General features: G+C 32.9%; 16 protein-coding genes, 1 long non-coding RNA gene and 1 pseudogene across 29 annotated transcripts; 10 read left to right on the forward strand and 8 right to left on the reverse strand.

The window, feature by feature from the left end:
* Positions 1–362: 362 nt before the first annotated feature.
* LOC148627436 (haloacid dehalogenase-like hydrolase domain-containing 5) lies at positions 363–13,687 on the forward strand. The gene is made up of 8 exons (XM_088573202.1): positions 363–497; positions 4,674–4,880; positions 5,299–5,502; positions 5,883–5,919; positions 6,826–7,000; positions 8,452–8,497; positions 9,342–9,481; positions 9,930–13,687. The coding sequence occupies exons 1-8, from the start codon at positions 384–386 to the stop codon at positions 10,321–10,323; spliced, it is 1,317 nt and encodes a 438-aa protein (XP_088429328.1). The 5' UTR covers positions 363–383; the 3' UTR covers positions 10,324–13,687.
* Positions 12,851–22,111, reverse strand: LOC148627437 (putative NADH dehydrogenase [ubiquinone] 1 alpha subcomplex subunit 12). The gene is made up of 4 exons (XM_088573230.1): positions 21,954–22,111; positions 14,609–14,691; positions 13,614–13,686; positions 12,851–13,114 (listed from the first exon to the last, which is right to left on the reverse strand). Exons 1-4 carry the CDS (start codon positions 22,049–22,051, stop codon positions 12,952–12,954), a joined length of 417 nt encoding a protein of 138 aa, XP_088429356.1. The 5' UTR covers positions 22,052–22,111; the 3' UTR covers positions 12,851–12,951.
* Positions 22,110–41,420, forward strand: LOC148627438 (ankyrin repeat, SAM and basic leucine zipper domain-containing protein 1-like). Of its 2 annotated transcripts, XM_088573182.1 has the most exons (12): positions 22,111–22,372; positions 26,969–27,155; positions 27,821–27,943; positions 30,214–30,328; positions 30,816–30,927; positions 32,904–33,038; positions 33,386–33,510; positions 34,355–34,487; positions 35,046–35,161; positions 37,034–37,151; positions 39,270–39,374; positions 40,741–41,420. In XM_088573182.1, the coding sequence occupies exons 1-12, from the start codon at positions 22,226–22,228 to the stop codon at positions 40,906–40,908; spliced, it is 1,584 nt and encodes a 527-aa protein (XP_088429308.1). In that variant the 5' UTR covers positions 22,111–22,225; the 3' UTR covers positions 40,909–41,420. The 2 variants fall into 2 exon arrangements, with proteins under 2 accessions (XP_088429317.1, XP_088429308.1); XM_088573191.1 differs by lacking the exon at positions 40,741–41,420 and having other exon boundaries at positions 22,110–22,372; positions 39,218–39,374.
* A 734-nt stretch (positions 41,421–42,154) lies between these two features.
* On the reverse strand, positions 42,155–45,953 carry LOC148627439 (protein kish-B-like). 2 transcript variants are annotated; one of them, XM_088573252.1, is made up of 3 exons: positions 45,878–45,953; positions 45,052–45,183; positions 42,155–43,641 (listed from the first exon to the last, which is right to left on the reverse strand). In XM_088573252.1, the coding sequence occupies exons 1-3, from the start codon at positions 45,885–45,887 to the stop codon at positions 43,559–43,561; spliced, it is 225 nt and encodes a 74-aa protein (XP_088429378.1). In that variant the 5' UTR covers positions 45,888–45,953; the 3' UTR covers positions 42,155–43,558. The 2 variants fall into 2 exon arrangements, with proteins under 2 accessions (XP_088429378.1, XP_088429369.1); XM_088573243.1 differs by having other exon boundaries at positions 45,854–45,890.
* A 4,753-nt stretch (positions 45,954–50,706) lies between these two features.
* Positions 50,707–54,785, forward strand: LOC148627440 (uncharacterized). The gene is made up of 3 exons (XM_088573264.1): positions 50,707–51,032; positions 53,344–53,567; positions 54,057–54,785. The coding sequence occupies exons 1-3, from the start codon at positions 50,773–50,775 to the stop codon at positions 54,266–54,268; spliced, it is 696 nt and encodes a 231-aa protein (XP_088429390.1). The 5' UTR covers positions 50,707–50,772; the 3' UTR covers positions 54,269–54,785.
* A 3,756-nt stretch (positions 54,786–58,541) lies between these two features.
* Positions 58,542–63,029, forward strand: LOC148627441 (uncharacterized). Its single transcript, XM_088573277.1, has 3 exons — positions 58,542–59,002; positions 60,758–61,097; positions 62,131–63,029. The coding sequence occupies exons 2-3, from the start codon at positions 60,774–60,776 to the stop codon at positions 62,851–62,853; spliced, it is 1,047 nt and encodes a 348-aa protein (XP_088429403.1). The 5' UTR covers positions 58,542–59,002; positions 60,758–60,773; the 3' UTR covers positions 62,854–63,029.
* An 8,681-nt stretch (positions 63,030–71,710) lies between these two features.
* Positions 71,711–92,135, reverse strand: LOC148627442 (MAP kinase-activated protein kinase 2-like). The gene is made up of 10 exons (XM_088573288.1): positions 91,857–92,135; positions 86,607–86,746; positions 83,806–83,870; positions 83,142–83,221; positions 82,067–82,196; positions 80,070–80,145; positions 77,797–77,921; positions 77,180–77,265; positions 75,452–75,532; positions 71,711–74,234 (listed from the first exon to the last, which is right to left on the reverse strand). The coding sequence occupies exons 1-10, from the start codon at positions 92,010–92,012 to the stop codon at positions 74,106–74,108; spliced, it is 1,068 nt and encodes a 355-aa protein (XP_088429414.1). The 5' UTR covers positions 92,013–92,135; the 3' UTR covers positions 71,711–74,105.
* Positions 92,136–99,745: 7,610 nt separating this feature from the next.
* On the forward strand, positions 99,746–105,839 carry LOC148627443 (RNA-binding protein spenito-like). Its single transcript, XM_088573303.1, has 2 exons — positions 99,746–104,823; positions 105,213–105,839. The coding sequence occupies exon 1, from the start codon at positions 99,822–99,824 to the stop codon at positions 101,970–101,972; it is 2,151 nt and encodes a 716-aa protein (XP_088429429.1). The 5' UTR covers positions 99,746–99,821; the 3' UTR covers positions 101,973–104,823; positions 105,213–105,839.
* A 7,176-nt stretch (positions 105,840–113,015) lies between these two features.
* Positions 113,016–118,839, forward strand: LOC148627444 (F-box only protein 32-like). Its single transcript, XM_088573316.1, has 8 exons — positions 113,016–113,131; positions 113,971–114,025; positions 114,816–114,908; positions 115,226–115,319; positions 115,705–115,874; positions 116,333–116,592; positions 117,123–117,201; positions 117,511–118,839. Exons 1-8 carry the CDS (start codon positions 113,115–113,117, stop codon positions 117,598–117,600), a joined length of 858 nt encoding a protein of 285 aa, XP_088429442.1. The 5' UTR covers positions 113,016–113,114; the 3' UTR covers positions 117,601–118,839.
* Positions 118,595–127,599, reverse strand: LOC148627445 (uncharacterized). 2 transcript variants are annotated; one of them, XR_015920734.1, is made up of 5 exons: positions 127,453–127,599; positions 122,767–122,891; positions 120,727–120,796; positions 119,042–119,174; positions 118,618–118,719 (listed from the first exon to the last, which is right to left on the reverse strand). It is a non-coding gene; the product is annotated as an uncharacterized LOC148627445 (long non-coding RNA). The 2 variants fall into 2 exon arrangements; XR_015920735.1 differs by lacking the exon at positions 119,042–119,174 and having other exon boundaries at positions 118,595–118,719; positions 122,857–122,891.
* Positions 127,600–128,942: 1,343 nt separating this feature from the next.
* On the forward strand, positions 128,943–137,109 carry LOC148627446 (F-box only protein 32-like). Its single transcript, XM_088573351.1, has 8 exons — positions 128,943–129,091; positions 132,229–132,283; positions 133,094–133,186; positions 133,489–133,582; positions 133,964–134,133; positions 134,934–135,193; positions 135,734–135,812; positions 136,186–137,109. Exons 1-8 carry the CDS (start codon positions 129,075–129,077, stop codon positions 136,273–136,275), a joined length of 858 nt encoding a protein of 285 aa, XP_088429477.1. The 5' UTR covers positions 128,943–129,074; the 3' UTR covers positions 136,276–137,109.
* Positions 137,110–137,221: 112 nt separating this feature from the next.
* LOC148627447 (heat shock 70 kDa protein 14-like) lies at positions 137,222–153,553 on the reverse strand. The gene is made up of 14 exons (XM_088573340.1): positions 153,470–153,553; positions 152,267–152,347; positions 151,765–151,896; positions 149,169–149,274; positions 147,943–148,033; positions 147,496–147,600; positions 145,935–146,096; positions 145,079–145,234; positions 144,107–144,209; positions 143,037–143,165; positions 142,181–142,273; positions 140,267–140,425; positions 138,629–138,687; positions 137,222–137,799 (listed from the first exon to the last, which is right to left on the reverse strand). Exons 1-14 carry the CDS (start codon positions 153,524–153,526, stop codon positions 137,721–137,723), a joined length of 1,512 nt encoding a protein of 503 aa, XP_088429466.1. The 5' UTR covers positions 153,527–153,553; the 3' UTR covers positions 137,222–137,720.
* A 6,821-nt stretch (positions 153,554–160,374) lies between these two features.
* Positions 160,375–164,444, forward strand: LOC148627448 (mesencephalic astrocyte-derived neurotrophic factor homolog). Its single transcript, XM_088573363.1, has 4 exons — positions 160,375–160,732; positions 162,214–162,338; positions 162,556–162,697; positions 163,060–164,444. The coding sequence occupies exons 1-4, from the start codon at positions 160,642–160,644 to the stop codon at positions 163,251–163,253; spliced, it is 552 nt and encodes a 183-aa protein (XP_088429489.1). The 5' UTR covers positions 160,375–160,641; the 3' UTR covers positions 163,254–164,444.
* A 6,732-nt stretch (positions 164,445–171,176) lies between these two features.
* Positions 171,177–187,949, forward strand: LOC148627449 (src kinase-associated phosphoprotein 2-A-like). 2 transcript variants are annotated; one of them, XM_088573458.1, is made up of 8 exons: positions 171,177–171,279; positions 172,527–172,682; positions 173,854–173,910; positions 175,346–175,423; positions 177,279–177,362; positions 183,015–183,214; positions 184,790–184,892; positions 185,258–187,949. In XM_088573458.1, the coding sequence occupies exons 1-8, from the start codon at positions 171,240–171,242 to the stop codon at positions 185,875–185,877; spliced, it is 1,338 nt and encodes a 445-aa protein (XP_088429584.1). In that variant the 5' UTR covers positions 171,177–171,239; the 3' UTR covers positions 185,878–187,949. The 2 variants fall into 2 exon arrangements, with proteins under 2 accessions (XP_088429584.1, XP_088429593.1); XM_088573467.1 differs by lacking the exon at positions 173,854–173,910.
* Positions 187,950–189,514: 1,565 nt separating this feature from the next.
* On the forward strand, positions 189,515–193,367 carry LOC148627450 (metalloproteinase inhibitor 2-like). Of its 2 annotated transcripts, none has more exons than XM_088573490.1 (6): positions 189,515–189,957; positions 190,177–190,315; positions 191,136–191,230; positions 191,573–191,669; positions 192,673–192,794; positions 193,150–193,367. In XM_088573490.1, exons 2-6 carry the CDS (start codon positions 190,186–190,188, stop codon positions 193,318–193,320), a joined length of 615 nt encoding a protein of 204 aa, XP_088429616.1. In that variant the 5' UTR covers positions 189,515–189,957; positions 190,177–190,185; the 3' UTR covers positions 193,321–193,367. The 2 variants fall into 2 exon arrangements, with proteins under 2 accessions (XP_088429616.1, XP_088429626.1); XM_088573500.1 differs by having other exon boundaries at positions 189,914–189,947; positions 190,176–190,315.
* A 497-nt stretch (positions 193,368–193,864) lies between these two features.
* On the reverse strand, positions 193,865–207,757 carry LOC148627451 (uncharacterized). Of its 7 annotated transcripts, none has more exons than XM_088573377.1 (9): positions 207,214–207,757; positions 205,510–205,563; positions 203,240–203,397; positions 200,796–201,021; positions 199,546–199,704; positions 199,021–199,140; positions 198,471–198,662; positions 195,342–196,759; positions 193,865–195,072 (listed from the first exon to the last, which is right to left on the reverse strand). In XM_088573377.1, exons 1-9 carry the CDS (start codon positions 207,251–207,253, stop codon positions 194,815–194,817), a joined length of 2,625 nt encoding a protein of 874 aa, XP_088429503.1. In that variant the 5' UTR covers positions 207,254–207,757; the 3' UTR covers positions 193,865–194,814. The 7 variants fall into 7 exon arrangements, with proteins under 7 accessions (XP_088429503.1, XP_088429539.1, XP_088429520.1 ...); XM_088573413.1 differs by having other exon boundaries at positions 195,338–196,759; XM_088573394.1 differs by lacking the exon at positions 199,546–199,704.
* Positions 207,758–207,909: 152 nt separating this feature from the next.
* LOC148627452 (mucolipin-1-like) lies at positions 207,910–220,307 on the reverse strand. The gene is made up of 14 exons (XM_088573444.1): positions 219,996–220,307; positions 219,312–219,493; positions 218,831–219,022; positions 218,408–218,573; positions 218,024–218,117; positions 217,600–217,693; positions 216,252–216,351; positions 215,813–215,916; positions 215,439–215,588; positions 214,883–214,999; positions 214,500–214,622; positions 212,342–212,554; positions 211,670–211,797; positions 207,910–208,734 (listed from the first exon to the last, which is right to left on the reverse strand). The coding sequence occupies exons 1-14, from the start codon at positions 220,072–220,074 to the stop codon at positions 208,683–208,685; spliced, it is 1,794 nt and encodes a 597-aa protein (XP_088429570.1). The 5' UTR covers positions 220,075–220,307; the 3' UTR covers positions 207,910–208,682.
* Positions 220,308–221,837: 1,530 nt separating this feature from the next.
* LOC148627453 (mucolipin-2-like) lies at positions 221,838–237,274 on the reverse strand (annotated as a pseudogene). The gene is made up of 12 exons (XR_015920752.1): positions 237,098–237,274; positions 235,988–236,166; positions 233,679–233,872; positions 232,873–232,965; positions 232,258–232,351; positions 229,767–231,949; positions 229,006–229,155; positions 228,179–228,284; positions 227,794–227,917; positions 226,316–226,528; positions 225,794–225,887; positions 221,838–222,726 (listed from the first exon to the last, which is right to left on the reverse strand). The product of XR_015920752.1 is annotated as a mucolipin-2-like (transcript).
* Positions 237,275–277,789: the final 40,515 nt, after the last annotated feature.

The raw sequence follows: 277,789 nt of genomic DNA on the forward strand, positions 1-277,789 counted from the left end.
CAGTGAGTCGAATATATAGTTTTTTAAGTGCATTTGTCTATTTGGGAGTATTTTTCTCAAATCTGCCCTACAATTGTAGACACATGTTATGTGCATGCACTGAACACGCGACCCTTTTACCCCTAAAGGTGATATGTATATGATGATGCAACTCAACTGATGATGCAAGACCAGCGTTTTATTCGGAAGTTTTCGTGTATTTTCCTATTCAATATTGGTAGATACCGTTCCGGTGGCAAAGCACTACTGGTTTACTTTATGAATCACTTTAATCTTTGAAACGCCATTGGGTGAAACCAGATCGTCACACCTAAAATTTGATTGGTCAATTTTAAGCACACCTACAACATTGTTTATTTCAGGTGAAGGTCACTCCTGGGGAGATGTCGATCTTGGGAAAATTGAGTATTCAAGAATTGAATTATTTAAATGTTCCGCTACAAAGATTAGTAAATCATTGCTGTAACCGACATCAGAATAGAAGTAGTTCAAGTATCGTAAGTAAAAACTAACACTTTCGTTCAATTTATTCTAGAAAATTGGATTTCAAATTCCAGGTTGAAAATCAGCTGATTTTTAGGACGTCCTCAAATGTCATTGTAATAAACCAATCATTTTATAGTTAAGGTGCAGTGCAAATTCATATTCCAAGAAAAAGTCAGATTGAATGTCCTTGCTATGAACATACGGAAACTGATAAGGCTATTTTTTAAATGGTAGTCACACAGGATTTTACTGAACTGCTGGTCTGAAATCGGACAAATACATGAGAAGTGGGCATATTGTTTATGAAATAAATTACTGAAAAAAAACAAGGGAAGATCAATGAAGATCTGTATTGTCTTAATTATTGCTAATGGCAAGAATATAATTTCACTATTTTAGTATTTGGTTATCTCTTTCAAATTAACTTTGTGCAGACTCTCGTTAGTTCCTTATTCATTTGTGTATTTCAGTTTATCAAATCAAATTCTTTATTGCCAATATTGGACAATTCTATATTGGAAAGTGCACATTAGATGCATGATCCATACATATTATAGACAATATACATTCACACCATAAAATAAATATACATGAGGTGCATTATACTTCATAAAAGTACATTAGACATTATTTTATTTACCAAACATGGGCCCTTGTCAGGCAAAATACATAGTATCATAATACAATAATTATTATTACAACAATGCATTTTTACTGAATAATACACAATACACAAGGAAAGAAATAAAAATGTGAACAATAGATTTGTATCAATATGTTTACCTTGTCCCAAGGTCATATATCTGGGCCCAAGGCCCCCAAGAACCTTTTTAACCCATGTTGTGCTGCACCCTAGACTTGCTACAAGTCCCTAACTTTATATTAAAGAATATATGAAAAAGTTTAATGATTGCATGTATCCCTCTGATAGCAAATCTACTAATTATTACAGGAGAGAGAGTCCCTCTTTCACAGAAATTAGTAGTGGTGCTATCAGTGAGGTTAATTACATAGTTCTGTGTCATATATAAATAATAAGGAGGGACTTGTAGCAAGTCTAGCTGCACCCAACTTATCCGGGATTGGTTCTTGCAGTGTTAATCTTAAGTTTAGGATAGCAGATGATCATTTTTGTACCCATTTACCCTGTTGGCCCACCCACTCTCCCACCATCTCCTCAACCCATCCACCCGACCCTGTGATCACCCATCTTGAACTTATATATAACAATTAGCATCAGTACCATTGTGCAACTAATTTGCATAAGTTTGCAAAATATAGACATTTTTTTCAGAAATACTTGGCACGACAAGGGTTAAGTTTCTGTTGTCCATTTCTGGTATGATACTCACTGTAATTATACATGTAAGTGTATTACATTGGTACCTGTTGAGAGTACACCAACCAAGTAACAGTGATCGAAAAAGGGGCTGGAAACAAGCATTGTCATGATGTCCAAATAGTTTAGTTGAGTGAAGGTGCATTGATCACTGTGAAATTGTACTACAAGGTGTCAAGCTACATACATATGATTATGAATGTAAAGAAGACTGTCTGGATTGATTTCGGGGGTCATGACTATATAGAACCAATTTGGAATTAAAGGCCAAAAAGATGCCTCATTGATTTCTGTCTTATTCTGTGTCAAATATTCAATCACAAATAAACTTCAGAGCTGGTTCTAGCTTTGATTGTTATGTCTATACTTGCCCAAACTATTAAGAGTTAGACCTTTATGGTCGTATCAAAGCTGCACCCATCTAAGTATTTTATTACTATATGTTTTGGTTTAGTTTATTTTTCTAGTGATGCATGCTTTTATGTTCCCTTTATATTTCTTTTATTTTTGCTGTATCCAAATACTGATCAGTTGAATGTCAATCCTTAGCTAAATTCTAATTTAAGCCGCCTATAGTCACACACCAAATATGAAATCGTAGTAATAATAGAAGCCTAGACAAATGTGATTCAGATTTAAATGAATGAACGAGTGGACAAGCAAGATGATTATTGTTGTTTATTGTCCCACTTACAGGTTGTACACTGTACGTGTACATTGTAACTATTATTACAAGTCCCACATCTGTTTCACTGTGTTGACCAGTAGCTGTAAAGGCATTGGAAAGATTCTTGTGTTGTCTAAATTCGTAATCTTCTTTATGTGCCATGATTGCATTGTAATTTGTTCTGTTTATTTGCCTAACCTGTACAAGGTTTATTTTGCAATAAATATACAAAATACTTGTATAATGGTATGCAGTTTTCTCTCCTTTTACTTGTATATGTTGTAAAGTATTCTGCATTGTCAAACCAGGAATTCAACTCAAGTTTTTGTGCAAGTGAAGAGGTTCTAAGGGACGAAGTTTTGTGGATGCAAAATGTTAAACATTAAGTTTCAAATTTGAAATATGATAAAGAAAATTGCCCAAAAGTTGGGGGAGGCAGCTGCCTCTTCTGCCTCTTCTGCCTCAATGAAATATCCAGCCCTCAGCTTTGTCACGATAGAACTTCCAATTTTAAAGACATACCAGTAAAATGAAATGCCTAAAAAATACACAAAGCTCTCTTTGCTCTTTTATTTTCAATACACTGGTCAGGAACATACAAAACAAGAGCACAGTTTGTTTACTCATTGATCAAACTTTGATGGCTTTTCATAAGTTTTGACTTCATATATTTTTTATTGCACTAAGTGGTCTGTATTACATCTGTAACTTATATGTACATGTATCTCAGATTAAACTTTTTAAAAAGACTAGAACTATGCTAGGCAATATAAGTATGAAGTCAAGAACCATTCCATTCCATTTGTCAGTCGTTAGACCACTTTTTGTTTTAGTATACAATGACTCTGTTGCCAATTAAATGATTGCTCTCAACCTCTCTTTGGAGAGATTTACTTGGATTGGCAGCCCTTGATATCTTCTCATGTCACCTTGAGTTGTAAGTTCACCTTCCATAATAGAATACAGCATTTAATTCTATATTTAACAGTTGATTTAAATAGGTAAAGGACTGTATAGTACATGTACATGTATATCCTGCTAACAGCATATTAAATTATATTAAGTATGGCTTTCATGTTACTTCATTATTAGAGTATTCTGAAGCTACCTTTTCTTGCAGTCAAAAATAGGGTTGTACCATGTGTTTTAATATAACTCTACACTTCAGTGAACTCTGTAATAAAATTTATTTGTGCACCATCAAATTCAAATAAGTGGAAAGTTTTCTTTCACTCATAAATAATACATGTATAATAACTGAATTGAAATGAAACCCCAATGGTTTATTACATATACAATGTTTGAGAGGTTATAGAGTTTATTGTTTGACTCATTTCTCTGCATAATCAAAATTAATACAGACTTAGTTTAAACAAAAATATCAATGAGATGATTTCCTTGAATCCTTCTTAGATTCAAATTTCAACCAGTCAGCTAGCTTGAAATTTTAGGAAAATCTCAATTCAAAATTTTATAAAACTGGGCCCAGGTTCAGGTTTTGTGAGTTTTTATTGTTGGTGTTTTGTAATGCATTCTGAACACACATATTCAATAATGTTTGAAGATAAATTGATGATGATTGTAGGCCTACCCAAATTATATCATGATCCATCAGGACCATAAATTTTGTTTGAGTTTGTTTAATCTGAAAAGAGGAAGGAAAGATACTTTTTATTAATTATACAATGGACATCCTAAAAGTTTTTATATGGCCACAAAAAATTGCGGCTTGAAAGTAATGTGCCAAAAGATCCTGAAGAAGCTGTTATAGACAGTGAAACATGTTCATAAATAAATAAATTATACAACTTCGATTGCAGTCTACTGAGGTGATGTTGTCTTAATACATGTACATACATGTAACTGCTGTTGAATTTAAATCCGAAGTTTCATTGACCACTTTGGACCCTTTATCTCAAAAAAGGGTAATGTTGAGTAAATTCCTTATCACACTTCTGAAAAAAAAAACAATCTTGCTCCTTTTAGGTGTAACTTAGCAAATACAGTTATAAAAATTTCGTCACTTTTTGCAGGCTTAATGTTTGATAATTTTGATAATCATGTACATGTAACATTACCTACATGTATGTGCAGCAGTTTTTGAGACATTCCCTGACCTAATTTCATTTTATTTCACAGAGAGAAAAAAAAATGCAATCAGTTTTACCTTTCCTTTTTCAGGGGAGTTCAGGAAAGTTTGGATTTTTGTTCGATATAGATGGTGTTATTGTCAGAGGAAAACGATTGCTGCCTTCAGCCAAAGAAGCATTTCAGCTATTAACAGATCGACATGGAAAATTTAATGTTCCTGCTTTGTTTGTTACTAATGCAGGAAATACTTTACGACAAAGAAAAGCTGAGCAATTATCAGAATGGCTAAATGTGAAGGTATACATCCTGTTATCAGTTCATTCGTTATCCTAAATATACAATGTACAGGTTTAAAACTCATTTAACAAGTTTGCATGTTTATAATATACTTTTAAACAAGAATTGAATCCATATTTGTCTGATTACCATGCATTTAATGGTATACAATGTAATAAAATTGGTGGATATTTGACTTGAGAAAAGGTACACCAAGTTTTATTGAATGTGGAAGAACATGGAATGTTGCAGGTATTACAAATAAACTGAAATACACAGTACATTTGTTTATTTTCATTTCAATTTTGAAAATTAAGAATTTCAGGTAAACAATGCATAAATTTCTAAATTCAACACACATATTTTAAGATAAGTTTCTGCTGCATGTTAATAGCACTTGAAATCAATCAGTTTTGAATATTGGTAGAATATATTTCAGGTCAGTACAGATCAGGTTGTCATGTCTCATAGTCCTCTGAAAATGTTCCACCAGTTTCAAGACAAACATGTCCTAGTTTCGGGTCAAGGTCCTGTGGAAGAAATAGCAAGAGGTTTGGGCTTTACAAACGTGTCAACAGTAGATCAGATTCGGCAGATATACTCCAACCTTGACATGGTTGACCATAAACGTAGAAAATCTGCAGTAAGTACAAAATGGTCTGTGTAAATTTAGACTTATTCACCAGTGTTATAAACTGTTGGGATGATCATGCTGGACCAAGATTGTTATGGAATTTAGTCTTTCTGTCATCATGGAGTAGTATTATGTACAAGCTACAGTGTACATGTAAGTTTTTTATATGGAGAAAGGGTCATTTTCTATTCAAGTTAAATGAAAAAAAATCACCAATACTTATTGATATGTACCTTTAAAAAAGGATTGTTTGTTTCATAAGCTGTACTAAATACAGATGTCAGATTGATTTACTCTCAGAGAAGGTTGATTTCACCATGTTGTTATACAGAAAAAAAAAATGAAGTTCACAGTGTGTTTTTCAGGCATGTTTGTTTTTGTTATTTCAGCCTTGTGGATTTGCTGATTATTTTCCAAGAATAGAGGGTAAGTTGGACAATAAGCAATATCAAAGTTGCACCAAGTAACTTTGGAAAAGCCCAGTGCAATCCCTGCATCATTTTTTTTATTGGGGATTAAATGAAAGTACCAGGGATATTCTGATGCCTCAACATATGTATTTATCACCAATTAAAAGTTTTATGTACAAAGGAAAGTTTATGTATAAACCTCTGCTGGTATATCAATATCTTTCAAATTAAGTTTTGAAGGAGGGATGAGGTCATGAAATAACTTACTGTTATTTTATTTAGTCATTGACTAAAACAACATGTAATTTTATCGTTTTTTAACACCATCAATACTATGCCTTTTTCCTACATTTGTATATTAGGGTATCCCCTACCTGCAGAGCTTGGGATGCAGCCATATTTTATGTTCTTTCAAAGTTATGATTATGTAGTGGAAGTGTCAATGTATTTGATTTGTTAGTATGTGTTAAGTACATTGTAAGTGAATTTACTGGAGAGTTTTATTTTCCTACATGTAATTCAGACCCTACAGAAAAAAAAATACTGCTTTGAAATATCTTTTCTTCAAAATTGACTGGTTTTCTTTCTGCATGTCTGCGTGTTTACACAAGAAAAGAAATCATAATTAGATGGTATATGTTTTTCTGTGAATCAATTTAGTTGCTTCTAAAAATTTTATTAGTTGATTTTTGAATTCATTTATTTCAGTTCAGCCAATAAAGTTTTCAAATTTCGTTGTTGTTAGATAGAACTGAGAACAACAAAAAATTTTTACCCAATGAACGACAGTTCTGTTGCAGTGCATCATGTAACAGCAATTATGTTTAAAATCCTTGAGAAAAATATCATATAATGTGAGTGACGGTTACAAAAACAATATCAATTCTTGGACTTTGTTACAGCTGCCTCTTTTCAATTTTAGCTGTGATATTATTTGGTGAACCAGTAAGATGGGAGACGAATCTCCAGTTAATTATAGATGTCCTGTTAACCAATGGGAAACCTAATCGAGCTCCTGCTGAAATTCCTTATCCACATTTACCAGTATTAGCCTGTAACATGGATCTCTTATGGATGGCCGAGGCATGCATGCCAAGGTATATTTATATTAGGACAAAGAATTATTCACTACTGATAAAGAAAACATGGTAAAACTTCATGATTCTTCTTGGCATTAAAGGTAGATTGTATATTATTACATGAAGCATCTTGTTCAGTCTTTATGAATATTTGTATATGTATTTTCCATGATAGAAAAGTTTATGAGATATGTCAAACCTTTATCTACATACATGTATTATATCAAAAGAATTGTTTATGGTTATTTATATAAATTACAAACATTAATACAATTCAACTTCTTTAAAAGGGATATGGTAGATGGAATATTATTCTGTAGAAATATGATAGAAATTTAAAGGTTTTTTGGTTTTTTTTTCATTTAAAATGCAAGACAATGAAATTTGTAACCCTGAAATTTCTTTCTTCAAATCTGAAAGAATGTCAGATAAGTTTTCTTTGAAAAAAAATCTGTAGATCAATGTTTTATACCGCACCACATAAAGTGGCGTGGTATTATATGATTCCCTCTAAAACATTGTAGCTGACTGTCTGTCTGTCCCTGAACAGCTTCTGACAGTACATAAGACATTATGATATGGTGTTTATTCTCCAGAATGAACACCTTTGCTTTGTGGGTATCATTTAATGTCCCATTAGATGTCCTATTTTTTATTGTTGATAATATGGCAAATTCAATATAATCTAAACAATCTCTAAAAATCTGTTTATCAAATCAAATTTTTCAAATTGACATTTTAAATATGTCACCCAGCATCATCTTTGACAAATAATTGGAATATCTTAATTTTAAGAATGATCTACCTTAGTTTTACAATCTGTATTCCTATATGTGGATTATTAATGAAGGGTGGGGTACTACATGTACATGAGTTCATCCTGTTTGCATTTACTTAACCAGAATCTGACTGAGAGAAGTTTTATTCTTTTTTTTTTTCAAGTTATCTCTGTGATAACTTCCTTGTATAATGTTAGAAACCAAATTAAGGATGTTCACTTTTCATGCCTAGCCATTTTTGTCGGATTTTCTGACTCTTCTGGTTTTATCCATCTCATTGCATTGATAATTTTTGCCTAGTGACCCCCTCTTTTCTTTTCATAATTTCATTAAACACCTTTAAATGTTATTTGGAAAGTTTTTATGAAATCTTGTTGTTTCTTCAGTGTTTTTAACACATAAACCTACTAAGACAAAACCAATTGAAAATCTAGAGAAACCCTTTTCCTGCCAAATTTCAAATGCTTATTTCTCAAAATCAATATTTCACTGATTCATCTATTTTTTTTTCTTTTTATATTGTTCTTGCATGAACGATCGTAGATTTCACAACCCTTTGAAATTATTGTTATTTTTAAAATAGAGCAGTTTTTGAACATAATAAAATGTGAACATTATTTTTATTTGATTCTATAATGATCCGAAAATTAATGTAAATGCATATATTATATAGTTGTATTTTCATTTTAGATTTGGACATGGATGTTTTTTATTATGTCTCGAACAACTTTACCAGGTAATTTGTTTAGAAAACCATGAGTGCTGAATTTGCAGATTTAGAAAACAGAAACCCTTTCCTTCTTTCTAAAATTTAGTTTACGAGTTCAGATAAATCTAGTTCTATATAACCAGCAACTAAATCCTTGTTTGCTAGTACTTATTTCATATCCCCAAAATTTCTCCTCTGGAAGCATTCCAAACTTTGGGTCATTCCAACTGTGGATCTTTCTATGCATTATGTGGCAGTCAGATTATTCCTTTTCGTGATTTTCAATATTATAATAAGCAAGGTCAGATGGTAAAATGAAACAATGAATAATAGTTTTATTATTTATTATATTAAATCTGAAATGAATTACTATAAGATAGAGGAGAAGAACATAGATTTTTATCTGTCACATATTTTTCTCTTTATATGGTGAAACCTGTCTACAGTGTACTCTGAATAATCCTAGAACCTGTCTAAACCAGACACTATTAAGTCCCTTTATATCAGTTCAAATGTACTTTGAAGCTTGGTAAACTGAACACCTGCTGTCTAAACAGAACACCTGTCTTAACCAAATCATTTATGGTACAGTTTAGACAAGTTTCACTGTATATTTGTATTAGGATTACGACCAATGCATTTTCCTTTGCTGATGTTTTTTTACTTTTACAAGTTGTAGTTATACTCGTGTTCTATGTTTGTCTTGAAAATAGCTCACTTTTGTTTTTAATTGTATTCTGAGTTTTTTTCCCTAATTTATGAGAATTATAACACTAAAAAGGGGGTGTATCATGTGTTCAATAATGCAGCTATGTATTCAGTGTCAACTTAAAATTGCTTAAATAAAAAAAAATCTTTCATTCTTTTTTAGAAACTTTCAGGAAGGGAATTGAAGTATATAGCCTTGATTGGCAAACCAAGTGAGATTACCTATCATCATTCAGACTATTTGTTGTATCAACAAGCTAGAAGTTTGGGAATGAATAATGTAGATACAATATACTGTATAGGGTAAGTTATTAAATATATCATTAATGGTAGTTTGAATACATGTCTTTTATATGTGATAATGTTAGGAATTTTGTCTTTACTACTACTCATAATATATTTACCATTACACTTCATATAAGTGTTGTTAATGCATGTAATAACACTCCTCAGAACAATTTTCACTCATTTCTTATATCTTTAAATTCAAATTTTAATTTTAAATTTAAATTTGTTTCACCCTGCTAAATGCTAATTCTATTTTTTACAATTTACATCCTTGTGGTTATATTAAACTTTTTTTTTTTAATGAGGTTACGTGTGATGCCTTAATGTAATATGTGTATTGCCTGAGTGAACAGAAATTTTACTCAAATTGTGCAAACTGGGTTCATGAGAATTCTTTTATTTCAATCAGTCCTCTTTTATCTTGCTGCAAACCATGCTTAATGCAATGTATATTTTATTTCAGTGATAATCCTGAGACTGATATATATGGCGCTAACCTATATGACAGATATCTCCAAAAAAGAAATTATCAGCTTAGGACAAAATCTAAAAAACGAGTCTCAGCAGGAGTTATAGCAACATCAGATATTGAATCAGATGATGAGGAATCAGTGAGCTCTGTTGTGAACACTATAGAAGGCGATAAATCTGAAAGTAACTATGCCATGAGCTGCCAATCTATCTTAGTGTGCACTGGTGTTTATTGTTCTTCTCGTGATTATGTGACTTATGACAATAAGCGCCCTTCAAATCATAACCACAGAGATTTTGTATTGGACCCACAACTAAAACAGCCAAACTATGTGGTACAAAATGTACATGAGGCTGTAAAATTAGTCTTTCAAAAAGAACAATGATCTTAAAGATTTTAGTTGTTAAGGTTATAATGTATTGAGGTATACATTGATCTGTTTTATTGTTTTTTTTTTTTTTTTATGTCCTTGTTTATTTATTATTTTAAAACCTCTTTTATTTTATCTTGTGTTTGATATTTTATTATGCCCCAGCCTTATAGGAGTCAAGGACTTTTAATGTTGTTTTCTGATATCTGTATCAATCAACAAAAAATCAAAATAATGACATTCTATTATCATTTATTAATTGAATTCCATCAAATGTATATTTCTCAAGGTATTCTGCAATGTAATTTATCATTGCAATGAAAGCACTGGTCAATTTAACACTAATTATTTTTCTCTAGAATTAGGGTGACAGGTACCCTTAAGCTGTTTAACCCAACATTAAAACAGAGGTTCCTAGGTGACAGTCGTTTTGGAAGAAAGTGGATATCGGTTGCAGTATATTTGTGCTACTGTTCTACTTTTGATCAGTGATGAAACTGTTACATTCACTCGAATTCTTCTGTACATTAGCTTGACTTTATGAATTTATTTGAGCATCTTAAGTATACATTTGAAAACCTATGATAAATAACACTAGGGATAACACAAGGGTTTGTTGTTTGGCACATTTGCAATCTCCCACGTATATATATTCATTGGGTACACAAGATGTTACATGAATTTAATGTGATTATTTGACCATAACGCATACATGATTAAGGTTCTGCTTTGGTCAAAAGCTAGGACATTCTTTATTGAAATGTTTTCATTCATAATTATAAGCTAAATGCATATTTGTATGTATTTGATACACTAGCATAGTCAAATTTGGGGAAAAAATGTTTTATAACGTTCATAAACAATAAAAAATGTATCGCTAAGCTGCATATTTCAAAACAAATCTATAGCTGTTAAGAACAAGATTTAAAGTCTGAAATTTATATAGTCCTGTTCATAAATGTGTTATGCAGTGAGAGGTAGCATTGATTTGCTTAATTAATTGTCATTTCTTTAAACCAGAGTAAATTCAAATAGTTTATGGTATGGTCCAGGTTAATACCAACATCAATGAACATGAAACGTTAATATTTTTCAAATCTGGTAATTTATTGCAAATTATTAGTAACTTGAACTGCACTAGATATTTGGGCTTAAGAATAAAATGAAAAGCTTTTCTGGAGAAGCTGTGCATTTATTTTAAAATTTGCAGTTAACACTTTCATTGTCTGTATAGTATTGTTTTAAGTAGAAATACTGTAAGCCAAGCTCAGTTTGTACCTTTTATGTGTAAAACCCTTTAATTGGATTATCCCTCTTCCAAGTCCTCTAAAAGTACAATGTAATTACATTATTTCATGCATATCTGTAATGATGCCTAATCTTCTTATAAAATTTCATAAAAATACTGAGAGTGGATGAGGGGTTGTGCTTACATGAAATGTCGACAAGACAGGGTGATATCTATATAAACCCTTAACTATTCCTTCATGCACATCTACATATGATGCCTAACCATTCGATTAAGTTTTAATTAAGATCCCTTGATCGATTTTGGAGGTTGGAGGAGTTACACTTACTGAACATGTAATACCCTTAAACTGGATTATTTACCTTTTAGTGCTCTGACAGTAACTATATTCTTTGATGCACATCTACTTGTGAAGCTCAACATTCTTATAAAGTTTCATTTAATTCTCTTGATTGGTTAGGAGTTGTGTCTATGAGGTTTTAACAAGAAAAACCCTTAAACTGGATTATCTCCCTTCAAGGTCCTCCGACAGTAACTACCATATATTCCTTCATGCAAATTTACATATGATGCTTTACCTTCCTAAAAATTTCATAAAGATATGTTTGGTGGTTCAGTAGGAAGAGTTGCAAGGTTTTACATGTAAAACCCTTACATTGGATTATCTCCCTTAAGAGTCCTCTGACAGTAAATATATTTCTTCATGATACTTAACCTTCCTAAACATTTCATCAAGATCTATTTGGTGGTTTAGGAGTTGTGCTAACAAGGTTTTCATATGTAAAACCCTTAAATTGGATTATCTCCTTAAAGAATACATGCTCATATTTAGAACACTGTATAAAGGAGCATTTGGCAAAGATTAAGGAGCAAAATATTTGCTGAAGGAACAACAAAAAGTATCTTGACAAGTTATGTCCTTCATTTTGATTTCAGCTGCTCTGCAAGAATAAAACCTAACCCAAATAATACAGTAGTCATTTCATATTACCTATGTTCACTTTACTTTTTGTGAGGGATTGAAATATTTTGGTGAAATAGAACAAGAGATTTGTATTTGATAATGAGATCCCATTTACCTTTTTACAAAGTTGTTCTTGCACAAATATAAACCAGTAGCATTCTTTTAAATGGTATCTAAGAAAGGTAACTCTGGTCAAATTGAGTACAGTCCGGATCTTTAGTGATGGGCAACTTCTAGTCTCTTTTGGTATCATCAAAGGGAGACCTATTTTGCCTTAGTTGCCCAGAAGCATGAGCCCTGTAGCAACATTCACTTTTACAACAGAAGGCTTGTTTAAAGACACAAAATTTATTATCCACAAAAAAATTCTTTTTAATCATCAACTGTATGAAGTAAAATAGTTCAAATATCACATTGTCATTTTCAGAATTTAGCTAGGTTTCCAACTTTCTATTTTTGGCCCAGTAGTACTATAGGGTACATAACATTCCTTAGTTCCTGTCATATTTTCTTTGTGATTGATCATCCATTTCTTCCTAGTTGGGGGTACATCTACTGGAGTATCATCTGTCATGTAGTGTAACCATCTATGCCTGCCATAAATAACAAAAAAATTGGCTTATATGAGTCAATTTAATATCAAATTGTTCATGTATATAGACTACAGAAGCTCAAATAATCCACCATACTTGACACGATTTCAGTGACCAAATAATTATTAAATGACTGAAGTCCAACACAATTCATGATATTGTTAATTATTGTTTAGCTAAGGGTAAAATGAAGGTATCATTCAAGAAGAAAGGGAATAAATATTACTTTGATCAAATCAATAATGGTTAAGACTACAATATTTGTGAAGCAGAGAATTTTTGTTTGACTAATTTTGAAGAATTTATATACTGAAGATTAATTTTGCACTTTATTTCCATCTTCCTCATGCATGAACTGCAAAAATGGTTTTGTCATCAAATACACATTTTACTGTTTTGTCATATCCAATTTGATTTCTTTTCAGGCCTAAGTCAAAATTAACCAAACCTACCCCTTTATATAACTAATGAAGAAAATTCAAGTGATAAATATACACACCACTCAGCTGGAATCTGACTTGGGTCATACTCTAAATGCTGTTTTTCTGAATATCTAATCCACCTATTTCTTCCTGTAAATTAAAAATACTATCATATAAAAAAAACCAAACAAATATTGACAGAGCTTGAATATTTTTGAGTATTTTAATTCATTGTATTACAAAAAAAACTTCTGATTTAATTCCAGGAAAAAAATGATTAAGTGAGTTACAGTGTACCACCAGGTAATGACAAAACATATGAAAAGACTTGATATTTGACCAAATTTAAACATTTTGTTCATGTACATTCAGTAGTGGATTCAGAGTGGGTTGGCACGTCCTTTTTATTGGAAAATTTATCATTTTCATGTGTAAAATTGACAAAAAGTGGCAAATAATATCCTAGCAACCCCTTTTTCTGAGGAGCCTCAGCTGGCACCCCTCCTTTTCAAAGTGTCTGCATCAGGCCCTGTACATTAAGAAATTTTATTTAAAACAACAATTTTTGGGTAAATCTGCTGATTGCACAGGAATCAACTGAGTTAATATATGTTATATTGGTTCAGTTTAAAGCAAATTTTATTAAGTATTAATTGAAATGGATAAGGCAACAAGCAAATTATTGTGCCACCTCTTCTGTTTTATGAAAAAAAAAACACCAAGCGTCTTTTACCTATATCAACTTAACGTTGCTTCAGATACTTTAACACTCTTATGCATATAAGATAAGCTGAGAAGTGATTAGTGAAATACGTAAAAGTTCCTTTTTTTTTTTCCTTTTTTTACTTTATGAAGTACATGTCATGCCCCATAACTTTATTCTTGATTACTAACTACAGCATGAAGAAGAATTCAATGTTCTCAGAAACATGGTAGAGCCTCTTTAGAGAATTTTGAATTTTTACCCTATGATGTTCCTCATACACTTATAAGGGAGTCAAAGATTTTTTATTTCTAACATTGGGCTGACATTGTAAAAATTAAATGAGAAAAAAATTTAACTATTACTTACCATAAAAATAGCGATCATTTTCATAATATTTATTTCCATATATGTCTTTGCCTTTTAAAGTTCCATCTTTAAGATCATCAGTTCTGAAAAAAATGTTTAAAGGAACACTTCATCAAGAAATAATGACTAAATGAGGATTTAATTCTCCATTGATAATAAAAGATGGCTTTTTGAAATTGACAATCAAGATAATCTCCACTCCTACTTGAGGTTGACCTTACCTGTAATTGTGCATAGTTCTGCACTAATTCTAAAATCAAATCAGACTTGACCATATTAAAAGTCTTAAATATCATTATGGCTCAGTTTTGATATTCACTGGAAATAAAACAAGTAGAGTGATTCCATTCCACTTTACCAATGTGTGGATATTCCCTAATTTTGACATTTGCACTGTAAAAAATGCATACCATGTTTACAATTTCTTCCTACATAGAGTTTTTCTAAGATATGAGCAAAAAGCTATGACAAATCATGAATTTTGACAGGAAAAAAGACAATTTTACAAGGCATCAAATCACCCCAATAATCTTGATATTTCCTTTAATATAAGACAAAATACCAGTAGCTATGCCTAAAGAGTAAAATACTCAAATTGTGAATAATGGATAATTGGTATATGATTTAGATTTAGATATTATATTGTTTACTTCTTCCTCAACAAGAAGAACTCAACAAAATTTGTCATACAATGTAACTAAATTGCAGTGTAGTATGCACATATACATCCCATAACAATACATGTACATGAATCTCAAACAAAACGTATAAAAGAATTCATCAAGTGGTTGAGTAAAAAGTAGCCAACTTTAATTAAATTTTGTTGCATGGATTCAGAGAAAAAGATTTTCAAAGCTGTACATTTAAAAAAAAAACAACAAAAAGTCTGTTTCAGGAGCCATAACTCCTACATTGGGAGACAAATCATTTTGAAAATTGCAGCATAGGTCTGTCTTCTGATGCTGAACAATATTACCAATCAGAATTGCTGAATTCAACTGTTTCGAGTTATTTTTTACCCCTACGTTCTATTTTTAGTATTGACAGCCATGTTCATTAACAAAACAGTTTGTGAAGGATACCCTAAAGAACAATAATGCCAACTTTTATTGCATGGTTTCAGAAAAGAAGATTTTCAAAGTTGTACATGTTAAAAACAATGAAAAAATCTGTTTCAGGAGTCATAACTCCTAAATCAGGTGATGAATTATTTTGGAAATTTCAGCAAAGGTCCATCTTCTTATGGTAAACAATAATACTCACACAGAATAGTGCTGAATTCAACTGTTTTTGAGTTATTTGCAAAAAACTGTATTTTGACCCCTATGTTATATTTTTAGTAAGAGCAGCCATGTTTTTTTAACATTTCAAATATTTTAAATGATCAGTTTGTGAAGAAAACCCTTAGGAACAACCAAGCCAAGTTTCATTCCAACTGGTCACGCAGTTTCAGAGGAGAAGTTATTTGAAAAAAAAACTAACAACGACAGGTGACAACTAAAGATGACAACAGACTCAAAGTGACGACAATAGCTCACACGACCTTTAGGCCAGGTGAGCTAACAAGTATGCACATCTACACTTCATAAAAATACATCAAACCAAATGCATCCACAACTGAACACAAATCAATATGGATGCCTACCACTTACAAATTCTGTCAGTTGAAAAGTGGCGAGGACAAAAATGTGATGTGATACATGTACATTTTAATTTTTGTCAATATTGATTGTCCCTTATTGTACTTATATATCAAAGTTAGCATACATGTAGAAAATTTGGCCACATACATGTACTAGCAACACCAAAATGAAACATTGTAAGAGTTGTTCATACTGTATATGTTCTCATTAGAGACTGGTTTCTGCATAAAAAGTAATTTGTGGAATCGGACATAATTTAATAAAAACTTACGCAAACAACATGTATAAATCTATCTTTATTTGAACTACATGACAGGTAAGTTAAAATAAATATATCAAATTTTGTTTGAGACATCTGCCAACTTTCTGCTCCTAGGTCGTTCAGATGTGTTCCACAAAATAGGGTACTGCCTGTCTTGTTTAACTTAGACATACATATTAGTAAGTACATTAAATATGGTTGCATGATCTTTACTTGAAAATAATGTCGCATGAAAATAGACAGTTTGAACTGTGGTATATTAGAGGAAATGTATTGCCATATCAATCAAGACTAACAACATGTAGTTTACCCTAGGTAAACACGTGTGTTAGGTTATTTAGGTTAAAAATCATGTATGACCTGTCCTGTCCTATAATTTCACAAAATTGGATCCAGCTCTCTCTTTATGCTTTCATGTTAACCTCCTATGTGCAAACATTGCTAAACAATCAAAACAGTTAATGTAAACATTTTTAGCTCCTATATACCAGCATGTACAGATATGCGGCTGGAATGAGTTTTTTTAGAGTTGAAATATATGAATGAGTCATAAATTTTTCCCTTTCCAAAATCAATGGGCTGTCATTTCTGAGCTGAACTATATCAATGGGTTATTTTCTACATTTTTTCTACAATTAAATGTATAATTATTGCTTTTCTGCAACCTGCTGAAGACATAAATGGTCTCTTAATTAAAAAAGATATTAGGTACACACAGGGAATGTAATATAAAGTCCCTGGTACACAGTAGTTGAATATAGGAATGGGTATGTATTTTTGGCAGTAGAGTATTCAAGGGAACCAAGATTCTAGCAGAATTCAAATGAATGTAATACAAGGACAAAGACAAGACATGGAAAAAAGACAAACACAACTAAGAACATTAATAGTAACTAAAATAATACATACAAAGTAACAAAAGTAAATGAGCAACTTGGACTCCACTAAAACTGGGAACATGGACCAGGTGCACGGGTAGGGTAAGGATCTTTTCTAGAAACACCAACGGAGTTGCTTGTAAAAGTCAAGTCCAGGGTAGACGAAAAAGGAAAAGAAAACAATGACACGTTGAACAAATTAGTTTTCATGGTGCAGATGGATACACTGTAACGATCCAAGAGTTCATGATGACGACCATAAAACTTCTGTTGTGAAGACTTCGATCTTGTAGTGACATAAACCTGTTCCAGAAGCCTAATTGTAAGAAGTCTAGCGCAATACAAAAAGTCTGTGTAGTTACAGCAAGCTCTGGCATAAGGTTTTACTTGTAAAAAGAAAACTTCATATGCAGGTACTGAAGGGATGTTGCCACAGATGAAAGGAAAATTGACTTCTGAATGAAAAGTCATTACGTTTGTTATAAAGTTTGGTCAATAGTTTTCCTTTACCATCAATCTCAAAAGGTAGGTCAAGATAAGAGGCTGACTTCACAGTGTCTGTAGTATCCTTTATCTCAAGTTCTTTGGGGTAGATGCCATGCATCAAATCCCAAAACCAATACATGTTGTACTGTTTAATGATAATATGTCATTTATATAGCGGAAACTGAGATTAAAGGATTTAGCTAAATGATGTTCTTTCTTTTGGATGAGATCAGCTATAAAGTCAGTCTCATAAGAGTGAAGGAATAGGTCAGCAAGTAGAGGAGAACAATTTGTTCCCATTGGAATGCCGACCTTTTGTTGAAAAACATTTCCACTAAAATGGACAAATATGTTGCAGATAAAAAATTCCAGCATTTTGAAAACATCTTCTTTGGTATATTTGGAAGATGATTTGGAATTATTTTTTTACAAAGTATGAGGAATCTCTACCAAAAACTATATATTTTATACACCAGTAGGTGTACCATCTCCATTGGAGAAACAATGATGTACATGTATAATGTTTTTGAGTCAGGGTTTTAACTGAGTGTGGGGAATAGAAGTATAAACTCTTAGACAGCTGGGAGTATATAAGTTAAAAGTTTTGAAATAGGTTTGGTGGTACATTTTGCAGAGTCAGCTATGTAACATTGTTTGTATGGATTCTTTTGGAGTTTAGAAATCCATTACAAAGACTGTAAATCACAATCATTGTCTTTGGTAGAGAGAGCAAAAGAGGATAGCACAGATTTATGGTTTTCCACTATCTCCTCTTTGGAAAGTGTACATGTAGTTGCAGTATAGGTCTTATCACTGCTATTATTTTCTACATCTATCTCTGATAAAAAACATTGGATGTAATATGTTTTGCAGACAAAAACAATGTTGTTATGGGCTTTGTCTGCTGGTACAACAACATATTTGTCATGTATAATATGGGGGCGTTTTTCCATCTCCAGCTGCATCCCATACCAAATTTAAACATTTTTTACAAATTTACACCCCCTCCACGGTGAAAGTTAATTATTATTTAAAATTTAGCCAGATGTATGAAAATTAAAAAAAGACAGTCTTAAAGAAGAAGACTATGCAAGTAATGAATATCAAAACTAATCTGCTAAATTCAAAGAGAAAAATTCCCTTTTCTTAACTAATTAATCCTCGATTCATAATTAAGAAATTTGAATTTCACGTTTTATGGGTGCCACCATGATTGGTTGAGCTGTGATGTCACAAAGTCGGTTTGTAAAGTGAAAATAAATAGGTAATTGATTACGATGTCCGACGAAAGCGAAACACAATACATAGAAAAGATTAAAGGACAACATGTAAGCAAATGTTAGAAAACAAACATTAACATGGTATTTGCAGCTAGAAGACCAGTATTTCTGAGGACAATCTAATGGCTACTTCATGTTTTGTGTTGCCTGTAAAAAACCATTTGAATATTTCTCTTTTATTATTTGCGCAATCATAAGCTTGACAAGACAGCATGTTTTGGTGATCAGAAAAACAGCCTTTACAGGATCATAGAAATATTTATGGAATATTCTTTGTTTACATATTAATATGCAGTAATTGTATCAGTACAAAACTTATTGATTTCACGAGCTAATCAGAAGCTACAATGTATAGGTAAATTCAGTAAAGTCTGCATATGATCAACACTATCAACTCCTTCAGAAAAAAGAGATTTGCAAGATAGCTATTCACATTTATCTCAAAGATTTTGCATAGCTTTGTGCATTTTATAAAACCACATTTTGCATTATAGGTTACTAATTTTTGGTTACCTGTGTATGATTTTTCATAAGAGTTTAACTTAATGCAAAGATGGTATTTCCCTTTAACCAAGCAAGATGAAATATGACAATATATAAATTTCATGTATCCTACATTGTACATAATGTAAATTTTATACATTTTAAATTAAAACATACAAAATGTACACAAAAAGTTTTATTTATTGTGCAGTAAGATGAGGCTATTTGCATTCATCTAACATGCTTTAAAAGCTCAATGAGAGTGTTCATTTACCGTCATTTGCTGAGCATTTAGCATGTCTCTAGGTATCGTGAATATTGGTAGGTTTCAACCTTATTTATTATCTTAGACTTCTAAAAAGAAAGATTGGTTGGAGAATATCCTAGAAACCAATAAACATATTTAGAAGCCATAAAAGGTTGACTACTGGAAGGCTGACACAACATACATTGTATGTCGGAGGCAAGAGAGTAAAAGGTTACAAACATTCTAAGCATGCCTAACATACCAAGCCTATTGTCCATTATAGTGAAGGCTGCTGTTGATGTAGTCCAAATAATTATGCCATCTAGGGAGGCTGATTGTGAGGCATAAATATAAGATTTAAAAAATACCTCTGTGAACTTCATTGATTATCTGGACTACTTTTGACATAATATTGCTTAGGTTTCATATCAGTCCTCCTCTTGTAGGAATTGGGACCCAAAATCAATTATGTGAAGAAAGACTCTTTACCCCTTTTATTAGCTCTCAAGGACTCATTTGAAGAACAATATATAACTGGTAAAAATTGAATCTACACATCAAGTAAACAATGTCTGTTGCTGCCTCTTTTAACTCACTTTAACTTAAAAGGGAGCATTATAAATGACAGTGTTCTAGCTAGGGTTTGAAAATAGAGACGTGCAGGTAAGAGGGCACTTTAGAATGTTTATTTATTTAACAAAAAAGGGACACTGATTTTGTATGTTTGTGTTAAGTCAGTAATTTGTATTCTTCTTGCTTGACTGCCAACTTTTGAAAATGAGGGTTGCATCATAACTTGCAAACTGAGTAAATTTGACTGCATGATTCAGATATGCATGACACCCTTATTGTATTGAAAGACCTTTCTCAGATGACCAAGTGCTTTTAGAACACAGATACATCTTATATAACACACATATATATCCCTTTGAGAGAGTTTAGAATTCAGTTTAAATATCAGGTTGTTGTTAGGACAAAATTTGTCAATGTTAATGCAGTGAGGGAGCATGTTAACTTATGGTAGTGATTAAGGGCAAGTAATTCTTTACATTAATGACATACTATGAGGTGAAATTTTGCATGAAATGTTACAAATATTCAATATTGTTCCAATTAAAGATCAAAATCCTACGTAAGAAGAAGGAATATCTATTCCCAGAACTATTGCAATTACAACTTATGGAAAATGTCCTTTACTGTTGAAGATATAGAAAATTTTTAAAAATATTGAAATTATAAGGGAGATAACTGACATTTTGAACAAACAAACATGTACATCATGCAATTGTTTACACTGGTAGTTCTACAAAATTTAGACCTGTTAATTTGAAAATATTTGTAAAATAAATTGTGCAGTAAAAATTTATTATTAACCAATGATTGGCTGTCCATAAAATTGTTATAGATCCAATTGGGAAGTATTTTCTACTTGCCAATCATTATCCGATAACCCTGGTCAGCTGATTGATCACCGATAATTACCTGAGGGTTAATTTAATAATTACGACAGGATGTAGTTAACGAAGGTGACACTTCTTAATTGGCTTGGAATAATTTATTAACAAGAGTGGAAATCTTAAAGGGCCATTCAGATAATTGTAAAAGGGGACACTCAATAGGGGCAGAGGGGCGCGGAGTGATAGGAGCAGGGCGCAACACCCCTCCATGTTGCTCTAGCTAGGACACTGAATGATATTAGCATATAAACATATGAAAATTAAAAGGTAACACCAATACAAATAGAATAATTCAGACTATAAAGTCAACCAACATGGAAACTATCCTGAATTTGCTGAAAACACCAGTTTTGAAGCCAGAATTGCAGAAAATTAAAACAACCTTCAATGCAAGACACTGAAATACAATCCATCTGAACTATTTGACTTAAATCAACAAGTTTCATAGTATCTGATGAAATCAACCAAAATATCGCTACGTCGTACAATATTTCAATACTGACAATAGTAGTAAATCACTGAATGTGACTTTGTGCAAGGACATGATTGATTGAGTTTTAAAACCAATTCGGTGACGAAAAGTAGATACGTCGGACAGGATTAACTTACAACCATAGCACTTTTAAAGAGGAAATGATGCCTCCATTTTGCTTAAAGATCCGCATGGCATTTTGTGCCGCTTCAACATACGGCCTAACAAAACTCATCTTTTCAATCGGAAGTGGAACTGGTTACAGTTGTACCGGGTCCCTGTTGAAATGCCCTTGGTCGTTGCTTTCCCCTCTATTATATATCCCCATTATAAACATGAACTATGTGCAAGAATCTTGAAGTTGATTGTATGGAAGGTACATTCCATAGACAGCTTTTAACATCACACAATGGATTTCTTTCCTGGTGGAGCAGAAGATGATTTTGATGAGCTTGATGAAGATGGATTTTTCCTTGGATATGACCATGATATTGATAACCAAGTTTCAAATTTGCCGAAGCAACCCATAGTCATAGAAGATTACAAAGAATTAAATGTAAGCACTACATGTAATCCTCCTGGTCAGAAAGTCAAATCAAATCTCATGTTTTCAAAGATGGTCTCCTGTCCTCCTGTTCAAAAAAGTGACTTACACTAAGTTACAGTTACAATAATTGTGAAGTAGTCCTATACTGGCTATAGCATAAGACCAGAGTTGCGTGATGTTTTTTTCTTTGGATGTTTATGTAAACAACATCCAAACAAAAAACATCGTGCAACTACATAGTCTTGTGTTACAGGACTACATGTGAACCTCTAAATAGGAGAGTCAATTACATGTAATTCTTCCATTTTCAGAGATGGTCTCCTGCCCCCCCCCCACCCCCACCCACTCAGTATATACATGTATAATGCCTGTTTGAAAATATAATTTGTTAAAAATTTATTTAGGTAAAATAGCTTACTCTCAGACTGTTAATTGAGTATATGGCAGCATGATGGGTGATTTGTCATAATTTTCCCGATGTAGTTTCTGTTTATGATACACTCTAATGATGATAAGTTTGATTTATCAAACTGGAAAGCCCCGTGCAGGTCCGGATGTCAAAAGAATAGGCCTGCAGCATCACTAAGCTTGTGGTAAAAGGCAACTAAATAGTGCTCAGAACCTTAGCAAGGGGCTAGGGCACTCTGCCCACAGAGCAACTGGGTTATGTGCCCCAGGTGGTGCAATGGGGTACCCCTGGCATGTTACATGCTGGGGTTGTCAGGCTATAATATGGAAAAACCTGACCGCAAACCATAATGGTGCACCGTGTTGGGAAAGATGCCACGTTCCTCGCATGTTAAAGAACCCTACTGTGCTATTCTCCCGGAGTAGGAACCATAGGGCTCCACCACAGGAGGCTAAATTGCCCAACCTTACCCATCCCTCCCTTTTTCTAGTGGCAATCAAAATTTTTCGACCCTACTATCCTTGTGTCCCATCCCATTTTTCATTACATCATCATTTCATGTTCATTTTATCATCTATTTTATGTTCATCGTCTGAATATAGCTGAAATATTGCTGCTCGGACATTAAACCCCAACAATCAATCAATCAATCAAACTTGCAAAGATAATTATGGCGGAAAAATGAATATTTTCTTCAAAAACATTTTTGACCTAAAACAATGCAAGGACAACTGACTTTAAATAGTGCAGTCACACATGAAAAAGAACAGTTTCAAATCTTCAGATCTGAGTTTCAAGTTTCATCACATGTACATGTACATGTATGGTAAGACAATAGGTCAAAATCTTTATTTCAATCTCCTTTCATTGTTATTAGCACACACTATGGTCCAAGGATCACTTCAGGGGTGGAGTCAATCAGGCCCTGGTCCCTTTACTCTTTTCTATGACCCTTGCATTTAAAAAAAAAAAAGAAGTGAATGATATGTACTGATAAATAGCATTGGGAATCCCTGTGTTTTCTCAAGTTTGGGGTATATATTAATAAATCATATAGAGCTAAAGCCTAACAACACAAGAAGATAGCTGTATAAGATGTGTGAAATTGGTTTTCCTTTCAGAAACAGTTTCAAATGAGTTTTTTTTTTTTCACAGTGCTTTAAGGACTATTTTTGTGTATCAAATGTTCATTGGTTGAATTGGTGGTAAAAATGTATGTATACTGGTAACCTAACTTGAACAAATAAACATGAAGATGTCTATAGACTATAACTGATGAAAATGTCTTTTATTTAAGATAAAATGTGGAGAAAAATCTATTATTTAGAGTGTAGACTGATGGGACTGTCCTTAATTACCAGGAGATGGGAAAAGTTTCTTCACAGTTGAAGGAAAATAACCTTCTATAAACCCTAGAAATGTAATTTTCAACCCCCTACATTATTTTTTTTAACTCCTTGAAAAAATGGAAATTCAATATATTGGTATGTTGGACAACATGGACAATTGCAAGGCATATTTGATGTCAAGTTACATGTACAATCATGCAGTAAGCTAATTTTGTGGGGAAATAAATATAATCTTCTCGTGATATTATGTGGTGACTGAGGCAAGCAACTTTTTACTGAAGATTTGAACCACATTTTGGTACGCCCGTCTAAGACGGGATGGTTATGGTATATTATACTTCATATTAAATTCTGGAATTTTGATTGGATAAAAAGATAAGTGGTATTCCAGTATGCCAACCGCTCCAACCGGAAATGTATCTTGTCCGTTGCGCAGTCAGGTATTACTGTACATTTTCTAATTTCCGCCCAAAACAAAAACACCAGACGGCAGTTACAATGGCTTTTGCCGAGGTTAATGAAGATGCAATTAATGAACTTATAGCAAGCAAGGACGCCAAAGGATGGTTTTGCAGAGGAAAAAAAACACTTCACAATGAGAAATATTAAGTCAATGGACCTTTTGTTATTTGTTTATCAATAGAAGGGTGGTATACTGGTTAAAAAGATATTCAGTATAATATAACACATACTGCCTGCAATTTAGGGTGGTAAACTGGATCACCAAACTCAGGAAAGAGATGTGATATTTTTCCTTCCTGTGGTAATCCAGTATACCACTGTCAATTGCAGGCAGTAAGTGTATAATACCGTTGTCCATCCATCTGTCTGTCGTCAACACTTCGGACAATAACTCAAAAAAACTTTCACGAACTTTTATGAAACTTTGATGAATTGTTAATATCTATTGACTAAGCTCCCTTTCAATTTTTACAAATTTCAGATTTTTCGGTTCCGTGTTATAAATTTTTATACTTAAAAAAAAAGGGGAATTGTCAAGTTTTCGGATAGTAACTCAAAAACATTTTCACCAACTTGTATGAAACTTTGGTGTATTGTTCATATGTATTGAAGTAAGCTCCTTTCTGATTTGTATTAATGACAAATTTTATGTTTCATTGTTATGAAGTTTTACTCTTTAAAAAAAGGCAGAAATGGCCAAGGAAGTTTACTAGTTAAAAAATCATTGAATACAGACCATTTGTAATGATAGTGCCAAATTTTTTGTGCATTTTTTTATTTACTTCGTGGGGGGATGGGGGAGGGTATTTGGAAGGGCTCACAGTATTTCTAGTTGACCATATAACTTCATTAAAAGCATAAGGACAAGTTAAAAGGGCAACAGGCATATCATGCGTTAAAGCGCAGCTCTTTATTTATACCTCACCACATGAAGTACATATAGCAAAGCATTATATGACACCCTCTGAAAAGTTGCATGTCCATCTGTCTGTTCATCCCATGACAGTTTTTAGATGATACTAAGATGATAACTTAAGAAGATGTTGATGGATCTTTTTCAAACTTTGTATAGTTATTTAGTATTGTAAAATACAGATCAAGCTTGAATTTCAGTGATTGGATTAAGTACTCAAAAGTTTTGAACATTTAACGTTTTTATCACCCTAAAATTTGTTTGATGAAATGAAGTTATCTTTCTTTGTCTTTGAATATTAAAGAATTGTTAAAGTAAGTTCTTTTGGGTATTATGGAGTACAGATGAAGTTTAAATTTCATTTTCAGTTATTTTTTCCTTGTCATTTTTTTATTTTTATGAGTAAGAGTTATTATGAATAGGAGAAATTTTTTTTTTCTGTCAATTAATTGGAGTTATCTTCTTGGAATGCTTAAAAAAGGTGAAAGTAAGTTCTTATGAGATTATGGAGTCATGATAAATATTGAATTTGACTTTGTTGTTACTATGTAATGATTTCTTATTTAGCATCATTGATATTAATACAACATGGCAGGGTATGATTTAATGTCCCATTAGATGCCCTATTTTTAACTACTGAAACAAAGAGATAATACAAATAATAGGAAATGAAACAGAAAAAAAGTGGCACATTGTTGACCCACAATTCTCATGAATGATTGGGAGATCAGGAAACTTTAAATAGTCCCAAGTCACCAATAGTCACCAGCAGTGGTACATGTATTAATTATAATTATCTTAGCACTAATAGTCATATTGCCTATTTTTTGGCAGGATTGACTATAAGAACAACCAAAAAAAAAATTGGACTCCGACATTAAAACCATACAATAAGTATATAACAGTGTAAGACACAGTGAAAGAGCATCAATATACACATCTTAGAGTGTATACACTAATATCATTATATCATAGGGTTTTAGCATGGAACAAAATTATTTAGGTGTAAATACTTCTAAATCTTGTTTTTCTGTAATTATGAACGTTGAATAAGGCAATTTGAGTGTTTTAAAACTTACACTCGGACTCTACTTTCTTGTTTGTGGAGTTTTTTTATTTAACTAAATGCTTTCTTCCTTTTTAACATATTTAGTGTTTTTTACATATTTTCTGGCAGCAACTCATAAATGAAATAAAGGCCTGCTGTCATATAAAAATGTAATTCACGTCATTTTTTTCAAACCTTGTTAATCAAATAACAACAAGATATCTTTAAATTGATGATTTAAGATATTTTATAAAACTAAGCCCAGCATCATACAACATATGAAGACTGAAATAAAACTCAATTTTACGATGAAGAAAGTAACATGTGAACTGATAATTGTGATGATATGATAAAAACATTATATTTTAGAGTTTTAACGTTCTAGGAAAGCTACATATTTATCTGATGTAACATTTTCTTATAGCATAATGACAATGCACATTCTTTTGGGAGAGGAGGCTTTGGAGCACCAACTGGAAAAACAAAGAAGAAACAACTGAAAGATAAGCCTCAGAAGAAGCACATAGCCCCCAAGAAGCTTGGCATTGATGACTTTAGAATGGCCATTACTAGAGGAAATCTTGAGACTGTCAAAGAATCAGTTGCTCAGGGTACTCTACAGTTTATGTTTGACACTTCAAACTTGTCCTCACCTATTTTCACTGGTAGCCATTATAAAAATTATGTAAAGAGTGAAAGGTGGTCCCAAAAAACCCACAAAATTTTATAGTTTAATTTTACTATTTATACAAGTATAAGTGCATTATAAGTCCAGTTTATGCCATTTTTTTCTGGTAAAGCGACTTACAATTTTATTGAAATATACTATAAATGTGCAACACAAGGGCAACTCTGATTGCAAAACTCTATCATTCTGTTCTACTTTGAATATGCGACACAAAGCCAAATAACTGTGTCTAAATTCAAAACTCTATCATTCTATTAGAGACAGTATACCGGTAATTGGCAATGGAAGTACAGGACCATTAGGGGTGTAATTTTTCTGTTAGATTGCAGGATTTTGATAAGCATGTTTAAAATTTTTAAGTTAGCTTCATTCTAACAAAAAAATGTACTGTTTCAGTTTCCAAGAGAGCTGTCATGTAGAGGTGTATAATTACTTATGATTAATTAATTCTATATAAAATGAAAATAAATATAAAGAAACAAATTGAAGAAAATAAAAAAAGAGGCATTTACAATGTACTAATAGGCAACCTGTGTATAATATTATAATGGAAATGTTTTGTTAATTGCATTATTGTCTCCCTTACAGATTTTGACATCAACTGTGTATTGAAGTGTGGATGGACAGGACTGATGTATGCAGCTAATTCTGCCAATAAAGACATTGTTAAATTCCTGGTTTCAAAGGGAGCTAATGTCAAGTGCCATCATGGTATGTAATTATAAACTATTAGGAATATCATGTTGGAGTCATTGGGCCATTTTGTATCATTAAACAACATTTTTGTACATAAACTGCATGCCCCTTCTTGGGAAGTACATGTATATAGCACTTGTTAAACTGTGTCAACTACTAAGTATACTTCCCCCAACTCTACTTAAACATTGGGTATAATATAAATATATATAATATAATATATATATATAATATAAAAGTTTATAAACACTTTAGATTGTGATAGCCATAATGTAAAACAAGCAAAGGTAGAAAACAATATAATTTAAAAAGAGGCCCATTGCGAGATTTGATTTTACTACTCAAGCAAATTTTCAGGCCTACTATTTTGCTGAATTTGAAATTTTCTATTTGCCTATTTTAAAGCTAAAATGCTATCTGAATACTAATATACAGAAAATGCAAGCTGTTGTGTCATAATTTAGTCGCAAGGAGGGCACAAAATTCTATATCTGCACAGTTTTTTTTTTTCACAGAATTATTCATAAAAATAAGGGGATTAGGGGTAGTCTTTTGATCCAAAAATATAGAGCGCAAGCTATGAACAACAAAATCTTTTGCAGAGGTTGTGATGGTACAGAAGGCAATTTTGTTTAAATACCATCTATGAAACTGTATAAATACATTTGTTAGGTCCTTAAAACAACTCTTCCTATGTTCATGTTCTTGGATCTGCTACTTACCGTGAAATATTTTTGACTGGTTGTAGTGTAAAAATTTTGGTGGTGAATTTTCCTGTACTTTTTCTGTAAATGCATGTATTAAGTTTAAATACCTGTTTGACCGCAAATACCAACAAATGACTGGCCTATAACATCCCATATAGATTTTTTTCATGAATAAATCATAAGCTCTTTAACTAAATACATTTCTAAGAGCCGGGTGTTGCATGTCCACCTCTGTCATGTCCGCCATCTTCTTTAATCTGGAATATCTCCAGTGGGCAACTTTCATTTGCACTTTTATTTTTGAATACAGTTTCTATGACTCCTTGATAGAGTTATTGCTCTTGAAAGGCGAGAAATGGCAATTTTTGGCAAAAATCTTGGAAATTATAATAGATAAAAAATAACTTTTATTGGATGAAATAAATCTTATGTGAAGGTCTGCTAAAATCCAATGGGGCATCAATGTTGTAGGACGACTCTCTGTTAGAGTTATTGCCCTTTAAGGGCAAAAATTGAACCAGGTGAGTAATTTAGGCTACTGAGAACCTCTAGTTTTTTTTTTAACCAAATTTGAATTTTTTTTATTGGATTTCTCATGAAAATTCTGCCTGCATTTTTCAATCAGGTTTCAGATATGTCTCATGGTGTTCAAGTTATAAGGGGTCAAAAAGGCCACACTCCAAGAAGGTCAATTTTTTTAGTTTTTGTACGACTATGTAAATTTTTAGTTTTAGATTTCTTACGAAAATCTCTGCCTATGTTTTTTCAAACAGATTTCAGATTTCTATTACAGTTTTTGAATTATGAGGGGACAAAAGGATCACACCTAAAAAAAATCAACTTATCCGTTTTCGGTCTGATTTTGAAGGGTTTTTTTTAAATATGATTCCTTATGAAAATTCCCTACCTGTATGGTTCAATCAGATTTCAGATAACGCTTATGGTTTTGGAGTTATAATGAGTCAAGGGGCCACCTTCACCCCAAAAAATCAACTTCTTAATTTTTGGTATGATTTTGTAAATATTTATTATTGGATTCCTTATGAAAATCATTGCCTGCATTTTTCAGATGGATTTCAGATATCTCTTACTGTTTTCAGGTTTTAAGGATTCAAAAGGGCTATACCCCAAAAATAATCTTTTTTTTTTTTGGTCAAATTTCATAAATTTTTCATAGAATTTCAAATTTTGTGCTATATTATGTCCAAAGCAGTTGTTGTGTCCATATTGAACTATAATTTTCCATTCTTAAGTGTGCCAAAAACTTGTATTTTGTCATCACTTGCCCCAAGTGAATAGAGTTTGACATGCTGTGGTTTATCATGCTGCACTCGGCATAGCTGTTTATAATATTTTTAGTGAAGGTAGGGCAATGCAGTTGCACTTATCCTTTTTGCTGTATTTGTTTGTTTTTTCCTCTTATGTTAAAGTATTAAGTTTTAAACTTGATGGTTAGATGTCTTGTATCTATAATAAATGAAGGGTATATTTTTACAATTTGTTTACTGTCTCAGAGCATGTTTACAATTTGTCTTATCAAGGTTTATTATAGATCTTTATTTTTGAAATATCCAACAGATATGTTCAATGCCTTGATGGCAGCATGTTCAACGACAGTCAACAATCAACAGGACATTCTAAACTGTGTTAAACTTCTGATTGAAGCCGGAGCTGATATCAACAGTCATGATAGGTATTATAGTTGTATTAAGTTACAAATGTACTAGTACTTGTATTAAGGATAATGTCAGCCTTAAGACCAAGGTGCTAAAAGGATTACTTTGATATAATGTGGTGATATCGCTTGCCTTAAATTGCATCTGAAATAAAGTTGTTTCACCAATTATAAGTTTTCAAATTTGTTTAAAGAATGGCTAAAAAGATTATCCCAAGTAAGGTAAAATATTTAAAACTTAGGTTTTTTTATATGGGGGATATGTTATAAGTGATTTAAGGTATTGTTGAATATCAACTTCCTGTATGCATAGTGATATGCCCAGCTCAACTGCGCTTAGTCTAGACTAAAAATACTTTTTTTTCCTCTAAGATTCCGGAGTCTGTAATGCTATGATATTAATCTTTTATGAGACAAAATTGATTTCTTCGATAAACAAAAAAAATCAACTATTATTGTGTAAATAGTAGCTAATACAGCGACAAAAAACATTGTATATTTGTAGATATCACATGTCACCTTTGATATATGCTGCAAGAGAGGGCAAAGACCTAGTTGTCAATTATCTACTGGATCGTGGTGCAAATATTAACAAACAAGATAGCCGGGGATGGTCGGTAAGTTTTATTACATATACTTGCATTACCAACATTAAAAGTAGGTTGAGTTGACCAAAAAACTCTGCAGTGAATGATTTATTATACAACCACAATAAATTTGAGGTGGTATAATGGTATCATCGGTGGCATTTTGGTCATTGTCCTGGACAATTTCTGGTTCTGCTAAATAACTTTAAAATTATATCTGTGTAGGTCTTCACGAAATTATACCACAAGGTGACATATCAGAAAAGGAAACATAGTACTAATTTTTTATGGTTTTGATTTTAGGAATTAGGGGACAATATGGGATCGGAAACAGTCATTTTCACGATATAGAGGCCATAAACTGGCTTTTTTTCTTTGAAAATGCTCTACATGAAAGAAGAATGGGGTTGATTTTTGGGGTTTTGAAGACAATATTAATGATGAAAGTGTATTTAGACTGTAAATTTAAGGCATTTACCAGAAATGTATATTGGGTTTCTAATTGTGAATTGGAGTTATCCTTCTTTGAATTGTCATTATCAAAATCTTTAACAAGATAGTGATGAGCCATCAAGATTATTACACATTGATTTGATATTGTTTTCATGTTATGATGTATTGATTCATGTGATAAGTGATGTTATGCATATTTTTAGATTCATTTATTTTTGGGCTGATTTAAAAACTTTTTTTATTGGATTTCTTGTGAAAATAACAGCCTGTATTTTTCAATTAGATTTCAGGTGTCTCTTTTGGTTTTTTGAGTTATAAGGGTTCAAAGGGACCACACCCAGAATATTGACTTTTTTATTTGTGGTTTGTTTTTGAAAATGTTTATTTGAATTTCAAATTTTGTGCAATATAGTTTCCAGTTGTTATGTCCATAATGAATTGTAAGTCCCCATGCTTAATTGTGTCAAAAAATAATATTATGTCCACACTTGCCCCAACTGTTCAGGGTTCGACCAGTGTGGTCTTATCATACTGCAGTTTGTAAAGCTTATTGTCCCCTTTCGGCAAATGCCGAAGGGGACTTAGGTTTGCACTCCGTCCGTCCTTCAGTCTGTCAGTCAGTCCGTCAGTCACACTTGGTTTTCCGGACTTTTTTTTGTAATGCCTCATCCAATTGATTTCTTATTTGGTATATAGTCTTATCATGACAAGTTACAACTTAAGTTCGAAGGACGTTACAGTTGAACAATTTTTACAGAAGTTATGGCCCTTGAACATAGAAATTTTCATGAAATTTTATGTTTTTCGGACTTTTCTTTGTAATGCCTCATCCAATTGATTTCATATTTGTTAGCTAGTCTTATCATGACAAGTTACAAATTAAGTTTAAATATTATTGTGGCAAAATGGTTTATATGGAACTTGTGACCCTTTGACATAGAAAATTACATAAAATTTTATTTTTCATCATTTTGATGCAAATTGCTGCTGTCATTCTAGAGTTATTTGCCCTTTAGTTTATAATAACGAAGTTTTTTTCAACTTTCCAGGTGATAGAAAGAGAATGTCTTTATGCAGCTTTCTGTAATGCAAAAATGATATTATCTACTGTAAAATGAAGCTCAGGTTTGATTTTGGTGGAATTTGCTTTTGCTGTTCACGAGTTATTTTCTCTTGATTGTTAAAAAATAACACCATCCATTGTTAGTTCACATATATAAAAAAAAATCTCATAAAGGCAATGAGTTCAAAGGCTGAAAGGGGACACTGTATTGCATCAGCAATGCTGTCAGAATGCTTGTTATTTTTAATTTGGTAGTTTGGTTGTAAGTTTTAGTTCCTGTCTGATATCAACTTTCTGTACAAGTTGGGATATACCTAGCAAGCCAATGTATGCAACTTCATGTTGTTGGCTGCTTTTGCATGATTCATATGTAAACGTGTACTTTAGTATCAGTCTTTATAAAAATCAGACAGGAGGTTATTCATGCATAATGAAAACCCACCCAATACACTTTTCAGAACACTTTTAAAAAAAATTGAATTCTGTTTAGGCACTTAGCTGGTCAGTGAGTAAGAATTTTACAAAGGTTGTGAAGGTGCTGGTAGATAGAGGAGTTAATATTAATTTGAAACAGTGTGATGGACAGACACCTCTAGACTTAGCTGTTGTACAACAATATAATGAGGTAAGATAAATTTCAGCAAAAAATTAAATAAACAAAAAAGACCAAGGAATATTTGAACACTTTTAAAAAACTAAGGAATGTTATAAAAATTTCTTTTGCTACTGGTCAGTTAGTGCTCCTTCCCATTCTTCAATGTCTGTGTCTTACCCTGAATTGTGTATTGAGCTAAATGGAATGAAATAAAATTATGAACGATAGGAATTTTGAAGGCTGATGTATACAATTTTTATAAAGGAACAAACATGCAGAGGCTTCACACACCATTATTGCTAAAGTTGTTCTAGTTCTTGAAAGATAGGCTGTTAAAAGTTCGTTCTACTTTAACTATGATTTTTTTTTCAATGTAGATTATATCCCTTCTTGGTGGAGAGATGAGTTGTAATGAGAATTTAATGGAGTCACCAAGAACCATAACTCCAAGTATACCTTACAATGGTGTTAGTAATGATGCAGATAGTGAAGATAACTCACAGTGAGTAAATAAAAAAAATCTTACAAACCCTACTTACAATCCTATTGGGCATTTCCAAAAAGTCATCCTACTAAAAGTGGAAATTCGCTGTACATATCAATCCTATTCAAGCAGTTATGGGTTATACAAACAACTTGTCTAAGTATGAAGGAAATCTTATGAAAAATGAAGGTGCTATTGTGTAGACAAGCATTCTTAGGAAAATTAATTCCACTGAAGCTTTTATGGTTACCAGCATTTCTTCTCTTGTTACTTTGTATGTATGATTTTAGTTACTTTATGTTCTTTGTTGTGTATGTCTGTTTCCATGTCTGGTCTTAGTCCCTGGATTACATTCTGTTGATTACCGCTATAACCTTGGTTCCCTTGATTAATCTTCCAAGTTTGAAGGAAATCAGATCAAAAAATGAAGGCTGTGTCCAAGTAACAACATGGTGATGATGGATAGACAGACGAGTGAAAAACATCAGCGTTGTTGCATGTGGTATAAACTAGTAAAAATAGCTAGGTTTCATTCAAAAGCTGTCTTAATGAACTTTAGACTACTCTTATTTAATATAACTAAAGCAAGATTCCAAAGGAGAAAAGTGACTCAGTCATGATGAAATGTTTGTGTCTGAAGGCAATTCGGTCTAGCTGAAACTTTCACATTTTCACATTTTTTGTTGAACATAAGGGGGAAAATCCAAATATGTGGCCACGTCTTGGTTCAGGACTGATGGGTCCTTGATGTTCTATAACACTGTATTCATTGATCTTTGCAGAAAACTGACTAAAAAAGTGCTCAATTTATGTTCATCACCAAAATAATATAATTGTTTTTAAATTCATACTCTATTTATAGGTCAGTAATAAAGTATGGAGAATTAGAACTTTTTTTATGTGGATTAGACTTGAGTCAGTATGTAAGTCTGTTTCAACAACAACATTTAGATTTCACAACTGTACTGAGGATGACAGATGAAGATCTCATAAAGGTTTAATTCAGTTGTTTGTTTTGTCTGATAAAATAGTTTAAGAGATTGTGTCTTTTCTTCTTTTTTTTTGTCTTTCAAATCAGAAATTCACATAAATCATTTTAAACTATTTTATGTATTTTGAAATAATATTGCTTTAATAACTTAATATTTGTACCATCTTAGAATCACCCTTTCAGATTCATTTTGTTTTTATTCCTTTTGGTAATTGATTTATAGAGACTCTGTGATATTAAATTGGTCATCTTTGTCTTTATTTTAGGTTCTTTGATAAATAGATAAGCCAAATAAAATTAATTAGTAGTTTCCTCCCCTATAGCAAATATCTGGTAAGGAATTAAAAAAAACTCTTCCCATCAGCCCCAAAATTTTTGTGAAGGTTGGATGATAATCTACCATTTAAATTTACTTGGCCTGAACAGAATTCAATCCATTTTGAATGGAGAGGTGATCACACCTGTTTTACTTATGCTTTCTATCAGGACAAAACTGATACAGTTACAAGGAAACAGTACTGGTGTATTATTTTGCAATTTAAAGTTTTTATTTGTTTTGAAGATGGGAATCCACCAGATTGGTGTTAGAAAAAAGATATTAGATGGTATAAGAACAGTTCATAAAAAGGAATGGGAAACTACAAGTCTTCAGCAGATACAGTATAGTAAACAGTTAAGGTCAGTTCAGTGCAGATTATAGATTTTCTAAATAATAGATAGAGATCAGACAAAAAAGTTATTCAAACTAGAAAAAACTGTGAGCAATGCTCCCATTTGCTCACATGTACTTTTGACCCCTATATCAATTTGGATCAAATTTAAGATATACACTTTATTTAACCTCAGACACATGGGTGTACAAGAGGACAAAACACAAACATGCATTTTCACAAGAATATGACAAGATATCAATGTCAATCACATATAAAAGTAAACATACAAATTCAGTATACATTTTTGTTTAAGAAATCGTTGCATTTTTCTGATAAAAGTGGCTAAGTTTCTATTCATTTGCACATTTCAGAATGACTACATCCCCTTTGGTTTATATTCTCTTGGTGTTTTAATGTAATATTTTGGTATATAACTTACTTAAGATTTTTAATATCATTATAATATCATACAAAAAGGTGAAATTCATTTCCCAAACTATCATTGCAAAGATGGCAGACTCTATTTTGTCACTGTATTCTTGACCATTGTCAAATTTCAATCAGAAATTTAATACATGAGTATCTAAGGTTGGCTATATATATTTGGTCAGTTATGATGTGCCGAAGTAAATAAGTTTCAAGTTTTAGTTCTTCTTTAAAAAGGAATAGAATTCTCCCCTCGTGGAATTACTCATTTTGGAAAACCAGTTCTGAATGGATTGGTCATTCAGATTTTGTTTGACGAGACTTTTAAATAACAATTTGTTCATTGGTATTTGATCATTCCAGATGAAACTTAAACCACAATTGTCAAATAGATTTTTCATATAAAATCCCTTTAAATTTTGATAGATTCCCTATATGAAGTTTAAACTTTAGCCAATACAAAATTGATGATAATTTGTCATTATCATTTATCAATTTATTCCATAACATGATCATTTTTTTGTTTTACAATAATTTCCATAGGAAATCTTCCTATCTCACCATATAGTCTAAAATTTGGTGTACTGTTGCATACTTTTAAAATTCTCTTACAAAACGGATAATGGGAATATGTAATAAAGATTCTGTGGAAGTTTCATTAAATTCCATTGAGTGATGTAGGAGGGGTAATGTATAAGACATGAAATCCCCTCTGTGGATGGAAGGAAGTACAGACATCCTCTGACTTTATAGCTGATCTTATGTAAAAGAAGGAACATCGTTTAGCTAGATTCTTTAATATCAGTTTCAGTTGTATAGATGACGTATTATTGTTTAACAATCCCAGTTTCGGGGATTAGATACATCACATCTATCCCAAAGAACTTTGGATAAAGGATACTACAGACACTGTGAAGTAAGCCTTATATCTTGATCTACACTTAGAGATTGATGATAAAGGAAAACAACTGACCAAACTTTACGAGGAATGCTATGACTTTTCATTCCGTATTGTCAACTTTCCTTTCATCTGTGGCAACATCCTTTCAGCACCTGCGTATGGAGTTCTCATATCACAACTCATATGTTATGCCAGAGCTTGCCGAGACTATGCAGGCATTTTGTATTGGGCTTGACTTCTTACATTGGGCTTATGGAACAGGGTTATGTTGATACAAGATTGAAGTCATCACTACAGAAGTTTTATGATTGTCATCATGAACTCATGGATTGTTATGGTGTATTCATCTGCACCTTGAAAACTGATTTGTTCAATGTGTCATAGCTTTCCTTTCCTTTTTCATCTACCTGGGACTTGACTTTTTATGAGCAACTCAGGGGTTGTTTCTAGAAAAGTAGAGGATGCTTACACTATCGGTGTACCTGGTCCATGCTCCCAGTTTTCAGTGCAGCCTTTTCCCTTGCTGTATATGATCAATAGAGTTATAGTTATTCATTTTGTCCTTTCTAGTTGTGCAGATACTGTAGCTATGGTGGCAAACATCAGTAAGCACTGTAAATATATATGCAGCACTACTGGTTATATCAGAGACCATATCCTCAAACATAAGGATATTTTAGATGCTCAAGTAAGTACTAACTCTCAATGTCTACATCATAACACACTGATATCCAATTTTTTTGGGTGGATACTTTGTTTTTGCATATTTGTAGAAAAAGCACAACTTAGAAGTCCTTTTTAGGAATTAAAACATACACTAATTATACAGAAAATCAGTATTAGACACCAAGAATCAAAAGAAATGAAAACTAGTAATATATAATTTGAAACCAAAATGAGTAAATTTCATTTACATCCTCATAAACTAGAATACTTCCATGGTAAAACATTTTTTATCTACATGAAATCAAGCGCACCCTAGTAAAACAAGGTAAAAAGATAATAATAATCTTTTGAAATAATAATCAAAATCTGATAATACAAATTATAAAAAACATGATCAACATATAAAAAGTAACTTTCTGAAGTGATTAAAGAGTAGCTAGACTTATAGAGTACACTTCCTCTTTTTTTCTAGATACAAAAGCTCAGTTCTTATGTCTTCTAAGACTTATGTGGTACGCTGTACATGTTAAATAAATGCAAATTGAAAGACCATTTCGCAATGCACACACTATGGTCATAAACCAAGTTAACATTTAAATCCTAGTTTCACTGTATACTAATTGGATTGTTACATGCAAGTAATATTAATGGTGAAAAAAAATTTCATGGTTAATGTCATTTCATTTTTATGCGCATGTCTAAGACGGGACGTATTATAGTATACCGTTGTTTGTCGTGCCGTCCGTCTGTCATCTATACTTCAGACAGTAACTCAAAAACACTTTTGCCAACTTTTATGAAACTTTGGTGAATTGTTTATACCTATTTATGTTAGCTCCCTTTTGATTTTTATTAATTTTAGATTTTTCTTTTCCATGTTATCAACTTTTATACTTAAAAAAGGGGGATTTTCAAATTTTCAGACAATAACTCAAAAACACTTTCACCTTCTTTTATGAAACTTTGGTGAATTGTTCATATCTATTGAAGTAAGCTCCCTTCCGATTTGCATAAATGTCAAATTTTACATTTCCTTGTTATGAAGTTTTACTCTTTAAAAAAGGCAGAAACTGCCAAGGAAATTTATTTGTTGAAAAATCATTGAAAATGGACCATTTGTTATGATAGTGCCAAATTTTTTGCACATTTTTTATTTACTTTTTTTTTTTTTTTTTGTGGGGGGGGGGGGTATTTGACAGGGCTCACAGTATTTCTAGCTGATCATATAACTTCATAAAAAGCATAAGGACAAATTAAAAGAGCAATGGGCGTATCATGTGCTTAAAGCATAGCTCTTCATTGATAGCAGCTTTATTGTTTTGCCCTGTCCATCTGTCTTTCTGTTACACTTTAGTAAACCTCAAACAACTGCACCAAATTTCATGAAACTTTGTAAGTAGTTAGGACATGACAGGGATTTATGATCTACTGGATTTTATTGGAGTTATACCACCTTGAACTTTGGTTGGGAGAGACATATATTTTTGAAGGCAAACACAAACTTAAATTTTCTTGATCAGTGGCCCTTTTCACAAAAAATCGTAAAAGTGAAATTTGTCATAAGTTATGACGTCACAATACTTTCATTTACTATGACGTCATAACTTACGACTAATTTTACACTTACGATTTTTTTTGTGAAAAGGATCACAGGCCCGTTGCTAACCTCCAAATTTACAGCAGGTGAAATCTAAGGATTTTTTTACCCCAGTACTGATAAATGAGCAATAACAACTACTAATTTGAAAGTTTGCAGATTATGTTGTTTTTTTTGTTTTTTTTATCACAAAAACGTTCTACTTGCAGAACCTTCATACAAAAATCATGCTTTTTCTTAAGTGAAGTGACATAGCAAGAAAATATTGTTGGTACTGACATTTTAATATTGGTCAAAATAGTCACTTTATATTTGTTATTTGATGTTATTTTAAGGATGGTATGGGACCAGAGTCACTTTATGTTTGTTATTTGATGTTATTTTAAGGATGGTAGGGGACCAGGGTCACTTTATATTTGTTATTTAATGTTATTTTAAGGATGGTACGGGACCAGAGTCACTTTATATTTGTTATTTGATGTTATTTTAAGGATGGTACAGGACCAGAGTCACTTTATATTTGTTATTTGATGTTATTTAAAGGATGGTACAGGACCAGAGTTATTACTACAGCATACTGAGGATACAATGAAGAATGTTCAGACTTTATATACAGAGTTAGAAAAGCTCACCAGGACATTAAATTTGGTATGTTTTAATAGGAGGAAACTTATCTGTGTTGTTCTTGTCTGATCAATATTTATGATGTGATTTATTCCTTTTATATTTGTGCTGTTTCTTATGTGTGTTTTTTAAAGTACCTTTGTGTTTTAAGATTTGTTTTTAGTCTGTTGTGTATTTGGTGTTCCCCCTGGTTTGTTATATCCACAGATTTCCCCTTAATTGCAACTTTTTACTTTCAACAAATTTCATGTTTTGACATTGTTTTGGGTTTCTGTTGTATAAAATTTGACATAAATGCAACTTTATTCCTACCTAATCATTACTTTGACCAATATTTATATCCAGTCTCCTGTACACAGTTGCTAGTTTTTTCAAGGATTTCATCAAGTGAACATTTTTCATGGATATGTATTTTCAAGGTTTCAAAAATGATGAGTGCTATAAATCAATTTCACAGGAATTATGCGTTGTAATTTTTTGTTCATTGCAAATATATCAAAATTTAAGTATCCCTCTAGCTAAGAATCATGCAAAATGTAATATATAGTTAGAAAGCCAACATATTTTAATTTTTTTTTATTGTGTTTAAAATGCTTAAGTAAACAAAAAAATTGTACGTGAGTTTTCATAGAACCCTTGTTTATAAGAGATAAAAATTATATTGAATGCACTGTAGAATTTAAAATTTAGGGGGATAACTCTGTAAATGACACTAAAATACAATAGAAATTTTCAATGTGAATTAACTCCGAAGGGCAGACAGATTGGAATGAATAATCATTCATTTCATCATACAGACCTCCAAAGCAATTTAATGACAAAAATTAAAATGTGAAACCTTTTTTTTTTTAGATGTATCACATTTAACAGAATTTGCATGATTTTCACAAAAACTGCTACTAAATATGTTTACAGTAATTAAGATTAGACCTAGGTATTGTTCCATTCAGTCACTGCATGTAGGATCTAACATTACTCTATTTTACTTTCTATTCAGATGACCATTCTGATCAGTCAGTCCTATTTCAGCTTTCATGATAGTGAGAACACTATTTAAAGAGAAAACCCAATGATTATGAATAGGTTGTATAAACAGAAAGTAGAATGAGTGTTGTTTAATTTTACATAGTGACTGAATGGATCTATTAGTTGGTTTCCCATCCATGCAAGGCCTGAAAGGGTGAACAGGGATGTTAAAAAACACCTCAGTCAGTTAGTTGGCCTTATTTTATTTTAGATAGTTACATCTATAAATTAAATCCGTCAGTAAAAAGTGCCGTAATGTTGAACTAGCTAGTTAGTATGTAATGTATTAGACAATGTGTCCTTTGTTCCTTGAACACTATTAAAATATTGACATAACAAATCAATTTTTATCATTAAATTTCAGCAACTAAAAAAGAAAGACTTCAACCCACCAGATCTTGTTATGTCCAAAAGGAAGAAAAGAGGTTTTAGAAAGAGAAGAATATTAGCTATGAGTGGTGTTGTGTTGATCATAGGGTTAGTCTGGTGGAAACAGAAACCTATCACCAACTATATATCATCTGTAACATAAATTTACACCTGAGTATAGGATGCTAATACTCTACCTCACAAATCAGAGTCATTTGGTATATATACTTTTGATGGTTATATGTTGACCAAAAAATAATTTATTCAGCTCAAATGTAGCACTTATTGGAATGAGAAGAAAAACAGTAACAAAGATCAAACTTTTTACTTTATTGATGAGAAAAAGTCACTATGTTATGTGGCAATTTAAAATATGGATACTGGTATGTTACAGTAGATGTTCCACCAAATAGATCTTGATTATTGTCATATTTTGTTGTGGTGTCTTGAAGCATGAATCATCCATTTTGCATTGTATGGATTGTGTAAACATACACCAGTTGTTGAGTATGTGTATGTTTTGTCAGATTATTAGACAGAGAAGTACTTTTTATGCGTTTTAATATGCTGACTGGCCAGAGAGGTATCGGTCAGTATGAATTTTGTTATTTTTTTATGCATTATTATTTACAATCAATTCTGAATAAAATTCAGTATGAGAATTTTGTAAAATTGTTTTGACATTAATTCTTTATTTTTGAAGCGGAGTCATATAATAAAGTATTTTGTTTGAACAATTACAGACAAATTAATATTTTGTAGAAAACCAGATGTAATAAACACAATGTCTTCCTGATTAAACTATCAAATACTTATCACATGTATGGATACATTGGAACCCCTATCTGTAATCACATGTATGGATACTTTGGATTAAGGGGTTCCATTCTTGTCTGTGATTACATCAGCATATTTACATTGTTAGCCAATGCAGAAAACAATACATTTTCCAGTTGTTTTCATATTTAATTCTCCTACAACTGTCTGAAAGATTAATGATGTTGACATCACAGTATAAAGACATCAAACCTCTGATGTGAAAAAGTTATTCAGAGATACTTCCAGGGGCATTAGATTAAAATGTACTGTGTTAATTTGAGTAGAATCATGCTTTAGCCACAACTGTTGGAAGCATGTAGCTTATCAGTGTTCTGCAGTTTTCTATTCACCCGCAGATATTTAATTAATTTATTGGTATGTGAGTATATTGTATCATAATTAGATACAGATTAAGTTTCACATTTTGTTCTGCTTTGCTTGGTTTTTATGTTGTTTTAGGTGTTGCTTCTTTTTAATAGTTTCAATGACATTAAGTAATTTCATTGGTAAATGGTAGCATATATTATATTTCAATTGAAATAGAAAAAAAATGCATATAAAATCTACTCAAATTAATAAATAACATGGAATGCCAACAAAATTTTATTCTTATCATAACCCCAATTTCTTCATTAGTTAATAACTAGATATATATGTACATGTAAATGGACAACTGTTTACATATTATAGCATCAAAAACAAAATAAATAAATATGGTGGTCTTCCATCAAAACAAAATCAGAATTCTAAAGCCTTGAAGGATATGTCTAATGTAATTGATTTAAAAATGGACAACTATTCAACAATGATGACATTTTTCATTCAATGTTACTTCAAAGAATTACAATATTGTCCTTAGATCTTCAATTCAACAAAAGATGAATACCCAGAAGTCAAATAAAAAAAAAGTGGATAGTTCCTTAAGAGCATACAAAAGCTGTTCAGTGTATTGAACACTTATTTTGGCTTTTCTCTTCAATAAGATTATACCAAATGGTGGTTGTAAAATTTGGCAATTTTGGGGCAAAAAGGTAAATAAAATACACTGCTGTTTTTAATTTTGACAGATGCTAACTTGTGCACTTAGTAATTAAGCCAACAGAAATATTTTTGCTGAATTTAATTTGTTTTTATACATGCCTCTAAAATATGCCAATATTAAAACCCCACAAATATTACCCATTATATAGTACAAGGGCTATTCCAAAATTGTTAGGGGTAGAAAGGCACTTCTATTAAAATTTTATGGGTGGTTATAGATACTGGTAGCTAGCCTTAACAATGAAAGAAAAGAATCAATTAAAATTGTATGCATTGTGGGGTCAAATAAAAAAAGTGCTTTCCGACCTCCCCCCCACCCCATATATATTTATTTCTAAAATAACCCTAAGCATTTGCACTCATACAATCAAATATGACAAATATGGAGACTGGTTGTTTTCCACTAATAATGCTATGAGATGGTAGAAGCATACAATGATTGGTACTTACTTTACTGGATACTTAACACTGTACTGTGTAATGAAAGCAGAAGTATACTTACAGGCACAAACAAATAAAAACTGACTACCGGCAATAAAAACTTTTTTTCAGCATGGATGGGGTATTTGTTTCTAGTATGTTTATATAACATAAATTTAATAAAAGAAAATTTACTTGTCTCCATCAGCAACATCTTACAACTTTTTTTGCCAGAAAGGGTTTCAGTATGCAACAATACCTTTCATAGCAGGCAGTTCCTATTTTTTACATTAAAAAAATGAACACCATATCACTTTAAAGCACCCGCTTTCTAGTGACCAATAGAAAAAACATGATTAAAAAGCAACAATGGCCTGTACAAAAATAAGTTATACTATCAGATAATTTTTACAGTTCATCACAGAATGCTTTTAAATCAATTCCACATACAGTCTCAAAAGTGTTCAAGCACTATGTACTTCAAGGCATCTAACCTTCCACAAAGTGTATTAATGGTGTTGAACTTTAAACTATCATCTTAAAACCAGAATGTAAACTCCCATGAGAACACATGATAATGCAACAGGTATGTGTAGTCTAGTGCCAATCACAGATGCTGGAAAATAAATACATAAGTAATAACAATTAAAGGTTCGTTAGATACAGTTCACATAATTAATTAGCAAGACTGTGAGCAATGCTCTCCTACTTTATATCCCCCACTCTCCCATTTGATTACATGCACCTTTTGACATCCAAACTGATTTGGATCAGAATTTAAAATAGTTAATGCACAATTGGAATTTGTAATGAAGATTCTGTGAGGGTTATATATAATTCTATTCACTGGTGTAGGAGGGGTAACAGATAAGAGATGGGCACCCTCTGCATAACAGAAGGAATCAAATATAGTTGGAAGGATGGATGGAAACCCCTATACCCCACTAAAGTGGGACATGCATGTAGGATAATGAATTTTGAGAACATGATAGGTTTGTCCCTTTTTTTCTGGTGTCCAATAATCCTGAAGCAAAAAAACGGAAATGCTGAAAAAAATCAAGGGAGCTTCCTTCAATGACAACCAACACTGTACTAAAATGTTACAACAGTCCTTCACAGTTCTTTTCATACAAAGACTGTCAGTTGTTTTGAAATGTATGCCCTGTTGTGTGTAACTGATGGTAATCATGACTTCTTTTGTAGACTTTGTCATATGGTCATTTATTTCTTGAATTTAAATTCATAAAGTAACAAAAACAAATTGAAATGAGCATTTTTAAATGAACCCATAGCATATAAATAAAAATTCTATATGTAATTACTTTGTTATAGGATTAAACACTGTTTTTCCCAAAATAATGGATGTGTAAAATTGGACCATACACTAACAAAACAAATAGAAGTCAGAAGGACTTTTATGACAGGTTTGTGACTCAATGGTCCAATTTTACACATCCATAAATTGTGAAAAAACAGTGTTTTATCCTTATAATTCCAATCCCTAACTATCTGAAATATATACAGTTTTTTTTTATCTTTAAGGCTCTCATTCAGTGAAATTGACACACAAATTTGATATTGCAAATGGCAGCATTCATCTGACAATGTGACATGGTTGTCAATTTCAATCTTCAAAGTGTTTGCGGGCTACTGATAACTGCATTCTTTCTAAAATTGTTTTAAATATTCAATGCCGAAAATTAATGGAATAAAGCAGATAATACCGTTTTAAGCATTTAAATGGCTCCCTCCATTGTCTAAGTGATGATAGACATGTTGTTTACGAAATGTACACTGAATTTACGTTGTTGTAAAATTGTCATTGCTGAGGTTGTAAAAGGTGAACCCCCAGTCATAATGCAGGAAGAAGGCATATGCTAAATAGATGAAATTAAACAAATTTAAGAACATTTTCTTTAGATTTATTATTTGAAAAGTATGTTCTCTCTTCTGTCTTTTTGTAAACTTTCCATGTCAATAACTGTTTCTTGTATATTATACATATGTAGTTCAGCTAAAATCATACCTTTATAAAATACTCCTAAAAAGCCCTTTTTCTCTGACAAAAACCATTGCTTAAGTCTTGGAACACGTCTCATATAAGCACAGGTACATACAACAAGAATGCTGAATACCAAAATACCTTCAAATGAGTAAGCTGAAAACAGATTTTAAGAAATGGTGTAAACTTTGGCTATATCATAAATGAATCTTTTTAAAAATCAAGATAATCTTACAAAACTTAAGGGAAAATTGAATTAATAATTTGAGTTGTTTGAAACCCTTATAAATCTTTAAGTTTTTAAGTTGAATAAGAGTTGCTAGATCAAAAGCTTGGTTTAGCCATTCTTCTTTTTCCATATACTGTCCACATTCAACTTGCTGAATATACTGGCAGATTGCCCATGGTTAAAAACAGGATAAAAACAATTGTCGAAGTGTTTTAGTGCACATACACAGGTGAAAATAAGAACATAAATAAACCTCACAAAGTGCATGTATGTACAAGGATTACACGACACTGGCCAGTTAAGACAAACCAGAAAAGGATCGTTGGTATGTAATCTTCTGGAAATAAGACTGATTGATGGCAATGTCCAGTCATAAGGTTTTGAACTTTTCAGAAGTCAAATTTATGTACATGTCTAGGCTCTAGCTCAAGAGAATCCAAAGATGCAACTAATTTCAAAACCAAATTTATTGTGTTATTAGTAGTCAACTGATAAACATGTGTTCGTGCTGTTGCGTGAATTTTAAGAAATTATAATGTTACATTTGGGTATTTTCTTCACAACAAACAAATGATCTTTAATACATTATAATGATACCTAACACAACACCTAATTTCTTACCATTTGTCATTTTTGCGTGTCCCGGAAATACCAAAAGTTACAACAAAGTTCGGAACAAAGTCGGTTTCAAAATAAAATTCCGGTATTGTTCGTACGACCTATGTGAGTAGCAGTCTTTGTAAGAATCATGCAAAATCTGTAAAATGTTACATATGTACCCTAAAAAAGGCTATATATTCTTATTTTTGTCATTTAGTTGCTTTATATGCCTATATGATGAAATTTGTAATAATTCATTCCAATCTGTCTGCTCTTAGGTGTTAATTCACATTGAAAATCTAATAGTTTCGATTGTATTTTAGTGTGGTTTACGAAAGAGTAATCAAGGGAACCAAGGTTATAGCGGTAATCAAAAGAATGTAATCCAGGGACAAAGACCAGACATGGGAAACAGACATATATAACAAAGAACATAAAGTAACTAAAATCATACATACAAAGTAACAAAAATAAACGAGCAACTCGGACTCCACTAAAAACTGGGAGTATGGACCAGGTGCACCGGTAGGGTAAGGAAGTTAGCTCCCTTAATTTAAAATCTGCAGTGCATTCTATAAAAAATTGTTTTTCTTAGATCTCTTATTGACAAGGTATATATGATGAGCCCCATGTAATTTTCTGTTAAATTAAGTATTAAACAAATATCAAAAAATAAAATTTTGTCGGCATTCTAACCATGTATCACATTTGCATGTTTCTTACCTGGAGTGCTACTTAGTTTGTGGTATTGCATAGTATACGAACACTAATATAAAAATTGGTTCTGTTTTTCATGTGGCAACAGATGGAACGGTATACATAAAGTTCTTATGGTTAAGGATTTGATTTATTTTGGGGTTGTTACACGTACAGGCACTTAAAAAATGATTCGACCCAAAGGGTGAAAAATGAGCATTTTATTATTAAACTTATTCAGTTCTTGAAAGTTAAAATGAAGTATGAGAAAAAAAGGCAAAAATGGCGATGCATCACGAATTACATGTCAATTCAGATACACTGGCATGGTCTGGACTTCAAGAAACGAAACGAAACAGTTACGTTTCTGGAAATAGTAATTTCATGATACAGCTATTTATGATGAGTATTTCCAGAAACTGAAACCGCTTCGTTTTGTTCGTTTCTTTTCGTTTCGCTTCAGGTTACAGACCACCAATTCAACCAATGAGCATTTGGAACGTACGCAAAAATAGTCCTACGCAGAAATTACCCCTGTTCCTCATAGTGCTGTGAAAAAAGTTCTCATCTCATTTAAAAAATTTAAACAGTTTCTGAAAGGAAAAACATTTCTGTACATTTTATAGGTGCATTTTGCGTCTTGTGATGTGAAGCCCAATCTCCATAATGATTTCTAAATATACCCCTATCTTGTGAAAACACTGGGATTTCCCATGCTATTTATAGACACTTCACTTCCGGTGACCAGTACTGCACTGCAAGTCTGCTAACCCCACATGCCATTCTGAGGATTGTAAGCTAACATATGTAGAATCATGCTGATATATAGTCATCTGCAGGTTAAAGTTAAGGTAAAGTCCAGAGAAGCCATTGAATATTGTGAAATTAGCATAGAAGCTTATGTGAAGTGGAATTAGTGGTTTTTAGCCTTCATGTCTTGGATTACTAAGGAAATTTCTTTAAAAGCATGATTAAAAGATCAACAGTTACTTCAAGTTTCTAATCTATTAGCATCAGGGAAACATCAGTCAGGGTTGCAGGATCAGAAGATATTCGGACTAGTCCAAGAGTTGAAACCCCGACTGGAACCCACCCTTTTGTTGGACATGTTGCTTAATTTTGTGCAAAACTTTGGCAAAATGTGCCAATAGTAGCCTGAAAAGCCTACCCCTTACTTTCTGGAACTTCACTTTTAATATCTCTCAATCTGGAGTTGATAGCTTCTCCACGTATTTATTTTGAAGATGTGTGGGTGGCTGTTGATTTTACAAGTTTCATATATTTTCTATGCCAAACTCTTGAAGCCGAGTCCTTCTGTTGAACATTGGTTCGAAACATTTGTGTTCGCATTGATTTCATCCGTTGAAAGGCTGTAGTCAGACTAAATTGTCGATTGAAATGCATCACCTTCTGAGTTATGATTGTAAATCTGCAGCTCGGCGGACTAGAAAATGTATTTCGTCTAAATTCTTCCAAAATTCACTATTAGTTTAAACTTCCATTTTAAATAATTAACAAATTAAAACTAAATAGAGCAACTAGAAAAAAATAGAAATGCCAGGAGACATCCCTCGAATTTCGACCAGGTTGCGTTTGAAAGACTAGAACAATGAACATCTTATTTAGATTATAACTGAATAAGGTGACCAGGCTAACAATTATCGCTACAAAATATTTTTTTTTCTCACTAAAACCGGAAACAACTCATAGTGGAAATTCTTTACCAATTAAAGAAACGAAACGAAACGGTTTCTTTTCTTGAAATAATAATTACTAAAGCCGAAATAAAATTTTTGCGTTTCGTTTCTTTTTTTGAAATAGCAGTCCCCGCCTGAATGTAAATAAAACAGGAAACGAATCGAAGATGGCCTACACATACCCAACATAGCGAGCAGAATACAATAGATAACATATAAAAACTGAAAATAAGGAAAACAAAACGTTACAAAAAAAAAACAAAAAAAAAAAAAACGAAGCACTAGAAATATGAACTCCCACAAGGAAAACGGGAGTGGCATTAGGTGCCGGAAGAGTAAGCATGTCCTGCTCCGCCAGCGACATCAATCACAACTGCAAGTGAGTATAATGCGGTAAGAAAGTCACCAAGGGGATTCCATTAAACAACGTCTTGGGTACATTCAGTCTGATTTTAATATGGACCTTGTTAGCGACGGCACGGTTGGATTACATCATATGTCCCATACAGTTTTGACCAAAACTGAAAATGCAAAATTAAAATTTTTCAATTTAAGTTCCATGACCACATTTATTACATGTCAGAAATATATATGCTTTGTCAAATATCACAATAAAAATTCAGAGATGCATAAGTTCGAATCAAGCTGTGTCTAGATCTGCATATAAACAATAAAAATCAGGACCAAGTGCTGATTAATAGCAGCTTAAGTTCACCTAAATGCTTTTTTTCGCGCTATGAATCGTATTATGCTAATGAATGATTTTATCTAGCCAAACCAACCTTCCTAAATTAACAGTTTTTTTTCTGAAGGAGTTTCCAAATTTAGATATTTTTCTCTGTGTCGAGCCTACTCATTTCAGTGCGTCGAGTTGGTTCCTGTGTAAACTCTAACCCGAAATAATAAGTTATAAAACAGGCTACACCCTTCATTTAGACTCTTGAATTCTTTCAACTAAATTCGAAAAATGTAAGAATTATTTTAAATGAAGATGGAGTCACTATTTCGTTTGTTTGTTTGTTTGTTTGTTGGGGTTTAACGTCCGAGCAGCAATATTTCAGCTATATTCAGACGATGAACATGAAATGGATGATAAAATGAACATGAAATGATGATGAAATGAAAAATGGGATGGGACACAAAGACAGTAGGGTCGACAAATTTTGATTGCCACTAGAAATAGGGAGGGATGGATAAGGTCGGGCAATTTAGCCTCCTGTGGCGGAGCGCAGTGGTTCCTACTCCTATCGAATACCACAGCAGGGTTCTTTAACGTGCGAGGAATGTGGTATCTTTCCCAACACGGTGCACCACTATGGTTTGCGGTCAGGTTTTCCGGATTATAGCCTGACAACCCCAGCATGTAACATGCCAGGGGTACCCCATTCCACCACCTGGGGCACACATCCCAGTTGCTCTGTGGGCAGAGCGCCTAGCCCCCGGCTAGGTTTCTGAGCACTATTTAGTCGCCTTATACGACAAGCTTAGCGCTGCTGCAGGCCTATTCTTTTGACACCCGGACCTGCACGGGGCGTCACTATTTCGAGTCTGGACTTTAAATTCTCGCTTTCCGTACTTTATCTAAAAACAAATCCTATTCTGTGTATATCAATATTTTTAACTCTGTTTCAAAGCTCATTTTTTAGATTTATTCCGATACCGGTCAATTGGAAAAATCAACTATACATGATTTTTTTTTCAGTAAAAATCATCACCATTATCCCTGCAGTACCAGTGGTGTTCAGTGTACGGGTATTTTGTTTTCATTTTCTAACAAGGACGACATTTTTATAACTTTGGGTGTTTTTATAGTTTGTTAAATGATATTATGTTGGGCACGTGATTTAATTAAGTATATATTTTGTGGTCATTTATTGGTTGGACAAAGTACATGATTATCTCTACGTCGTAGTCGAGTACAAGCAATTCAACCTTGTTCCGTGCATGTTCAACGAAAAACGATCGGATCCGGAAGATTTAGTTTTATCTTTTTTTTTTCTTTTTTTTTTTTGGTTTTGTTTGGTCAATTTTTTGTTATATGGCCAGCATTCAAGTTAGGGAAGCCTCTTCTGATATGCAGGGGATTTTGATGTACATGATTGGAATGATAAAAAATTGTATTTTGAATTTAAATTTGTACCTAAATCACCACCTCTCCTTCTACTTACGTCTTGTTTTTCTAGAACTACAAGTATATATTATTTGATTGGTACTTCAAAATAGTTTTTAAACTTAATCGAAAATAAAAGAAAGGTAGCATTTAGAATTATACAGGGCGTCCTCAAAATGTTTTGTATTTACTTGTCTCTTATGAAAAACTTTTATTTATCTATGAACTCAATCCAAATATACGAGATCTAGAGGAGATTATACAAAATACGTACTACATATTGTTTACCTGTACAGGCCTAACATTACAAGGGGAAATCCGCTTCATTGATCGACAACTATTTCTAGCGACCAATCATAATAGCTTCCTCGTGTTTTACTTTGATATTTCTATTAGAACAATCAGTTCGAAAAATGGCTTATTCGTTAATAGATGCAGTTCGCTGTGGTGATACCGAGACAGCAAAAAAGATCTTAATGAACAAAAAATATACATCTATAGACTTACAAAGTTCTAAAAATGATGGAACCGCTTTATTCTGGGCATGTTGCCGCGGATTTTTGGACATTTTACATTTACTAATAGTTCACGGTGCCAGTTTGAGTTCTAAAACAGCTTGGGGTGCAACTCCAATGCATGCTGCATGTGATAATAATCAGCCAGAAATAGTTCGGTAAGTTTTTCTAACATATATATTTGCGATATTCTTAAAAGAATGTGTGGTATTTGCCAAGAATTAAAACCGTGGAAACGATACTGTACAAAGTTGGAGCTATACCTTGATAACTTGTTGGCGGACCAGCAGTAAACAACGAATCGAAAGAACTATTTATTATGGAATTCTTCATCCTTTTGTTTTAAGCCAACCTCCGCCCTCCCTAACCCGAATTTAAAGATTGGTTACACTTTATGTGTTACAAATCGATACTTTAACTTAAAAAATGAAGGAAGTTGGTTGCATTGACTCCACCTTGTTAAGTCATTGTCTCATGTGTCTTACGAACATTCCCCTCATCATTTTTTTCTATTTCCCCAGCCGCTGATACATAGTAGTAATTTGCCTTTTTTTCTCAGAAAAGACATTGATATAGCTATGCATACGCTTTGTCGGTGGTTCACGGTCAGGGTTTTTGTTTGTTTGTTTGTTTGTTTGTTTGTTTTTTTGTAACGACATTGTCTCTAGATAGTGTATTTGCGTTCTTTGATACAAGTAATACCATTTAATTATCAGAGCTTATGAATTAGACAAAATAACTTTTATTTTTTTAAACAAGATCATAGTTTAATACACCAAATTCCGTTGAAGTAAAATGATAATTATAAAACATAAACGAATATATATATCTATACCTTGGGTACTATTGCTATAAATCATACCTAGACAATTTGTATAAATAAGTTCTGAACATGAATTTAAAATCTAACATGACAATAATTTATTTACATTTAGCCAAGGAGTTAAATATGTCTACAATAAAAATCTTTGATTCAGTGTAGTTTATTTCATTTTTGAAGTAGAGTTTAAAAAAGAATAAATATAACACGAGTTCGGCGACAAAGATACAACAGGGACTTGGCGGGTTTTCAAAATATATTTTGGAAACCCACCGATTTCCTTTGCAAATATCGACCCGGGCTGGCGTTATCGAGGCTAATAAATACCTTGGAACCGTATATGTGGAATCTTAACGTAAATAGTTTAATAAACGACCTACAGAGGTATTTTTAATGATTATTACAGTAAACATAAAAATAAGAAAACATATTATAATTCGAATTTAAGATTTTAATTAAAAATATCTTTTTCTCAAGTTTTCACGTTGTTGTATGCATAACTATTTATGAAAATGTATTTGTCTGTTTTAAAAATTATTCTTATGTTGTGACAAAACATTATTAACCCTAAAAGACATAATTTCTAAAGATTATAATGAAGTATTGGTAGCTAGTTCCTATTACTTCTGTACCCCTATATTGGTCAGTGACCTTTGTTGAAAGAATATAAAACATCGAAGATAAGCTTAACTTCAATATCAAAATGATTGTTCGTATAAAAGTTCCTTCGATTTAATTTTGAATCGTGAAAAGTACTATTCCATTAAATCTGGTTTTAATTTGATCTTGAGTCACGAAAAATACTACTTTAATTTGATAAGTATTACTTTGGTTCCTTCACTGATATCAAAAGACGTAGGCATGACAAATAAATCGCCCCCGTTTGACTTCAACAAAACAGTAGGGTCTTTTTTGATAATGACTTCAAGAAACTTTGAAATAAGATAGGTAGATCTATTTTTGACGGGGAGTGTTATTTTTAGAACATGTATTTTCCCTCCTGGTTCGGTAGTATTTTGTTCAAACTTGGATTCTTCTGACGTAAATAAGGTTGCAAATAAACAACAACAAAATTGAATATGACCGCATTATGTCGTCAATCCTTTATCCTGCCAAAATGAAATATAAACAGCGAAAATGAACGTAATGTTAAGGGGGATAAAGAAACAGGAAAATTTCTTTCTACTACGATTTAGTTTTTACCAAAGCTTTAAAGCCACCAACTCTTGATCAGTAAGCTCGTTAATAGTCAGTGACTATTCAAATCAGTGCCCATTAAAATGGTTGGCTGATTTAGATCTTGATTGTTTGGGAAAAAATACACACAAAACAGCGACAGACTATCATAATTGTAGCCATTACCAGTACAAAATAGTCCTTGCTTACCCATCTGGTTCCACAAGGGCAAAGTCAATACAATTATTATACATATCGACTGTAGTACCAAATAAATACAAATCATACAAATAGCATTTCCAAACTCCTGGAAAGCAAACAATAAAATTGTCTTCTAAAATAAAAAATTAAAGGATATAGCAAATGATAATTTACCCCTCTCCCCATAACCTTTTGGTGAGATAAAGGTCACCAAGGACAAAAGCAATATATGTAACACCACCTCTCACTGACATTGTATCTCTCTTTTCCAGGTCTTTAGTAAAACATGGTTGTGATTTAAACGAGAGAACAGACAGTGGAGATACGCCTTTACATCTAGCCTGTTATCGTGGATTACCAGAAATCGTTCAGATTTTAATAGAAGCTGGTGCTAATTTTAATGTTTTTAATGACAAAAATCAACTCCCATTAGACATTGCATACGTACATGGATATTTTACAATTTTTAATTATTTACAGGCGGTTAAACAAATAGGTATGTACTCGTACATATTAGTTCATCTTTTAGTACATGTATTTTCCTCAGCCTAACGATTTAACAATTATTCATGCACAATATATTGAGGTTAAAAATATACTCTGTAAAATATCATCGTCATTTGAAAGATTTATTTACTAAGTGAACAGTTGCTATAGCCTAGCTAAAATTAAAGAGGAGTAACTTGCCTTGGTGTTCGCGAACTGGAAAGAAAATTAACCCATTACAAAATGTATGACAAAAAAAGATCCGTATATCCCAAGACATAGACTAAATTTTAATCATGAAATGCATTTACTTTAATGTATAACTTTCAACAAACCGAATTCAAAGAGAATTTAATAAAGAGTAGAAGAAAAGAGTTGGAACATGTTAGTCTTTCTTTTAATTGTACCCAGTTGTATACCAGACATTTTCGTAATAGACAATTTTAAAATGACAGTATTAATGACTATATGTTTGATGATATTTACCTCTTTCTTGCAGTGAAAAATACATCGACAAAAACAAAGCATAAAAGATTAAGTGAGAGAAACTGTGTTACGTGTTGTATGTCAGTGGACCAAAGTGTACCAAAAGAAGTCCGAGACTATTGGTCTCAAAATGACAATTGTTTACAAAAATCTCCGGAAAAAGAGAATAATTTGTCTTCAGTGTCGAGTCATCATCATAAACCAACTTCGTTTCAGAATAATTGATAGAGTTATCCATGGCAACCTTGGATTATTGTTTCGCTCATAGTGCCCTCAAGTCACTGTGATTTCAGTTGTTGATTCGACCATAAAATCAAGGAAGTGATCGAGGAAAAAATTAGCTCATGTTTTCTGAAAATGACATTCTTATTGCCGATCGCATTAACATGTTTGGTGGAGTTTTATACCAGTTTTCCTGGTATGCGTTCAATAACTTGTGAACGGGAAACGTGCAAAAACTTTTATATTCATTAGTTACTATATAGAGCATATAATGTAGTATCAAAAATTCACGGACTGTTTGTATTGCGTAAAGACGTCGAAAATTTTGACATTATATTTTGTATTGTTCCTGATTAATGTTTAATTTGTTAATTATTTGATGAATGTATAGACTGTGATATCAATTAAGGCATTTGAACGGAAGTTGGGTTCACGTTATTTATATTTTATGTTCTGTTTTTTTATAAGCTACAAATGTCGCCCTGGTTAGTTGTTGAATAAATACTTGACAATAATAGTCGCTAATGTCTGTTTTTAGTTCCAATAACAAGAACATGTAATGTATTCAATTCGTTGTCATTGCATAGAGATCGCGGCTTGAATATATTGACATGCATTAAGGTCAAATACTTCTGGTGCCTATAGTGTTGATTTCTGTTGCTTGCTTGCTTGCTTGCTATTGGCAGATCAAGTGGGGTAAAGGTTTTAGGGGTTGTACCCCCTCCTCCATTGATGGAAAGTGATGCTATATTTTTTTTTAGCAAAATTTGGTTGAAAAATGTGCGAATTGTGGCCTGAACCCTCTATTTATAAGTTTCTGAATCGGACCTTTTTTTTAAATTCTGGACTTTGCAGTAGAATGTCTTTTGGGTGATAAATATCATATCATCAGTTAGGTATAAAGAAGATCGATTCGAATTATAGCTAAAACTTTAATTTACCTCTAATTTTCCGACATATGCTCTCCGAAAGTTTTTTTTTTGTATTTAGGTTATATACACTGATGCATTTGTTGAGTTTTGCCATATCCATTTTCTATCTTGTAGTCCTGTGCGGTTGATAGTGAGAGGTAAAGCCAATATTACTGTTTGTTACAAAAAGTTCTTTTATGTCAGAAAATTTAATGTCCCTTGAGTATACCGGATAGGTTGTTCTTATATCAATGTACATATGCTACCAAATTATCGCTTCCAATTTGAGAGATTTTAAGTATTATGGGAAAATCATGTAGTCACTGTAGGAAACAAACTTGACTGACATATGTTGGGCTGAAAAGATGTTATAGAAAATACAGTTTACAGCTTGCAGAAAAAAAAAATGAAATATTCTTTAAACCGACAAACAATTGTATGCCTACAAGATTATTTTAAAAAATGCATATTCTGAAAGACGCATCGGTTATGCTAAGAGGCTCGCTGCCGCTATCAAATATGCAGTCCGACAAGTTTAGTGTTTATATATTACTTGGGTGGCATATTTGTAGTATAGTGGGAGTAAGCCCGCAAGAGATTAAGTACATAACAATGTGAAAAAGCAGTATAGACGGATCGATTCAATAAAGGCTGATCTACAATTTTTATGACAACAAGACACTTTAAACCTTTCTTAACTTGGTTTTACCCAAACTGTAATCCTTTTTGGGATTCGGCGCTTGATATATTTTTTTGTTTTGACCACCACCGCTTCAACGCCGAATCCCAAAAGGGATTCAAAGTTATTTTTACGTGTCTTGTTTACAAAAGCTGTTAATAACCTTTATCATTGCAAAGCTCAACTCAGATTGGGATATTGCCGTCTAAGTCCATCCAAGTTTCAAGAAAAAAGTAGGATGAAATTCTATTCCGTCCAAGTCCATTATAGTTTTTTGTCAAAGTTTTTCTTTGATGGTGGACATTATCAAAAAAGATACAGAAAGTTTTGTTAGTGTCAACAGGGCTTCATATAGACTCAATGTAAAAAAATCCCTACCTAATGTACCCTATGTTTTTTTTTTTCAAATTTGTGATAGGAAGCGCACAGGTTATTTTCATTTTTGCCTAACTTCTATTTCTTTCCCCGACAATGATGCATTAATTTCAAAAGACCAATTTATGTTTCTTAAAGAGAATGAATCTTTGTTTTAGAAAGAAAAGCCGTTAATTCCCCCTCGTTAGCAGATGATTGAAGCCCTACTAACAGAATGATGTATGATCGAATAAGTTCGAGTTAAAACAATCAAACTTTACATCAGACAACAATTTAAGATTGATGATCATGGAATTCCCCCTGACAATCATAGTTGTTTCCTGCATAATTTACTCGACAGACCCATGCTGCTGCCAATGATCTAAAAATAATTGAAGATTCATACTTTGTATACTTCATTAAAATGTAAATAAACGAATTGTACGTGCGATCTTGTAACTCCACATCATCTAGTCAATATTGTTCTTGATCTTGCAATCGATTCGAAAACAAATTTTATATATATATATAGTTTAACTCTTGGGTAAATCATGACGCCAATATACATGTAGTGTTGTGCTGGAGTTTCTATGTACTTGTGGGGGGGGGGGTCGATTATATTCTATTCTTTTTTATAAAACATCCCAAAATTTATTGACTTGAACCGGGCACAATTCTTTTCTTATGTACACAATTTCTGTTCGTTAAAGTAATTGTTTAGATATTTCGAATCTCTTTATTTAGCAGAGCAATTTATACTGAACCAGAAATCAAACAAATTGATTTTAGAAATGTAGGGTCAAGACACTTAAATGTTTTAGTAAAGTCGTTTCAAATACTTTGGAAGACATTTTCTGCTGATAAACTCACAAAAAGACAAAAAAAGACTTATTCTGCACAGTTAATGTAAAAAGCGCGTGGTTGATTTTAAAAATGGGAGTGCCAATCTTAAAAATATGTTTTAGAAATAGGTCGGAGGCCAAATTCTCGGATAAAACTGAATAATGATATAGGAAGCACCAGTTATGAGAGAGTAGTGCTTTGTGTTTTGTGTGGGTTTATATATATAGGTAAACCCACACAAAAACACAAATACAAAAAAAAAGAAGAAAAAAGAACAGAACTCAGTTGCAACCCTCCGTAAAATCAAATTGTTATTCCTTCACGACAATTATCCGTTCGCAGAGTACCAGTGCACTTAATTTCTGTTGTAAAATCAAATGATGTACTTTAAAGTGCAAATTTATAAATTAACCAATGAAAAATATAACGTAAATACTATATTTTTTGGAGTTGAACTTCTTTCAGCGTCAAGCCGTTCAACAAAAACATCCTGGAAGAGGTTTAATTTTTACCAATAGTTTTCATTCATAAATTTTATGTGTTTAAAATGTGATTACATTAAAATGTTTATTTCTTCCCCTAAACCACACTTGAATATGATTGGGTACTTTTTGAATGGTATCTTCGACGAGATAAAGTACTTGTACATGACTTCTGTCATTAATTCAGTATTTATCTACCTAAAAGCTTATTCATAAAGCAAGCATGTACATACAAGGACAAATGTGATGTGATAACGAACTACAAGTACAGTGAATGAACTTGGTGTAAACAGAACGTGTAATGCGAAATAGATCGTCTGTATCATTGAATGTTTAAAACCACAAAATTTTAATTCAAGTCCTACCCTCCCCCCCTCGTGTAGTAAAGTTGTAGGATACAACATATTATAGAAACGAAATAATGACTTGCTTTTACGGGACAAGTTCGGAGACATCCACATGCCTACGAGTCTAAAAATTTTTTTTAACATTTTGCGTTGGTAGGGGCTAGGAAAAAAAATATATTAAAAGGAGGTACAGGTATCCCAAACGGTCACATGACCATATTAGATAACAGATAAGCAGTTATTTAAAATAAAGCGATTAAAAACAAAGCCGGATCCAGACACATTGAAAAGGGGGAAGGGCCCACGCCGAGGTTCCTCAGAAAAAGGGGGTGCGAGAGAGTAACCAAGGAACCAAGATTCTCGGACATTATTTGCCATTTTTTGGGGGGTCATTTTTACACATGAAAATGACAAACTTTCCAATAAAAATGGAACTTTTAATCCCCTGCACCCCCTCTGGATCCGCTACTGTAAAATGTTTGGTTCTACAACCCAGTTACAATTAAAATTAACTGTACTATCCCGATACAAAAATATAAACCATATAAACATGGGGATTTTCAGTATGATGTACATATGTTTTAAGGAGTGACCTCTTATCAGCGCGATTTAGTTATTGTATCAGAGAGCAATGGTGCAAAAGAGAAAAAAAAGGCGCACAATCAAGAAAGTACGGTTTATTATTACAACCGTGCAAAGATTGACACTCGACGTTGACGATGCCCGACCATATGAGCCGTCACAAACATTTGACGGCAATCTTCATGGTTCTTGGACGTGTAATTCATCACGATATTAGATTTGACAACAACATCCGTCATCTAGAGTGTAAAGATCGACACAGAGATTTGACAGCCACTCTTGACCGTTCATATCGTCACAAGGATTTTACATCCACTCTTGACGATTCGTGTTCGTCTATTTAACCGTCTAAGTCCTAACAAGAACTTGAAAGCAACTTAATCTCGATGGTTCTTGATCGTTTAGGTCAGCACAAAGATTTGACAGCCCCTCTTGACGGCCATTGACCATATAATACTGATTATGTTCATAAACCCGGATAAAACAGATCATCATTCATTCAGTCTATCTAAATTGAAATTATTGAACTCATCCTAAAGGTAGGCTTTAATTTCAGTTCTGCGTTCTACAATTTTTTTGCATATTTTGATGTCTTGTCTGAGTGTTATAAGAAATCGACTGGATATCGTATCCAAAGTATATTTGCACGAAAGCTCACTGAGCTCATTTTCGTAGAATGAAAAATGAAATATTTTTCGCGTTATAATGCGATACTTTCCCCAAATCATGCAACGTTCGTATTGTTTGTTTATATAAAAGAATATGTCGAATGAAATGTCCACATTTCTACACTTGGATTATCGAATTCTTTTTTCTAGATTTTTTTTTGTGTTGGATGTCTAAACGGAGAACTTCAAAATTGTTTTGTTTTTAAAATAAAGAATCAACAATCTACTTTGATGTAAGAAATACTAAAGATAACAAAGTATTATTAGTAAGTACAGACATGATATTTGAAAGTTAAAAAAAAATCCTTACTTGAATTGCAAAAGCATCGTCCACATTAGATAGCTATCCTTTCCCCTAAAAATGTGAACAATACAAATAAATAAAAACACCGACATAGCAAAAGCATAAGGTATTTATATGGTACGCAAGCCGATACCGCTAAGTAACAAAATATTCCGAATCATCTTCCAAATATACAGATGAAGACGTTTTCAAAACGCTGGAATTTTTTTATCGACCAATTATTTGTATAGTGTTTAACAAATAGCCGGCATTCCAATGGGAACAAATTATGTTCCTCTACTTGCTGATCTGTTTCTTCACTCTTATGAGGATGATCTTTTAGCCGATCTGACCCAAAAGAAGAAACATCGATTTTGTACATAGCTTCTACCCAGACTAACTGGGATAAAGAATAATACAGACACTTTGAAGTCGGCATCTTGATATACACGATGGAAAAGAAAAATCATGGTCGAAGTTATATGACAATCGCGACGACTTTTCGTTCCGTATTGTCAAATTTAATTTACTTTGATCTGTGTCAACATCCCTTCAGCATCTGCGTATGGAGTTTTCACAATTATACTAGAACTTGCCGTAACTACACAGACTTTTTTTGTACCGCGCTAGACTTTTTACAATAAGGCTTTTCGAACAGGGTTATATGTTGCCACAAAATTGAAATCATTACTACATAATTAGTTTTATGGACGATGAACTCGTGGATTGTTAGGGTGTATCTATCTGCACCATGAGAACCGATTTCTTCATCGTGTCATACTTTCCCTTTCCTCTTTCGTCTACTCTGACATTGACTCGACGGCTGTTTACAAGTATAGAAAAGCAGGGGACACTTCACCTGGTTCGTGCTTTCAGTTTTTCGAGTTTTGATTGTGTTTCCTTTCGTGTGTGTTTTTTTTTTCATTGTTTGTGTGTCTTGTTCCCTGTCTATTCTTTATCCGTTCATTCTTTTGATTTCCGCTGGAATCTTGGTTCCATTGATTACTCCTTCATACAACCAACACGACAGCGAGAAAACTCACTGCTATGTATATAGTTCATTACAAAACCAAATGATAAACATTTGAAACAAAAATAATAAAATCTCGGTCTATATCCAATTTTGCACAAGTCTTGTAATCAAGAATACCTATCATTACGCGAAAGTTTCACGTAAAGCACTAGTGTTGCGTTATTATTTTTTTTCCACTCTACGAAAATAAGCTCAAAAGACTATCGTATATTTGAGATAACGATAGTATCTTATAAAGTTTATCTTTTGTTTTCATTGTCAACGTTTTAGCCATTTCATATATTATCTGATCGCCATCCTTTACCTACAGAGTATGCACATGCGAGATGACGGTATGCTTGCTATTGAAACACAAACTGATGACGACAGTCAGCCGACCAAGCCGCAAAAAAGTAAGAAACGTCATTTTAATGGTTTTAATGTTCATATTGTTTACCCGGATGTTCCAAAATAGTTCAACAATAAAAGCTCAACGACAATCAGATAATCCGTCAAAACATTTGCATAATGACAGTAATATAGCTTTAGTTCTCGAGGCAGCACTGGCGATGAAGGAGCGGCAGGTACTGGTCACTGTAGTCAACGATGGTTACTACGACATGGTCTACAGTTGGATATGTCATACAAAACACATGGGATTCCATAAACAGGTGAAGTCTTTAAACGTGTGAAAATAGTCACAATAGATCCCAAATAAGACGGTAAGTGTGCTGGCAAGACATTGTTGCTAAAACGGCACTAGCAGTCCGAACCATAATTTACTAGTACAGAATTTTTAAAATTTTACATAAAAAATGACGATGTGTACATAGTTTCAAATTATCTTCTATAAAAATAAGAAACCACAAAATTGTGTGCAAAACTCTCATAGGGTACATTGCTAAAACACAATTTGATCAAAATATAAACAATTAATTTCATAATTCATCAAGAAGGAAGTCGACACTTAAATTCTTAAATTAAGAATAACATTCTACGATATGGTATCCCTATTTTAAAATGTTGGAACCAAGTGACTGCGATAAGAAGTTGCAGAGAAAACTGCCCCCTTTTGTTCAATGAAAATCAACGCCCTGTATCATGAAAGATAAAAAGTCATTCTGGTGGCAATGAAAAATTGGAAATGCACAATGGCTTCAAGTGACACTAAGTGTGGAAGTTGGACTGAAATCCACTGGACTGGTTTCTGAGGAGTTGCGTATAGGAATATGGTTAACGAATGTTCATGGTACATAAAAAAAAATTCATTCAGACGGAAAAGCAAAAAACATAGGTGCACAATGGCATTATGTGATCAAAAATTTAATGTGATACTTCTTTTTGAATTGTATTCAGCGGTTTTGAAGAACTGGGGATAGGCGAAGACAAAACGGACGAACGGACAGTATGAATACTAGTACTAAATTCTAGTACCTGCCATTAATTCTAAGTTAAAGGCATAAAAAGATACACAGCAAAATATTTCATAGCCAGGAGATCCCCGGCCAAAGAAAAAAAGGTCTCGGTTTTATAATCATCCGTTAATCCATATATCGCGTGTATGGCAGAACCATATATATAAATTCCGAAGTCACTCTCGAATGTCAATGGTATCAATATAACTACTTAAGCTGCTGGTATGCAGATCTAATATACATTTTTTTCTTTATTATTTTTGTGTATCTTCTGTTCGACTTTATTTAGGTTCTGATCATTACCACAAGACGAGATGGTGCAGAAAAAATGACAGAATTGTCACCTGACATTCACGTGGTTGTCATAGATGTAGAGGAATCCATGCATGGACATCAAGAGTATAGTCATGTTGGATATTTAAAAATAATGGTACTGAGAACAGCCATTCAATATGCATTGTTACAAAACAATATAGAAATGTTTGCTTTCGAATGCGACGCCGTGTTTTTTAAGAACCCAATTCCAGTAATGGAATTTAATTCTGGTATGTATGATGTGTTATTTACCAGCAACTACAAAAACCCAAAAGCTGTTAATGGAGGTTTCATCTACATGTTCCCAACAACTGCAACAAAAGAGACCTTTAAGCAATTAAATAGACAAATGCAGGCATTATACAAACAAATTAAAACGTATCCTTCGGATCGTCGGATGCCAACTTCTCACAATGACCAGGAATACCTATCAAAGTTGGTAAGAGAAAAATGCGCTAATCTGAAGTCTGCCGTTTTTCCGTTTGAAACATTTCCGGATGGAAACTGGTACGAGTTGACAAAGGAAGAAAGATGGAAAACTGATCCTGTTATAATTCACAATAATTGGATACGAGGAAATCAGGAAAAAATAGACAGATTAAAAAAGTGGGGTCATTGGTTTTTGAAAAGTGACAAATCATGCAATATCGATAACATAAAACGATTTATCTCTAACACATTGCACCGAACAATTTAACTTCACACTATAAAATTGTTTAACTATATAAATAACGTATTTGTCGAAGCTTGTATGCGATCACTTCCGGGATTAAAGCAGTCTTAGCCTGTTAAAACGAAAATGTAATGTATTTTTGACAGCTTCTAGACTATGTTATTACATTATTGCGTTACTTCTGCTTTACCAGAATTTACTATTAAATGGGTTGATTCGTACATCTAACAAATGAAGATTCTGTCTTTACCCCAAGCCTCCTATCCCAGATACCTCGCATATGCTGTTCGTGTCCGCTGTCACATAAGGTCATAAAATACGTCAGAGTCTGTCGTGGCTGCCGTCCTTCCTGACGGCCAACTACTCCAACCCTGTCACATTCTCTCTAGTCAACAGTCCCCCATCATGTTGTTTTTTCTCTTTCTTCAGGATGCCATGTCAAAGCTGTTAAACATACCCTGGTGTTGTACATTCTGAGTACATGTCCAAGCACACAGACGTTAACTTTGTAAGAGCTACTAGTTAGCAAACACAAACACATTCCCTTTTTTAAAGCTGAACTTCGTCTCGTGGTTGGTTCGCCACAGGTTTTCTATAAAAAAAACTTAGGTATATTGATGGAGATTTTCTGTTTCTTCCAATTCATAATGGGAATCTTGATAACATTTTACATGTTGCCTTTTCATCTCACCCGGTCGTGGGCCATGTGATCTATTACCATCACTTAGCGTCCGTCGTCGCCGTCGTCGTCAACAATTTCTTCAAACGTTTTCTCCTCTGAAACTACTGAATGGATTTGGATGAAACTTGAGATGATTTTTCATTAGAGCATCCTGCACAAAATGACCGTTTTGATTTCTGATCGGTTTAAAAACATGGCTGCCGTTACTAAAAATAGAACATAGTTGTCAGACAGCAGATTTTTGCATATATCCCCAAAACCGTTAGGTTTAATAAAATTCTGTGGTTAAATTTTGGTGAAAATATGTTGACCTATGTTGGAGTTAGTTCTCTTTTATGACGTTTTTTGTTGTTTTTTGATGTTATTACATTCAAAAATCGTCTCCCCAGAATTCAATGAAAGTTGGTATTTTTTTTGTTTTTAGGGTATCCTGAACAAAGTGGTCCGACAGTAGTTTTTTGCATATATCTCCAAAACCGTTAGGTTTAGCCAATATCTTTCAATTGCTGAAATTATCCTCATAATAAAGCCTACAAAAAAAAATTACTTTTTTTCTTTTACAGTTTTCAGCCAATATCTTGAAAACAAGATTGAATGACACTCAGTTGCTGAAATGATTCTTATAATAAGGCCACAAAAGTCGTCAGACGACTCCATGTAAGAGTTATTTCCATTGAAAGGCAAAAAATAGCATTTTTCAGCCAATACCTTGAAAACTACGATCTATAAAATGAAACTTTCAATTGATGAAATGATCCTTATGACAAGTCCTACCAAAGTCTTCTTGGGGTCGAAATTGTCGGACAACTCCTTGTTAGAATTATGGCCCTTAAAAAGCAAAAAAAAAATAACGTGGTGAGTGATTCAGGTTCCTGGGAACCTCCAGTTTAATTTTACTTAAATTATAAATTTGTCCATTAAAAATATTCAACCAGTAATTTTGTTCGTGCTTGAAATGCTCTATCTGCCTTTAGAATTCATTTCTATCGGGATTAATTATGTTCCTGAGTGTTACGAAGGAAAAAAAACATCCTGAATAGTTGCATCAAAGCATCTCTTCAATATACTACTATGTTTTTTTTACGGTTTTGAATACCTGTCGGGTCTTCAATTCACGGTCGCCTCGGGACTGTTAGTATCTGTCGTTATTATAAGATGACCAACGGGTATTGTCCTTCGGGGTACCAGACCGAAAAACTCGATGAGAGCGAGTCCTACGGGCAACTGGGCTATTGCGTTTACGCTCTGACCTACTCCCAGACCCCACGTCCACTAACGCCTTTAAAACATTTTGACTTGAGTTGATAAATAGTCAGTATTATTCTATGGTCTTTTAAGTGAAGTTTCATGCCTCGGATTTTTAATACTGATGGAGTTTATTTAACAATGTTACATCTGAAATTTTATAAATGTGATTCTAATGTATTACACGGATGACACATGGTGACTAGAAAAATTCCTGGAACTCACTTTTAAATAGTTGACCACAAATTACAATATATAATCCAGACTTGCAAATTGATGGAAAGTCCTTTTATTTCTGGTTTTTCTTTACATCAGAATTCGTTATTAGGTCAGTAGAGAATATATATGTGTGTTATTTAAACAAGATGAATAATGACCTGTCAAGATTGATGAACCCAGAATATATAAGTAATGTTTTCGTCTACATACTTTTACAACCCCTGAAAGTGCATCGTTGTATTGAGTAGGAGGACAAAGAATTTATAGCGTTGTACTATTCTCGTATTGACGAAGACGTTTGTTTCGTTATTTTTGCTGCATGCTCTTTTTTTTATTGATAAGCGGGACAATCGTCTTGTTTTAGGGGATCACTTCAGAATTTCACCTGATAGTGCACATCCTTGTTAGACCCAGTATTTGCTTTAACATGCAAAACAGACCTTAATTTTTCGTCGGGAAAAACAAAAAGCTTTTGTGTCCCTTTTGACCCCTTCTTACTCAACAACGGTGAGAAATATTCCAATTCTGATTGAAAAATGCAGGTAAAGACTTCAAGAATGAGACAAATGAAAAAAATAAAAATAAATCAAAATCAGACCAAAAATTAAACAAGAGGGTCTACAGAGCCCGAATTGCTCACCTGGCTTGATAAGCCACATTCTATTTTTTTTGTAAAAACTGCCTGTTTTTTTTGTTGTTGGAAAAAAAGGGCCTTGTTTTTTTTTCTTGGATAAAAATATTCCTAATGCTTATACCTAAGAAACAATCAAATCAATTTTCATTTAACTATGTCCAGGAGTTTCTGATGAGAAAATATTTGAAATAACATTGAAAATTCAAAAAAAGACGTCGTAAAGAGAAATAAACTACAACATAGCTTTAAAGATTTACGCAATTTTTTTTTATCGCAGATAAATCTCATCTTGCTTAACACTTATACTTTCTGTCAGAATTTTGATAAACTTTACCGTTTTTTGAGATATATGCGAAAAACTTCTGTTTGGCCACTATGTTCTATTTTTAGTAACGGCAGCCAGATTTTTCGACAGATCAAAAATCCCCGGGCCAGTTATATGCAGAATACCGTAAGGAACTTTCATACCAAGTTTGGTTTTAACTGGTCTACTAGTGTCAGAACACTAAAATAGTGAGAGAAAAAAAACGTCGTAAAGGGGGTAATATCTTCAACATAGCTTAACATGCATACCAAGTCTGGTTCTAATTGGTCCAATGGTGTCAGAGGAGAAGTTTTGTATTTTTTATCGACTTAAACGTACGACGACGGATGACAAGTGATGGCAATAGCTCAGGTGAGAAAAAAAAAGTTTTTTTTTTTTTGGGGGGGGGGGGGCGTTGTAGCCCCTTTGACCTCTTATAACTGGAAAACCGTAAGAGATATGGAAAAATCTGATAAAAAATTAAAACAATAAAAAATATAATGTTCAAGACGCACCAAATATAAAAAAAGTTGATTTTTAGGGTATAGCCACACTTTGGCCCCTATAGACTGAAAATGCTAAATGCTGTTAAAAATCTGTTTTATATTCGTAAAACAGAACTTTATAAGAAACAAATTAAAGCAAGAATTGTCAAAGTTGAACGAGAAATAAGCCTACGTCAATTTTGAATAAATGTCTATTTTACCCCTTATGGTCCTTTTTGCAGAACGGTGGTAGCCAGTCCTACATTTTATGTAGCAATGTTCCAGGTAACGCATTGTTTGCGGTCATTTTCTAATGCAGGTAATTGAAAACTTCATACAGCGACTCTCTAAAATATTTCGGTGGTTATACAAATGAAATTCATTCCAGGAAATTTAGATATTTTCATTATACAGCTTTAATTGTTTTTATCCGGTTTCTACTTTAAAAAAGTTATCTGTTCTATGTACTATTGCTGGTAACGAATTCTTATGGAGGCCTATAAGGGTAATTCGGAAAAAAATCAAGTCAATTTGCTATGCTAGGCAACAAGGCCGATGATGGTTTTTATGAACGAATTTCATAACTCTACTTATTTACTTCCTCCTAATGAAGTAACAAGTGTTTTGCAAAAACGACAAAAGCGTCAGAATAAGCCTATTTCTTTCGCCAATTTCCCTTTTCTGATTCATACCAAGCCGGTTCGACAAGGCGATGACGCTTTTTCGACATAGTATATCATATCCGACGTGACAATGGCGTTGTTTCGAAAACTCAGTCTTTTTTCTCAAGACACGATGTAGCGATGCCATAATATCGGCATCGCTATATCGTTGTTTTCAAATGCTATGTCGTAATACGACAGATTTTTTTTGTCCTTTATCGGCTTTCGTAGTTCTTCAAACAACCAATTAAATTTACAGAATAAATATCAAAATATGGCTAACTACTTTCAATTGACCTTCGTATTCAACAAGGAAATTACAGATTTATGCCTGCCACTTGAAAAATGATTCGTCAATGGATTAAAAAATCTATTCCATTGTTTTTGGATTTGTTTTTATTTTTGTTCTGTTTTGATTTGTTTTTTTTTTTGGGGGGGGGGGAATCAAGTCACTTCCAGTAAAACATTTCAAATGAAGTATTCAATAATACATATTAAAACTCTTTAAAAAGCCATTGTGACGTTTGAAATTTGTTTTCCATTAAATGGTTCAGGCGAACAAGTATTAGCTTTTCTCTTAGCGTTAAAATAGAGTACGTGAATGTCCTTAAATGTTATATTTTTTAAATTATAAAAGATATAAATTTTTAAATATATACGGTAAATAATTTTCGGTAAAAAAAATAAAACTTTTAAAGGCTGTAATGTTTCAAAACATTTTGGATTTTGATGTAATTTTGCAGGTGGGTAGACTTTTCAATGCTCTACATTATGGCTCCTTATATTGATTATCTATCTTGTATAGTTTATGAGCTGCAGCTCTATCAAACTTTATGAATTTTGATGAAATTTTGCAGAAAGGTAGAGCTTTGAATGTTCTACATTAATGCTTCTTACATTGATTACCTATCTTGATGCTGACAGACTCCCAACGATATATTCCCACAACTCATTTCATCATCCTTGGGTACATAGTTTCTTAGAAATTGACTTTGACATAAAACGTAACCAAAGTCAATCATGCATGATCGAACTTTCTTCTATGTTTACGACAAAATCATTCATGCGTGAAAAGCCCGCGAAAATAAAACGGAAATGCACGATAGATAATATAGTGTATATTAAATAACACTGATAGTATCAAAACTTTCTTGAAATTATTGTTACATATCAATACCATATTGAATGTATATCGTAACTCTTTTTTTTAATTTGATCGTTGCCACTTTTACGAAGTTTACCGTTTCTTCTGATTTAAGACTGGTTCCCGTTCAGCCAGTATCAGTCTAAAGAAGATGCTAAAATAATGATAATATACCGTAAGCGCATACGGTTCTACGTATTAATTTTAGAGTGTGTTATGTTGTCAGCCAATCATAAATAATCGGCGCTTCACTTCTGCTTTATTTGAGATTTTTATCCAATGAGATGATGGTTTTCAATTTCTTCGTGCATGTTATCTGCTTTCAATTCTTTATAATCGTCTCCACGGAGACGATTAATGACGTATATTTTCAACAATACATGCCATTTTCAGGACATGCCGAATTAGAATATATATCTTGTGGCAAAGGAGCCAATAACGAGTCATTTCCAGGGGTGGATCAGGATTTCAGGCTCGATCGAGGGGCCGTGAAAATATTCTCGCGAAAAAAAAAACCAAAAAACAAAAAAATACACATTTTTTTAGTTTAAATTGCAAAAATACAGTTATATTGAAAATATATCAACCCGTTTTAATTTGATTTAAGGGTAATTTTTTTGTTATATAAAATCACTTGAATTATGAAAATAATATATCTCAAAAGTGTGGAGTACATGGTATAAATACATCTGAAAAAAAGTAACAAGTGTAACCTGAAAGATTACAAATAATGATGTATGCACCGGGTCAAGAATCGTTATGTGATACGTGAGTGGCAAGTACTGCTAAGTCATATATACTTCAAGACAGATCAACAATATTCAGATGAACTATACTCGGCATCACATAAATAACATACTGTTAAAATTTGAATAAAAATATTTTCTACGACTTTATTGACACCTACCGTCGTTTAAATTGTCTTAAATGACTTGCTCATTCGTTTAGCCAAACGGCTTCTCCCTAAACATTGAATCGTTAAATTCCGGTCAAATTTTAATTCTCGGTGCCAATATTTACATTGTAAAAAGTCGGCCATGTTTACAGTGATCGGGTTGCTAGGAGATGTTGTTTTCGTTTATATGGTTTGTCCAAAAACCGAAGAACCCAGAATGCATTTCGGCGTTATTTCGGATATCTCGGGTTTATTTTATGCGAACAACGTACAATACCGAGAAGTTGATCATGCAGACGATTGTCACCGGAGTTCGACGGGAACTTACGAACTCCGTTTGTAAACAAATCGTCCCGTAGAAACCAACATGGCGGATATTAGTATGGGATTTTCCCGTAAGGATTTGTTACGCATGATTTAAGCTAATAAGCGACTCGTTGGTACTAACACGTCATCCATATATGCGAACTATCTTCATATTAAATGAAAGAGAGACAACTCTAGCGGTAAGTCCCGACGGTTTAAAAAGTAGAGCTTCAATTCGAAAATGTATTGTATGTGACGTCGAGTATAAATAAATACTAGTATATCGACCAATTCATCAAATGTAGCATGTTCATTATTCTTTTAACTGACCTTACAATAAAAGTTGAGGTACAAGTATTTTAAAAGATAAGCATCGCAAATATCCCTGCATTATGGTGGGATAACCCAATCCGGTGATTTTGAAGTCACCAAAAACGTGACACGGATTATTTGAAATATTTTTATAGCTTTAATCTTAAATTATAATCACATACTCGTCATGCAGGGGTATACAAATACGGTGTCGCTATTACGTATAAAAAAGTAAAATAAAATAAGGACTATATGCAGCTTTATTGTCGTTAATTATATGTTTTACGAATAAGTTATTTTTTGAAAAAAGCCTTTCATAGCGATGGTCAATGAATTGCACTTCTTCCAAAAATGTACAATTCATCGATTTTTGACACTTGGTGACAATACACATTTTACAAACTTGTTTTGACACACCATAAGACTAAGCTGTAATAAATAAAGCTTTATTAAAAACATCCTAACCATAAATGACATATTTCCGGTTTTGTTTTATCTTCGTTTCCTTCCAAAATGTTTATGTGAAAACCACATTCCTCTTATATGTCTCGATATTTAAGGACCCGCTTATATATGACGTATACTGAGTAGGAAAACTTATTCACTTAAGTACAAATAACCTCTGTTGACCACGAATTACATTGAGCTGTACTGTCGCCATTGAATATCAGTGCATGTTGTCTTAACAATCAAACAAAAAGACTCTTCGTACATACATCATATGCAAGAGATATGAGTAAACAATAACCTAGTGAGATGGATCTAATACACATATCAATAACATAGCGAGATGGATCTAATACACATATCAATCAAATGTTAACAGGGCGCAGCTTGATGCAAACACAGAGGCTGTTCTCTGAACAAGTGGGGAAAGTATGCTCGTATTGATACAGCTTTGATTTTTGATTGTAAATAGATATCTAGTTCAATATATAAAAATGACTCATTTGGTCCCTCATTCCTAAAAGGTTCCAGTCACAACCCCAAAAATCAACCCCAATCTTCCATGGGGGTATGGTACTTTGTGGTAGAATTTTATTAGAGTACCATTCCCTTTTACTCAAGTTATCCAGAAATCAGAACTATTCTAGTGATTTATTGGCTCAAGCCCCCCCCCCCCAACCAACAAAAAAAATAATCAGTCATCTTTAGATGTAGATTCATATAGCACAATTTAAAAGAGATCCAGTCACTCAAGATATTGCCAGGAAATCAGGAAAATGCTTATTTATGGTCCTTTATTCATTTCTTAATTAGTTCAAGCCATAGCCCCTATAATTAATTCAAGCCTCCCTGCAGAGATGCGGCACTTTGTGGTACATTTTTAAAACAGATCCAATTATATACAATAATTGTCTGGACAACAGGAAAATGCTGGTTTCTGATCCCTCATTTCTTAACTGTAATAAAACAATGCAGATCTCTAATCCCAAAATCAACCACAGCCACTGACCATTGCAAGCAATTGTGATAGACATCCAAATGTTTTCATTAGACTTACATGGTTAAATTCTATGCAATGTTTATTTTTGGCCCCAATTCTAAAACAGATGAGGACAGTGCAATACCACTTTCTGGGGTCATATAAAAGTAACATTGACACCTTTTTGGTATAAATGAACATAAACAGAATTCATGTGATTTATAAGTTCAGACACTACCAGTATTCTTCAAACAGAATTATTCAAGATAGAGGCTCAAAATTATGCATGTAAACACCATTGCAAACATGATATACCGGTAATAGAAATACTAACAGAAAAACCTTATATACTCTGGTAGGGCATTAGTATAAAAACCACATAAAAATATTAATATAAATCCATGAAGTGAACTAGGCATCATGGACAAAGGAGGAAGAAATATATTAATCTTCCACAAACCTGATTTTAACAGTAAAGCAAAATGATAGTGGCTTAAGAGGACAAAATTTTCATTTTATTTTTAGCTATATACATATATGCCACTTGAATAAATAAACAAAGTAAGGTAGTGTGAAAATAATTTTTATTGTAAAAAATTTAACTGAGTAGCACAAACTAGTATTTCAAACAGATTTAACCGGTAAATGCATGATCAGGCAGAGTACTGATTCATAAATCAACACTTTAATACTGCTTTTCTTTACACATTATTATTCATCAGGTCGTATACATGTAGTAGCTTCTTGAGTCTTTTTTTAAAAATGAGTTTATGAATTAAACAATTTATTTTTGGAAATGCTTTTAACAATGTTTCCGTGAACTATCCAGACAAGGCCAGAAAATTTTCACATTTCTGAAAAATCTTTCGTAAATGACGAAAGTGATGGGTGGAAGAAATAAATCAACATTAGTTCAAGGAAGTGTGATACTGAAAGACTTTCAATTTTTGCAAACATTTCAGGAGCTTTTCCTCTTTCTTTATATATAATTACATGTATTGAGTATAGTAGTCAACCTGTCCACAAAAATAATGTATGCTGGTTTATAAATTCCTCTTGCCAAAATAGTGTTGACATATTTATGATATGCTACAAGCATGTTCCATAAAATGTAGTTTAAAAAATCTTCTGCATCATACATTGATATATTGTTAGACACATGATTAACTTGAATACTGATTAAGAACAACAGGTAAATTATTATTTTTTTTTTGCTGGTAATTGAACTGTTATCTCAAAAGAATAAAAGCTACATGGCATCTGTATAATTCTATACTGAAAGAACAACAGCATTCTGTTGTAAGATCAGTACAACACATCATCTTGAAGAGTTCGATTTTCAACATTTGAACAAGAATTTAATGCTTTTTACAATTGATTAGGACCATAATGGTGCAATATCTTATAAATCAAGTTTAATGTGATTTATCATAGGGTAGTACTACCGGTATATTATAGGTCTGCCTGATCAGCTAAATAACTTTGAATATCAAGATATCCCTACTAAAATTGTTACTGGTCTGAACCCCGTTGAATTTGGCTTGCCATGAAAGATAGAACCATTACAACTGGTTATATAGAATAACAAGTTTTGAAAGAAAAAAAAATTATGAACTTACATGTTACAAATTTATAAGTATGAACTAGCATATTCCATACAGGTATAAAATACTATTGATAAAGAAAAAGAAGTATCAAAGTGAATTAAAGGTACAAAACGTTCAGACCAGGAAGTAAAACAATATAACTCATTTGACAAAATACTTTAAATTTCTCATAATTTGTAGACTCCATTAATTGATATATTTTACTAAAAAAATATGAACAGCGTTACTAGAAAACAAAAAATATCAATAACAACTTTTAAAAAACATACAAATTGTTAAATATCCTTCAGAGATTATCAACAACAATTTACATATAAAATGTCAACAATCAAACACAGTATACATCAACTGCAAAAATGATCATACCAATAAATGTAGGCTCTAATGTCTGGACAATGGCCCTAAAAATGCTTGTGATATATGTAAATGATTCTTATTTATAAAATAAAATTAAAAGGAGATTTAGTACCCCTTAAAAATCTAATGTATTTCAATAAATTGTTACTTACTGAACCTTACAAATGCTTTGTAATACTATTTATGTAACTTGCCTGTTTCAGCATAATTGTCCAAATATTTTCTTTACAACCAAAATAGAATAATGAAAAAGTTTATAGTACATCTCATCCTATACATAGAAAACTCAGAGCATATGTTCACTCAAGGATCAACTTGGTACTTTTAGCAACAAGTTTGAAGTTATTGTCCACTAAAAGAAACTGTATTACATACTTTCTTTAAAATCCCTCAAAAAGTTTCCTGAGATGTGATTAAAAGCATTATAATAATGATCAAGGTGGATAATAATTTACCATTCTAAAAAAAGCAGGGGCAGATCCAGGAGGGGTGCCAGCCGGGATTCCTCAGAAGGGCAAAGGTTGGGGGGAGAGTGTGCTAGGACATTATTTCCGATAAATATCATTACAACATAAATCTTACCACAGAGTAGGTATTAAAGAAAATCAAGATAATTCAGACTCAATGATCTTGGGTACATTACAATTGACTTTGTCATTTTGCCATGGAAGGACAAACAATGTTTGACAGGAAGCCATCTATATAAGTTACATATATTTTAACATATAATTATAGTAAAACTCTAGTTTTCCAATTTGCCAAGTTGCCATGGAAGGACAAAACTTGTAAGTCAGGAAGCTTTCTGCATCTGTAGCACAAATCAAAACACCTAAGTAAAACTTCAGCATTCCATTTTGTTTCTGGTTTTTGGTCAATAGTCAAAGCTCCACTGTTAATTGATCACAAGTCAAAGATCCAACGAGTAAGTATCTGAGGAATATTTAACTTCGTACGATGAATATAAAAGAGGACTCTGATGTGACACAATGTACAATGTCTCACACCATTTGTTCTTCATTACGTAGTTTTCGCTTTTTTAGAATTGGATTGTCTGAGTCTGCTAAGTTCTTAATTGGGCATTGTTCATAATCAACTCTCATTGTTGCTAAAGCATTTGTCATTTCCTCCTGAAAGTTAAAATGTTATCAAGGTTAACTTCTCTAAACAGGAAGCACATAAATTGAAGACAGATTTTGCATAAAAATATATGTGTACCTCTAATATACTTTGCTGCAAACAATAAAAAGTTCTTAAAGAGCATCTAACATAAACAAGAGGCTCCCAGGAGCCTGAATTGCTAACCTGGTTAAAGTTTGTCTTTCAAGGGTAATAAATTTAACAAGGAGATGTCCACCAATTTTGACTCAAGAAGACTTTAGTAGGACTTATCATAAGGATCATTTCAGCAAATGAAGGTTTCTTTCTATCTATTGCAGGTATCAGGATATTGGCTGAAAACTTAAGGGCAATAACTCTTACAAGGGGTCGCCTGACAACTTTGATCCCTGAAGACTTTTGAAGGCCTTATAATAAGGATCATTTCAGCAACTGAAAGAGTTTGGCTAAACCTAATGGTTTTGAGATATATGCGAAAAACTACTGTCTGACCCCTATGTTCTATTTTTAGTAATGGGGGCTATGTTTTTTGATGGATCAAAAATCCCTACATCAGTTCTATGCGGGATATCACAAGAAACATTCATAAGTTTGGTTTCAATTGGTCAAGTAGTGTCAGAGGAGAAGATTTTTGAAAGAAATAACATTAAAAATGGCAAAAATCATTGAAAAGGGGCACTAACTCCAACATGGCTTAACGGATTAAAACCAAAATTTGACCAGAGATAGATCTCATCATGCTGAACACTTTTAGATTTTAGCTAAACCTAACAGTTTTGGAGATATATTAAAAAATCTACTGCCTGACCCCTATGTTCTATTTTTAGTAATGGCAGCCATGTTTTTTGACAAATCAAAAATCCCCACATCAGTTCTTTGCAGGATACCCCTAGGAACATTTATACCAAGTTTGGTTCTAATCAGTCAAGTAGTTTCAGAGGAGAAGAGATTTGTACAAGTGTTAACGACGACGACTACGGACGCCAAGTGATGGCAATAGTTCACATGGCCTTTGGCTAGGTGAGCTAAAAATGATAGGCTAGAGTAATTCATTTTCGCATGCATCCCTGCCACCCAAAATAAATCTGCTTTTAGCTTGAATGAACAGTACAATTATATTGATTCCTCAATCTACTATTCCAGATTGTTTCCTAGTGTAGTCTGTTAGATCAGTAAGTCATATCACTAACATGAAACAATCTAGAGTAAGTATGATGTCATAACATACCTGTACATCTTGCCACATGTCTTCGTCTTCTTTCAATATTTTGGCAGAAAATAATGGTGTATCAGGCACAATTGTGTTGTCCTGGTAATAAACAATAACAAATGAGACAATATAGAATCCATAATAAATTTTCTTTAACTTTTCTGTTAACATACATATATACATATCTAAGTCAACTTTGCTTAAAAATACATTACAATAACTAAACAGGAGTCCAGCTGTGTCCTTTGATAATCTTTTGTGAAAATTCCTTAGTTGGAAAAAAAGGAATTAGGAAACTTTAGTCCCAGTTTCTGCCCTTGCTGGTAGGGGACTTATCATAACTTCAACAACCAAATGTGATCTGTATACACAGTATAGGGTTGTATACACAAGGGCAGAAGCAGATCTGTATATACAGTATAGGGCTGAGGAAGAGCTGTATTCACAGTATAGGGCTGAAACAGATCTGTATACACCGTATAGGGCTGAAGCAGATCTGTATATACAGTATAGGGCTGAAGCAGATCTGTATATACAGTATAGGGCTGAAGCAGATCAGTATACACAGTATAGGGCTGAAGCAGAACTGTATACACAGTATAGGGCTGAAGAAGATCTGTATACACAGTATAGGGCTGAAGCAGAACTGTATACACAGTATTGGGCTGAAGAAGATCTGTATACACAGTATAGGGCTGAAACAGAACTGTATACACAGTATAGGGCTGAAACAGATCTGTATACACAGTATATGGCTGAAACAGAATTGTATACACAGTATAGGTCTGAAACAGATCTGTATACACAGTATAGGGCTGAAACAGAACTGTACACATAGTATAGGGCTGAAACAGTTGTTATATCAGGAAGGACTTCAAATGATATTACTTTCCTTGTATAAAGGAAAAGTGGCATAGGTCTTTAAACCTTAGGAATACACAGTAACTAAACAATATTTTCTTGTTTTGAACAAACAAATGATTCTCTATAAATATAAAATAAAGTATTTCTTGGACGTTTGTTTTTACGTGATGAGAACCACCTCATTTTTATATCACCCAACTTTAAACAACCATATCAATGTACATTTGTCATCACTGATCAATTATTACTTTGGTAAAAGGTGTAACTAATATGTGATAAATATCAAACTGGACTTGTTTCTCAAATTAATAGAAGAATTAAAGGAGTTTTACATAAAAACAATAGCACTGTGTTACATGAAAAGACATGTTGTATAGTGTCAATGTTATTGCAGGAAGTTTTTTTTAAACACTTCCTGTAAAATATATTTTCATTTATTTTCATTCATAGACATCATCCTTAGAATAAATTTAAACTGCCTCTTCCTGTTTTTAATAATAAATCTATGCCAGTAACAGCTGCTAATTTCTATAAAAAACCAGGAAAATACAGGAAATAATACACATATTTGCAACATTTTTCAATTGTGAGTTCCCTAATAAAATTAGTCATAGATTCCCCCCCCAAATAATGCATTGTATTCTAGTTGCTTGAAATAAAAAAAAAATGCTGTCCATTCAAATACTGGGTGATATCAAAAATTAGACATAACTTACTGCTATCCATTTATTGGGTTTATATTAAAATTAAGACACAACTTACTGCTATCCGACTCCTGAATATAACTGAAATATTGCTGCTCCAGTGTTAAACCCCAACAATCAATCAATCAACTGCTTTCCATTTATTGGGTTTTTTTAGTAAAAATTAGACATAACTTACTGCAATCCATTTATTTGACATAACAGCTTCTATTGATAATCTTTCTTCAGGTACTGTCTTCAACAAACCTCTTATTAAATCCTTAGCTGAAATCAAAATAAATCTCTAAATCAATTCTATACTGAGACTATTTCCTCAATACTGAATCATTGATTACTATGGTTAAATGTCCCATGCCAGGTACATGTTTTTCATGCAATCAGAACGATTGACTGATCAAGCAGACCCTGCTCTGTACTAGTCCGTCAAGCTGAGCCAGATTTTTTTGGTACAGAAGCAACAGCCCAAAGGTAAGGCATGTCACCCACCCCTGACACATTTTTAGCTAATAATTTGTCACTCTATCCACTTAATTGCCATTTACTTGGCAGAGAAGCAGCAGCTTCTGACACTGAAATACATCCAATAGACTGATCTCAAAAAAATTCCATGATGTTTATAGCAGAGCTTTTTAAATCTTGCCTTTTTTTTGGTGACATCTCCAAGCTTTAATACAATTTTATGTTTTGGTAAAAATATTGGCAGCGGAAAGAAGCCCAAAATTATATGAAAAAGAGTTGCAAGAAATCTGATACATGTACATAATAGAAGTCTAAAGTGATAAGTAGTATTTTTACCTTCTTTGGACACTTTGCTCCACTCAGGATTAGGAAACTCATATTGACCATTCCTGATTCGTTTTTTCATACCAGGTGAAATAGCTGCCCCATGATTACTGTAAAACGGTGGGTATCCACACAATCTGCAAAGGAAAAATAAAAATAGGGCTTTAATGGAACAATTAGTGATACCCCACCAGGTAATGGTTAAAAAGAGGGATGGTAAAATGTTCAAAATGGCATAATTATAACTACAATTTGTATTTTACTCAAAATTAAACTTAACCCGTATTTAATGGTACTAAACAACTGTCAAAAGTTTAAAAAAATTCACCGATCTGTTCTCAAAATATAATCTGGAAGCCGTCAAGGAAGGATGACTGGAAGGATGGACACACTTTTTAGGAGGGTATCGCATAATACAAGTGTACCTCATCACTCTGTGTGACGGAATATAATAAGTAACAGTGCTTTTTGATAATTCCTAAGATCATACAATGATAGAAACTATGAGGCACATAACACATAGCTCAACAGTCTTTACCCTATACAATTTATATTTATGAAGTACTCTTTTGTGGACTGCATCAATTACTGTATAGCAGATACTTTTGCATATTTTAGCAGTCAGTCAAAAACCACCAGAATAAATCCACAAAATTTTACTCTAAAATTATGTACGAAGTGTATCACTTAGCACCTTCCAAAATAAGAAAGGCAAAAATTTTTTGCATACCTTTTTTCCTCGCAATCGCAAAATTTTACCCCCACCAAAATAACCTTCTTACAGTATGCCAACAAGTGTAATATCATCACGAAACAAGTTAAACATTGTGAAATCATTTAACGGTCAAATACTTTTGATTTCCATCTCAATACTTAATACTTTTTATGATTTCTGGAAAAGCATTAATTTGTTTTACCAATAAAATGGTCTTATAAATCAGATTTGTGTTTCAAAACTAAGTGCATAAGTTACTTTAAATCCAAAATGACAAAATAACAAGCCAAACAAGAATTAACATAAATATCTTTTTGCCTTTTAAGGAAATAACTTCAGCAATGTGTTCTCATACAACTACAAACCTTGTTAACTTCTAAAAGCATTGTCATAAAGACCATTTCATAAATTATAGTAGAATTTTTTTTTTATCTAACTTAAGGTACAAGATATAGTCACTCTTTTCAAAACAGCCTATATTCTAAGACATAATAACCACTTGAATCTTCAGGATATTTAAGTATAATCCCTCGAGTGTTTAGGTATTCAGTATTAAAAATTCCTTATTTAAATCCAAAACCCTTCTTTAAAAACATGAAAGAAATGTGATAAGCTTTAAATATATTTCCTAAAGAATTGTATGAAAGTTTCTTCCATGTTTTTTTTAAGTGCAGTGTGTGTTTTTTTCTAAAAATGTATTTAAATATTAACAAAATTAAACTTTGATAACCACAAGCAAAGGGTAAGTTCAAGTGCATTAATTCAGAAATTTTTGAGACGTTTCTATCAATGTGAAATATGTGAAGGCCCTACATGGCATTAATAAACTCACAATGTGTACCTGAGTGTCCTTGATTTATATACCACGATAACAGGTGGTACAAATTGATTTAGGGCACCACAAGGTGTAATTAAATAATGATGTCAAATACTCAACAAGACTGATATTGAGATATTTTTTACTCGGATTGTATACATCAAAACCTGTAAAGCATGTAACTGTGTTATTTTTTAGCAATGTGTTTGATTTCCTGTAGAAGGTATATGTTACCCAAGCTTATCCTCAAAAAAAAAATTGTACAACCAATCTAAAACATGGGACATTGTGTTCTTAAGGTTCAAAATCCCCACATTAACTCATGGTCTGATGCCTGTTGAAGGTGATGGTAAAAACTGACTAGATGTGTATTGCATCCAAATACCAGTTTTGACATTTATAAGGGAATCTCAGTCCCCTGGTAAATATCAACTGTAAACACAGAAAATTCCAGATTTTATTATTTTTTTTATCTAAATGGCAAATCGTGAAAATAAACCTCACATTTTTTCCAGTGACTCAAATCATGAAAATAAATGCACACAAAAATTTCTGAATTTTCAGTATTTTGGATTTTATTTTTGTTTGTCCAGATTGTGAGAAGTAACATTTTGCTGCTGATATCATTTTACAAATTTTTTTACTAATCTGAATTTCTAGTACTTCATGCAAAAGTAAGTTTTATCATATAATCTTTAGTTTTGATTTAGAATGTAGGCAACCATGATATTTAGATAAGTCTTAAAAACTTACAATATATACATAATAACACCTAATGACCACATATCACATGATTTGTCATATTTTTCTGGACCCAATACTTCAGGTGCTGTAAAGAAAAAAAAATCAAATTTGTATAATTAGTAACTGGGCTACATACTTGTCTAAGAGCATTTAATGAATGCTTTTGACAGTTTTGTGTAAATAAAAATGATTCCATAAGAAATATCAAAATATTACCAACCAACAGTTTGCAGAAAAAATACCACTTTACCATAACATATCTACATAATAGTCAGTCAGAAAAAGACTTAAATAAATCTTAATATACAATTATGGTGCAGATAATACGATAAAAATGACATAAAACAAGATTGCTACACATAGCCATAAGTCCCTGGCCACAGCAAAAAAATTGTAAAAGCAAAAGCCCTTTATCTCCAGTAAAATTAAAAATTTGTCAAAACAAAATTGCAGGGCAATATGATCAACTACAAATGGTGACTAACAATCCCGCAAAATTTGAACAAAATCCAAGGAATTGCATCAACAACCTGTCCTATTAGTGTAGAATGTACAAATTTAACCAAGTCCCATAACTCCTGTAAAATTTGTCGAATCAAAACGGTGGTTTAATATGATCAACTTCATATGGTGACTTAACAATCCTACAAATTTGAACAAAATCCATTGAGAGCTTTCTGAGGAGTTGTGTCCACAAAGTACAAAGTGTTCCTATAGTGCAGCATGTGAAATTCAACAAAGTCCCATAATCCTGTAAAATTTGTTAAATCAAAAAGGTGGCACAATATGACCAACTACAAATGGTGACTAACAATCCAACAAAATTATAACAAAATTTTTTTCCCAGTTTCCTAGGAGTTGCAGTCACAAAGTGTTCCTATAGTGTTATTATGTACAAATTCAAAAAAGTCCAATAACTCCTGTAAAATTGGCAGCACAATATGATCAACTACAAATGGTGACACAATCCCACAAATTTTTAACAAAATCCATCAAGAGTTTTTGAGGAGTTACATCCACAAAGCACAATTGTGATTGGTCGATAGGTTACCAGGAAATATATTGGTCAATTCCAATTAGTGACATCACTGCACATTAAGTAAAAGATTAATATGACTAAGTGGTCAAACAGGAATTCGTTGTTCCTCAAAATCGACCATACACTACAGAGATAAGTTACGCCGGTACAAAATTGTCAAGTGGTTGGGACAAGAATTTGCGATGGACAGACAGATGGAAAAGGGTATTAAAAACAAAGTACCCTGTCACAGACTTTAAAGTAAGGGTGTAATGATTCCATTCTATCACTATCCAATAAATGTCATGATTCTTGGTTGGTGATCTGATTTGTATCACAATCTTTACAGACAGGGTCACATTAGTGTTATTTCTATTTTACTTCAACAAGTTCCTTACAGTTTTCGCGAATTTGCAGTGTTTTCACAGCAGATAAAATGGTTTCAGGTTTAAAATTAAATTTTAAGCTGGTCATGACACCATTTTTGATATCTGGTTTAAGTACTTGAGGAAACAGTATCAATTTTCATAATGTAACTGAAAGGATCTAGATAAAACGATGGATTATTATCCCCCTACTTTTAAGCCCACCCTCTTGTTGACAATGATGTAAATAAACTATTTTAAGACAAATGGTTATCTGTAAACATATCCGAAACCACAACTTTTTCATAATATAATTGATAAGACCACTTTCTTTGTCGTACCAAATATTTTTTATGGGCCTGTAAGTAAATCCTGGGAAAGTCTTCCCTGCTCTCTGATTTTAATGTATATTACTATGAGTGGATAGCTACTGAAGAAAATGCTGTTATTGAAATTATATTGAGGTAACATTTTCTTGATTACTGTGTGTAGTTTTTTATTTAATTTCACAGAACAAAAAAAAATTATAATAATTTGTGATCTTGTTGTGTCTCTAGAGTAAATGGATGTTATTTTGTATGCGATTTACATGATAAGAATTTATGTCTCAGATCTTTACATACCAACATAATAGGGTGTGTAACATGGAGTCTGTAAACTTTTAGAATTTGCTGAAATTTCTTTGGCAAAACCAAAATCTGTCAGCTTCAGTAAAGCTTCAGGTGATTTCTTTGTATAAAGTAAGTTTTCAGGCTACAAAAAAAAATCAAAATCATAAGAACATTTAAAATATGACACAACATTATAAATTAAATATGTAGATCAGAAACTGGATACAAAATAGTTGAATAATACATGTAGCAATTATAAGAAGTTAATGTTTCTTTTCAGAAGCTAAAATCAATGCTTTTATTTTAATTCGACATGTTTCACTTCTTTCATTTCACCGGTATCAAAGAGCCTGCCTGTGATAGCGAAAATGGTTTTTATTGTTTTTATTTTCAGAATGCAATAAATGTAGTCTGGAATTATGGGCATGGCAAACAAATGGCTGAAAATGTGTTTCATTGACTCATGAAACATCATTTATCAAGCTAATTATCCAATGAGGTAAGCATACTTTAACTAAAAGGACAGTAAATGCAATCATATAAATAAGGCCAAGTTAAATGTTTTGTCAGTATAAATGAAAAAGAATCTCAAGGTTTACATTCAATATTTAAGAATTTTGAAAAATCAGTAAGGCAGTGGACCTGATTTGTGCATTCTCCCTTACTTCTAGAAGCCAAAACAGGCACAATGAAAAAAGTTAAAGGAGTGGGCAAAACATTTCATTACCCTCAATGAACCAATCTCTTCTTTGAAGAGTTTTTTTTTAAATATAATATTTAACATAAAATTAAAAAATTTTAAACATTTTTTTTTGCATTAATATATAAATAAAACATACAAAAAACAATACTTAACTTTTTTAGTTGATGGGATTTTCATGGAGCAGAATTAGTCTACCTATCTAACATTACAGCTATAAACTGAGGCCGAAACAAACATATATATATTTATATTGGCCTAATCTATCTATAGTTAATTCTGTCTACTGTAATTTCTCCTGACACAAGACAACAAAAGTACACTATTAATGCCCATGTTTTGAAGTGGCAAAATTGAAGTAAGAGTTGGCTTATGTTGATAATTTACCTTTAAATCTCGATGGGCTATGTTCATGGAATGTAAATAATGAATTGCACTAGCAACCTGAGTGACAATTTCTGCTGCCTCTACAGAAAGAAAAATCAATACCATGCACCTAATTATTCAATGAAATACTTGTAATCTTCATAACTTTGGTCCTGATATTTTTTTTTTACAAATGTTGATAAGCATGTTGATTGTGACAATCATATTTTTTTTATAAACCTTTTGTTTTTGTTTTTCTTGGGTTTCAGAGGATACTTTGTTTTTGTGTTAGCAATTAATATGGCTATGGTATCATTTGAAATTCAATATACTTCAGAAAGAATCACTAAAAACTACTACACCAGTGTTCCAGCTAAAAAGAAAACATCCTAAAACAGAGGAAAATAGATTATGTCTGCATTTAGCAGTACTTTTACATGTACTTCAGTGGAAACTAAATGTATTATATTTCCTTTACTCAGAATGTATAAAATGTGTATATGTCCTCCAAGATGGTGACTCTAATCCTAATTATTTTCAAGCTGTAACATCTCATTACTTTAGTATAAAGATAACTCTGAAACCAAAATTAATGTTTAAGATGATCTGTTATGCAGAACTGTAAAAGTAAATATATTCCTCAATTAGGAATACCAGGTCAGAGTTAATTAAGGGATGGTCTCACCTCTTTCTGTAAATGCACTGTCTGCTCTCTCTTGAATTCTGCTAAACAATTCTCCACCTTCCATGCTAAAACAAAGTGCATATAAGTATACAATGCAGTTGTTGTTTATTAGAAAACTATAAGTACATTACAACCTTTTAATAAATCCTCTACCTGGTACCAATTTTGTTATATTATTTACAAGTAAATGTATAATGTAGGTGTTTTCCCATTTAGCAATCCATCCCAGCCTTCCTAGTGGTACACTTTCAAAGAGATCCATTTACTTTCGTTCATGTTAGATGAATATTAAGAAAACACTTCTTTCTGGCCCCTCGTTCCCTATCAGTTCAATTCACAAACGAGAGTCAATCCAAGTCTGACCATTGTGGTGTAGAATATTGTGGAAAAATATTAGGGCAGGGATTGAATTTAAGAAATTTTATTCACTAGCAAAATCAAAGTTTCTTGAGTTACTTCTGAACTGAACTGATGAATCATAAAGAATTTCACAAGCAAATTTTAGCAAGTGGAAATAATTTCTACTAGCAAAATTGAATTTTAATTTGCATTTAGCAAGTATTTCCCCATAAATTTAATCCCTGTTCCTATGCTTATACAGGAGTTATATAGTTAAATTCTAAGAAATGCTTGTTAAAGGCCCATATTTCTGAAATTGTGAGGGCCATAACCCCCAAAATCAATACAAACCTTCCTTTTGTGGTTTGGAACTTTTAAAAAGATCAACCAAGTAATACTCAAATTATCACAATGAAACCAAGTATCTACAGATGACAACAGCACCATACCAATTTATGACCCCAATTTTTTGCATTTCATTTTAATCATGGCATGTACATGCATTACTGAGTTCATTTCATATCAATTTTGTACACTTAAACTATATTCAGTGTCCATCTTTTTGATATATTTTTCAAAGCTTTTTGCAGTCGTATTAAAAGGACTTCAGTCCTTACTAATTTAAGGAGGAAGACCTTAGGTAAGGGGCATAACTCTTGAAAAGCATTGGAATGTGTGTGTAAACATTTAAGATCAATCTCTAGCATGTAATCATCAAAGTAATTTGGACTCATTTCATTCTCTTTCTAAAGAAAGCTTGATAGGCTTTGGGTGAAGGTTGAATATGATACAAACATATCACTGACTTCAAAAGTTGTCCCTTACCCCATGTCTACCTACTTAATGGGCAATCTCTACTAATTAAATGAATTTTTGTGGGTAAATTACAACTTCTTTGAAATATTGATCACATATTTACAATGATATATCATTGAACTCTTTTTATTTGTAAACAGTGAGCTTATCAAATTATGTTTTGATAGAAATGCCATTGTCTAAAAGAATAATACATATACAGTCGAACCTCGTTAAGTTGAAGTCGAGGGACCATGCAAAAAGGTTCGAGTCATCCAAAATCAAGTATAACCCAGACATAGTTTTGTCGATGATTGTTTGTGCATTTACTTCATTGTTGTATTTGTTGTGCTTGTACATGTACTTCACATTACAAGGTACTTTGTGATGTCTTGCGTTTCATATCGAATGATATTTTTGTATACTGTATATCATATTTGAAATATTGAACAGTACCTAGTGTTTCTGGGAAATTTCCTTTTTATTTTTTTCCACACTGAAAACGTCATAAGTTCATAACATGTTTGTATGACTCACAATCAGGAGTATCGTCAAACCATGTGCTCTACATTTGTATAAAAAATTTCAGATTCACAAGCGACACAAATGTAGTCATTAAAACACACTAACTATCGTCTGTTTGATGTGTAATTGAATTAACAGATACCATTCCAATTCATAATAATGTATTTTAAAAATTCTTTATCAAAATATATGACATCACTTTGAGTATAAATTCTGACGTGATTAATAAAAAAATTGTTTCTTTTCACTACATGCGCAATGTTGGATTAATCAAATACACAAATCGAGCCATAAAGAGTGTCAACAAATGAATAAAAGAACAGCGTTCCAATGTCTCCCACGAAAAAAAAAGTGGGGAAAACTTTTAATTCACTGAAATTCAAGTCCAAGGACCGTAATTTGCATAAAAAATTAATCAACCATAACCTAAGTCGAACTTAATCAGTAACTTCTCATAGTAAGACTTCATACAAAACATAAAATCAATTGGTAAAAGCATTACAAAAAAGTGCAGAAAACTATAAATTCACTAAAATTGAATAAAATCCATGGGCCACAACTTCCGTAAAAATCATTCAACCGTAACCAAAGTCGAACTTAATCTCTTCATAATATGGCCACATACCAAAAACGAACTTATATGGTAAAAGCATTATAAAAAAAAGTGCGGAAAACGTGAGTGGACGGATGGACAAATGCCAGGCATTTCCATGTCCCCTCGCGACAAGTCTCAGGGGACAATTTACAAAAGCCACGCTAATCGTTGTAAAAACACACTCCAGTCATGGTTTGTAATAAAGCAATCAGTTTTCCGACTGATTGGTTGACTTCGCGACATCAGGGTGAATTAACCACAAAGCCCAAACGACGGGATGGATTGATAACCCCAAGTTATCAGAGGTTTCTATTCACTGGAAGTAAAATTGTATTGGTGTATGGGGAGTTTTGCTAGGACATTGTTATTAGTTCGAGTTATCTGAGATTTCGACTTTTTCAAGGTCAACACATTGAGGTTCGACTGTACATAATCAATCATTACATGTCATTTCAATCATGGCAAGTCCATTTCATATTAATATAATTTTTTTTGTGTACACTAAAATTATATTCATGTTGTGTATAAATACATATATACTCATTACCACTCCATAACAACAAGTAAACATCTTTGACCACTGTAAACATTTTCATAAACATCTAATATTCTGACAATGTGAGGACAACCAGATGCACGCCAATGTAAATCAACTTCTCTCCTAGCTTTTGGCACATCTCTTAAAACCTAAAAATAAAAAAAACAAAAATATGAAAAAAAGTTTTGATTTGTCAATGCAAAATGAATCTGGTACATTTGCATATCGTATTCTATTTTGTCCTTACATACAGTTATGTACATGTACTAAGTAATCATTGTTTGTACTTTGTATGCTTATTAGACCCCTTGATTTGAAATAACCCTTTTTCTTCTTCTTCATCAGGATTTTACATGTCTATGGGGAAAAAAATCAGGTCTCCCACTACTGAGCAATTTGGGCTAAAAAGTCACCCTGGTGTTGCTCACTTCACTCTCAGACAAAACAAAAAGCCAAGTGAAGTCATATTCTGAGTTCTCATTTTCAGACATTTTCAAAGATCTGGACTGTACTCTGCCTATTAGAAGAATTTTGACCAATGTTTCTTAATGTGTACATGTGCATGTATATAACATCATATATCACATATTTGATAAAAAAAAGCAGTGTTTCTTTAAAAGTGAAGTCATTTCTCCCTGTTTAGGTAACCTGAACTCTCCATTACTACTTTTGACATTTTATCAGATAATGGTCATTCAATCTATACACACTAGTATAGTAAACTATATGCAGGCCAGGTATCCGAACATAACCAACCAAGAGCTGTTTGGGGAGACACAATGAGCATTGCACTATAGAGGTATTGTATATCTGGACACACAGAGTCTGATACATTTGTATGCCTGCAGTCTGCTGTGTGGAGATTAACACAGATTCTATAGAGCCACTAAAGAGTGAAAAGAACTCAGTTAATTAAATACCTGTATATTCAGAAAAAAAGCAACATTTTTATCCTTTTCCAGAACAAAATATTTTCAAACTTATCAAATATAAAGGATGTCACACTAAATAGGAGAATTAGGCTTCACCTCAGAAATATTGAAGTAAACAGATGTTTGGAAAACAGGGAACAATTGAACTTGGCAACAACAGTACTGCTATATGAATAGAGTATTGTCTAATTTTAAAAAAAATAGAGTGTTATGTCATCGGTAAACGGACAGAAAGTCACAGGACAAAAAGTCACAATACTTTATATAGCACCATAGACAATTTATACAAAACAATAAACAAACAACAATATAAGCACAGAAAGTCAATAAATAAAAAGTTTTGCAAGGTTTTCTTTAAACACACAATATCACTTTGTCATATCATTTTGTTTAAACACATGAGTTCATTTTCACTATTGTCACTGTTTTAGCAAACACTGTTGAAAGTCTATTTAGTTAGAAACGTCTAACTCTGCAGCTGTAGTACATCTACCCAGGCAAATGTTGAAGGCGACACCATTCAGGAATTGAAAATGAAAGTTAGCTGTCTCCTCTGTATTGTTTTCCTTTCTAGAGAAGCCCTAAATTATCCCACTGATTATAAATTGTTAAATGTTGCAAAAACTAATTACTATCACCCCCAAATTGTTTATTTAGCAATTAGATTGTTGTTTTAATTAGTACATGCAGGTCTGTCCAGATGTTCATGCATTTCCTTGGAAGCCATACATCTTTAAAATCACACATCGATTGGTCAAACAAAACTCACCACTTTCACTATGCACCTTTTATCAAGTCATACAGATTTTGTAGCACATTCATTGGTCATAAAAAAAAAACTACTGGAAATTTCACTTCTACAAATGTATATCCAACAAAGAAGAAAAAAAATAATACTTCAAAACAATCTTAATACCTTTTTCATAAAAATTAAATATTTGCCTGTAAACTTTAGCAAAACTCTTATCATTTTACCATAATTGAAAAAAAAAAATACAAAACTAAAAATTAATCCCCCCAAAAATTAAAAAAAAAAATATTTCTATTTCATATTTGCCTTAAAAATTATCAACATTTTATGATTTGTGACTTTTTGTCCTGTGACTTTTTGTCCTCAATTTCCACTGTGACTTTTCGTCCACGACTTTTTGTCCATGACTTTTTGTCCGTGACTTTTTGTCCTGTGACTTTCCGTCCTACATTCATGTCATCTAAGTCAAGTCAAGAGGCATCAACTAACATATTTAAATCAGCTCAACATTCTTTATATGGATAACATTCCAGGATTGTGCTGGGCTTTGCCATGTCCCAATTTGCGATTTTTTTACTGGATATCGCGAGAAAAATAACCAGTTGGGGATTTTCTTGGCACCTAGCTTTTGTATATTAAAATTGACAGGAAGTTTGTCATCAACAGATATTCTCTCCAATTAAACAACTGTGTTGACACCTGGTCAGAGTTAATTGACCATAACCAATTTAGGTATTAAGACCAGGTGACTGTGACTCACAATATTCTCATGGGAGGTGTCAATCAGATGTAAATATATTATTGAGCTGATTAGAACTCTCATCATCTGGTCAAAGGTAAACACAATCATGGCCATGTGCACTTGACTAAATACCAGCTACATAGCTCTGTTAAACCAGATGGCATATGATACATTCAGAAACAGATTTACCATACAAAGGAATAAATTAAATCCAATTAACAACGATGATCCCACCAGGAAGTGTCTAAAACCCTTTGAAATGCAAGAATTCATTAAAGAAAATGGATGACACTTGTTTTCACTTTTACCATGTGACTTTTTTAGAGGGAAAATTGATAAATAAATAGCATGGGGTTCCCAAAATCTAATTAAGGAAGTAGTGAAGGCATTAAGTTATAATATTCAGATATCAAGCAGAAGGACAAGAGGACAAGAGATAATTAAAAAGGGACACAATTAATAGACCAGGGTAGTTTCCTGGAAATTTTATTACTTGAAAAAAGAATCAAGTATGAAATTTTATAAATAAAAAATCAAATTATATTTTAAGACAAATTTAATTAGACCACACAATGCTAGTCTATAGCCACTAGCCCTAAGCCAGTCAAAATTGATTCGGGTTAGTGAAATAATGTGTACATTTCTTGTTTCTGGCTAGTTGAATCCTATACAGTCCTCTTTTATCTGGACTAGTCATTGAGAATTTTGAAGGAAAGGACTGACCACAAAGGAAAAAGGTCAATATGTTTTAAAATCATGGATTATATGAGCATAGTAATGTAAAAATTTATTGATAAAAATAAAACACCAGTTTCTGGAGTAGAACTTTGATTTTGCATATGAAAAGTGACTAATGGTTTTAGACCCTGAATAAGACTAGAGCTAGAAACTTGCTTTATACATGCAACAAGAGTGAATCTTTGGTACATGTGTGTCATGAATGAAGAGGTTATTCAGATGAATTGACAAAGATAACTCATAAGTGGATTAAATATCGTCATATTTTTAAAAAAAATAGAATAATCTCTTTTGGTACCCATTATGGCTTTAATTCCTGAAAATTGGCGAAAAAATTTGGCAGTTGGCAATTTTTTGGGGCGACAGAATTTTGGAAGCCTGAGCAGGCCCTAAACATTATTTTTATAAATTTGCCATTCTGATTTACTGTACAACCATAAAATCCTTTTATTCAGTCAAATTAAATTCATATTTTAAAACTGATTTTCAACACACAATAAAATAAACAGAATGGATTATTAGTCTGCTATGTATGAGGCATTCATAACTAAAATCATGACAATAATTAAATGCACGCTTGACCAAAAACTCCACCTTCGCACCAGAACCAGGTTAAACAAAAACAATAATGGTGACCGATGACATTTGTCTGATGTCATTCATGCATTCCTTAAGTACATGTAGGTCAACATTAACAATCATGACAATTTATTTTCTTGGACATTTAATAGATGAATACCCAAACCACATTAAAAAATCAATTGCTGCATAGGAATTTTATTGAAGAGTTAACATTCAGACCATCTGTGTGGGGTTGAATCAATATAGTCATAAGCAAGCAATGCTCAGTCTTAAATGAATAGAAATAAAAAAAAATATATCACATTGACACTTGAGAGACTTTCATCAAGGCAAAACAATACATCACAATCTATTGAAACTTCAGAAAAAAGTCCAAAATGCCCCCTTAACAAAATGTTTCGAAGACCTTAACGTTATTTGATTGGAACTCCTCAGACATTTTGACGTTTTCAAAAAGCCTACTTACAGTTGTGATAAAACCAGGCATTCTGGAACCTGGAACTGATTTAATGAAAATATCTGTAATCCAACTTATCAATAGTGGTAAATGACATGAATCAACTTTATTTAAATGGGAACCTACTTTATGCTTTGCTTACACATAAAGCTAATGCCTTTTTCAAATTATTAAGCATTTGAATAGATAATTATAATTAATACCATTTCTCCTTAGAGAGTGGTCTTACAATTGATCAATTACTCGTGATACCATCTGAATCTCCATCGTGGTTGAAAAGTTGCAGAATTTAAATATGGAATAAGTGCCGTTTCTACATTGATCAATAAATGCTGGAGGTATGAAAACACAATTAATTTTGTAGTGCATTTCAAGACCCATTTTGTCATATAAAAAAAATTCCACCGCTTCAAACCCAACACAACTTCACAAATATGGAAACAGGTATAAAAGCAGACTTCTATAAGAGTGCCAGAAAAATTCACCATCATTTTTTTATTTTTAGCACCAATGCTTCGGACACACTTTAGACATGAAAGTGACCACTGCCAAATGTCCTAAATCTTGACCTTCTCCCACAGGACCAAATCACAACTTCCACATAAAATTACAGAATGAAAAAAATCCCTCGTAATTTAGATCCTTGCCCTACATTTCTGCAGCAAATACTAAGCACTAAAATTTAGGACAGCAAAGAAAAAAAATCGGAAAGATACACACTAAAAAACAAAGACTCTATCTCAGACATTACTGAACCTAATGTCCAATAAAAGCCAGAGCACCTTCAGAAAAACTGTCATTCATGTCTTATATAATATAAACAATGTCTAAGAATCAGCAGGAGAGACCAGAGGGAACAGTAATTTTCCAAAACAGTACTTGGAGAATATGATTTGGTACTGGAAGTTAGTAGAAATAGCAGATAGAAATATAAAATAACTATTGGCTTAGAACTGGTTTTTTTCCAAAATTGTTGTAAGTGTATTTTTCCCTGCTGGCCAGATATAGTCCTGACAATAGTGACAGTGAAAATTATATCAATCTTAGTCCGAAATACCTTTAAGGCACATTTCTGATTTGAAGTTTTCTGAAAACATTCGACAACTTTCCCGTTAATACCAAGCCCTAAAACGCTTCCTGTTATTCGGTAATCGTCACTGATGGGGTTCTTTTTCGGCTGTAAGTTCCTATACACCGGTACATTTTGGAACATACTGGTAACCTTACTTTTGAGTAACCTAAAAATTTTGAAATGTAAGTATCAAGGATGTTAAATTGAAATATTTCACAATACTCTGAGTTAGCTTGATAGACTCATTGACAAATCTGTCTGTGTGTCATTAAACGGAAGTGACGCAATTTGTTGATAGGACTGGTTTATTTTTATAAAAAGGACCAGTCAATAACGGGCTGCTTGATTCACATGTTTAAAACCTTCCGAATTAAAACGAACGATAGGCCCGTCCGTTTGTGCGTCCGTCCGTAACACAATATGTTATGAGCTTGTCAGAAATTCTTGTGAACGTGGCAAAAGGTATCGGAAAAGATTACATTTCTGATAAAGAAAATCATCCTAGTTTGAGGAAAATTGAAAATAAAAATCTTGAAAAAAAAAGTTTTCAATTTCAAATCTACCAGTGAAGAAAAAGTAGTATAATTTATAAATAAATATGATGTAAGAAATGCTACGAGTGTTGATGAAATTTCCGTGAAATTGATCAAATATTGTAACTCATCAAGTTAAACCAAGTACAACTATAATAGATTTCAGTTTCAATTGATCTTGTTCTTTTCCAAACAGGCTGAAGGAAGCACAGGTTACTTTTATCTACAAGAAGAGCGATTCTTTTCTGAAAAATAATTATAGGCCTGTCAGCATTCTCCACATTCCTTTGGAAAAAGTGCTGGCGGAGCAACTTTCAGAATTTTTTTCGAAAATATGTTTTATAAATTTCACTGTGTATTCAGGAAAGGATACGGCTGTCAAACAACTCTACTTTTGGAAGACTGGAGACTTGCTTTGGAACAAAATAAATATGTGACTGCTACCATTGTGGACCTATCAAAAGCGTTTGACTGCCCCACCTACCCCAAGGCTCAATATTGGGACTATTACTTTTTAATGTGTTTATCAAATATATTTTTTACTTTATTGATAGAGGAAATTTGTATAGTTATGCAGATGACAACGCATTATCCTATGCTTCTTATAACTATAATGAACTTGTAAGTACTTCAGAATTAGACAGCAATATTTTAATAGATTGGCTCCACTTTATTAGCATGCAAGCAAACCAAGACTAGAAAGTCTCAAGCGATAGATGTAGCTTGAAAGACGGCAGATACAGCACCAAATTTTAATATTGGGGATAATATATCTTGTGACTTTCAGGTGTAGATATTGATTTTATGTTAAATTTTGCAAGAAAGCTGTACAACTTAATATTTTAAAAATCCTATGTAAATTAAGTAGATTAACTATTTTCACACATTTATATTGTCAAATTTAAATTTTTACCCCCTTTTGGCACTTTCGTTCATTGACTAATACATAGAAAATAGAAAAAAAAATACAAGAAAGAGCTTTACGGTATGTCTATTTTGATTGTAATTCTTCTTATTTTCTGATCTTTTTAGCAAAGGCCAAGATGCCTACTTTTCATGTAAGACGTACCAGAGTAATGGCATTAGAAACTTCTAAAATATCATATGATCAAGCTCCACCTATATTATCGGATTCAGTGTGTAAACAATATCATTGGTATAATTTCAGATTCAGTAACTTATTACAGATACCACATGTTAAAACAACAAGCTATAGGAAACAACAGGTACGCTGCTCCAGCCCCCTGGAATCTTTGCCTGAAAACTTCAGGCAGTGTTCGAACTTCAATCAGTTCAAAACCATGATTTCAAGATAGGAGGGGAAAGTGTTCTTGTGTTGAATGTAGCGACTGTTAATCATGCCTCAAGCAGCAACCACGAAACCACATATTTTTGTTGATTTTATATTTGTTTTGTTTCTGCCTCTATGCTTTTAATTCCTTCGCTTGCTTTGCTTTGAATTGCTATTTATGTTTGTATGCTGTATGTGTCTTTGTCTTATTATAACTGTTTGTCTTATTGATTTGTAAATGTATTTTATGCTATCCTCTTTTGGTCTCTCTACCAAAGATAATGATTGCGATTTACCATCAATGTACTGGATCCTAAACTCCAAATCCATACAAACAGCTTTAATTATATTGATCTGCAAAATATACCATCAAGCTTCTTTCAAAACTATTAACTTCTACACTCACAGCCGTCAAAGAGGGGCTCCAGTCTAACTACAACACTTGTTACTCCCGTAGTGTTATTAATTCAATGTGGATCCTGAAAAAATCGAAAGATCTTTTGGAGACCCTCAATTCAAGATTATTATCAGAATATAATAGCATTAAAATTAGATAAGATTTTTCAACACTGTATACTTCTGTTACTCGTACTTAGTTAAAATCCCGACTCAAAAACATGATACATCGTTGTTTCTAAAGATGGTACACCTAGATATAATTATATGGTTCTTGGTAGACATTTCTCATACTTTGTAAAAAATAATTCCAAATCATCTTCCAAATATACGGAAGAAGATGTTTTCAAAATGTTGGAATTTTTGATCGACAATATATTTGTCCAGTGTGGTGGACGTGCAGTTAAACAAACGGTCTGTATTCCTATGTGAACAAATTGTGCTCCTCTACTCGCTGGCCTATTCCTACCATCTTATAAGGCTGACTTTATAGCTAATCTGATCCAAAAGAGAGAACATCATTGGCTAGATCCTTTAATCTCAGTTTCCGCTATAGATGACGTACTATCATAGTTTTGGGGACTGGGTACATCGCATCTACCCCTTTGAATTTAGAAATTTACCATAAATCGTCGTGTAATAGCATGTAATCACGAGTTTAAAAAGAATACGGAACAGTATTTCATAAAACTTAGTATTTAACAAGAATATCATATGTAGTACACAGATGATACAGAAAATAACAGAAAACGAAACTTTATGACGAACCTTCGTTTGAGTAAACAAGGTGTGCTTATATCCGCTCGGATTTTGAGATACAGCTTGTTGTCTTTAGTCCTACATGTGTTTATTAAAGTGTTTGAATTCTGTGTCGGTCTCAAGAGTTAAACCCGAATTCAACAGGTTTTTAAAGTGCGTTTTATTGTTGTATTTTCTCACCACTGCCCAGGGGTGAGCGATCACTAATATGTTTAACCCCGCCTCATACTTGATGTGCCTGTCGCCCACTCCAAGCTAGGATTATGCTGTCCAGTGGTTTGTCGTTGTTTTTTTTATGTTCATTAGTATTCGTTTTACGTTTTTTCTATAGATAAGCCTTAAAGGCCGATTTACGTCTTTTATGAATAGTTTCACTTCATTTATTTTGAGGCTTTTACAGCTTGCATTTTTGGTATAGGTTTTGTCCATCATTAAAGACTGTGTGGTGACCTGAAGAAGTTACTTTTAAGTTTAAGTGCATGGATGACAGCCTCACTGGCAATCATGCCACATATACTATACTTACTTCTCCATTCTTAGTGGCAAAATGGCGACATTTCCAGTACTAATGGAGTGAACAATTCGCAGTCTTGTGTCGTACTTGTGATCTGTACACGGACTTTCTTTGAGACCAAAGCGTAAAAAAAGAATAATAAAATACGCTTAAAAAGTAAAATGGAGCAAATAAAATACATAAATATATTAAAGATTATCTTTTTAATCTTTTATCTTCGACAATTTTGTTTCATATTCCACCTTTCCAACTCTACTATCAAATGCGAGCTGTGTTGAAAAAAAGTGTGTCGGAGGAGCTACATATATTATACCTAGATTAGCAATGACATTATTTTACTTAGTGGCATAGTGACGGAGCCAGGATGACGGGTGTCACTGTCGGAGCTGGACTTGCTTACTCTTTCAGAGCACCAGATGTCACTGAAGGTTTTCAGTACGGAGGGTTATTGCAAATGAACGCTTTACTTTTTTGTGTTTTGTTATCCTTGTCTTCAGTAATTTTGATATATAATAATTGTGGGTTATTCTGTTCGCTATATTGTGCAGACTGTCTATTTCCTGTTTTATTTACTGGATTTTACTTCCTATTTCGTTAGCTTAATTTGGTTTTGGGTGCTTCTTTTTTTTGTATACAATTCATTTTTGGACCGATGAGAGGTTACTCCTTGTTAAACACGTGTACAGCATATTGAAATTTGCCATATTTGTTATTTTTGTGTTATGCAATGGAATTGTTCTTCTATTTTTGACCTTCTGTATTTTTGCCGGTATCTTCAGATCGCACCAGTGAATGAATTCTGAGTTTTTGAAATGATTTATTTCAAAGTATATCATAATCCAGACATAAAAATCATCAAAATATATATCCTATAGAAGCTATAATCTGACTTCTTCATGGTATGTAGCTATATGCATGTCAACATAGCAAAAAAAAAAACGACAAATGTTAATTGATAGCTCTTATGACCTTAGTAATGTATGTAAAGCGGACCAAAAAGGAAAAAAATATAAGCACTACTAAAGTGGATACGCCGCTACGACGTAGCCCATGTAACATCATGTACAATATTCTCCAACCACCGCCTATATAGGTTAACCTATCGAATACAAAGGTAAAACCACCGCATATAAAGATAAAACCGCTACATTTAAAGAAAATGCAACCGCATATAAATAAGAAAGTACCGAATATAAAGAAAACAGTACCGTGTATAAATATAATTGACCAGATAAGACAGTTATGGCGTTTCATACATTACGCTTTCAAATAAAAGTTAGCGACATTCAAAGTAGGATGTTTAATTTGTCATGAATGACTTTGAAGAACCCCGAAAAATATACAAATGTACATGCATACGCCCTACTTTACTACTTTAATGAAGAAATTACACGAACATTAATGAAAGTAGTCATAAAATATTTACATTTCAATAGTCCAGTTCACCATGGTGTTTCGACAATGCCAAACCCTAATTTTACAATGAGACACATGAGCAAAAAGAAATCAAATAAATTTATCTCTGGAAATAAAATTATTCTAACATAACAGTGGATAGGACGAAACTACACAGATAAATCAATTTAAATAAAATGCTTCGCTGATTGCAGCTTCATACGACTGCAGTGGTAAGTTGTGAACAGTCGGGGCATGTATGAGCACACGTACCATTCAAACTTGACACAGATATGAATTTTAATTGCGATTAGACATTTAACTGACACAGGATAACAATTTGACATGAATCAATAAGGCCTGGTTAAGGAAACACTAGCCATGCACTTTTAAAGTCTATTTTAAAGACTATAAACACCTAAAGCTCTATTATCACATACCATCATAGATTCTTAACCCGTGGCCAAATAGCCAAATAGAATGATTGCAATAATACCAGACTGCAGACTGACACTACTCCTGAAAAAATTGCATTATTAAAATCAGAATGCCACCGTCTAAGTAAGATCCTATTTTTATTTATCATATACTTATTATATCACGAGGCAATAAAGTACTAAAAATCTGTTAACATAATTTGTTTGCAACATAGCTCCAAGATTTTAGTTCGTTTTTTTTGTTTGTTTGTTTGTTTGTTTGTTTGTTTTTTTTGTTCAGAGGGATATAGAATAAGAGTTTCATCTGTGTCCATAAATAATGGAACGAACCCTTTCGGCATAACCAGGACAACATGAATATCGTATTGCCAAGTAATACAGGGAGAAACTGTGTGCATATTTATTTCTTACCAAACGATTATCTCCAACAGATAAAAACAATATTAAACCACCAACCTTGCTTGCGTTTCAGTCATGGTGTCCGCGTTCGTTGTGTCCGCTCCGGTTCCAAAAAATCGGAATACCCGGTGTGATTACGGTATGATGCTAAGAAGGTTCCATTTTTTTTATAATGCTGGTTCGGGGTTTGGGTCACCCTTTTTGTTTGTGTATATTTTGGTCAAAAGAGCAACTTTTATATCCTGGATACTCTTATTGTATCGGAATCACTGTCGCCCTGTTTGTAATTTGCTTGGATCCGTTCCCGCATGAAATATGAAGATTTCAATTAATTGATACTCAGCATCGATCTTTATATTTTCCTTTCTTCGATTGCTGACTATTTATAATCTCATAGGGTTTTCCTTCCTAACTAAACATCAAATGGCTTAAATATGCGTTTAACAAATGTTGGGTTTAGCGCCATATAAAACCTGATTTAATCCACAATAAATTACTGTACCAAGTCAGAAACCATTACCCTGATATTGCCATGTGTAATAAGGATTTTTCTTCATTTGAAAATAACTTGAATATCGCGGAAGTGAAAGACTGGTATATTCGGGTAAATGCATAGAAATGCACATGTACAACTGGTACTGATAATAGGTTAGATGTCAGCTAGCTGTTCTTAATTGGGTCGTTATCAATTAAAACCAAATTAATTAGCATATTTAGGTCAGTCGCCAAAGCCTATTCTATAAAGCCTGTTAGCATCTGCAACTATCTCGTACACCGCCGCAGGAAAATAGTTCCATTGACAACCCCATGAAGGTTAATTTGCATGCTATATCAATTTCGATCTTCGATCGAAATTGATAAAAATCGCGTTAGTCCCGTGTACATGGCAAGATACGGATTTTACTAGAGGGGTTACAAATTTTCAACAAATAATGTATGTATGAATTTTCGTTGCCTTAGTCTAATTTAGTCAATTTCGGCCGATATTTGTCCACTATTTCTAAGTTGTCTTCTGCGCATGATATCTGGTTAGAAATGAATGATTTCAACGTAATGTCAACGTTGGTAATTAATGTGTCGTCGTGTCTTTATTTGACTTTTTCGTTTATTTTGAAGGAGTTACCGTGGATTTTAAGTGATTTTCTAGCTTTCAACAAGGTCCTGTATAAGGACCATTTCCCAAAGAAAATTATAACAAAATCATGCACTATTCCCAAAATTTCGACTTTCCCTCCCTAATTTTAGTCCCAAATGGCGACCCCCCCCCAAAAAAAATGCCCGGATAAAGCATTTCCCATAGTACCCAGATAAACCCCTGTTACTTTTTTGTCGGGTCTTTCTGAGCTTACTTGAAGGTGTGTATACACTTATTGAAGACCTTTTGGTGATCTATGTAAGTTTTTTTTCTATTTTTATTTTTATGGTGCATTTGTTGCGTTTCACCATATCTTGGGTACATTATATATTTACATTTATGCGCACTGTTCACACACCAAGTAGAACCGAGTCTTATTTGTAAAACTTAGAATTTGTTTAAATTTATGTATATACTGTGTGTATTTTGTTTCAGCATTCAGGATGAGAGCATGCACGGAGGAAGTGGAAAAGGTTTAAAATAATAACACCTTTTTCGAATCATTTTCTCACAATTTTGGTTACTTATTAGGTTAATTAAAAAAGCCTTCTTTGTAATTTGTAACTCAGTAATATATTTTAGTATGTTGCTGTGGCTTGGTTTTTATGACAATAATCACTTATTTATTTATATATCAATTAAACCTCCATATACCAAGCATAAAAAATATATAATTTTTATGAAAAAAAAACACTTGAAATTTCTGTGTGGACTGCCTCAAAAATGAGACCAACACGTAAAGTATTACCTTGACTACCCGTTCCGTTCTCGCACGGAATTTATTCAGGGCTTTAGACTTTTGTCCAACCCCACCCCGGAAGTCCAGTTTACTCTTGATATTTTTCTTTCGATTACACAAAGTAGTGCTTTAAATTAGTCTCGATTTTTGCAAATGAACAACTACACAGAATGCAAAAATAATATGTTTTATAGAAAACTAAATATTACGGGGCATTAATGTGATGCTTGTATGTTTGATTTGAAAATTGATGCATACCTGGTTTTGCGGAAGGATATACTGAAAATGCATATGGCTACGTGAATGCGTTGGTTAATCTGAAGGAAATTATTGTGTAAGAAGTTGCAAATCAATGTACAAAATGAAGCGTTCACCCATGAGAGACATTTCCCCAACTATGAGTAAGCGATCACGGTCGTCATACCGTATGTCTGATCATGAAATGGTCAGAGGTATGTCCCCAGACATGTACGATCGAAGAGAATCCAGAAGAGATCATATGATGGTGAAAAAATCATATCGTGACATTGATCATGATTTTGACCGACCACGTGCTAAATATAGAGATGATCGTATGCTTGATTACTCTCCTCCTCCAAAATCAGATGCACGACAACCTGATTACAGATCTATTTGCATTAGCAATGTATCTGGAAAGATACCCGTGCCCCTTCTCAAAGAAACACTCTATCATGAGTTTAAAAAATTCGGTGAATTCAATGTTAATGTGACTTACAGTGGTGATATAAGAGTAGCCTACATAAACTTCAGGTATCCAGAAGATGCGAGAGAAGCAAAACATATGAAATCTAAAATGATATTATTTGAAAGGCCTGTGCGTATTGAGGCTGTGTATCAGAAAAAGCGAAGTCATAGTCCAGGTGCAGGTCCTGCACCTGAACTTCTTTATGAAAGGCATGATAGTTATGGTAGTAATAATCATCACAGTGGTGGCAGTAGTTTTCGTGGAAGAGGTTCATTTCGTGGTTTTTCGGGTGGAAGGCGACCATCTCGTGGATTCCACCAAAGTCAAGGACCTTCTAGGGACTATCATGTGCAATCTCGAGAACAACATGAATATCGACCTGAGTTCTATCATCCTCCAAAGCGCAATGAAAAGTTTCCATATCATTTAGACCATATCAATCCAGAAGATGATGAAAAAGCAACAAGAACTCTCTTTGTTGGCAATCTTGATTATAATATAACTGACCAAGAATTAAAACAAGTGTTCGGAAAGTATGGAACGATTGAAGATATTGACATTAAAAGGCCTCAGAGAGGGACTGGAAATGCATATGCTTTCATTAAATACATTAACCTTGACTGTGCTCATAAAGCTAAAGTTGAACTTTCTGGTCAATATATTGGTAGATTTCAATGTAAAATAGGATATGGTAAAGTGACTGCAACAACTTGCTTGTGGGTAGGTGGTCTTGGTTCCTGGATAACACACAAAACTCTAGAACAAGAATTTGACAGATTTGGAGTAATAAGTAGGATTGAATGGCCCAGAGGAAAAGATTATGCTTATGTATTGTATGAAACACTTGATGCTGCACAGGCAGCCTGCCAAGATATGAGAGGTGCTCCACTGGGTGGAAATAATGATAGACGTTTGAGGGTAGACTTTGCTGATCCGGCTCACATCATGAGCCCAGATGATGGTGATCACTTCTATGATGAATCAAGGAAAGAAGGAAGGGAAAGTCGTGCTGATTGGCATGAAGGTGATCCAAGAAATTCTGATGGTGAGCGTAGGCATAGTGAAAGTTGGGAAGAAGGTAGAAAAAGACCTATTTCCCCAGATGAATATAGAAGAAGAAAAATTTCACCATCTCCAGATCCTCGATTTAGCAAAGATGAAGACTCTAGAGGGCGGTCGAGGGAAAAACGAGAGCTTGGCGAAATTTCACATGAGGATGAAAGAAAAAATTCTGCAGATGGTGTAGATATAGCCATTGATCAAGTAACGACTATTCCAGAACTTTCAAAGTGCTTACCTGTTGCATGGAATGGTGCTGTTATTTTGAAAAATAGTGCATTTCCTGCACGAATGCATGTGTTGAGTGGAAATGTAACAATTGTAGATACACTCATGAGGGATCCAAGTACAACAGAAACACCTGTTCTCCGTGTTAAACAGCGCCTTAGGCTTGATCAGCCTAAACTAGAAGATGTAGGAAGACGTGTTTCTACTGCTGGCAAAGGAGGACACTGTATACTGTTAGCAATGACAAGCACATTACAAAATTACGAAGATCCTAATGTTCAACAGAGACCTCTAAAAAATTTAGTAAGCTATTTGAAACAGAAAGAGGCAGCTGGAGTTATTTCCCTTCCTTCATATGAATCTAAAGACAAAGATGATGTTGGTGTTTTGTATGCATTTCCTCCATGTGAATTTGGTTACAAGTATTTGACAAGCAAAGCTTCAAATCTTCCTCCTGAACCAATAAATGATGATTATATGGTAATTGTAGTTGTCACTGGTGCTGGTTAAAATGGAATGTATTTGTATGAATGAAAATTTGCATTGTATGCATATAGTACCTCTTAATTTTTGTAGGTGATTAACATGTAGGGTAGTCAAATACAAAACACTGAAGTTTTTTTTGTAAACAGAATTTTGTACATGTGAATGGTTTTACAAGGGTTTTGTTGTTTGTACATGTAATTATTTTTTTCAATTGTTATGTACATATAACTGCGCCCAGTAGTTTTTGAATTCTAATATGAAGCATTTCAATATGAATGAAAAAAATCATGCAGAAGGTTAACTCTATGCTGAATTAAGTGGATATTGATGACTTAATGAGTGTAATAACTTTTATGTTGCCATGGATACTACTGCCATCTGTATGTGGAAAAACCAATGAAGTATTTTTAGAATAAGTACAGTTATTGAATTTAATTAAGAAGACTGGATTAGAGTTCATTATGAATATCCTGGACAGGTTATTGTCCTTTCACAAAAAGCTTTAAATTTGAAATTAAAGAAATTTCGACAGCAAAACAAAACTGATGAAGACAAATCCAAACTTCCCAATGAAATTAAAACTCCAAATAGTTTAAATTGCATTATTGCTGTTATATTATACACCTGTATCAGGGATTTCAGTAACTTTAATTTCAACAGTAGAAATTGAGACCTGGACAGGTGAACTCAGATTTTTTCTGATGTAGTCAGTATAGTTTCGCTTTTATCCTTTGACCTTTAAGATGCTCTTCCATAGAAACACAAATTCTGTTTCCCGATTGGCTAAATACTGATAATTTAGTGGTGTTCGAAAAAAAATTGCATTGGAATTCCGTGCTATGTGTTATTTTCTTCAATGAAATGTAGAAAATTATAAGTAAAAAGAACAAGATTTTACTGCGTTGGCTATCATTTATTAAAGATAGCACTTGTTTCTGTTTAAGTTCTATATCAAAATTCAAATTTTAAGTGGTGATATTTTAAAGTGAAGCTGAAATTCTCCTGGTGCGGCCTCCTGTTGAAAACCTTGGCCCTTTGAAAAAAGTTTTTGTTGAGTGTACATGTACAAATGTTTATGTTTGAAATTCTATCTAGATTATTTTGAGATCAAGTAAGAATTTTGGTGAAACTTACTTGTAAATTAACTATGTACTGTACTTGTTTATTTTCTGTTTCTGAAAAATTTGAAAGATGGATGCAGGTCATCAAGAATGTAATTTTTGATATGAACACCCTGCAGTAAACTTAATTACTGGGTTTCAGTTTCAAAATGTAGGTCATGCATGCTTCAGATCAGTTTGTTTTAAACAAACTTTTTTCAGTCTTGTCTAAAATTTACAAAAATAATATAAAACATTTATGTTTCTGAAAATTTGTTCAAAATGCATTTCATTACTGACTTTCTTAACTTTTAATATTCCCACAATTAAGAGGTTCAAATTCCATTCTTTTAGGATGGGAGTGTCAGAAACATATAGCTTGCCAGCCTAATTGTAGAAATGCTGGATGATATTATTTAAAAAAAAAAAATTAAAAAATGTATTTCGTACTAACTAATATTTTGCAGTTTAAATGAAGCAGTATATAGCAGTGAGTGTTGTTTGATTCTTGGCTTATTTTCTAAGCAGCTACATGTACATTATTAGAAATTTTTCCAATGTCTTTAACCAATGTACTATATTTACTAATTCTGCTGGATCGTTTTCAATGCATTATTGTATTTACTACATGTACATGTATGTATGTTGTATTACATTGTATATTCATGTGTATTAATGTATTTCAAGTTACAAGACTGCAATTTTATGTAGGTTTTACTGCAAATACATGTACATCTAAACTAATATATATATATATTTTTCTTCAAATATGTGTTTAATGAATTCTTGCATTTTTGTCCTTTGGTATATCCCATTTCTTTCTCTTGTGCTAATGAAGAAGATGTGAGCCAGTTGAAGCATTTATTATTTGAATTGCAAATTTTGCAGTATTAATTTTTTATTTCAATTATATTGACTATTTTAGATGCTGTGATAAGTTCAGTATATTCAGTGTTTGAAATATGTCACCTAAAGGTAGAGCATTAAATTGGTGTATGTGGTAAGTTTGCAAGTCAATAACTATTGTATGTTTATCAGAATTCTACAATGTAAGGTGTTGTTCCTTCATTGTGAAAGCAAAAAGAAGTTTGTGAAATTAGGCACTGCCAACTTGATTGTTCATTCTTGTGATTTTGCTTTAATGATATTTTTTTATGATAAATTAATAGATTTACATTTATTAGAACCACATTCCAGACATAAATTTGAAAATTTCTCCTTTTGTTTTAGTATGAATTCTAAATTTTACACTTTTTCCTTAAGGTTGATAAGAAATTTAATATTGAGTGTTAACCATAAAAAGAACATTTTACTATGGTACTTGGTACTTGACTAAGTAATTGTATTGCTATATTTTTCATGCTGTCATGTGAGAGTTGCTGATTTGAAAAAAAAAAAGACTTGCTTGCTCCATTGTTCTTCTTTAAATCAGATGAAGGAATAATCAACTTGTGTTAGTGGCCTAAAACTACTTATTAAAAAATGTGTTTAAATTATGTCCATGTTTATATGAATTTGACCGTGTTAACTTTATTCGATGTTGTAAAGAGTATGTTTAAATTTTGATTACATACATGTAGTTATAATATATCAACCTGTTTTTTGTTGTACATGTAGAAGTAGAATCACCAAAACCCTTGTGTTCTCAGTCATGATGTGTACATATGAAATAGTAGATAGTTGATTATTATTGTAATTTTATCAATAATTTGTTCAGTTTTATTCAGAGCACCTGAAATATATTGGAGAAATAGACAGATGAAGGAAACACTCAGGTTTGTTCACGAAAGTACTGGGATGATATATCATTGTAGATAAAATGTATCTATGAAGAATATATATATAAAGAATTATGATCCAAGAAATGAAACCTTTCTGTTAATTCATCACATAGCCTGGATGTGCTTAGTATATATACTTCAATATTGCAAGACAGCAAAAATGAAAAGAAAAAAAAACACCAGTTGAAAGCAGTATTCTTCAAACTTTTATCCAGTTAATCTTTTGTATTTGGTGTTTTATGTCAAGGTAACAAAATAGATGCATTGCATACAGAATATTGACTTTAGCACGTGATTGTGTATAATAAAAGAACTTAAATTTTTGGGCTTGAAGTCGTGTATCCTTATTTATTCCTTATTTTATAATGATAATTCTGTTTCAGGTTTCCTTTTAAAGAGGCATTGTAATCAAATCATTGTGCAGCATCTAAAGGCTTATCATAAGAATGGTGACATGGAATAATGGAAGCTATATGTTTAAGAATCTATATGAATTATAGACCATTGTTATTCTAAGACTGTTCCTAATTGGAATATCATCTTAATACTGATGTGTTCTAGTGACCTGAAGTCATTTTTTTTGTGAATTGCAATCAACAAATGAAGTAAAGAACTTGACAGTTGTTAAAAATTCTTTGATCATGGCTCATCTCTTAGCATCTGTGTGTGTTCAGTTGAAGTCAGTTGTGTAGTAGGAATTAGACTGTGAAAATCCATTTTTGGAGACATTCAGACTTGCCAGGAGTGAACAACCATTCTTATTTATGTATTTGTGAATTGTGATCTTATATATATTGTTTGTGTTGAAATCATGATAGTATATTTAACATTCTTGAATGTGTCTCCAAGTGCTAGAAATTCATTGGAATTTATTCCTAGTGTAGCAGCCTTTTAGTGATTTTTTTTTGTCTTGTGTTGAATTTATTCTTCAATGCTTTTATGATATATGCTTTACTAGTGTGTGTGACCCCCTTAATGTCAACAAAATAAACTGAATCATTTGAAATGAATTATATTTGTGTTTTGTGGAATTCACTTGAGCGCATGATTTTCGCACAAGATTTGGAATGGGAATAGTGGATTCCTATGATTAGAGCAGTGAAAGTAAAGTGATGTGTGTCAATTTATTTTGCTGCGAATTTGTGTTTACTTCTGTTACATATTCTAGCAATCAAAATTCAGTGAATATTTTGGTGTAAATCAGCAGCTTGTATTGTGTGTCTCTGGAGACTCACTGTTTAAATTCAGGGAAAAATTCAATATTTGGCCTAGTGTTGTGAAAAAATTCTTATTTATACATGTAGATTTGAGGAGGAGCTTCAGTCATTGTGTTCCTAGACTTGACTGGAGTGAACAAAAATGTACAAGCTTTAGAATAAGTAAGCTTCATTCAGCAATGTGTATCTAATCCCCTCTGGGAAAAGATTTCAAAACTAATTTAATTCTTACTGCTACAATTATACAATGTACTATGTACACAATGTACATTCTTTAAAATTTGGAGTTGGAGAAAAGTTTTAATTCTTCATGTTACAATTGTAGTGCTAGTCCTATGGCTTTCCCCAAAGAATCCATGAAAATAAAATATTCCTGAACATGAATGTGTGGAATAAGCACATTATTGTCAGGGTGTTTCTGATGCAATGTGCTTCATGAATAAAAAAGGAAATGAGAAATCAGCTGATCAGCTTCAAGTGTACATTGTACATGTCTATGAGGAAGTTCTTTGATGATAAAAGTTATTGTGTAAAAGTACATGGAAATGTTTGTGTAATTTGGGTGGTCTCTCTTGAAATCCCAGGAATAATTGGTGAAGATAACCATGAAAATAGTACATGTACATGTATATGTTCAACTTAAGTGCTTGACTAGTGCATGCTTAGTGACCGTCACTTACATGTTTAGTTTTATGTACACTATGCCCGGCAAATATTTACGCCAGTTTTAAAGATCTCCATATACTGTACATTCGTGACATGTTCATGAGAGGAAATGCATAATTTTAGTAAGAAGGTATGTACGAGTAGTGACGGTAAAAATTGGAAAGATGGTTGGATTGCTTCCATTATTCCAATTTGACTTCAGAAAAGTTACCATCGGATGACGGTATTCAGTACTTTGGATATAGTAAGAGCTAGTATGTTACAGAATACATCTTCGTGGCGTTACTCCCCACGTGAAATGTATAACAGATGTTCGTTTAAGTAGTCTGAAAATTAAATGAAACCATTACAAACAATCATGGACGAAGCCCATGTATATCTTTGAACTTCAATAATTAGAAACTTCCGAGATCCTTTATTTTGGTATTATGGGCGTGACCACAATGGTCACAGTTAATACATGTATATGAGAAAGAAACAATCTGAGTTGTCTCCGAGTATTTAAATGAAACTAGCACTGATTGAAAGGAAGGCAGCTCAGTAGATTTAAGGTGAAAGTATGCAAGCCAAAGTGGACAAAAATGAATTATTTTTTAATATTACAAATTCATTTTCTAATATTACAAATTAGATTTCTTACATCACAAAACACTTTTTAACATTAAAAAAAAATTTTTTTAATATTAAAAATTAAATTGAATTTCTTATATTAAAAAAGACTATTTTTGAATATTAGAAATTCATTTTCTGATATTAGAAAATGATTTTGTATTCAGTGACGATTTTTTAATATTCGAAAATCATTTTGTAATATTAAAAAACGTGACTGATTTTGCAGTTATGCAAAGGGATTTTTTAATAATACAAATTCATTTTCTAATATTACAAAATATTGGTTTTTGTCCACTTTGGCTTGCCATATGAAAGGTTTCAATTTTAATATGAAATGATAATCTGTTGAGTGTGGCCGAGCATTTAAATCCAGTTTCGTCGTCGTCGTCCGTTAACTTTCTCTGAAACTACCAAAGACTGTAACGAAACTACGCATGAATGTTTCTTAGGGTATTTTTAACAATACTGGTGTGTGGAATTTTTTCATCTGGCCGACATGGCCGCCATTACTTAAAAAAGACCAGGGGTCAAATTTCAGAATTATGCATATGACTTTAAAACTTTTGGGTTTAGCTGAAATCTGACGGAAAAAATTGTTCAGCATGTTGGTTGGACGTATGCCGAAATTTTCAGAAATATACGTAGACAGATACATGTATACAAGTTAGGGGTCCTGAAATGAATTTTTGTTTTTCACAAATTTTACATTTCCAACTTTGAAAATCTCTTGGATTAAAACAAAACTTAGCATGAATGCTAAGTAGAACATCTCTAACAATCTGTGCGTGGGAATTTTTTTTATCTAGAAAAAAAAACATGGCCGCATTTACTAAAATTAAAGTAGACCAAAGGAGTCAAATTACAGAATTTTGCTCATAACCCAGTAAACAGTTGGGTTAAGCTAAAATCTGGCAGGGAATAAAATTGTCCAGCATCTCGAATTTGACCTATGCCGAATTTTTCAGGAATATCCGTAGACCTATAAATGAGTTAAGGGCCCTGAAATGATTTTTTGTTTGTCCCGAAATGTACATATCTCCTATGAAATAACTGTGAATTGAACCAAAATTTGGCTGATATGTTCCGTGGAACATCTTAAACAATCTATGCATGGGGATTTTTTTTGTCTTGGGGAAAACATGGCCGTAGTTACTACAATAGACCATAACGGGCAAATTGCAGAATTATGCATGTAACTCAAAAACAGTTTAACCCTGGCAGAATAAAATTGTTCAGCATGATTAGTTGGACCTGTGCCGAAATTTTCAGAAAAATCTGTAGACAGATTAATGAGTTATACGGGTCCTAAAAAGGACCTTTTTCGAATTTTGTATTTCCAACTTTGAAAAGCTTTGACAGCTAGTATGATGGATTGTTACCAAACATGACATGAATGCTTGTTATGTTATCCTTAATGATCTCAGTGTGTAGATTTTTATCTGTTGAAAAACATGGCCATCATTACTAAAATTCAGGCGAATTAGACGAACCATATAAAATGTCGAGAGTCAAAAAGGAGCAGCAGCAAGCATTTTCGTATAGTCAAGCAATTTACTGATGCCTATGTGATAACGTGAGTTATACATGAAGGAATAAATCTTTTTGAAGTTGTACCACAAACTACCATACCCCAAAGAAAGTTGGGATTGACTTCAAAGACTGACTGGAACCATTTAGGTACATGTATTGAGGGTTACAAAAGGGATCATTTCGATTCTGGTCAAAATATTGTTGTGTCAAATGTCTTATAATGCCTCTGTCGTTGCTCACCTCGAGTGCGAGTGGTCGTGGGTTCGAGTCGCACCAAAGACTTTAAAATTTGTTCTACTGTGACTGATTGGCTCGAAGCCAGAATAATGTGACCTAGTGGGTTGGTATAGTCATATACCTACAGGCTGTTGTTTCTGTGAGATAGTACAGCAGGGTCTGTTCGATTTACAAATTGTTAAAATATATATATATATATATATGAAATATCTGCCTTAGGACGTGAATTCATAATCAATCAATCCATCAATCATGGTAATATCTAATCACTATCAAAATTCACGCCTGTATCAATTGTACTTGAATGGAGTTTCTATACGTGCTCCCATTCAGGGTTTGGCTGTGGTTGTATCAAGCTGCACCTTGCAAAGTTTGGCACGGAACGCTGCTCTTGTTTTATTCATTGCGTGTATGTACATGTACACGGTGAAACCAAAGAAACAAAGAAATCCCACATGTACGGTTTAAGTTAATTCTTCTTGACATGGTCCATATATATTTCTGGTCTAAATAAAATGAATGTAAACTGGTTATTTGGTCGCCTGTTTGCCGTGAGAAGAGTCATGGTACAATACAACGTGTTTCTCCTCATGCCAGATTTTGAACACACACGTATACAGTTATACATGGTACTAATGTAGAAAGTTTTCACTTAAATATATTAAAATAGAGGCCACCGACTAGCGTCCAGTAAATGTTTTAGAATGGTTTTAGCATGGATATAGCTTTATTAGGCGTTACTAGTGGGAAACTTAAATTTGAGCTTAAAATTGATCCACCATCATACAATAACAAATATACTGTAATTCATCAAGCAAGCAAAACCACGCCTTTTTAGAGGTGTGGACTATAAAGTCTTGATATCTTACAGATTGTAAGCTGATACAACCGTTGGTTTAAGTATAATTTTTACAAGAACTCAAGCTGTGTCCTCCGATACAATTATTTTCCTCTGGACAATTAACGAAAGTATAAAGTTAATTAACCAAACGGTTCTCGATCTTCATAGGGCAACACTTTTGCCGGATGTTAGTTAATGCATCTAATCGTTAGTTGAAAGACATCCAGCTAGCCACTGTTTAAAAGCAGCCATGTTTCTGCCAGGGATCGAACCATTTATGAAAACTGTCACTATGCACTTATGTTATATACTTCACTGTTTGGCCACCGATTGCTGAGGAACACATACATTGTATTTCACCGTTATCAAACGAGACAAAAACAATTTAATCGACTTTTGCCAATTTTAAAACCTGTAATGGCATGTATATTTGTCTTGTGCGGTGGACTTGTTTTCCAACAGACGATCAGCATTCCGATGATAGTTATTGTGCTACGCTACTTAATGCCTTATCGGACTGACTGTATACGTAGCTGATCTTATCCAAAAGGACCACAGAAGGAAAATCGTTTAGCCAGATCTCGGTTTCCGCTGTATACATGTTGGATGTAGATTTCGACGTTTTGAGGTCGATGGAAAAGGACAACTCATGACTAAACTATGCAACCAACGCGATGATCTCGTTTCGTATCATTAACTTTCCTTTCATCTATGGCAACTTTCCTTCAGAACTTCGTGTGCAGTTCTCATATCATAGCTCAAACGTTATGCCAGTACGTGGACTTTGTGTAACGTGCTAGATTTCTTACAATTAGGTTGGAACAAGAACATGCTGCTATCTCCACAGAAAATATGATCGTAACTATGAACTCTCGGATCATTAGGTGTACCCACATGCACTATGAGAATCTATTTGTTCACTGTGTCATAGTTTTTCTTTTTTCTTTCATCTTCCCTGGGCGTAACATTTTTCAGCAACTCGGAAGATGTTTCAAAAAGAATGAAGAAGACGCTTACCCTACCAGTGCATCTGGTCCATACTTCCAGTTTGTAGTGGGTTGTTAAATTACTTTATTTATGTGCGTTATAGTTTAGCTGTTTCATGTTCTTTGATGTGTGTCTGAACGTTAATTGTTCTTTAATTGTATTCTTTTCGATAAACGGTATAATTCTGGTTAATTCCATCGATTTTCCTTACTTGCGAACAAAGTACATGTATACATGTATATACAAATGTACATGCATACGAATAATAACTCATCGGGGTGGGGGTGGTGTTCAGAAACATATATATCACGGGAGTCGTTTAAAATTCTTAATTTATATGGACTTTTATATGATAGGTATATTTATATAAAGATAGTACAGAAAAATTGAACATAAACAATTACTATCGTTCGCATTCATGACTAGCAGGTAATTTAAACGAGAAATAATGGTTTACAAAAAATTACCAAATGGAAGTGTTTTAAGTGTGTTAAATATAAGAAGTATGAGACCAAGTGTCGCGCTGACTGAACTTGATCACGACTTTCGATACGTACATTCCTTGAGACGTTTTGGTATCCCCCCACGCACGATACATAAACGCACGCTAAAGGCTCACTAAACGCACGATAAACGAACGCTTCTATCGTGCGTTTAAACGAACGCTCCTATCTTGCGTTGAAACGCACGATAAACAAACGTTCCTAGTGTGCGTTTAAGGAGATAGACCTAAAATAAGGGAAACAACTCTTACAAATCATTGGAACGTTTGTACTCAGCATTTACATCAATATCATGTAAGCATCAAATTAACTTGAATTGAATTAATTCTATTTCAAATAAAAGCTTGGTAGGCTTTGGCGAAATTGAATATGATCCATACATATCACTGATATCAAGAGTTATGTCCCTTACCCTAGGCCTACCTCCTTAAACGCACGATAGATGAACGATGAAAACTAATAATATGAACAAATAATGGCCAAAGAAAAAAATGAAAATTGAATTAATGAAAATATATAAATTGATAATAGCAAAATATAAAAATAACAGTTGAATCTAGGAAATAATCAAAGTACAAAAATGAACGCTTCTATCGTGCATTTAAACGAACGCTCCTATCGTGCATTAATCGCGCGTTTAAACGAACGCAAAACGTGTAAACGCACGATAAACGATGCACGAACGCTAAGACGGGAAGCGTGAACGTTTCAAGGCGCAGATTCATAGGATACAAACATCTTCTCGACTCGCTTTGCATGATCTTTAACTCTATTTTTAAATTATATTAACCTGAAATCCCGGATCCGCGCACGTAGTAGTACCATTCTGCCCAGAAAGTTCTATGTATAGTTTTTAAATATGCTGTGGCTTAAAGAAACAGAAGGAACGATGCTTCGCACTGGACTATTTTCAGTGACCAGGTCAGTAACCTGGGTTCCTTATCTAAAAAATACATGAAACGTGTTGAATGTAGTGGAGCGGGTCTCCCGGAGTGGGTCTATGAAAGTTTATCGCAAGTTTATGCAAATTTTTACGTTGATCAGAGGAACTAATAAGCTACATAAATGTATAATTTAGTTTAATTTGTCTTCGATCAACATATACCCTGGGAAGGAAAAATTGACTTTCCTAAGATATTGGTCCGGCCTAGGATCTCATGGGTGGATCCAGAAGGGTGCCAGCCGGGGTTCCTCAGAAAAAAGAGGGGTGCTAGGGCATTATTTACCATTTTTTGTCAAATGACATTTTATTCCAATAAAAATGAAAGGTGCCACCCCCTGCACATCTTGGATCCGCCACTGGATCTTCATGCGGATCAGATTTTTTTGCCCTATTCGTAGGACCAAAATTTAAAAAAAAGAAACGTGTATCTAAGTTAAGCGTGTTTTATTGTATTCTTTTCACTATGGCGAATCGAGACAAACAAAAACAGCTGAACAAATGAATATACGGTTAAAAGAAACCTTGGTCTCGTGACCATAGCTGACGGACTATGCGATCTCCGTTTATGGCAAGCTCTCGATCAAGGTCGTTTTGTAAATTTCTGAACGATATCCATATATGGTCGTATATATCGTAAAACGAAACTAGATAATTACCTGTCACATCTAAAAATAACTTAAGACACCTATAATCTACTTTAAAATGTAAATGTGTATTGGTAGAAATCGGTTTTGTTATACAGAAGCGGAATGGACACGAACACAGAGTAAGTGCAATTAGATTCTTATAATGAAAAATAAATTCATTAATGCAGGATGTTGTTTAGGTTGCTTTAAGTTCCACTGATTAATGTATGTATTTATAGTGTATAGCATATATCTATTTTTGTTTTTAAGCGTCCAGACATCATCACCTAAAAGATGGTTAAAAATCTGAATGTAAATTTTAATTAAAAAATATACTTCACAGGCAGATCTCAGGGGCGGACACATGATTTCATGATGGTGGGGTGGGTGTAATAGAATAAAAGACAAAACGAGGCAGAGACATTGTTAGGGGTAGAAAAATCAAGATTTCTGGACCTCCACAATTCGATTTTCGGAGCTCCTCTAATATTTACGGAGGTCGAGAAATATTAGAAGAGGTCCTGAAATCGAATTGTGGAAGTTGAAAAAATGATAAAGGATCTCCTTAATTAATGATAATTTTGTCTGATTCCGCGCCTCATTTTGTGCAGTCGGTGAAATGCAACTGGTGTTGAACTCAGAATGAAATATGTTATTTGAAATTCTGATGAAGGATTGTCTACAGATAAATGTAATCGATGTTGAACTTTTTTGAAGATGCTTCTAACGATGTTCTGTATCGTTTAAATACCTTTTATAATTATTTTTTGATTCAACTTTTTTTTTATACTTGTAACCACACAAATGCATAAAAATTTACCTCTTTGCTTTGAAATAATACGTTTAAAAGACTAATATTCGAACACTTTATTTAGATGACAAAATTAGTGTAATGGGACCATTAGCCATTATTAATTATATAAGCAACTGGTTCGAAGAGTTTTTACGATCAGTACTAATTGAAATTCATCCCTTATAGTTCACAGGTTCTCTGGCAGCCATGTGTTCACCATATTCAAGGCACAGGGAAAGAGGTAAAACATATTACAGTTTTCATCCTCTGAATACCTTTTATAATTACATGTATAGAACTTTACTGATTTTTAAACTATCAGATAATAGTCGCTCTTAAAAGGCACATTTGTGGTATAAAGATATTTGAAAAGAAACACCAATGAGGTAGTGGGAAGTTTCTAAAATTCTTTTAATTGTATAGTATTTGATAAGAGCAGAGTCAGAATAGAAAAAAAATAATGAGGTTGGTTCAAATTTGTTTGAGTGTATTACTTTTACGTTTGTCGGGGAATCCTTCAAATCTGGTGTGTCGAGAGTATTATTTTTCACGGAATCTTTTTTCTGTCCACTTGAAAACAACAAAATATACTTGATCACAAGAAAAAGACCCCACCACTAAAAAAACAACGAAAAACCCAAACAAACCAACAAGTACTGTCCATTCTTACACCACATTTAGGTGAGATTCGGAAGTTTATAAAAGGGGAAGGGGTCACGATCCAGAAAATTGTTAGAAGGGGGTGGGAGGGGGTCCAGGATATCATTAGCTCAATTTATCGTGTAATCGACAATATTTGGAAATAAAAAGGGTTGAATTCTCACCCCAGAAACCTCTTCTGGATCCACTCCTTGTTGTCAGTCTGGCATTTTATTTTTGGGATATTTACACCCGTAGTCAGTGCAGTCTGTCATCCTGTCTCTTCCATATATTAGTGTATTATATGAAACCATTTGATATTGGTTACGATACCATAGATTATTCGGTTTTAGAGGTCTAATTGTGTAACACAATGTATTTTACATTTTCAGCGGCGGATTACCTTAAGTCTGAGTGAGACAATACAGAAATTAGAAATCGAGAAATTTGCTATGTCCTTAGGAGGATTTCGCTACTGTGCTGATGTGAGAATTTCTTTTTCTGAACATACGGGAGTTATCTATCAACCTCATAAACACACTTTTGCATTTTTTTATGTGTTTGTGTTTCAAGAAATTCTTTTTTTACCATTGATTGAAAACAAACACACTGAAACATGGGTTTATGTCAAAGTGTAAATGTATTCTTCTTTTTCTAGTACCTGAAGTAATGCTAGCTTTTGTTCCATTAATCTTAAAAGTTGAACGGGAAAACACATGATTATTAACATAATAATATGATAAAATCTAGTTCACAATTGCATATGAAAATATGTTTAACTGAAAGATATAGATTATTTCAGTTTTTCAAGGGCTTGTTGAAAGTTGGCATACACAAAATAAGTGGTACCGCACAGAAACAAATCTTCAGGACAGTAGAAGCAATGGTCTTCGAAGGTGGGCAATAGGAATTTATGTATAATTAATAAAGTATCTCCAAAATGCACTAGATGAGATTAAATAAATATCGTCCTGTTTACGTGATAACCACTTGCATTTTTCACATCTGTTCGGGTCTACAAAAGTTAATACATATTGCTCTTGTAAATCTTTTCTTTCACTTAACAATATGTTAAGACATTTGTTGTGCGGGAACTTAAAAAACTAGTTTCACTCTTCCCCTTTTCCAATTCGAAATGTTTTCGCATCAACAAGTACAAAAGCTACACTACTGCTGGAACATTGCGAAGAAACTTGTTTTATGCCTAACACACCAAGACATAAAATGAATCTAAACCCTTTGCAACTCAGTGTGACAAAAGTATTTAATGTTTTTTTTTAGCTTTGGCTACCGAAATGAATATTATTGGTGCCCGAGTTCTGCTACGATCAGCACTGTTATCATTAGAAGTAGGACAACACAACAGAATAGGCAGTCTACGTTTGTGGAAGAAACATCAAGAAACAGTCAACAACCTGCTATGTAAATTAGATATGCACCAAATCGAACAGGTAAGGAAGGCGGCTATATATACTTATCAAGCAACTGAAAAAGGCCAGATTGAAAACTAGAATTAAGTCATTTAAGATTGATTATGAGGTAATGTGCACAATTTTATACATTTTGGAAAACTGCTACTATAACAGAAGGTATGGAATTCCAACGTCAGAATGTAGCTTGCCAGCCAATCAATCAATTCTGGATCCCAAGGACAGGTTTTCAAATTTTAACCATACTATATCTTTTGTAAATTTTGGAAACCATCTCCCATGTGCTGAATTAGGGTTAAAACATACACACAAAGCATGACAAAAATATGAAACCACAGCATAACTATCTAAGGCTGATTCGCTAGGTTTTCTATCATATTGAAATTTTGAAAGCTCAGCGGAAAATTTTCACTTTTTTTACTTACCACCGAAAACATATGTTTTACATATTGATAGAATTAACTACTTTCCCTTTGTAGAGAGAAGAGGATGGGAAACCACAGTTGTTTGATCTTCCCAAAGAATGTCTCTACAATATTGTATCAAGACTGACAAATCCTAAAGACATCCTCAACCTGCGTGAGACCTGTTCTTATTTACATGTGATATGTACAGACTCGTTGCGATGGCAACAGTTGTGCTTCCTTCATTTCTCAGAGAAACAAATAGCCTCCCTGACAGACGATGAAGTAGATTTCTGTGATACTGACTGGATGCAAATGTTTTACCTTTTAAAAGGGTAAAGATAATAGTTGATTTTTTTTATGAAGAATAGTGTATAGATTAATTTCAAAGGAGTCATAATCTTCTGTGTTACTTATATTATTTAGAATAATTTCATGCACATACTGGCCTGGATTTCTAAAAAAAAAACCTCAACTTGACATTTTTCTCAAATCTTCAACTTCAAATAATTTGATTGGTCGTAATTTGAGTCGTGGAAAGATTATATGATTCTTTGTGAAACCTGATCTCTTTTGTCTGTATCCAATCACCTCCTGGACATTTTCATGGCAAAAATATGAACTTGCTTTAATATAATGTTAACACGTACTTGTTAAATTTATTCAAGAAGTAAACTTATCTGTAAGTATGTTTAAAGGTTTCATTCCAATTTTACTGATATTATTGTAAATTTTAGTAACAGTCAATTTTAGTAATTTTTGTGTCTATGTAAAATTCAGAACCCTATTCTGTTAAATTATTGTTACTTTAATTTGAGACCATGTTCAAGCAACTTACTTGCAGATATTTTTTTTTATTTTATAGGAGATACAAATTAATTGTGAAGGAGTTTTATGGTGAAGAAATTGTTCTTTGTGACAACTGTAGGAAGCTATATTGGAAGGTGGGTTTTCAGATGATGTAAACCAGGTTATTTGCATATTCAAGTTTGACATGAATCCATTGGTTTAGAAAATTTATCATTACAAAATGTTAAATAATAAATTTAGTAATGTTTTTGAAGTGCACATTTTTAAAATAAGAGAAAATATAAAAAAAAAATAAGACTCCCCAACAAAAAAAAAACAAAAAAAAAAAAACTTAATTATCATGTATGTTGAGACCACATTAATTCTAGACTAAAACTGCCAGGTTGCAGTATGAATGTAAAGTATTAACTATGTAGTGTATAACTTACTGATTTATTTTACAGTTACAAGGCCACCTCTGTTTTAACCCAGACATGAGTCCTTCTTCATCTCTTATTACACCACAACAGTTTGTAGACATGTTCCATTTGTAGCACAGATGAAGATTTACTATCTGGGCCTTTCGAACAATGACTATAATTATCAGAAATCATATTTGAATCTGTACTTGGATTATTGCTTACAAGATCAAGGTGTTAAGATGCTTCTGAATGGCATACACCAAATCAATAATCCAAAATCATTGTCTGTCTCATGTGAAGATATAAAGTGTCCATAACTTCTGTAGATCCGATTAGATTCAAACATTGGATGGACAGGTCTTGTATTTCACATGGAATTTGATAGACACCTGTTAAAGCATGTTTTATAGACCTACTATAGTGGAGATAACTGTTTTGTGTGGATGTCAAAATTGTTCATGGGCTAGTTACTGTAACCCTCACCCCCTCTAGTTATTTAGCAGACCTACCTAAGGTAAAAGATATTTACAACTGCCTGTCTGCCAAAAAAAAAAATTATAATAATCAGTTTGGTGTTGCCATGGAAACAATAATCAAAACGTTAGTTTAGGTGGTAAATCTTTTATTACAATCTGAAAATTTAAAATATTCGAAATTTATAGACTAACAATGTGCATATTTCATTATAAATGTCTCAATGATACAGAATATTTAAGGAATAACTGTTATAGTGTAGTCTGTCAAGAAAAAACCTCAATCATGTGGTGCACACTAAATAACCTGCGAAGCAAAGAGGTTATTTCGATTTCAAATAGATGGAATGTAATTCATATCAAAATTCAACAAGTAAATCATAAAAGAAAAAATGATGACGTCATGGTCACCTTACAAACTTTGGTCTATGAGTCGATGGACTGGATTTTAACTTACTATTATGGCTACACAAAAGACAACTATATATTGAGTTCGGTTATCTAACAACCAATCTACCTGATGGGTCTTAGTTCACCATTGTTTTCTCTTTTCTTTTATTTTGAAAAAAGCCTTTGCATTCATCAATTCTAAAAAAAATTCACTTCTGATGAAAAACAGACCTATGGCTTGACAATGAAGATCTTCACGATTCAATAAAGAATCTACTGCACATTGAGCATTTCCTAAGTTAGATAATGTATGATTCATGGTCTCTGCTACCAGACGCAGTTTGTTCAATGACCGTCTGCTCTCCTTTACGATACTAATTTGTACTTTCTGAAATAATAAAAATAAATGCATGAAAATGCAATGTATAAATTGAGTTATCTAAAAAGATGGACGCACTGAATTTTTTTACCTTAGTGTAAATACAATAATAAAAAAAAAAACAATTTACATAGTTTTTTATCCAGTGCTGAGAAATCAAGCAAATGCCACCTGTTTTTTACTCCCAAGATATTTTTTCCAACATTTTATTTGTGTTCTTAAAAGTTTTTGCCTCATTATGGACTTAAAATGTGAAAATTTAACACTTTTTTTTAAGTTTGCCTTTTATCCAATGTACTTGTATTTTATGACAGCTATAAGAATCATTTACTTATAAAATTCTGATCTAAGGTAATCAGTAAGACAGTTTGTAAATTTAAAGCCTGCAATGAAGATGAATTTTGTGAACTCGTACAACTGAGACATCTGTAGATAATCCTCCCATTTTAAACATGAGAACGTTGCTGTAAAATATAAACAACATTGTCATAAAATAGTATAAGATAAGTGGCATAAAAATAGCAGTAAGAATCTAATACACATCTATTAAGGTAAAAAAAAATTGTCTGTTTCCTGCTACCCTTCTTACCCCTTTTTGTGCATATTTTATAGCCGTTTTGGGCCAGTACTGATTAAGTCTAGTTTGTTTCCCCACTAACTCAATGTATTTTTTTAAAAAAAGGAATGAGAAATAAACTGATTAGCTTCAAGTGTACATGTCTATGAGGAATTTCTTTGATGCTAAAGTTTGTTGTGTAAAAGTACATGGAAATATGTGTAATGTGGGTGGTCTCTGTTGAAATCCCAGGAAAAATTAGTGAAGATAATCATAATAGTACATGTACATGTATGGTTTTATGTATATTATGCCCGTCTAATATTTACGCCACAGTTTCAAAGATCTTCATATCCTGTACATTCATGACATGTTTATGGGAGGAAATTTATAATTTTAGTTAGAAGGTATGTACAAGTAGTGATGGTAAAAATTGGAAATACGGTTTGATTGCTTCCATTATTCCAATATGACTTGAGAAAAGTTTACCATCGGATGATGGTGTTTAGTATTTTGGATAGTTAGAGAATACGTCTTCGTGGCGTTCTCCCCACTTGAAAAGTATAGTTTCATGGTTGTTTGGTTAAGCGTGTGGTCTGAACAAAATTAAATAAAACCATTACAACCAATTATGGACGAAACGCATGTATATCATTCAAATTCCGAAATCCTTTATTTTGGTATTATAAGCATGACCACTATGATCACCGTTAATACAAGTATATGAGAAAGAATCAATCTGAGGTTGTCTTCGAGTATTTAAATGAAACTAGCATTGATCGAAAGAAAGGCAGGTCAGTAGATTCAAGGTGAAAGGTCCCAATTTTTATATGAAAAAAAAATAATCTGCTGAATTTGGCTGAGCATTTGAATCCAGTTTCGATCGAAACAAAGGCGGTCAGTAATGGTAAAAGGTCCGATCACTTGTCAGATTGCCTTGCCATTACTTTGTGTCCGTCGCCGTCGTAAATTAACTTTTTCAAACATCTGCTCTTAAACTACGTGACAGATTGTAATCAAACTTTGCATGAATGTTCATTGGGGTATTTTAGCAATCATCGTGTGGGTAATTTTGGACTGGCAAAAACATGGCCGCCGTTCCTAAAAATAGACCATGTAGTCCAATTGCAGAATTGTGCATAAAAAAAAACAGTTGCGTTTAGCTAAAATCTAGAAGAAATAAAATGATCAGCATGATGGAGTTCGACCTGTGCCGAAATTTTAGAAATATCCGTAGACAGATAAATGGGTTATTGGTCCTGAAATGGATTTTTTCCCCGAATTTTACATTTCCAACTTTGAAAAATTTCCTCTGAGACAACTACTACATGCAGGTTGTTGCTCACCTCGAGTGTGAATGGTCGTGGGTTCGAGTCACGCCAGATTTTAAAATTTGTTCTTATTGTATACACTCGGAGTCAAAATAATGTGTCCTAGTGGGTTGGCATGCATATACGTACAGGCTGTTGCTTCTGTGAGTTAGAAAATCATGTCAGCAGGATCTGTTCGATTTATAAATCGTTTCCCCTCCTGAAATGCATGAAATATCTGCATGAGGACTCGTAGTCAACCAATGAATCAATCATGTTAATGACTAATCGCAATCAAAATTCAAGCCTGTATCAATTAAGCTTGAATGAAGTTTCTATGTTTGACTCTGGTCGTATCAAACAGACCTTGTACAGTGGGTACATGGAACGCTGCTCGTGTTTTATAAGTTGTGTGCATGTACATGATGAAACGGACAAAACCAAGAAATCCCCCCCCCAAAAAAAATGTACGGTATAAGCAAATATATTTCTGGTCTAAATAGACTGAATTTAAAATAGTTATTGGTTGTCTGTTTGTCGTGAAGGAGTCGTGGTACAATATAACGTGTTTTTCCTCGTGCCAGATATTCCACTCACAAATAATTTTATAGCAACACACACGCATACAGTTATACATGGAACTAATTTATAAAGTTTTCACTTAAATATTAAAATAGAGGCCACCGACTAGCCTCCGGTAAATGTTTCAGAATGGCTTTGGCATGGGTATAGCTTTATTATGTATTGCTAGTGGGAAACTTAAATTTGAGCTTAAAAATTGATCCATCATCACACAATAACAAATACACTGTAAGTCAGCAAGCAAGCAAAACCACGTCTTTTTAGAAGTGCGGACTGTAAAGTCTTGATATTTTACAGTTCGTAAGGTGATGATATCATTGATTTATATAATTTTTACAAGAACTCAAGCTGTGTATTTTCCACTGGACAATTAACGAAAGTGTATAGTTAATTAACCAAATTGTTCTCGATCTTCGTATGGGAACAATTTTGCCGTATGTTAGTTAATGCATCAACTTATCGTTAATTGAAATTCATATCCAGCTAGCCACTGTTTAAAAGCAGCCTTGTTTCGACCAGGGAACCATGTATGAATAATGCAACCATGCATGTATGCTATATACTTCCCTGTTCGACCACCTATAGCTGAAGAACACATGCACTGTATTTCACTGTTAACAAACTAGACAAAAACACAGATATCCCCGCATTCGTTAAACGTTATTTCTAATGTTTACAATTTAATCGACTTTTGTCAATTTTAACACATGCAATTGCATGCATAATTGTCTAGTGTGGAGGACTTGCTTTCCAACAGACGATCGGCATTCCGATGGTAGCAATTGTGCTCCTCTAGTTGATGCCTTTTTGGACTGATTTTATACGTAGCTGGTCTAATCCAAAAGAAGGAAAATCGTTTAGCCAGATACTTTGATCTCGGTTTCCGCTAAGTTTTTGTTTGGATGTAGACATTTTGAGATCGAAGGAATGGTAAAACACATGACAAAACTATACGACCAACACGACGACCTCGTGTTGTATCGTCAACTTTCCTTTCATCTATGGCAACTTTCCTTCGGCACCTCGTGTGCAGTTCTCGTATCACAGCTCAAACGTTATGCAAGTACGTGGACTTTTTTGTAACGTGCTAGACTTCTTAAAATTAGGCTGGAACAAGATCATGCTGTTATTTCTACATAAGTATTATGGACGTCATCATGAACTCTCAATCATTATGTGTATTCATCTGCACTATGAGAACCTATTTGTTCACTGTGTCATATTTTTTCTTTCCTCATTCGTCTTCCCTGGACGTGACATTTTATCAGCAACCCGGCAGATGTTTCAAAACGAATGCAGAAGACGCTTACCCTACCAGTGCATCTGGTCCATACTTCCATTTTGTAGTGGAGTGCGGGATGCTAAATTTCTTTTTTATGTGCGTTTTCTTTTAGATGTTTCATATTCTTTGCTGTGTGTCTGAACGTGAATTGTCCTTTAATTGTATTCTTTTCGATAAAGGTTATAATCCTGGTTCCATTAATACTTCATTTCCATTAATGAAATAAAACACTCCTCCTTAGGGGAGCTGTTCTAAAACATATATCACAAGAAATATTAGACAAAGTATCACGCTGACTGAACTTAATCACAGCTTTCAATACGTACTGGTTCAGGCGCAGATTAATAGGATTCATACCCCAAAACATTTTCTCGACTCGCTTTGCACGGCTTTTAATTCTATTTACACCCTCTCACCTGGATTCCCGGATCCGCTCATGTAGTAGTTCATTCTGTTAAAAAAAGTCTATGTATATTTATTAAATATGATGTGGTCTAAAGAAACAGAGGGAACAATGCTTTGCACTGGAATATTTCAGTGACCAGGTCAGTAGCCTGGGTTCCATATCTAAAAATTACATAAAACATGCTGAATGTAGTGGAGCGAGTCTCCCGGATTGGGTCTATGAAAGTTTATCGCAGCTTTATGCAATTTTTTACTTAAGAACTAATATGCTACATAAATGTGTATTTTTATGTTTAGTTAAATTTTCCCCCGATCAACATAAGAAATTTGACTTTCCTGAGGTAATGGTCTTGGCTAGGATCTCAAAGATGGATCTAGACGGGTACCAGCCGGGGTTCCTCGGAAAAAAAGAGGGGGTGCTAGGACATTATTTACCATTGTTTGTCAAATGACAAATTTTCCAATTAAAAGGAGGGTGGCACACCCTTCACCCCATGGATCCGCCACTTGATCTTCATGTGGATCTGATTTTTGTTTTGCCCGCTTCGTAGGACCAGAATTAAAAAAAAGACGTGTATCTAAGTTACGCGTGTTTTATTGTATTCTTTTTAGGGGACGACCATTAGATTCTTAGGGAGCCTGACAACTTTTTTAGGTCAGAAATTTTATGATAAATGAAAATGAAAATGTGCATGTCCTGGTCACCAAAATATGTGGTTTGGGTTCTATATCAAAGCATGTGTTACTTTTCATGTTTATTATTGAAGACATTTTCAAATGAAGTTCATGCATTCTCAATAATACAAGGCATAGTCGACAGGTGGCAGTCCTAAACCTGAAATATGTCTAAAATCAAGCGGAAAATGTTTCGAGGGATTTTTTAGAGACAGATTCGCATATCTATGTATATAAATGAAATCTACAATTGCAATATTCAACTACATATTACCAAGTAAAGTCGTTTATGTACAGAGGATACCACTTAATCGTATACCTGATTATTGCATATTTCTGTTAATTGTAAATAGCATTTTCTGTTAATTGTTCATAGCATTTTCAAGAGCCAAATCGCAACCAACAAAGTTGAAACAATGACTTCCATTGAGAATGCAGAACACGACATTGTCTATACTGAATGTAACAAAACACTGAAAAGAAACAAAAAAGATGCAGAAATGCATATCCGTCAAAAAAGGTAATTGGACAAAAATAAAAGAGAACATGAAAACAATCACAACTGAAATCAAGGATCAATACCATTAGCAAACATCCAACGATCTCTGGAAAAGGATAACAAGTAGAAAGAAACTGCCATGGATTTACAACAAACTCAGACTAAAAATCAAAAAATCAAAAAGTCTATATAGAAAAAAAAGCAAGAGTGCAGAATCTTATATTTGACTTACCAGCAGGCGAGCCTGATGAAAACAGGAAAAAAATCCAAAAATCTCTTCACTTACATCAAAGGTATGAAACACGACAACAACGGCAAAGCAGCAGTACGAGATAATGCACACGTACTGAAAATCCGTCTGAAAAACCAAACATCCTCAACCGTCAATTCAAAAAGCACTCTCAACTGAAAATACCAATACCAGATGAAGGCAAATCCACTCATCCACTAATGGAAAAAATCAACATCACAGGACAAGGTGTACTCAAACTGTTAAAACAAATAAATCCACACAATGCCACTGGTTCTGGCCGGATATGTAGACAGGTACTGAAAGAACTAAGTACAGATGCGGTAACCATCATTACATGCATTTTCCAAAGACACATTGACACCGGTAGAATACCAATAGATTGGAAACATGCAAATGTTTGGGTAACAACATCTTATACGACCTTCAGTATGGATTTCGCCATTCAAGATCCTGCGAAACCCAGTTTCACTTATTCAAGAACTTGCTCAAAATAGCAATAGCAACATACACACAGATGTAATTGTGATGGACTTTGCCAAAGCCTTTGACAAGGTCCCTCACAAAAGACTCCTACATTAACTCAGTCAATATGGCATAGATTATTACCCCTAAAGGTGCATTGAACACAGAACACAGACAGTCTTTGTTGATGGTGAGAGTTCAGAAAAAAAAATCGTGTTACATCCGGCGTAAGGAACATTACTATGTCCCATTCTGTTCCTTGTATACATCAATGACTTTAACGACTATATTAAACATAGTACCATGCGTCTTTATGCAGATGACAGCATCATATAAGGCTAAAAACCACTAATTCCACTTTCCATAGGCTTCTATGCTAATTTCACAATATTCAATGGCTTCTCTGGACTTTACCTTAACTTTAACCTGCAGAGGACTATATATCAGCATGATTCTACATATGTCAGCTCACAATCCTCAGAATGGCATGTGGGGTTAGCAGACTTGCAGTGCAGTACTGGTCACCGGAAGTGAAGGGTCTATAAATAGCATGGGAAATCCCAGTGTTTTCACAAGATAGGGGTATATTTAAAAATCACTATGGAGATTAGGCTTCACATCACAAGAAGCAAAATGCACCTATAAAATGTACAGAAATGTTTTTCCTTTCAGAAACTGTTTCAATTTTTTAAATAAGATGAGAACTTTTTTCACAGCACTATGAGGAACAGGGGTAATTTCTGCGTAGGACTATTTTTGCGTACGTTCCAAATGCTCATTGGTTGAATTGGTGGTCTGTAACCTAAAGAGTCACTTTTTGTCTTAGAAAAAATAAATAACTATACAGGTATCTTCTTACACACATACTGAATGCATTTGCAAAGTTTCAGTGAAATGTGACAAGCACTTTTTTAAATATTTGATTTTTAAACATAGGGTAACCAAGTTGTGCGAGCAAAAAAGTGACAATATTCTACCATACTTAAATGCATTAAATATTTGCAAAGAACTTTTTCTGACTTTTCAAATAAAAAATATCAATCACAACTTGTTTTTTAACAATATTAATGAAGAAATAGTTTTAAAAGTAATCATTTTCTGAGAAATTGGTCTATTTTTAAAAATTTATTTCTGACATGCCTCCCCCTTTTTCTTGATCACATGTCAAAAATCCTAAATCTTTAAATTTTCACAAAAGGTGATATATTTGGCTTTAAATTTGTAAATACAGTGTTTTCACATTAAAACATGACCAGTAAAGGGCACCTAAAGCAAAAAAAGTACTCAATAATGGATTTTCCATGTTGCCATAGGGGAATGCTGATATGGCCTTAACCGCAGTAATGAAAGTGAGTTTTTCCTCATTTCTAACCTAATTTTTGCTCAAATCTACACAAAACTTGATTTCAAGTGCTTATTACCACCATATTTAGGTAAATATAGCCCTCAAAGTTTAATATTTGATATTTTTACTAAATTTTCTACACTTTTTACAAGATAGGACATAAAAATCAGCCAAAAAGACCAATTTTCCATAATTTGGACCTATAACTTAAAAAAATGCATATTTTGAAGGATTTTTGTAGTGTATTCCTCTCATGGCAAAGTTAACAAGATCTTCAAGTAGTTTAAAGCTATTTCAAGAAACTTTTCATTTTGCCATGGCTTCAACTTAAGGCTAAAAACCACTAATTCCACTTTCCATAGGCTTCTATGCTAATTTCACAATATTCAATGGCTTCTCTGGACTTTACCTTAACTTTAACCTGCAGAGGACTATATATCAGCATGATTCTACATATGTCAGCTCACAATCCTCAGAATGGCATGTGGGGTTAGCAGACTTGCAGTGCAGTACTGGTCACCGGAAGTGAAGGGTCTATAAATAGCATGGGAAATCCCAGTGTTTTCACAAGATAGGGGTATATTTAAAAATCATTATGGAGATTAGGCTTCACATCACAAGAAGCAAAATGCACCTATAAAATGTACAGAAATGTTTTTCCTTTCAGAAACTGTTTCAATTTTTTAAATAAGATGAGAACTTTTTTCACAGCACTATGAGGAACAGGGGTAATTTCTGCGTAGGACTATTTTTGCGTACGTTCCAAATGCTCATTGGTTGAATTGGTGGTCTGTAACCTATATAAAACTATAAGAAATAACAGATGCTGAACAGCTCCAAGGAGATCTATCAGCTGCAGCTCAATGGCAGGGGGACTAGCTCATGTCCTTCCATGCTGACAAGTGCTCAGTTCTCCATGTTACATCGAAAAAAAACCCATACAACATAACTACACACTCCAACATGTACTACAAATAGAAATAGCTACAAAATATCTTGGAGTCACCATTCAAAATGACATAAAATGGAACAAACACATAGATAACATAACATCAGCAGCCTCAAAACAACTAAACTTTGTCAAGCGTAACCTAAAAGATAACTTACAGGCAAAAGAGAAAGCATGCACATCAAAGGTTCGACCAAAACTGTAATACAGCAGCTGCGTATGGGACCATCGCAACAAATCACAAATACAACAGCTTGAAATGGTACAACGGGGAACAGCACGCTATACTTACAACAAATACCACAACACTTGCTCCGTAACTGATATGCTGAACCAACTAAATTTGCCAACTTTACAAATACGACGAACAAGAACACGTCTCATCTTCTTTTACAAATTAATTCATTACTTAGTAGCTATTTACCCTACAAACCAGACCAGACGTCCGTGCCAGACAACATACACATAATTTCTTCCTCAGACAAATCCAAAAAAAAGACACGTACAGATACTCCTTTTACCCAAGATGAATAACTCAGTGGAACATCTTACCGGCAGCTATTGTACACTGCACAACCCTTGCGAGTTTCAAACAGCAGACCACAACATTTTCTCTTGAAAGTCTCTTCAAACAGTAAAATAAAACATTGTACATAGTTTTAACTCTAATGAATTGTACAAAATAATAAAACAAAAATTGTATTGATATTGTAAATACTTTGTCAAATTATGTTTTGTAAATTGAAATCCATGCATGCATGGCAGGTAATCATCATGATTGGTGGTATGCGGAAAATCAAAGAAGATTTCCCATCTCTTCCATGTTAAAAATTCGTCCTTATTGCACAGATCAAAACAGACATTCCTCTTTATTGTTATTTTTTTCCAAAATGTAATAAAAATTGACATTTTCTGGCCTTAACGATGTAAATTGGCCAACTTTATTTTTAACAATTACTCAATTAAAAGGTATAGCTAATTCAACTGTTTGATATTGTGTTTTATAGTAAAATTACTTAAAAAGCCATATAACTTTATTTCTTTGTTTGTAATTACATTGTTTTTGTTTAATCAAGCCCTAGAGTTGTTTGTATAGGAACAGGAAGTTGTATAGACGAATAAGACCATTATACCATAACAAATTCAACATTCCTGATAATAGCAATATTATTAATTCATTTTCATATGTTACAAATTCCTGATTTAGTAATATTATAAAATATCACATATTTGGTAATATAAAATATCACACATTTTGTAATATCATAAAATATCACACATTTTGTTACATCATAAAATATCACACATTTTGTATTATCATAAATATCACACATTTCGTAACATTAGAAAATGAATTTGTAATATTAGAAAATCAGTTACATTATTTAATATTACAAAATCATTTTCTAATATTAAAAAAATCGTCATTGAATACGACAAATCCATTTTCTAATATTAGAAAATCAATTTCTAATATTCAATAATAGTTTTTTAATATCAGAAATTCAATTGAATTTTTAATATTAAAAAAGTGTTTTGTGATACCGGATATCTAATTTGTAATATTAGAAAATGAATTTGTAATATTAAAAAATCATATTATGATATTAGAAAATGCTCATTTTTGTCCACTTTGGCTTGCCATATTTTCTGGTGTAATGAGGCCAGATTATTTATTTCCTACATAATCAGGGACAGATAATTTATTTTAAAAATCTGTGCATGCCAGGCCCCCTAAGAAACTAATGGTCGCCCTCTTAGTCTGGAGAATCGGGACAAACAGGAACAGCTGAACAAATCAATGTGTTAAAAGAAAACTTGGTCTCCTGCCCATTGCTCACAGTCATTGAGATTTCGGTCTATGTCCAAATCTGGAGCAAGGTCGTTTTCGATATCCATATATGGTCGCATATATTAGTAAAACGAAACTAGATAGATACCTGTCACATCTAAAAATAACTGAATACATATACAATCAACTTTAAATGTGAATGTGTGTATTGGTAGAAAATCACTATTGTTAAATAGAAGCTATATACAGACGGAATGAACACGAACACAAAGTAAGTGCAATTACAATCTAATAATAAAAAATAAATTTATTTATAATGTATGATGTTGTTCATGATGCTTTAAGTTCCACTAATTCATGTTTCAATTGTGTAGTGCTTGTATCTATTTTTGTTTTAAGCGTCTAGACATCATCACCTAAAAGATGGTTAAAAATCTGAATGTAAATTTTAATACAAAAAATACTTCATCAGACAGTTCCCAGGGGCGGACACATGCTTTCATGTTGGTGGTGTGGGGGTAATTGAGTAAAAGGCGAAACGAGGCGAAAACATTTAGGGGTAGAAAAATTCTCCACAATTCGATTTTAGGAGCTCCTCGAATATTAATGGAGGTCCAGAAATCGAATCGAGGGGGTTCAAAAATGATTAAGAACCTCCTTAAATAATGATAATTTTGTCTAATTCTGCGCCTCATATTGAGCTATCATTGAAATGCAACTGGTCTTGAACTCAAATTGAAATATGTAATGTGAAATTCTGATGAAGGATTGTCTAGAAATCTATATTTAGTCGATGTTGAACTTTTTAAAAAGACGCTTCTAACGATGTTTTGTATCGTTGTCTGATGATCCATCGTCATTAGTCACGACTTAGGTCTCACTAACCACTTCTAACGTTTCCATTGCTTTACATGTTAAAAAAGTAATTTTCGAAGTCTCACTGTGAATTTCCAGGACAAATGACATCTTAAAGTTGCATACCGTTGCGGAGCTTGGAAAATAAGGCTTCCAAAATCGTTATGCTAATGGTACGATGATAGTAGAAATTCTTCACAAAATTTACTTGAATGAATAATACTGAAAATCCACATTTTTACCTGTTCTGCTAACTGACAGCATGGAGGCAAATTATTCACACATGTAAACAATATTCATACACTTTTGTAGTTAATTACATATATGATTTTAAAGTACACATTCTCAGCTTTATTTTGACTACTTTTAATCATAATACACACAAATAATGCACTTACAATGCATATGTCTAGGTTCAGTGTGTTTTTGGTACTACGTAGGAGGGGTGGCCATTTGACCTGGAAGTGGTTAGTGAGACCTTAAAAACATTTTATGAGTTTTTATGCTTTTCTTTTTTTACATTTTATGAAAGCTTGTGGTATTGTGAGTCTAATAAGACCAAAACTATCAAAATCAGACATAGGACTACAAAGAAATGGTCATTTTTATATCATGCCCCTCAGTGATATTTTCCCTAAATTACTAAAAAATTACAATTTTAACTAACTTGTCACACCAAAGTGATACCTATGATAATTCAAGAAGTTGTAATAGCAAATATCATTTATCATTATGAAAAAAGAACAGATTTCAACAATTTATATCATACCTATTTTATTACTGTGTGATTCTAAGTCTGTGCTGTGTGACTATTTGAGTACTTTGAATATCCCAAGCAGTGACGTCGTGTATTTCATGGGTGACGTCAAGTTATGAGTCACTGTTACTGATGAAAATCTTGTTGCTATGTTGTTTTTTAAAATACCTTGCACAATGCACCTCTTAAAATATAGCCAGATTACCGATATCACTATACTGATTTTATGGGAAAATGGAAATAATGACCAGGAAAGAATTTTCCTCAAATTATGCATTTCTCTGAAATATGCCATAATTTAATTTATGGTCTCACTAACCTCTTCTAACGTTTCCATTACTTTACATGTTAAAAAAGTAATTTTCAAAGTCTCACTGGAATTCCCAGGACAAATGACATCTTAAAGTTGCATACCGTTGTGGAGCTTGGAAAATAAGGCTTCCAAAATCATTATGCTAATGGTACGATGATAGTAGAAATTCTTCACAAAATTTACTTGAATGAATAATACTGAAAATCCACATTTTTGCCTGTTCTGCTAACTGACAGCATGGAGGCAAATTATTCACACATGTAAACAATATTCATACACTTTTGTAGTTAATTACATATATGATTTTAAAGTACACATTCTCAGCTTTATTTTGACTACTTTTAATCATAATACACACAAATAATGCATTTACAATACAATAGGTTCAGTGTGTTTTTGGTACTACATAGGAGGGGTGGCCATTTGACCTGGAAGTGGTTAGTGAGACCTTAATGTTTTCAACTTTTTTATTTGTAACCTACACGAACTCATAAAAATTGACGTTTGAAAGACTTATTCAAAAACTTAGTATAAATTCGTGTAATGCAGGCGGGGATCCAAGGACTGGCATACCGAGCGTACGCCCCCTTAATCGGTAAGAAAAAAAAATCACCACAAGTTTCACCCCATAATATTTTTTGCCTTGCTTCAGTGGTTGGGAAGGCCATGCGCAATGCACAATTTGCGCATTTGTATCGAAAATGGCGCATCAAAGCACAATCAGAAAGCGCCGTAGTGCGCCCTTAAAGTTCTTTTATTGATCGGTATTATTCCTGTTCTGTTCCGTTCTGCGTCATAAACTTTTGTATTATTTTTAAAATGACATGAAATCGCGGTTTTTCCCCGATTAAAAATAGACTTTTAAAATAAATCGCCGATCTGATTGGAGGATAAATTTGTACAAGCGGCTTTAGCCAATGAAATTGATTGTTGTCGTACGATTCTCGGAACTGTATTACCAATTTCCCGCATTTGGGGTCTCGATATTGGCCAATGTTGATATCCCTCGGCAAAATGAAACGATCGTAAACCGAAAGAATATAAACAAATAAAATGAACTTGAATTGAAGGTTAATATTGAAAATAATGCTTTTAAATGTTCTAAGTATTTTCTATCAAACTTTTTGATAAACCCTACGCGATTTTGATGAAATTTTTGCATCTTTTATGTTACGTCAAACAAAAAATATTGAAAATCCAAATAAAGTCGTTACTCGTTTATTCAAAATTTTCTCCTAAATCTGAACAAAATGGCCCCCTAAAAATTCAAAATGACCCCATGAAATTGTCAGGGATGGGGCCATTGTCCCATCATAAAAAAAATCCTTCCCAATCACTGTTGCTTTCCAATTTACGTCCCCCCCCAAACTCAAATCCTGGATCCGCCCCAGTAATGGTACCATTAGCCAATATTAATATTTAAGCAACTGATTCGAAGAGTTTTTACAATGAGTATTAATCACTGAAATTCATCTCTTTGTAGTTCTCAGGTTCTCTGGCAGCCATTTATTCATCATATTCAAGGCATAGGGAAAGAGGTAGAAACATATTTTAACAGTTTTCATTCTCTGAATACCTTTTATAATTACATATACAGAAATTGACAGATTTTTACAATATCAGATAATAATCCCTCATAAAAAGTATATTTGTGGTAAAAAAAAAGTATTTGAAATGAGACACCAATGAAGTAGTGGAAATTCTGTTAAATATATCTGATAAGAGCAGGGTAAGAATAGAAAATAAAATAATGAGGTTGGTTCAAATCTGTTTGAGTGGATTACTAGTATATTTGTCGGGAAAGTCTTCAAATTTGGTGTGTCGAGGATATTATTTTACACAGAATCATTTTTAAATCCACTTGAAAACAACCAAATATACTACACCAGAAGAAAAAAACCCCACCAACAAATAAACATCTAAAAAACACAAACCAACAACAAGTACTGTCCATTATTACACCACATTTAGGTGAGATCCAAAAGTTTATAAAAGGGGGAGGGGTCACAATCCAGAAAATTGTTAAAAGGGGGTGGGGATGGGGTCCAGGGTATCATTTGCTCAATTCATTGTGTAATCGACAATATTTTCTAATAAAAAAGGCTGAATTCCAACCCAGAACCTTCTTTTGGATCCATTCTTGTTGTCAGTCAGGCATTTTTTTTTGGGGGGAGGGGATATTTACACCAACAGTCAATAAAGACTGTCAAGTCTGTCACCCTGTCTTTTCCATAATTCATATTAGTGTTTTATTTATCATATGAAACCATTTGATATTGGTTACGATACCCTAGATTATTCAGTTTTAGTGGTGTAATTGTGCAAAACAATATATTTTACATTTTCAGCGGCGGGTTACCTTAAGTCTGAGTGAGACAATACAGAAATTAGAAATCGAGAAATTTGCCCTGTCCTTAGGAGGATTTCGCTACTGTGCTGATGTGAGAATTTTTTTTCTGAACATACGGGAGTTATCTATCAACCTCATAAACACACTTTTGCGGTTGTTTTTATATGTGTGTGTGTGTTTTAAGAATCTTTTTTACCATTGATTGAAAACAAACACACTGAAACATGGGTTTATTTCAAGATGCAAATGTATTTTTTTTTCTAGTACCTAAAGTAATGCTAGCTGTTGTTCCTTTAATTTAAAAAGTTGAACGGGAAAATATTATAATATGATAAAATCTAGTTCACAGTTGCGTATGAAAATGTTTAACTGAAAGATATTGCTTTATTTCAGTTTTTCAAGGGACTGTTGAATGTTGGCATACACAAAATAAGTGGATCTGCACAGAAACAAATCTTCAGGATAGTAGAAGCAATGGTCTTCGAAGGTGGGTAATTGGAATTTTATGTAAAATTAATAAAATATCTCCAAAGTGCATTAGATGAGATTAAGCAAATATTGTCCTGTTCCTGTGATAACCACTTGCATTTTTCACATCTGTTCAGATCTACAAAAAGTGAATACCTATTGCTCTTGTAATTATCTTCTGTCATTTACCAAAACGTTAAGACATTTGTTGTGTGGGAACTTATAAAACTAGTTTCACCTTCCTCTTTTCCACTTCGAAATGCTTTCGCATCGAGCAGTACAAAAGCTACACTGTCTGAACATTGGAAAGAAACACTTTTTATGCCTAACACACACAGGCATAAGGTGAATCCAAACCCTTTGCAACCCAGTGTGACAAAAGTTTTTAATGTTTTGTTAGCTTTGGCTACCGAAATGAATATTATTGGTGCCCGAGTTCTGCTACGATCAGCACTGTTATCATTAGAAGTAGGACAACACAAAAGAATAGGCAGTCTACGTTTGTGGAAGAAACATCTAGAAACAATCAACAACCTGCTATGTAAACTAGATATGCACCAAATCAAACAGGTAAGGAAGGAGACAGTATAAACTTATCAAGGGAAAGGGCCAGATTGAATACTAAAATTTATGTCATTTAAGATTGATTAGGATGTAAGGTGCACAATTTTAGTACACATACTTAAATATTCAGGAAAACTACTCTTACAACAGAAGATGCAGAATTCCACCAAGTTGGGATGTAGCTTGCCAACTAACCTCAATCAATGCTATATCTCAGGGACAGGTTTTCAAAATTTTTACAATATTATATCTTTCTAAATTTTGGAAACCATCCCAATGTACTGGAATAGGGGGAAAACAAACAAAATATGACAAAAACATGAAACCACAGCATAACTATCTAAGGCTGATCCACTAGCTTTTCTATATTTAAAATTCTGAAAGCTCAAAGAGAAATTAACACTTTTTACCTTACCACTGAAAACCTGCAAAATTGGAAAATCAGAAATATGCATGTTAAAACCCCATCGGTCTGACAATATAATTTCACTCAAGGATGCTTTCTCTATTTGAAAAGATCATTACTTAATCTCTGAATCACAGGATTTGCTCAGAAATTTTTCAATAGAATGTTAGGAAAATGAGGTTTTTGACAGAGTTATCTGCCCCTGAAATGTTCATTTTCAGTGTTTTCCAATGAGATTATAACTCAATTTAACAAAGTGATGTGGAAAATCTGATCTTTTTCCTTGATTCAGATGGTGCAAAGAGTCAAATTAAATTTTCAAAATGGTGGGACCTTTAAACCATGTTTCACCCACTGCCCGATTCTTACTGAGACTGACACAACTACTTTCTCTTTGTAGAGGGAAGAGGATGGGAAACCACAGTTGTTTGATCTTCCCAAAGAATGTCTCTACAATATTGTATCAAGACTGACAAATCCTAAAGACATCCTCAACCTGGGTCGGACCTGTTCTTATTTACATGTAATATGTACAGACTCATTGTTATGGCAACAGTTGTGTTTCTTTCATTTCTCAGAAAAACAGATCACTTCCCTGACAGATGATGAAGTGGATTTTTGTGATACCGACTGGATGCAAATGTTTAACCTCTTAAAAGGGTAAAAATAATAGTTGATTTTTTTTTTATAAATCATAGTTTGTGAAGTAATTTAAAGGAGTCATAATCCTCTGTGATTCATTCCAACTTTTATTCTTTAGAATATTTTCCCATACTGGCCTGGTTTTCACAAAAAAAAATCTCATCTTGAGATTTTCCTCAAATCTTCAACTTCAAGTGATTTGATATGTCTAAAAAGAGGTAAGATTTAAGATCTTTATGAAACCTGATCTAAAATAGTATTACAATCAAGTGCAGTAGTACAAGTCTGTATCCAATGGCATTCTTGACATTTTCATTGCAAAAATTTGCACTTCATTTAATATTATATAAGCAGGTACTTTTTTTAATTTATCTTTAAGTGTTTAAATGTTTCATCCTAATTTTACTGATATAATTGTAGATTTTAGTAACAATTTTGTGCCTACGTTAAATTCGGAACCTTACTCTGTGAAATTATAGTTACTTCAAAAACAACCATTCATATTAATTTGAGGCCATATCCAAGCAACTTGCAGATATTTTTTTTTTCATTTTATAGGAGATACAAATTAATTATGAAGGAGTTTTATGGTGAAGAAATTGTTCTTTGTAACAACTGTAGGAGGCTATACTGGAAGGTGGGTAATTTAAACCAGGTTATTTATATATTTAAATTTGACATGAATCCATTGGTTTTGAAAATGTATCATTACAAAATGTTAAATAATAAATTTAGTAATGTTTTTGATGTTCTTATTTTTAAATCAAGAGAAAATAAAAAAAAAAAGAGAAAAATACTGAAGACCCCCCCCCCCCCCCGAACAGAAAAAAATGAAAAATAACTAAAACTTGCTTTAATTTTGTGTATTACTTATTTTCTAATTATCATGTATGTTGAGACCACATTAATTCTAGTCTAAAACTGCCAGGTTGCAATAAGAAATGCACATAGAAATTTCTGAATGTAAAGTAATAATTATGTAGTTAATAATTTCCTGATTTATTTTACAGTTACAAGGCCACCCCTGTTTTAACCAAAACAGGAGTCCTTCTTCATCCCTTATTACACCACAACAGTTAGTAGATATGCTCCTTCTGTAGCATGGACGAGGATTTACTATTTGGACCTTTCATACAATAACTTTGGTTATCAGAAATCGTACTTGAATCTCTGCTTGGATTATTGCTAACAATACCAAGGTTTTAAAATGCCTCTAAATGGCATATATCAAATCAATAATCCAAAATCATTGTTTGTCTTATGTGAAGATATAGAGTGTCCATAATTTCTGTAGATCTGATTTGTTTCAAACATTGATTGGACAGGTCTTGAATTTCACATGTAATTTGATAGATACGTGTAAAGCATGTTTCATAGACCTACTGTAGTGGTCACCATGCTATTTGTTCCTGGGCTAGTTACTGCAAACCTCACCTGTAGTAATTTAGCACACCTACATAAGGCAATAGATATTTAAACAGCCAGTCTGCCAAAAAAGTTAATAAATTTGGTGTTGCCATAGAAACAATAATTAAAAAGTTAGTTCAGTTATGAAAAGGGTACTTTTTAGAAAATGATCCTAATAGGAAGATACTGTCTATTATTCAGAATATATGAGAATGCTGCTTATAAATTTACAGATGAAAAATAAATTTACAAGAATGAACTATACTTTTGTATAATGTGAATGAATGAACATCATTTTTATTTTAGACAGTATGTGTCTTAAGTATACAAATATAAAAAAACAAACAACTGAGGTAGTTAAGACCAATGGCAAATGTCTGAAGAAAGGCAAAAGGGTGCTCTTATTCATTTAAAACTATATAACTTTGCTCCAGGTACAACTATCTTTAGTATGCGTCAGTACCATATTCAGTATGCATTTGTTTTTTTGAGAGGTTACAATTTCTGAAATAAATGTTCTAGAGACATTCTTTTGTTTTACCTTGCAAAAATTTCAGATTGAGAACAGCTTCACAAAATTACAATAGTTTAACTGAGAACAATAGAGTGTATATCTTGTAAAAAAGGAAGACATCAACACTGAAATTACGTGTTTTTTTGTATTTAAGTAACCTCTACAAACATACAAACATTCATACATCGTATATCGTTTATAAAAAATATTAACTAAAAATCAGCACTTATACCACTTCTTAAACATAAACGTAATCAGATTTAAAAAAAAAAGGGTTTATGAAAACTGCAAGGTCACTATTAAAACACACAGTAATTGTAAGTGATTTATGCAAAGTTACAACAAGCCTCCAAAAATACAAATTAACAATTCATTTATTGAATGATGTGTACTTATTAATTTCTTTTGAATATTTCCAAAAATATCTGCTTTTGGAATTGAACTAATCCATCAAATACAAAAAAAAAATTAAAGCATTCAAACTTGATTTATCAAGAAGAAATAAGTACCAGTAATACATGTAGTCGTGAGAAATGTTAATATACAATGTTTCTTCTGCATCTCAATAATGTAAACTTAAGAGTTCATTAGAAATAGTCCAAACGTTTAAACATTCAGTTCTTGTCAACTTTGCACCTCTACTGTAACAGAAGCAGTCTGTTGTGTGCTTTCTTCTTTACATGTAACATGCAAGGACCCATCTCTGTAAAATAAAAAAAATGTAAATTGGAAAGAATTTTAAAATGAACTAATTTAGACCTAAATAGTACAGTGATAAAAATGCTGACATACCACTAGTAATAAATAAAAAAAAACATGATACTACCACTCTCCTTTTGATGGAAAACTTTGTTTGTTTGTTGGGGTTTAACGTGCGAGCAGCAATATTTCAGCTATATTCAGACGATGAACATGAAATGGATGATAAAATGAACATGAAATGATAAAAAAAAGGATGGGTCACAAGGATAATAGGGTCAACAAATTTTTATTGCCACTGGAAAAAGGGGGGATGGGTAAGGTCGGGCAATTTAGCCTCCTGTGGCGGAGCGCAAAGGTTCCTACTCCTATCGAATACCACAGCAGGGTTCTTTAACGTGCGAGAAATGTGGCATCTTTCCCAACACGGTGCACCACTATGGTTTGCGGTCAGGTTTTCTGTATTATAGCCTGACAACCCCAGCATGTAACACGCCAGGGGTACCCCATTCCACCACCTGGGGCACACATCCCAGATGCTCTGTGGGCAGAGCGCCTAGCCCCCGGCTAGGTTTCTGAGCACTATTTAGTCGCCTTATACGACAAGCTTAGCGCTGCTGCAGGCCTATTGTTTTAACACCCGGACCTGCACGGGGCTGGAAAACTTAGTTCATTTTGTTCAAACTTAGGGTAACAACAAGTGATGGCCATGTTCCCATTTTATGTATTATACAAATCACAGTAGAGAACTATTTGTTGTTAGTGGTAGACCTAGAGCTAAATGTATCATTAATTGACCTCAACAGGGATCAATACTATAGAAATTGTATTACCTTCTCAGATGAAATGTTACTGTTACTTTAGATGCTGGTGGTAAATCTTTCATCACAATCTGAAAATTTAACATATTCAAAATTTATAAAATAACAATGTTCATGTTTCATTATAAATGTCTCAATGATATAGAACATTTAAGGAAAACTCTTCTAGTTTTCAGTCTATGAAGAAATAACCTCAATCATAAGGTGCACACTAAATAACCTGCGTAGCAATGAGGTTATTACAAATAGAAGGAATTTAATTTTCATATCAAAATTCAACAAGTAAATCATTAAAATAAAAAAGAATGATGACCTCATGGTCACCTTACAAAAATTGGTCTATGAGACGATGGACAAAATTTTGTATCCAATCAGAAAGGATGTTACTTCTGAATTTGAATTATTTCAATATAGAAGTAATATTTCTGTATTGGAAGCAAGAATATATTTTTGTCATGCCAGAATGGAATGAATACACCAATATGTTGCATAATTTTTTAGATGACCAGCTAAATAAAACAAAATAGGCACCAATGTCCTAATTTCATTAAAACATCTATCTCCGACCATTCAAAAAGAGCAAATTTTGTTTTTATTTTCTAATCCTCCTTATTAATGCTGACAAGTACTTAAAATTTTGCTAATATGAAAAACAAAAACCAGGAACTTTCATTTTCAAATGTTAAAACTCAAAACCTGCTGGGGAATCCCCAGATCACTTACCACTTCTCAATGCACATTGATTGTTTGTTACACCTGTGGATGGACCAGCAGTTGCACACAGATATACAGTAATACATTCATCAAAAGATGCGCATATCAAATGGATCTAAAGAAATCTCAGTATTGAGGATGTTAATGGGAAATTAAGAATCTAACAACCCTGAGAATGCAAGGACACAGAAATACCTACGGGTAAAGATTTCTACTTCTCTAAAGAGGCTATGACGAGTTAAAGAACATTAAAATCTTATCCAAGGGTGTCTAAGATTTCATAGTCATGTATTTTCCTGCAGTGCTTGGTTCTTTTTTTCACTTTTAAACCTAATCTTGTGATTAGTACGCACTTCCTGCCTAAATTGCTTTGAATTTACAGGACGTAATATAACTGTATTGACGTTACAAACATTGCATGTTTCATCTCAGATGGCTAATAATAGAATCATCTTTTTCTTGCCAGACACTAATGAGATATATATATTTTTAGCCATGTGAGATATCTTTATCTCAAATGTGGGTGAGATAAAACATGCAATGTTTGTGTTGTCACAATAAAATGTTTTATGATATCTTGTAAATTCAATGGACTTTAGTCAAGCAGGAGGTACTAAGAACAAAGGCAATTTTAAAAGAGTAGAAAAGAATCCAACACCACCAGAAAAAGCAAAGAGACTAGGAGAGCCTCAGGTGAGATTTCCATAACTGGGTAGATCCTCATTACAGAACTGGAAATCTTACCTTAGGTGTCTGAGATTTCTCTATCTTGCACTCTCACCTGTTTTAGATTCTTAATATATCTTTTAGTGAGAAAAGTCAATTAATTTTTTACTTTGCCATGTTTTATTTTTTGCCTCACGAAAACTTAAATGTTTAAGTAAACTTCAATTGAAAACATTAATTTTCATTGATTTGAGCAGCAACCCTACAAACCTTAGCCAGATCTCCTTCCAATGAGTCTTCACAGCCACATTCACATAATTCCATACTAAACGATGTTTGTTTTTCTGCTAATGTAACAGTCTCATGCTTCCGACAAGGGAAAGGTGTTAATGAGGGAAATACTGTATAACATGATTTAGAATCACTACCCTGAAATTATACCTTTGTTATAATAGGTTGTATGATAAATTTGCGTGTAATAATTATTTTGGAAGAATTTGTAATTCTCATTTATTTTTTAAGAAGCTATTTTTGACATACATGGCATTAAGATTTTGGTCATTATCAATAAATATGCATACTAATGTATTTGAACTTAATTTAAGATTATTATTAGATATATTTTTTTATATTTCTTCCTACTAGCTGTACCAATTTCACAGGTCAAGAAAAACCAGATTATTCATTATGAATATTTGACATAATTTCACCACCACTAGAAAATTTTCAGTAGGTAAATACCGTATTTTGGTGTGTATAGTGCGCATTTGTGTATAATGCGCAGGATGGTTTTTCCTTTAAAAGTTGATGTAAAAAACTTTTTTACTGATGTATGTATGTACTGTACACAGTGAAAAAAGCGTAACTTATTAGAATCACAAACATTTCTGGCTTTAATTTATTTGTAGATAGAAGGGACCATTTCGTCTGTTTTGTGTATTTCTTTCAATAAAGAATATTGTTTTTGTTACTTTTTGTATTTATCTGTTTTGTCCGTGTTTATGTGTATTCATTTTAATGATTTACTATTCGGGTAAGAAATGCTTAACGTAGACAATAGCTGAAATTGTAAGCTTGGACATATGTTTTGATTACCTTTGAAAGGTTTCTATTGAGAATAATCAATTTCTGAAGATTGCTAATTCTAGAAGAAGGACTGTTTTTACTACAATCAATAAAGGGGTCTAAGCGAACAATGCAGACGGTCATCAAATAGGGCATGTGTGTTGATAGGTCGGCCAAGGGTGATAATGAGATGCATAATCTTCTCTAATGTGTATTGGGGATACATAAAGGGTTTATGTTTGAAATTAATAGTTTTTATGTTGGATAAGGATTTTGATATTAGTTCACTGAAAAAAGGAAGCCAATATTTTCAAAAAGCAGAATATCCAATATGAAGTAGAGTTCAATACGATGAGTAAATAACGATATTTTTTTTTATACAAACTACTTTGTCCAATGGAAATATTTTAAGGCTCTATGAGCAATGTGCCCAAGATTTTGTTATTCAGTAATTAAATTAATTTAACTTGTGTGTATTTTAATTATTTCTTTCAAATCGTTAACAAGTCGTATACATCGTACAGACATAAATATATACACATCGTAAAACAATTTACAATCTCCTTTGATAATACCAGTAACTAATTGTCTTCTGTCCTTGTCATGATTAATTAATCCCCTCAATAAACACGTCAATTGCTTGTTAGATATAAAATTAACAGGTGAAACCATAATCAGTGACATCTAAATACCCTTTGCAACGCCTCAATTACCATGTGACATCATTAATAAATCGATACACAAAAACGAAAGTACGGCAGTTGTTAATATAATCTACCGTGTTCTTTTGGGAGGAAATAAATTAAAACCAAATTCTGTTCCAGAAAATTTTATTGACAATCTATGCTTACAAAGGTAACAAGTCAACAAAAAACATAAGTGGTCCCTGATTCGATGTTGACTTCCTCGAGGTAGTTAATTTTCAACTGATCTTAGGTCAGTAAAAATGTGTTGAAAAGATGTATGTGTGTATTATACATACCCCCATGTTCTGAAATTAGTTTCTTGGTAAAAAAGTGCGCACAATACACACCAAAATACGGTAATTTCAAAATATTTTAAGATTACTCAACAAAGTATACACCATTAAGAAATTACTTTATTCTAAAGAATACAAACCTTTATGCATATAGATTTCTTTAAACATTCAATTTCATTTTCTCCATAATTAATTTTAATATCAGTTTCATCATTTCCTGTAAGTATGGCTGCCTGAAAACAAAAGAAAAAATTCAGTAAATCAAAATGCAAAGAAAAGTGACCTTGTGATCACAAACCCGTACAAGTTTTCCATGCGAAAAAGGGCCATAACTCTGCAACAATTCATGGTCCACAGCACTGTGTTTAAACTTTACAAAATATTTGGTTTAGCAGTTCTCTAGAAATTATGCATCAGCCAGTTAAATGGACACGAAGATCACCATGGAAACTGTAGCAGGACACCTGTTATAGCCAAGGCTCTTCAAGCAGAGCTTTATAAAATCTTTCAAAAAAGGCTTTAAAAACTTGATCAATCCAGGTTGAGAATTTAGTTTGTTTGTTTGTTGGGGTTTAACGTCCGAGCAGCAATATTGAGAATTTAGACACACAATGTAAATAAAAAGTTAAAAACAGGATACAATAATAATCCAACAAAAAGTAGAGTAAATGTATTCATTAAAACAATCACATTAGCTGTTGCTCCACCATCTCCAATGTGCCTCTGGGGAGATGGCAGAATAAGATACAGCTCACATTCTACAGACATTTCAAACTATCAGGCACTGGAGCAACAGATATGGCCATTATCAACAATAATCTAGGAAAAGCTTTAATTTATGGAAAAGAGGATGCCGCAGGGAATACCACTAAGATTCCTAGTGGAAGCAGAAATTCAACAGTGAAGGCAAACAACAGGAAAAGAAGCAGTTACTCCAATTATTTGAAGTAAACGTTTGATGTAATTTTTTGATTCATTATTTATGTCCACACTCACCTGTTTAGCTGCACCTATAGCTATAACTTCATCAGGAGGTATAGAGTTCAATATATCTGCACCTTTTAATGCCTCTGTTATTGTTTTCTGTACAAGTGGGATTTTTGTACCACCACCACACATAATAACCTACAGGAGAGAAATACAGGTTCATGTGGTAGAAATAAGAACAAGATGTTTTAATGTTTTCAAAAGAACACTTCTAAAGTGCTAAATGAAATAAAAACCATGGACATAGGCTATTTTCAATATTACCAACTTTATAGGTAAAAAACAGGTAACACAACAGATATCAGGGTTGTAAGCAGGTTAAGTTTACTCCTCTATTAAATATTTTCCTAAAAATGCAGTGAATGACATGAATTATTTGCAAAATTTGTCATCTTGAGTGAATAGATATTAATTTTACTTAAAATATGATCGTCTTGTCATGTAATCCAGAATTTTCTGGATTTTTTGGGAATGTTCTAAACATTTTAACATGGGTATTATGGAGAGATTCAAAATCATCAGTACAACTTAATTTGCATCAAATTTTGTAGAAACTATAATGGTAAACACCTCTGTTATACTCTGCCATGTAGTCACATTTTAGCTAAAACATAAGCAAACTTAGACAACTGTGTAAACAGATGTTCTCAGCTATTAAATACAAGTTCATTTAAGAATCATGAAAATAAGAAAAGGGTGACATTACAGTTTCCAATCTTTCTTAACTCCTTTTAATCTTTCAGAAAGTTACATTTATGTACAGTAGTAACTTACATATAGATTGAGAAAATAATGAAATCAATAAAAAAGTCTGTTGAATTCTACAGAAATATTTTTCCTTCCAGTTTTGTTCAATATATTAAGCCATTTTTCTGTCCACTTCACTTACAGTGTTCATTACTTATTTGACTGGTTTTGAATCACTAATTAGGACATACCAGATGCATTTACACCTCACAAAAGCTGACAAAAAATATGGATTTATTATGCCCTGCACAATTCTTAGATAGACCAGTACTTAACTGAAGGTTCTTTGACATTTCAAAGATGTATTATACATAAACCTAACATTCCAATACCTTGTGTATGTCTGATTTAGCTATATTTGCAGCACAACATGAATTGTCTATTAAACCTGTACATTGTTGAACTAAAGATGAAATCAAACTTTCAAATCTGGCTCTGCAAAAGCAAGAAATTGTAAGATAAATACAATTAATACAAATTAAAAAATTCAATCTTTCAAATATGTTTAAGTAAATGGTTGTCACATTGGGTTCAATTAGAGCTATTTCAAATATCAGTGATTTCTACATTCTTATCAATAGTAGTACACTGGTGATGTACGAATTAAGTATGGTTCTGTTTAAAAATCAGGCAGGGGTGATTCATCTAAAAGATAATCAGTAAAATAGTTCCGATACAATTGTTAGGTTCTAAAAACAACTCTTCTTATGTTCATTTCCTAGGACCTGCTGAAATATTTCTTGACTGGATATAGTGTAAAATATTTGGCAGGAAATTTTCCCGTATTTTTCTGTTGTAGAATGTGACCATATTTGGAGTATCAATATCTGCAGTGGGGAACTTTCATTTGAACTTTTATTTTTGAATACAGTTTCTTTGAGACCTACTACAGGATTTCCAATTGAAAAATATTTGGGATTAAGAAATGCATGAATCACTAATCATAAGCTTCTGCTTGATTTTAAGGCAGAGCAGTACGTAAGTATAGTATAAAAATTCATGGCAAAATGAGAAATCTATTTGGGTACTAAAATTTAACATAAATCTTACTTCATTCATATGAAGATGTCAACCCTGTTTCAAAACTAGTCAACAAAATGAAAATTCCAGCAACTTATACATAGCCTAAAAGTCACCTTTATATTTCAACTTATCATGGCTGTGTAAAAGACAACTATCACAAAATCCAGTTATCCTACAAAGAATCTACCTAATGGGTCTTAGTTTTCTCTTTTCTTTTATTTTGAAAATGCCTTTGCATTTACCAAATCTAGAATTTTTTTTGCTTCTCCAGAAAAACAGACCTTGTAACTTGACAATGAAAATCTACACCATCCAATAAAGAATCTACTGCACATTGAGCACTTCCTAAGTTAGATAATGTATGCTTCATGGTCTCTGCTGCCAGACGCAGTTTGTTCAATGACCGTCTGCTCTCCTTTACATCTAATTTGTACTTTCTGAAATAAAAAAAAATTGTATAAAAATGTAAAAGTATAAAATTTAATTACCTAAAAAAGCTGGAAGCACTGCATTTTAAACCCTAGTGTATATACAATAATATATATATAAAAAAAAAAGATTTACATCGTCTTTTATCCAGTGCTGAGAAATCAATTAAATTCCACCTGTTTATTACTCCCAAGAAATTTTTTCTAACATTTTGTTTGTGATCTTAAACATATTTGTTTCATTATGGACTTAAAATATGATCTCAAGATTAATCATGGATAATTTTCATTACCACTAAAATTTTTTCTAGTTGGTGTTTGAAAAGAATCGATTCACAGTTGCAGGGTTCTCAAAAAAAAAAAGGTATCTTTTGGTAAATGAGGGCCTTTAAAAAACCCTGCAGTCACACCAGAATGAAAAGCATTTGTTTTGGATTTGGGAGTATATCACCCTGTTCATACAGAAAAAAAAACACCTTAAATTAGCCTTTTCTCCATTAGATTCCATAAAATATTTTCTTTTCATATAATAATACAAAGACAACTATGATACATCTATCTACTAGACCCTAAACAGCCTATTTCCAGCTTGCATAGAAAAAATCTGATTCAAGTCTGGTAAACATAAAAGCCTGAATATTTAACACTTTAGATGTTTGCCTTTTATTCAATGAAATTGCACAATATGAAAGATATATGAATCATTTACTTATAAAATTCTGATCCAAGGTAATCAGTAAGACAGTTTGTAAATTTAAAGCCTGCTAATGAGGATGAATTCTGTGAACTAAGGACTCTGTATAGACCATTCTGTACTCGTACAACTGAGACATCTGTAGATAATCCTCCCATTCTAAACACTAGAACGTTGCTGTAAAATATATACAACATTGTCACAAAAGTCATTTATGGAATTACTATAAGATATGCCCAATAAAGATAGCAGTAAGATTTTCATCCACCTGTATTTAGTCCAAAAGAAATAACATGTCGGTTTCCTCTACCTTTTCTACCCTATTTTATGTTCCTACACTTTATATTTTATGGCCATTTTGGCTCAAGTGCAGTTAAAGTCTAGATTGTTTCTCCATCAATGTAAAACATTTTCAAAATATAAAATAATTCCCCAACATTCCCACCCTATTTTTTTTCTTGCTAGTAGCAGGGACAAAAAAGAGTACCGGTATTAGCTTTTGGGCCTAAACTTAAAAGGTTGGAAGAAAATTTCATTTCTATTTTTAATATATACATGATTTCAAAGTATTTTTTGTGAAAATCAAGCTTTATGAAAAAAATGAAAAAAAAAATTCAGTTTTTCAACACATCTCTATACAACTGAAACCATTTGATAGTTAATCCTAAATTTCTACTGCTTTATTGTGTAATACTGAGTAAAAAATTGAAAAAAATAAATAATTGTGCTTACAATGTTTGAATGAGCATATCTTTGTTGTTATTGATCTTAAGGCTTATAAAGTTAAATGTAAAAGTATTGTTGGATTCTAGAGTATCTTTTTATTTTTACGTTTGTTGGTTTCCATCAGCAATTTTTACCTGTCCAGGTGCAGACAATTGTTAGATAATATGTGTTATGATGATTTAATATTTGGAACAATTTCATAAATATAAAGCTTCATCAAAATAAACACATGTCAACATAAAACTTTGGAAAACATTTTTACACATGAAAAAGTTTCAAAGTCACAGATAAATATCAAGATATGGCACAGGCAAGTCAAATATTTGATTAACTATCAAAATGTCAAAGGAATGCTGAAAAAAAAATCATCATCAGCCTTCGTTTCGGCAAGGTATATTTCTTTTTAGATTATCTTTTATGGTCCAAAATGTTTGAATTCAGCATCCTCATCATCGCTATAGCTGAAAAAATTGGCGACTTCATCATCATCACTCCAATCAACATCCGCAATTTCAAGATATTTTTTATCAAATATTCTACTTTCGATTTTATCCTTGTAATTCATAAAAACATCCATGAATCTCTAAAATACGCCAGATTTTGAACAATCAACAGCTTAAAAAAATTATTTTCATTATTACCGCTTCCAGAATCCCACCTGTTGTCTAGGAATGACCATAAATTTACTAATGAAAATAACAATAGTTGTATGTAGCTAACATTAATAAAAATATTGGAACAACAAAACAGTTGAGAGTAGCAGCTTAAGGGATATGGTACCAGAATAATCTATTGAACTTGGCCTTTAAGTGGATGACATTTGTCCCTACTTCAGTTGAACTAAACTTACCATTCCAATGAATTATCAGTTTGGCCAATATCATATGACAACAATGCTGAGACTGGCTCTGATATTGTTCTTAAGACAGAAAATCCTCCAGCATTTGCACTTTCACTGAAAACAAAAAAATAATGGTAAATTTTCAGGAAACCACACTGTTACATATTTCAGCAACTAATGAAGATATTCTATTATTTGGTAAATATTCATAGCAGTATATTTTTGGGGTAAAGTCTTGTAATGAAACCATTGCAATATGTTTCAAGAGAGATAGTCATAATTTTACTGATAATCACGAATTAAACACCAAGTGATAGAAGATAGATAGCAAAGATATTTGCTGCCATTTTACACTTCAGTATGCAGTAGAAGTCATACAATTGAGTGATAATTAATTCTAATTACAACGTTATATTTTTTATAATACTGAAGATTGAATCTAATTAAAAAACAAACCTAAACACTTGTCTTTGTTCTTCTGTAAAATCTTGTGGTACAGCTAACACAGAATCATGAATGTCTCCATCACCATGACTTCTGGCTGTCTCTATAAATAGAGAGAAATTAACCTAGTTAATTTATTTCCATAGTGAAATTAGTCAGTTTCAACGCATAGAAGAAAGTCCATTCTTATATATATTGCTTTAGGAGCTCTAACAAAAAAAAAAAAAAAAAAAAAAGAATTTTACTGGATCAACAATAACCCAGGATATTATAAATTCCAATTTGAAAAGGAAAAAATTATGCAGTGTTCAATGATTTCCATTTCAATAACCCTGGGCAATAGAAAGCTAGTGTTTGATTCCTTTTCTCACTTTGAGTTTGTTTTCCCATTAAATTTTTGAATTTTGAATGACCTGCATTTAACATCTTATCATGATGTATCAATGTGGCCATTGATACTTCACGAGCAGGTGTAAAATATTGGTCAATGTAAAACATAAACTGCAAGAAATAATCAATCAACGGTTATTCTTGATCAAAATTATCCTTCCAAATTTTTGAAAGGAAAGCTTCTTATCATCTTCCACCTCCTCTTTGGCAAGAAAGTTTAAGTTCAGTACAGAAAGGTTAATATGATTGTGGTAAAATCAATTTTCATTAGGAGCTATCTGGTCTTAACAATCCATTTGGTTAACCTATGAAGTCTAGTTTACACATCTTAAGGCTGTTCCACAATTAATCATGTGAGGGGGTCGGGAGGCACTTCTTATCAATATATGAATGCTGGGCATAGGGTATGTAAATCTCGTTCTAGTTTCATTTTCTTTACCGGAATTTCTGATGAAGAACGTATTGAAAACCAAAGACCGATCTGTATTTTATTGTTTACTTCTGGGTACTTGAAAACCTTTATAACAATAAAAAATCTTCTTGTTCATGTTTTTTCTTGCTATATTTATCATGTAGAAAGAGTTATTTGTCATTTTTATTAGTATTTTTTACACAGAAAGATTGTTGCCCTTAACACTGGACTCAACACTCTCTAAATGACAAATCTCTATGCTTTTGAATGGTAGAAAATGACCCATTCTCTTGAAATCATGGGGTCCCATGATGAGACTTACATATCCTATAGTGGCATATTTTTGTATTGAACAATACACATTTTTTTGTGGGTGGTGGGCAGAGAAAAAGTGCCTCCCGACCCCCCATACATGTAATTCTGGAACAGTCCTTACCCATCATTCTAGCATAAATGGCCTCAGCAATTTTAGATGGGGATATCTCCTTTGCCTGTCCTTTAAGTTCTACTTGGTAAACAGGTTCATCATCTTTTATCTTTATCTAAAGGGAAGAAATATAAGAAAAGTAAACCTCTTAGTTTTCTAGACATGAGATGTAAAACTATATACCAGGGTACATGTATATCATTATTAGTCTAAGGAGTTCGGGTACCTATGGTTATTAAGAACAAAAACAACACATTTAGGTACTATAAATTCAGAAATTATTAAATGTACCTGTATTAATTAATTATTGCCATTTTGAAAAAAAAAAAATCCTACATTACTTTTTTAGCCATCAGAGTTTTTTTTTAACCTTCCTTGTTGATTTTAATTTTTATAATGTTGGTTTCAATTATTGCTACTGATAGTCAGTTGCATAACAAAAAACAATTATTTCCCAATTTACAGTACTACAAGAAAGCCTTTACATCAAATAAAACTGACCAAATGTTATGAGACACCTAAATACTTCTTTAATGGAGATAGAAGGCAAAATTATTACATTCTACTTTTTACATTACATCATAAAAGTATTATTCTTATTTTTCAAAGAACGAAATGATTTTTGTTTTGATGCATTATTGGTGAGAAAACGGATGAGCCTCAATGTTGACATTTTTGCTTCACATAATTAACTGTAAATCATTAACCCAAATCTTTGTTTACACACAATTAACTGTAAATTATTAACTCTGTAAGTGATTTAACACATTCAGACGTAAAAATAAAATAGGAATTGCACAATGGCATCATGTGATAAAGAATCTGTGAAAATTTCATCGAATTCAATTCAGCAGTTTCAGAGGAGTTGTAGATTTGAGGATGGTTTACCCTTGATTGACCAATGACAAAGTCTGTGGTTTCCATTAGGATGGAAAAACATAATAGTAGGTGCACAATCACATCATGTAATAAAGAATCTTTAATAGATCCATCAAATTCCATTCAGCAGTTTCAGAACAGTAGCATATTAGAAGATGGACCCCCTTTGGTTGACCAATAAGATAGTCCATGTTTTGCAACAGGAAACCCCAAAGTCATTCAGGTGAAAAAACAAAATAGGAAGTGCACAATGGCATCATGTAATAAAGAATGCGTGAAAGTTTCATCCAATTCCATTCTACAATTTCAGAGGAGTTGCAAATTAGAACTGGGGGCGGATGAAAGGACACCATGATCACTATACACCTTCCACTTTTCAAGCTGTGGGTATAATAACCTCGTAAGCAGACATGGGAAATTTTTCTTGAATTATTTGCCATAATTGAAGTGATACGCAGATCAAAGTAGTTCAATTCACCAGGTAGTGCTTAAAAGTTTAGTTAGATATCATTACAAATAAAGAACATCAACCCTTCCAAGAATTTTGACACTAAAGAGTAATGGTAAAAAATTCAACAAGTTCAACTATACCAGTAGAATCTGATCAGAAAAATCCAAACAGATTCTTAAGCCTAAAGCATACAAGGTTTTGTTCTGTGTAATGAGAAATGAGTAGTTTTGATTAGGCTGTAATTTCAAGTCTTAATCTGAATCTTACTATGTTGCATCTATGTACAGGTTGCACTGTAATAAATTATTCATTTGTTCCTAAGGCCAAAAGAATAATATGACTGTTTATGGTTACATTCTAAACAAAAATAGGGTCGGTAGGTCGGCATTTTCATTTTATTTTTTCTGCACAGGTTTAACCTTTACTTCAACCAAATCATTAGTTTTGAAGTAAAATTTTGCAGCCAACTTCCTTGAGGAAATGTTTCTATACATCTGTGTTTATCATAAGTCTATTAGGAACTGCTGTATTTACTTAATTTCAATGCTGGTCTTTTTTAAAGAAGCTTTTCTTAGGCAACTGACAAGATGGACAGAGCAAATTTAGATTTGTGGCATACATATATTAAGCATACTTGTTAAAAGTTTGTTTGTTTGTTTGTTGGGGTTTAACGTCCGAGCAGCAATATTTCAGCTATATTCAGACGATGAACATGAAATTGATGATAAAATGAACATGAAATGATGATGAAATGAAAAAGGGATGGGACACAAGGACAATAGGGTCGACAAATTTTGATTGCCACTGGAAATGGGGAGAGGTGGGTAAGGTCGGGCAATTTAGCCTCCTGTGGCGGAGCGCAAAGGTTCCTACTCCTATCGAATACCACAGCAGGGTTCTTTAACGTGCGAGGAACGTGGCATCTTTCCCAACACGGTGCACCACTATGGTTTGCGGTCAGGTTTCCCGTATCATAGCCTGACAACCCCAGCATGCAACACGCCAGGGGTACCCCATTCCACCACCTGGGGCACACATCCCAGTTGCTCTGTGGGCAGAGCGCCTAGCCCCCGGCTAGATTTCTGAGCACTATTTAGTCGCCTTTTACGACAAGCTTAGCGCTGCTGCAGGCCTATTCTTTTAACACCCGGACCTGCACGGGGCACTTGTTAAAAGAAAATACCCTAAAACTTGAGGTTGGGTATGGTACATGTAAGGTACAAAATATAGATAGGTCAAGCATATAAAAAGCAGCTTTTATTTTGGTCTAAATACCTTGACTGGACAGGTATCAATATACTGTTGCAACAAGTGGTCATCATTTGATCTTCCAAGAATCTGCTTTACATTACACACTGTATTCTGGGCATTTCTTACCATACCTTGTTTGGCTGCCACACCCACTGCCTAAAAATAGAACAGATAAAAATGTCTTGCCTTTAAACTTTTAATAAAGTTTTATTGAAAGAAATTTATATTCTTGTAATTGACAGTTAAATGATTCTAATCAGAATGACAATAACACTTTTAAAAAAGTTTCTCATAGAATTGAAATTTGAAGCTTATTAGAAATTCATTGAGGTCAAGCACTAAACTAGCTACCAAATTTTCAAACCACTTCCACATAAAATTGCTACACCAAGTCATAAGTCCTCAATTCCTATTTAAACTGTAGCATAAATACATCAAAGTTTCAGCACTCCTGTTAAACTTGAAGAATAACAGTCGTAATAAATCTGAAATTTCAGCTGTAAGACTTAACAGACATATTTCTCACTTGATCATGGTCAGTAAATGCAACAATACAGGGTGTAACTCTGTCTCCAAGCTCATTGGCAACCACATCAGTTTTTCCATCCTGAAAAATTGACATGCATTTATGTATAACAAAATTATACAATCGGTAGTTACCAGTACATATTTAAGTGTATAGTAATGTTCAAAGACAAAATAAAATGACACCTTTAAGAATTTCTTCTCACAGGATGTAACCCACACACAAATAAGTTCAGTGTGCTGTTAATTTCTGCTTTTGTAGACTGGGAACAGTCATGAAATTAGGGTTAACCCCTCGTTTTGAATACTACCCCACTTTTAACTAAAATATTATTTTTTTCAAACTTTCTAATTTATAAAGGGTAAAAAATACATCATACAATGGATAGTACTCCAAACAGGGGGTTAACCCTAGTTTCAGGACTTGTTCCCAACCTGTTCAGTTTTGACAAAATCATATAAACTGATGGCTATTCAACCTTGATAGATCACAAAGGTGTTCCAAAGAAAATTAGTAGGACACATTGGTAAATTGTTTTCTACCTAGAGAGCCACATGTATCTAAATCACCCAGTTACATGCATAAAGCTAGATTTATATTGAAAATGGTATCAGTTACAATTTGGTGAAATCAGAGACCTATAATCAAAGAGATAAGAAACTTGTTAATTAGCAAGTTTATCGATAAAACTATCACATGGTGGAAAACAAGATTCCTTGACCGTTCCCTTTCCCTTTTGAAGAAATTATCTGGGGTGGGGGTAGGCAACTTGTTTTCAATACCTTTTTTGTTTGTTATGGTAGAAAGAATATGTGGTATGAACATGAAGCTTAGATATCATAGAATACGAAACAAAAGGTTTTATTTTGATATTGGCAATACTTTCATAGTTGTGATCATTTAACTTTTAAGATCAAGTTGTCTTGTCTTTTAAGTAAGTACAAAATCTTGTTCCCTGCTGAGTGATTATGTGAGATTTCAGTTAGTTGCGAATCTCTTTGATTACAGGTCTATGGTGTAATGTACACAAATGTACAATAACTCCCATTAATGGCATTATGAACAGTCATGTCACCAGCCTGACCAGGTGTAAATAATACTGCCTACCTATGCTTTTACTGGTATTTGACAAATTGTATTGGAAAATTATCACAGAGGTGATGAGATCAAGGGGACTTTATGTGTCTAATGGGCGAAACATACTTTATAAACGGCTAAACAAGCAGAAGTTGAGCCAAAATGAACTCCAAATGCAGCCATGAGTTTCACATGGAACAAACTTCCGGTGGAAAGGAGAAACCTAAGTAAGCGCAATAATCCCGTAACCAGAACAGAAAAAAAAAAAGAAAGAAGCAATTCGTCCACCACTTAATTGTGTTTTATTTATTTATTTTTTTTAAAATAGTATAGGTACATGCTTATACTTTGGAGGAAAAGCACCTCATTTCTGATCGGTACTTATCAAAGGGGCTTGCTCCCACTATCTAATATATATGCAGTCCCACTAGTATATAGCATATTATTGTTTAATTGTGATTGTGGGCTGCACATTTGATAGTGGCAGCAAGCCCCTGTGGACAGAGCTTTTGTGTTGATCTGTTCTCTTGTAGGATATTTGTTCCGCTAGAATATGTAGACTGGAAAAGGGCCTTGGATAATAACGAATACCTAGCTGCCATATTAATGGACCTATCCAAGGCCTTTGACTGTCTTCCACATGACATTCTCCTCAGCAAATTATCAGCTTATGGTTTGACTAATAAATCCACTAAATTACTTAAATCTTACCTTTCGGATAGAAAACAGCAAATTAAAATTGGCAGCACTGTTAGCATGTGGGAAAAAATTCAAAAAGGGGTTCCACATGTATCAATACTTGGCCCTTTACTTTTTAATGTTTTTATTAATAACATTTTTTACTTTATAAATAAATCTAGTCTGTATAATTATGCTGACGACAATACTCTATCATTTCACTCACCTGATTTTGATAAGGTCATATCTACTTTACAAGAGGAAAGTGATATTTTAATAAAATGGTTTTCATTTAATTGTATGCAAGCCAACCCAGATAAGTTTCAGGCAATTGCTGTAGGAAAGAAAACATATGATAAAAAGTCTGTATTTAATATTAGTGAAGCAAACATAAGTTGTGATGATGTTGTTAAACTACTTGGTGTAGATATTGATTTCAGACTGAACTTGGATTATCATATTACCAACATATGCAAAAAGCAGTGCAGCACTTAAATATATTAAAACGCATTGGTAAAAATCTTAGCAAACTCAATAGATGAACGATTTTTCATACATTTATCTTGTCGAATTTCAATTTTTGTCCTATGTCATGGCATTTTTGTTCTGAAAAAAAAAAAAACAAAAACAAAAAAAGATTGAAAAGATACAAGAAAGAGCCTTGAGATTTGTTTATTTTGATTACACTTCTACTTATGATGAACTATTAGCTAAAGTTAAATTACCTTAGTTTACATATTCGCAGAACAAGATTAATGGCAATTGAAACTTTTAAAATTATTAATGGTATTGCTCTACCTGTATTTAGTAATTTATTACATAAAAGAGAAAGTCATTATAATTTCCGCTATACAAATATTTTACAGGTACCTCAAATTCGAACCACAAAGTATGGTAAGAACTCATTCAGCTATGCAGCTCCAGTTCTCTGGAACTCTCTACCCGAAAACTTTAGGACATGTAATATCTTTAACCATTTCAAGCAACTTATATCAAATTATTCTGGAGAAGACTGTAAATGTGTTATTTGCAAATCTTGAACTGGTAGCTGCATGGCTGAATATATATCTTTTTATGCTTTTATTTGCTGTATGCTTAGTAGTGCTAGTATCTTTTATTATGTAGTTTAATTCTTCTCTTTGTCTTTATTTTGTGCTTCTTATTTTTAGTTTGATTGTAAGCTTATGCATGACTGTTTGCTTTCTTATATTGTGATTATCCTTATCTGCTTATTATACTGCCAAAGTGTACCTGTCAGCTGTTTTTGTGTATCAATGTTTGTCTGTTTGAATGTATGTATGTATTTATGTATGTATGTGTATTTGTTTTCGTGCTGTTTTATTGTTTAGTCGGTTCAAAAGCTCACAAGAGCTTATGTTTACCTGTTACAATGTCTTGCCTACTTAAAATAAAGCTTATTTGATTTGATTTGATGTTTATTATGAAATAAGTTTCGGGGGGATCAATTGGACTGACAATGTCACAATGACATATTATACGTCGTTAATACATAATTTTATTTTATGGAATTATACACGTAGCGATTATTATAAAAACCGTGTCTGGGTAAATTTCATGAGTTACCTGTCCAATTTCTTATACAAACTTTAACGAATGAATGAACTTGAGTGAATGAATGAATAATTAAATCAATCAATCAATCAATATATCGAATTCTGGAATGTAAGAACTATCTTTTCTTATACAAGTTGAACTACCCCCTCTTTAATAAATGAACAATGAATCACATTTTTCAATATCTATATCGTGTACTCTAGATTGCACTCCATCCGGCTTTTTGTGTACTAATAAAACTGCCGTTTTTAGATCAAAATCGGAATAGATAAGAATGTCACTAGATTGTAGAGTCTTATTCTAAACAGATAGCGCAGAAACTGTTCGCCATGTTAAAATCAGAAGAATTAGTAATACCGAAAATGCAATCAAAGGGAATTCCTTAACAACGCAACAAAGGGAACCCCAATATCATAAAAAATACACACAGATAGTACTTAGTAGTCAGGCATGCTGACACTACAGTCAGCTGTTTCGATCACTGAAGGGCGAGGGATGTATTATTATACACAGGAAGGTGCTTTGTAAATGATGTGTGGATCCACCTTTGGACGGATCGGCAATTCTTAACTCCAGCAATGAAACAGGTTGGCTTGCAAGTTATTTTGTGATATGGTACAATGCATTATCCAATTGAGAATAGAGGAACGAAAATTTATTCTCTTCCGTTGCAAGTATTTTTTACATGATACTGGATTATGCTACCTTCCATATAATTCCCTTAATTTCATCATGCTAAAGATCCACGTGTGCAGTGCACGGTTTGTCGTTTCAGAGGTATATGCCAATTCTCGATTTTAAGTTAATCTTGCCGTGTTTACACCGTCATAGTTTCATAGTTCTAGCTTCATACGAGATCAAAATGTACCACTTAAATATCATGCACATGTGTTCTACGTGTGTTTTCAATTTGCTTGTATGAGAACGGGAATTAGTTTACTTTAAAAGGTAAAATGATCGGTTAGCATTGAACATTACCCAGTTTCCAATTCAGACACGTACAAGAGCTCGTTACAATTGACTATATAGGTAATACATACATATGACACGCGAAATTAACCGAAAGACCGTTATATATCATGGGTTACCAGACTGTCACCCACAATATCACCTTTGATCGATAATTTAAATTCAGCTATAGGTTACAGACCACCAATTCAACCAATGAGCATTTGGAACGTACGCAAAAATAGTCCTACACAGAAATTACCCCTGTTCCTCATAGTGCTGTGAAAAAAGTTCTCATCTTATTTAAAAAATTTAAACAGTTTCTGAAAGGAAAAACATTTCTGTACATTTTATAGGTGCATTTTGCTTCTTGTGATGTGAAGCCTAATCTCCATCATGATTTCTAAATATTCCCCTATCTTGTGAAAACACTGGGATTTCCCATGCTATTTATAGACACTTCACTTCCGGTGACCAGTACTGCACTGCAAGTCTGCTAACCCCACATGCCATTCTGAGGATTGTGAGCTGACATATGTAGAATCATGCTGATATATAGTCCTCTGCAGGTTAAAGTTAAGGTAAAGTCCAGAGAAGCCATTGAATATTGTGAAATTAGCATAGAAGCCTATGGGAAGTGGAATTAGTGGTTTTTAGCCTTAAACTGAGGTCATGGCAAAATGACAAGTTTCTTGGAATAGCTTTAAACTACTTGAAGATCTTGTAAACTTTGCTATGAGAGGAATACACTACAAAAATCCTTCAAAATATGCATTTTTTTAAGTTATAGGTCCAAATTATGGAAAATTGGTCTTTTTGGCTGAATTTTATGTCCTATTTTGTGAAAAGTGTAGAAAATTTAGTAAAAATGTCAAATATTTAACTTTGAGGGCTATATTTACTTAAAATATGGTGGTAATCAGCACTTGAAATCAAGTTTTGTGTAAATTTGAGCAAAAATTAGGTTAGAAATGAGGAAAAACTCACTTTCATTACTGCGGTTAAGGCCAAATAAGCATTCCCCTATGGCAACATGGAAAATCCATTATTGAGTACTTTTTTGCTTTAGGTGCCCTTTACTGGTCATGTTTTAATGTGAAAACACTGTATTTACAAATTTAAAGCCAAATATATCACCTTTTGTGAAAATTTAAAGATTTAGGATTTTTGACATGTGATCAAGAAAAAGGGGGAGGCATGTCAGAAATAAATTTTTAAAAATAGACCAATTTCTCAGAAAATGATTACTTTTAAATCTATTTCTTTATTAATATTGTTAAAAAACAAGTTGTGATTGATTTTTTTTATTTGAAAAGTCAGAAAAAGTTCTTTGCAAATATTTAATGCATTTAAGTATAGTAGAATATTGTCACTTTTTTGCTCGCGCAACTTGGTTACCCTATATTTAAAAATCAAATATTTAAAAAAGTGCTTGTCACATTTCACTGAAACTTTGCAAATGCATTCAGTATGTGTGTAGGAAGATACTTGTATAGTTATTTATTTTTTCTAAGACAAAAAGTGACTCTTTAGATGAAGCCATGGCAAAATGAAAAGTTTCTTGAAATAGCTTTAAACTACTTGAAGATCTTGTTAACTTTGCCATGAGAGGAATACACTACAAAAATTCTTCAAAATATGCATTTTTTTAAGTTATAGGTCCAAATTATGGAAAATTGGTCTTTTTGGCTGATTTTTATATCCTATCTTGTAGAAAGTGTAGAAAATTTAGTAAAAAAATAAATATTAAACTTTGAGGGCTATATTTACCTAAATATGGTGGTAATAAGCACTTGAAATCAAGTTTTGTGTAGATTTGAGCAAAAATTAGGTTAGAAATGAGGAAAAACTCACTTTCATTACTGCGGTTAAGGCCAAATAAGCATTCCCCTATGGCAACATGGAAAATCCATTATTGAGTACTTTTTTGCTTTAGGTGCCCTTTACTGGTCATGTTTTAATGTGAAAACACTGTATTTACAAATTTAAAGCCAAATATATCACCTTTTGTGAAAATTTAAAGATTTAGGATTTTTGACATGTGATCAAGAAAAAGGGGGAGGCATGTCAGAAATAAATTTTTAAAAATAGACCAATTTCTCAGAAAATGATTACTTTTAAATCTATTTCTTTATTAATATTGTTAAAAAACAAGTTGTGATTGATTTTTTTTATTTGAAAAGTCAGAAAAAGTTCTTTGCAAATATTTAATGCATTTAAGTATGGTAGAATATTGTCACTTTTTTGCTCGCGCAACTTGGTTACCCTATATTTAAAAATCAAATATTTAAAAAAGTGCTTGTCACATTTCACTGAAACTTTGCAAATGCATTCAGTATGTGTGTAGGAAGATATCTGTATAGTTATTTATTTTTTCTAAGACAAAAAGTGACCCCTTTAGGTTACAGACCACCAATTCAACCAATGAGCATTTGGAACGTACGCAAAAATAGTCCTACGCAGAAATTACCCCTGTTCCTCATAGTGCTGTGAAAAAAGTTCTCATCTTATTTAAAAAATTTAAACAGTTTCTGAAAGGAAAAACATTTCTGTACATTTTATAGGTGCATTTTGCTTCTTGTGATGTGAAGCCTAATCTCCATCATGATTTCTAAATATTCCCCTATCTTGTGAAAACACTGGGATTTCCCATGCTATTTATAGACACTTCACTTCCGGTGACCAGTACTGCACTGCAAGTCTGCTAACCCCACATGCCATTCTGAGGATTGTGAGCTGACATATGTAGAATCATGCTGATATATAGTCCTCTGCAGGTTAAAGTTAAGGTAAAGTCCAGAGAAGCCATTGAATATTGTGAAATTAGCATAGAAGCCTATGGGAAGTGGAATTAGTGGTTTTTAGCCTATAGATAACGCTCGCTAACCCATAGATAATAGTTACATCTATTCGGAGTGCTGAACGAACTGCCGAAGAATAAGAATAACTCGAAGATTCGAAAGAGAAAAAAGAGGGAGAGGTCGGAATCTTTTGCGATTATCCATATGTCATAGGTATCAGTGACTGCAAACTTTGAACAGAATTTGACGTGCGAAGCTAATTCTAGAGAGGAAAACTTCGTCTGCCTGCCGCTGACCGTATATGCAGCTACAAAGGCAGCCACTTTGATACAAATGATGTACTATGTGATATTAATAAGAATATTATTCATGATCAGACCATGGTTGCAAAAATTTTAATGATTTTTCTGTAAATGTAGCTTGAGATATTGGTAATAGCAGCTGTAAGGTAGACTAAGATCATCCAAGTGTCAGAAGTATACATGAAAATTGTATACATGAAGGTAAATTGTATTTTCATGTCATTAGTAATGATTTTGTAGACAAACAAATAAATAAAATCAATGCATGCCAAGACAAACCGCTCCAGAATCCAACTTGAAACTTCGCTTAGAAAATAAATACATTAATTTATTCATCTGCACTATCGCGTTACCAAAGATAGTTAGTGCCTGTAGGGGGTAGACCAGAATTTTTTTTTTTTTTTTTGGGGGGGAGGGGGCATTTCTTGGCATGTTACCATTTATTTTACTCAGTTATTCATTTATATAATCAGTGCTTATTTAAGCTTTTAGCTTGCTTGTTTAATTTATCAGTGTGCGTTTTAGATAGTGTTTTGACATTGCATGTACTTTAATTTGTCCGTATTTAAAAAAAAATGACATGTATTGCGTGTGTCTAATTATGTATCTGTATGTATGTATGTCTGCATGATTTTTGCGTTGTTTTGTTATGTGAGTCTGTATAAAAGCTCTACAGAGCTCATGTTTTTGTAATGTGCAATTGTCTATAAATAAAAATTTCTGTTCTGTTCTGGTCTGTTTGTCCCCTTGTGCAAGATTGAAAGGGAACGAATTGAGCATCTACCGGCAACGTCTTACTTCCGGATTTTTAATCCAATCAGAAAACGCCAAGTACATGTGCTTCCTGTGATACACGTCTGTCAAAATTCAATTTGTCATGAAAATCTGAAAACTACTTTTACACACAGAGATCAATCGGTCATTATTTGAAAACTTTTCAGAACTATTTGAAGGAAGTTGTTTTTCGAACGACTCCTATCTGTTAATATCAACCATGAGGCAAGAAACCTACCTTGTTTTGGTTGTGTCTCTTGTTATTTTTATGCTGACCTGTTCGTCTGCTTTGAAAGAAGGGCAGTGTGAAGGTAAGATGCGATTGAACAAACCTTACTCAATTTTTCCTCACCTTTTCGTTCTTACCTCTGCCTTTTCTTCTGACTTGAGACCACCCACACCTGGCCTAAGCCTTAAATTGGACCATGTCACGGCATGTGAGCTTTATTGCCATCGCTTGGCATCAATTGTCGTCATTTATCGTCTCCTCTGAAACCACTCAACTCTCCATTTGGTCAAAGTTGCAGGATGACTCATTGTTAAAAGTAACTGCTCTTGTGATTGGTAGGCAAATAAGAGGGTTTCAGCAGTTCCAATAATATCTTGAAACTATAAAAGATAGAAACAAACTTTAAATAGATGAAATGATCCTTATGATTAGGCCTTTAAAAAGTCTCAGTTTTGTCAAATTTGTAGGATGTCTCCTTGTTAGGTTTACATGTACTGCCATTGAAAGGCAAAAACTGATGTTTTTGGCAGTTTTTCTGATGCAGTTGCATTTTACCCTTTGACCTTAAAGATGCTCTTCCATGGAAACACAAGTCACCTGATCAGAATTCTGTTTCCCAATTTGTAAAATACCGTGGCGTTTGAAAAAACTACCGGAAATTGAATTTGCGTGCCATGTGCCTTGAATGAAATGTATAGTAAGTAAAAAAGAACAAGTTTTGCTGTGTCAGCTATCTTTTTTTTTTTGTAAGATTATACTTGTTAGCCAATATCTTGAGAAGTAAAATAGACAGAAAAACTTTCAATTGATGAAATGATCCTTATCATGATAAGCCTACTAGAGGCTTATGGGTCAAAGTTGTCAGACCACTTCTTCTTAGAGTAATTGCCCTTGAAAACAAATGAACAAGGTGAGTGATTTAAGCGCCTGGGAGCCTTTAGTTCAGTGGTCATACATCCTGCATCTATGATTTACATTTGTACATAAATGTATATTAAAATCTTCAAAAAACCCTCGGAAAGCACAAATAGTTATTGATTATTGATTACGTGCATTCACAAATTACATACATCATGGAGTGTATTACTCACACAGGACATCAGTTGTTGTGATAAAATGGGCTACATGTACATACTTGAGAACAGAATACAACCTTTTGTCTTAACAACAGGGTATTTGATAGGCATGCTTGACAAATATACCTTAGGAGTCAGAAAGTTAGGGCTTTTGGTACATGTAGAGCAAAAGATTTTCTTCATGGATGTACACTCCTTGATGCATTCATATTTCCCATTTCAGTGTTTGTGCCTTGTTTATTGTGCATATGCAGAGCATTTTGCGTGCCTTTAAATGCATGATGATTGCAAGATGGAAGTGCTCTTTAAACACACGATAGAAGAATTGGTTTAAACACGTAATACAAGCTTTGTTTTAAATGCATGTTTGAAACGTTTGTAAACTAATTTTTTGCTTTTTACTTCTTTATTATTGATTTCATACAATATCAATAAGGACTGTATGATAGTTCTTTTATTAGCAATACAATTTTGTTGTGCTTTTCAGTTTGTATCAAAGTTGTGGACAGATTTATCAATTTCATTGATGATGATGTAAAAAAATCGCCAGAGAAAATTGAAACAGAGATGAAGAAGTTTTGTAAAAACTTAAGAGGGAAGGAAGAAAGATTTGTAAGTTTAAAGTGTTTGATTAAACTATTGCTTATCAAATTCATGGAAACTTAATCATATAATGTTAATGTATTCGAATGTTGAACAAAAATAGTATATATTTTCTCATAAATATTTTTTGATGGCATCTTTAGGAAAAGTTGGTATTGATTTGATAAATTGAATGAGATGAAGTTTTAAGGTTTTAAAAGTAATTGTTTGTTCCTCTCATTTTCAGTGTTACTACATTGGTGGATTGGACACTTCAGCAACAAATATCCTGCGAATTATATCTAAACCAATCAGCTGGCACATGCCTCCAGAAAAAGTTTGTGGCAAACTAAAGGATGCTGATAGCCAAATTTGTGAACTTAAATATGGTATGTAAAAAAAATGCACTTTCGGGACATAACAGAAATCCTTTCTTAATCTGATAATGCAATTGCAGATGTACGTATAAAAACATTTCAAGTGTGTTGAACCCAGCTACACTGACAGCAAAAACTTTTCGCCAAATGCTTTAAAGGGTATGGGTAGTTGAAATTGTTCTTTTAGTCAATAGCAATAAAACTTAGGTTGGAAATCACATGCTTTATTATGGGTTTTACAATCATATTTTTATTATCATTCATTTACTTCTTAATTTTCAACTCCCTACATTTTATACATGCATGTGTTATGGAAAAAAATAATCATATGAACTTCTTACATTTATTTACACATTATATTAAATTTATTTCAGATAAACAAATTGATTTATCAACTGTCAATTTAAAAAAATTGAAAGTGAAAGATTTGAAGAAAATATTATCAGACTGGGGAGAAGACAATGCATGCAAAGGATGTGCTGAGAAATCAGACTTTATTAAAGTGGTTGAAGACCTGATGCCAAAATATGCCCCTGAGGCTGCCAAGAAGAGGAAAACAGAATTGTAATGTTTGAGAAGTTTAGGTTCTTAACATTTTTTTAATTTATATAGTGCAGTTTTGAGGTATTTCATTGTTATGAACAGGGATTTGTTACATATGGCACAAGAACAATACAATAGTTTAAGACACTTGTACAGTTATTTTCAAATGCAACATGTTTAATAGATGTTCAAATGCTTGTAACTAATATCCAATTTCTCTAAATTGCAAATCATTGCACAATCGATAGCCTCGCTTTGTAAATCATTTAAAATTTTTACGGCTTTGAAAATAATCAATTGTATTTTGCCATGAACCTGGAAGAACTTAAATTACTCACAATGTTGTTTACTAACACTATATTTTGAATGTATTATGTATTTTAAATATTTGCTTTTTTTCATGAAAAGAGATGCATTTTATTTATTTACTGTCGTAAAATTATTTTCTTGGCCAATAGGTGTTGGAAATTGTTTAAGGAAATTTTTGGAACAGTAAGTGTATTTTAGTTCAAACTAGATGGGTATATGTTGTTGGATGGAGTATCTTTCATGTTGCAGTGTATGTATACTTTTTTGCACAGAGAATGGTAGATGGATGCAAGGGAAACTGAGAAGGAAGGGTGTTCTAAGTAAATGTGAATTTTCATAGTATTTTTGTCATTAATGTATGAAATTCAAAGCTACTTTGTGATATCATCTATAGCTGGGAGAATTTGTTTGAAGGTTTCTAAGGTCCGTAATCATATCATTTTACATTTTTAGGGGCAACTTCTTTATGTAAATTGTGATTGTCAAATATGAAATTTATTGAATAATTTTCGGGAAAGGAAGAATAGATGTAAGAAATATGTCACTAATCATCACATCAACCATTAATCAGCTTATACATATCAAGAAGATTCATATTAATTGTTTTTAAAATTAGAATTGAATGGAAATGGCTTTGTGAACTAATAAAATTTTGGTGTTAGAAATTGGTACTACTGACCAATGGTTGAGTACCGAGTTCCCATTCGCATCACTCCTTTTTATACCATGTAAAACTTTATGACACGATTTTAATTACAGTATAGGTAAGCCTGCATGTGATTACCTTGGACTCCTTCAGCTGATTACTCTCTGCAATCAAATGTCATCTAGGACTAGTTGTAAATGTGGTGTGAATTGTGTCAATGATAGAAATATTTTGTTATAATAAATAAAACATACTAAAATATGGTGTTGAAGTCTGTATTTGCCAGTTAAGTACATGCATGTTTTTATGGATATATTATGGTAAACCAATAGCCATATTTCCATAATCATGAATAAATATGATTACTCTTTTATATTAAGTATTTCAAATAATTGTATGACCACAAAAATTTGTGTTTGAAGGTAGTACAGCCCTGGGGTCATTGTCCGTGTTATAGACACTTGTTTTTCATTCAATGATTTCATGGGTCTTGATATAAATGTTTTATAGCAAGGTTCCAAACCACAAAAGAAAGTTGAGTATTTATCTTGGGTGCTAGGGCAAAACCTTTTTGGAAGTAGGTGCAATAAACAACCATAAAACTCAAGTATAAGCATATGGGTCTATGAATTTGTACCATAAGGTGCCACAACACAAAAAGAAAGCTTTGATTACTTTTGGGAATTCTTGGTAGAAATTACGGACCTAAAAGGAGGCCAGAATTTAGCATATTTCTAATAGTTGGACAAAAACTTATTAAAGAGAATGTATCAATGATATTGTACTTTTAAGGCTTCATACCACAGAAAGAAGGTTATGATTGATTTTTAGGGTATAATTCTTAAGTGCTCAGGAATAGGGATCAGGGGCTAGAATCAAGTATTTTTAGCTTGTCTGGCCATAGGCCATGTGAGGTATTGCCATTACTTGGCGTCTGTCGTTGTCGCTAACAATTCAAACATCTTCTCTGAAACTATTGAACGGATTTGGATGAAATTTTACCTGATTATTTTTTAGAGTATTCTTCACAAAATGACCGTTTTGATTTTTGATAGGTGAAAAAAACATGGCTGCCGTTACTAAAAATAGAACATATGGGTCAGACCAGTTTTTTGCATATACCTCCAAAATTCTTAGTTTTATCTAAAATCTGACTGAGAAAAATTTTAGCATGATGAGATCTATTTGTAGTGTTATTTTGGTGAAGATATGTTGACACATGGTGGAATTACTGTTGCTTTTTGCTGTTTTTGATGTCATTACTTACAAAAATCTTCTCAGAAACTACTGTACAGAATTCAATGAAAGTTGGTACATGTATTACTGTTTTTTAGGGTATCCTAAACAAAATGACTTTTGATTTTTGACAATCCAAAAAAACATGGCCACTGTTGAGTTGAATGTTGATGACAAAAAATTGTTCTTGCAGCCATTTTTCCGCTAATTTTTATACTTGCTTTGATTTCAACAAAAATGAATGGTGATGATAAAAATTTTGGATAGCCATAATTTAACTTCATTTTATGTTGTTTTTTTTTCAGCAAATCTATACTGGTCTAATGCCAGACCTGCTGGAATAACAGGGCATAGGGGAACCCCTGCCCAAATTTTTTCCAGAAGTTCTAAAAACACTTTGAACACATTTCTAATGTGTTACAGTGCCTTGGGTACTTTTTTGAACTAACAGCATTCTTCAATATGTACTCTCAGCAATTTTTTTGTCAAACATTGTAACAAAGCATGATACTTTTACTCACTTAGTTAATAGGGTATGGTTTGTCAGGTGAGTGATTCAGGCTCTTCAAGAGCCTATTGTTTGTTAAAGCAAAAGCAACGTAAGTATATGAGTATGAATCACTAGGAATTGTATCACACCTTAGTAGGTTAGGATTGATTTTGGGGTTGTTAACCAGTATCCATGAAAATTTGGGACCAAAAAACATTTTCTGGTTTCAGGTCAATAACTTGAATAAAAGTCTATCAGTCTCAATAAAATTGTACTCTTGTGATCCACACCTTGATGTTTATATAGGGTAATGGCCCTTTTTTTTAGGAACAAAGAGCAATTAGGAAGTTAAAAGCAAGCATTTTCTTCTATTTGTATAAATGGCTCATTTCCTATGTCCAAGATACAAATTTTTAAGTTCTTTGACCAATTTCATTCTGGTCAGGATCTTGTCAAGCATTTAATCACAATCCAAATTAATTGGTGCACTAAGTCTGACGTTGTATAGGCTAGAAACCACTAATTCCACTTCCCATAGGCTTCTATGCAAATTTCACAATATTCAATGGCTTCTCTGGACTTTACCTTAACTTTAACCTGCAGAGGACTATATATCAGCATGATTCTACATATGTCAGCTCAGAATGGCATGTGGGGTTAGCAGACTTGCAGTGCAGTACTGAAGTGTCTATAAATAGCACGGAAAATCCCAGTGTTTTCACAAGATAGGGGTATATTTAGAAATCATTATGGAGATGAGGCTTCACATCACAAGAAGCAAAATGCACCTATAAAATGTACAGAAATGTTTTTCCTTTCAGAAACTGTTTAAATTTTTTTAAAAAGATGAGAACTTTTTTCACAGCACTATGAGGAACAGGGGTAATTTCTGCGTAAGACTATTTTTGCGAATGTTCCAGATGCTCATTGGTTGAATTGGTGGTCTGTAACCTAAAGAGTCACTTTCTGTCTTAGAAAAAATAAATAACTATACAAGTATCTTCCTATACACATACTGAATGCATTTGCAAAGTTTCAGTGAAATGTGACAAGCTCCTTTTTAAAATATTTGATTTTTAAATATAGGGTAACCAAGTTGCGCGAGCAAAAAAGTGACAATATTCTACTATACTTAAATGCATTAAATATTTGCAAAGAACTTTTTCTGACTTTTCAAGTAAAAAAAATCGATCACGACTTGTTTTTTAACAATATTAATAAAGAGATAGCCTTTAAAAGTAATCATTTTCTGAAAAATTGGTCTATTTTTAAAAATTTATGTCTGACATGCCTCCCCCTTTTTCTTGATCACATGTCAAAAACCCTCAATCTTTAAATTTTCATAAAAGGTGATATCTTTGGCTTTAAATTTGTAAATACAGTGTTTTCACATTAAAACATGACCAGTAAAGGGCACCTAAAGCAAAAAAAGTACTCAAAAATGGATTTTCCATTTTGCCATAGGGAAATGCTTATATGTCCTTAACCACAGTAATGAAAGTGAGTTTTTCCTCATTTCTAACCAAATTTTTGCTCAAATTTACACAAAACTTGATTTCAAGTGCTGATTACCACCATATTTAGGTAAACATAGCCCTCAAAGTTTAATATTTGATATTTTTACTAAATTTTCTGCACTTTTCACAAGATAGGACATAAAAATCAGCCAAAAAGACCAATTTTCCATAATTTGGACCTATAACTTAACAAAATGCATATTATGAAGGATTTTTGTAGTGTATTCCTCTCATAGCAAAGTTTACAAGATCTTCAAGTAGTTAAAAGCTATTCCAAGAAACTTTTCATTTTGCCATGGCTTCAGCTTAAGGCTAGAAACCACTAATTACACTTCCCATAGGCTTCTATGCAAATTTCACAATATTCAATGGCTTCTCTGGACTTTACCTTAACTTCAACCTGCAGAGGACTATATATCAGCATGATTCTACATATGTCAGCTCACAATCCTCAGAATGGCATGTGGGGTTAGCAGACCTGCAGTGCAGTACTGAAGTGAAGTGTTTATAAATAGCACGGAAAATCCCAGTGTTTTCACAAGATAGGGATATATTTAGAAATCATTATGGAGATGAGGCTTCACATCACAACAAGCAAAATGCACCTATAAAATGTACAGAAATGTTTTTCCTTTCAGAAACTGTTTATATATTTTTAATAAGATGAGAAGTTTTTTTACAGCACTGAGGAACAGGGGTAATTTCTGCCTAGGACTATTTTTGTGTACGTTCCAAATGCTCATTGGTTGAATTGGTGGTCTGTAACCTAAATGGTTTCATTTCTTTAGTTGTATCAAGCTGCACAAAGTGAAACATTTTTCCTTGTATCACTGTACATAATTGTCTTGTCTTGAGTTATGAGACTATCAACAAATATTGAAGTCAAGGAGGTAGACAAAAGGTAAGGGACACAACTCTTACAAATCACTGGAAGGTTTGTATTCAGTATTTGACATCAACCTAATGAAAGAATCAAAGTAACTTGGATTAATTTTTTTCTGCTTCAAATGATAATCTGGTTCCCAGGGATTTAGCCAGGATTTTCAACCCATTAGTCACTTTTGCGTTAGACTAAATCTCAATACTGTTTTTTCTTTTCGCGTTGCAAATTTATCAGCATGCATGTATATACATATACTTATAACAACTATATTATAAATAATAACATGTTTATTTCTATTTCAGCACTGGTATATAAATAACAGATAATTCATATTAATAAAAAATATATAACAACATACAGTTTCTATATTAGCAACTATTCATGAAAAAAAAAATGCAAAAAAATACTTTGTTACTGTGTCATACATATTATGCTACTATTGTTGGCATGTGTCTAAGAATGTAAAGCACTGTTTACTTGATCAGTAATGCATAAACCTCCTGTCCTTAGCCATGCACCACAAAGTGAAAGCCCTCTTAAAATCAAAGGAACCCATATCAGAAGGATGGAGACAAATGCGTTGCTTCCGATAGAAAATGTATTGGTAAGTCCAGCATCTTGGCAGTCACAGCAGTACATCGTCCCATCTTTGTCATTCACATGATGTCAATACCATAAGCGACCCTAGAATAACTAAAACTATAGACTCAAGGCACCACCGATGGATATGCAAATATTGACCTGGAAGCCTGGGAATTTTTTTTGTTCCACAAGTTTCTCTCAAATATAACAGATTTTGATGATTCTGATGTTAATGTTTTCCTTTTGACATTCTGTTTTTTATAATTTGTTTTTACATGATAGACTTATCTTTAATTGTTTTTTTTTGTTACAAGATTGGCCACATTAAAAAATATACTTTTTTAAATTTTTGGTCTGATTTAAATCTTTAATTCATTTGATTTCTCATAAATTTTTCAATCAGATTTCATATATCTCTTATGCCCAAAAACTTCTTAAATTCTGGTCGAATTTTGTTTTTTGTTTTTTGTTTTATTTTTGTTTTTTCTTCCTGTTTTTTTTAAAATAAATTTCTCCTCCTTAGTGCCTTTTTTTTTTATTCAGATTTCATATATTTGTTGCATATTTTAGTTTAAAGGAGCCAAAGAAGGCCAATGCCCCCCAAAAAAAAATCAATTTTTAAATTGTTGTCTCTTTTTGACATTTTTTTTTCATATGACTGCAAAAAATTGCAGTCATATTATGTTATAATTTTGTTGTCGTTATTTTTTTTCGGTTCCGTGCGATAACCTTAGTTGTAGTGAACCAAATATCATTAAATTTTGATATTATTACTTGCTTCTAGAGGTGCTTGATTTTTAAAATGGGGTCAATTGTCTGTACTGTTTTGAAAAATGGGACCAAAAGGGTTGAAGTAGGTTTTTATTTAAAATTGACGTAAAAGGTTTATTTTTCATTCAGTTTAAACTGTTCTTTTTAATTCGTTTCCTACAATTTCTGTATTAAGAATATTAAATGGACTGTGGCCAGATTTTAAAGGGGGAAGGTTGGGATCATGCCAAAGTACTTTAACCCCCACCGCATTTTTGTGCCTGGCCCAAGTCAGGAATTTCTGGCTTCTGTATGTCGTTTTGGTTTCACCTTTAGTATATTTTTTAAAGTTACTTGAGTATATAGGGGCAACTCTTTAGCTGCACCATTGTATAATGATGTTTTGGGGCCAGCTGCAGTCTGCCCTGTGATATGAGAATTTCCTTGTTGTTCATTGAAGACCAATGGATGACCTTAGGCTGACATTTTCATCCCGATGAGGTTGTTTTCTTTTTGACATATACACTATACCTATTCTCATTATTTTTAAATAGCATTTAGCATTTTCAGTCTAAAGGGGGCCTAACTGTGGCCACACCCTAAATGTTTTTTCTGGTCCGATTTAAAAAAAAATCAGTGAAATCCCTACTTGTATATTTCAATAAGTATTGAAATGTTTCTCACTGTTTTTCAATAAAAAAGGAATCAAGGGGACCAAAGGCATCATTTAAATTTTTTTTTTTTTAATTTTTCATCTGATTTTAATAATTTTTTTTCTAAATAGTTCCTCTTTGAAAGGGCTTTAAGAAGTATGCTAACAAATTTACTCTATCATTAATTGTTTTTGAGATTTGGGATACAATGGCTGCAGTCTTATCATGCTGTGCTCGACTTTTCATTATGAGATTCCTTATGAAAATCCCTCCCAGCATTTTTATTAGATTTTAGATACCGACATCTTCCATTTTTGAGTTATTATAATTTGGCCCCTTGTAAGTAACCCTCTTTCCAATACATATTCATTGGAAATCAAGGAATTCAAACTTGAGGCATACACTCTTGTGTAGAGAGAAAATTTTAAGATCTTGGGGCAATGGTAATTCCACCAATAAAATCAAAGATGGGGTTGTCATTTCCCGACAATCTGTCAATTAACTCACTACACAAGGGATTGCGCCAACAAACTATATAATTATTCCAGACACCCAATCACCACCATTACAGTTTCTCAATGTTTTTTTCTGAAACTCTAGAAAGCCCTTTAACGGAAAGTGAACTAATCCCAGTCTTACCTTATGGATGATGTGATTCATTGGAGAGAAAAAAACACATAATGCTTTTGGATGGCCTTATAAGCACATCATCTACAAACGAAATTCTTTCTTCTTATATGTAACCGCTTTCCCAACTCAATGTGAACTTGGTTTAATTGAGAAGTTCCGTGTCGGGGAGCGGAACAACAAAAACTGCTTGAACCTAATCATGAACATCGGGTTTTTACGTGTCTCTAATAGTTCTTCGGGATTTTACCTGTCAGATGACAAATTAATGAATCAGGAAGAAGGAAGAATGTTATAAGTACTGTCATAAAGCTGAAAATGTCTGGTTTTCACGAGTCAATCAAATCTCTATTAGCAGGTAATTATTTATTTTTCTGTAGAGCAATTTACATCGCTCAATGAATAACTGCTTATAAATGTTTGATTAGAAGGGGGAGATATTGATACTTGACAATGATTAGTGTACGTAAATATTGATTGGTGATCTAGCGATGTTATCCTCCTTGCGAATAGTTTCAAGTAAAACAAATTGACAAAACCTCCTCGTCATTTTGAAAATGATGGTTGTGCTTCCAAAATATAAGAACAGCTCTGTTAAAATTATATTTATTGGGGATTTCAACCTTGTAATGTTGATTGCCATCTTCAGTCTTCTCTAGCTCTGTAGTCTTATTGTTGATTCATGTTTTATCATAGTTTTCTCTGCTATATTACCATCTCTGCTCCTCTGGTTGAGAATGTACATGGAATTAAGAGTATAGAGTGGTGACTGGTTGGCTCAGAATCAGAACATCAATGTTTCAGGGTGGGTATGCCTGCTTCTGTGAGCTAACACACAGAAAAAAGGTTCTGACTTAGGATGTCATAATAATACAAAGCAGGGTCTATTCAATTAGTCAATCACTCTCATCCTGAAATGCATGAAATATCTGCCATGGGATTTTTAACCATAAACATCCAACCAATCAATCTAATTGTGACGGCCCTTCTGCTTGGACCCTCAAAACAGATGCTGCCTGTACATGTATCCTGTATATTTTCTCATAGGGCCATCAACTTGTTTTGACAATCAAAATAAAAAATACCGGTATTATATATTTTTGATTTGGACTGTCAAAACAAGTGTTACATGTACATTATATACCAGTATCTTCTTTTTGGACGTTCAAAATAGATGTTTCATGTATTTTATACTATATGTTGTTTGTTTAAATAAAAAAAATATCACTTACTCAAGTGCTGCTATTGGTACACAGGAGTTGATCCAGGATTTTAGATTAGGAGGGGTTGCATAGTTAAAATTTCGCCAAGCAGAGTGAGGCAAAAAATATTTTGAGGTTAAATTTTTGAAATATTCTTCTAGAGTGAATGCAATGTAGATATCTTTTGTGGTAAAATTAGCTAGAAAATAAAGTTTCAACCTTAAACCCCCTAAATCTACCCCTGACAACCCATGCTTTGCAAATTTTAGGCGGGGAGGGGGCAAGCCCGCTATGCCAGGCCTGAATCCGCCTCCGGTGCAGGCCTCCAAAATCTTGTATGAATCACTTTATACCTTGACACAACTTTTGACTTTAAAATGCAAATTTTATATTTCTTTTCCAGAGGTGGAAAAGTTTTTGTTGGAGACTTTAAAGAATGAGAAACTTGGGAAGTCTGCCAAGAACCACAAACAAGATATTGTGGATAAAATTAATAAACTGAAAGAAGAATGGCCTGCTTTGGGAATGCTAAATACAGACCAGGTCAAAACATCTAAAGGTATACTATTATCAAACAATTGTTATAATAGGCATGCTTATGATAAAACAAATATAATACAAAAAAAGAAGGAAAGGCCTGTCTTTGATTAAGTAAGGCCATGAGCTGAAACCTGGTGTTTAGTTTCAACTTAAACCTGGATTTGACATCATATGAGTAACTCAGCAAGTGTTTCTAGAAAAGTAGAAGATGCTTATCCTACCAGTGCACCTGGCTCATACTCCAAATTTTTATTGAAGTTTGGGTTGCTCATTTATACCTTAGTTTTAGTTAAGTAGCAGTCTTTGTAAGAATCATGCAAATTCTGTAATGTGTGATGCACCCCAAAAAGGATACACATTTTCGTTTTTGTTATGAATTTGTTTTGTGGGTCAATATTATGGAATTCTTTATATATTTTTATAACTCCTTTGAATAATTGTTATATGAAAAGCCACATGTTAATTTCTGTTTACTATGACACTTGAAACAAAATATCAAAAATAAAAATATGTAGGCTTTCCTACCACGAATCACAATTTGCATGATTCTTAGCTGGAGTACTACATGTACTTATTTATGGCATTTTGTCTGTTTTTATAGTCTAGTCTTTATCCCCGAATCATGACCCCTGTTCTTCGTTTTAATCATGGTTCCATTGCTTTTGCTTTTAACAACAGTTACTGATATATAAAATTATAAGTTGAATTGCAGTGAACTTGTTAAGTATATTTCTTCACAATCCATAAGATAAATGAAATAACATATAATAATGAAGAAAATGTTTTATTTCCATGTACACTTAAAAGTCTGTATTGTATATTGACACTGATGTTCTGATTGATTTGTATAAAACTTAGAATGATGGATACCACAACATACTGATAAATGTGCTTTCAACTCTACTTTGGCTCCATTTGGATCATTTTACAACTACTGTGAGAGTACTATTGTTCATGGGGTACAAATTTTTGTGGTTTGCGTGGGTAGGCCAAACCACGAAATTTTGTTCTTAAAGAAAAGGATATTCTTATTGATGTGTTCACTGAAAACCACAAACCATGAATTCAAGAATCGACGAAACCTGTGTTCATTCCCTTATCAAGGAAAATTGGTATCCATGAATTAAAGTACTTTCACAGTAACAAGTATTCCATTTTTGAATTTTTTTCATTCATTGTATGTGCATTAGATTGGTTTGGCACTATAAATCGTTGGAGAAGGAGAAGTGTTATGTTCCTTTGGAAGGGTAAGATCACATTGCATGCAATTTTTTTCAAAATTACTTTTAAATTTTATGGTTTATGGGTGTTCAGGCAAAATACAAGTTATTTCTCTGGTAAATGAAAGATATTTTAAAACTGTTGTTAGTGATTGTTTTAAAATAGGTATGTATACAATTTTAGCAAAAGCAGCCATTGATTTAAATCTGCATGGAAAGGTGGTTGTTTTTTCACCTACTGTAACATGATCAATCTTATGGGAGATAAAGTGAATGGAAGAATTAATTCTTTTCTTTTAGGCTTGTTTATAACATTTATGTAATTTTGAAATCAAGGGTTAACATGTCTTACTGTTATACTGACTGATAGAAAATTGTGTTCATCATTGTTTTACTAATCTTTTTTTAAATTTTTCAGTGACATTGCCAATTTTTTACTGCATGCTTTAATATTTGAATATTTTCATTGCAACATTTATTCTACCGCACACAACCCTTAATTTTTCAACTCTTTCCTGTCTTTCCTAAATTAGACTTAATATTGAAATGATCTTCGATGTCATATTCTCAAGAATGCAGTGAAATAAATATTTTGATGTGAACTAAAGTATTACAGACAAAAGTACACTAATACTGAATCTACAACAACATTTGACTATGTAGAACTGAAGCTATTAGCCAGGTTCTGTCTGATCTGTTATGCATACTGTATGCTAAAAAATTTTCATGGCAGTTCTTGTATCCTCCGCAAACAAAGTTTGGGGGGTATATAGGAATTACTCTTTCTGTGTGTCTGTTTTTCCATTTGTCTGTCTACATTTCTTGTTAGTGCAACTCCTTAAAAAACTTAAGGGGTTTACATAATTTTGAAACCTCACAAGTGCAACTCCTAAACCATTCAAGGTATTTTGATGGAGTTTTATAGGGAGATTAGGCATCATATGTAGATGTACATGAAGGGATAGGACTCCAAAGGGACATAATCCAGTTTATTTATTCAAGGGTTTTTACATACCTGCCAACTTACACAATTTAAGCATGTTTTTCATGATTTTGACAATTTTTCCAGCTAACACAATTTTTCAGGTCAAATTTGTCCCAAAACTCGATTTTGTCAAAATTACCTAGAAAAATCATAATTCAAAAGTTTACATTTAACAAATTTCCTTCTTCATTCGAGAAAGGGGTATTCTCTTTGTGAGCTTAATTAAAATATTTCTTTTTTTATTTTTGCTATTTTTTTATTCAAACCTTGTACATGTGTTGCAAAAATATGAAAACTGTAAAATCTAAGACTACACGGAAGTAGATTAAATTATATTTCAAGGCCTCCCCATTCACCTCTCCAAAAAAGATGGCATGAAAATTTGCCAATTTATGGCAGTTTTGACATGGTATGAGGATGTCAAGTTTTTGTTTGGTTTAGGACTTTAATCAATACCTCAAGTTCTTCTCATTGTAGAAATCCCAAAAGATGATGAGTCAACCAGGACTGGAGGTAGCTCTAATAATGATGATGCTGAGGATCCATATGTTGATAGTAAGTTTTACTATGTACTGAACATCAATCATGAAAATTGGGGTGGTGTAGATTGTAGAGGGATATAGACTTTGTAGAGGCCAAGTGAAAGGGCAAACATTACACAAATTGGAAAGTTTTTTAAGATAAAGGGAAGGAAAGAAAAACTTGTACAGAGTGTTTGAAAAAGTTACAAGAAAAAAAATCAGTGAGCAGTTACTGTTGTGAGAATACTTTTGTCCCTTTCTATTCCAATATGATAAAAACAAGAAAAAAAGATCATTTATATATATATATATATATATATATATATACACACACACACACACACACACACATTGTACACATTAACAATATTATACATGTCCTATTTCATTTCACATTTCAAGAAGCTATCAGAGTAGACATACTGTATTAGTAAATGCTTTGTTAGGGATGGAACAGCGCTTAAGTTATATATTTTCATCGTTATCTGTTACAAAAGGTACATTAAATAATATTTAAATCATTTCATATTTACTTCTGTGCAATTAAAAGAATAGATATTAAATTTATAAGTTTAATGACAAGTAGAATTTATTCATTGTATTTTCATACTACTGCAAAAAAATATTTCGGTCATATAATGGTAACACCCTGTCTAAATTGTCATAATTGGTGTCTGTTAACTTTAGTTTATGTACAAAACTTGAGTAAACTTATCCAATCTTTTTAGAATTTTAACACATTGTTTCTAGGAACATGGTGGAGGACCCTATAGCTTTTGGAGGTTTTTGCCTCACACCGTAGAAATATCAACTTTTTAATTTTTTAGTCGAATTTCAAAAAAATTTTAATTAATTTTCAAATTTTCTGCTGTAGTTTGTCCATACTAGTTGTTGTGTCCATAATGAACAATAAGCCTCTATGCTTAGTCTAAAAAAATTAAGATTGTGTCCTCACTTGCCTAAACTACTCAGGGTTCGACCACTGCTGGGCTTCAATAAGCTCTTTATTATGATACAAAGTGTTCTGTCCATTTACCTGGTATATAGCCCCTTGCATTTAAAATTAAGAGTTTATAAATTTGGAAGAAGTTCTGTCAAGAACATTAAACAAAAATGATTCTTTTTAAAAGAATGTTCCTTATAACAAGCACAGATCAAGAGGTTCTGTTATCTTGTACAGAAAGTCAAGGCTGAACATAAGGCAAAAGAAAATCCAAGATGATAAAATGAGCATAGCCTCTCCAATTAAGTAGTATTGTGGCTAGGAATCATGCAAAATGTGATTCATGGGTGAAAAGCATACATATTGTTATTTTTGGTATTTTTTGAAATGCCATAGTAAACAGAAATTAACAGTGGGTTTTTCATATACCCTGTGCTCTTAGGAGATAAAAATTATATAGAATGCACTGTAGATTTCAAAATTAAGGGAGATAACTCTGTAAATGACGCTCAAATACAATAGAATCTATTAGATTTTCAATGTGATTATCTCCTAAGAGCAGGCAGATTCAAATAAATATTTACACACTTCATAATATAGACCCATAAATCAACGTAATATCAAAAATAAAAATATGTAGCCTTTTTTGAGGTATATCACAGTTTACAGATTTTGCATGATTCTTACAAAGACTACTGCTTTAAAAAATCGATGTTTATAAAATGTTTTTATACAGTGAAACCTGTGTAACCTGATCCCTTTTGGACGGAAAGATTTGTTTGGTTAGACAGGTTTTTGAGTTATACAGGTTTAAAAAGAATTGAAATTGATATGAAGACCAGTAGATGTTTGGTTAACACAGGTTAAAATTTTATCGAGGGTTTGGTTTACAAAGGTGTTACTGTATTATGAATTTTAAAGATCAATTTCTGAATCTGTCTTTCAGGCAGCGCAGACATACCTAATGTACCGGCAATGGAACTTACTGATTTTACTAAAGCTGGTTTCTTGGAAAAGAAAAGACCATCTGGTATGTATATGGCCCATCTTAAGTTTTATTCTGTAACAATTATTTCGTTGCTTAAAGTAAGTTTCCATGAAGCTATACTTTATTCTAATTAGCCCTGTTAACTCGGGGGTTTGGAACACCGTCTTTTGATAGAAAATTAATTGTTTCAAATAATATTGGACAGAGAAATAGCCTGGACACCGTTTTATAATGTCTGGACATAGTTGTAAGATCATCTTATTTTAATTGATTCCCTGTTTGATTAATTCTTGACTCTATATAAAGTCTATACAGCAAAAATATCCTTAATATTGTCCTATAAACAGTTGTCAATCTGCTCAGTTTCACATTTTTATCTGATTACTTTTTGGTAATATCATGCAAGTGTGTGAGAAAAATGCTTTTTTATGGAGAATTTTTGCAAGAACCTTTATATTGTTTTTAGTTTTTGATATTTTAATAAACCTATGTTTGAAAGGATTTGCAAAGTGTCAGTGAAATCTTTAGTTTTCTACAGTGTTTTTATAAATCTAAATATTTTTCCCAATCTTTCATGTAACAGAGGCAATAGGTAAGATTGGTATGTATAATAGCACGCTTCCTGCTCTACTAACACCACCTGTCAAATGCAGATGGTATTGGTTTGTATTTGCAGGCCACATCAGACATAAATGCTTTTTACAAATGTGTGACACTGGTATCAGAAAAAAGTTGGTAAATGGTGGTTTTATTTAGGTACAATTTATAACACCCTTCATTTAAATTCAACTTTTATCTCACCTGGCACCATCACTATGCGTCCATTGTCCGTCGTCATCATTGTCCATAAACTTTCTCAAACATCTTCTTCTCTGAAATTACTCTATAGATTGTAACATAACTTTGCATGAATGTTCCTTGGGGTATTGATCTGGCAGAAAACATGGCCTCCATTACTAAAAATAGACCATAGAGGTCAAATTGCTGAATTATGCAAATAACTCAAAAACAGTTGGGTTTAGCTAAAATCTTGCAGGAATTAAAAATTGTTCAGCATGATAGGATGGACCTATGCAGAAATTTTCAGAAAGATCTGTTGAAGATTAAATGAGTTATGGGCCCTGGGATTGAATTTTTTCCCGAATTTTACATTTCCAACTTTGATTATCTTCTTCTCTTAAACTACTGGATGGATTGAAACAAAACTCTGCATGAATGTTATATAGAACATGATTAACAATCTATGTTTGGGGATTTTTGATCTTGCGAAAAATATGGCCACCATTACTAAAAATTGATCATAGGGATAAATTGCAGAATTATGCAAAATACTCAAAAGCAGTTGGGTTTAGCTAAAATCTAGTGGGGTAAAATTATTCAGCATGATGGGATGGACATCTGCCAAAATTTCAGAAAGATCCATTGAGAAATGAATGAGTTATGGGTCCTGAAATGGATTTTTTCCCTGAATTTTATATTTCCAACTTTGGAAATCTTCTTCTCTGAAACTACAGAATAGATTAAAACAAAACTTTGCATGAATGTTATGTAGAACATGTTTAACTATCTGTGTGTGGGGATTTTTGATTTTGCAAAAAACATAGCCACCGTTACTAAAAATAGACGACCGGGGCCAAATTGCAGAATTATGCAAATAACTCCAAAAACAGTTGGGTTTAGCTAAAATCTGGCAGGAATTAAAAATTGTTCAGCATGATGGGATTACCTAGATGTACATGTATTTCAAATTTTCAGAAAGATCTGTTGACAAATGAATGAGTTATGGGTCCTGAAATGGATTTGTTTTAAAAATTCCTCTTAGACAACTTGAAGGATGGATTATAACCAAACATTGCAACTTTATATCTGTTGAAAACATGGCTGTCATTGCTAAAAATTGACGACTTGTTGAAATTACTTGAAAACCAAAGGGTTTAGCGTAATTTTCTAAGTGGGAAATTTGATCAGCATGGTGAGGCCAACCTATGCTGATATTTTCATAAAGATCTGTTGCTCAATCTTGGAGTTATAAGGTCAAGAGTTCCACTTTAGAAAGTTACAAAGACTATTTTTGATCAGGTGAGTGATTCAGGCTCTCTAGTGCCTCTAGTTTTTTTGACTTGATTTAATATAATTGTAACTGTCTATGAAGTCAGTGGAATTCTGTAAGAGAAATATCTTAAAGGGGATAAATTTCATGATTTTCTCTTTGAATAGGGTTATTAAATTTTGCTTTTCGTGTCATGCCATACGGTCTACAGGAGATGACTGTGACTTGAGTTTGGCAAGCTTGTGAATATAGTAATATTATCCTTCTGTAATGTAAATTTCTTATAATGGTTTAATGATATAATCATACCAGTAGTTTACTATAATTTGGAGGCCTACTTTATTAAAAATCATGGTCTACTAGTATCTACAAATATTTATCAATTCTTGTACATGTACATGTAGTAATCTTTATACTGGTTACATATATAGGCAATAACAGTCACTGACTTGTAGTTCAGTCAAAATAAGTTTTAAACTTAAACAAATTGCAACAGTTGAATAAAATACGTAGCATTATGACCAAAATAAACACAGGAAAAAGTCTTAACAAAATCTAATGTGCAGGAACCTCAAAATATGCATTTCAACTTTCCTTGGAAATTTACATTGGATAGGGGAGATAACTATGTAAAAATAAATTTTTTTGACAGATTTTTGTGCCTTTTTAGCCCACCTGGCCATAGGCCAAATAAGCTATTGCCATCACTTGGCGTCCGACGTCATCGTCGTTAACAATTTCTTCAAACATTTCCTCTGAAACTACTGAATAGATTTGCATGAAACTTACAATGACTGTTCCTTAGTGTACCCTGCACAAAATGGCTGTGTGGATTTTTGATCAGTTAAAAAACATGGCTGCCGTTACTAAAAATAGAACATAGGGATCAGACAGCAAATTTTTGCATATATCTCCAAAAGCGTTAGGTTTAGCCAAATTCTGACATGGGTGAAAGTATTCAGCATGATGAGATCTATCTGTGGTCAAATTTTGGTAAAAATCTGTTGAACCATGTTGGAGTTATTGCCTTTTTTGGACATTTTTTGCTGTTTTTGATGTTAATACTTTCAAAAATCTTCTCCTCAGAAACTACCATACGGAATTTAATGAAAGTTGTAATTTTTTATTTTTAGGGTATCTTTAATAAAATGACCTTTCAGATTTTTGATTGGTTAAAAAACATGGCTGCCTTTACTAAAAATAGAACATAGGGGTAGTAAAGTAGATTTTTGCATATATCTCCAAAACCATTAGGTTTGGCCAATATCTTTTAATTGCTGAAATATCCTTATTATACAATGTAAGGCCTACAAAAGTCTCCAAGGAATCAAAGTTTTCAGACAACTCCATATAAAAGTTATTGCACTTGAAAGGCAAAAAATTACGTTTTTTTGCAGTTTTCAGTCAATATCTTGAAAACTATAATAGATAAAATGAAACTTTCCATTGATGAAATGATCCTCATGATAAGTCTTATCAAAGTTTTCATGGAGTCAAAATTGTCTGACAACCTCTTCTTAGAGTTATTGCCCTTGAAAGGCAAAAATTTAACCAGGTGAGGATTCAGGCTCCTGGGAGCCACTTGTTTTTTTATCAATTTCATGTGAAGTATTATATTTAGATGTATTTTTTCCCCCTTTTAACCCTTTTCCTTAATATGCTGCAGATGATATTTAACATTTTGAAGTAGGATAGGTATATTTAATTTTTTGGGAAATTTTCAATTACAGAAAATGCACTTCCTTCATTTTGAATTTTTATAAAATTCAGTTTATAAATTTGTATAAATACAATTTATTTGTATTGTTTATTTCTGCATGCTATTTATTAGTAGTTTTGCCTTTGTTAAAAAAATCTTTTAACCACAAAAGTAGAATATTTACTTCATAATTTTATTCAAAATTGGAATTCTTGAACTTCATTATCTTGAAAAATGGACACATGGCTAACTAATTAGTTTCTAAAAACTAAGTTGTTGTTTGGAATAAGATATGAAGACTCTTAATAAGTTGTTGATGACCCCTGATCAATGCTGTAATGTCAACTATCGCCACAATTTATTCATCAGATAATTATGATTTTGTATCAAATTGTATTGTTATAGCAGCCATTTTGACAGAGTTATCTCCCTTTCCCAATGGTAATTTTTTTATAGGAAATTTTAAATGCTTATTTTGAAGTTTTTCAGACAAAAGATTTAGTGAGACTTACTGTGCTTATTTTTGTCATAGTGCCATAATTTAGAACAAAATACCTATTGTTCAATTTGTTTACATGAAGGACAAAATTTTGCTAAATTGACAGGACTATTGACATAAAACCAATATACAGATAACTTGATAACTGATTTACATTGGTTCAAGCCAGAATTGTATTTCAGATTTTTTTATCAAGTCATTGCACTGTTAATATTAACTGCAAAAATAACTCAAATTATGTTTTAAGCCAGAAAAACAACCCTTTTGATTTGAAGAAAAACAACTCATTTGTTTTGAAGCTGGAGACATTCTTGCAACTTCAAAATAATGTAGTATTAGTATCATCTTTTTTTATTTTTGGACCAATTTTGAATTTTTTTTTTCAATGGATTATACACATTATGAAAATTTCTATCAGATTTTCATCTCTTATGTTTTTTTTTTTCAATTACAGGGATTGAAGGCAAATGTCTTTCATTAGCACCCTTAAAGCAGAACTTTTTTTCATCTTTAATTCAATTCTCAAATTTTGTGTTATAATGTGTCCAAACCAGGTGTTGTGTGCATTATGAGCTGTAATGTTGTCATTTGTGTATTGCCCATCATGACATGTCGTCTAAGCATTATATAAGGGTGTATCCTACTTGTTATAAATAAGTCAGCTTGTTAAAAGTGTTATTTGATGGAATACAAGAAATTGAAATATGGTAAAAATGACAATTTTGTTCTTAATTTTGGCATTTTGCCTTAATGAGTTAAGGTCAGATATGTTTTTCAATTTCATTATTAGGACCAAAATTTTTGTTTAGTTCGATAGAGTTGAATACACTTAGTTGAAAGACATTAGTTTAGATTAGGGCAATTATAGGCTGAATATCTAAGCTTTGATCTTTTCATTTTTCAAGGGAATTCCCTTAAAACAAATGGCGGTCATATCTCTGTCATCCTCAATTTTTGAAAAAATAAAAAATTTTGCAATTATAAGTTTCTATTGGGGCCCTACCAGATGCACTAAAGTTTATGTGTAATTAGATTATCACTTTGGGAGAGTTTTGCATGGGTTTCTCATTGACAGCCTCTTAAGTATATTGAGATCTAGTATTGTGTCTACACTTTCCCCAAGTGAACAGAGTTTAACATACTGAGATCATTTCATGCTGTTCTCTGTGAAGCTCTTTGTTAACAAAATGCTGGAAATCTATGCAACAGAAGCTTGGAAGCTTAACTTAAAACAAAAAGGTTTTGATAAAATTTTGAAAAATATTGGTCATCATCTAATTACAGCTTTAATAATTTGTAGATTGACAATATTTTATCCTGAAGTAGGTTTTTTACACTGTAACCTCAATGAAAGAAGATTGTAATATTCCCACCCTGAATCACTATTGAAAAATAAAAGGTATATATGTGTTCATGTATCTTCATTTGATTTTATGTTTTATATAGGTCTGAAGACAATGCAGAAGAGGTGGTGTGTTATCAAAGGTAACATTTTTTTCTACTTCTCTGAAAAGACATCTAAGAAAATGAGTGGAGCATTCCGACTGACAGACTACAGTTTTGAAGGGGCACCAGATATTGTGAAAGACGAGAAAAAGAAAGAATTGTGTTTTAAACTTGTAAGGCCTGCAAATAGGACGTATGAGGTTAGTAATTGATAAACACAATTTATTAAGGCCTTACTGTGAAAGTACTTTAATTCGTGGGTACCAATTTTCGTGGTTTAGGGAAGAAACACTAGTTCATGGATTTTTGAATTCATGGTTTTGTGGATTTCAGTATACACATCAGTGGGATTCTCCTTTCCGTTGGGAACCAAATTTCGTGGTTTGGCATGCCCATGAAAACGATGAAAATTGCTACCCCACGAACTTGGTTTGTGGTAAGAATACAATATGCAGTTGTGCATATTTATCAGAAAATTTTGATTCCTCATGTACCCCTTTGAACTTAGTGTCCTGTAGTAAGTACAATTCTGAAGCATTTTGTTATCACAACTCCTCTCAATCTACTGAACAGAAGTACACAAAACATGGTTTCTAGTAAGGAGACAATATTTACTTTTGTATATTAGCAGGAAATTTTGATATGTCCAATAATTTAGAGTCATGCCCTTTTAAACTTTCTAGAGTGAAAACCCTCCCATCATACAGTAAATAGTGACCTAATTGTTTTTTTTTGTCATCTTGTCATCTGAGGTTGACAGTGTGTGTCTCTTCTTGTCCACTACTATTTGCCCTCATTGAAGTGGTAAGGTTGAAAATTTGGGCCTCCCTTTCTTTTTTGTCTGTATTTATTTGTATTTAAGTTCCCTTTTACTTTTTAAATGTAGCTACTCTTTACATTTTTATCATTAATGTATATGGTTAACTAAGTTTTGTCAATTATATATATTATTATTTTCAAATTACTTTAATTAACTTGCATCATGGATTAAGTGTCAGTCCCTGACAGGAACTCACTGTAAGAATCAGGCAGTAGGTGAAGCATGGTATGAAAAAAAACCCCATCATTTTGATAGTGTAGTCTACCTGTTTGCACCATCACAATCAAGGAAAACTGATAAAATTTTCCATATAATGCTGGACCATTGAGTTACAATTTCATTGAAATGCACTGAAAATGGACATTTTAAGGGCAGATAACTGTCAAAAACCTCATTTGTCTAAGATTCTATTGAAAAGTATCTGAGCAAATCCAATGATGCATTGGATTTGCTCAGAAATGCTTTCTCTATTTTAATGGCCTTTCCAAATAAAGAAAGCATCCTTGAGTGATATTACATAGTCAGATTGGTGGGGTTTTGACATGCGTGTCTCTGATTTTTCCCATTTTGCCTGATTCTTATAAACACTTACACTTAAGTATTTTTGATTAAATTGTTCCTCTTTAAATTAACTTCACCTTTGATATGGAGAGAATGGTGTGGGATATGCGAGTATACATTTATTTACACACGAAAATGTACCTTCAGCAATGCATATAGGCTGTTCCAATACATTAAATTAAGAAAAGACTTCATATTTCCATGTGTGCATAATTTTTTTAACTGAACTGAAAATTATGTCAGAATAGAATAATATAGAATACATAATAGGCTTATCAGCCAGAGAATACAGGGGGAAAATCACATTCATACATTTTACATGGGTCAGTAAATAGTATATTTGGATTGATGAAATTTTCAACATTTTTTTATTCATTCTTTTTTTCTTGCACAGTTCATGGCACCAAATAAGAGTGATTTTGAGGAGTGGAGAACAGTTGTCAATAAAGTCAGCTCTATGACACCTGAAACTCCACAAATTGAGACTATGGATGATGGTAGGTTTAATCTAACAACTGGGTTATAAGACTAAAATTGTGATGTCACTTGAAACATTTCAAATATATCAAAATCCAAAAATAGGCTTAAATGTGAACACATGAAAGAAAGACGTTCTACGTAGACAATGTAGGGAATCAAATAAAATAAATTGCACATGAAAACTGATGATAAGAGAAACTAAGATATCAAATTTAAATGCATTGTACTATTGTGCTTTGAATATTTCAGATTGAATCATATCTTTTTACCTTAAACATGTTTTATAGTTTCAGAGTTATGGAACTTAAAAACACAAAGAAGAATGGATGCATGCTTTGTGTACTTTAGGGTAGTTTATTGTTATATCTTGTAAATGTTGCAGGAGATATATACGAACCAGTAGGTGAAGATGCAAACCTTCCAGAGCCAATACAAGATGATGTATATGATGATGGCATGGAGGGTGATATCTATGAAGCAGAACCAGAGGTCACCCGACCAGAGCCAGAACCTATTCAGGATGACATCTATGATGAAGGACTTTCAGCACCTGTGCAGGAAGAAGAATATGAGGATGCCTCCACTGCCCCTCCTCCACCATCAGCACCCCCTGCAAGAGGTGGTGGAAGACGACCGCCCCCTCCCCCAGTCCCAGATGAAGATCCATACCAAAGTAGACCCCTGCCTCCCATAACTCCAGCAAGGAGGACTGAGGAGGTACCTGTGCCTCCTGTACCAAGGAAAACAGAGGAACTTCCACCACCTCCTCCTTCAAAAGAGCCTAAATCTTTCAGGAATGAAGAGGACTTTGAAAATATGTTCATAGGAAAATGGGACTGCACTGGTGATAATGAAAAAGAACTGTCATTTAAGAAGGGTGATATTGTATATATCATCAACAGAGATTTTGATGACAAGTCGTGGTGGGTTGGTGAATTAAATGGCAAATTTGGGTTGGTTCCCAAAAACTACCTGACTGCTGCATATGAAATTGCATTCTAATAAAACTTAAGTTTATACATAAAATAGTTTCACTTGCAATGATAAGGGCCAGTATAACTCCATGTTCCTACGAAATTGTTACCTTTCATTTAAGCATAAATCAAATCTCATTAAAACATTTGAAAATATAAAATTCTAAAACTGCTTTTTGCAATTTTTTTACTGGAATTTGCTATTTTTTCAGCTAACTATTTTGTTGTAGTAGATTTATACTTAAAAATATTTGGGAATCGTATTGTGTGTTTTAACAACATTTTGTAGTTATTGGATTCAGATAAAGAAATATTTTCTGCAAAATGAAAAACCATCCAATATCTTGAGAATGTAGTCTTCCTCAGATAGTTTGTATTGTTAACTATACAATGCAGATAGTCTGTATTGTTAACTACACAATGAAAAAGAGTCTTCAGGTAATTTTGAATTCCATGATTTCACAACAGATGACAGTTTTTTTTTCTTGAGTACTATTGTACATTGATTTCTAAGAAATTCTATGTTATACCACATTTTCAGAGGTACATTTCAATTTTTCAATTTTAAAGGTTTTAAATTGTATTAATAATGCAACATTCCATTTTTTATCTAGCTGATTTTCTTTACATTTATAACAAATTTTTAATTTGTTTCACATAACTAAGGGTTGTATTCTTAATGTATATGCAGTTATAGGTCTGTAGGTCTAACAGTGCCATTTCACCATTTTGTGACATTTATGAACAGAAAACAAGTAATAATTGTAAATCTTCATAAATATGCCAATAATTAATTTTGAAAAGAGGGGATAAGTTTTGCCCAGTGCCAGTTTACTATTTATCTATACTTTCCTGGTTACCTTACTCTATACCCATGACAATTGAATAAGACACAGTTTCAGCTATTTTGAATAGTTGTATCATTTCTTCCGAGTCAAAATCCTCTTCTGCATTGTCCAGATGTGAGCATGTCCCTTTTCCAAACTGATAAATGTCAGATCTTTTTTTTTCTGTGTGATCTGCCAAGTATGTCTATTGAAATTTTCATGAAGACATCATTGAAAGGCATTCTTTTCCAATTTTTAATATACATCACAGCATTGAATGGTATGAATGAACTAAAGAAAACTTTAGGCTCCTACATGTTCCTACCATTGTCTAAATGTAAGCTAGGTTTGTGCAGTTCCTATTTTGCATTAACCGAACTGTTGTATGATAGTCAAAATAAAATTTGACCTTAAACTAACGACAACAGAATATCTTAAATTCGATATGCTTGAATATATCCTAATATGAACAAAATATTCACACAAATTGAAGGAAAACTATTATTTTGTTCAAATGTTTGCAATTAAGAAGCTTTAGTGTTTAACTGAAAAACAGAAAAAAAGAATAAACTCTTCTCTTGCCTCAAATCAATGCATGAGATATTTTGTTGGGTTAAGTTTTTATATTGTGTATTTTCTAAGAGGAAAAAATCACATTTCTTTCTACTCTTGCAATTGTTTTGAAATAAGGGACAATTGATTAGATTGACTGGATTTTGACTAAAACGGTACTACCATTTCCAGTAAGGTCGGAAACGTTGATAAATAGTCGGTAGTGTTGATTGAATGAGTGTCACTGTTATTTGCACTTTCCATTGATTTATTAGCATTAAATCGTTTATTTATCCTGCATGACCTTTTATTTATCTTGCATGACCTTTTATTTATCCTGCATGACCTTTTGTTTTTTTTTTATTATGTGTATGTTTCATTGTTTACTAAGTTTATATTCTCTTATAGCTAAAGTCGTGTCTTAGAATCTCTGAATGTTTTTTGTCTATTTACAAATGTATTTAAAATGGAAAGATGAACAAGAGCTAAGGAGAATTTTGTGATACATAGTATCGACAGAGATATTAAAGTAGGATGTAATCAGAAAGATAACAAGTTAAGTGGGAGTGCTAAAGCGGTATTAATCTGATCCCCGCTCCGCCGCTCTATAACTCCAGTTGTTACCGTAATTTGTTTTGTCTGTAAAGATTAGCCCTCTCTTATTCACACAGACATTAATGTTAGATATACATGTGCAATAATAATAAACATACTGTTTAGATATTTGTCTTGTTGTTTAACCTGTGTCACCAACTTTGAGAAGCAAGTTTAGTAACCGTCCACGGACCCGCCTCTCTGTCTGTCATGCGTAGGGGCTACCTACATTGTGTAATCACTAACTCAAAAAAAGTATCAAACCAGTATAGTTTAAACTTTGCATTGTGCTTATCTACATGTTAAAGAGAAGCGCGTCGTAGTTTTGGACATTTCGCAATATATTTCCCAACATTTTGCATGTTGAACTTACTAACTCCGTGTTTTGCATCTTCATGTATTGGACGGTACCTACTCTTATGTAGAATATATTTACTCGTCGCTACCTCTTTACAAGCTGAGCCTAGTAGTAGGAAGTTCCTACTTAATACTGGCTTTCCATATTTCACAAGTCACCTTATAAATAGAGGTTCAGTTCCACCTCAAGTCACTGCTCTACAACTAGTCTATATTCTACTTACTAGATCTATCTAGCGGTCAATACTATAAAAAATAGTCCGAATTTCATCTGACCCTGCAACCCTCCTCTTTTTTATTTGGAACCCGACATATTATCATCCAAATAAAAAAGAGGAGGGTTGCAGGGTCAGAGGAAATTTGGACTATATAAAAATCTGATTATATAATTTTTTGTAACAAATCTTATGAAAATAGTGCCTTTTACTTTTTTTAGTGTATTAAAAACTCGCTTGAAGTGCTTGATAAATTACATGTCCATGTGCATGGATCTTTGAAGTCAGTTCAAAATTTAGATATTTTTTTTTCATTTGTATGCACTACACTTCCTCGTAATCTCATAAAACAAAAATTCACATATCTTATCAAATGGTTTTTCAATAAATCGGGGTGTGAATATATTTATTCAAGTTTTAGTAACGAAAAGCATAAAAAACTACGTTAATTAGGTTACCCTTGTATGCTTACAGTACTCGAATTCCTGTCGGACAACATTTTGGCGAAACCGTTTATCGTCAAGTTATTGGAATTTCGTAAGGGATATGATTATGATATTTTTGTCAAACCGTTAAGAATAGCATTTTATTGGTATTGATTCTCTCATAGGGTTTTAACATAGAAATCAAAACACATAACTTAGAAGCAGTTTTTGACATGACATGGGTTGTGTCTGTAATATAAGACGTATGGTGTCAGTCTTTGTGCAGTGTTTCTGTACGTACTGAAGATCGTTGTACAACACTGCTATGGACAAATTTGACAAATATTGCTTAGAATTTTTTACCTGTTGATTTTAAGCAAATTTATAAAATTCGGATAAAAACAAAACAAGGCTGGCTAGGTCTACTTTTACTATGCTCTGGCCAAGATGGAGATAGTAGATATAGCCGGTATTGATTTTAAGTGGGGATTGGTGTAATCTGGCGGTGGCAAAAAAAGAACAGTAGTACGTAAGATAAGTGATTATCATTAATTTTCGACAGACAGCAAAGAGTTTCGAAGCAGTAAACATTGTCATTGATTATTCCACCTCATTATGATTTATAAGGAATAGTTTTTAAATGACATAATCACGTGATGTCTTCTTAGCTGTCAACATTTTGTAAAGATATTTTCTTTGGATATACATCATGTCGTTTTCCTTTGTTTTCATTTGAATAGGTTTATATCGCTATTAATATCAAGTTTATAAGATTTCAAAATTTCTTAAAGCTAATTTTGCTTAAAGATTAAACAGTTTTACGGCCATTTTACAAAATGCAGTTGCATTCAGAACGACGGAAATGTAGTTGGAGGTGTGTTCTATGACGATTATAGTTTCAAGAGAAAAATAAAAAAATGTCCATTTAATGTTCAATTTGTAACAAATAATTCTACATCAAGAAGTGGAGGCGTGTCTAATGGGTTCACTTATGTTTTGTAAATTGCGTGATATAAGTCATAACGAGACTTTGAAATGCCGATTATTTTTTTCACTGGTGCCTCAAAGTTATAAATTTTAAATTATTTATCAGTTTCACCAGAACTGAAGAAGATAACTTGGAGTAACGTAAGTCAAGGTAAGAATGAAATAGGTAACACAGGGATCAAAGGAACACAAGTCGCGTTACATTCGAATTCACCTTTCAATAAAAATGGAATTTTATTTGTCGTCATAAAAGTAAATTAAATGGACTTTCGTATGAAAAACATTTTCTCTTTAAAAACGGGACATAATTTTTCAATCGTGTGAATTAATGTTCAGGTAAAAGTAAAATTATTATTATTATTTTTTCAGAAAAAAAATCATGTGGATTTGTTCAGTAGTTGTTGTTTTGGCATCTGCTGCCACGGCGTACGAGACGAGCAATAAATGCGAATGTCATGCTTATGACAATCCACCTCATCCTCAGGTTCTGTACAGAGACGCCGCTTTCTGTAAGTGTATCAGTTTGTTTTAAGGTAGATACAATCCTATTAAACGGAGCATTCTTTTCTGTCATTTAGCAAAATCATACATAAATAAGTACTATTAATGATCAAATAGTATTGAAAAGATGCAAAAAAAAAAATCGTCTTTAAATTGTTCAATAAGATGTTTGAAAAAAACTTACGAATGGCCAAATTACAAACTTTAATTTTGTATAAGGGAGTTAATTCGAGGGGGAGATAATTGGCGGGAAAATGTTCTATAGATATGTAATTGGAATTCTTTTTTAAATATCACAAGAAAAAAAATCGGCGACCCCGGTTTTTATTTTTGAAATATAAAATATAACATTTAAGCTATAAGCTATGGAATAAACTACCTAATAAGATTACTGACATAGAATAAAAAAAACCCTTAGGAAATCCTAGAAACTAGGATACGGAAAATTGAACACGGATTATTTCACAAAATATGTGCACAATTAGGGCAAAAATAGACTTTTAAATGAAATACACATGTTAAGATGTTTTGTTGATATATTTGTCTTACTAGTACTATTTTCAGTTGAATATATTTTTGGTAAACATCACCCACATTTAAGAATTACGGATACTTTTGACTATATATGTTCTAATTTGATGATAGATTTATGTTGCTCACTCCGTCTGAGTTTTATCGATTGCCTAATTTTATGACCCATAATGGTTTTCATGTTTTCGAAAGTATTTAACAGTTTTTACAGCTTTGCTTTTAGATGTAACGTTAAGCTTAAGTTTTCTGTTAACAAAAAGCGCTGAGGTATATTTCAAAGAATAATTTAATTTTCAGGTGTTAAGGGAAAAGTAATAAGTGGAAGCGATGAAGGTTACCTAGCTGGTACCAGTGTTACTAGGTATACTGTCAAAGTCAAAGATGTTTTCAAAGTGAGTTGGTGATGACAATGTGGTTAAAGTATCCGAGTAACTCCGAGTTTCTTTTATCTTATCGTTCTTAAAATTTGTTTCAGCCCTAACCAATGTGACCCTTTGAATTTCTTGCATGTAATTGTATTCATTTTCCTTATTTTCCAAATTTCGATATACTCTATGTTATACAATGGATCATAAAGAGTTATTCTTGCTTCCTATCGTCTGGTCAAATTGACCGTTAGTATTTATCTTGTTTTCATCATCTTTGTGTACAGTTGTGTATGAATTTAAGGTTTGTGTGTGTGTTTACATGACGTTGAAATTCTAGTTTATCAATTACATTCTCTTTAACTATAGGGCACAGAATGTCACGAAGGTGAGACTATTGACATCTATTCCATGCATGCTGCGTGCTACGTGGCTTTAGAAGTAGGAAAGAACTACCTTCTGTGTGGTAAGTTAACCATTTACAAAAACATCAAATTTGTAAGTTTATTTTTTAAAAAGTAAATATAAAACGTGTACCTTAATGTATAGCTATTCTATCAATTGAAAGTCGATCGCTAAAAACGATCACATTATCAAACGTTTATATGCATGTATGTCTATAACGGAGTCAATAGAGTAAAATGAGGCTTCATTCCTTATAACAGCAATCGATATGACAATAATTTGAAGTTTTAGCTTTGTAAGATGTATCATGTGTAAGCTTTTGGTTCGATAATGTGTTCGTTATGTGTTTCAGCTTTTTGGCTCTGTCACTCATCGACTTCGTCTTTGGCGTAACTTGTATTTGTTTACTAGTATTTTTAAATGGACTTTCAAAAATCTTCATGGCTTAAAACTTTACTGGAAATGTTTAATGTTATTTGGTATATATATATATGCACTTGATTGTTTACCGTAACATTGTTTTGCTTTTTTCAGTTCCGTAAGTTTTGAAAAATGCTTTATATTTTGTATAGAATCCTAGCTTGATAGATCAAACAGTTATGGCTCATTTATTCACCGAAATCTTGTCAGGTCTTAGGTTTTGTTGCGATTTAGATTTTCATAAATTTCGTCGCATGAAAGTCTATAATTTAAAACTTGAACCTAAAATTTATGGAATAAAGTCCAGCTTTGTTCTGAAGCTCCAGTCTGATTGTGTGGGATATAAGTGCCACATTTACCTTATGTTGAATATTTCTTCAAATTGTAGAGATGGCGGGAAATCCACGCCCATACATGCACACAGGTTTGTTATGGGAAAATATACTACAAAATTAAAATAAAATAAAAGCCTGTTTGTCAGAACAAAATATAATGTTCAGAGAACTCGTCATTGAAAGACGGTGTCGATCATTGATTGATCCAATGTGAGGGTCAATTTTCGAAAATAGTATTAGCTAAACTATTAAAATATAATCAAATAAATCTTTTGCATAAGAGGGCAATTTTTATCAAATGCCTTGTAGGACCAAGAACAGACAATATGTATTGGATCAACCAGTGTGGCTACAATGGACTGTGGAAAGATGTTTCATTACACCAACGTAATGCTTTGAAAAAACGATATGTAGCCAACATGGAGTGCACAGTAAGTCACTGAAAGTATTAACAAGGAAATTCACAGAGTAGTCAATATCGAAAACAAAATTGTTTAAAATATCCGAAACAAAACCAAAACAAAAACAATAAGGAACTTTGAAGATTAAAGTAACCGATACAAACGCATTTGAAAAAGCTCTCAAATTGTATACAAGCCATCCGACCCCATAAAAGATGAAAGCACGACACTAGAGGATGTTTATCGATTTTCAAAGAAGACCTCGTTACTATTATTTTTGTTATTTAATAAAGATTATGATACCAAGAAATCCAGGAAATCAAACAAAATGTGCCAATATTTTAAAAGTCAAACTACCAATAAACTGTTTTTATCTTCAACGTAGGGCATGTGTGAAATGGATCCAAACATTCCGACAATTTGTTACTACCGGTACGCCACCTGTCAGATCTTCACTAAGGACTACCAAGCCGGATGCAAGTGGGTTAAAGGTATTGGAGGCGGTTTTGGAAAGTGTGTAAAGGAATACATAAACACATACCCAAATGCCTATTAGAACATACTGTCTTATGTTTAATAAAGTAGAAATCTAGCTTGCATTAATTATGATGTGTATTGAAAAAAAAAACAGTTGACGCCAACCGATTCGTGATCAGTACGAATACTAGTTTGCACGACCTTTCATGTCAGCTTCTATTCATCTTAAGCTTACTTTTAATATCTGTCTAGACATGAAGATCTAATGATTTGGGGTAAGGAAACCTTTATTTCTTATGTCACACGTCCAGTCGACATAAAGCGTGGATGCTTAGATATGTTGAAGTCTTACACGCAATACATCCACTCTCGCGAATGAACAACCACAATAATAAACTCACAACTAGATTCATACTGAATCAAAACCTTTTCGGAAAAATAATCGTTACAAACACGTCATTTTTTGCAAAAAATTGTTCTAAGTAGCATAACGTTACACGACTATTTAACCGACTTGCACTAAGTTTAGCGTAAGTTAAAATATGTATAGATATGAGCGAACTAAATATAAAACACGTGTAAGAATGGACCATAAAGACCACACAAGACCAACAAAACATATAAATTAGTGTGAGATTGTAATTAAACGACGTTCTAGCAATGAACAAAAATCTCCAACATTTCCAAAAATTAAAAGTGACAAATATTTGGTATCAACATCAATAAATTATCAAAAATTAAACAAGTTACCCTATATCATAGGCTATAACAATCATCTTTAAAAAAATTCTAGAAGTAAAACAACTTTCAAATGGGTAAGCATTTCAATGATGATGAGAGATAGTCCATTTGATTTCTATAGGGTTATGAAAAAAAATCTTTGAAAATCAGATTTTTTGCCAAAATTCAAAAAGAAAATTTTCTAACACATTTTCAAAATCTTATGAACTCATGAAACATTTACCAAAAACATTCATCTAGAAAAAAAAGTTTCCCATTACCCCCGATGCAACATTTTTAATTAAATTGTTGAAGTGACCAAGCAAAAGTAATAACAATTTGTGTATAAATACAAACAAAAGTCATATGTTTTTGGTCTATTTAAGTATGACATGTGATGACCTATTTATACCAAAAGCCCCTCAATAGATTGAAGCTAAAATATACCCAAAGCACATGGTTTCTATTTTTGTTCACATTTACCTGAGCTATTCTTTTTATCTGAGCCCTACGATAAATGTGGTAATATAAAGTTAAAAATTGGCATTAAGGGTAAAGGAAAACTTTTTTATCACATGATATATTTTTCGGTAAATGGTTTCAGAGTTCAAATTATGTTAGAAATGTGTTTGCCAAAAATTTAATAAATTCTGATGAAAATCTTATTTTTACAGATTTTTTTTCATTATCCTATAGATATAAAGCGGACAATATATTAGATTGTACAATATTCTCCTTTGACAACTGATTAAGCTTGTCATCAAGAAATGCTTAATAAAAAAAGTTATTCAGCAGGCACACTTTGGAATAGTAGAATAGAGTGAATTGATAACGCTAATGTTCAACAAATGTTTTAGAATTGAGTATCTTCGGTTCTGGTGTTAGAATCTACTGTTTCTAGGTCTTCAATTGGTATAACATATCCATCTCCGTTATCACGAAGTGATGCATTAGTGGTTGAACCAATATTCAATCCTTCAAGAGATAAATGTAATGACATATTATCTGTCATTTGATTTTCATCTTCAAGCATCTCCTCTTCGTTGATCGGATTCTCCATGGAGAAGCTTTTGCGAGGAGAATTTGCTTTCATCAATAAATCTTTTTCACACTGTAAAATAAAATTAAAATTATATCAGTATTATTTGAAAGTAGTAAAATTTTGGGATTCTCAGAGTAAGATTGATTGACAAAAATGTGAAATATAAATTCTGAGCAAATATGGATGATTTGATGTTCAGAACTACAACCTTTAATAGGTTTTTGTTTCAATTTAGAATACTGAAGAATGAAGTAGTCTTTTCAAACCATTTGTATTATTTAACAAAGACATTGTCTTCGAAGAGTCAAAAATAAAAACTCAAATAACTAATTACCTACTTTTGAATAATATTCCTCTTGTCTACATGTCCAGGTTCTGGCATGTAATCTGCGTCTTATGCATAAAACAATTATGAAAATACCAAGCAGTAGAGCCACACTCGAAGTAACAATTATAATAAAAATGTCTAGGTTTTCTTTGATAAATTCTTCAAAACTTTTTATTGGCGGTGTCATTTTTGTAACAGGATCATTGGTTACTTCATTTAAAACGACGGTTAAAACTGATGATGACCTTACAATGCGATTTTGTGATATAACAGGCTGATCACTTAGGTATTCAGATTCTGACGGAATTAAAGTTGAAGGCAGAGAATTATCTACACTATAGTGCCACCAAATGGACTGAGTGGATGAAAGTATGTGCTCGGATGCTTGGGAAGTTGATGCTGTATTTAGTTCTAATTCGCTGTACCTAGATGATGACTTCATTGCATACGTAGAAGAATAAAGATTTGAACCTTCTGATGCAAAAGATGCTTCTAAACCCGAAGAAGAAGACAAATAAGCAACTAGTTTGTCTTCAAAAAGCGTTGGTGATGTACCCGAAAAAAGTTCTTGTACTTTTAAACCCACTGAAGATTCTAAGGGACGATACAGTGATGAGTAGGATGGTCTCAGGCTATATGAAGACGTTTTGTCAAAGATAGATAAATCCTTTGACATGACAACTTGGCTTATAGATTGTTCTAGAATGGTGGATGGAAATTCGGACATCAATGTATCTTTGGAAGGTCTCATGTCTGTTGGAATAAAGAGTTTACTCTTTACCTCAGAATGCAATCTTTTTGGTGATGTTGAATACAATGAACGCACAGAACATGGAGAGCACGAAGAGCTGTGAAAATCGTTAAATTGTGGTGTATCAAATAACTCAGAACTCAAAGGAACAAACGATGATTGCATTTTAATTGACACACCGATGTTTTGTAGTATAGAAGCTGTATCAAGTGTTGATGCACGTGTCACTGCAGTCACGTCTGAGTTAGAACCGTTGTTTTCTTTTGATGACGGAAACACTTTAGATAAAAATTTGCTCGAGGCCAAATCATAAGATGGACGTATGTTGGAATCTGTAAAATCAGATCGAAATGTACTTCCTAGGAACGATAAAAAACTACCAGAGTCAAAATGAATAGACTGTAGAAATTCAGAGTCTCGTTCAGTGTTAGCAACCGACGGAGATATAAATGACTCTGAATATTCATATCCAGATGGATTAGAAGTAGACTCATTTGTGTGATGTCGAGGACTGTTGCTTTCTTTATTTGATTTTAATGAAGTAACACTGTCACTCCCACGAATCGTAAAACTGAAAGATAGCAGAGTGGGTGGATCAGAGTTAGAATCTTTGTTTAGATTTATTAAATTTGGACGGTTTAGCGGTGTGAGCGACGTCGTTGGTCGAAGTATTTCATCTGAAAAGTTAACGTGAATTATATAACAAATGACATGACGTTTTGAAAGACACAAGCTTTTCCAGTTTAAAAAGAATATACTGTTTAACATGCACCGGGAGATATAATCTAGCTGCATGACATTTTACAGTGACCTTACGAATGAAATTAACTTGTAACTATTCACTTTTTTACAACGATATAATGATGACAAAAAGGATCGCTGATTTCACCTTGTATTTTCGATACCATAACACATAGAATTGTGTAATATCTAGATACGGTGATTCGATTGCAGGGCATGATTCGGAAAAGCAATCGTTATGGTGTATCCATCAACACCATGAAAACTGATTTATTCAACGGGTCATGGTTTTCCTGTCCTCGTTTGTCTACCCCGGACTTGACTTTTTATGAGCAACTCGGCGGGTGTTTCTAGAAAAGCAGAGGACGCTTACACAACCGGTGCACCTGGTATATGCTCCCAGTTTTTAGTGGAGTCCGAGTTGCTCATTTACTTTTGTTACTTTGTATGTATGATTTTAGTTACTTTATGTCCTTTGTTGTGTATGTCTGTTTTCCATGTCTGGTCTTTGTCCCTGGATTACATTATTTTGATTACCGCTATAACCTTGGTTCCCTTGATTACTCTTAAATCATTTGAAATGCAAGTGAAATAGCAGAGAACACAGCCCTCGTGGTTGCATTGAGTCAGAAAAAAATAGTTTTTCTAAAAATGATTCGTTTTATCAATGACTAAGCAAATGTAGATTGAAAGCAAGATACAAAAAAATTCGAAAGCGAGAAAGCTTTCAATAACTGACATTCGATAGCAATGCACCTGAAAAACAATGAGATGACAATATTATTAAAATAGCAGCACCAATATACAAACGAGAACAAACAATTCTTGGACTACGACAGAAACATCAAAACACAAACAGAATAAAACCAGAACAACACTATCGTAGAACACAGTATAACTAGAACAAAAACACACACAAATCAGCTCGAATCTTGTTGCTCGATGAAGGCAACAGAGGAAGAATATCTATAACAACATGTCGTTAATTGTTTTATTTGAACGCCAACTTCATATCAATCAATTCTCTTTATTGTGACGATAGAAGAATTTCCTTTAGGACGACATTAATGTTTTGGCAACATCCCTTTATTCCAGTATTTTTTGGGGCAAAACGTTTATCCCTATCAACATATTTTAATAATTTCAATTTGAATTAAGAACCAAAACCTCAATATGCAAAAGCAGCTTGTTGACAAAAGGTAATTGCATTCGTTATGGAGCTTATATGGAAACTATTTTTTTTGTTAATTTCGATGTAAAGGTCAATACGAGACGCAGACTGAATTGTGTATGTAGTAATGACATTAATGTTAAGCTCGTTTGGTAAGGTTCGGTGGATCCTTATTTTTACTTGAGGGGAAGGGCCCTAACCTGGGCCAAATGAAAATGAGAAATGAAACGTGATTAAAACGCACTATACTTACTTGTGCATATAAGACACTGCAAAAATTAATTTGCCTAATGCTTGTTTTTAGGTGTTTTAGCATGGGATGGTTTGGGGGGATGGATGGAGGACAACCTACCAACCATTGGATCTGCCTATGGAAATGTGATGACGATAAAACTAAAGCCAATGTTACCTTATCATCCAACTTTTGTTCATGTTGACATTTCGCCATGCCAAGACATATTGCTGGAATGACTTACCATGATAAGACGAAGTTGTCGACGATTGAGAATTACTTGTACTATATTCAACCGTTATTGTGGAAACAGTGTTTGTAGATGTTGAGGATAGGGAGCTAGAAGTAGCACTTAAGACGACGGATGATTGTATTGAACATTCCTGATCACAGCCATATGAACATATTTGCGTGCCTTCAGGACAAGTAATCCTTTCTGGAAAGACAAATAAATTTGGAAATACACGAGTTAAATGTTAATTATTTGACAATGAAAATAAATTTGATGATAGGTAATATAATACTAGTTTATAATATAAATACATTGAAATCTTTGGGATATACAGTCACAGAAGCAATGTTCAAATAAAAAAGGACACGTAATTGTTAATGAAGCTGCAGATCAAATGCGTAGTCATTATCTCTATAGAGAATGTATCCTATTTAAATCAAAATGCTCTGGTGCCTAATAAGGCGTTATGATAATGATATTGTTTAAAAATTTAGTCAGTAATTATAAATATTTATCGTATTTAATGTCAATATGCTCCGTAAATACAAATGATAACATTTACTTGGACATTTTTCTTCGTCTGAACGATCATGACAGTCAAAATAGTCATTACATCTCTTTATGCTAGTATAGCAACTACTATTATCTGCACAAGACAAATAGCCATCAGGACAATTGCCGTCTGAAATAAATTTGGTGATATAGGTGTTAATGCACAACCTAATTGTGTGGTACTTTGGTATCTCCGAATCAGCGTGGAGCATAAGATGCAAGAAATTAAGTAATGTTTAAGTTATAAAATTGTTACACAGCCATTCCTCTTTAGCAAAACAATATTGAGACACGAAGGAACACATTCAAAAAATGGTGGCATTCAAACCAAAAGACATGCTGGCAATGGTTAAAATCTAAACTAGTAGAATTGAAGCTCTAATTACATTTAATAAAGGTAACAAAAGTACCAAACTCATGATCAGGAAAGGAGAAAATAATACAAGAAGTGGCAAAATTAAGGATAAACTGGGTTAATGAAATAAGCCACTACTAGTTAAAGGACGATTGGATAAACAATGAATGATTGCTGTACCTTTCCTGACAGAAGGAATATCACGAGGTTGAATTGAATGTTCTGATGGTATTTCTATGCCATTGGACAAACATATATTACATTCACGCGGTGTAACATCTAGAGAAGTAGCAGCTTCACCAGTTTTAGCCGTAAATACCTCTACACCATCAATATTTCCTAGGTAAAGATATTTAGATAAATAAAAATTAAAAGCTTTGGGGAGCGCAACATGATACGACCACAATAGTCGAACCCTGAACAGAAGGGGCAAGTGTGGACACAATATAAGTTTTTGACATATTTTAGCATTGAGACTTACAATTCATTTTAGACACCATATTTTATAAATAATAAAAGAAAGTTGTGTGGCCCTTTGACCCCTTAAAACTCAAAATCCGTAGAGGCACCTGGAATTTGATTGATAAACAATGGCCAAAATTTTCATAACCTATCGAATAAAAAATATGACCAAAAATTAAAAAAAATAGTTAAGTTATGGTCTGTACATAAAGAAAATGCATATTTCTGGCCCCCTTTTGGCCATAAATTTCTAAAGTTCAAGTCATTGCCCCCCTACCAGAAAATCAATCCAAGTCTGAAGTTTAGAATACTGTGGAACAATATCATAGACATTCCTAAGCTTTTACTGGAGTTATATAATTAAATTCTATTAAATTCTTGTTTAGGCCCTTTTTGGCCCTAATTCTAAAATGGTAAGGGCTTTAACCCAAAAATCGATACAAACCTTCTTTTTGTTGTTTGTAACCTCGTAATGAAATGCTATAAAGATCACTTTACTGATACTCAAGTTATGGCACGAAAATCAATTGTCTACAGACGACGACAGCATCATATCAATATACGACTGCAATTTTTTGCAGTCGAATAATTAAGTTAAATACAGCAGACTGCGCAATATGAATAGGTGCAATACTAGTTTTTGAAATTTATATTTTTAATTAAAAAAAATTCTTACGTTTCTATGGCCGATTAAAAGAGTAGTAAAATGCTTTAAAAATTTAAAAAAAGGTTTGAATTGTTATTCGTGTGATTAAAATCTTATGATTTACCTGTAAATCACATTTTTTAATTGAATTTCGGAAACCCCAGACTATACATTTAATAAGGATAAGGGCGTATTTTCTTTTTATTAAATGGATAACTCTTGAACACAATTAGTATCAAATATATTTGAAGATTAGAATCACATAAAACCAACAAAACTACGATGCACACACCACATGCTGAAACACCAGTAAATTACTTACGTTTTATACAATATCCAGCGTTACAATCAGATAACGGCTCCAAATGATAGACATAGTATGTACCGCAATTTTTCACTAATATTGATTCTTTCAATGCACAGCATTGCCATTTTCGAAATATGGGATAAGCAGTACAAGCCCACGCACGTCTTGTCTCCTGATGAAATGGTTCTCCAGTTTCTTCAAACTCTATGTGTACCGGACTGATAACACCACATGCAGGACCCTTAAATGATATATAATTATTATAAATTAAACAAAAGAAAGACGTATATGGGTACGTAAAGGACTTTTTAGAAAATGAAAATTCATCAAATAAAAAAAAACAAAGGGTGCGCATTTTGAATATACATTCGGTACGTTCATACGTTTCTGAAGTTGTCTGGATATTTATAGTTGCATCATAAATATATATTCAATCATATTATTAATTATATATCATAATTTATTGAGATGTAACAAAATTTTTAGTTTTTTTCATTGAACGCAATTTAATTTTGAATTTAACAAAATAATTAGGAAAACAACATATTGTTAAAAGGCTAATAAGGGTAACAAAAAATTACCGAACACTAATCCGATCCAAAATCAAGTCATGTCCAAAATAAATCTGACAAAATAGATATTACATCACCGGAGTAGTTGGTACCGTAATGGTCCTGATTTGGTGCTGGCATTCCAAACAAAATGGTAGATTAAATCTAGATTTTACAGCGCGCCACACCTCCTTCTTCGATTGCGGCGTGAATATATTGGTGGTGATTAAGTAGCAATTGCTTTCCATAGTGAAATAATCGGTTAAACAGAGGTCACATCAGTATGTATGTTTTTCATGTCTGGTCCTTGTCTCTGGATTACATTCTTTTGGTTTCCGCTAGAATGTTGGTTCCCTTGATGACTCTTAGGAAAAAATATGTAGATTTGTAACCAAGAACAACATAATTTCTCGAATCAGCAAAAGATTTACGAATAAGTCCTTTTAAACGAGATTTCAATTTATCATGTGACATCATAGTGTAGTGTTGAGACGTTAAAAGTTAAAACTGTAGGATTTTAGGTTTTCAAGTTAATCTTTATAATTTTCAAGTATCTACATTTGATTAACGCACTACTAGAGTAGATAGTACTGCAACCATCCTGCTGTCCATCCTTCACTGCGGACAATACCTTGCTGTCCATCCTTCACTGCGGACAATACCTTGCTGTCAATCCTTCACTGCGGACAATACCTTGCTGTCCATCCTTCACTGCGGACAATACATATATTTGTGAGGTCAATTGATGAAAATGCAGCTTTATACCTCTATTTGTATAGATTCTTATGAAGTTTGGGAATCCAGTACAAGTAAGGCAAGTCCTCACGTTTTTTTTTCAATGTTGAGAAAAGACATGAAGAACTAATGATTGTTAAGGATTTCATCTTTGTCAAAAGTAGTACGTTTGTATGTGGCATTACCTGGTGTGTTACTATCAATACCCAATTACTTGATAAGGCAGTTGATGTAATGGACTTTACAACCAAATAAAATGTTGTTTAGAGCTCTGTCCACAGGGACTATGACATATTTGTCATGTGTGAGGAAGTGCATTCAACTGCTTCATGCTTGAATACGGACTTCAATGGTTCACTCTTCTTCAAGACACACCTCTTGAGATTGTCAATACGATTACATACCGACAATCAGATGGTACGTATCCAATATGACAAGGATGCGACTTCTGGTTTTCGGTCCTTTTATCTCTGTATCCATGATTTGGCATAATCTTCAACAGCATCCATTACGGTTTTAGAAATTATATTCCCAATTGAGGTGTTCGGTTCTCAATTTTTTTTTTGGACTATTAGAAACTGCCTTACGTAAGACTTCATTCTAAATAATATTCAAATCGCCAGTGGTGACATGGCCAGAAGGACTGTAATTAAAGGGAGAAGAAGCACAGTCACAAGTCAGACAAGTCTTCAAGTCCTCCTCAGTGTTTAGATTCTGCAATGTCTTTTTGTGGTTGAAAATTCTACTACTTATTGTTTTAGTATGGCAGTAAGAGACAATAAGTACAGATTGACTTTTGAAATACATTTGAATCTTTATGAAGAAGAATATTGCTAATGCTAATAGCATATATTCCTTTAACGGAAAGTGGTATATGGATAAACTTCCGATTCTCATCGTAAAGAAGCTAACATTTAACAGGTTTAAAGAAAACGGAACTGAGTCAAGGATCATGACGAGGCCAAATTTGAAATGTTTGTAAAGAACCGGCTATTTAGAATTTTTGGCATTGTATCGATGTGTATTCATATGTTTTTTTTTCAGTTTTACCAACATATATCATTTGCTACACGATACATTAGGGAAGCCTGTTATTTCAACATAAAATGATACAAAGTAAGATACAAGCCACTTCTGTAATTTTCTACAATCAACATCTTTTGGTCAACATACCTTGATACAGTCATGAGGAATTTCTGCTATTTGTCCATTTATTTCCATCTTGTACCAACCACGGGATAAATTTTGGTCACAATGAGCTGATGATTCTGTATTGTTGACCAATCGCCAATTTTCATCGATTGTATTGTGAACATAACAGGGATCGGTAACTGTGGATAATAATAAGTTGTTTGTTATACCGCCGACGTTTTATTTTCATTTTTAGAGGTTAAAATATAATTGTTCGATCACTCGTTGTTATCGTATATAGTTGAATTATTCTATGATATCAAAACAAGCTTGGAAATCAACATCTACATCAAAAAGTTGTGAACACTTTTACAGAAAATGAGCTCTTCAATCTTAAAATTTAAACCATTGAACAAATTAGAGAAAATATACTACATTGCTGTCATTCATTTCCAACATCAATGAAAAGTAGGTTGTTGTCCTTGCAAATCGCATATATATAATTTCATCACAATTTTATAGCCTGTTCATAGAATGGGGAATCGTGATATAATAGACAATTACAAATCCTTTGACGTTTCCAAAAAAAAAAGAAGATAACCATAATTTCTATAGAGTTATTTTCTATATATCTTAACATCATAAATATCCATACAAAGAGTGTGTTATTGCTAGGCCAGCCAAGTACACTGCCGAATTCCTTTCATTTTATTTTAACAATTATGAACGGCTCCCAAAATTATTGCAATACTTCTGTAACAGAAGTAGCATCTAACATTGAAGAGTTTCAAAATAAAGAATTTTGAGAGAATTTTACCACTATACCTCTCTTTCATACTCATTAGGAAACAAAACTTTTAATAGATTTCCCATTCCTTATTACTAAAGACGCGCTTTACTTGGCCTCTTATTTTGACCTTCATCTTGAAATTGACTAAAGAGGTAAGTTTTTAACTCAAATTTTCGATGAGAGCGACAACTTTTATTTCCCCATTCTCAACTCTCCTTTCCTATGTAGTACTATTTCAGCTACTAAAGCATTAGTTTTTACCACCTGACATGTACGCCATGCTAGAAAATGTAACCATTACATTGATTTTCTAGATAGGGCTCACCGGCTTACCAAATATTTAATAAGACAAGGATATGTTGCCTTTAGATAAAAATTGTCACTCAAATTATTTTTATGTCGTTTTTTATTTACTGAAATAGTGTTCTTAATTTTTCATATATATTTCTTTCACAGTCGTTCGACATGATCTTTAATTAGCAGCACCATGAATGTCTACAAGAAATGTACGTCCTGTCGGAACATCTGATTTTACCATGATTTTGCCATAATTTTCAGTAGAATTTATATGTGTGAACTTTTTAGTTTTTCCATATTGTGTGACTTTGATGTTTCGGGCATTGTTTTGTAACTTTTTTATTTCTTCTTTTTTAGTATTTTGTAAAGCTTGTTAGTTAAAACAGCTAACTCTCTTGTCTGGTGTCCGAGACTGAAATGAGAAGTTACGTCTATCAATTGCTCGATAGAACATTTCAATAGTCACGTAAACGACTCCTGTAAAAATAATTACACTAAAGCTTCAGGTTTTGGATAAGTACAAAGTACATCTACACCAAAAACTGATATAAGTTCAAAGGTCTTTTATAAGTAAGTTTGATAATAAGAAAGTGTTTGATGCCTGAAAGATATCATCATTTGCTTGACAGTATGATCGAAACGATTGGATTTATATAAAATTGTTACAACAAATAAGTCGGTTGTTAAAAAGGGGAACATATTTATTATCTCTGCTCTGTCTATAGGATACAAATGCGCAATTATATGTTTACATTCTACCGGGAACTTTTTTACCCCAACAAGGTACTGAGTACTGAATACAAGGTGGTACCTGATTGGTTGGATAAGGCTTGAAATTTATTTTCATTTCAAAGCTTACCCATTTATGATTGATTTTATTTTGGTAATAATTAATAAAATGTTATAGGGTTGAAATGATTTCTCATAAATGAAATCTAGGTGCTTCGTTTTTTCCCAGTGTATTTTGTGCTGAATTTTCAACTTTTGCCGCATGACCATATACTTTTTGTTTGTGCAAATAAAAAGTCTGCTTTTCTAGTTTCAGGAACTGAAACCTATTTTCTACTAATTTGTGCGGTTTTCTTGAAATTAATTATCAAACTACATAGGTACCCCATGGGAAATGCATTACAAATAATTGCACTCTTGTATCCTATAGTGAGATCCTGCCACTCTTTCTGAAAACATGTAACTCAATGCATCAAATATAATACTAGTAAATTACCCTGTGTTGTGGTTCCATTTGATTCATCTTGCGCGTTTGTTTGTACGACCAATTCTGAAATATATACATTGATATAATATGAGCGGTTTCAAAGTAAGTACGATGGAAGATGAAAAGTTAGTTCATAATAAATTATAAAGATATATAATCTGTAGAATACACACCGCTTCAAGGTTTGTTAGCGTATATTGTTCTGCATTTTGAATAACAGCGGTCGGTGAAATCACCGGATGTTTGACTTTTTTTTATTTTTAGTAAATTGTATTTGAACTCCTCAAGTCATTCGCACAGCTTAATTTATACTTGAATTCTATTTAATAAACCAATAATATTCTTAGTGAAAGTGTCATTCTTGATACAGCACATACATGCTATTAATGGAGAAATTTATCGCAGGTTCCCGATAATATATAATTAATGAGATAAAAGCATTCTTGTACTGAGTGTAGTCTTATAGAAGCTAATTATGATAAATATAATTAAAATGTACTATATGATAACCTGGGGTTCCCATTGCAACATATCGACTAGGGTGATGCATGCCACTCAATTAAAAAAGAAAACTGGATAAAGGACAAATATTTGGAAAAGGGACATGAAAGGATTTTGAAATACTTAATTTGACCCAAACCTATTGGAAAATAATTATTTCGAACATGAAGATGAGAGAACAAATATCTTGCTCCTTTTAAATTACTCTGGTATAAACATAATTCTATGACACAAAAAAAAAATAATCTGATTAGATGTATGTAAGACAATATCAAATGGTCCCTTTACTCGCAGTTATCATGTTCGTCATTGTGTCAATAAATTTCTATATCAAGGCATACGATATAGTGCGAAATGTGTCTTTACAAACTGAGACAGGAGTTGATACTTGCATTCAAAAACCCTCCAAAGTTACTTTCTTTTTCAAAAACACTTACATATGGCAACTCTTAATTTGACATTCGGTTGTTGCACTTGTGAGATAAAAATTGTAGAGACTGCGTCTTTCCAAGAGTGAGTTATTGTTCTTGGTTTGGTTGAGATATATGGAGGATAAATGTATGTTTAAAAAAACAGATCTGCGTATAGGAAGGACTATAATTAGATAAAATATGTATTAAGACCAAAAAGGCTTTGATTGGTGGATTTAAAAAAAAAAACAACATCTGCGACCAAAGAATTTTCTAGATGGTTCTGAAGTCATATCATTTATTCATCTATAGATGTATGGGTTATACATATATGATTTGCTTTTCACTTTCAATCAGAGAATGGAATCTCATATCAGCACAGCTATTTTTCATTTTTCGTTTTGATTCAATAGCATCTGGTTTCACATGTACTTATAGTCAGATATACTTTCATATTACTTACTTCATTCATGATGTTTCAGTATTGGTCTCTATTTCTTTCATTTCCGTTTCGTTACTTTTGAACAACCTAGTTTCTATTTATTTGGTCATCATAGTTTGTCAAGAACATAAACATTGGAAACAAATTTAATTTCAACACACCACAAACTCAAAGATATTCAAAACAGACACATTAAATATGGACAATAAAATAAAAACAGTGGGACATCTGAATTGTAAATATATAGGTAAGACTTGTAGTCATCCGTCTAATTAGATTTTAAATAACGATAAACATAAAAAAATTATACTAGTAACAAATTAATTGTACAATTATGTAATATAATACGTTTATACTCACTGTCTATGATGATTAAAGTTATTAACACCACCAACTTCATTGTAAATTTGTCACAAGTGAAACAGAAAGCAGTCAACACAATTCTACCATCAAATCCAATTATACGAAATTACATCACAGTAAACATAGTCATTCTTTCTAATAAATGTGCGACAATTACTTCATTTTGAACTTTTAACTACATCCATTAGGCTTGTTTGGCATTTTGTGTCCTATCAGTTGATATTAATACTGTACGGAATTTGGTTACATGCCCACATTGACCCCATTTCTGATAACATGCTCCATAAACAATACGCTGAATAATAACATATAAGGGGTGCAGTGGGGATGCTTAATTAAAGTCAATATTTGCAAGACCACGCATTCAAATGAAAAAAAATATTAATGTACGTATTGATAAAGACACGTAAGTGTATAATATCAAACGTGTCTTTTATTTTTCATTTTGTATGATCATTGACAATAAGACTGATGCTCTTGCAATACTGGTGCCAGTTCATACAGTACGTGTAAGCCTGTCTAAATATCCGGAACTACAAAAACGTGGGAGATTATTGATGGGGAAAGTTTACATTAATTAAAAGTACATAATGTAATAATGAAATAATGTTTGGATGCAGTTGAAATGTAAGTCAAGGTTTATATAATATACTCCTACAATGTGAAAAAAAAATTGTAGAAAAGACAGAAACCTGAAGAGTGAATTATTTATTATGTATACGCCCAACATAATTCCATTACTCTTAATCAGAAGACAAAAGATATCGATGTATCACGGAATGTTTCAAAGAAGCATTGAAGTTTAGGTAGCATTTCGAAAAATACATTTGTTTGTTTGTTTAAACGTACTAGTATTCATTTTTTTCAATACAATAGTAATAGAAATACATATATTTAAAATGAAGTATTTTTGACGAGTGTGTAGCCGAGAATCAATTAACTGAATTATTGACACATAATCTAGAACCTCTCACTTGGTAATAAATATAAAATTGTTCTTTCAATAAATATTTTAAATAAACAGTAAAAATACAGGCGTCTTTCCAATTCATACAACCTTCCACTTGTACAGGTTCTCTATTTTTTTCACAATTGCGTCGCCATGAACTAAACTTCGAATGGACAAAACGAAAATTATCCCTCCGATTCATCGAAAAGCGAAGAAATTCAGAATTTCATTTAATATTTCAATTGTACAAACAATTTTCCGATAAGAAAAGCGCTAACAATTTGTTGTTTTTCTACATATTTACGCTTATTCCTTGTAAAATAATGGTGTGGTTATGGAAAGTTCGTTCACAATCTAATTCATTCTCTAATGTTTATTGTCATGTAGCAATATAAATAGAACAGAACAAACACACTCGAATTGTCTACGTAATATACATGATAACAATCTTCGGTGAAAGTTTTCTCGTCCAAATTCCAAGTTTATCGCTACCGATGTCATCACACTTCCACTTGAATCAACCATTTATTTGGTAAGATTTGCGATTATATTTCTCTTCGTCACAACATCTAAAAATAAAAAAGTAAAATAAAATAAAGTAAAATGAAAATAATATAAAAGCATAACATCGTACAAGCAAAGAAACTTACAAGCGAAGTATTTACCAGAACAATGTTTATTCGCATTGAAATGAGATATCAGAGCAGATGTTGTACCTATACTAAATTTTGTGTATGTGATAAGCATTAGTTACGGATAATTGTCAGTTTAAACATTCATCTTCATTTCTGAAGTAGAGCGAAAGTGGATTTCGCTTTACAGTTAAATTACATATTTTTGCTCTACTATATACATAATATGAGTAATTTTGAAATAAAGGAATAAAATAAAAACCTTCAAGGAGCGCAGCATGATACGACTGCAGTGGTCGAATTCTGAACAGTTGGGGCAAATATGGACTCAATATTAGTTTTTGACACGCTTACGCATAACGACTTGTGGCTGATTATGGACACAACAGGTGGCTTGGAACACTACAGTATGAAATTCGAAAATTAACAAAACAAATTCAAAATCAGACCAAAACTAAAAGTTGACTTTGGGGTGTGGCCCCTTTGACCCCTTACAACTCGTACAACGGTAAGTATTATCTGAAATATGTCAAAGAGTAATCAAGGGAACCAAGGTTATAGCGGTAATCAAAAGAATGTAATCCAGGGACAAAGACCAGACATGGAAAACAGACACGCACAACAAAAAACATAAAGTAACTAAAATCATACATTCAAAGTAACAAAAGTAAATGAGCAACTCGGACTCCACTAAAAACTGGGAGCATGGACCAGGTGCACCGGTAGGGTACGCGTCCTCTGCTTTTCTAGAAACATCCGCCGAGTTGCTCATAAAAAGTCAAGTCCGGGGTAGACGAACGAGGAAAGGCAAACTATGACCCCATGAATAAATATAGCATACAAAGTAACAAAAGTAAATGAGCAACTCGGACTTCACTAAAAACTGGGAGCATGGACCAGGTGCACCGGTAGGGTAAGCGTCCTCTGCTTTTCTAGAAACACCCGCCGAGTTGCTAATAAAAGGTCAAGTCCGGGGTAGACAAACGAAGAAAGGTAAACTATGATCCGTTGAATAAATCAGTTTTCATGGCGCTGATGGATACATCATAACGATCCACGAGTTCATGATGACGACCATAAAACTTCTGTAGTGATGACTTCAATCTTGTAGCAGCATAACCCTGTTCCAGAAGCCTATTTGTTAGACCTCTAGCGCGATACAAAAAGTCTACGTAGTTTCGGCAAGCTCTGGCATAACGTATGAGTTGTGATATGAACACTCCATACGCAGGAGCAGAAGGGATATTGCCACAGATGAAAGGAAAGTTGACAATTCTGAATGAAAAGTCATCACGTTTGTCGTAAAGATTGGTCAATAGTTTTCCTTTACCATCGATTTCTAAGTGTAGGTCAAGATATGAGGCTGACTTCACAGTGTCTGTAGTATCCTTTATCTCAGGTTCTTTTGGGTAAATGCAATGTATCAAATTCCCGAAATTAGGATTGTTTAAAGATAATACGCCATCTATATAGCGGAAACTGAGATTGAAGGATCTAGCTAAACGATATTCTTTCTTTCTGATCAAATCAGCTATATAGTCAGCCTCATAAGAGTGAAGAAATAGGTCAGCAAGTAAAGGAGCACAATTTGTTCTCATTGGAATGCCGACCGTTTGTTGAAAAACACGTCCACCACACTGGACAAATATGTTGTCGATTAAAAATTTCCGCATGCAAGGATTTCCATAAAGAATCCGGTAAAGAAAAATTCGAAATCGGAACAAAAATAAAAAAGTTTATTTATAAACATTTTCAAAATAGAATTTTAAGAGAAACATATCGACATCCGAATTATAAATATCAGATCAACAATAAGCTTTTTAATAACACATATGTTCCCCTTTTTAGCCCCTTATTTCCAAAAGGCGGTGGAAAACACCTATAAAAACTAAAGGGCCTCCACCATGTTCATAGAAACAAAGTGTTAAAATTTCAAAAAAAGATTGGATAAGTTCTTCTCAAGTTTTCGTAAATAAAATAAATCAAAAGGACGCCATAAAAAACGACGACGACAATGCTAACCTTGTGATACCATTATACAACAGAAAAAAATGCTGTCAAATGAAAATAGCACATACCAAGAAGTATCCTGAAATCAAGACAATTAAATTATTTGTTTTTTTCGTTAACTGACCTCATTCGGTGTGACAAGCCACTGTTTGAATGGCTTAAGGATGCAACATCAAAATAGGTAATAAAAAACTTAACTGCTTGCAATTGATCTGCAAAGGTTTAAAGTACCTCTCTAAAACCATGGTTTATATTTTGCCGTTCACTATAGAGTTATTATATACTAGTTATTATACAGATCAAAAAGCGACCAACCCTGACCATTCGCAATATCTAATAGACTGATGATATACAAAGTTTTAGGACCGTCCAATCTTTGTAAATAAGTCGAGTAATAATCAAATTCCGAGGACATTTTTCCAGAATTTTGACCAATGGTAGAACCAGTTTCAAAATTTTCGAATAATCAAATTGAGAAATAGTTAAAACATTACATACAAAAATGGTTGAAATCTCATTTTCTACATTTTTGCTATAATAACCTAAACACTTTCGGTTTGGAATTTATGGAGAAGATTTTGAATCATTACAATACGAGTTTTCACATTTTACATTAGGAAAAAAAACTATTTTTTAATAGATGAAAGTTGGTTGATTTTTTTTGGTGAAAATTAAAAAAGTGCAAAAAAATGAAAAATGAGTAAAAACAATGAACAGTATTACTATTTTAGCTAATGACGAAATATTCATAGAGCAAACGCCTACACAGTCGAATACTAAAGAATCTCTATGTAAAGTTGAGATTTTTACCCGAGTCATCTCCATTGATGTTTCGATGTAAACTCATGACTTTCATACTTACGACATACATCCTAATAATGACGGACACGACTTCTTAACACAGGCAGCACAAGTGGGAGTGTCGAAATGTCGTATTTCGTCCCTTCCTAAAAACTTTAATAAATCGCTACGATGTTCTCTTTTGTAATCCTGAAAGTTTGTTGTATACTAATAAGTGAAACGTAAATGAAAATAATTCATTCGGAGAATATACATACCTAAATTTAAACATTTTTGTTTTTTTGTTTTAATGTTGTAAACTGGATTGTGCCAATGATGAAACCAGAAGGGCGAGAATTAATTTCAGATATTTAGATATTATCCGCTATTTTCGGCATTGACCAATTCAAAGCAGAGGATAATATCAAGAGAAAAAAACACAGATATAAACAGATGTAAAGGTATTTTATGGTAACGGCATTAGTAGAATCAATACAGGGAAGTGTAAGGCACTTCTTACAAATTTTTAACAAAACAGCTTAAAGGACTTTTGTTTAATAATATGATACTTCTTTAACTAAAGTAAAAACTAATAGGCCTATACCACATTTATTAGGTATATGTATGGTAAGTATTAAAAACAATTTTAAAGGAAACTTAACCAATCAGGGAAGCGCATGGTACATCTAATGTAATTCTAATCAATAAAAAAATATATTTTGTAGACATACTTCCCGTGATATTAAAAGCTTACATTGTCATGTTGGTGTTCATATGCTGTGTTAAATATTGCAATGAATATGTTCAGTGTCACCAGGGTAAACAATGCGATGAATGCTACGAGGAAGAACCCGTTAAAGAACCACACTAACTGCTTGTCAGAATCAACTGCTGTGAAGGTCACAAAAATCTCATCTCCATTAACCAATGCAAGGAGTGATTGGAAGGTCGATGTCATGGAAGAAAACTGTTGAAAAAGAAAATACAGTATCAATTATATGTTTATTTAGGATAACTAAACAACCGGATATAAAAAAACAACCAAAATATGATAACGAGTAGCAATAACACCAAGTTTTCTGCATCCGTTATTAATGATTTATTCATCCATGCATGAATGACTTGCAATACGGTCTCAGCATGAGTAATTAAGTTATAACAAATTAGATTTATTGAAAAGATCATCTATAAAATCATAATTATTTCCAAATAAATTCTTCATTTTGTCCTAGGCTGATTGATATTCCAAATAATCAGTGATGTCAAATAGAGTTTACGTCACTTGCAAATGGAATAGCGTTGTGTCGCTTTTTTTGCAAGAGAAAGTTCACAATTGCAATAAAAGAATCTATTTTACTTCTTCTTGTCGTTTGCCATTACACTTGAATGCCAGTCTCCTCAACAAATCTGGCCGTCTTCTGTAGGTCTTCCACAGGTAATGGGGGTTGGTTTATCCCATATTTTCTCTCTCTGTGCCTGATGCAACTTGCACGTCTGCAGAAAGTGTTCTGTATTCTGCTCTGCTTCTCCACAGAGACACATAGGTGATGGTATGACCTTCAAAACTCTGTACAGATGTTGGTTGAGTCTGTTGTATCCTGTCCTGAACCTGCAGTTGTTGTTTGATCAAATCTTTTTAGTTGATGGTACTTCCTTGCTTTTGAGGGATATTGTGCAGAGACTTGATGATGGTTTTTATATCTGTGTAGAAGACAGGATTTTCATCTTACTGTTGTTGAGCGCCTTCCTTTGCTAGCTTATCTGCTTTTTCATTTCCATTGATTCCACAATGTGAAGGTATCCACTGTATGGAAATTTTAAGGCTCTTGATGGAATAAATAACTCTTTCAAGTTGTGGTAGTTTGTTGTTGGTCAGTGCTTGTATTACGGAGAGGACATCTGTAAGGAATACTACTTGCTTATTTTCTGCGGTTTCCTTGATGTAATTTGCCGCATGGATGAGTGCTTCTTCTTCAGCCTTGTAGTTGGAGCAATGTAATCCTGTTGGTATTGCCATTGACTGTTGTACTCCATTTGGGTATTCTACGTAGATACCGCCCTTCCTTTTGTTGTCGCGTTTGTGGCCGAACCGTCTGTGTAAACTCTTGCCTACAATTGGTCGCGGAAGGTTGTCAAAGCCAAGGAGTGGTGTTGGGAATGGGCTCTCAATATCATTTTAAATGCCCCTTTCGGCGTGCGTTTCAAACAGCCTCTGACAACTTAAGTCCAACTCCAACCTTCACGACAGGTTTACCAACTAGTGGACCTGGTCCGACCGTTTCGACTGACTGGAGAAGGGGCGAAGGCGATTCACTGGCGCCTTAAAACCAGATAGCCTCGGGTAGATGAGGCTCGTAAACCTTGGAGGATAGCCCATCTAGAAGAAGGAAAACTCTGATCTAAAAACTCCGCTGCCTTGCGGCTACACCCATCGACAGGGAAAGGCTTCAGGAGACAACCTCGAGGAAAACTAGGAATCTGTAACTTCCTTCCTGTACTTCAAGGATCAGAACTTCTGTTCAGAATCTAAGGGTGAGATAACCCCGACAGAAAACCTAGAGTGCTGAAACAGATGTGTTGGGCGATATAGCGTACTCGAACAGACCACAACACCACGCACAAACAGCCAAAATGTCACTTGAAACCATCTATTTTACTGAGATTTATCGATTTTTTGGCAAGAAAGAACATTCTATTTTCACTGCTATGTATATCATATATTTGCTTTCTGCTTTTCAACGTGTCTTCCCTGTAGTATAAAAGTCAGTTGATAAATGAATATTTTACAGGTAGAGTTATTTAAAAAAAGACATGGCATTGTTGAAAGTCCCTTTGTTGAGGTCGATAATGTTCACCCTTAAATCTTTATTGAATGATAATCTTTCTTGTTAAAATGCTAATTAATTTCTAACCTTTATATGGTATGGTCCGAGAACTGCCCAACCACAAAGTACAAACCCTATGAAAAGGAGGGATGTACACGCTAAAAACTTTATTACAGCAAATGCAGATCTTTCCATAACGGAAAACAAGAGCTGCAAATAAGACAAAAAATGTTTTAAACAAAAACATAAGATAAAACGACTGAATTGAATCATTCTAATGCATAATAAAAAATCACTGAAAGCATTTTAGATATTAAACCAATAAATGCAACACAAAACAGGCAACAAATGATATAAATCTTCCTGCACAAGAGGAAGGCCGTTTTAGAGCTAATGTGTGCATTTGAAGATAAAACGGAAATTTTTACAGTTCCTATTGTAAAAATATTTTGAAAGATATTTCTACTCACACTAAAAACATGATCATAAGCCAGATAATGTAACACACTCAGCCATGTAAACAAACATCCGAGTCCTAGGAGTATACCCGTGGCATCATAAGTAGCTATGATATATTGGCTTTGCAACTACAATTAAGTATCTCTTATTATTTTGATAAATTCTTTAGAATGCACTGTAGCTATACACAGAAAAAGTCTATCTTGATAATATTTTACAGTCCTTTTGTCATTTCATTTGTATCAAGACAATGAAAAGAATATTTCACTGTCTAGTTAGTCGACCTAACAGTAGTTAAAATGCTAGTATTTTCTTATAGAAAAAAAGTATATGCAACCATCAACTTGCAGAATACTAAGTGGCATTTAAAATATAAGGGAGACAATCGAACACATAAAACTGGCATGGGATATAACGTATTGTCTAACTGTTATATCGCATACCTCCTAAGCAACTGAAGTTCGTTGGTCATTTGTTGTTATGATTTGTTTTTGCAAACAAATGCACAGTATTAGCAATTTATAATATACTTTTCCGTTCAAGGAAAATCTCAAACATTATACATACCCCTTGATCTATACTCATTTTCATAACAGATCCTGAGATAGTTATGGAATGCGCAATGAATAACAGTAAATCATTCAGTTTGAAGATCTCCCAACATGCCCTTGATGACAGGCGCTTCCCGGTCATATCTGAGTAGTAAATGTTTGTTTGCTGTTGCAGAAAATTTAAGTTACATATATTATAAAGTGCTACGAGTTTAAAAGTATTTTTGTTTTGAAAATATTGTTGTACGTATTTGCTTCAGGAATTCATATTGTTTGTTTTCAACTAAAATGTAACTTTTGCAATCCATTGCACTATTTTAACCTTTTATCATTTTCTCATGCAAAAAAAAACAAGAAAAAAAACGTTAAAATGCCATGAAAATTACTTACTCTAAAAAGAATTGCAGACGACACCCAGCCGTACAAGCAGCATGCGCCGTGTAATCCACAAAATATAAGAACTAATGCAGATATGGCGATTTCCTGACTTTGGCCTGAAAAATCATTCAATAAACAATAATATTTACTAACTAACGTATTTTTGGGGGTTTCTGCAAACGTCTTATCAATTTTGACAAATATAAAAAATACCTTGTAATAAAGAAAGCAAAAAATCTATCAAGGAAACCATACATACGACTCTTTCTTTAACCATTTTGATTAGGATAGAATAATAGAAATTCTGGACATTACTATTGAAACCATTGAGATACGATTATAAATGTTTGAATTTTTCTTGGTTTTCTTAACAATATTGTTATTTGATAAAAATATGGGAAGGTTATTTTTGAACAGTTAAGGACGTTGACAACAACTTATGAAGAATTACCGCGGCCAATATTGTTATCAGAGCTGCATTTCACTTCCTCAATACTGGTTTTTAACTTGACTGTAATCTGACCATTTATCTCTGCATTATCAAAATGTACCTAAATAAAAAATCCTATATACATTCTTCAAAGCATTGTATAAAGCCAAGAATTAAACATTGACTCATTGTGTGCAATATGACGAAGATGTAACCAGAGAAATGACGAAGTTGAATATTGACATTTTAAAAGAATGATCATGCATTTTACAGTTTAACATTAACTATGATTTATTTTTCTTTATAACTTTATAAAAGTTAAAGGTGTGAGCTGTAAACATTTTGTTTTGTTAAAGCAGGGACTTTATATAGTCCCTGGTTAAAGACACGAAACTAGAAAGATCCTTAAATTACTCCGCATTACAGGTTACGAACAGGGATTTTACTGCACGTACTTATGTTATCCATTTAGGTTAGGAGTATGCCTTCCTCAGGTTAACTTCATGTCAGACTGATATAGGACTCTCGGTGCTTCTAATGTCAAATATTACTTTTGTACAGTTTACCAGTATGTGAACTTTGACCTGTATAAACCTCTTTTTACTGAGCAAACCAAAATAACTTAAATCAGTAGCACAGACAACAACATGGTACTTTTTAAGCAGTTCAAATAGAGTTTTATCAAAAACTAGGAACTTGTTTTTATACAATATGAATATTGGAGGTATTTGTTATTTTTTTCCTTTTTTTTTTTGCCTACATTGTTATTAATTCTTATATTTACAAAACGATACAAGGAATCAACTTCTATTAATTAAGGCTGATTATTTCTACTTTATGTGAAGAAAACAGATTTTCATTTTTTTTTAGTATTGCAAGTGAAATCTTCTCTGGAGGGTAGTCAGTAAAACACAACTGCAGTTTAGGGTTACTAACATATTCATCAACTTCCACCTGTACAAACGTCATTGCTGTCTACTAAGATAATTAAAATCATAATCTACACAAAATTGTCGAACTAATTGAAGTGATTGATAGGAGCTGTATTTTAAATATGAAATGGCAAGAGGAAACACGTACCGAGTTTTTTCCTATAACGCCAAGGCCTTAATATTGGAGGAAGGAAGTATAACTTTTACTAACCGTGGATACCAAAACACTGAGCAGAGAGATACGAAGTTGAATATTGAAATTTTAAAAGAATGATCATGCATTTTACAGTTTAACATTAACTGTGATTTATTTTTCTTCATAACTTTATAAAAGTTAAAGGTGTGAGCTATGAACGCATTAAAGGTTGCAGACAGGGACTGCACGTATATAGCCAAGGCTTCAATATTGGAGGAAGGAACGCATAACTTTTACTAACCGATCCGTGGATACCAAAACACTGAGCAGTTGTCTTTGTTGTAGGATTCAGGTGTACGGAGCTCAGCTTGAAGTATACGTCCACATTCAATAGTCTGTGGATATACATTATGTTTTGAGTTAAAAAAATAACAAAATCAAAAACAAAAAAAAAAAACCAACAAAATTAACAACAACAATCCCAACACCCCCCCCCCCAAGAAAAAAAAATAATAACAATACAAATGATTGAGAACGAACGTATCTAGTCAATATTCACGTCCCATAGAACTTTTATTTTCTTATCTTATTACTTATACTACACATATCTGCAAGCAATACATTTTTAAAATTCTACACTTAAGTGCCTCTGAGGATGAAACGCATAGGTAATGTGACTATTTGTATTGTTTGTTAAGTTAACAAACACGACTAATCCAACTTACCTTACTAGTTTACCTTCCGTACTTCTCATCAAATCGTATATACTTGGATTAAATCCATAGTCGTTTTGGCTCTCCTCGGCAATTTCGTTGCAAACTAGATTACAAGTATAAACAAGAAGGTACACCAGGGTCACCAAGATAATTATTACATATAAAAAACTTATATGACCTCTGCTTAAACTTGACTCTGGTAAACAACAGTGAATTTCATGCACAAGCAAAAGCATGCAATACATGAATCTGATTCTTTACTTGCGACGAATTCATGAACGAAGAAAATATAGAAAAGGATGTAAATTCACGCTTGTCAAAGCTGCGACGATGGAAATGTTTTTGAGGTGTCCAAAATTTGGTTTGAAACAAAAGTAATTATTTTACAATTACCTGTATTTATTGTGGGATCAATCGTTTGTATTTTCTCTGATGCTTCATCATAAAGTCCCACTTTATAGTATTTTAAACAAAGTTTAACTGGTTTTTCATCAATATCACTACCATTTTTACGTCTGATGAAAAAGGATCCAACAGATGTAGTGGGTATGGTGTACACCTTTGAAAGTAAAAGAAAGTTTGTTTTAAATACAAATTATGTTAAAATGTACTGTTCTTCTATCTTTGCCCACTTTATATCTGCAAAATTGATATTTTGGTACAGTCATATATGACATTTGACATTATTTAACCTTATAGTCGTTAGTTTGAATTTAAAAAAAATTGCAAATTGCTTTTTCATTTTAGTTTAGTAATAATTCAATATTAATTTTCAGAAACTAAAGAGAGTGCTAAAACCATTGGTATCAAATTTACATTTTTCACAGTGTAGTTGATATGCTCTAAGAGTTCATCTATTGTGTAAATGGCGTACACCCCAGTCGCCGGTGGGTAGGGCATAGTTTCAAAATCCCTCGACCAATCTTTCAGGAGCAAATGTTTCATGGCTATCTCGTTTCTTTCTAAGAAATCAGCAAACTGTGATCTGTCGCTGGCAAACAATATCAGCTGTTTAATAGATATTAAAAAATAAGATGCTCGATTAACTTTTGATAATGAACAAATTAAAGCGTATGGAACAATCTACTACTAAGGTGAACTTCATTGCAGTCGCATTTGAAGTAAAAAAAAAAGAACTACTTATTTAATATATTTATAAAGGAGCACTTTTTTTACTTTAGTATAGGACACTTACCCTACCGGTGTATCAGGTCCATCATTTTTTTCATCTTGTTTATCATACACAAATGACAAAAATGATAATGTTATGACACTGTATATTTTTAAATATACATACTTGGTAGGTACAAAAGATCCACACAAAAGGCAAGAGAAGAAGTTTTTCTGGAATTCTTTTAAATCCACTTTCCCTGCATGTTTTTGTGTATGGATCTCTGAAATGATCATCTAATTTCGTCAGGAGTTCATCATTATTTAATTCCTGTTGATCGGGAGAGCTGGTGTCTTTGGTTTCTTTGACTACAATTATCAATTGAAATTGCTATTGTTTTCATCATTACCGAAGTTATTTTGAAGAGGTGGCCTTAGTCGTACATATTACATTACCCAGTACCAACAGTGTATGAAATCTCATTACCCAGTACAGTGGATCCCTATTAATCGCATTACCTATTTATCTAAAACAATATAAAATTACAGGTATATGTAATTAACAGAAATTGTCATTTCAAGGGAAAATCTCCAAAAACACCACATACACAAGTAATAAAACCAGATGACCCGGATTTAGAACATACCTACAAATGATTTATCATGATTATACTGATTAAATTGAACATTTAAAAAAATGATAACAATTATACAAAATTGATGCATCGTCACGAACGACTTACCACCATTTGGAACACAAAACAGACATTAAAGAATGTTTTAATCATTAGTCCACAAACTAATTTAAGTTAGATACGTTATAATTACTATTTTATGAAAAGGTAGAAATAAGCATAGAACATTTACATACCGTCTTTGAATTCTGAATCCATTTCAAATCCAACGCGTTCAGTCTTGGCTTTTGTCTCTCCATTTCTGCGTCTTTCCATTTTTGGATTAGTTGTAATGTCGCATTAACAACTTCATTGATATGATTAATTGTTTCCGTATGTGGTATGTATACACGGGAAATATTTATTAAACCACCTCCTCTTTATATGATATGTAACATATTATATACCTCTATCAACTTCCCCGTTATATACTGATACGATTATACAAGGTTATAATACCGTGAAACTTTTTAAAAGTAAGTTTTACATCCTATTAAATCACAGCATCGAAAAGAAAAAAAGTATTCAACAGGAACGATAGTAAATAGCAGTACTATAAAAGAAAAATGATTAAATTGAAATTAACAAAAGACACACGAGTATTGTATACTCTAATAACATTTTCTTTCATTTTATGTACTTTATATTGTTGTTATCAACACTAACCAATGAAACACATACTATGGTTGAAGAATTTTAAGTAAACCTCAATCTTACCTACTGTGTGTAAACCCCATATTGGGAGCTGAGTTTTTCCTTTTCTATTTGTTCAAGGACAGTTTTTTGCACCATCACAAGCATGACTTTGTTACTTCCTGATTTCAGTGCAATTTTCTAGCGACACTAAAAGTGAATAGTCAAAGGAATAAACTCAAAATAGGGTAACTTGACTACTCTTCAGGAAATAAGATATTGTTCAATTAAAGTGAGGATAGTAATATCTTTCGCCAGGTAGGAAAGGTGCCTTAAGTTGCAACTCAGATTTCTTTAGGTCACATTTTCAGATTGAGAACTGTTCTCTGCAGTGATATTTTCAGACAGTAGTAATAAAATGTAAATAACAATTCGGCTTTCCGCAGTTTGGTTAAATTTTCATTATTAAGAACTTTTAAACCTGGTTGTCGTCACCCTGCCACACAATGCAGATAAAAGAATAACCATAAATCTATATATACACACATCTTTTTTATAAAAATATGTCAAACGTTCCATTGAAAATTCCATAGATACAAGGATGCATCAAAAGGACATCCGGTAAAATTGAAATTTGACAGACTACCAAATTAGATTTAACATATAACAGGACGGCAATGTCAAGGACGTTATCAGTGGTAATTCAGCGATGTACACCTATTTATAGTAGATATGCGACATTTTATTTAATGGTTTAAATTTAACGAACGACAGTATTATACAAGAATCAACAAAACTGAGAAAAGATAGTATACGTCTATAAGAATTCGAAGATTTTTTATATGTCTGATAGACTTCAGTTTAAGGAATGTTATGGTAAATTTAGCCATTTCCTCTGTTATTATAGAAATACCAACTAAATCTTCCTGCCCTGTTCGGTATTTAAAAGGGGAGTTTAATTGTCAGAAAGATCTTATATAAGATTTTTAGCCATATAATTGAGTTTTTCTCATTAGCAAACAGTGCCTTACACGAGGCATTTTAATCTTGTAATTTGATTTTGAAATTTATGTAAATGTATCTTACAGGTACAAATGTACCATGTTTGATAATAAGGAAAGTGTTTCAACCATACTTTTTATGCTCAAATTTCTCCTTTTCATAATAAAATGTACTGTTACTTTCAGGTCTACCACCTTTGATCCACCATACAACAAGGTTATATTTTGAAGAGCATATTACATTGTCAATATAGAGGGAAGTAAAATACTACATATATATTAAAAACATGTTAGTTGAGAATAATAATTTATTGAGTGATCATGATGATAAAATTATCTTATCTTGCTTACCAGATATATTTGCTATTAAGTACTAAGTATTTTGCAATAAAACGATTTTAAAATCTTGAATAAGGCGTAATTAAACTATAAGTCAACTTTTCTAATATAATGAAAAAAATACAAATATTTTAACAATTATATATATATGTATATAATAATTGGCTTCAATTGGATCCCTTAATCATCAAAGAATATATCTATGTACACATAAACGTATCTATAACTTCATTCATTTTCCTACAGGGGATTAATTTAAATGTTGCACAGTTGATTTGATAAACAGAAATATTGACAAATAAGCCGAAGTAAAACATCTTGTACATATCATGACACTTTGTCAAGTTTAAAACATAAACTAATGAATATAAAGCTTAAACATTGATGAATAGGAATGAAACAATCATTGTTGACACAACTTTTAGGGCAGAGATTACAAATACAATAACTATACTAGAAGTATACGACATTTGAAAATGGACAACACTATCTCTATGGTAAGTGTAGGATCGACAGAAACTGTAACTATTCAATTATAAATAAGTCTAAAAAGCAATCATAGTGGGATTTATTTATGCATGTCTTATTCAAGAACCACATATTTTGACATATTTAACATAAACAGTATTAAGTAATACAGTAAATATATCAAAACCATATAAACATTTTGGTAGTTTAGTATATATTATTATATAGATTATTACCTTTAACGAAATTTTTCACTATTAGACATTTCAGTCATTTCTTTATATGGTTTTGTTATAAGTAATTGAACAGTTAACAAATAATGTTCGTAATTCCATCATTTCGACACAAAAAAAAATCCTTTGCTGCTAAGCAATTACAGAACGTTGATCCATTCTTATTTACAGCATTTCAGTATATTTTCATCATTTCCTGCTTTCATTAAGCATTCATTTGTCATTTATGTTTGTATCTTTGGTCGTCACAGCGCCTGAAAAAAACTAAATAAGTATTGGTTATCGGGTAAACGATAAAGCAAGTTTAATGGAAGTTCAATTAATGTAACGCTGATTCCGGAGTTGTGTCTGGTTTTCGACAAGCCTTTATAATGCTTACGTCAGTAACCTGTTACCTCATTGTCAGCATTCATTTCATGAATGGCGAACGGTTCTCAAAAATGAAATGCATGCAATTCAAAATTTTCAACCTGAATAACACAAAAGGAGAGAAGCGAGGAGAACGTGCAATATCGACTGATCCCTCAGTGTACGTCGATTCAAGCTTGAGCTGGAAAAAGTGCCATATTGTGGACTCTGTCAGTTCTGTTTATAATAAATCTCGGTAAGTTAATTGCTTCACTCTTCAAACTGAAAGTTTTATTTTGTTTATGTTTTGAAGTTCACGGAAAAAAATCATTTTTTACTTGTAACCGCTTGGTATGAAATTATATTCATAGGTTATATCACCTTCAACATTTGCAATAATATTACTGTATAGGCAAACTATGGAACGTTAGTTTTGTCTCCGTCAAGGGCAGTGCACAAGGTTTTTTTTAATGAATGAGTATGTAAACTACACAAACGAATCATCTACATATGTGACAAGCTGGTGTTACTCTTAAAAGGAACAATTACAATTGGAATTTCTATTATCGTACATACATGTGTGTGGCATTTACGGCTTTATTGTACTGCTGAAATGTGACTTTTGCGTCCGCACCAGTCCCCCTTCCAGGAGGCACTATGTAGTAGGTACATTTTTGTCGAAATAAAGCTGTCAAATAGAAAATTCTAGTTCCCCCTAGAGGCACGTCGAAGAAATTTGTATAATCACACATAAAATGTTTTGTTAAATGTCGGGCACTTGGGAGTCGGTCACAAGAGAAGGTATGCCGAAGTAAAAAGAGAAAGCAAGAAAACATTGATTAAATCAAAGAGCTGGGTATTGCAGACCTAGAAAAAAGGAACACAGTGACTGCAACACTAGAAATTGAACTACATGTAACCCTGACACTTAAGGAAAATATATATAACCGATACCCCGTTACAAGGGTTTCCGATACACGGTAAGTTCTTTAAGTTAACCAGTTTATATTTAGGGGAGAGAACATTACGAAAGGGGGCAGAAATATTTTGAATACCTTGAATTACAATTAGTTACAATCAGATGCATCACGTCAGGCTAAGTGTTAAATCTACTACTTTAAGCATTACGCCAACAAATTTTCGGAGGGGTCAGGCATGCGTAGCGTTCGGAACAGTACAAAGCCATGTTGTACTTAGGTTAGAGCGTGAGTATGTATCTCGAAATTATCACTTGAAACCTGAATTTCTGTTGTATTTCATTTGCACGTGCTTAGAGTCAGTGAGTTACTTCTTTTGTCCAGAGTTAAACTGTTGAAATGTTTTGATTAGTTTGTTGAGTTCCATAGTCTACTGTTGTTCTTGTATGGTCGAATCATCTTTATGTAGATGCAAATTTTGACACAAGATGTAAGAATTGAGAAACATTATTACTGTATGATACGTGAAGAATACTATTAATGGTTTCGCATCTTTAAATTGTACACAGATTTTACGAGACTGTTTATGGAGGTCACCTAATATGTACATGTATATAAAAAGAGGTGCGTATAGAATTTATTAAAATCGATATTACTTTAGGGTTTAGCATCTGCAGATTCATACAGACTTATGTATTCTTATTGAAGTCATCATTCAAATTACCATTATTAAGTTTCTTTTTTTTTTAAATTTTGGAGCACGACAGTAGCTTTGAGCGAGATACTATCCAGAAGAAATGGTAATACTACTACTGCACAAAACATATAGTAGAGAAAACTCGAAAAAAACTCCGTTGTTGATGAATATCAAACATTAAAGCAGTATGAAATATAGAAACAAGCTAACCAGTTTGCTTCGAACAATCAGCCTAGATTTTAATTCTGCACAAAAAAATTATATCATTTAGCTGTAGAAAAAAACTCGAAAAGTGAGGAAACTAATTTGCTAATGAATATTAAAACGATCGTATATATCAGTACGATAGTAGTCTACATACATACATATAATATTTTCTTCGGAAGTGGTGTATCTCGCTCTCTTTTCCCGCGCTTTGGGGATGGACACATTGGGACGTGACCATTTTGGCGGAATCTGGCAAGATGAGAGGGGTCAGGATCCTATAATTCTGCGTTGGACCATATTATTTTATACCTTTCTGTGGTACCACGGGAAGGTGGGTTTTAATGAGGCTTTATCTGTTACCAGAGCGGCCGGTTCACGACTGGTACCAGTCGGAATTTCTCGTCCTCTCTAACCAGGGTGACTTATTTACATGTAGCCTAAAGTATGTAAGGATCGGGCTCCCTGTCCACTCAGTAATGCACAGAGGAACTTCCGTTATCACTGTTACCAGTGAAACGCCTATCTTAGCCAATTTACTTCTCGGCGGTTTGTACCGTCTTGCCAGATCACGTCTTTCCACTTTCTGCAGCCGTTTTGCCAACACAACATTTCTCAATTTATTGGATCTTTTATTAAATATAAAAAAAAATGCAATTTAATAACTGCAAGAGACGGAAAAGACCAATGGTATCGCCAGACTTCATTACAAAATTAGAAAAACTGACACACTTGTTAATACCTCTCCCTCAAACCAACAAAGGAAACCCAATTAATCATTCAGATGGCAAAAAAATCCGAACAACAAACGAACAAAAAAAAAATGAGGTGACCCATTGCATCATGTGATAAAGAACACCAAAGGTTTCATTGTATACCTCCCGCTTTGCAATGGATTATAAAAATTGGCTTTGATTTTAGTATTATATGATTATATAACTTATAATGCAAGAAAAGTGGAAATCGTCTTAGATCATATCACAAAACAAAACAAAATATATGCACAACAAAACAGCAGATCATTCCTTTTACATCTAAGTTCTTCCGTTCAGAAATTATTATCAGAGAAGGCAAAGTCAAAGTATTATGACTTGAGTAAACATATTATTCATACGACATGCATCCCAGTAATAAAGGACAGCATTAAAATTTTACCAACACAAGCGGTACAGGCTGGGACGTTACATTGTCTTGTTTCTTCGCTGTTTGTAAACTCCAGCAAATCACCACGGTGCTCCCTTTTGTACTCCTGAAAATATATTTTACATTCAGATGGAAGTCATATTGAAATGAAGTTAGCAAGTCTTCTGCACAGAAGCATAGTCACTTTAAAGCTCACATACCCAGCTCTGGCATAAACCTTACCTCTTTACGTGAATTAGAGATATGGTACACCCGAATAGCTATAAGAATAATCTTGCACTGCAGTAAGATGAGTATATCATGTCTTATATTCAACTTTTTGGTGCCGATCACTGCTGTGACGTGAGGAGTTTTATTTAAGGGAACGAAGCAAGGTATTAAAAAATATTTTTAAAAAATGTTGATTGAACATAAATATTTCATCTCGATAACATGTAGTGGAGTTATTTTGCTTGTTAGGTATAGAGAAAAGAGATAAACAATAACTCAAGGCTTGCCAATTGATTCTATGGTTGTTTTAGATATAAAACTTACTTTCTTCCTTTGATTCTCATATGCTTGGTTAAAAATTGCAATAAATATATTCAGTATCACTAGTGTAAATAAAGCTATAAACGCCGCGAGGAAGAACTCGTTAAATAACCAGACTAATTCCTTGTCAGAGTCAACTGCGGTGAAGGTCACGTAAATCTCATCTCCATTCACCAGGGCTAGGAGTGATTGGCAGGTTGACGTCAAAGATGAAAACTAAAATTAAAGACAATATTGATTCAGAATATTAATTTAGTTTAAATATGTATTTTTTCTTTGAATGAAAAGATATGGTAATTATTTTTCACTGGACTACTTTTCATCAAGTAGAATTGAAATGTAAATAGTAGTATATACTTTACCTTGAATTTTTGAAAGTTAAAGAATCGTGGCAAAATAGTGCTTTAAAACGGACAACATACACATTTTTATAAATGAAGTAGATGTCAAGAGAAATGTGTAGACAGTCATAAAAAAAATCAGTACTTTGTTCTTCTTTTTAGAAGTTATTTTATGTCTACAAGTCCTTATTTTTTTCATTACTTTATATGAATTTGTTAAAAACGAAAATGACGTTTGAACATTATATCAGTGCAATGAAGGCAATAATGTAATATTACTACCCCAAATTACTTTTAACACTGATCTTAAGAAAAACACAAAACAGGCGCGCAAATCAAACAAGCGATTTTCGGATGACTAGAAAAGCCATGAACAATGTTCACTAAATTGATACCCTCACAATTAGACATCATGCATCTTTTGACCTCCAAATTAATTTGAATTAAAATCTGATGAAAGGGAGTGCACAGTTATAATATGTAATAAAGATTCTCTATAAGTTCCATTACATTACGTTTATTGGTGTGGAAGAAATCACAGATTCTTGTTTTGCTAATGTGAGACCTAAAAAGAATAATAATGATACTAATAATAATAAAACATCAGATCAAAAACTAAAATAGAAGGCGCAAATATTCAATAAATATTCTGTTAAAGTTTCATTTAATTCCATTCAGTTGTGTAGGAGAAGTTATGGATGAGAGATGGGTACCCGTGTACCCACATACATAATGACTAAGTCTATATTTTCACATCCGTATTAGTTTAGATCAAAATGTAAGGCCAAAAATATGTTTCCTGCTATCAGCAAGAAAAAAGGTAGGTAGGAAGAGAAATTATTTTGCTTTTCAAAAAACATTTTACATTGAATTAATGGGACAATAATCTAGTAGAATTTAACAGTGCTTGAGCCAAAATGGCCATAAAATGTTTAGAGTAAGGGGAATAAAGGGTAGGTAGGGTAGCAGGAACCAGACATATTATTTTTTGGCCTAATAGGAGATACACAATGGAATTATGTAATAAAGATTACACGCACGATTCATTAAATTCCAATCAATGGATGCTCATACATACCAACAGAAAAAAACTTAGGATTTTCTTATTCGGTTCATTAAGTCATCAATGGTAGGAATTACCTTTATGTGATACGGTCCGAGAACTGCCCAGCCACACAGAGTGAGTCAAACAAAAAAGAGGAACACACACAAAAAAGAACTTGAAGACAGAAGAAGCCGTCCTTTCCAATACGGTAAACAACAGCTGAAGGAAAAAAAAACAACAAAAAATCATGCACATATTTTTTTTTATTCTTTTCTAAGTTGGTCAATTTAGATTTTGTTCTCATGATGACTAGCTTTTGATTATGTATAGGAGACTTAAGTATTTTTTTTTGTTGTTGTCGGTACTGTTTAACCCAAAATTGATTTTGAGATGAATTGGGTATATTGCAAATAAAGCCAGACCCGGATCGAAAACAAAACCAATTCAGAAATAATTAGGAAATAATACCTCAATACTCACACTAAAAACTCTGTCGTAAGCCAGATAATGCAAAACACTCAGCCACGTAAACAAACACCCGAGTCCCAGTTGCATCGTAAGTGGCTATGATATATTGGCTTTGTACCTGAAATGAATAGAATAAACAAACTACTGCGATTAGCGTTTGTAAAGCATATGAAAAGCGCAAGTATTTACTATGATATGAAAATCATTTATATCACTCATATCGTGTTTTGTTTTGTCTGCAGTACTTCCTCATACTGTGTTTTTAAAACATGATTTTCGTGTTTACACGAACTGAACAAAAAACAACAATAAAATCAACTTGTGTGAATGGAAGAACCAATGTAGGTGAACACGCTTGCATATCATCCATGCACTTGTGTCGTCACAGGAATTTGTGTAAAACTCAATCCTTTTCAAGTTTTTATTGTTTTTCAACGCGCGTTTTTAAGGAAATCAGACAAACAAGTCTCCATCCGGACGACAGAATTGATTTATCTGATATTTTACTAACATACCCTCCCAAAAAAGTTGCCTTTCTGTTTAAATTAACCCCATTCAAGCCTTTATGTTTACCAATATTTCATACTGATTTGAACGTATGCCTCAAAATGTGAAGGTTGTATCTAAGGAATAATATTGGGATATCAGACAGACGGCCGGACCAGTTTAAATATAATACCAATACCGTCTGCAGACAAGTTCGTTGCCTGTGCAAAATAAATATTTTCCGAAAAGAAGAACAGCACACTAAATACATAAATACCACCACTTTCTCTTTTGTCACGTTCATATTACTAATTTCAAATTCGAATGTAGTAATTCATTGCAGTAATTCATACCCCTTCATCTATGATGATTTTCATGACAGATCCAGATATAGTTAATACATGCGCTAAGAATGATATCAAATCATTAAACTTGAATATCTCCCAGAAGGCTCTTGGCGAGAGGAATTTCCCAGTCACCTCGCTGTAGTGAAGAGACGTTTTCTACAACAGAGGAGATATTGAGATTGTCATTGCGTCTTCAAATTTGAAAGCTTTGTTTGTTTCATTTGTATTTATTTGTGTTTTCTTTAAAAATAATAAAAACAATCACAAAACAGAACATCATATAAAACATAAAAAAATACACGGGCTATAGTCATAGAGTCTGCACTGCTGGTCTGGTCCTTGTACTGAACCCAGTTTCATAAAGAATCTCAAACAGATTTTCCTGAAATCCTTCCCAACTCAAATTTTGACCAATCAAATCATTTGAAATATCGACTTGAGTTTTTTTTTAATATACCCATTCCTGTAGGCGTATCGATGGAACGAATAATATCTGTTGACAAGAGTCTGGAAAACATTTGGGAACGAGGAATCCAATGTAGATCGTTTTCATCCTGGTCATTTTATTGCTCGGTCAACTCTAAATAGGTCTTCTTTTGATTGTGCAAGTATTACAGAATATCTAAAGTTGAGATCTCGACTTGAGATTAAGGTCAGTTATGATTTAATTCAATTTGAAATAAGGTCAGTTATGATTTAATTTACCTTTAACTTTTGTTCCAAGGTTACCAAAGTATTAAGTTAATGTTAAATTGATATGTGCTTACTCTGAAAAGCATAGCCGATGATATACAGCCAAATAAGCAGAAAATGCCATGGAAACCACAGAATATGATGACTAGTACCGGAACTGAAAGTAAAAACGAAACCATACACACAGAGGCCAAAAATTCCTGACTACGGACAGGCGGAAAAACACGGCGTGGTTAAAGTACTTTATTGTGATCACAACCCTCCACCTCTTAAATCTGGACACGCTGGAAAAACTATACATATTTAAACACACATAAAAATCAGTTCACAACGGTCTGAGTCCAATGTTAAAACAGAAATAAAGAAAGTGATTATACGTTAGACAAATGCACAAACATAGGGGCTACTAACAGTTAACTGACATACCAGCTCCAAACCACTCTAAACCCACAAAAATTCATATGTCCTTATCGTATAAGCATACATCATTTACCATATATATATATATATATATATATATATATATATATATATATATTCAGTTTTTTTTTATTTCAATTAATACTTATTTGACTAAAAAGTCACCATGTACATATACATCTTAAAAAGATTACAATGTTATAACACGGTGGTATTTTCATTTTTTTTGACTGATGAAATGGATGTTTCATTCTGTCGACTTTAATCAAGATTTACCCCCGTCATTTGATTTATCAGAACATTTCACTTCTTGAATATTGGTTTTTAACTTGACTGTAATCTGTCCATTTATCTTTGTATTATTAAAATGTACCTTAAAAGAAAAAAATAAGACGAAACCTATTATATACGTTTACAGCCTCTAAAATACATAAATATTATTTCAATATTTTGGATAGTGTGGATTGATTTGTTTTCACTTTCTAAAAGATAGCATAGTAATGACAATTTATTTTGTTTAATTTTTGAGGTACGAACAGAGAATGAAAACATTTTAAGTCGCTGATATTGTTAGCGAATTCTGAAACTCGTAATTCCAGTACTGTACATTTGTATATGATTTGCATAATTACATATTATTACACCAGCTTAAGCTGCTGATCGGTACTATGGAACCGTCAATTCTAACTTCATGCTACGAGATCAAAATGAATCTCTTAAAAAATACTATACTTGTGTTTTTACCTGTATGAGAGCGGGAAGTTTACATTAGAAGATGAAATGATCAATTAGTATAGAACTTTCTGTAACATAGCTAAGAAATGTCTAGTCTCCGAGTTGTTTTGATCGAGAAACATTAGGGACATCAAGGTTACGAAATCACCCGATTGTAAATAGAGCATATCGCAACTTCGCTTGAAGTTTGCCAATCTTAGCCGATTGACAAACTGTTGCGTTATACAACAACTTTCAAAAGTAAAGTCGGTACATGTAAAATATTACAACATAAGCTTCAATGAGCTTTTAAAACCGACATAAGTTTTGAAAAGTTCTGAAATGTGAAGTATAAATTATTTTCGAAAAAGAATACACTTATATTGCTAGTAATGTACAAATGTACGATATGTCAAAATATGTGAAATGAAAAAGAACATGAATATTTATCATCAATCGATCTAACATCTTCAAGTTTCAGTTCACTAAAATTCGTGATTTTTAGAATTCTAAACAAAGTCCATACATTGAGAAAATCACTCATTGATTGGGAGTTCAGTTAGTAGAGCATTGAATTCGTCTGGATGTTGAAACCTAACTAAAATCAGTGGCATAGAATATTTGACGATTAGCGACTATAAGACTTCAGTCTTTGGTTCCTTTTGTGAGGACCAAAATAAACCCAGAGCGTTGATTATCATAATAAGTACTTGAAATAAAGTTGACATTATTTTGGTATGTGAGGAACTTAAAAAAAAACAGAGCGTTGATGATCATAATAAGCACATTTATTTAAAAGAATTATTAGGAAGGTATAAAATATATAGTTCAAAAGGCGTTTTATATGATGCATGTATGGGATTTCATTTACATACATCCGATTAAACAATATTATTTCCTTACTAGAAATTGTCAGATTGTGAATCTAAGATATGGTCAGATTCATAGCAGAACATCTTACTCAATAGAAAAAAGGTAATCTAAGCATGCATGTAAACCGTAAAAGGTGAAAAACAATCCACAACTTACCGTTTCGTGGATAGCGAGACACTGAGCAGATTTTTTAGTATCAGGATTCAAGTGTACTGAGCTCAGATCAAAATATATGTTCGCACTCAACTATCTACAAACATATTGGAATTTCATACATCGATTAATTTTGCTCGGCAAAAAAGTAAATAATATCATCACCATGGACGTTCGGAATAGATCCTTCTTTATATGTCGCATAAAACCATAAAATCATTAATTCCAGCTATTTGGGCCATGTTGTGTTAATGCCATTGTGTTTGGGTATTACTATTTTCTGATCTCACAAGTCATGAATAAGTTCTAATCTTCTGGTGTCAAATGTAAGGCAAAGGTATAGAGAGTGTCGGCTTTAAACGTGTTCAGTTATTCATTATGATACCTCTTGTCAGTCTTACTTACCTTACCAAATTACCTTCTGTACTTCTCATCAATTCGTATGTGCTTGGATTGAATCCATAGTCTCCTGGGCTGTCTTCGGCAATTTCCTTGCAATCTAAATTGCAAGTATTGACATACATTTGTTATTACTCAAATAACTTGCATATTATCAAACCAAACAAAAAGAAAGACCTGAAAGTATTCCATGTAGATACAGTCCTGCTTACCATTTAAAAACGAAAAAAACCTTCTAAGATTCTATGAAGTAGTTGGAAAAATAAATCAACATTTTTAATGCGAAAAAATATCATTTGAGTCAATGAAAAATATTTTAATAAGATGCTTTTAAATGTTGATAAAAATTCGTTCAGTGTGGTTCAGTTTGACGCGAAATTCTTTATTTCCATTGTGTTCCTTCAATTAGATTTACTGCGTATTACTCGGCTAGATTGTACGACGTGAAAATATTCGCAGAGCATGAACACTACCATTACAAATCCGCGAAGTTCTATCTCATTCAGTGCTGAACACTCACCCTTTTATGCAAATTAGTACAGTTGACCGAAAACATGTGTAAAGCTTTGAAATACTAGTAGTAAATATACCCTCTGCGCAGAAGATTGTCTTCAAACTTACCGATTTGTTTCGTTACTAAGTAGTATATTCTCGCTGCTTGCAACATCGCTCATCACGATATTGCGGCGTTAATGTAGTAGAGTACAACAAACTCTGACAAAATAAATCATGCAATCTAGTAATAAATTCTTCACGAACTTTCAAGATACGATTAAAGTATTTGAAAATCTTAACTGAAGATAGGTTTTAATTAATTTTTTCTACGAACTACAGTAAGATTATTGATCAACTGGTGCCCTACTTAATCTATGCTCTATCATGTTTTCTAAGATGGATCGATATAATTTCGTTTTGTTTTAGATGAAACTATTAACGAAGTTTATTTTAACATTAAATCAATATTAAGAGGGTGCCAAAAGAATCTAGACCCAGGTTCATTTTTATCTGTACCTAAGGTGTAATTATCACTTGTTTCGATAGTCGGATCAAACGATCGTATCTTCCCTAATGCTTCATCATATATTCCTACTTGGTAGTAATTCAAACTAAGTGTAACTGGTTTTTTGTCCGTATTACTGCCATTTTTATGTCGGATAAAGAAGGATCCGAAAGAGGTAGTTGGTATGATATACACCTGTAAACATAGATAGAAGTGATCTTATGTTTCAATGACGGTCTTCCTTATAAAAGCAGTTAAAGTGGCGCTGTCAAATCTATCAAAGAAAAGAAGAAGCCAAAGAATCTACCTAAAAAAAGAAAGAAGTCCAGTGTTGTGCATCGCATCGTTTAATAATGATTTTTTAAAAGAATATTTCAAATGGAGAAGATTAATAATCACTGACTTGATCGTTTTCTGTTTAACTTACATTTTTCACAGTGTGATTGATGTGCTCTAATAGCTCATCTCTATGGTGTAAATGGCGTACACCCCAGTCGCCGGTGGGTAGGGCATAGTTTCAAACTTTCGCGACCAATCTTTAAGGAGCATATGTTCCATAGCTATCTTGTTTCTTTCTAAAAAATGAGCAAACTTTGATCGGTCGCTGGCAAACAATATCATCTGTAATTCAAAAAGAAGTACTTTAAAATAGCAATATAAAATAATTAAGAGCATTAAACTATGTTCGAAGTGATTACTTAGTGAAAAGAAGTACTTGATATGTTTGTAGAAAAATTTAATTATTATTCATGTTTCAAATGTTCAATTATATACTGATGTACTCGTATTTCTAAGACTTAACTCAAACTCCCGTGCATTTGAATGGTTTTGTATTGAATTAGCTTTTTCGAATCTTATACTCTAAGTGTTTTCAGACAAAGAAGCCCAAATTATCTAACTTTATTTGTCCTCTTTACAGATAAACTAAATATGAATAATATAAAAACCTGCATTTTATATCCGTGTTTTTTTTTCATCTTCAAATATTGACATTATCGAGGGGGATAGGTCTAAAAAAACAGGAAATCATAACCAGGACTATAAGATATAAGATTTCATGTGACTTTATTCAGGACTTCGGAACCTGTCCAAACCCCCTCGTTATCCAATCACCGATCAAATATATCTAACATTAGTACTAGTTCTACAAATAATCTGAAATCTCCGACCAACATGTATATGGGGAAAATACCGGTCCAATTTCTCCGTATCCATAGAAAATGAAAATTTTCTTCCAACGACATAAAACGATATATACTACTAGTATGTAGTTAAGGTTACAGACCACCAGTTGCATCATCAATTTGGCACGTACGTGAAAACAGTCCTACGCCAAGGTACAAAGTAGTTCCTTTAACGACACACACAATATAAAAAAAACTATTTCCCGTATCCATAATTACATTGAAAGTAAAAGCAATTTTCTGGAAATAATGAAAAATTACAAAGGGTTACCCCCGTACCGAAATTCAGATGACAAAGATATTCGATATTCCTGAAGTGAAATTGCAAGGTACATGTATTTTAGATCCCAATATATCCTGTCTAATCATCAGGCTTTATATTTAACCCTGTCCGCAATCAAACATCTTCAATCTATGTCGAATTTTAAATAAGTATATCAGAGTGTAAACAAGATTCCGAGATCATAATGGGGGAGAGAACGAAGTCAATGACAATGATAAATAAACTGTTCAAGTGTCTCGTCTGTCGCACATGATCGCTATTATTCAAAATCTGATAGTGACTGCGGGTGCAGATATGAAACTGCGATGTAGTGGTGCTAAAACAAATGTAGCCCAAAAATGATTGCCCTGCGGAAGTAGTTCATATTACACTTACATAACCAGAAAACTTAACATAAAATCTGAACGCGAACGTTGACCGCCTTCCGTGACTTTCGTCGCAGGCGAGACAAAACAAAAAAGAAAGACATCAAGACGGAACAACGTATGACAGAAAGCAACTAAATATATATGCACACACAAGTAAAAAAAAAGAATAATCAAGGGAACCAAGGTTATAGCGGTAATCAAAAGAATGTAATCCAAGGACAAAGACCAGACATGGAAAACAGACATACACAACAAAGAACATAGAGTAACTAAACTCATACATACAAAGTAACAAAAGCAAATGAGCAACTCGCACTCCACTAAAAACTGGGAGCATGGACCAGGTGCACCGGTAGGGTAAGCGTCCTCTGCTTTTCTAGAAACACCCACCGAGTTGCTCATAAAAAGGCAAGTCCGGGGTAGACAAACGAGGACAGGAAAACTATGGCCAAAATCTAAGTAGAATCGTTTACATGTATCGTTTCTCATTCTATCCCTAGTTTGTCCATACTTTGTCGGTGTAGAAGCAATTAACAGTGACTGTAAGATGCTGCTAACAGGGAAGCTCAATTCCATTTTAGACACAACGATGCTGTTGCCGAATTGCTCCAATGATTACTGAATCGATGTTTGTTCTGTGTTCGGCGGCAGACTCAAAGTAATATGTTAGGATTTTTATCGAACGTATATTTTGATATAGTTGTTAGTACATGTCTTAAAATATGAAAATATATAAAAGTATCTATAACTAAAAACGTTGGATAGCTCTTGAGAAGCCTAGAATGCAGGATTTTACACCATATATTCAGAGCTTTTGAGAGTCTTGAGCAGCCCCAAGATCTCCTTCTGTTAAAGTCATTGACTCTCCCCTGATCCCGAATTAGATTTTACTATAACTTACTTGGATTGTACATGCAACCCATACAAACGGCAACAATGCAAAGTTTTCAGGAACTCTTTTATATCCACTTTCACTGCAACTTTTGGTGCATGGATCTGAGAAATGTTTCAGCAATTCTTTGTGCAGCTTATCGTTACATTCATGTTGATCAAGCGGAGTAGGTTCCGCATTCACATTTTCTACAAAAAAAATCAAAACAACAAAAAGCAACAAAAATCAACACAAATTCTAATTTAAAACAGTATGGATTCAGAAATTGACGATTAAACTTGTTTGTGTTTCATTCCGATTTTGTACAAGTACAAAATCGAGTATCTACAAGAAATTTTCCATTTATTATTCTCAGAATGTCAAGCACCTCTATCGAAACAAAACACTTGTATCTATAAAAAACTGGAGTTGTACTAATCGCCATGTGAGTATGAGTAATTCAAAGTCTGCTAACATGCATAAAAATGACAAAAAATGCATAAAACTATTCCAAATGAACAATTATATTACATCAAAACAACAAACAGGCTTTTATTCAGTCTATACATAAGAGATACGAAAAGAAAAGTCTAAACTACCTTTATTTAAGGTTACAGACCATCAATTCAACCAATGAGCATTTGGAACGTACACAAAAATAGTCCTACGCAGAAATTACCCCTGTTCCTCATAGTGCTGTGAAAAAAGTTCTCATCTTATTTAAAAAATTTAAACAGTTTCTGAAAGGAAAAACATTTCTGTACATTTTATAGGTGCATTTTGCTTCTTGTGATGTGAAGCCTAATCTCCATAATGATTTTTAAATATACCCCTATCTTGTGAAAACACTGGGATTTCCCATGCTATATATAGACCCTTCACTTCCGGTGACCAGTACTGCACTGCAAGTCTGCTAACCCCACATGCCATTCTGAGGATTGTGAGCTGACATATGTAGAATCATGCTGATATATAGTCCTCTGCAGGTTAAAGTTAAGGTAAAGTCCAGAGAAGTCATTGAATATTGTGAAATTAGCATAGAAGCCTATGGGAAGTGGAATTAGTGGTTTTTAGCCTTAATAGCCGGGTTGAGCATTATATTTCGTTCAAAAGCATCCAAACCATAAAAATGTACCTTACCAACTGTTGCCTTTAATTCTGTCCCAACACTTTCTATATTTGTGTTTGTATCGTCACTTGTTTGTCCTTCCTGGTCCATCCTCGTTATCGTTACAGTAGATGTACAATTAACGGTGTCTGTATTGATTCCTAAACTTAATGAGTCATGCGGCCAATTGGCCGACTGTAATTATACTGCAATAAAATTTAAATTTAGATAAAGCATCCACAGAGTATCAATGTAACTAATGAAGGGTTTATTACATAATTATTAAATTACAAAACGTAATAAATAAGAACTTCGAATGAACCGTACTATCATTGTCGGCTGTACTTGTAAAATAAAAGGCGAAAAGCACTAAACACTGTCATCCAGGTAAAACCCGCTGCTTCCAAAATGGTAATTCTCGCAAATGCAGGTGAAAAACAAGTTCATGAAACAGAAAATTTAATCATAAGGAAATGTTGCAACTTCTTTTCAGACAAGAGTTACACCATTCCCTCGACAAAGGTATTCACATTCAATTTGGCAAATGATTTGAATATTGAACTAACCTTTCAATTTTCCGCTTAAAGAAATAAAATTCTCTTCTTTCTACCAAATATTACACAGATAATCTTGTTCTTTTGTAAATTGGCAAATCGAAACGCAAAAAAAAAAACAAAAAAACAACTGTAACAACATTTGTTAATCACTTTGCAATAAGAGCAATTCGAGAAAATGTAGCCTTTAACGCGGGTGGTGTATCACAGTTAAGAGATACTCCATTATGAACCCCTATTTATTTTCAATTTAATTCTGATCTGTGTTGCCGTTACCTTAACTCGACAGAGCAAGTTAAAAACTAGTTGGAAAGTCCGTAATTCAGTTAAGTGAACATTTATAGCGATGATGGTATTAATTATGTAACTATGAACTTACATGTATCATATTTACACACACACAAGGACGCGAAAAATTTGTCGTATTAGAAATACATTTAATGCAGTTATTGTTTGTGACCCATTTAATTAAACTTCTCGCTGGCTTATACCTCCTGAAACCAATAGACTGGTTTAACGTTTAGTTATACTAAAAAGTAAGTCAAAGACAGCAGTCATCCGTAAGGTTTTAATTGAAAATGAAAGCATTACTTATACTGTTCTTTTGAATCAAATCCACAACATATGAATTTGAAAGTTCTTGATTTTATGTTTTGCAAAACACTAAATGTGTGACTATAACCTTTGACACTGTGTTTATGGAATTCGAGCAATAACTCTAAAAGTAAATGGCTTTAGATATGTTTCGTCAATGTTATGGACAAAAATGAATTTTCTCCGATATCATCATCATCGACTTATGTTACACTTGAACTGAAAATCCTACATATTGTAAAATGTCTCCAAATGCTAAATGTATATGATCTTATATAATTGTGTGTCTGAGAGAGAACTTCTATTAGTTCCGTTATTTAGGTCTTACTGACTAATTTCATTTTATCTTTTAGTACCATTCTCTGTTGAGCACTACACTGATATACCCGGTCTTTTGTTTTGTCTATTGTTCTTGTTTACTTTATGTACTCAGTCGGGTAATTCATGACGGATAGCGCCGTTACCTGCTTCAATTCTTATACACGGGGTCGGTTTTCTAGGCGCCCTGTTTTGATCTTACCATGACTAATGTATAACAATAATGGGATTGTTCGGAAAAAAGTGTATTAATCCTTCTCATAAGGTACCCTCAAGACTAAATATTCAAAATCGTCTTTCTATAAACACTACTATTACCAATACTTTCAATAACAAGAGTCATGGGTACCCTTCTATCGATAAGTATCATGCCAACAGATGATTACTTTTTCCGCGTCTTTCTCGAATAATACGTCCAATGTAAGTGCATGGTCGCACTTTTTCTTTGAAATTTGATTCCGATATCACATTCAAGACTAACCATTTGATCTACTTACTTATATGAAGGAAACCGGGTTGTGGCATTCAGTATTTGGGTGAAACCGGTTGATTATTATCTATACGTACATCTGTATCGTTTTTTTAATTCATAAAAATAAAACAAGTTTAAAAGTGTCATTTATCACCATTGAAAAAAGCACAGTCTTTGGAAATAATTAATAAACAGACGGTATAATCTAATTCCAAATTCCGCCATTCTTGTAGATTGCTTGAATAGGAATAGATACGAAGTTACAAACTGTTCTTAACGATAATATCATGGGAATGGGAAACATCTCAAGAACAGATTTGCTCAATATTTTCGATATAAATTTCTAAACCAATGCGTAGAACAAGTCTCATGGACGCAGATTAAATCACAGCAAGAAAACAGAAACATCGAATTTAATAACAATTCTAGAGTTTCAAACCTGATTACATTAAAACAAAAATGCCGTCACAACTCTTAACCTAATTATGTTCACTACCAGTCACTAGATTACACGCTGTTCTAGAGGAATGTAATTTTATATTTAGTTCATCAGTCCAAAATATGAAAAATCAAATCATAATTGCTTACTGTTACTCATAACTTTTTTTCTGAAAATTGAATTGATTGTCCCGAAAATCGCAAAAAGCATTTTGTTGAATTAATCATATTAAAGGTTGTGATTTACTAACATTGATGGTATTTTGAATGATCATTAGTTCAGGAAACTATCACTGCTACTGAACTCCCTTATATTTGTTATATTTAGGCCAATCCGTAAATATGTCTTCAATTGTAATGAATTATGCAAACATGTGAACATTACGGAAGCTACACCAATATCTTGAAATTTCAGTTAACTCAAAATATATCTATGGTCCCAGTTCCCATGTTATAACAGGTAAACTATATACGTCGTTTGTTAAAACATTTCTTCAAAATGAAGGGACCTTAGTTTTGTCCTCTGGCTACTACCAGTTGGAATAAATGTAACATCATCCAGAACTCAATCCATACGAATTGTATGAAATGAATAAAGCGCGAGGAAGTAGACAAGAAAGCATTAGATTCTTAATTCAAAACGGTTATGAAAATGGTTGACTTTCGGAAAAATCATTTTGAAGAACATGTACTCCTTATAAAAAACTTAAAAGCCGTACTTTCCGAATAAAGCACAAAATTAATGGACCCGGGATTTATTTTAATTCCTGCTGATAAAGCTGCAAATGATATTTTTGTAATTTGACGTAAACTTTATATATCTCTAAAAAGAAATTACGAATTCATCTACATTTCAACTGACTAAACTTCCAGAAATGAAACTGTAAACAAAAACAAACTTGTCGCTACCTCTTTACAAGCTGAGCCTAGTAGCATGAAAGTTCCTTATATGTATACTGGCTTTTCAAACTTCACAAATCACCTTATAGATATAGATTTATTTCCTCTTCAAGTCATTGCTCTTCAACTAGACTTTCTATTTCCGTTTATCGACAAGTTATTGGAATTCCCATGGGAATTACGGCTATACTGAACATTTTTCAGATAACTTTCTCATACTGAATGAGAATCAAACAGGCGTCAGACAAACATATTCCACCATTGATTAAATTTACTATATATTCTTTTTTCGAAATTCTTACGATAAAAAAGCGAAAATTATACTGCGCTTTATTGATTTTGAGAATGTGTTTGAAATGGTCTGGAGAAACGGTCTTTGGCATAAATGTATTCTTAATAGTATAAATGGTAAAATGTTAGATGTTATTCAAAATATGTATTTTGAATATTAAATCCAATATTATTTATAACAAAGGTGCATCTGAATATTTCCCATGTGAAATGGGAGTCAGACAGAGTGAAAATCTGTCTCCTTTTTTGTTTGCTCTTTTTCTCAATTATGTAGAATATTTAATTGATAGACATGATGCCCCAGGGCTGTCAACAATATGTGATGAGATAGAAAATAAGCTTAATTTATATATGAAAATTCTTATTTTATTATATGCAGGTGGATCAGCTCCGGCGGCTGAAACGCCAAAGGACCTACAAAATCAATTAGATATTTGTCACCAGTACCGTGAAACATAGAGACTTAAAGTTAACAAGACTAAGATTCTTTGTTTTTTCTAATGGTAGATTGCCCAACAATATAACATTTAATTTCAATAACCAAGATATCGATATTGTCAAAGATTTCAATTACTAAGGTATTCTCCTTTTAAAGAGTGGAAAATTTGCGAAAGCAATACAATCACAGGCAGAAAAGGGAATTGAGGCTATGTATGAGATACTCAAGAGAGGTAGACACCATAATAAATCGATTTCTTGTCAGCTACATCTACTTGATAAGGTTGTAAATCCTATATTACTATATGATTCAGAAGTTTGGGGCTTCGGAACACTGAACCAATAAAAAACGGTTCATCTAAAATTTGGCAAAAATTTGCTGTGTTTTAAGTCTTCAACTCCAAGTGTCATGGTTTATGGTGAAGTGGGTCGTCATCCATAACTTTTAGATGTAAAACATAGAATGGTTACATGCTGGAAAAAAACTTGTTTCTGGAAAGCCAAAAAAAAAAAAAAAAGAACAAAACAAAACAAAACAAAACATTCGTATGTAATGTTATTATACAAGATACAATCAAACCGTGGTATTTGATTTCCATGGCTTCTTTATGTTAAAAGGTACTTGATGAGTGTGGTCTTTCTTATGTATGAATTACCTAGACTTTTTGTTGTGATACTTGGTTAAAGACAATTGTTAAAACATGTTTTTTAGATCAATTTCAACAAGAGTGGAATGATATGGTTCATAAAAGTGCTAAAGCTGTAAATTATAGAATTTTTAAAAAGATCATGTATATGAGAAATACTTTGATATTTTGGATGATACAGATTATTTTTTTTTTTGTTTTGCAAATTTCGGAGCACTAATCACAGACTGCCTATAGAACAAGATAGATGGGACAACATTTAAGAGAAAACAGGTTATGTACATTATGTTTTGCTAATGATGTAGGTGATGAATACCACATATGATGACATGTTATTATTTTTTTTCAGTATTGAAAAAAGTTTATCCACAGAAAATTTTATACTAGACCAAATGTTTTGTTGTTTAACGAATTAATGTCTTCACATAACAAAAATGAACTGGTCAAAATATGTAAGTTTATACGTCTTATTATTAAGACTGTGTGCCCACTTGGCTAAACACATAGATTACGTTGTAAATACTGTAAATATGCATAATATCTCTGTACCTATGTAATACGGTGATGCGAAATAAAGATTTTAGAGTGAAGTGTCAATGTACCAAGTCAGAACCAGTTGCGGCACTAGTAACTCCGGTAGTGTGATGTCTATTTTGTCAGATTTAATTTGGACTTGATTATGGACCGGATTAATGTTACTAGTGTTCTGTAATTTTGTTGTTACCCTTATTTTTAAGGTATTGAAGGAATTCTACAGTCCACATAACAGTGGTTGAATATACAATAAAAACACATTTTAAAAATTGTCCAGTCCGGGCTACGTACAGTCTGGTGGACCGTCTTCAGCCTATATCCCGCATGTGAAAATCGGTTGATCCCTGGGTACATTACTTTATTCTGATCATGTTCTTGATCAACTTATGATCATGAACATGATAAAAAGTGTTGAAACAGCCTATCATGATTTTTTTTACATTATCATTTTTGTGATCATGTTTGAATACATTTATGTTCATTTGATCATGATCAAAATAATATTTTTCAATGATCATTTCAGGAGAGAGATACATGTAGTCCTCCATACCATAAGAATTTTGCCGCTATCTTTGATCATGAAATAATCATGGTTCATATATTGATAGTTCTTTCATTGATCACATTTTGATCAGTGTAAGAAAAACTATCACGATCGTGATATGATCAATAATCAGAATAAAAAAAAATGAACCCTCTATCAGAAAGACCTATAATTTTAGTATTCCAAAACCTGACAAGCAATGAGTTGAATGACAAGCCATAATATAATTCCCTGTTGAAACACATATCCGTATATGTTGTTTTACATAGTTTGCGAGTTACATATATTTTTATTCTGGCTTTACAATTGCAGATACACCTTTGTAACGCATTGTTTTTCCGGAAAATGATGGCCTCGACCCGGAGCCGACTTAGACTTTACATTGCGCAAAATGTCTGCGCTCATGAAAAATTTTGAAACATTTTTAGTTTAAGTGTTTACAGTCTCCAGTTTTTGAAAAGTAGGCGAAGCTGTATGAGGTCATTATTAACTTGGTATTTCTTTTTCAATTTAGTCAGATAACTAGGGAGAAATGCTGAAAATACACTTAATTGGACCGCCATGCATAGCACAATCGGGGAATAAAATGCAGTTTTTGTGTTTATCTGTTTATCTTTCATGTTTTCAGGGATATTTTCATTTTTATGGTGAAATTGTGCAATTTTACTATGAATTTAAAATGAAAATATCTGATGAAAACTTATAGATAAACTAGAAGTTCAAACCCGAGAGCCTCATCCGCTCACCTTGTGAAAAATGAAGATATTGTTGGCCGTTAGGTCTTGCACAAAAATGGTTTTTGCTTGATCTGCATGAATTCAACTGGCAAGGCCCGACAGGTCCAATGATTAGTTGCATCTTTGTATCTTAAAAAAGGTTGCAGGTCTCGAAATAATGTATTTCACTTGGATCTCAAGACTTAAACTATGTACTTGAGAAAACAAGGAGAAATTACTTCTCTTTTAAGGCAACCCCAGGAGGAGGTGGGAAGGGGTCAGGGAGAAGTGAAGAGAAGTTTATTTTGTGTGCACACTTATTATTATTAATTAAGCATGTACATGTATATGATATACATTTTGTATGATGGTTACAAACATGTATAGAAGCATTCCCCAAAAAACTGCTTGAAGACAGAGTACAGTCTTGATCTTTGGAGTGATGTCTGAAAATGAGACTTCACTTTGCTTTTGGTTTCTTCTGAGGACGATGTTTAAATAATGACACCAGGGTGACTTATTTTGCCAAAAATCACCCTGGGTCTGTAACTTTTAAAATACATATACAATGTAATGAAAATGAAAATATACTTCCTTTACAAAAGATACTCAAAATTACACAAATTTTAAACCATTTTTCATATAAAGACTTTTTAAAAGAATACTTTGATGGGTAAAGTGTTCCCCCAGACTTCTAAAGCTCTGTACATTACAGCGCATTTGAGTTTGAGCGCAGCGCTATTTACCTATTGCTATTGCTATCTTGCTACCAGCACTGTGCTATAACGGTTAAATCAATATGGCAGGAAACATGTACCACGAGGTCATTTACAGCGTCCTAAAGGTACATGTAATTAGCTCAACCGATAGCAGTACACATGCTATGGTCTGTTGATCACCGAATGAATGCCTAATTATGGCATTTAATAAGTCAACCTATACCTGACCACAAATTAATTTTAAGGGAGGTGTCAGTCAGATACAAATTTCTTTGCACTGAGCCTATCAAAACTGACTATGATTGAAGGTTTGGCAACCCTGAGCAAAAGCATGTGGCTATTTATAAATGCAAGGTTGAATCACAAGATGTTTTCATTATTTAGAAACTACATTTACATGTAATTTACCTTACAATAAAACGTATTAAATTCCCAAATAATATTTATTCCTCAGATACTTCCTAAATGCTTTGGAAAGAAAAAGGAAATGGCTGCCTTTTGTTCACATTTTCAACTTTTGGGAACATATGGTTTACCAAGTGTACAGATAGTACTGCAGGTTCGATGAATGAATATGGACTTTTAAGTCATGATTTAAAGAATGTAGAGATGGGGTTTCTGTCATGAATAAAATTAATTCATGTTAATAATAATTATTAAAAAACAAACAAACAACAAAAGAAAACAACTAGTGTGTCAACTTGACAAGAACAAGATTTATGTATTTTTCCTGGCAACTAAATTACATATGTAGTTCCTACTAACTACTAACTCTCTAAAAATTGCCAACTGGCATTTTTGGCAACATGAATTTTAAGACCAGTGTGGTCTAGTACATATACAGATGTACATGATTAGATAATTCTAAATCTGTAAATATATTGCATGTTACAAAGACTAGAAAAAAAGAATTTAATAGAGAATGCTCTTAACCAAATGAATATCACATTCAAAAGAGCCCCCATACAAATGAAAGATTGTTTCTCCAATGGGTCTGAAGTCAGCAAAAAAAAAATGCAGGTAAATGCCAATAAAGAACCCTGGGAGTGTATGTATTAGAGGAAATGGGAATGAAGAATTACTCATCATAATTTGATGGAATATCTTTTTAATTTTTGTGTTTACTATAAAAAGGAAAAAAGAAAAAAAAACAGCATTATAGTTAAAATTGATTCAAGTTCAATGGTAAAATATTTAGCTATGATTAAATCATATTAACATATACAGCAAAGTACATTTTGAATTCACAGATCAGTTTTTAGATAATACATAAAATTTGATGAGGTACTTTTCCACACAAGACCTAATATCACGTCACTCACACTTAATACAGCATGATCAAAATTCCTAGGGAGAACTCTGGGAAAAGATACAATGTACATTTACCCATCCTATGATAGGTAGTATAAATGAACAACACATAGGGGGGGTGTGTTGGTGGCTTGAATTTGACTTAAACATGATAAACTTTTTCATCATTTGCATTACATTGGACATCTATGATGGTTTTCCATTTCATTTGGTCTAGGCCGAGCTTGTCAATCTGATCCCAAGTCTAGTCTTGTTGTTTTTCTCCTGTTCTGTCATAGTGTGAATCTTCTCAAGGAGCTTTCAGGTCTTCCTCACTTTCATTGCCCAGGTGGATTGAAGGTTTGGTTTACAATTGTGGTTTTTGGCTTTCTTAGGGTATGTCCTATCTAGGTTCATGTAAGCCATATACATGTAGTAATACACATTTTATGTTGGAATTAAAAATTTTGATTTTGGAAATTTCCAAAGAAGTCCATATTTGCCATAGTGTCTTAAATACTGCTGAGGCTTTTTCAGTGCGCTAGCATGGGATTCTATGACCGTCATTGGCCCATCATTGCTTACAATGATGGAGGAGTTGGATAACCCTAATTTCAGGATTTGCTTTCAACTTGATTCAAATTCATTATTACCTTTTGACAAACATGTAGACAAAAACTGAGGCATACATGTAGCATAAATAAGATATATGAAAGTTTCATTAATTTCATGTAAAATGAAATAAAGAACTTGTCTGAATTATGCTGTATTTGCGGTAGATGACAGTAGACACCACTTCTATCATCCTTCTACACATGTAATGAATAGGGCTTGTAAGTCTCTTTAAATGATTCTGTATATTCACAGGGAAGGGTCCCTAGGTACCATTCAGATGAATAGGAAGAGATTGTTTACAAAGACTACAATCTTATTGATGAAAACCTCTCATGTGTAAATGCAATGATGTACATGTAATGTTTACTGTTTCTACATTATGATAATTCTGATGATAATACATCATTCTGATGTACCAAGCAGAAGCAAACTAATTAGAAAGAGGTCTTAGATTTAGAATGTTTTTAACAGAAGAATTTTTTGATGAGAATAAATGGAGAGCATGAGGTGCAAGCCCTGTTATAAAATAGCCCTCATAAAATTCTTTTGTTTAGAGCTATATTTTGATTTCCTGATTATCCATGTAGAAAGAGTCACAAGCTCAATGTGTTACTAAAATTGTTTTTGATTAGCATCACATGCATATGTTGATATACATGTACATCAATTTTTTTTAATGTATCATAAATTTTGTTTTTAGTAATTTTGACATGTTTTTATTTTTTAGAAGTATGAGGTAAGGTCATAGAGTTGATTGTATGAAGATGGAAAACTTGTATGACATATTGGGTTGTTCAGAAGATGCAACACTCGAGGTAATAAAACAGAAGTATCAAAAGCTAGCACTGACATATCATCCTGACAAAAACTTAGACATATCATGTTCTGACAAATTTGTACAGATTAAGAAAGCATGGGAAATACTTAGTGATGAAAAACTACGACAGGAATATAACATCAGGTGGCAACAGAGGAAAGTTGCTCAAAGTTATCCCATCCAGAATGAGGTTAATATTGAGGAGTTTGATGAGGAGGAATCTGAATGTTGTATGACTCATCCCTGTAGATGTGGAGGATTTTATGTTCTGACAGAGAATGATGTCAAGTTTCATTATGATATTGTGTGCTGTGATACATGCACCTTAAGCATAAAAGTTATATATAGTGATCAGACTTGACTTCAAATACAGTTAATACTTTTGGACTTTATTTCAGGCAAATGGGGTCTTAAAAATTATAAATAATCATTACTACATGTGTCTTTCAAAGTTTGACTAAGCCTAACTTGGCATATCTAATTATTATAGTACCTAATATATTAGAGAATTATGAATTGAACATGATTGACATTGTTATAGAAATTGTTAGAATGTTTAACACCTAATCATTAATTAATACCTTTAGTGTATAAAGTACCAGTCCACATAAAATCCAGGCACTGTCTATGGTAATGTGATTTATGGTGTAGGCAAACCCATGGATCAGACAATGCTTTTTTGTCTGCATATGTTATATTTTTATGTGGTAATAATCCTTTCTGTATTCAGATCTGTGCGTTTGGGCAAACAAAACTTTTTAAAAAATCCCACTAAAATCAACTATATCAAACCAAAGCATGAATGATAGCACTTGCAAAGTGCTAATTTCATGTACCATCTATATAAATTTTATCCCAAAAAACACAACCCCCCAACTGAAAAACTAAGTCTGGTTATGTGATCTATAACGGTTTCTGAACAAGAAATAAAACTGAGTTCGGTGGGTTTTTGAAATGCATGAATCACCTGTCTGATTTTTATAAAGACTGATACTTAAGTACAACTTTTGCATTATTGCTATTTTGTTGACTCTAGAATTTTTTATGTATTTTTCATGTATGATTTTTTTTTGGACTAGAAATATAGCTTGTTTTTTGAACATTAATAAATGATAATTTTTAATATTATCACCATATATATGTGTAGTCATACATGTATAATGGCTTGATGTTGTCAGCAGACTTTTAGTGTCAAGACAATAAGTTGGAAATAAGTGAAAAGATATCAACATAACAATATACAAGATCAAGGTGGCATATCACAAAAGCACAAAAGGAAGGTTTGGATTGATTTTGGGGGTTGAGACTTGATCTGCTTGAAAAAAAGGCCAGAAATAAGCATTTTCCATTGTCTGGACAATTTCCAGAGAAAATGAGTAAATGTACATGTATATTGGAAGGCTAAAAATGTTTTTATACATCCCTGCACCTGTCCTGCACACTTAGCACAGTAACTGAAAAATAGAGCCATCAATTTTTTGTGAAACTTGGATGAATTGTTTCTTTTGATTGATGAGTGTTCCCTTTCAGTTTTTATAGATTTCAATTTTTTTGTTTTGAGTTATGGGACTGAATTTGTTAAAAAATGAGCTGATTTTCTGTTTTCGAACTATAACTAAAATATCTGAATGAAACTTCACTGAATTGTTTCTTTATATTATTGAAAGCTCCCTTTCAATTTTTGAATAAAAATGGTAATTTTCCAAATTTAGAGTTATGAGACTTTATTCATAAGAAAGTGGGAATTTCACAGTTTTCAGACTGTAACTCATTAGCGGTTGCACATATTTTCATGAAACTTTAATGAATTGTTATTTTTGATTGATGAGAGCTCCCTTTCATTTTTTTAATATATATATTTCAGATTCTTCATGAGCATCATTTCATCAATTGAAAGTTTCTTTCTACCTATTATGGTTTTCAAGATATTGGCCAAAAACTGCTAAAAATATAATTTTTCGCCTTTCACTGGTGATTACTCTAACAAGAAGTTATCCAACAAGTTTGATCCCACAGACTTTTGTAGGCCTTATAATAAGATCATTTCAGCAACTGAAAGTTTCTTTCCATATGTCCATGATAAATTGTGTGTCAAAAATTACTATTGTGTCTACAGTTGCCACAACTATTCAGGGGTCATCTATTGCTGATGTAACATGCTGTGCTTGGAGAAGCGTTTTATGATGAAACTATGGTGAAATCATCCTTCTTTTGAAAAAAAATTCTAAATTTACCTTTTGGAGTTAAATGTAGACTATCCATAAAAAGGGTCGATTTTCCGATTTTCACACTGCAACTGAAATGCACATCCACCAATTTTTGTGAAACTTTTTGAGTTAGCTTATTTCTTTTGATGCAAACTCACATTTGATTTTAAAAGAGATGTAATTTACCATTTTCAACTTATTGGAATTGCATAAAATTGTGGCAATTTCCCGTATTCGGACTATTATACGCAATTCCACCAATTGACATGAAACTTTGGTGAAATGTTATTTCCATTGATTTAAGCTCCATTTGACCTTTATTCTCTTCAGAAGCAAAATCAGTGGGTATATAGATTAGAACTGTGTTGTCGGTCTGTCTATTTACATTTATCTATCAATGTACGAAGTCATATTAGAAGAACTTACAAGGAAGTTATTTGAACTCTTCCATTCTGGTCAGAATCATATCCTCAGTGTGTCAAACTTAAAATCCCAATCCAAATTCATAGCTGCACCAAGCTTGAATGTGGTGTCTATATTTACCTTAACTGTAAGTTGAGATTTTTTTTTACCTCTTCGGGCACATGTTGCGCCAACTAATGCATTTCACCATTTATCATACCGGCTTTTTAGCTCACCTGGCCGTAAGCAATGTGACTTAGTGCCATCACTTGGCGTCTGTCGTCGTCGTTAACAATTTCTTCAAACATCTTCTCCCCTGAAACAAGAATGGATTTGGATGAAACTTAAGACGGTTGTTCCTTAGAGTATTCTGCACAAAATGACTGCGTGGATTTTTGATCGTTAAAAAAACATGGCTTCCGTTTCTAAATATAGAACATAGGGGTCAGACAGCATATTTTTGCATATATCTCCAAAACGGTTACGTTTTACCAAATTCTGACTGGAATAGAAGTATTCAACATGATTAAATCTATCTCTGTGGTCAAAATTTGGTGAAAATCTGTTGACCCATGTTGGAGTTATTGCCCTTTTTGGACGTTATTTTGCTGTTTTTGATGTTATTATTTTTAAAAAAATCTTTCACTCAGAAACTACAATACAGAATTCAATGAAAGTTGGCATTTTTGTTTTGTAGGGTATCCTTAACGAAATGACTGGATTTGTGATCTGTTTAAAAACATGGCTGCCCATCTTAAAAATAGAACATTGGGATCAGTCAGCAGATTTTTGAATTTATCTCCAAATCAATTAGGTTTAAACAAATTCTGACGTAGGTAAAAGTATTCAGCATGATGAGATCTGTCTGTGGTCAAAATTTGGTGAAAATCTGTTTACCCATGTTGGAGTTATTACCGTTTCATTGTTATTATTTTTAAAAATCTCCTCAGAAACTACTATACAAAATTCAATGAAAGTTGGCATTTTTGTTTTATAGGGTATCCTTAACGAAATGACTGTTTGGATTTTTGATCTGTTAAAAAACATGGCTTCCGTTTCTAAAAATGGAACTATGGGGTCCGACAGCAGATTTTTGCATACATCTCCAAATCCGTTAGATTTAGCCAATAGCTTTCAATTGCTGAAATGATCCTTATTATAAGTCTTACAAAAGGCTCCAATGAATCAAATAGAGTCAAAATTGTCGGACAACTCCTTGTTAGAGTTATTGCCCTTGAAAGGCAAAAATTAACCAAGTGAGCCATTCAGGCTCCTGGGAGCCTCTTGTTTGGGTTTATAGGAATCACTTAGTCTTCTGTTTGTGAGTCGATGTCATTTTGTACTATTCTGATTGCAAGTGTTTGGTTCTTCGACTACATGGGAGTTTGATCAATATCTTATCCTGAGTGTCGAACATTTAATCGCATTGGAAATTCAGAGCTGTATCTATCTTGAATGTAGTGCCCATACTTGCCCCAACTGTTCAGGGTTTAACCTCTGCGGTCATATCAAGCTGCGTCCTTTGTCTTAATGACAGTTAATGACAATTGTGCTACTGTCTTTTTTGAATATATTTTTAAATATAAAAGATATATGTTGTCCATTGGGTGACGTAATATGTTGTAATACAGTATGTACATGTGTGTCCATCCTTTTGTCCCCACCTCGTACGTACATAATAACAAAAATGTTTTGAGGAATTTTAAACTTTTTTGTTCAATGAACGTCTTCATTGAATGAAGCCCTTTTCTTCATTTTTTCTGTTTTATTTTTGTTTGTTTCAAAGTTTTACAATCCTTAAAAGGGTTTAATAAAATAATACCAGGGCCACTGCAATTTTGTTCTTTTTTATATACCAATATGAATTGAGTTGTTGACTTTGAAAAAAAAAATTCATTCTGATTAAACAATTAAAAATATCAATGGCATTAAAATAAACTTTGTGGAGGCAAAGACTCATAGAAAAATATGGTGGCAAGTTGATAATTTCAGTATCTTGATTTCAGAAATTCGAAATCTACTTTATCTAATCAAATTTGCAATGACCGCAACGATTATGTGTAGTATTAAGTCTTTGTACGTTTTTTACCGGCAAACTTGTCCGCGCGTGTTCTCGGAAACTAAGTGAGGGATTGGAAGGAAACTTGCTCAGAAGTTGGGCCTTACCCCACATATGTGCACGTCACCAACAAATATTTAAAAGGAGGGGCGCCTTGGCGGAAAAGAGGAATAGGTCATATTTCGGGACATTGTTATTAGCCATCAACTTGAAAATTGGTGTGATGGTAGAGTTTGATAATCTCTATAATATTATACTGAAAAGGTGAATTGATATTTCATGTGTTGCCATGGTAACGAAATTTTTTTTTTTGGTGATTTTTCAGACGCTTTTCCTTTATGTAGGAAAAATGACTTGAGATATCTTCACCAAACTTAACAAATGTGAATAAGTTTCACACTTTGGGTCATTGTAAATGGCTGCCTTTCAGAATGCCGCCTTCTAAAATAAAGTGCTCCACTGGAAAACAGTGGAAATTTCATCCAAATTTTATGAAACTTGGTATATAGGCTCAAAATTGTATACTGAATTTAAATTTTGGGATCTGTGATCTTTTGGGGGACATGAGGGGACATGTATGTGACTTGTTTGCAAGCACAACTTAAAACTTGTTTTCATTGTCTTTGTTCAAAGTGTATAGTGATTAAAAGAAATACAACATTGTACTTTCGATTTCAATGATTTGATTATTGCGTGAGATATTATTACATGATGTCATCGATGACTTGTGTTATATCGATTGTAACGAATTTGTAAAACAGTCCATATAGTATTTGGGAATTTTCAGTTCAGATCTATTTTTATCCTTTTTCATTTTCCGAAAAATACCATTTCAAAGCAACATAAGCCATGTATATTCGTTTTCGATGACTAGTTTTTTTTTTAAATGAATGAGCTTTGTGATTAATTGGTATGGCGTCTATAGATAGCATTAATTTATTAGGGACCGTTCAATATTTATCAAATTGCTGGGCCGGTGAAAATGACCACAGTTAATCCCCCACTATGTTTATTATGGCATTTTTTAATCGTCTGAATATAGCTGAAATATTGCTGCTCGGACGTTAAACCCCAACAAACAAAAAGCATTTTAAAAAAAAATCCACCTGCTCATATACATATGCAGATATATAGGGCTAAAAATATGATACGTGACTTCGTCGCACATTTATGATATAAACATACATTATTGTGGGAATGTTGAACTTTTATCATAATTAGTATGTAAGTTTTTTTTCCTATTTTTATCTTTTGGAAAACCGTGCATTTTCAAAAGGTAATTTGCTACCCACATTAAGTTTTTGTTTAACTATACAAGGAGATAAGCGGTCACGGTGTATAAGCGTAATTAGGTATTCTTAAGAACAAGTTTTTAAATGATTTGAATGTAAGAACCCAAGAACTCATTTATGGTAACCTTAGCAATAAGTCCGCTTGTTTCTGAGATTTGAGAAATGAGGAAGACATTGGCAGTTTCCAAACAAATGTTATTTATTGAATGATGGAAGTAAAAAAAATGTATAATAACAGGGTCAGACAAAGTTTAGTTCATTATATCTGAACTCCCTGTCACCAATGATGAATGTGTGGCCTAGGAAACGGCCATCCCTCACCTGATTATGATCACACTTGTACATAATAGTTATAATAAATATATATCATGGCGAATATATTTAGGGGTGGAGGTAGGTCAAATTGATGCATAAATGTTATAAAACATGTGCCATTTCTGTTCGTATTCTGATTTTAATGTCATCATGACCAGGTGTCGTTGTGCACACCAATGTAAAGATCAAAATAATCATGATAATGTAATATTGACGACCCCAATCTCATTTTAGCTCACATGGACGGACGCCATGTGAGCTATTGTCATCACTTGGCGTCCGTCATCTTCGTTAACAATTTTTCAAAACTCTTCTCCTCTGACACTACTTGACCAATTGGAACTAAACTTGGTATGAATGTTCTTTGTGGTATCCTGCATAGAACTGATGTGGGGATTTTTGATCCTTCGAAAAACATGGCCGCTGTTACTAAAAATGAAACATAGGGGTCAGACATGAAGTAGTTTTTCGCGTATATCTCCAAGGTAGGTTTAGCTAAATTCTGACAGGATAAAAGTGTTCAGCATGATGAGATCTATCTGTGGTCAAATTGTTCTTTTAATCTGTTAAGTATGTTGGAGTTAAAAGCCCCATTTCGGCGTTTTTTTTGCTATTATAAATGCTATTTCTTTCAAAACTCTTCTCCTCTGACACCACTTGACCAATTTGATCCAAAGTTGGTATGAATGTTCTTTGGAGTATCCTGCATAAAACTGATGTGGGTATTTTTTATCCGTCAAAAAACATGGCTGTCGTTACTAAATATAGAACATAAGGGTCAGGCAGTAGTTCCTCGCTTATCTTATCTCCAAAATCATTAAGTTTAGCCAAATTCTTTCAATTGCTGAAATGATCCTTATTATAAGGCCTACAAAAGGCTCCAATGGATCAAAGTTGTCAGACGACTCCTTGTAAGAGTTATTGCCCTTGAAAGATGAAAAAGAATGGTTTATAACAGGTTAGCGATTCAGGCCCCTATTCCCTACTTGCGGAGCTCGGGATACAGCCATATTTTATCCTGTTTTTGCAGAGTTACCTCCCGTAAGAGCAGGTATAATTTCGAAGTCTCTCTAATCGATGTTCGGATTCGGGTGCAGAAAAAAGAGGTAACTCGAATGAAAACGGAATCCCCAGAAGACAAACACAACGGTGTTTCTAAAATTTACTGGGTGTTTCATTTTGTTGGTAGGTGACATAAGGATGATTTTCATTTGTATCCCGGGTAAAGAAAATTTATGGCAGGGTCAGTAGAACGAGAATTTCCCTTTTGACTTTCGAGATTTTCTAAAGTATCGTCGATATCGGATGGAAAACCTTACGTGTTCCGAATAGATACCTGCTACAAAGGGAGATAAATGTTGACAAAATGTTGGTCCGCAAGTCGAGAATATGAGCCTCTTGTTTCATACGACCAAAAAAAAATTGTGATCATGCTGTCGTCGTCGCCGCCGCCCCTGGACATTTCATGTCCAGACATTAACTTGAGTATAAGGGTAAAGATTTCTATGAAATTGTACCACAAGGTGTCATACTACAAAAGTACTTTAAGTAGGCGTAGGATTTAATTTGGACTTGGTTTAGAAATAAGTGTTTAAACAAATGGGCCAGAAACAATCATGTTTCATGATGTACATATAATAAACTTTCTATAAGTGAATGAATCTCCGACCTTATACCAAAAGGTGCCAGAGATTTCAGATTTTAAACCATTTTTAGCATGATCTAAGCATGGTTTACACTTGCAGTATAGGATAGTTCTTGGTGATGTCAATTTTGTGTTGGTTGGCAAAAAATCCATTGAGTGGCATGGGACATCAACCTTAAATTATCAGTTTTTTTCTTTTTCAACTTTTTCATTTTTTAAGAAAATTGAAAAATTCTTTTGGTTCCCTACACTGCCAATAAAGCTCTTTCTATCCATGAAATTTTAAATAAATATTCAGTAATTGGACTAATAGTGTTCCCATATACAAAATATGAAATATTTTATCGAAATGAAATATTTCACAGAACCAAAATTGGATATAAAATAACAAAGTTTTAATGTTTTGAAAATTGGGATTCTAGGCATGAAATTGTTTATTTGCCAACCAATTTGGCATTTAATGATATGCAAATTAGTGGATATGACATCACTAATGAGATTGGCGAACTCTCCTTTTTTGCATTTATATGAGAAAATGCAAACTACTGATTTATTTAATATTGACACACTTTATAATTGTCAAATCATGAAACTTGGAGAAACAAGACAAAAATAGATCTCCTTCACTTGAAGTTCGTCCTTTTTCTCTAATTTTTCAATGTTCGTGCCTTTCAGAAAGGTCGTTGACCCCACCTGATACAATGTCAACTGGTTCCTTTTTTTATGAATAGCGCTTTCGCCACCGAGATAACAACTTCCGTTTCTAAACCAGTCCGGACTCACTCACGATTCAGTCGTTACCAGAATCCGATAAGGGTATCCGCTACAGAACCAGTTAACAAAGTTTACAAAAGCCATAAGGAATGTTCGAATAAAATATGCCAAGAATCATCCAGAAAACAGGTCAATTTTACTGATATAATTTTCTGGATGATTTTTATTTAATCAGGAAGACAACCAAGCGTTATGAATGGACTAACTTGGAAAAAATGGTCAAAATCAGACCTCACCCCTCTAAACTTTTCTCAACGAATTTACACTGACCTAAAAAATAACCAAAATCATTTTGGTCACAATCGAAATTCAGAACTGTATTAAGCTTGAATGGTGTGTCCATCCTGGCTTTAGCTGGTCAGGGTTTGACCTCTGTGGTATCAAGTTATACCCATCGAAGCATTCAATTGAAGTTAATAAGAGTAGGTTGAAGGATTGGATTAAAGGGCATTCCCTTTTAGGACTTTCATTGTTTTTCATGTCAATCCTTCCTCTGAATACTGGTATAAAAATAACACCGCAAGTGGCTATTTTAATCTAGATGTATAAATAATTTACCTCCTCGGCAATGCTGTTTGGTCATTGTTGTAATTCACATGCATGGAAAATTTAAAAAAAATGTTTGGAAATGATCGCATCGTGCTGCTTGTTTTTATTTGTTCAACTTAGAATATCGTTTGGCTAGATCCTTCAATCTCAGTTTCCGCTATATAGATGACGTATTGTCTTTAAACAATCCTAATTTCATCACTACAAAAGTTTTGTGGTCGTCATCATGAACTCGTGGATCGTTATGATGTATCCATCAGCACCATGAAAACTGATTTATTCATCGGGTCATAGTTTTCCTTTCCTCGTTTGTCTACCCCGGACTTGATTTTTATGAGCAACTCGGCGGGTGTTTCTAAAAAAGCAGAGAACTCTTACCCTACCGGTGCACCTGGTCCATGCTCCCAGTTTTTTAGTGGAGTCCGAGTTGCTCATTTACTTTTGTTATTTTGTATGTATGATTTTAGTTACTTTATGTTCTTTGTTGTGTATATCTTTTTTCCATGTCTGGTCTTTGTCCCTGGATTACATTCTTTTGATTACCACTATAACCTTGGTTTCCTTGATTACTCTTTTTATCAAAGTATTTTATGACTTTTAAGGAGAACAGGTTATAATTAGTTTGATTTATGTGACACGATTGATTTTTTATTTAAATTTATCTGTCCCTGTGTAATTAAATTATTGTGAAACGGAGGACTCAACTCTACATCAATTCAGTTAGCCATAATTATCAAATAACAAATATAATGTAAAACATGATTTGTGCCATTGTCCATAGGGTAATAAAAAATTGTCACCGTCAGCTTTTGTCTCCAAAAAAAAGTTCGGTGTTCATAGGGATCACATTGTGTGTCTGTCCATGAATACATTGATCCTTGCACCTTGTAGACAAGTATATAACTTTGTATATAAGATCGTGTTCATCCAGGTAACCAAGGTTCAAACATACAAAACCAACATTATGCAGAAGTGTCGCCATATAGTTTGGTAAAGATCCAACTTGTAATTTAGAGATAAATAATCAACATCACGTAATGACTAAGTATCATTAGATTAGAAAGGCAGATCAAGTTCAAAATTTGTTTTGGTCCCTTGATTTTTTGCCGAGTTATGGCTCTTGGACTTATAGAAAACTAATACAAAAACTAAGGTTCCCGCACTTTATTGGTAATGCCTGAAGATTTTTATTTAATGTTTGGTATATTTCTTTACCACGACAATTTATAGATCAAATTCGAATTTTGTTCTGGTCCGTTAATTGCTTGCTTAGTTATGGCCTTTCGGCTTAATTGGAAAATTAATACAAAAACTTTGCACTTTGCTCGTCATCTTTGATATTTGATACATTTGCTTTACCATTACAAGTTATAAATATCAAATTTTAATTTTGTTCGGTCCGTCGATTTTTTTTAACTTTTGAAAATTATTTCAGAGTCAGGTATCTGCATTTTGATCTTGTCTGTTGATTGTTTGCTGAGGTATGGCCATTGGACTTATATTTCAAAATATTTCAAAAATTCAATTTTCCCAACATTTTCGTTTGCTTGCAGATTTGCAATTGATATTTGGTAAACTGTTTTACCATGACATGTTATAAATCAAGTTCCAATTTTCTTGTTCTGATTCGTTGATTTTTTATGAGTTATGGTCCTTGGGTTTTGACAATTTATGCAGACTCGGCTTCCTCTACTTTTCTCATTACCGAATTATGCATGAAGTTTGCATTATGTTCTCTTCAACATATTTCTTTTCGGTAGGGGACTTTGTATTGCCGAACAACACTCTTAGAATGCTTGTTTCTATCATTAAAAATAAAGCATGAATTGAATTTATTTTTAAACGCGTAACATTTAATTTTTGATATACTGCGTTCCGTACCTTTGTCCTTTGTTAATATAAATTATGTAAAATCATGCATATATTTTTACATAATTTGTTTCTACTGCTACCATTTTAAACTTCAAATATAATCCAGACTTACTTAAGGTTCTGTTAAAGTCAAAATCTAGGACATTAATTGTCAGGACAATTTTAGTCAAGATGTTAAGAATACATTTATTATGTTCCTGAAAACTTTTCGTAATACCTCTTTTTACAGTAGTCTACACATATGCATGTTTTCTTCCTGTACAGATTTAGGCACCGACCATTTTTATACTGGGGGTGGGGGGCTGGGATTTTCGATTTTGCCAAAAAAAATTTTTTTCTGCACTTCTTAAAATTGTTTTATTTTTTTTTTCAATAGCAAATGAATTATAATTTTTTTCAGGCATAGGCAGACAATTTTTTTGCCAGTTAACTTAATGATAAATAATAAATGAAAAATATTATATAAATATCAAGGGAGGGCATATGAAAGTAAAGATTCAGTTCAATCAGATATTTTATTCTTGACAAGACCAAATTAAATTAATAAGTAGATTTTCATCCTCTCCCGCCCCTACAAAAATGACAAATTAAAAAAAATGGGACGGGAATTTCAAATTTAGGATTTTTCTCGCCAGTTTCTTGTATTTAGAAGGTACTATAACAAGCAAATCTTTCAATTCTTGACTGAAATGAAGTCTCTTCCCTGAAAGTGATGTGGCTATGGATTTAGATTATATCAATACATTAAATAGCTAAATTTAGGCTAGCAAATATCTGATAAGAAAAAAAATTTAAAATCCTCCCACCCACCCCATATTTTTGTGAAGGTTGGTTGAAGTTTACTTGGCCTTTTATTTTCAAATCTTTGTCAGCTATAAGGCGGTTTTATAGATTATACCGAAGCGTTTGATACAATTAAAAATATATGTTATGGTATAAGTTATCTAATATTGGTACTGAAGGAAAACTATTATCTGTTATTAAATCTATATATCTATTAGTGTTGATGGTTTTAATTCTGAATACTTTTTAGTTTTATCACCTATTCTTTTTTCTTTTGGCTTTCATAAACACTGACACTATTCATTTGAGGTTAGAAAGTTGAATTTATTTTTACTCATGTATGCAGATGACATGGTCGTTTTTTTCAGAAACTGTATCTGGTTTACAAGAGATGATTGATACTTTATTTTTATACACCTGAAAATGGTCATTTAGTGTAAATATATCAAAAACTAAAGTTGTAGTTTTTAGAAAATTTAATGGTGGTAATACTAAAGAAAATATGAAATGGTATTACAATAACCAGGAATTAGAGATTGTAGATAAATTTAATTATCTTGGTATCTTTTTATATTATAATGGTAAATATAATACGTTACAGCAGAAACTTTCTGAGCAGGGTAGAAAAGCTGTATTTGCTTCAAGAAGAACTACCAATGATATATTTTTGAATTATGTAACTTTATTGTCACTTCTTGACACTTATATTAATAATGTACATAGATATATGGTTGTGAAATATGGAGCGCTCATAAAGCTACAGTTATAGAAAGAATGCATTTGGAATATTGTAAAACAATTTTGAAAGTAAAAGGCTCTACGAATAATGTCATGGTTTACTATGAGCTAGGCAGAATGCCGTTGTTGTATACTAGAAGGTGCAGAATTTTCGAATATTGGTTCAAATTATTATGTACTTAAAATTGTATTTTGAAAAATTGTTATGTATTTTTATATGAACAGTTGTTGAATGTCCTGGTAATAGCAGTAATTGGTTGCATTTTATCAAGAATGAGCTTTTCAAAATAGGTCTTGGGGAGATTTCGTTTAACCAGGAATCTTTTACAGACACAAATGTCTGCAATGCATTTTTATTTTTGATCAAACAACGTTCATATTATTGTCAGAAACAAGAGTTGAATAGACTCTTGAGAAGTTCATGTAAATGTATTAGTTATCAATACATGGTTCAGAATTTATGTCTTCAATTTTATTTATGTAAACCTATACCAGATGTATATAAAAATATTACTAAGTTGAGACTTAGCAGTCATAATTTAGTTACTGAGTGTGGTCGTTTTTCCGCAATCTCTAGAAACAACAGACTTTGTTTATTTTGTAAAGAAGACATTGAGGATTTTTTACCTTTATAAATGATATATCTGATGATTTGAATAGTTTTTACTAGATTATTTGCTGATGAAACCTCACTAAGCTGTTCGTCACAGAATCATTTAACAATAGAGCATACCATAAACTCAGACCTTGATAAACTACAAAAATTGTCTGAAGACTGGATGGTAGACTTCAACCCTGCCAAAACCAAGGCTTTATATTTTACAAACCAAGAAATAGAACAACCAATCAATATTAAATTTAATGATCAACGAGTAGAGATGGTCGATACTCACAAGCATCTAGGAGTAGTGTTGTCTTCTGATTGTAAGTGGTCAAACCGTTTTGATTATATATGTCTGAATGCAACAAGACAATTAAGTGCCCTGCGAAAGCTCAAGTTCACTCTGAACAGATCAGGTTTGAATAAGATATATCATACTTTTTTACCATTACTGGAATATTCTTGTGAACTGTGGGATGGATGTTCTGCATAATGTGCAAATAAATTAGATAAAATACAAAATGAAGATGCCAGAATTGTAACCGGTCTTCCAAGATATGCTAGTATTGAATCTTTATATTTTGAAACTGGTTGGGAGACATTAACAGATCGTCGATGAAGACGTAAACTCTGTCTATTCCATAAAGTTCACAATAGTAAGGTACCAGCATATATAAAACACTGCTTAACGCCTATTGTAGGCACAACCAATCAATATAATTTGAGAAATGAGACCAACTATGTTTATCCTCAAGCCCATATTAAAACTTTTTCGAAGTCATTCTTTCCATCTGCAATACGATTGTGGAATAGCTTAGATCTACGATTGAGACATGTACCAACCTCAGATAATTTGAAAAAAAATACCGAGAAATCAAAATCCCGTGTCCAAACCACCCTCATATTATTATGGTGGAATTCGTAAGCTTAATATACATACAAGGCTACGTCACATGAGTAGGACACTCAAGGCTGATCTGTTCAGAGTGGTGCCTGACCAGAAATGCACCTGTGGCTGGCCTATTGAGGATAATATCCATTTCTTTTTAGAATGTCCTTTGTATGTAGAACAACGCAGGTTATACGGACAATCTTTCGGATACTGGTGAAGATCGAATGACTATAATTTTATTTGGTAGCGCAATACTTGGTAACACCAGCAATGCTGACAACTTTAAAACAATACAACATTTTATTCAGCACTCAGGTCGATTCTGTTTAGACTGATCCAAATACCTTTGGCATTTTTCTTATTTCTTTTTTCATTATTTATTAACGTTTTACATCAATTGTGATTTTTTTCCTTTTGTGATTTGGACCTACTGTTGTAAAAGGTTAAATTATCAATTTCTGTACACTACACTTGTCGTTATTTGTTCAACAATTTATTGTGTGTTATATTCCATGTATGGAGAAGACCGTGCGAGTTGGAATAACTCGTGTCTAATCCAAATTTGTTTATGTGCAGATAAAATATGTTTAAACTAAATCGAGGATGGGATGCATTTTGTGTTAAAATGTCCTCACTACTGTGGTTTTAGGTCGTATTTTAATTTTTTTTGTTTTTTTGTTTAAAATACTGGATTGATATAAAACAAAAGTCTCCCGATCTTGATATCCATTTATTTGCACATTATAACATCATAAATTTCCGACTATAAACCGTAAATGTTGATATTAAAGACATATATTACATACTTCTTCATACATAACTTTACATGTTGAATGACCGCCTTATGATATACTCATTATATGTACACGAGATTCATTTCCTCTCCTTTTCTGTCTTTTTCTTTATGTAATTTTCTACCTAAACTTTTTTTTTATGAAAAGCAGAACACAACATAATCTTTTTTAACCATTGTGGAACTTAATTTATATTTTATTGTTTTCCATGCCACAGAAAAAAAAATATTTTTTTTACTTTTCTTCACAGTGAAATTAATATATTTTAAAAAAATATATTCCAAGCCCCGCCCTTAGTATAAAAATGGTCGGTGCCTTAACAGAACAGATTTTTGTTCGGAAGTGCGAAATATATTGTAGCCAAAATATTTAGTACAGTGTAAGCTAGCAATAAATTTGTGATAAATTTCCAGATTTGAATAAAAATTCTGATATGTTATGTTTATTGGTGTTGGTATTTAGATGGATCATCGAATAAAATATCTCAATTCATCTAAATTTAAAGAAATGATAATTTTTTCAAGAAATTTAATGCTAGCTTGCACTGCATAATATATTTAGAAACAGGTTTTTATGAATTTTAGACTTCAAGTCTTGTTTTTACAGCTGTAGATTTATTCTAAAATATGTTGTTTACACTTTTGTTGTTAATGCTATATAGAAACATTTTTCCTTAATTTGACTTGTGCTTGCGTGTTAAATACATAAAAAGGCGGATTTAGCAATGTTTCGGCGGTAAATGTAATGTAATATTAAACCTATCATGAATGAAAACATTTCATTAAGGAATGTCTTAGATATTGACTTTCGCTGAACCGTATCAACGAAATGCCTAATACCACCATCTAAGAAAAAAACCGACTCGAGTAGTAGTTTAGGAAATCTTTACTACTATTTTTAAAATTAGACGGTGGTATTTCTTAAGACCTTATTTTAGCCAGGTGAGTTTTAACACATTTTCAAAAATCTTCTCTAAAACTACTTGATCGATCGGAACGACACTTGGCACGATTGTTTCTAAGAGTATCCTGCACAAAACGATTGTTGGTATTTTTTTTATACATGATAAGATATGGCCACCGTTACTAAAACATGATGCGATCAATCTGTGTACATTTTCGTGAATTTCCATTGACCGATTTGGGAGTTATTGTCCTTTTTCGTAATGTCTTGCAATTATTGATGTTGTAATTATCAAAAAATCTTCTCCGACGAAACTACGGGACCGATTGGATTTAAACTTGGTACGAGTGTTTAAGTACTCCTCCGTCTAAGAATCAGGCAAAATGTGTATAAGGTGTGGCACATGAAGAAACAATACAGAGAGATTTCATTGCATTATCCAAGTATTTATACCTCATAACCCCAAGAAATTACTGTCAAAGTGTTTGTAAAGTTTGCCTTTAAAAATATTGATAGGTCAAATGTAGTTGAAATGCACTATGGAAAAATGGTGGGAAAATTTTTCCGCACTTTTTCTTTATATAAGCAGTCAAAAAATATCTATGTCACAGATGCTTCAGGATAAATTTAAATACATGTAGTTGTTCAGTTGTTTTCTACATGTATTGAATATTTAAGGCAAAAAAGACCAAACAGAAAATTATGATGTGCCACCCATTGCATGATTCTTACACAGAATGGTACTTAATGAGAATTAATTTAAGTTGGCGATAAAAAAAATAATAGTTAATAATTTTAAATTTTGCGATATGACGCAAAAAATTCCGGTTGTAGAGAAATACCCAAGGACACAACACAAGACGACCGATTATCGGCCAAAAAAATCGAAATGCCCCGATTTGAATGAAAGTTTTAGATCAGGTAAGGGGAATATTTTGCTGAAAAAATCCAAAATGTTTAGCAGTTTTTGTCTCTTTTAATATTGGCCACGTGTAATCACTCAAGCTTCATATATATATCACACTACCAATAATTTACCAACGTTAATCTAACACATTTCTATTTTGTACTGAAACTGTACAGTTGTAATGACTACTGAAACAGTACTGTATTTTACAGTGACGTTACAGAAATTTCTTTTACAGTAATGTTACAGTACTGTCATTTAAAGTAATGTAACAGTACTGTAATTTACAGTAATGTAACAGTACTGTCATTTACAGTAATGTTACAGTACTGAATTTTACAGTACTGTTCAATTACAGAGTTTTACGGTACTGTCCCTTTACTGATTTTTACAGCACTGTTTCATTACTGATTTTTACAGTATTGTTTTTTTACTGAATTTAACAGTATTGTTTCATTGCTGAATTTTACAGTACTGATCCATTACTGAATTTTACAGTACATTTTCTGTACTGTGTGTGTTACAGTATCGTTTCAATAAATTACATTTTTAAGTACAAGTACGGTGATGCATTTCACAAACTTGTAGGTCTGTACTGTGTATTTATCAGACCAATCAAACACTGACATAGTATATTTGAAGATCCTACTGATAGACATCGAGGCTGTTTTCACTTGTAACTCTCGAGTTAACTCGAATGATGTCATAATCGTAAAATAACTCGACAATTTCATGCGCAATGAAATGAAAGTAAGGTTCGAAATGAATGGGTAACTCGATTAGGGAGTCAAAAACAAATATGGCAGACCAAGCTACAGTCGTAAGCTATGGAACATTTTTCAATCAACTAGATTCATTTATGGATAATGAAAGCGATTCGATACTTCAGCTGACTGAACGGAATTTTGAAATTGCCGTTTTGAAGTTGATTCAAAACATGAAGAGGCCTAATTTACCAAAAATTTGTGGCTATGCGGAAAATGTTATCCCTTCGTTCATCACAGAAGATTATCGAACTCATTTTCGAATAAGTAAAGAACTATTTCAGATTGTGCTTGACAAAATAGCTGATAGATCTACATTTGTTCATGCAGGCGGATACGACCAGGTACCACCATACAAACAATTATTAATTTTCTTGTGTTACATGGCCAACCAGGAATCCATGCGCGAAATAGGACAATATTTTGGACTTGGAACTTCCACAGTTCACAAAACAATACAAAGAGTTATTGATGCATTCAACTCCAACTTTATAAATGTATGTTTAATATTTTTATTGAATATTTGGGTATAGCATAGCATACTCATATCTACTAACTTAATAATCGGATACTGTAAGGAAGAAAGGGTAATTAAAAGAATCACATTAGCATGAATATATTTTCCGTAGTCATTACGCTGAGTAAAATTATCTGCCTTATAATTATACAATTTTTTACATGAAATGTTTCATCAAAAGAAAGATAAGATGTACATGTATAACACATATGTAAGGGACTAGGGCTGGGTATGTTTTCTTCAAAGTTCAGCATCAGAATATTATTTAAAATAATTAAAAATATATTTCCTTTCTGTCCATTGTAAATTTTCAGTCCATTTATAATAGTATAAAAGTTACGAAAAATTAATTTGATTTCCACGATTACATGTACAAAATGTACATGTATATCATGTGTTCATACTGCTACAGTAATTATGTCAAATTAAAAGACACTGAAATTACTGCTGAAGACACACTTCTGGAGAACTAATCTGTCATCAGTCGTGTTAGTTGTGGTCAATTATTTAAGGATTATGTTACTTAAATGCTAGTAAACACTCATCAAGCATGGGGGAGGGACTGCGATTGTTTAGAAAAAAAATTTCTTACCCTGTTTTTGTCCAAAAAAAAATTGTGTGACCAACACTTGGGTTGAAAAAAAAAACATAATCTGGCTTCAATTTTGGCAATAAAAAACAAGAATTTGTCAACAAAATTTTCTTGCATTGTAGGTGTGAGAAAAAATAATCCAGCGCGCGAAAAAAAAATTCCGGCCCAAGGTAAAATCTCAGCACCCACCCCCTCTCGCAAATTAAAATGATCTGCATACCTTGCCAATCGTACACATGGCACAGGTAAATAACAAAAATCGTCCAACATTTAAATTACGGTATTATTTTTAGCATTGGTTATTTACTTCTTAGTTAAATAATACTCAATTACACGTGTATATTGTTTGTTAGCATTCCATATTGCCTCTTATAAAAGACAATGGTACAAAAATCAGACTTCAACTTACAATGTTGCTCCACCCGTCGCCATCTAGACTTTTCACTCGACTCGACTAATTTCAAAGGGTTGAACCCGTCTAGGGTCAAAAGGTTAAATCACGTCACTCGAGTTGGAACCTTCGTTGTTTTCTTGGAAATCGCGTTACAAGTGAAAACAGCCTTTGAGAAATGTTATTTTTTAAATGTGACGTCACAATGTTTGTAACGTCATCAACTTCTTGATAGAGTAATCAAGGAAACCAAGGTTATAGCGGTAATCAAAAGAATGTAATCCAGGGACAAAGACCAGACATGAAAAACAGACATACACAACAAACAACATAAAGTAACTAAAATCATACATACAAAGTAACAAAAGTAAATGAGCAACTCGGACTCCACTAAAAACTGGGAGCATGGACCAGGTGCACCGGTAGGGTAAGCGTCCTCTGCTTTTCTAGAAACACCCGCCGAGTTGCTCATAAAAAGTCAAGTCCGGGGTAGACAAACGAGGAAAGGAAAACTATGACCCGTTGAATAAGTCAGTTTTCATGGCGCTGATGGATACACCATAACGATCCACGAGTTCATGATGACGACCATAAAACGTCTGTAGTGATGACTTCAATCTTGTAGCAACATAACTCTGTTCCAGAAGTCTATTTGTTAGAGTTCTAGCGCGATACGAAAAGTCTGCGTAGTTTCGGCTTAATTGATGTAAACCATGAAAAGAGTTCAGGAAATAGAATAGAAATATTTTTTTTTATGAAACAGGACTCTGCTGAGATTGTTTTACTAACTGTATCAAAACGAAAAATCAATAGACATTATATTACTAAGCTTAGGAAAACATACTAGCTTAAAAACATCGGGAAAAGAAAAATAATCTTTTTTTTTTGCATACCATTAGATATCCGTTGATTTTTATATGCCAAAAAAGTATATGTGTTGTACACACGGTCCAAGAATTTAAAGGTAATTGCAGAAGTGATATGTACGGCATTTAGTCACTTTTCCTGTAAACAAAGTACATCTTTTGGTGTTTTACTAATAACATGATTACAAGAGTACCCATTTTGCATATAGGGGATCAATAGACATGCCTTCTTACTATCGTCCTATTTCAGTTTGTTCTTTGTACAATTTCCAATGATTACAAGAGTACCCATTTTGCATATAGGGGATCAATAGACATGCCTTCTTACTATCGTCCTATTTCAGTTTGTTCTTTGTACAATTTCCAAAATTTTTGAGGGACACGTTTGTTCATATCTCTATGCATGCATAAGTATTTAAATAATAATAATAAAAAAACGAGTACAGGAAGATCAGTCTGATTTAAAACAAGTCCATTCATTTTGAACATATAGCATTCACGAAGTTACTGGTAATTGATTAATGGTTGAAGTATATAAATGATATTTTAGCAAGGTTGTTGATCTCGTAAATCGTTTTATACTTGTTGGCTCAACTGAAATTCTATGGTATTGAGAGTAACCTTTGGTCCAAGTAAGCTAAAAAGGGGTTACCAACCCACTGAACATCCTCAGTATTCGGAGATTATCCAACTGTACGAATATCATAGCGTTTTGACGTTGCGTACGGTGTTGGTGTCATTTTTGGTAACGTCGAAATCGGCAAATTTTGACGTCTTTTTTGTATTGCGAGGTAAATCGTTCTATATTCGTTACATGTAAAAAGAAGTGTGCTTAATTAATTTTTTACATAAAATAACACACACGACATGTTTTATTATTTAAATATCCGATTCGATATTAATTTTTCGTACGTTTTGGTCAATTGAAATGATCAGATTACATCCTGATATGGCAAATACTTTGGCATCAACCATTTAAAAATGATTTGAAGGAAATTTTATCCTATGAGAAAAATGTTAGGAATTATAAAAACAAATTTGGTGATGCGAAAAAAAAGTAAAACACCCTCACTAAAACAGAAAGCCAACAAACCTACAAGCAAAATAGTCTGTAACACCCCCCCCCCCCACGGAAATCAAATTGTGGAAGCGTATAAAGTGAATCTTTCATATTTGATTTTATATCTCTAATGTAGATGTATTTTGTTATTTCCAAATACATGTACTTGTTTCGGAATTTTATAAGGTCTATTGCTAAACATAAAACAGTGCTAAACATTTCGAGAAAAACAAAACCTTTACAGATCTCCCTCTATGAGAAAATTTGAGAGCGAAATCTCCCGTTTTTATTATACGACGAAAAAAAAACTTGCGGTCGTATAATGTTATGGCGCAGTCGTCGTCCGCGTTGTCGTCGTCGTCGTCTGGGGACACTTCGTTTCCGTGCAATAACTTTAGTTGTGGTTGACGAATTGTTCTGAAATGTTGATATGATTTTACCAACAACTAAGAAGATTCCTATTTAATTTGGACTTTGTTGCCCCTGCCCCTTTAGGAAAAGGGGTAAAAAAGGGTCAAAATATGTATTTTATTAAAACCCATGAAGATTGATCGTTTTTTCGATTTTCAATATTCTGTTTTGAATGTGTTTTTTATTCAATTCGGCTAAACAAGTGTACAGCAGATTTTATGTGTTTTGGACTGTTTTCAAGTCATAGGGGGTCAAAGTTGGGCAACCTTCCGATTTCGAAATTTTTTATTTCATTGGATTCTTCATTGGATTCCTCATTAATTATCCTGCCTGCATTTTTCGGATACCTCTTACGGTTTTCGAGTTATAAGAGGTCAAAAAGGCCACACCAGAATAAATCATTTTTTTGTTTTGTTTTGGTCCGATTTAAAAAAAAATAAAAAATATATTTTTGCAATATTTGTACAGCTTATTATATCTATAGCTAAAATAAATGTCAAGATGTAATTAGACGATCATGAAATACGTTGATTTTACAATATTTCACTAGCAAATGTGCAAGCGCGTGTCTACACATTTCAAAATACTTTGATGCAAGCACGCTGATCCCGATTTCACCAGGACATCATTGCATATGAACAGACAGGAGTGCGCGCAAGGGGGCTTCCTTTTTCCTGTTTTCTTTTCATCTTTTCAACATTTCTTTCATTATTTTATCAGATTAGCTAAAATCGTGTTTTTTTTTAATTCATTAAGACCACAGTCGTAATAATTTAATCTAGTATCGTAACTTTTCAATACTTTTCATTGTTTTTAAAATTGACGTTAAAAAGTTTTTACGTCGTTAAACAGAACGTTACTTTGGAAACGTCAAAAATATATATATATATATAACGATCTTCAGGTGAAAAACTACAATAGTATCTAAGTAATGTTTCAGTGACGTTACAGATATAGAACGACTTAGTAACGTTATAAATAGATTCAACGTTATAAATAGAGTTATAACGAAACTGTTGTTGTTGGGGTTTAACGTCCGAGCAGCAATATTTCAGCTATATTCAGACAATGAACATGAAATGGATGACAAAATGAACATGAAATGAAAAAAAAAGGATGGGTCACAAGGATAATAGGGTCGACAAATTTTGATTGCCACTGGAAAAAGGGGGGATGGGTAAGGTAGGGCAATTTAGCCTCCTGTGGCGGAGCGCAAAGGTTCTTACTCCTATCGAATACCACAGCAGGGTTCTTTAACGTGCGTGGAACGTGGCATCTTTCCCAACACGGTGCACCACTATGGTTTGCGGTCAGGTTTTCCGTATTATAGCCTGACAACCCCAGCATGTAACACGCCAGGGGTACCCCATTCCACCACCTGGGGCACACATCCCAGTTGCTCTGTGGGCAGAGCGCCTAGCCCCCGGCTAGGTTTCTGAGCACTATTTAGTCGCCTTATACGACAAGCTTAGCGCTGCTGCAGGCCTATTCTTTTGACACCCGGACCTGCACGGGGCAGTGTAAGCTAATACATATAATAAAAATTTAATTTAACGTCCGTTTGAGATAGGTTTAAATTTTTCAATAAACTTCTTCGTTCTTTCAACTCCCTTAAAGTGTCTCTCGGAGTTTTCATTTTATAAAATGGAAAAATAAAAAAAAATCCACCGAACAATTCGAACCTAAGACACATCGAACCATGACAATTAAGACTATTCAAATTGTACACATGAGGCTTTTAAAGTTGTCATGAATATAAGAAGGCTGATAAAAAGAAAGATGAAATGAATTTATGTTTATCAGGTTTCAATTGTATAATATCATGCTCGTATTAGACGAAAACTGGCATAAAGACATCTACTGGAATTTCATATTTTAATTTAGTAATGGTCTAAAACTCATTCTGTGCAACAATAAATCTTGAACGTTTTTTTTTTAAAAAATGGAATTGTCACATGCTTGTGCATATCTGAGTAAGACCGCTTTATACATATCGCAATAGGTCACGTCAGAGCTTAAATCAAAATCAATATAATCGAATGGATATGGTGAATATGTCAGAGTTAACAACCCCAACTGGATGAAAAATGTCAACTCGAAGGGCCATTCAGGGGTCTTAAATGCGCGACCAGGAAACCCTCACACATTAAGATTATTTTATAAGTGACTGAAAAAGAACAGAAAACATTATGTTATTAAGGAATGAAAAGCAAACTTCTATATATAAAATGTATAAGATAATTGATGTGTATGTTTACAAAGGACCAATAATGACATAGGTATGAAAATCTATAAAATATGCGAATCCAATACAAAACATGTAGATCGCGTTCATAGTCTTTCCTAGAACACTAAATATGTCACTAATTTGAGATTATCTATGATTTTTGTGTTTCAATTCCCAGTCTCTTTTATCAAACTATTTAAGTAGTTAACTTGAAGCGATAGGGACTTTTTAAGTTTGACTATATCTACATATTAATTAATTTTAAAACGTGTCTATTCAGTGCAAGGTTAATTGAAAATTGATATTGCTTTGTGATTATTGACCTTTAAAGAGCCATTTGTGGGTTTATTGTCATCAAATTATTTATGTTTAATATAATGTCTATTAGAGTAACCAAGGGAACCAAGGTAATAGCGGTAATCTAAAGAATGTAATCCAGGGACAAAGACCAGACATGGAAAACAGACATACACAACAAAGAACATAAAGTAACTAAAATCATACATACAAAGTAACAAAAGCAAATGAACAACTCGAACTCCACTTAAAACTGGGAGCATGGACCAGGTGCACCGGTAGGGTAAGCGTCCTCTGCTTTTCTAGAAACACCCGCCGAGTTGCTCATAAAAAGTCAAGTCCGGGGTAGATAAACGAGGAAAGGAAAACCATGACCCGTTGAATAAATCAGTTTTCATGGTGCAGATGGATACACCATAACGATCCACGAGTTCATGATGACGACCATAAAACTTTTGTAGTGATGACTTCAATCTTGTAGCAACATAACCCTGTTCCAGAAGTCTATTTGTTAGAGTTCTAGCGCGATACAAAAAGTCTGCGTAGTTTCGGCAAGCTCTGGCATAACGTATGAGTTGTGATATGAACACTCCATACGCAGGTGCCGAAGGGATGTTGCCAAAAATGAAAGGAAAATTGACAATTCTGAATGAAAAGTCATCACGTTTGTCGTAAAGTTTAGTCAATAGTTTTCCTTTACCACCGATTTCTAAGTGTAGGTGAAGATATGAGGCTGATTTCACAGTGTCTGTAGTATCCTTTATCTCAAGTTATTTTGGGTAGATGCGATGTATCAAATCCCCGAAATTACAATTGTTTGAAGATAATACGTCATCTATATAGCAGAAACTGAGATTGAAGGATCTAGCCAAACGATATTCTTCCTTTCTGATCAGATCAGCTATAAAGTCAGTCTCATAACAGTGAAGGAATAGGTCAGCAAGTAAAGGAGCACAATTTGTTTCCATTGGAATGCCGATCGTTTGTTGAAAAACACATCCACCACACTGGACAAATATTTGTCGAATAAAAATTCCAGCATTTTGTTAACATTTTCCTCTGTATATTTGGAAGATGATTGGGAATTATTTCTTACAAAGTATGAGGAATCTCTACCAAAAACTATATATTTGTATCTAGGTGTACCATCTTTTTTGGAAAAAACAACGATGTATAATGTTTTTTAAGTCGGGATTTTAACTGAGTATGGGGAATAGACAATGAAACAATGAAACTGAACATGACCTTTTTATTACGATTTTAATGTTGTTATATATTTTTAAATCAAGGGCTACTGTTCTTGTTAAATTTCATAGTGTGGAAAATACTTGGTCTAAAAGTCCATTCAATATCAAGGAATAAATTTGGTTTTTTTAAACAAACAATGGAATACTTCAGTTCATTTCAATAATCGAAATTAATTGTGCCAACATCTGATTTACATTTGAAAAAAAACAATATTAGTCCTATAAAATGTAGTACTAGTATAAAAATTAGAATGTGCGTTTCTTAAAAAGCACAACATATTTTCTACAAACAAAATCTAATATCTTTTCAATAAATGACTTCAACTTTCTATAGATCGGGTAAACAATAATTCTTTAAATAGCTTCAATTCAAATATTTTTTTCATTTTGTTTTATTGCATGGCATGTTTTTATTTTAAGTAAAATCACCAGCTAGCCATGTCTTGATCTGATTTAAGACACAAAAAGCTGGTTAATACATGACACTGCAAAATTACCGGATTTTCACCTAGTACAGTCGAACATTTGTCTTAGCAGCTAAGAAAGCATGGACCAAATGTACTTTTAAAGCAACCAGAACAGATTTGTAGAGAAAATTATTAGATGAGGTATTTCAAACTGTGCCAAGAACAGGATTTTAAAACTGCCGGTTTTGCTGAATATACCAGTTACACAAAAATATTTCCCTTACAGGCTTAAAGTAATGAGCATATGTTTTGATACTCATGTGGAACATATGAACTGAATACATATGTCTTTTTCATATGAGGTCAGATATTGTTTCTGCTTTGAGGTTCTTTAGTGTATGCTCTACTTCAAAGCAACTGTTTTTTGAACAAGTCAGTAGGTGTTTTAGTGACACATTTATTTACTAAACATGCAGAAGAATGGGTAATCATAGTTTCTTCTACACCTTCTACATTTTTGTTCTCATTATTCAGAATTTTATACCAATACAGTGCACAGGAGATTTACAAGAGGTTGCAAAAATTGACAAAAACTGTATTTTTGTCACATATCCTGTGCGGCAGGTTAAAATATCTTCTAAATGTTAAAAAGTTTGCGTATTCCCTGTCAGTTGGTCATGAATAGTGTTTATCTGCTGTTACGTTGATACTATGTGTGCTAAAAACTCAAAATGAGATATCAAATAGCCCATTTTTACATAAAAATAAAAATATCAATGACAAAAAAGATAAATACAGATTTTTATTTTTAGTTAATGCATTGTAGTGTCCATGGAACGAATACATTTTTCATCAAGAGTGCCATGGGACAAGAAATTTTTTCAATAATTTTCCGCATGAGACATTAACTTTTTTGGACAACTTTTTTTTATTTGCACCTGCTTCCTCCCGGCAATTAATATTGACCTGTTCCAACTGTTGTAACATTTTAAAGGGGGGAGGGGTCATCTAATTTATATTTTCAAAAAAAGTTCTTAACGTCAGCTTTCGACTTATTTTTGACAAAGGTTCATATTAGGTGTCATTAAAAATGAAAATTGGCACTGAAAGTCACTCGCTATAATATCTCCGAACAAATTAATGTACATTTCACAACTGATCCATTACTCTCTTTGTAAAGGGAGAGAACTGTGACATTTTAGACCAACAATTCAAAATAAGAATAACGGAGCGGATATGCATAACTTCCGGATATAACAACTTCTTCTTTCCTTTTAATATTGTCATTCAATTGTTTGAAGATTGTCACTTTTGAAAATACACTAAATGTCAGCGATTGACAAATGAAAATTGAATACATTCTTACTCAAAATTTGGATTGTCAGCTTTTCAAATAACACAAAAAGAACAGTTCCTATTAACTATGAATATTAAGCAACTAAATAAACTATTGAAATTAAAGGAAAACACAAATAACTTAGCTTGATTAGATTGCCTGCCTGGAAGTAAATAAAGGGGATTAATATGGCCTGATCTACCTGGTCCCTACACTTAACGCACATGGTATTGTAAGTAGGATGGCGGTTTTCTCGCACGCATTAGGATTTGTAGGTTGTGTTGTTTCTTTCGACACAGTTTTATCTCATGTTTTGGAATCAACATCTAATTCTGTTTCTTCGTTTGCATTCGCATTGTGGTGGTGTTTTAATTCGCCATTCACATTTTGGAAGTGTGAAGAGTTTCTGGTGTAATCCTCGAACGAATCTTTATTTTCAGTTATGGTGTACGAAACAGGTGTGTAAGGTGTTGATAGATTATTTGCATGTGGTGTTTTTACTAGTACAAAACAAACTTCCTTCAAAACAGAGCCTTTAACATTGCTCTTAATGCTTCAATAGTCTTTTATTTTCTGTTTGTCCTTTTCATCAACATGTCAAATGTCTGTTGTCTTTCTTGATTTGATATTGTATTCGGGCAGTTTAGTTTTAATGTTCCTTCCAAATAAAGCTGTAGTTGGGGCTACACGTGTGGTGCCATGTGGAGTCGATTGATAACTTTTTAAGACTTTGTGCATTCCCGTTTCTAGCTTTTATCTTCAATGCGAGCAGCTTTCACAGTCTTGCTAATGGTGCTCATAGACCTCTAGGCCTCTCCGTACGCATTTGCTCTTGGCCAAAGCAGATCGATTTTCCTGTGGCGTAATCCTAAGTACTATGAGAATTTTTGAATTCTTGGATCTGAAACGGTGGTCCAATATCGGACAGAAGCTCTTCTGGAATTCCAAATAGCGCAAAAAATGTTACCTAACTTCCGAATAACTGTTTTCGAACTAGTAGACATCGCAATTTCAACTACTGGGAATGTCAAATAGTCATCCATTAGAACTGATATATACTCTCCTGTCGGTAGAGGTTCATAGAAATCAGCAGAGACGAAAGTCCATGGTTTATCTCGGAGCTTTGTGATTTTTTTCAACGGTTCGGTATTGTTAATGAGTATGCTGGCTTGACATTACGTGCGATTCGATTAAAAACATTTCAACAATATTATTTATACCAAAAAACATATTTTTTCTCTCAGAAGTTGTTTGGTTTTTACAAGTCCTTGAGCAATATTTACTACTTTTTCTGTAAGCGGTGGCGGTATGACAATACAACAGTTGTAGAGTAAAGCACTATCTTTAGTCGGGACGATAGTTAGAGTGTCATTGATACAAACTGATTCTGACCTGTTTTGTAGTCCTTCCAAATTTCTCACGAATAACAATGTATCTTCTGTTGTCGCGATTGCTATTTTAAACATCGACATGGCTTTTGGAATAAAATATTTGTCACAAAAGTTAGACATTCTTCTTCCTTATTGTCATGACGAAAACTTGTCTGGCCATTGCTTCCACAAGGGTGTCGTGACATATAATCAGTTTGATTGTTCGAACCTTGTTGGTACTTCACAGTGAAATTGTACTCTTGTAGTCCAACGTTCTTTACGTGCTGGCGGCTTGTTGTTGTTAAAGATGACCTCAAAGGGCTTGTGATCAGTGATCAAAGTAAAGTTAAATCCAAATAGAACCAAATGATAATATTCGCATCCCCATACAATGCCAGTGGTTTCTATTCAGTATGTGAATATCTCTTCTTCAAATCGGATAACGCACGGCTTGCATACAATAGAATTTTGCTTTCCTGGACAAGAATTTCCCCTTAACCAACTGGGTATCAGCGATAAAATTCGGATATTTTACTTTCCACCTCTGTACATTATGTCATATTCTTGTTTTTTTTTTGTTTAATTATTAAACCAGTGAATGAAAATCAGTTGTCAACTATCCACCATTTTTTTTGTCATTATGTTTTTCTTTAGAACATTGTTTTTAAGATGAGGGAAGAAATGTTTTAATTTGTCAAATCTTTGGACAATGTTTTTATTTATCTGCCTTTCCATAGTTTTTTCCCTTGAAACATGGCGTATTTTGGTCATGTGATTGTTTTTGGAAGCTTTTTAAATGGCAGGCGATAAATCAATATCTATTGATGGGTTCAATGTGTATTTTCTACATTTCTGAAAGGGATAAAATAATATGGCATACAGAAGTTTGGGAATAGTTGGACATATTCTATGCTGAGAATAAAATTTAAAAATTACCTGGAAAGCCGGCAATAACACCGTTGTTGGTGTGTCGATGAAGCAAGCAGGTTTCAGTGTCGACAAGCTTCTGACCTCTGACCCAAGTATGTGCAATCAGTTCCGTACAAAAAAGGAGATATTAATAACACACCGGAACAGTTATACATCGGAATAAATTTTTAAGCAGTATGTATTTTGTTTTAGATCGTATAGCCCTTATAAAGATTCTCGGATAATCATCTGAAATTTCTCCACAGCTGATGAAAGGTCCAATATAAGTCTTTTATAACGTCTTAAACCTACATGTGCCCAGATGTAGTTCTAGATGTAGTGGTATCTAGAGTTTAAGTCTAGCTTACTAAATACTTTTGCTCCATTTTACGCCACTGTGATGTCATTTATAGTAAGTGTTAAGTGTTGTTCTCTTTTGACGGCTTCATTAGACAAGCGCATATCGACGCATATTCGGATTTTTTCTGGATTTTTAAGTTTTGGTGCCACATCTTCAGGAGAAACCCATGGAGTTGGGCCAACAACTTTTTCGATGGTGTCTAAATCCTCAAAACGCTTTAATGCATCCTCAACTTTCTATCTTACGTGAAAGAGGATTCTGCGGTGAGGACGTGCTACCGGTGTACCATCCTCGTCAATGTGTATTTCGGCTTGATTTTCCCTATGCAATGAAAACGATCATCATACTCTTAATTGATATCATCTACTTCAACTACTATCAACAACTCTTATAGTCGAAAACTTGTACAGGTCAGCTGCAGTAGAGTAATTGAGGAAAGAACCATAAATTCCTTTCATTACATAGACAGTCGCTTAAGTGCGTGTCTTGTAGATAGTGGATTTGATCTTAGTGCCAAATGTTCCAAAGAGGTTAATAGTATTTCCTGATTTATAAAGAAATATCTTGGCTTTACTTGCCAAACACCTTACATGCTGGGGTTGTCAGGCTATAATACGGAATACCTGATCGCAAACCATAGTGGTGCACCGTGGTGGGAAAGATTCCCGGTTGTCGCACGTTAAAGAACCCTGCTGTTGTACTCGATAGAAGTAGGAAACTTTGCGCTCCGCCATACGGAGGCTAAATTACCCGACCCTAACCATCCCTCCATTTTTCTAGTGGCATTCAAAATTGTCGACCCTATTATCCATGTGTCCCATCCCTTTTTCATTTCATTATCATCATTTCATGTTCATTCAATTATCTATTTCATGTTCATCGCCTGAATATAGCTGAAATATTACTGCTCGGACGTTTAACTCCAACAATCAATCAATCAATCAATCAATCCATTTTTTCCACCGTGCTAATGTCGAACCTTCTCCATGGACAATTGAAGTTGAGAAGGGTGGAAACGATGCTTTTGTCAATGTTTATTTTCGTTGTACGTGATTTTGTTATGTTTAGTTATTTATACACTCTATGTAGTTGAACGGGTGTTTAGGCGATTCTACACATATTTCTTGTTGCGTTATTTGCTGGTTCTTCGTCGCCAGTGTGATATGTGTTGGCATTCTTTGCAAAATAGCACATTTCATTCAGTTGATATATTTATTCTCTCCAGAAGGGGATCAATACAACACAAAACAAATAATGGAATGGACATGAATAACTTTCAGATACAAAGTCAAAATATATTCAGACTATGTTGTAGTCATCAACACAAATTTTTGCGACAAGATAGCCAA

The sequence above is a fragment of the Perna viridis genome, chromosome 1 (genome assembly GCF_037379345.1).
Source record: "Perna viridis isolate PV_CMFRI_1.1 ecotype Kerala chromosome 1, ASM3737934v1, whole genome shotgun sequence".
NCBI classification, from domain to species: domain Eukaryota; kingdom Metazoa; phylum Mollusca; class Bivalvia; order Mytilida; family Mytilidae; genus Perna; species Perna viridis.

Bases quoted from the DNA above. Each gene is read 5' to 3' on its own strand.
- LOC148627436 (XM_088573202.1), top strand. From the start codon at position 384: ATGTCGATCTTGGGAAAATTGAGTATTCAAGAATTGAATTATTTAAAT. The intron at 5,920-6,825 runs GTAAGTTGGACA...TTTCAATTTTAG, and splicing joins TTATTTTCCAAGAATAGAGG to CTGTGATATTATTTGGTGAA. The intron at 7,001-8,451 runs GTATATTTATAT...TTTTCATTTTAG, and splicing joins GCCGAGGCATGCATGCCAAG to ATTTGGACATGGATGTTTTT.
- LOC148627437 (XM_088573230.1), bottom strand. From the start codon at position 22,051: ATGAGTTTTGTTAGGCCGTATGTTGAAGCGGCACAAAATGCCATGCGG. The intron at 14,692-21,953 runs GTAAGTTAATCC...CATTTTTTTCAG, and splicing joins TCTTTAAAAGTGCTATGGTT to AACTGATGATCTTAAAGATG. The intron at 13,687-14,608 runs GTAAGTAATAGT...TTTAATTTACAG, and splicing joins AAATGATCGCTATTTTTATG to GAAGAAATAGGTGGATTAGA.
- LOC148627438 (XM_088573182.1), top strand. From the start codon at position 22,226: ATGGATTTCTTTCCTGGTGGAGCAGAAGATGATTTTGATGAGCTTGAT. The intron at 35,162-37,033 runs GTCAGTTCAGTG...TGTCCTTTCTAG, and splicing joins CAGTATAGTAAACAGTTAAG to TTGTGCAGATACTGTAGCTA. The intron at 37,152-39,269 runs GTAAGTACTAAC...TGTTATTTAAAG, and splicing joins AGGATATTTTAGATGCTCAA to GATGGTACAGGACCAGAGTT.
- LOC148627439 (XM_088573243.1), bottom strand. From the start codon at position 45,887: ATGACAAATGGTAAGAAATTAGGTGTTGTGTTAG. The intron at 45,184-45,853 runs GTATCATTATAA...ATCTGTTTTCAG, and splicing joins GAAATTAGGTGTTGTGTTAG to CTTACTCATTTGAAGGTATT. The intron at 43,642-45,051 runs GTATGATTTTAG...TTTATTTTCCAG, and splicing joins TTTAGGAGTATTTTATAAAG to CATCTGTGATTGGCACTAGA.
- LOC148627440 (XM_088573264.1), top strand. From the start codon at position 50,773: ATGGCTTATTCGTTAATAGATGCAGTTCGCTGTGGTGATACCGAGACA. The intron at 51,033-53,343 runs GTAAGTTTTTCT...TCTCTTTTCCAG, and splicing joins AATCAGCCAGAAATAGTTCG to GTCTTTAGTAAAACATGGTT. The intron at 53,568-54,056 runs GTATGTACTCGT...TCTTTCTTGCAG, and splicing joins ACAGGCGGTTAAACAAATAG to TGAAAAATACATCGACAAAA.
- LOC148627441 (XM_088573277.1), top strand. From the start codon at position 60,774: ATGACGGTATGCTTGCTATTGAAACACAAACTGATGACGACAGTCAGC. The intron at 61,098-62,130 runs GTGAAGTCTTTA...GACTTTATTTAG, and splicing joins ACATGGGATTCCATAAACAG to GTTCTGATCATTACCACAAG.
- LOC148627442 (XM_088573288.1), bottom strand. From the start codon at position 92,012: ATGTTCCAAAATGTACCGGTGTATAGGAACTTACAGCCGAAAAAGAAC. The intron at 82,197-83,141 runs GTAAATTATCAA...TTTTTTTTGTAG, and splicing joins TAGCCCATCGAGATTTAAAG to CCTGAAAACTTACTTTATAC. The intron at 75,533-77,179 runs GTAAGTTATGTC...GTTTATTACCAG, and splicing joins TGTCAAATAAATGGATTGCA to GACAACACAATTGTGCCTGA.
- LOC148627443 (XM_088573303.1), top strand. From the start codon at position 99,822: ATGTACAAAATGAAGCGTTCACCCATGAGAGACATTTCCCCAACTATG.
- LOC148627444 (XM_088573316.1), top strand. The intron at 114,026-114,815 runs GTAAAACATATT...TTACATTTTCAG, and splicing joins TTCAAGGCACAGGGAAAGAG to CGGCGGATTACCTTAAGTCT. The intron at 115,320-115,704 runs GTGGGCAATAGG...GTTTTTTTTTAG, and splicing joins AGAAGCAATGGTCTTCGAAG to CTTTGGCTACCGAAATGAAT.
- LOC148627446 (XM_088573351.1), top strand. The intron at 135,194-135,733 runs GTAAAAATAATA...TTCATTTTATAG, and splicing joins ATGTTTAACCTCTTAAAAGG to GAGATACAAATTAATTATGA. The intron at 135,813-136,185 runs GTGGGTAATTTA...TTTATTTTACAG, and splicing joins GTAGGAGGCTATACTGGAAG to TTACAAGGCCACCCCTGTTT.
- LOC148627447 (XM_088573340.1), bottom strand. From the start codon at position 153,526: ATGGCTGCATTTGGAGTTCATTTTGGCTCAACTTCTGCTTGTTTAGCC. The intron at 147,601-147,942 runs GTTTGTTTTTTA...TTTTGTTTTCAG, and splicing joins GAACAAAGACAAGTGTTTAG to TGAAAGTGCAAATGCTGGAG. The intron at 145,235-145,934 runs GTAAATGATTCA...TTTTTATTTCAG, and splicing joins CTTGGATCAGAATTTTATAA to AAAGTACAAATTAGATGTAA.
- LOC148627448 (XM_088573363.1), top strand. From the start codon at position 160,642: ATGAGGCAAGAAACCTACCTTGTTTTGGTTGTGTCTCTTGTTATTTTT. The intron at 160,733-162,213 runs GTAAGATGCGAT...TGTGCTTTTCAG, and splicing joins GAAAGAAGGGCAGTGTGAAG to TTTGTATCAAAGTTGTGGAC. The intron at 162,339-162,555 runs GTAAGTTTAAAG...TCTCATTTTCAG, and splicing joins GAGGGAAGGAAGAAAGATTT to TGTTACTACATTGGTGGATT.
- LOC148627449 (XM_088573458.1), top strand. From the start codon at position 171,240: ATGTCTGGTTTTCACGAGTCAATCAAATCTCTATTAGCAG. The intron at 172,683-173,853 runs GTATACTATTAT...TATGTGCATTAG, and splicing joins CCAGGTCAAAACATCTAAAG to ATTGGTTTGGCACTATAAAT. The intron at 177,363-183,014 runs GTATGTATATGG...TGTTTTATATAG, and splicing joins GGAAAAGAAAAGACCATCTG to GTCTGAAGACAATGCAGAAG.
- LOC148627450 (XM_088573490.1), top strand. From the start codon at position 190,186: ATGTGGATTTGTTCAGTAGTTGTTGTTTTGGCATCTGCTGCCACGGCG. The intron at 190,316-191,135 runs GTAAGTGTATCA...TTTAATTTTCAG, and splicing joins GTACAGAGACGCCGCTTTCT to GTGTTAAGGGAAAAGTAATA. The intron at 192,795-193,149 runs GTAAGTCACTGA...TCTTCAACGTAG, and splicing joins TAGCCAACATGGAGTGCACA to GGCATGTGTGAAATGGATCC.
- LOC148627451 (XM_088573377.1), bottom strand. From the start codon at position 207,253: ATGAAGTTGGTGGTGTTAATAACTTTAATCATCATAGACA. The intron at 201,022-203,239 runs GTATGTTGACCA...ATATCATTTAAG, and splicing joins TTCCTCATGACTGTATCAAG to GGTCCTGCATGTGGTGTTAT. The intron at 195,073-195,341 runs GTAGGTAATTAG...TTTATTTTACAG, and splicing joins AAGAGGAATATTATTCAAAA to TGTGAAAAAGATTTATTGAT.
- LOC148627452 (XM_088573444.1), bottom strand. From the start codon at position 220,074: ATGGAAAGACGCAGAAATGGAGAGACAAAAGCCAAGACTGAACGCGTT. The intron at 219,494-219,995 runs GTATGTAAATGT...TGATAATTGTAG, and splicing joins GGATTCAGAATTCAAAGACG to TCAAAGAAACCAAAGACACC. The intron at 219,023-219,311 runs GTATGTATATTT...TCTATTAAACAG, and splicing joins GGATCTTTTGTACCTACCAA to CTGATATTGTTTGCCAGCGA.